At 40.7% G+C, this 239721-nt stretch overlaps 8 protein-coding genes and 1 pseudogene across 25 annotated transcripts; 4 read left to right on the top strand and 5 right to left on the bottom strand.

Annotated features, from left to right (window-relative positions):
* Positions 1-5285: 5285 nt before the first annotated feature.
* mindy2 (MINDY lysine 48 deubiquitinase 2) lies at positions 5286-28457 on the top strand. The gene is made up of 9 exons (XM_007906445.2): positions 5286-5376; positions 5600-5657; positions 8950-9014; positions 13833-13991; positions 16083-16185; positions 17928-18070; positions 23119-23292; positions 23872-24021; positions 24454-28457. Exons 1-9 carry the CDS (start codon positions 5350-5352, stop codon positions 24574-24576), a joined length of 1002 nt encoding a protein of 333 aa, XP_007904636.2. The 5' UTR covers positions 5286-5349; the 3' UTR covers positions 24577-28457.
* Positions 28458-28803: 346 nt separating this feature from the next.
* Positions 28804-52978, bottom strand: sltm (SAFB-like, transcription modulator). 6 transcript variants are annotated; one of them, XM_042344085.1, is made up of 20 exons: positions 52798-52978; positions 51530-51611; positions 50981-51045; positions 50389-50484; positions 45518-45545; positions 43530-44001; positions 42759-42805; positions 42270-42400; positions 42013-42162; positions 40686-40801; positions 36453-36622; positions 36260-36354; positions 35540-35694; positions 35061-35241; positions 34588-34712; positions 33468-33611; positions 32567-32947; positions 31685-31826; positions 31168-31334; positions 28804-29668 (listed from the first exon to the last, which is right to left on the bottom strand). In XM_042344085.1, the coding sequence occupies exons 1-20, from the start codon at positions 52930-52932 to the stop codon at positions 29530-29532; spliced, it is 3021 nt and encodes a 1006-aa protein (XP_042200019.1). In that variant the 5' UTR covers positions 52933-52978; the 3' UTR covers positions 28804-29529. The 6 variants fall into 6 exon arrangements, with proteins under 6 accessions (XP_042200019.1, XP_042200020.1, XP_042200021.1 ...); XM_042344086.1 differs by having other exon boundaries at positions 43530-43947; XM_042344087.1 differs by lacking the exon at positions 50389-50484.
* Positions 52979-54595: 1617 nt separating this feature from the next.
* rnf111 (ring finger protein 111) lies at positions 54596-101052 on the top strand. Of its 3 annotated transcripts, none has more exons than XM_042344057.1 (14): positions 54596-54664; positions 71843-72753; positions 86686-86812; positions 92175-92338; positions 92938-93111; positions 93412-93722; positions 94480-94726; positions 95402-95732; positions 96099-96224; positions 96757-96889; positions 98723-98815; positions 98930-99025; positions 99234-99340; positions 99872-101052. In XM_042344057.1, exons 2-14 carry the CDS (start codon positions 71922-71924, stop codon positions 99987-99989), a joined length of 2859 nt encoding a protein of 952 aa, XP_042199991.1. In that variant the 5' UTR covers positions 54596-54664; positions 71843-71921; the 3' UTR covers positions 99990-101052. The 3 variants fall into 3 exon arrangements, with proteins under 3 accessions (XP_042199991.1, XP_042199990.1, XP_042199992.1); XM_042344056.1 differs by having other exon boundaries at positions 99177-99340; XM_042344058.1 differs by lacking the exon at positions 92938-93111 and having other exon boundaries at positions 99177-99340.
* Positions 101053-105294: 4242 nt separating this feature from the next.
* ccnb2 (cyclin B2) lies at positions 105295-113275 on the top strand. 3 transcript variants are annotated; one of them, XM_042344036.1, is made up of 10 exons: positions 105295-105404; positions 107655-107764; positions 108904-109023; positions 109131-109250; positions 109340-109504; positions 109874-110032; positions 110530-110766; positions 111087-111227; positions 111521-111631; positions 111909-113275. In XM_042344036.1, the coding sequence occupies exons 3-10, from the start codon at positions 108907-108909 to the stop codon at positions 112104-112106; spliced, it is 1248 nt and encodes a 415-aa protein (XP_042199970.1). In that variant the 5' UTR covers positions 105295-105404; positions 107655-107764; positions 108904-108906; the 3' UTR covers positions 112107-113275. The 3 variants fall into 3 exon arrangements, with proteins under 3 accessions (XP_042199970.1, XP_042199971.1, XP_042199972.1); XM_042344037.1 differs by having other exon boundaries at positions 108900-109023; XM_042344038.1 differs by lacking the exons at positions 105295-105404; positions 107655-107764 and adding an exon at positions 108032-108153.
* Positions 113276-113287: 12 nt separating this feature from the next.
* Positions 113288-158239, bottom strand: myo1ea (myosin IEa). Its single transcript, XM_007906391.2, is given in 29 exon segments — positions 113288-114277; positions 115193-115362; positions 118085-118292; positions 118805-118868; positions 118870-118910; positions 119086-119243; positions 119638-119784; positions 120434-120579; positions 120715-120884; positions 121015-121129; positions 123946-124090; positions 124266-124364; positions 124761-124867; positions 126375-126456; positions 126571-126656; positions 128174-128341; positions 128768-128854; positions 129698-129784; positions 130446-130526; positions 131229-131425; positions 133387-133519; positions 133729-133863; positions 134459-134590; positions 135402-135491; positions 136171-136258; positions 139449-139543; positions 140270-140359; positions 142486-142629; positions 157922-158239. Coding segments are annotated over 29 exon segments (3345 nt in total). The 5' UTR covers positions 157925-158239; the 3' UTR covers positions 113288-114200.
* A 4767-nt stretch (positions 158240-163006) lies between these two features.
* LOC103187037 (protein FAM81A) lies at positions 163007-169470 on the top strand. 2 transcript variants are annotated; one of them, XM_042344104.1, is made up of 8 exons: positions 163007-163268; positions 163963-164081; positions 164556-164685; positions 166114-166220; positions 166805-166940; positions 168081-168264; positions 168449-168546; positions 169191-169312. In XM_042344104.1, exons 1-8 carry the CDS (start codon positions 163104-163106, stop codon positions 169233-169235), a joined length of 984 nt encoding a protein of 327 aa, XP_042200038.1. In that variant the 5' UTR covers positions 163007-163103; the 3' UTR covers positions 169236-169312. The 2 variants fall into 2 exon arrangements, with proteins under 2 accessions (XP_042200038.1, XP_007904556.1); XM_007906365.2 differs by lacking the exon at positions 168449-168546 and having other exon boundaries at positions 169191-169470.
* Positions 169471-172162: 2692 nt separating this feature from the next.
* Positions 172163-173155, bottom strand: LOC121850843 (annotated as a pseudogene).
* Positions 173156-173752: 597 nt separating this feature from the next.
* On the bottom strand, positions 173753-194584 carry cep152 (centrosomal protein 152). Of its 2 annotated transcripts, XM_007906358.2 has the most exons (27): positions 194424-194584; positions 192340-192445; positions 191946-192055; positions 191493-191613; positions 190710-191090; positions 190147-190318; positions 189357-189497; positions 188463-188602; positions 187941-188141; positions 187661-187808; positions 187086-187177; positions 186532-186695; positions 185699-185906; positions 185454-185582; positions 185114-185244; positions 184366-184494; positions 183644-183779; positions 181923-182231; positions 181232-181363; positions 180407-181057; positions 179640-179811; positions 178938-179117; positions 178319-178415; positions 178132-178235; positions 176766-176922; positions 175942-176048; positions 173753-175365 (listed from the first exon to the last, which is right to left on the bottom strand). In XM_007906358.2, the coding sequence occupies exons 2-27, from the start codon at positions 192424-192426 to the stop codon at positions 174185-174187; spliced, it is 5580 nt and encodes a 1859-aa protein (XP_007904549.2). In that variant the 5' UTR covers positions 192427-192445; positions 194424-194584; the 3' UTR covers positions 173753-174184. The 2 variants fall into 2 exon arrangements, with proteins under 2 accessions (XP_007904549.2, XP_007904550.2); XM_007906359.2 differs by lacking the exon at positions 178938-179117.
* Positions 194585-197158: 2574 nt separating this feature from the next.
* Positions 197159-238960, bottom strand: LOC103187006 (SHC-transforming protein 1). 7 transcript variants are annotated; one of them, XM_007906331.2, is made up of 14 exons: positions 231985-232130; positions 227857-227932; positions 223620-223793; positions 214296-214366; positions 207658-207721; positions 206352-206471; positions 204336-204389; positions 202788-202839; positions 202037-202163; positions 201551-201734; positions 201060-201123; positions 200305-200478; positions 199687-199952; positions 197159-198623 (listed from the first exon to the last, which is right to left on the bottom strand). In XM_007906331.2, the coding sequence occupies exons 2-14, from the start codon at positions 227926-227928 to the stop codon at positions 198489-198491; spliced, it is 1557 nt and encodes a 518-aa protein (XP_007904522.2). In that variant the 5' UTR covers positions 227929-227932; positions 231985-232130; the 3' UTR covers positions 197159-198488. The 7 variants fall into 7 exon arrangements, with proteins under 7 accessions (XP_007904522.2, XP_042200034.1, XP_042200033.1 ...); XM_042344100.1 differs by lacking the exon at positions 231985-232130 and adding an exon at positions 229767-229788 and having other exon boundaries at positions 227857-227946; XM_042344099.1 differs by lacking the exon at positions 231985-232130 and adding an exon at positions 229767-229781.
* Positions 238961-239721: the final 761 nt, after the last annotated feature.

The raw sequence follows: 239721 nt of genomic DNA, 5'->3' as shown, positions 1-239721 counted from the left end.
CCCCCAACACACACACCGGCCCCGCCCCCTCCCCCCCAACACACACACCGGCCCCGCCCCCTCCCCCCCAGCACACACACCGGCCCCGCCCCCCCACATCGGCCCCGCCCCCCACACCGGCCCCGCCCCCTCCCCCACACACTCACCGGCCCCGCCCTTCTCCCCACTGGCCCCGCCCCCTCTCCCCCTCACACACCGCCCCCCCTCCCCACTCTCTGTCTCACTCTCCAATCCGCCTCCGCTGCCAAATACAGCACCAAGGCTGCTCGCTTAAAGGGGCAGCGTCCCTGCCTCGTCCTGTGTCTGTGTCTCTGTGCCACACTCAAAGCCCCCCTGCTTGCTCCACCCCCGCACCCCCCCCCCCCCCCCACCCAAAGCAATGGCCCACAAAATATCCAGCCTTGACGGCGCAGTGTCTGTGTGTGCAAACCAGCGCCAGTGTCCGTCGATCGTTTCTGGACAGACGGATTAGATGGATGTATTTGGCGAAACGCTTTGTGCCGCTTTGAAGACGCGACAAGGCGCTATGTCAAACGCAAGGATTATTATTGTTGTTGTTGTTGTTGTTGTTCCGTGCAATATTGGTGGAGTCCTGTAGCTCAGTGGTTAGAGCACTCGCTTTGCAAGCGAGAGACCTGAGTTCAATCCCAGGCAGAGGGCGAAACCTTGGGCAAGTTTCCTTACTCCACACAGAGCCTAATAATAATCCCTCCAAAACCAAAAACAATAATAAATTGGTCATTGGCCACGACTGTTTGTGGGACATTGCTGTGCACAATTGGCTGCCGCGTTCGCCCACAAATATACAGTCAATTCACTTTACATTGTGTTCTGTGAAGCGCTTTGGGACCTCTTCCCGACGTGAAAAGCACTATATCAAATGCAAGGATTATTATTATTATTGCAATCGCTTGAACCTTTTCCCGAAGGCAAGGCCTCGCAGAGTCCGACAGCTCTTTTATTGGCTTTGCTCTCTCTTTCTCCATACATATATGACCCCCCCCCCCCCCCCCACCTCCTGACCCCCTATAAAATACACTTGACAGTAAATCCTGGGAAGTCATTTGAGATCTCCTCCCAGCATGAAAGGCCCTATGTCAAGTGCAAGGATTTGCAAGGATCTGACTCACGCACCATTTGTGTTTCTACAACACTGGGTGTAACCCACATTTGCTCATGTTTGTTCTGTTGACAGAGGGACAGAAGTTATATTTTGCAAGGAAATGTTGCAAGACAGGAATGATTCCAAGTTTCAAGCATGTCAACTTACATAAACAACCCTGAAATATTCACATTGCAGTGCTGGCAGAAGCTATGTTTTGAACAAAGTTGCAAATATAAGCAGTGCTATTCTGATTTCAAGGTATTCTTAGGTTGCCAGTTCTACTATAATAATAATGTTTCATTTGATATGGAGACTTATCACATTTATCGAAACAACTCAAAGTGCTTCATGGGATTTACTGTAACTAACTTGTTTGACTTGGAGGTTATTATAACAGTGTAACCTCTATATCAGATTGTGGACACATGGGAAGAATCTTGTTTTTTGCGAGACAATACGTTCCCTTTAAATCTGTAGTGATATTTGAAAGATTCCCCGTAGCAAAAAATATTAAAACAATTAAGGAGCATTGCCAGCTGAGAATTTGTTTGTGTCAAAACAGCAATGTTAGTACTCAACTTTAGCCACAGGGGACTGGTAGCAAGTGGTATACATTGTTTACAAGACATGAATCAAATATTGCACTTTAAATTGTTTTTATTTTTCCTTCTCAATGTTTCATTAAATTACACACCATGGATGTGTGGAATTTGCCATTATTGGGCAAATATTTTGCAGAGTGCGAGTTAATGGTCTTTTGAAGATCATTGAGACAGTCAACTGTGTAAAAAATGAGTTCAAGATTTTGTTATGAAAGAACCTAAGTAATCCCTCTATATATTTTCTAATAGTTCTAATTTTTTTTACACAGTTTCTGTGAAAATTTGCTTCAGGTGCTGTAACACAATTTACTGTGAATCCTTTAGACAAGAAGTTCCTGACTATCACCTGCCACATTCTGGATGGATTTCAGAGTTAAGATTTATAGCTGGATGGAGACAGACAGAAAAATCCTTACAATAACAATAACAAACATTATCTGCCCAGGAAGCCCATAGATATTCAAGGATCTTAAGCATCAGTGATATAAACCCAAGATATTTCTGACTCATCCCTGAATAAACAACTGGCAAAAGTAAACGACAATGTGTTTGTCCAATATTTTGTAACATCCCATCAACATCTATCAAAGAGTTTATCGCAATGGCCCTTGACTTTTTTTTAACTTCACTCAGTGTGTTTACGTTTATTGGATACAGCAAAATATTTCCTAAATTGATATTTTTGTTGCATTACAGAATCAGTGTAAACAATCTTATGTTGACTTTTGTTGTAATTGTAATGTTCTTGAATAAACATTTTGCAGAAATGTTTATAGCACAATGTAAACATTTTACTGCATTGCAGAAACATTAACTTTGACAATACAGTACTTTTAATGTACTTTTTCTCACTCTTTCCAGCTCCCCCCCCGCCCCCCACTTCACAGCACCATTCCCCAAGAATGGAAAGCAATCATCGTCCAGATCTTTGTCAATATCATTCTTGAACCTAACATAATGATTTCCTCCCTAATGTTTGTTGTTAGGAATACCAACTCCTTCATTGTCAAGATAACAGCAATATCAAGAATTATTCATCATCATCCAGCCCGGGAAGTGCAGTTACACATTTGTATCCATTGCTTCACAGAATGGACATTTATGCAAAAAAACAAAATGTGGTATTTTCATCTGCAGTAACAATATCTTAACATCAAAGTTAATGAATACATTTTCTATATGTATTACCATTACCTCTATTTTTTGCCTTTGTATTACTTTGGGTTGAGGTAAGAAGAAATTATGTCATACTAAAAATTATACTTAAAAGAGGACAGTTTTGTGGATAATGGCACCGTTCAAGTTGGGAGGGCATCCCGAGGCGCTTCACAGAATACACTTTGAAGTGAATTGAATATAGTGTTGTAGGCAAACGAGGCACCAACGTGCGCACAGCAATGCCCCCCAAAACAGCCGTAAAGTAAATGACTAATGACCAAGTCAAAATGGGATTGATTTGGACGGCTCTTCTCAAAGAGTCGGCACAGACGCGACGGACCGAACGGCCTCCTTCTGCGCTGTATAATTCCATGAGTGTTACGTGAGGGATTGGACACGAATTGCAAGAAAATACTGCGGTCCCAAAGAAGGGGAATCTCATGACCAGACGATGGATCAGGGTATGCATTAGGGCGGCTTCAAGTCGTGCAACAGCACTTGTGCATAGTTAAAGCCCCTTTAAGCGAGTCGGGCTGAGTGACCGGAGCGCGTGCTGACCACCAGCCACAGACACTTCCTGCCAAATAGTGACCCTTTGTTTTCCTCCCAGGAGTGAGGGTTAGGGCCCACACTGTGGCCCTGTGCAGCACCGCACCGCACCGCACCGCGTCACATCAGTCTGCAGTCCTGGTTTTAATTTCTATCGAAAAGAGCACGTTTTACGGTTTATTTGCAAACGCACGTGTGTGTGTGTGGTGTGTGTGCGCGCGTGTGTGTATATATGTGCATGTGTGTTGTGATTGTATGTGTGCGTGTGTGTATGTATGTGTATATGTATGTGTGTTGTGCATGTACGGGTTGTGCGTGTGTTATGTATGTGTATGTGTGTGTATGTATGTGTATATGTATGTGTGTTGTGTATGTATGTGTGTTGTGTATGTATGTGTGTTGTGTATGTGTTGTGCGTGTATGCATGTATGTGTTATGTATGTATGTGTGTATGTATGTGTTATGTATGTATGTGTGTATGTTTGTGTGTTGTGTTACGGTATCTCTCGTTTCAAAAGGTCGGAGCGGCTTTATTGGCTACAGAAGGAGGAACACCAACAAAGCGCGGGGACTGTACCATAAATCCTCCCCCTAAAGAATGCAGTGAGGACTCGCAGTCAGTCAGTCAGTCAGTGGTCTGAGGACGAAGTAAAGAGCATTGTTTTTACGTCGCCTCTCAGGTGACGCTCTGGAGGCGGTGGCCGGGGCTCGTTTGTAGCCCAAAGTCGCCCAAACACCAGCCCCCAAAAGTAGCCCAATATTACGCACGGCCTCCACCTCCGGGTTAGCAGAGCGGCCGAGTTTAGGTTAGTGTGTGTGTGTGTTGCGGGTTTCATTTTACAAACTTAAGAACGAAGCCCTGTGGGGGGGTTTTTTTTGGTAACGCACAAGGAAAAAAAACACCCCCCCCCGCCCAATCGGGCGTGAACCCCGCCCAATCGGGCCGGACTGCGTGCGTGCGTGCCGTGCGTGCGCGCGGCGTGCGTACGTGCCGTGCCGCGCGTTGCGTGCGCAGCGTCCTCGGCGGCGGGGGCGAGCGGGCGGGAAGGCGCTGGCGGTGTCATGGCGGCTGCCGACCAGCGGCTCGCAGCCTTTTCCATGTAAACAGCTCGCCTGGCTTCTCCCCTTCTTTTCCCTCTTCCCTCCCTCCCTCCCTCCCTTTCTCTCCCTTCCCCCCTCCCCTTTCCCTCCTCCCCCCCCACCCCCTCCCCTCACACACACATGGAAAAGAATGAAAACGTGGAGCGGGGCGGCGCGGCCTTGGAAGCACCCGGAGCGGTTCGAAGCGACGACATCATCATCATCGACGGCGGCGGCGGCGAGCGGCCGAGGCGAGGAGCAGGAGGAGGAGGAGACGACGACAACGACGACGACGTGGACCGTTGGCAGTTGAAAGGCACCGGCGTTGTCGCCGCCAACTCGTGCGGCCCCGAGAGCGGGAGCTCGGCACCCGGCGCCGGGGATGCCGAGCGCTCGCCCGGTGGAGGAGTCGCCGTCGGGGAAAGCGCGATGCAAGGCCTCGGCCCCGGGCCGGCGGCGGTGGTGGTGGCGGCGGCGGCTCTCGACTCCTCGCTTCCCCGGGCGACGCGCGCGGACGAAGGCTGTTGCTTCGAGGCGCCCAAATGCGAGAAGGACCCGAGCGCCAGCGACCAGAGCCTCCCCGGCGAGTCGCAGAGCCTGGACTCGCTCGAGTCCTTCTCCAATCTGAACTCGTGCCCCAGCTCCGACCTGACCAGCGAGGGGCCCGAGGACAGGGCTCCGGCACCGGCTCCGGCTTTGCCGGGCGAGGACAGCGGCGACAAAGCCAAGCCGTCGAGCTCCAAGGACCGGTTCCCGGGGCAGTCGGTGTACCACATCAAGTGGATCAAGTGGAAAGCGGAGAATACGCCGGTTATCACGCAGAACGAAAACGGACCGTGCCCGTTGCTCGCGATTATGAACGTTCTGCTTCTGGCGCGGAAGGTAACGCACGCGTTCGTGAAACGTTTCACGCGGGGAAAGAAAGCAGTGTTTCTTGTCTTTTTTTTTAATACACGTCATGCCTCTTTTTTTTATACACACACACACAGCAGCGCTCGGTTTATATCTTCCGGGGAAATGTTTCTTTGCTTAAAAAAAGGCAAAAAAAAAAAACGATCCATTGTGAATTTAAAATACGCTCTTTTTTTTTTTGGATTTGTTTTAGATTAAGCTGCCGCCTATGATGGAAATTATAACGGCAGAACAGTTAATGGAGTACTTGGGTAAGACCACTTTTTTTCAGTACTAAAATGCAAAAGCTTGCCTCCCGATAGTGCCCCCAATGTGTGCTTTTTAAATTTGGAATTAACGTGAACCCACCTCTCTCTTCAATGCCTTTTTTTGCAATCGAAAATAATGGACTGCTGCCACTGGCTGCCTAAACTCACACATGCAGAATATCCTACAGTCTCTTGGGCGAGTTACTATGAAACTGTGTACGAGAATGAGATTGTGCCTTGAACCAGAAAAAAATATTGTCGTGGGTATTCTAGGAAGTGTTTATCTGAAACCTTCAGAACTTTAGGTTATCTTTGTTCCAGTATATGCACTCTCTATATCTACTCTGTGACTTGTATAATTGATATGACTTGTTAAAATGTGCATGTGAATAAATATTTGATATGGGTAAAATTCCCTTGGGTTGTTCCAGAAGAATCAGGTTAAATCCATTTCAAAAGCTCACAGTATAGGCCTTATGTGGTTCCTTAAGAACCCAGACAAATTAGTGATGGCTGACTGTTAGCACCTGGCTGTATTTTTGTATAGACACTTGTGATCTAGTATTCACTTTTTTACATCTGATTTGAATAAATGTGATCATTATGCTAACCTAAGCGAGCATGGGATGAGAAAAGGATTTTAGGGTGATGTTGACTACCCGGTTAGACTAGTTACAATTTGCTGTATTGTGAACTATCCTTTTAACGTAATCCCTTTCTTTTCTCTCCCCCACCCCCTCCCTGAAGCAAGTAAATACCCACAAGTCAAACCTTTGACAAGGTCAAACATCACTGTGAAACTCCTACCTGACTTATTAAATAGTGAAGGGAAAGCTGCAGTATATTCCTGCATTGATGTTAGTTGTTTATCTGAGATCAGTTTCATTCCAGATGTTATTTCCATTTAGTCCAAGAATGTCCTGTTCCATTGGGGGGTATTTTTATCCCCTTTGACTGCTATTTAATTTTATGTTTGTAGTTTATTTCTGAAAGGATTTTTAAAGAAATATCAGTATGATGGCTCACCTGCGCTTCCTGATAAGATAAAATATGTCTTGCTCCTCTTATTTGAAATGGCAATGTGACTTTGTTTTTAATGTGCTCATAAATATTGTTTTTTTTGTGTTTTGAAATTCAGCTAAACAGTGTTTAAAACAGGAATAAGTGTGAGATTATTGAGCCAACATATGGTAATTCTTGAATCCCATCAGACAGTGGCTATTTCCCAGGTAGAACCATGGTGGTTTTTAAAAGAAGATGAAATTGGCATGTTAATGGTTGTTATGCAAATATTGCACCAATTGGAAATGAAAAAATCTATTTCTGAATATTTCATAGTGTGGTTCTATTTAAACAACTTATAACATGAAATTATGTTTCAACATTGTTCAATATAATATACTCCAGAGAATTTGGATCAAGTTTCAAATGTTTACACATATTTGGCTGTCAGAACCTGTTATCAATGCTATAATTTTTGCTGATGCGAGCAGACTTCCTGTTGCAGCCAGGAACGTAGGGCAGCCTGGCTGCAGTCCATTCTGTGATTGTCTGGAAGCGTCAAACTTTCTGCAGAATTGATCTTTTCTTGGTCTTTTCCTTTACCCTTACCCATATTCCTTCATAGATGGGTTATGTTGCACTAGTACGGTCTGCTTATTCTGAATTTGAATATTAATACAACTGGGGTTAATAAGAGTGTTTCCTTAATTTTCTTTGGAATTTGAGTTTGGACAATCTCAAGCAGGTTCCATTAGGTCTTAGTTGCACAGCATGAAAATGCTCACCTATCAATTCTATTTGATAGGTGATTTATTAGTATGGGAAATGTTATACTGATATAAGGGAGGGGTTGTTGCCTGAGTTAAAGTACATCATAGAATATCTCACAGAGTTTTATTTTGCATTTGACTCATCCTCACATATACTTCTGCTGTTAGTTTTTCATGCTGTTACAAGAAGTGGGAAACATTTACTTTTTCCCAGCGATGATTTCCTCTCATGATCCGAGCCAAGAAAAACACAGGGTGTTAGCAGGGTAGGTCAGCAGATTGTTAAGGTTAAAAACCTCACAAACCTCATCTTGAGAAAATCCTTGGACCAGCATTTATTTTTAAATGTTTTAGCAGAAAGACTAAAACTGAAAAATAATGAGTTTTGCAGAAATAGCAGGAGTTGCTTTATAGATGCAACATTATAATGAAATGTATACATTGAAGCTAAATATAAGTAACAGTATTTTAGATGTGTTTTTCTGTATTCCTTCTCTATCCTCCTTTTATTTTGTTACGAAATGAACTCTCTTGTAATAGTTTCTCTACGTTCATGCCTTCATCACCTCCAGGCTCGACTATGCAAACTCCATGCTTGTCGGCCTTCCCAACTCCTCCCTCCACAGCTGCAGATAATCCAGAATTCTGCAGCCCGTGTTCTCTCCCGCACCAAACTCCGTGATCCCATCTCCCCCATTCTCGCCCGACTCCATTGGCTCCCTATCCTTCAGAGCATCCAGTTCAGGATCCTGGTCCTCACATACAAAGCCCTCCGTGGCCTCGCCCCACCCTATCTCTGTGACATCCTAACCCCCTACCAACCCGCCCATTCCCTCCACTCAGCCGGCTCTGGCCTGCTCCACATCCCCCGACCCACCCTCCCCACCGTTGGTGGGAGAGCCTTCAGCCACTCTGCCCCCAACCTCTTGAATTCTATCCCCCAGTCACTCCGCCTCGCCCCCTCCTTAGCCTCCTTCAAGTCCCGCCTCAAGGCCCTCCTTTTCGACCATGCCATCGGTCACACTCCTTCCCCTCCCTTCTCCCCCCATGACCCCAGCTCGGGTCTGAAATGCTGTACTCTGTTCAGCGCCTTGGGATGTCCTCCCGACGTGAAAGGCGCTATTCAAGTGTAATCTTGTTGTTGTTGCATATCAATATTACTGTGTGCTTCGACACAGTTGTAGCTCATTGAAGAGCTGTACTAGTATTGTTTTACAGTGAAACATGAATTGTTATATCAAGTTGTAGCATAATGATAATACTTGCATTTGATATAGCACCTTAACACATCGTTGAAAAGCGCTGTATAGAATATATTGTAAAGTGAATTGACTGCATTTTGTGGGTGAGATGAAAGCTGACTTGCAGAATTATGTGATCATGTCATACAAACCTTTCCCCCTGCCTGTTTTGTGGGTTTGAGCTTCAATGGTGTGTTGACACTAATTCAGTAATTCAAATTAAAGCAAATCATTAGAAATTTGAATTTGGAAAACGGTGTTAATATTTACATTTTTCTGCAGGCGACTACATCTTGGATGCAAAACCGAAAGAGATAACAGACGCCCAGAGATTAAACTATGAACAGGTACTAGTTTGTTGCTCATAATCTTGTTGTAATAGTGCTTGCCCAAAAACAAATAGAGCAAGAAATCGTCAATAAAACACTGCTAATGTTTATAATGAAACAAAACCAAGAGTAATGTAAGGAACTGTAGAACTTTAGCATTCTCTGAAAAAGAAAAATCTTGTTAAATGTTCACAGCTGAATTGATGCCACAGCTTTTCAATGGACTATTTAGTGTAACAAAGTGTATTTGCATTCCTGTAACAAATGTTATATTTGGTACATTATTAGTGATGTTATGAAGCCCTTTAAGGCATTTTATCCACATTTTAATCTAGTTTGCGGTCCGATTTTTCTTTCCACTCCTGAAGGCACTGATTAACGCAGGTGTACGGTTACGTTTCTTTTTTATTTTAATCACCCACCACACTTGATGGTTTACCAAATATTTGGTCCCTTTTGTAAAGCAGTACACTGTAATTGCATGAATCAGAATGATAAAAGCAATTGGCTCATCATATTTTGAGCTGTATAGTTTTGGGAGGAGTAAATCAAGATTCCCCCCCCCCCCCCCCACCCCCCCCTTAATAGTGATCAACAGGTCTGAGATATGTTATTTTGTTATCTGTTTCTGCCTTGTTAGAAAGCTTTTTCCTGCATCAGTTACTTATCTTTCTTTCATTCTATAATCCAAATCCTAAAACAAAGATTGATTGAGCATCTCTGACTATGCACTATTGTAGGTATATTTGAATGCTCTCTGGAGCACTTGAGACTTTATTTGAAAGGTGACAAATCAGCAGGGTGGAAGAAAATGTTCCATGACTGGAGAGATGAGATTACATTCTTGGAGCAGAAAAACAAGTTCTCTTAAAATATCTAAATATGATCATTGTTGAGGCCAATAGAATTGAGCCCATCACAAATTTGTCTAACTGGTTGGAATGTGGTTTGTCTAGTCTGGACTGTTCTACATTCAGGTACAGGGCGAGTAAACTGCTGGCACATTTGGAACTCATCCGTTGTTAAAGTTGAGGATCTGAGTTGAGGCTTTTCTGTAAGATTCTACAAAAGATGTTGCTGATATCAAACAACAGTCTTTATTTCTAAATGTTCAGTTGCATGTCACAGAATCTGTTAACTTGAGGAAATCTTGCGGGTCAAAGGGAAAATAACCTGAGAATGTATTTGGTCTACGTCAAAACGAAGACAGATTTGTACCAGTCTTTTGTACAATCTCTTCAGCCCCTTGTCCTTGAGTTATTTATTACAAAGTCCTTTATCAAGCTTGTGCAACAATACCTGTGTGTATTGTTTGTCCCTGTAAACAGTGCAAACTTTGTCCTTGACACACCTTTCAATACAGTGGTAAGGAAAATGACTGGGTAATCGTATAATACCCCCAAATTACGTAAAGCAAATTAAATTGAATATAATTTTTTTCTTACATAGTACTGTATTTACCAGTGAAGTGCTTTGAAATGTTTCAGCTATAATAGGTACTTTAAAAACGTAAGTTCTTTCTATAATGTTTACTTTTTTAAAAAATAATTGTAAAGCACTTTTTTAAGTCCACTTTTTTACACCATTATGCAATATCAGATGGAATGATAAGAACCTTTTGTGCCTGGAAATTGTTGCCACTGTGCTTATCAGTAAATGCATCCTGCAAGTTCAATTGCACTCTTACGCAATTTAATTTATCAAGTCCTTGGGATAATTTACCCTTTTAGAATAAAAGCAACTGTTTCCATTGCCTTCATAAATCATCTTGTGCATAAATGGAATTTCATTCCCAGCTAAAATCAACTTGCAATTAAGACCCATAATTTATCAGGAAAGTTCAGTTGAATCTTATTGGGTTTAACTGCATCATGGGATTTTTTTTGCAAGAAAACTGTTCAGGCATTGTTATTCATTAACTTGTGCTTTGCTTTTAAGTTTTTTTTCTTTCCCACAAATTTGCTGTAATTAGTGTGTTTGAAATGAGTAAAGGAGCTCCAATGCTATGAAGATGACTGTGTCACAACTATTATTAACAAATGCACCATTTAAAAATAAACAAATTGGGACTTGTTTTTACCATTCAAAAGGATTGGGCAATGTAATGAAACATGTGCTTGAGGCAAGTGCTCATCAGATGCCCAAATGTGAGAAACTGAAAAGGCATATCAGCTGGAAATACTTCAGCCTGAAATTAATATGTGAGATATGGGGAAAGATGTTACTAGAGGAATCCAAAAGCAGAAAATTGTACTTTCCTCCAGAGCCTGCATTTAATCTGATTTTTGAAGCGGGCGAGTTAGTTTGGGGAAAATGCATTGGGAGCCACAGTTTTCCATATTGTCCACATTCCAAGTATGATCTGTTTGGAATGGGCAGAATCTCGACAGTACTTGTGAAGTATTGATTTATATTTGACCATTTACTTAACCTTTATTATTATGGCCCTTAGGTTAACCTTTTTATTGCCCTTTCTATATCAAATTGGGCAAAGGGTATCAAATGTATGCAGAAAGTTCAGTACTCACATATTTATGAAGCTTAATGCATAATAAATGAAGAAACCATAAATCAGGCAGTGAAAGTATTCATTGCAGTCCTAACTGACATTGTTTTGAACCATTGAGAAAATATAAATTGGGTTGGATTGGTTAAGATGGGTTGTACAGTATTTTAAAATTAACCAGAATATTTACCTACAATGAATAATTGAGCATTTCTCACACTTTAAATCTTTACGGTATGTTGTTATATTAACCCTCTTGATTTATCTTGTGGGTATATTATTAAACTTAACCAATATGAAATATTATATGTGGCATATCAATGGTTTGATGGACTGCAGAAACTATAAATTTACCTGTACAAACTTACTATATTCATTTTGAGTTGGTATAGATTGAACATCCATTCTTCTGAATTAAAATCCTTTTTGTATGCTGCACAATATTGCTGCTGCTCATCTGTTTAGATGTAGTATATTGTACAAGGTGTTCAGTAGTAATAAGAAAGAAACTTAAGAAAACAATAATGCAGCAAATCAGTCTGTCAATGGGAGAAAGCTGATTCATAATGTTATGTGTAGGAGAAATAGTACATTAGATCAAATTATTAATAATGTACTGAAATGACATGCCTGTGATACAGTGCTATAAGAAACCAAGCAATACCAATGTATTCTGGCTGTTTAATAAAGATTTAAGTTCAGTTCTTATGGTTTTGACACGTGATTTATGTAAAAAGCATAAGCTGGGCTTTAAGCAGTATTGAAAATATTTGTACTCTAACGCAGTGTGCTGTTGACTTAAAATTGGGTTGGGGTGGTCATGCGTATAATTGCCAAAGCTTTGTGGGTAGGAATCTGGCATTTTGAATTTTAGGTGATTATTCTGAAACCAAATTTGTATGTCTAAACTTGCCTAATCTTCATAAACCATTTGCTATTTTTAATGGAGTATAAAATGATGCTCTCCAGCTCTCGCAAGGTAGGACTGTGCATTGCTGTGTTCCTATTCAAAGAGAGATAGACAAATACTTAGTTGGTGAGCTAAGGGGAATTATTTGGATTAGTATTACATTGGGTCTTCACAGAGCAGGACTTGGCTTGCTTCTGGCAAATAGTCAAGAACCACGGCCTTTGGGCACACTTCATGCACTATAAAAGGTGCATAACCCAAGATCCAGTGAAGGTGGTAATTGTATAAACTAAGATTACGACCACTTAGTTTGCACACCCTCAAGGAGAAGACAGATCCTTTTCTTGGCATTTCTTTGGAGATACTAATTTGAGTATCTTTACGGAGATGCTATTAAATAGAAACTTGCATTTATATAGTGGCCTTCACGCAGGGTAGTGACTCTGAGCAGTGGTATTGTTCATACAGGTCTTATTCATAAGATGTGTAAGAACAATACAAAAATGTCTCAAAGGTTCTCACTGCAAATTGTGATCAAGAAGCAGATCAAAGTATATGTAAGTGTTCAGGTGGGATTAACACCAGATACCTCAGAATGTCTATCTTAACTTATGCAAACAGGCTAACAAAGTAACAGCCAAATGGGAGTCCGAGACCTACAGCACAAGATGTAGTATATTACAGCAGACAGTGTAAAGAATCAGTGGTTCTTTGATAGAAAAGCCTATGGATTGGATCTGTAAGTATATTAAAAAAAAGTTAATGTTAAGTTTGAATATTAATGATTCTGAGTAGTACACTCCCAAAGCTATGTAAAAACTGAAGGCATTGAAGAGAAATCAGGATAAGGAGAAATTACCAACCAAGACTCAGTGATGGTTTTCCTTAGGCAGTAAAATACACTGACTCACTGATATCATCTGAGCCTTAAAGGCTAGGAAGTAATCCCCAGTGTGGTCTAAGCCAACTGGAGGAGGTACAGGTATACTGTGAATTCCCAGGTAAAATATCCAGGATTCCTGCCTGTGATCACGACCAACGAATGAATGCACGTTGGGTGAAAAGAGCTAGACTTTTTAAATAACAATGCCAGTACTCACTATCTTAGTTCAAGTACATTAAATACAACTTGAGCAAGGCTCCAGAGAGCTTTCGGTGACTGAATCTATAACCTGCATGTGTCAGTGTCTTCAGAAGAGAAAGGGGCTTACCAAATGGCTAAGCGAGTGCTTTGCCCCCTGTTCGAAAATGTTTAAACTGTTACATTAATGGAACACCTAATTAGCTTTATGCAGGATTTTCTGAATAAAATTTCCTGCATTGAGGAAAGCTTGTACTTTGTAGTTGATCTTGTTTTCAATCCTTTTGTCTTTCTGAACATTTTAAATCTTGAATTTTCCATCTGTGGTTTCTTTAACAGAACATGAGTGATGCAATGGCCATACTACACAAATTGCAGACTGGACTGGATGTAAATGTCAAGTTTACTGGTGTAAGAGTATTTGAATACACGCCTGAGTGCATCGTATTTGATCTTCTCGATATTGCACTTTACCATGGATGGTTGGTGGATCCTCAGGTAAGGAAAATGAAGAAGTAAAAGTTTTTTCTTTCTTGTAAGAGAATTCTAAATCTGCAAATTGCTTAACTCAGCTTTCAATTTTTGTGAGTTTCTTATTTGTATCCAAGCTTCCTTTCTCTTGGACCCTCCACAGGCCTTTCTTTGGCTAGTTAGGTACAACTGTGAGGGATACAGGGCTCTGCATCACTGGCAACACTTCCTTTCTATAATTGGTCTCCAGTGTTATGGAGTTAAAAATAGGGGAATATCCAAGGTTTTTTTTTCCCCTGCGTTCCTTTTCCCTTCAATCCCTTAGATGTAGCAAAACATCTCTGCAAAGCCCTGAACCTTGTAGCCTTGATTGAATCACAGTAGGTAAGCCCGATTGTCAGGACTGGTTTGATTGACACCCAACTGACTGGAACACAAGCTGCTTGTTAAGAAAAAGCTGTGGAACTGTGACGCACGAGTTTAGTTTTACAGAGCATACAAAAGTTGATAGAATTTCACATCCTCTAAAAAGAACAGAGAATGCAGTTACTGGATGTTTGTTGCCGTTTTATAATAAAAAAAAGTGCTAATGCTCTGGTACATTTAGACTCTTGAAGAAAATTTGTTTCAAGCCCAAGAAAGCACTGCCAGTAAAATGAGAAGTGTGAGTCAGAATGAAGAGCTATAAAAAAANTTAAGCATGTTCTAAAGGGCTGAACTGTTGGATGGAGTCAAAAAAAAATTATGGAAATGCAGCCCTTTTTTGAAATCTGAAATGTGTGTAATGGTATAGTCGTATGGAAGATAGGAGCTTTTAGGACTGTTATGCAAGTCCCTATTATGCATCTTTATAAAGCATTTATAATGTTGCATTTCAAGGCTTTAGCTCCCTCAGGTCTAACGTGACCCTCTAAGGCAGGGATAACCAACTTGCGGCCCACGTGGCTATTCTGTGCATCCATTTAAGTTAGCCATCCCTGCTCTAAGGTATCTAAACAGGAGAGCATCCTCCAGTGTCAAAGACTAAATAGTGCAGCATTTCAGCGTATTCTGCTATCCAACGGTTTTATAATTAACTTTCAGAAAAACATTTGTAGGCTTACAACATTTTCCTCTCTGGTCAGGTGAGTGACGTTGATATCGGGGTTTCTCCCAGCAGGAGTTTAACCATCGCTATCAAGACTGGGACAGATAACTGCTGAATGGACTGCTAAATGCACAGGAAGTTGGTTGGGTTGTGAGGAGGAAACTTCACCGAGGAGCAGAGAGAGAAAATGAAAGAATAATAACTTCTAAAAATGAAGTAATTATATAGACTTAAAGACAATCTGGGCCCACTGGTACCAGAGCTTTCCTTTCCTTTTTGTGATTACATTCCCTTTTGCTTCACAGAATGTTCTGCGGAGGTAGATAAGGATATAGTGCAAATGTAATTTGAAGTGTTCGCCCACAAAATATACACGGTTGCATCACTTTGCATTATATCCTGTGAAGCGCTTTGCAACATCTTACCGACATGATTAGGCCCTATATCAAATGCAAGGATTATTTATTTTCGATGTTATGAAAGGTGTGGCTAACTGGGATTCTGTGCTCCATTACAATTTATTTAAAGCCGGTGCAACCTCTAAGTACCAAAAATATGATGGCAGGAAACTGTGACTTGCACAGTTCTCTTGTCATGTTAAAAAGTCAAAAGAATTCACCTTAAGGTGTACTAGGCAGCCTGTTTGAAGTTGTGCATGATGCATTATCATGAATTTTCAAACTGATCAGTGATGAGCAGGAGCAAAGTGAAAAGTTGATGCATTGAATTTGCCTTAAACAGGAAAAAGGGACTTCAGATGCTGGACAGATAGAATTTATTTTCAACTCATCACATTGCAGGCCATTCCACTTGTTAATCTGCGAAGAGGTTTATTTTTAATTAAAGGGTTGTTTGTGTTGGAGAGAGTACAATTTGAGTGTGTGTACAACAGTTTTCTGTGGAGCATTTTTGTGTAACATGGAGCATCTTGAAGTGAATTCACAAATTGCATCAAAAGGGGTGTATGGGTCTGAAAGAAAGCCTCCTCGGCGTCTCAAATGTGATTTTCTGCTGATAATTCTATTCTGTAGAATGCTGATATAGCGAAGGCAGTGGGGATGTGCAGTTATAACCAGCTGGTGGAGAAGATTATCTTCTGTAAACAGTCAGAGAACAGTGAACTAGTCAGTGAAGGTAAGGGAAGAATGGCTTTTTTTTATTTTTCTTCAAAAGCAGTGGATATTGGGGAAGGAAACTGCTGAATTGTTTATTTTCAAAGCAAGTGTTGCCCAGGGTCTTCGAATACATTTCTTGCTCCTCATGCACATATTTAAACCCCTGCATTATTTGGAAAGATGGCTTTTTAAAAAAAAATGAACTAATTATAGTGACGCACATAACAGAAGGATCAGTTAAGCCAAATTATGACTTTATGCAAATTAAAAGTAACTAACTTCATGGGAAGTCTTATCTTTGTCCAGCTGAGTCATAGTAACATTGAAAGAATCTGGACATAATTAGTGCCTGGCTTACCCTCGTTCTGCCCTTGTATTACAGCTTAGATAGATAACTGTCTCTGGAAGTCATGGGGGCAACTTGATACCCTAACACTGGTAGAAAAGCATAAAAATTGGGGACCTTATGTTCAAGAAATATTCAGTGGAAGAGGACATCAGACAAACTGATGTGAATATTTATAATCTAATCCACTTGAGAAAGGTCATGGGTTGACAATCATTCCAGGTTTTTCTCTTGTGATTTCTATGGAAACTTATTCCTGTGCTGTGCACCCTGTTCTCACGATTGTTAATTATTTGTCTTCCTGTATTTTGCATGATTTGTCATCTTAAACTATCTTAGTCTTGTAAATGCTTCATTTCTCAGCATTCTAGCTAATGTGCCGCAATAAAACTAATTGTGTCCTGTTTTGCAAGTTATTGTGAAATGAATTATTTTGCTCTGCCAATTTTTCAAGAGTACTGAACTGATTCACACAATAAATTGGAAACAGTATCAATGGTGCTGTATGGTGAAACATTGCTTTCCAAGTTATTCCTTTTAGTCTTAAACAAATGCTATGTGAACAGAACATGCATTATGAATTCACCTGTAGAAATAGGAGCTTCCCACTTATCGCTTTACCAATTTGGAAAAGTCTAAAAAACAAATGGTCTTTCTTTGCAATGATATTGAAGCCATTGTGATGGGTTGATTTTTACAGGTTAATTCAAAGCTAATTATATTTTTCATTACTATTATCATCCTTGTCTTCGACTTCTCTGAGTTCTAACCTTAGGATAACAGGGTGTAATTTTAGAATTCTTAAATTGTGACTGATATCTCTATTAGTTCAAATAGTTTTTACCATGTGTTTCCATCGGAAAACTGCAGTAAACATATGGCTCCCAGAGTAGCTGCAATGGGTCAGACATTTAAGGAATGTTTTTGTGGGTGGGGGGAGAAAGACTGCGATTGTGGATAGATCAGTTGATTCCTCTGGAGATTCATGCAGTGCGCTTAATCATGAGAGCAGTATTGTTGTCTGAGTGGAACTGGCTAACTGAACGCTACCCAAAGCACAGGGTGAACTCTGAAAAATTCAATCCTATTTTCAAATATCTTTGTATCTACCACATCACTGGAGATGAAAGCAAAACTTGGCAGTTTGGGAAGATCTGAAAATACAATTGTAGAAATGTGGGTTTAAGTCACTTTCTAGTGGAAACTGTTTACAAAAAAAAGCGAAATGTTTAAAAATAGTGGTGCACACTTTTAGTCCAAATCCATTTTGCAAGAGAGACAGGCCTGTGCCTTTCTTTTCGGAGATCCATGCGTTCCTGGCTTGTAATGTATCTGAGATGACTAACTGTGGGTAATGTTTGTTTTGCTTTACTGGAATATTAATTTACATTGACTATTTTTTTCTATGTCCTTAGCATTTGTTGCAGAGCAGTTTCTGAACAGCACGGCAACCCAGCTGACATACCATGGGTTGTGTGAACTAATGTCTGGAGTGCAAGAAGGAGAACTATGCGTGTTCTTTCGCAATAACCATTTCAGCACGATGACGAAACACAAGGTATTGACGCTAACCAAAAGAAGTGAACTGTTGTGTTGATTCTTGTTGGAGTAAAAATGTGTTTGTTAGCATTTCCCTTGAACACAATAACCTGTGAAGGTTATAATTGGCCAGTTGTCTGTCAAAATCCTAATTTATACAGGAAACAGCTTCATTCGATTCAACTGGACCCTGAAATGAAATTAGATCATACTAAGTGGATGTTTTTATTGAAATTAGATTTGATGCAAGTGAATATGGTGCACTTTAAGTAATCTAGGATGTCCAGACCTTCAGATCTGAAACAGTCCATTTCCTCTAACATGAGTGATCATGTTTGCCATCCTAACATTTACCAAAGACTGTGTGTGATATGCTGCATTCATTTTTGAACTCAACTTTCTCTCCCTCCTCCCCCTTTTTTTNAAATGTCTTGAAATTTACACACCCAGGAGTTTAAATAGCAACGACCTTTGTTAGGGGAAAATTAATTTGCGTTTTTATTTCTCAATCGATTGGGGCTTCTGTGCAATATAAATCAGGTTCACCCCCTTAGAATAAAATCCTGTTGACTATGAATAGTGTACTGCAAGACAGCACCATCTGGCCATGTAATCTCGTACACATGATAAAGCAAGTCTAGATTTTTGTCCTATAGCTTTGGCTCAAGTACAACAACGTACGCCCTTTTGACGGACATTTTTAAGAAATGAAGGCTGTGTTCTCCTTATTGTGCATGGTCACTAAGCACTGAGATAAGAGCAGTAAATTGCTCTCGTCGTTCATTTACTTAAAAAGTCGAGAAAGACATGAGGTTATTGTTATCTGCACCAGTGAATACAAGTTTCTCATTAATGCTGAAAATTCGAGGAAACAGATGGGCTTTATTCAAATGTGGTTTAGAGCTCCTGCTGTGACCTGTATTAAGAAATGCACCAGTTGAATGAGCAAGCAAATGATGTTAATTATGTATTTTAACTTAAAGTGAGTTAAGTTAGTAATTTTTGTTTTCATTTTAAAATATTGAGTTTTTTTTAGAATGAGTGATTCGTGAAGAGACGACTTGAACCAACCATTTAATACTGAACACTATGAAGATTGTTATTATTATTATATTATTGACATTATTAATCACAAATCGTTGAGCATGAGATCAAAACCAGTTGAATTAAATGCACTTTGAATAATTCTAGTAACTGGTGCATTTAGATCTGTTAATAACTGCTTATTTTTTGCCCATTTTATTCCACAAGGTGCAATATGGTTATCCATGGATTCAGATATCTTCTAACTTGACAGATTTATTGATATGCAGATCTTGAGGTATCATTGACTTCAGGTGCAGTCTTATACAACCTTGTGGAGTCCTGTAGCTCTGTGGTTAGAGCACTCGCTTTGCAAGCGAGAGACCTGAGTTCAATTCCAGGCAGAGTGAAACCTTGGGCAAGATTCCTTACTCCACACACTTAATAATAATCCCTCTGAAAAATAAAAACAATAATAAATTGGTCATTTTCAGTCCATGACTGTTTGTGGGACACTGCTGTGCGCAATTGGCTGCCACGTTCGCCCACAAATATACAGTCAATTCACTTTACAGTGTATTCTGTGAAGCGCTTTGGGACGTCCTCCTGACATGAAAAGCGCTGTATCAAATGCAAGGATTATTATTATTATTTTAAAAACATCTGTGCGTTAGATCAACCGGCAAAGCTGCCACTGCAGAATTGTAATTTTAGCACGTAAGCACTGATCAGACCTAATTTGTTTATGGAGTTTTCTCCTAATGAGCCCTGAAAAATCTGTTGCTAAACTGTCTGTGTTGCTCTGAATTATTGTGGCTAATACCATTAGCTAACTTGTGCATTCAGGCATTTGATTGCACAGTCCAATTTGTTTATTGTTTTAAAGGTTCTCCAATTGTTTTATTTGATTAATTTCTCCTCTGGTTTTCTTCTCCTGCTGTATTTCATTCTGTAGCTGAGATTATGTGGACAGATGAGCTAGCCTCCAGCCCCCAATCCTGCTCATGAGCCAGCAACTTGAATATGCAGGCAACCTCTTCCAAAAGGTCACTTCCCACCATTTTATCATTTTCCTTCCCCGTGTTTTGTTCAACATTATTTTCTTTTGTGTGTGTCTGCATTACGGTCACGAACAAAACCTAGATAGATAGGCTTGTAAATTCAGATTGTTAAGAAGGACAGAATTCAAAAGCAGCATCTCACCTGGAATATAACAAACAAAATGTGTTATAGAATGAAGTGCAAAAAGATTAGGTCTAATGCTCAGGAAAAATTATGGCATCATCCAGAAAGGAAAAGGAAATAAAGGAAAAGTTGGAGAGGAGAAGCAAATTTGGGCAGTTTGCTTGTGTGTTTGGGCAGTTTCCTTGTGTTCTTGGACATTCCTAGTGATTGGCCGCAAGGGAAGGCGGATGGGATGGAGATCAGAGGTAATCTAGAAGCAATGCGGGCACTGGAAACTAGGGATATCGAGTGAAAGACAAGTGAAAAATCTGGGGTAAAAGAAATGGAGCCTGAGCAATCTCATTAAAAGTTTGTAGTAGTTAATACGCTGAGAGAATTGCTCTCAGTGTCACATCAGAAGCTTGTGTTTCTGGCAGGAAGTTCCATTGGCAAGCAATCGGAGGTCAAGTTTCAGAGATTTTCACACCAGCTCGTTTGTTCTCCTTCTCTTAGAGTGATAATTGTGATGTGTTATGACTCTCGTGGAAGTCTGCCAGCATCCTGCTGTTTTTGCTTTTAGAATAATGCAAGGTCACTCCTGGAGTGCAGTACTGCATAGTATGGACAGATTGCTCCGATTTCACTGAAAATCCATGGCTGGAGCACCATCTTTACACCTATCTTGGTACTTGTAAGCCTCGTTTTTTAGGCTGAATACGCCTGAAGTTTCATGCCAAACATTTAATACTGAAAACAAGGTCTGTTGGAGGAGCAAATGCTAAATTTTCGTGTAGAATAAAAAAAATGTAGATGTTGGTATGAGGCACTTGATGGTGAGAGTGTTCCTCGTTTGGAGAAATGGCGAATTGCTGCTTTTAGAGTATCTTTGGATTGAGCAACTAATGATACTGAGCAACATTTTGGGACAAGCACATTGTACACATATGCCCTGTATTTTGGTTCACTGTGATTCATTTAATACATGATGTGTCATTAAGTGGGAGACAGGCAATGGTCGTGTGGCTTTGTCAATTACCATTGGCACAATTTTATTCACTTTCAGGAAGCACACGAGTCCTGAATTCCCACCCTACACATGTCTCATGCAGGAATAGAGCCACATGTTTTATTTATCAACAGTACTGTTGATTGATGGCAGATATTCAAAACTACCATGAACAGGCAATATTTTTTTCTTAAGTTACAATTGTTTTTTGTTCCCGTGGAGGAAATGACCTGAGCGTTTGAGAGACTATTTACACCTTCATGCCAGCAGGAAAGCATTCCAAAAACCGACTGAAATGGCGTGAATATTTATTCATTGCAGTTACATAGCCCTCTGTGCTGCCAATTTTATAAATCATACCTTGAGGCACTGGAAATCATACCATGTCACTGTGCAAAGAATGCAGCAGTAGATGGCACAAAGCAGTGAAAACATTTCAAGTCTTACTGGTTTTGAAATGGTAGTAATTTAACAATAACTAAACCGCGCTATTACAATACGATCATAGTATGATCAAAGTTCAAACACTATCTTTATGCATATTTGGTTGCGAGTTTAATGTTAAACTAAAGTATTTTTAGTTCTGGATTTATATCACAGTTCCTCGAATGAAAGGGTTTTTTGAGGATTTGGAAACTTAGTTTCGAGCAACTGCTAATGGAGCTTAAAGGTCTTGTCCTTAACCATGGTCACAATAAAAACCTCAGGTTTGCAGAAATGAAGAGCAAACACAAATACTAGAAATGTGAAATAAAACCAGAAATTCTGGACCTGCACAGCAGGCAATCAGCACTTGGAATAATAATAATCCTTGCATTTGATGTAGCATCACATCATCGAGATGTTTCAAAGAAATGGAATAAATGGGCCATTTCCCCCATTCTTGGGTCATTTCCTCCATGGGAACAAAAAACAAATGTAACTTCAGAAAAAGGGTGCCTGTTCAAAGAAAGGCTGAACATGCTTGGTCTCATTTCTCTTGAAAAAGGATAAGGGGTGACCAGATAGAGGTCTTTAAAATTATCAAAGGTTTTGATAGGGTAGACATAGGGAAGGTATTTCCATTTGTGAAAACACAGGGGCCATCAACATAAAATAGTCACAGGGAAGTTTGAAGAAATTTCTTCACACGGAGTAGTGGGAATATGGAACATGCTACCACAAGGAGTTGTTGAGGCAAATAACATAGCTCGATAGGTACACGAGAAAGGAATAGAAGGTTATACTTGAAGGCTTAGTTGAGGAAGGGCAGGAGGAAGCTCATGTGGAATATAACACCGACGTAGACCAGTTGGGCTGAATGGCCTGTTTCTGTGCTGTATAATCTATTCTAAGATAGGTTAATGTTAGGGACAAGTCCACAAAATATACAGTCAATCCACTTTGCAGTATATCCTGTGACGTGCTTTTGAGACTTCTCGAAGACATGATAAGGTGCTATATCAAATGCAATAATTATTATTAAGACTATTTCAAATCAGCTTTGTTAGTAGAGAAAAAACAACTTTGGAGGATTTCTTACAAGTTCAGACTTAATTCATGTCTTAGGAGGTTATGGTCAATTGTCTACTCCATCTAGAGGAATGTATAAGAAGTGCACATTGAAAGCTAATTCAGTTTGAGTTGATAAACATTTGTTACATCCGTTGAACTTATTAAAAATGAATCATGTTTTTCCATTTGTTCATTAAACCTTCCATGTGGCGTTGGTGTGGATTTGCGCATTCCTTTTTTTTTCAATCTCACATTTTAATCTTTAGATAAAATCTCAAAGCAATCAACTTTTCAAGAGTTAACCTACCTCTGATACCAAAAACATCCTTTATGTAAAAATTTTTAAAATCAACATTTCTTCCATGTTTTCCATTTCATAGGATCAGCTGTATCTACTGGTGACAGACCAGGGTTTTCTGACGGAAGAGAAGGTGGTTTGGGAGAGTTTACACAATGTGGATGGAGATGGCAATTTCTGTGATTCTGAATTTCACTTGAGACCTCCTTCTGACCCAGAAGCGGGGTACAAGGGGCAGCAGGATCAAATAGATCAGGTACTCCATAAAGAAAAAAATTCTTAAATTCCTCCCAATATTTTTGTAAGGTCTACATTCAACCATCAGAGAACAGAGATGAATTTTAAATCTCCCACACACCAGACTCCTGTTATCAATGCTGTGCTTATCGTGCATTGTTCATCACCAGTTGCTTCTTCATGTGTTCTCAATTTTTATCAAATTCTGAAAAGTTTTCAGCAGTTTGGTTTCTTACAAGGGATTTGTAGTTTTAGTACTTCATACAGTTTTTCATCTTGTGGTTCTAAAACACTTCAGGGATTTTTGCTATTGCAAAAAACGTATGGTTTAGTAGACAAAATGTTGCTGAATGTGCACATCCAGCTCTTTGGGACGTCCTCCCGACGTGAAAGACGCTATACAAATGTAATTTGTTGTTGTTAGTTAGAATTTGGGCACTTGTATAACCTAGACTTTGATCAACTGCATAAAATCAGCCTCCACACTACTCATTTCACGTTGGTGCAGGCTCAGCACATCAAACATTACATTAAACTGTTCAGGGGTTTGCTGATGATGTTTATTTTTCAGGACTATCTAATGGCATTATCCTTGCAGCAAGAGCAGCAGAGCCAGGACATGTCCTGGGAGCAGATCCCTGAAGGAATCAGTGATCTCGAGCTGGCAAAGAAACTGCAGGAAGAGGAGGACAGGCGAGCTTCTCAGTTCTATCAGGAACAAGAACAGGCAGCGTCTGCTCAAACCCAGGTAATGTTCAGGGGGACTGGGTTTACAGTCTCAAATTAACATTTTAGTTTTTTGGAAGCTTTTACCCATAGTGATTAAATGTACAGGCAGATTTTTTTTTCCAAATCGCATTTTTCACTAAAGATGTCACTGCACTATATTTCCTTTTCCATACAATGCCTTACATTGTTGTGCTTCCCCTTGGAATGACGTGCTAAGTTACGGGTTTCTCATAATCGCCACCTATGCCACTTTGATCAGCCAATTGAGCAAAGCTCTATCCAGCGTATGATCTCCAAGGATGTTGCAAAACGTAGCCACTTGGTGACAAACCTGCTATGCGAGGCTGGATTTAATCTCTCACCTCGCGCCCAAGTTTCATGAGTTAAAATGAAAAGGTTTATTTCGAGCATCAGTAATAGATTTTTATTTTTCCATCTTCTGAAATTGCAGCAAGGGCAGCAATCGCAGGCGGCAGCAGCAGCCACCACCACTGGGAGACAGCCTGGGAGCAGCGAACGCAAACAACGGAAAGAACCGCGAGAGAAGGAAAAGGACAAATGTATTCTCTTGTGACGGGGGTGAATTTTGCCAGGAACTAAGTGCATAACCCCTAAAAAGAACCTGGTGACATGCCGTCTGTGCCTGATCCCTAATTGTTCATATTTTGAGAAGAGAAAGGATGGCTTCTTTGATACAGTTGGCCAAACTTTGTTGTATGTTGCACAATGCACTATATTCATAATGGAGTTTCTACGGTATTGCTTGATGCGGTTACATTTCAGACATATTCATTTGCTTAATGCAGAAAAAGCATTTTGACATGTAACAGTAAAATCACAGTGCCTCTTTTCTTCATTATTTGGCATTAACGCCATCAGTTAATAAGCTATTTTAACTAATGCTGCCTCCGTTTTATTACAGGACATGATGGGCAGTTTGGTTTATTTTTTCCCCCCCATTTGCTTACAATAAATGGCAATAGCTAGAATATGCTCTTGAGCTTTCATTAACTTATAACTGTACCTGATCTAGATGTTGAAACAAACTTTTAAAAAAGAGAGATATTTAGTAATCGTTTCTAAAGAAGTTAAAGATGTGTTGACAGAAAATTTAGTGAGATACAAGTGTAGGGGTAGAAAATCTTGTCTAGGAATTTTTTTAAAAAATTCCCTTGAGCTGGTTTTGCTGTAGAAGCCATAATAACCTTCATATGAATAAGGAGGAAAAAGTAATGGTGTTACTCTTGCTTCCATTTTTGTTTAACTGAAGGATTGTTCCATGCATTGCATGGTTCTGAAATTGTTCCTGCAAAACTCACTTTTGGGGAAATGGGTGAAATGGTGATTTGAAGTGTAAGATGGTCATTACAACAAGAATAATAGACAAAACAAATCTTTGTTTTGACCAAACATTTTTTGGGGCAAGTTACAATTATATCAAGATTTACAAACCAGTAATAAGCTGTGGAAGGCACAAACTGCTGCCTGCCAAAGTTTTGCCATCTTTGTCCATTTGTCTATAGGATTTTTTTTTTAATCAAGCAAATAAAATGCAACCTTAAAAGCAGCACTCTTTGCAATGACATTGAGATTCCTCCAGCTTTCTTCAGTCCTGAATGACGTGCATAATTTATTTGGTTGCCATGGTCTGGCTGCTTTATGTTGTGCCTTGAAATTTATTTGGTCAAATACTGCTCGATTCCAGAGGAAATACAATAAAAATTGCTTGCCTGAATGGGACCAATATTTCAAAATAGGGGGCATTTTAAATGCAGTGATTCATAGAAACAATTATTTTTGCTGATGTTAAACCTAGTGGTTTCATATATATTATATGCTTCCCATTGATTCACTAATATAATGCCCCAACAATATTGCTTGGAACATGTCAGCAAACACTACCTGTTGTCAGACAAAAAAAAATTTGAAGCTCATATTTATATTGATACTGATCTGCTCACGATTCTATTAATCTATTCCTTTTGTGCTTTTTAATGAACTGACCAGTTAATTTATTTGAATAGCTCTAATATGATTTCTTTCAGGTCATCTTCAATTAGCTGCTAAGAATAGAGGAATTGTAACAGGAGGAAAACCTACAACTCTCCGGTAGCTGAAAAGTAGACAAAAAAGGCTGTCTTTGTACTGATACATGCATATTTATTCATTGTGAAATCAGACATCCCAGACAATTAATTAACACACTTCCATGTCAGTAATTCTTAGGTTTCTTGAAAGATCATGTTATAGCTATAGATTTCCTTTATTGGTCATTTTCCTCCAATGAGGGTTCAGTGGAAGAAAGTATTTTGGGGGTAAAAAAGATTGTCTGAAGATTGTTTGCTGAAACCATCTGTATATTTTAGATCAGCTGATGTGTTTAGTGCATGATAATTCTAGGAAGTCACATACGTACATAATGATATGCACATAGATCCGAATGAAAATTCGTACCTGTCTCATTAAAATGTGACTGATGTTAAAAGCATTAAGATTTGAAATCCATATAAATCTTAATTCCCCACCCAGCCCTTGTACTGCTTTTGTCATTTTGATGCAATTTTTCAAGAGCAAATGAGAAGAATCCCCACCTGTGCTTCTAAACCAAGAAGGTACGGAAATGTATATTACCTGTAACTGTGAGCCTTGTATTACTAGTGCAGCTCTGAGAAATGGTACCTGCAGTTCCTGGTCTAACACTAATGTGCATTTGACTTCGTTTAATTCTTTTCAATGTGTAATAAATAGAAGGACCGCTGAAAACTATGTTAAGTCACTTTAAGGACCGAAATGTGCTTTAAACGTCACTTGTTTTGCATGCTTGTTTTATTAAAAGGGTAAAGATCAGTTAATTTCATTCTACAAAACCTAATTTTGCAGAATACCAGATTTGAATTCTTTGTGCAGATATTCAGTGCATGAAAGCTAAATGTTGAACTAAACATTTCATCACTAAGGTAAGGTGATTTGTTGTTTCAAGTATTACAATAGAATATTGGCTGGATGTTTTAAACACATCAACCATATCACCTTGGAAATGTAATCTTTTATGAGATTGAAGGGTATTGGGTTTATGATAATTTTTCTGCACACCATAGGACACTTTGTATAATTAGCACCATAGTGCATGTTTGTATTTCACCACATACTGACAATGGGAAAAGGAAATGTTGAACAGAACCTACTTGCAATGGTTTTTGTTGCACCTATCAGTTTGCTGCAGTCTTTATTTTATGAGACTGATTTACCAAAACACTTGTGAATTTCTTTATATACATTGTGTGTGGGGGACATATGTACTATATGTTTTAAAGTTGTTTGTGTGACCTATTTTAAATGTCTCGAGTAGAGCGACTACACTACTTGCTTTTGTATCCTGATATTGTTACAAGTCTTGTAGTTTTGGAAGCTCTGCCTTATGGTAGATTTTGGTTACAAAATATTCAGGTCCTTTCTATAACTTGTCCATAGATGTTTGTAGCACACAATTACCTTAATGTGTGTATTAAACAAGTTCTGACAATCTCCTATTCTGCTTTTGTAGGTGGTACATTTCATTAATAGGTCTTGGTCATTTGGCACTATATTAAAAAAAATTAGTAAACAAGATTTATATGGAACAATGTTTTCTCACTTTATATGCTTCGTATTAAATGACTGAAGCTTGGCAAAATAGCTACCCATTTATTGCTGTATGCATCTTAAATTATTCCTTTATGAAGTAGGAGACAGACAGTAGCATATTGTGCCATAAGAATTTTCTTACGGTTCTATGCTTGCAAATAAGCCTAAAGTGATAGAATTAATGCTTTGTATGTATTATTTGAGGTGTATTTTTTTTAAAAAAGTGGGAAATGTAAGGGAGGTTTTGCTAATAAAATTCTAGATTTCAATGCCTAAATTGGAGGAGGAAAATCATACGTTAGTTAATTGGTGTAAACATCAGTAAAGATTTAATGAATGATTTAACTACAGGAAGTGTTTAAGATCTCTTATGAGGGAATACCTCTGGTTAAAACATAAAATGGATATGCAAATGATGGTATAAATTAATAAAGATATGGACAGTGTTGGGGATTAGGGTCAAACTGTTACATAACTTCCACATAGTGAATTACTGATGGGTAAGTCTGTTCCCTAGTATCCCTCAACAACTTTTTGGTGTGTATTTGGAGTAGAATAAGCATGAGGGACTGAATACCAGACAGTACAAGAAGTTTTAGGATTGGTATACTGTGACCAAATCAGCTTTGCCAGCTGAACTGTACACCCATTAGTGCCTAGATAACAATCAAGCGTACAAGCAAGTCATTTCTGGAATAGTGTTACATTGGAGCATACAACTTTGGGTGATTGTCCTTAATTTATTTGGCACCACTCAGTGCTAAAACTTCTGCCATGGTAGAAGTGTTTAAATTGGTAAGCACCAAACTAAAATAAAGTGGATTTCTTGCAGTTGTTTTTGTTTGAAATTATTTCGTAACAGATGAGAACCTGGTTTGGAGTTCTGCCATGTGTTTCTGCACTGGTAAGGAAATGGTGTACAGCTATTCATATTACTTGAAGAACTGTTTACTTGTGGAATTTCACTGTTCTCAAATAGATTTGAATCTGAGGCTTGGGTTTGTAGGTGCCCTTAGTTGTTTTAAGGAGAGGACCTGTCAGATCCAGAATAGAAATTTTTAATGCTAACAGAGAACAATTGGAAAAAAACATGCCCATCAGATTCACAAGAACACTGACACAATCTGGAATTTTAGAGACCAATAGAGTGGGGAAAAAAGTCACATTTAGATTAGAGGAACCTGAACATATCAAGATTTATTCTAAAATCTAAGAGTACATCTTCCCAGCATCAATAATACATTTATACATGTGAATGTGTAAGACTGAATACACCTCTCAATCTTTATCAAAAAATATGCTATTTTAACTTGCTGGTAAATGTAGAAAATTCATTTTTATCAATAAATACAAGCACAATTTAGCAAAAGTGGAAGCCTTGTGAACTATAAGTGTAGTGAATAACCTGAAAGTACACTGACTATTGTATAAAGGATTGTACATATGACAGGGTGGTCCAACCTTTTTTTTCTCTATTTGAGAAATGAGCATAGGCCATACAAGCAATATTTTTGTGTTTCCCTTTCAGAAACCACATTTAAGAGTTAAGGAGGGAATGGGATGAAGTTGGCCCATGGGACCACCCCGATTATAGGGTATTTCTGTAATTCACATCTATAAAATGTGTATAATCTGGTCTTGGATAGGAATTTCTCTCCTGAATGACATTTACATAAAATTAGAATGGAAAACAGTTACCAGTTTCATTTTACTTTATTTTCAATATCTTTAGTGCTAAGAAACATTGAAAACCCAAATCTTAAGAGTCACAAAAAACATTTGCTAAAAATACAACAGACCAAATAACATCTGTATAACGAGGAAAATGCATTTTTTTTAAAAAAAAAGTTGTACAGACAAATCTCAAACTAACCAAGGTGGCCAATTGCTACAAACCCCATCGTCAGAATCTTCGTGGTGCTCCCCCTTTGAACGGTTTAAAACGAACATCGCCTGATCCGTGTATTCCTTTGGAGCCTGACACACTGCCTCCTTGCATTGAGTTGTTGGTGATCTGTACAATTCTGTTTGTTACAGAAGGACTACAGTGGGCAACGGAAAAAAAAGTAAGATACCAATAAAGAATTCCATTCGTGGTTGAAATTAAAGTTGCACCCCAAGTCTTACAGAAAATAGTAGTATTACACTGAAGGGAATGCACCAAAGTAAACCAGTCATGATCACAATTTGTCCCAACTCCAAATAATGTAACAAACGAGATAAAGCCAATCCATGTTGTGTGAAAGACAATGGACCACACATAATCCTACTTTGGTAAATATTAAATGACCAACATACAGTAGCAATAGATTAATGGAACTATATGGGACAGTTATTATACTGAGCCATCCACCTTAGACAAACATTTGCTCTTCCTAATCCAAAATAGCACAAATGTGTTAGCAAATCACTGGCGTATAAATCAGTGCTGCGCTCAGCACCAATGGTACCACTGATGAGATCTGGTATGTAAGCTTTTCTCCATTGAGGGTTTTGGAAATCAAATCCACAAGATCACATATCAGTGATATGTCAAGTGCTTATGACAAACATCATGCGTGTGGCAGCAGAAAGATCAGTGGGAAAACAATGAAGCAATTGATCTTGGAGAATGGTGAAGCTGAGTCTATCACTCCTAATTTATAGAACCGGTTCTTAGACACTTCTGAAATTGCACATTTTGATCTCAAAGGCACCAACAACTGCTGATGGGAATGGACTTCCTGAAACTTCCAGATTAAAGTAGGGTATCACAACACTGAAATTCAAATGATGAATAGCAAACAATTGTAAACACAACTTAAGCCTGGTACACCAAAATCAAACAAAATAATGCTGCAGAAAAGGTCTTAGCAAAAAAATTAAGGAAAAAGCAGCAGTTTGATTAAAAAAATCTGGCATGGGAAAGCACTTAATGTGAAGCAAAGCTTCTACTGAATGGGCAGATGCACAGGAACCGCATTTCACCTACCCCTCCCCAGCTGATTAGGTATGAAGAACAAACCATCCATAGCACCTCATCATTTAAAAAAAATAAATTGAGGGGATCAGATCATTGATTTAAACTTGACAGACCAGTATAAACTAAGCTTACTTATAAAAAAAACCCATAAAAACTGAACCACTCAATATTCATCGTGATATAGGTTAAGTTTTAATGCACTGCAAGTGGATTTTTCACACGTAGCAAAGAGAAATCACAGAAACTTGAAGTGATTTTGGCAATAGATACATTTATTAGTATCCTAACATTTCACTACATGGTTTATCAAATTTTGACTTTGCATGGTCATGTTGAATTTACATCATTTGTTAATTTATTAACTATTATTGGTATCACTGTTGGAGTAACAAAATGACTAAAAACATTGATAAGCTACCCAGTACACTTAATTCAAATATGGTTCCAAAAAGGCACTCGTCTATTTTATATAAAAAACAAGTCTGTCAAAAAGATAGAGCCAACAGAGAGACTTCTGTACTATTTACATTACAATACATTAAAGGCCGTCAACAGCAACCGACAGAATGACTTTAGTACCTGGATGGTGGCATCATGCCAGGGCCACGATTGTCACTCATTCGCCTCATGTCTTGATATCCACTGCCTTGAGAACTAGGCCCAGAATGCCAACTGTTCCGTGGTGCTCCTGATTCTCGCCCATGACGCTCTACTACTGGGTGCCTGCTATCGTGATAGTGAGATTGCTGGGAAAAAGGAGTTTGCGAAAAAATTAACCCTGGTATACACACCGCATTTGGAAATCAACAGATCAATTTCTGAAACTGATTTGCAACTTAGTACCCACTATATAATTACCAACCGAGCACACAAATAATTTTGTACATGAATTTCTGTAAATTTTGCTGTGACACATAACGTGTCCAAAATCATTATGTCAACATTTACACAGGATGACAATGTACAATGCATGATCACTTAGTGATACGTTAGTGCTTAAGAATGTTTTGATTAACAAACTAGTGCAAAGCATCACTAATGCCAAGGTACCCATCAAAGCTTCTCACCAATAACATTTACTGAACCTTACACGTACCTGATTACTACCCCTCTCCATTACAGGCCGGCCTCCATCTCGGCTACTATACCCAGACATGCTGCTGTGACCACTAGGTGGCCCACTTCTTATACTGTGTCCTGATCTCTCCGGACGCATCCGATCTCGATCCCTGGAATTCCTAAAAGAAGTTGACATTGATAAGCATTCAGGAGTCAAACTAATTTCTTCATTAAAAGCAGGGCAAAACAGTAATCAACAATTTCAAATCTAGTTCCCATGTTGCACATGACTTACAATTAAAATCAATTAGATGACTAAAACAACCAAAAGAGAATTAATAAACAGCAGAAAACAGCAGCGCACTGCACTACATCTCAGCTTCCATTATTGTATAACAATGTTGGGACTTTGGGAAAGGAAGCTTCTAGGATGTGAGGCCAATTCAAATAGAAGGCCACTGCATTCTGCAGTATCAACGCTGTCACATTTCCCCCCGCCACCAAAATCCAGCAATTGCTGGTATTGTAAAATAACACTTAAACATCGAGTAATAAAACTGAGCCACAAGAGAATCACTTGAGGCAATTTGCCTACATTTAATTATATTCACATGCAATATGCCTTATAAACACTGCCATAAAGAATAGGTTTTGTATTTATCTGCTGAGAAGCTGCATGGGTTTCGAGATAGGAATGATTAGGTATACCTTGACTCTAATCCCAAAGAATCACAAATCTGTGATAGAAAAGATGTTGGGAGCAAATTTGTGATGACTAAAATTCAGCCCCCCACCCCACCCCAAAAAATACCCATAACAAATGGGATAAAAGTTGAAAAGTGAGTTCTAGTGAATCTCAACTTCTCCAACACACAAATCCACAGATCATAAGGATTTATTGGAATGAGTTAAACAATACCTTATTTCACGTTTGGAAGAACCCATACCACTCGGCTTCCATTCATTTGGTCTGGATGAATTGTGACTTGGCCGGCCGTGCTGGACTCCATGGTCACTCATCCGTCCCCGGTCAGGAAAGCTCCTCGATGGGGAAATCTTTGGGAGATGATCATGACCCCTGCTCCCACTTGATCGGTCCTGAAGAGTCACAGTTCGCCGTTCGTCTCGGTCCCTCATTTCCCTCCGTTCATTATTTCCATGGAGTTCAATTCTTTGTTGAGAAGCTGGCCGTCGAGAATCACCATAGGGTTTGGGGTACCTATTGTACCCAGAGTCCTCTCTGCGGCTCCCAGAGCGATTCTTCTTTCCTTCTCCTTGATGGTTGTAACGATCTCCCCGTCTGATTCAGTTAATAGGATTACACGGTTAGTTTCATGAAGTAGTCCCAGTAAGCGGTTAGATTTCGCAACAAATGCTATTGCAGCCCCTCAGGAGATCAAACCAATTTACTGATATCTAAGAGGGAAATTGAGCCATCTACTCCTGGGCCAGTATTGCTAACTGCATGAAAGCCAGCTGAGATGACCCTTTTTGGGATGTCTACCAACGTGAAAGGTGCTATACAAATATAATTTTGTTGTTGTTTTCCTGTGGAAGCACATATCTTTTGTAAAAAAGGGAAGACCAGGAACTATCACACAGGAAAAAGGCAGGAATGCTGATCCTAAGACTGATATGCCGCCTTTTTGGCGTTATCCTCAATGGATGTACATCTTTGACACATTATGACTATTTGCTATGTGTAGTTACCATTTCCTTTTTGTTCTAATTTCAGAATTCTCCATGAACAATAGAGAGAAAAACTGGGAGCCACTCAAGTGCAGGTAACGTCCAGACAGCAGCTATCATTAGACACTTACCCATCAAAGGATGAAGATTGCACTCTATGGTCAAAGTCATTGAAACGGTGTGGATCCTGGCGACTGTAATCAGAATTGTGGCTGAAGCGGGCATCACTGTCCATGGTCCTCCTCTTATGTTCATTCCAATAAGGCTCATCGCGTCTAAATAGAGTATTTAGAAACCAACTCACTAAATAAACCATTTTAACCTTCAACTACTGTACAAAACAAATACAGCTAAGATAACCACTTAAGCTTTAGGTTTTAATAAATTAATACCTACAGATGGCAATGCAGAGACACTGCTTACTAGTTCCACAATTTATACAACAGAATGGTGAGGTGTACTTTCACACCTGTGATCCTTCATATCCCAAGTTCCTTATTTTAGCTGATATAATCAAGGCTACAAACCTCCTTGTAACAAGTGCAAAATATAAGTCCTCTGAGAAAAATCACTTGATTTTCATATCACCCTCCACTGCCATGTATATTTTTTAAAAAAAAAAAGTATCCCCTTCCTTACTCTTCCCACAGCATCCCATCCAAAAGGACAGGTGAAATACACCTAGAAGTTGATTTTGAAACTAACTTCTTTCTACACGTTAGAACAACTCTGGAAACACTACTTTATTTATCTCTCCTTGCTCTAACTTACACATCTTTTCTGGCTCTACTTCACTTGTCTCTCTTTGCTCTAACTTGCCTGTCTCTCTTTGGGACAAACACCTCTTTGTCAACACAGCAAAAATTGGGAGCTTTGCATCGGAAGAACTGCGAGATCAAACCTCGGGCGCTGGCTATCCACAGGACATCGTGTCGGGGCTCCAACAGATTACATCAATCTCATCTCAATACAGGTTACATCAATAATTTATGCATCAAATTCTGGAGTGAACGACTGCGAACATATTTTAATTAAAAAGGGCAGGTAAACAAGTTTTGCAAAACTACTTTCATCAATCCCAGCTTGTATTCTTGAGCATAACATTACTTGCGCATCTTAACACTCTACACAGACGGCACACTAGAGCTGATCAAGCTGTGCCACCACTCTACCCAGCGCAAAATGAATTCCTTGAACTCTGCAGGAAATGATTAATCACTTTCAGGCCTGCAATTCCCCCCCCTTAAATACCTGTTATCTACATCACGTGGTCGTTTTAATGAATTTCTTCTTTCTTGTTCGTAGCGGAGTTGCTCCTGTTGCCGACGGAGTTCTTCTCGTTCACGGGCAATGCGTTCGATCTCCTTTCGCCTCTCCTACAACACAGGAATATCAGTTTGACATTGACTTGCCTTTCTACTGCAGACCTTTCACCTGATGAAATGAAAAGCATATCTGCCAGGACCGAGAGATAATGAAGCATAATATTTCACCAGCATCGTAATCTTAGGGGTACAAGCTAGCGCATACAAAAAAAAGTGTCCATGATCGCGTGGCAGAGATCCACACTCGCCGTCAGACAGCATCCCATTCCAACCAGAGACCAACCAACCGTAAATCTGCTATCTGAGTCCCCTTGCTGAAGACAAGTCGTAAGAGAACAAATTGCAAGTGTGAATGTTTCCAAATATTGGAATCTGCATTAAAAAATAAACCATCTTCACCTGTTCTATACGGATACGTTCCCTTTCGAGTCGTTCTCTCTCCATTCTTTCCCTCTCAAGCTTCTGCTTTTCAATTTCCAACCTTTCCCTTTCTCGCTGCAGGCGATCGCGCTCTTCTCGCTCACGCAAGATGCGAATCCGCTCCCGCTCACGGCGCTGCCTTTCAGCTATTTCTCGCCGCCTGAATAAAATACAGAGAAACATTTGAAAATGCATTTGCCACAGCGACCAACCTTAAATCAAGCCTACTGGGAAATTAAGCATGCATATTGCATAATATGCTCGCATCAATGAGCCTGGTAATTACTGAACATCTTGTGATGCACTGGAAGAGAATTAAAAAACGCCCATAAATATCAGGTTCACTAAGAAACTAAGACAACCGAGTATTGGTCACCCCATAATATAGAATTTTAAATTAACACGATTCTGAGAATACCCATTGCATTTTACCCCAATCTAGGTAAAAAAAACCTTACCTTCTTAATTCTATTGCACGCCGTATACGTTGCAATCGAACTAAGCGTTCCCGAATCTTTTGTTGTTTTATCTTTTCAAACGGTAAAATATCTTTTCTCTCTTTACTGCTTGGTTTACTCGGAATAGATTTTTCTTTGCTTTTTGAAGTGGACACCTGCAAAATAAAATGAAGGACTAGAACAATTTTCCTAAGCAGTTAAAAGCATTTTATGCCTATCTTCTTGTGCTATTAAGGCCAGGAGAGTCAGTCCTATATTCACCATTGATTTGGTTTGACTTTTGTTTGGAGGCGGTATTCATGGGGTATGTAATTAACATGCCCTTTTCCAATTTAGTGGCTTTAACCCATCTGATATCACCATTTGAGGAAAGCCAAAATACAAATGTCAGTCAAGGTTAAGAATCAAATCTCTTCTGCAACTCGAGCTGCACAAATTAACATTTTAAAGAGCTACTCTGTCACAAGATTTCAACTTCAAACTTTTAATTAGGTTTTCCTTCAAAATCATAATCAGCCATGGGTTCTCATTTGACAACACAAATATGCAGATCAGGTACAATCGAATTAAGTTTAATTTCTGAAACTCAATCCAATCTTTCAATTTCTTTTCTGTTACAAAACTAAACTTGAAGGGTGCAAGAACAGTCATTCTGTGTTAAAAGTGTGTTGTGAGGCTATGAATTGGTTCATAAACAAACATTTTCCTCCTAATGCTCACCGGCTCACTCTTGCCTTTCTTGACAGTTTTAACACTGACAACAGGTTCCCCTTTAGCTTTGTCAATGACTACCATACGATGAGGACTCTTCACACCTGGGGAGCAAAAGAAAACATCAGAAAAACAAATTTGGCAGTGGTAAATTGGTGACAATCATTCTTCTATTATTGTACAATAAAATCAAAGTGCATACTTCTTCGTCTTTTCTCATCTGCTTTTTTGGAATGGTCATGATTGCTGCTTGTATTTTCCTTTTCATCCCTTTTTTCTTGTTTCTTCATAGAATTTGACCCATCCTTGCTTTCTTTTTTATCTCCCAGCTTTTCGGTTTTCTTGTCCTCTTTTTTGGAAGACAATTGGACCCTTATATTGAAGAGAGAGTTTAAACAAATATAAATGCTGTGAATGATAGATCAGAATTAAAAGACACCCCAACTCTGGTTAACATATTTCTGTATTATAATTATGGTACAAGTAACATAACTCTTATGATCATTAATTATCTTAAAAGAATCAACTTTCACAAGGAACAATCTGGCCAATAAAATTGTCAGACACGAGATTCTACTGATTGGTGCACAGTTATTGATGCCTTCAAAAATGTATTATTCTTCATCAAATGTCATTTTTGCTATCAACACTTGCTATCATCCCTAATATTCAATGATTCTGTACAGACGGCATTTGAACAAGAACAATTAAAAAGTGGTGCAAAATTCAATTAGCTTTTAGAGCACGAGTATGGGTTTTAATGTGGACATTTTTCTTGCGCACATTTTAATTGTACATTATCTCCTATGGACCAATACATGCATGCCGAGCTCAGAAGAATTGCTTTATTTGGGATAGTGGATACTTAGTTGGCAGTGTTAATGCTAAGGTAGACCGCGAGATTCATTCATAGAATCATAGAATGTTACGGCACAGAAGGAGGCCATTTGGCCCATTGAGTCTGTGCGGCTCTTTGACAGAGCAACTGACTTTTGTTAACCCCACTCACCAGCTTTCTCCCCATAACCCTGCGAACCCGTCTTCCCCAGATACCTATCCAGTTCTCTCTTAAAAACTGTTATCGAATCGGACTTCACTGCCCTTTCAGGCAGATCATTCCAAATTCGAACAATTCGCTGAGTGAAAAAATTTCTTCCAATTTCCCCTCTGCTTCTTTTGGTAGATACCTTAAGACTGTGACCACAGGTCACAGACACACCTACCAGGGGAAACAGCTTTTCCTTATCTAGCTTGTCGAAACCTTTCATGATCTTGAAGACCTCGAACAGGTTTCCACGTAACCTTTTCTGCTCTAATGGGAAAAGTCCTAATTTCTCCAGCCTGTCCTCATAGCTAAGGTTCCTCATTCCTGGTATCATTTTCATGAATCTCCTCTGCACCCTTTCTAGTGCCTTAATGTCCTTCCTGAAGTAAGATGCCCAGAACTGGACTCAGTACTCCAGTTGAAGCCTAACCAGTGTTTTGTATAGATTAACCATAACCTCCCTGCTCTTATACTCTATGCCCCTACTAATGAAGCTCAGTACACCGAATGCCTTTTTTACTGCCTTATCTACCTGCCCCGCTATCTTTAATGATTCGCTTACTTGAACACCCAGATCTCTCTGTACGTTCTCCCCCCTTAAGATTGAGCCACCAAGTCTATATTGCCTATCATTTTTCCTACCTAAGTGTATCACCTCACACTTATCCACATTGAAATCCATCTGCCACATGTCAGCCCATTCCACCATTCTGTATATGTCTGCTTGCAGTTGGTTACAGTCCTCCTCACTATTTACTACCCTACCTAACTTTGTATCATCTGTAAACTTGGAAATAGTGCTCTCTATGCCCAAGTCCAGATCATTAATATATATTAGAAAGAGCAGTGGTCCCAATACCGATCCCTGGGGGACACCGCTGCACACCTCCTTCCATTTCGAGAAACACCCATTAACCACCACCCTCTGCTTTCTGTCACTCAGCCAGTTCCTAATCCAAACTGCCACTGTCCCCTTAATACCGTGGGCCTCTAATTTTTGTATTAATCTCTTATTTTTGTATTAATCTCTTACTGTGTCAAAAGCCTTTTTGAAATCCATGTAAATAATGTCCACCGCATTTCCCTCATCAACCCTCAGTCACCTCTTCAAAAAATTCTATTAGATTTGTTAGGCAAGATTTGCCTTTAACAAATCCATGTTGGCTGTCTCTAATTACCTCATGTTCCTCTAAGTAGAGATTTATTCTGTCCCGGATTATGGTCTCCAGTAGTTTTTCTATTACCGAAGCTAGGCTGACTGGCCTGTAATTGCCGGGTTTATCTTTCTGCCCCTTTTTGTAGAGTGGGGTAACATTAGCCACTCTCCAGTCTCTTGGCACCACTCCTGTGTCTAATGACGATTGAAATATAATGGCCAAAGCCTCCGCTATTTGAATCCGTATCTCCCACAGCAACCTTGGGTGAAACCCATCTGGTCCTGGTGACTTATCAATTTTGAGCCCAGTCAATGTTTTCAGAACTTCCCCTCTGTCTATAGTAATCTGATCTATTTCCTCTACCCTCTCATCCAATACTGCGGCATTTGGGGCATCTATTTCCGTTGTGAAGACAGATGCAAAGTACTTGTTCAGTACATCAGCCTCCACAACAATATTGCCGTCATTGTCTTTGATTGGCCCCACCCTACCTTTAACTAACCTTTTTTCCTATATGTGCTTGTAAAATATTTTAGGATTTCCCTTTATGTTACCCACTAACCTCTTCTCATGCGATCTTTTAGTCTGTCTTATCATTCTTTTAAGATCACTCCTGCATTCTCTATAATTCGCTTTGCTATCCTCAGTATCTTGCGTCTTCCAATTGTTGTACGCCGTCTTCTTCTTTTTCATCCTAGACAGAATTTCCCTGGTCATCCAGGCTGGCTTTGTTGTCGCACATTTCCCTTTTGTGGGAATATATCTATTTAGACCTTGAGCTATCATATCTTTGAAGATCTCCCATTGCTCATGAGTCGTTTTACCTGCTAGTCTTACTTGCCAGTCCGCCAACTCTAGGTCCCTTTTTAGCCGATCCCCTACCGAAACCTGTTCAACCTGACCTATTTCATTCCCCAGGACTAGATCCAGCAATCCTTCCTTCCTCGTAGGACTGGAGACATACTACTCAAGAAAATTTTCCTGTACAGTTTATGAATCTTTCTCCTGCCTTGCCCTTAGCACTGCTATTTTGCCAGTCTATATTGGGATAATTGAAATCCCCCATTATCACAACTCTGTTCGCCTTACATCTATCCGCGATCTGGTTGCAGATCTGCTCCTCTATCTCCTTCCCGCTGTCTGGTGGTCTATAGTAACCTTAAGTATCCTTAATTCATATTGCCACCCCTCCTCCTTTTCTTCCTTCTCTATCCTTCCTGAACACATTATATCTTGGAATATTTAACTCCCATTCCTGTCCTGAGCCATGTCTTGGTTACTGCCACCACATCGTAACCCCCTACGGCCAGTTGAACCTGCAGCTCATCAACCTTATTCCCTAAGCTACGTGCATTTAGGTACATGCATTTGAGGAAATTGTCCGCTTGTACCTGCTCTATACTTCCCACTTGTCTTTTTCCTCTAATCTCTAATCCATTGTTTATCCTTGGATACCCATCCCCCCCCCCGACACTAGTTTAAATCCGCCCCTACAGCATTTGATAATCTCTTGGCAAGGAAGCTCACCCCTGCCTTGCTTAAGTGCCGCCCATCCTCAAGGTAAAGATCCCACCTCCGTCAGTAGTGGTCCCAATTTTCCAGAAAACGGAAACCTTCTTTTCCGGACCATTTCTCCAGCCAATCGTTCATGCGCCTGATCCTTTCATTATGGTGCCTTGTTACTGCAGATGAAGTCACCTGGACTCAGGTTGCCCTCCATCAACTCCCACATACCACATTCCTCGCACATCACCTGCCAGGCCATTATCTATCTCCTCTTACTTCTCCTTATATATATAACCTGCACCTACTTCCCTCTCTGCACCTAATTCCCACTCTCACCCAATTCCTTCCCACTCTGGCCTTGTCTCACTCCGGACGTAGCTCACTTTTGGCTCTCTGCTCGAGATGTTGAACTGCTGCAAATAATTTTCGGTGTGTTTGTGTTAACCTCTACTTTACCATGGTCATGAACAAAGATGTTATTGATACAGACACAGAATGGATTTATTTGAAAGGAAGGCTATGCTTTTTGATACAAATAACTGTGCAGCAGCTTCAGTGAATAGCTTGTACACCTGGCCTTCACTATTGTACTTTACACTAGCCAAGTTCCAAGAGCCTTGTAACCAAGGAAGTCACATGAAATGTGGCACAGCTCCAGTAGCTATCCAGAGATTTCATCTACACCTAGTGTTTTAAACATTTATACCCTTACACAGCATTTACTTACTTGCTGCTGGTTTTCCCACTGCTCGAAGACTTCTTATCACTCCCATTTCTACTCGAACTCGTCTTCCCGCTGCCATCTTTTGTCGTACAGTCTTTTTTAAAAGGGTCACTTTTCACCTTAAAGACAATTTGGAATATGTCAAATGCCAAAACAATTATTTGATATAACTAGACATAAGGAATGATCCAACACAGAATCTTTTGTTCTGGCATTAATTCAGAAAGCATTCCTGAAAATCCACTTTTCCTTATATAGGAGATGTGTACTAATTTGAACATAAAGGATCAATCTCAGACAGTGGGGTCAATTTAAGAGATACATTTTTTCACCTTAAATGTACCCGGATTTATGAGAGGTACCCCTTCAACATTATTTTGGATAGTCACAAGCCATAACACCAAGATATTGGACTAGGGTAAAGGATCAGAGCATTTGACGGGTCAGTCAGCACAATACTAGCTTTTTAATAATAATCCTTGCATTTGATATAACGCCTTATCACATCTTCGAGAAGTCTCAAAGCTCTTCACAGAATATACTGTAAAGTGAATCGACTATATTTTATGGGCAAAAACACAGCAGCCAATTGCGCATGTGGAGTCCTGTAGCTCAGTGGTTAGAACACTCGCTTTGCAAGCGAGAGACCGGAGTTCAATTCTAGGCAGGGCGAAACCTTGGGCAAGTTTCCTTACTCCACACAGAGCCTAATAATAATCCCTTCAAAAAAACAAAACAATAATTGGTCATTTTCAATCTACGACTGTTTGTGGGACATTGCTGTGTGCAATTGGCTGCCGCGTTCGCCCACAAATATACAGTCAATTCACTTTACAGTGTGTTCTGTGAAGCGCTTTGGGACGTCCTCCCGACGTGAAAAGCGCTATATCAAATGGAAGGATTATTATTATTATTAGTGTCCCACAAACAGTCAATGGATTGAGCTACTAATTTATTTAATTCAAAAGGAATTATTACCCCTGGAAAAGCGATCCACCAATCAATTAACAACCGGGTTCCTAGGTACTGCTAGGTAACCCGAGGTATGTGGAGTAAGGAAACTTGCCTAACATTTCGAATGTTAATAAACAGAAGAGAGTTTGTGGATGCTACCACTGAAAATGGCATTGGGGTTGGAGTGGAGGGTCCACTTCCACTACATTTGATGTAATGAGCAGAATTCCATGGAGGTTTTTCCATTTGAATTCTTGTGCAAATGAGTTGCAGTTTATTAGTATTAGCAGTTAGGACTTGCTTACAAAGTTGCTCTCTTTATAATTTTAAGCATATTTAAAATGGACTATTATACATGGCAAAGTGTGTTATTTACTTTCTCAACAGAAATCTGCTGCCCATGCAGCTCTGTGCGATGCAGGTGGGAAATACACCTCGACACTTCTGTACTTGAAGACATTGTCACAAATCCATAGCATCGAGCACCAGGACTGCGAGCGTTGGTCACTACCTTTGCACTCAGAACCTACAGACAAAAGAATAAAATTCAGCACGAAACATCATTACCGGCATCTTCCTTCAAGTCATTCTGACACCGGTGGCAATAAAGCATGCAGTATTTAACTGACATACCTTTCCATATTTACTGAATAGGTTCTTTAGATCAGCTGCTTTAGTATTGGAAGATAGACCACTAATCCACAGGTTCTTGGTTGAGCTGCTACTATTGCCACTGGTGCTCCCAGAACTGCTACTAACACCTCCTGTAACAGAAGTGAAAATAAAACCACTGACATGACTGTACACCCTATGGAATATTTCACTCAGTTATTACATAACTTATCTGAATATTGCACAATGATAACATTACATAACTTCATTGCAGAGATATCACAGTACAGTACAGTAGAAGCACACCTCAAGGTCTAATGCGGTTAGGATTTTAACTTCAACATTATATAGTAGTTATACACACTACTGAGGTCAACCCTTTACTGTAGTCAAAATTCTTCAGTTTGTTTGGTGACCTTATTTGTGAATTTCCTCTGTACTGCGCGTGAACTTTCAATGTAAAATGATTAAAAATTTCAATACAACAATAAATCAATTATTGAGTCTCACCCTTTTCATCTTTAGTAGCAGTCTTATCTTTGGAGTCCTTACTCGAACTATGAACACAAAGAAACATTAGAAAAACGCACACAAATCAAAATGTTCAAGAACAAAAAGTGGAACTAATCTTCGACAAAATACTACTGTACCAATTTACAAAGTAATGCATTAAAAAAACATCAAACTAAGCATATTGGTTAAAATATAAAGAACCTAAAGAATCTCTAGTCACAAATATACCGAAGCCAACGTGGCCTTCATATGAACAAAATGGTTCCAAAATGGACTCTTGCATCGATATTCCAAAGCTGCCTGAAGGTCAAGATTTGTGCCAATTCTATTCAGTGAGCAAATCACAATCTTCTCCAGTAATCAGGAGTGGTAGTTTGGATTCCATACTTGAGAATTCTCCTTACTTGGCTTCATTGTGATTTTTTCCTATGGTGTGCTGATTGTTCAGGATCAACACAATGTTATTATTAAAAAAAAGCTTTTATAAAAAAAACTTCTAATTTTCAAAAAAAATAAAATCCAAAAAACGAAGTGTGCCGAAGAAAAGATAGGCAATGATAAACGCAAGCTCTCAATCTTGCACCAGTCTTTTTTTAAAAAAAACTCAAGTCTTTCAAAATAAAAGCATACAATGTTAAGCTTCTTAAAAAAGGATTACCACATACACTGACTTGTTAGGTATCAGATTATAGAACTGTGATTACTCACAAATGCAGACCGATCTTACTGTTGGAACTCGGTATGAGAAATTGACATAGAAAAACAAACCTCTTTGCTTGACTGGAGGCCCCAGCTGATGAGGGGCCTTTCTTTGAAGAATCTCTCTCTTTATCTCCACCTTCAGCTTTTCTAGATCCTTCTCTGGCTTCCTTCTTCGACTCGGCTTTCATTCCCTCCTCTTTTCTTCCTTCCTTATGGTTTTTCTCTTTCTTTCCCTCATTTTTGACTTCTCCCTCTACGTGCTCCTGGGACTGGGGCTCCTTTTCAGCTTTGGGTTTATTCACCTCACAATCTGGCGTTTTCGGGTTTTTACCTGTTTCCAAAAGGTCATCACCATCGAAGTCCAATGTGATGGCATCTTCTGCTTGGATTGTGACCGAAATGTTATCATCATCCGCTTCTTTCAAAGACGCACTGGGTGCAGTTTCATCTTGAACAGTTTGGTGAGCCTCAGCGAGGCCTTCCTCTGAAGGTAGAGATTTTGACACTTCACGAGAACCGTCATCTATATCATCTACATCTGAGAGATTTAACAGGAATAAACATGGCAAAAATACAGGTTTAAATGTCAAAACGTTTACCTAGATGGTGACCTTATCATTGATATTCAAAAAAATAACAATTTACCTAAACTCAGAAGGTTAGAAAACTATAAGGTGCAGCATGGGAATCTGACTTCCTCAATGACAGTTGCAATACCTTTGAGTTACAAAGTCTTCTGTTACAGTCTTCTGTGGCAGCACAAAGATCATTACAGAGGCATTATTCTTCATTGCAGAAATCCCAGATGCAAGCCTTCTCACGCAATGCAATCTGTCCTTTTTTCCCCCAAGTCAAGGTCTGTTTTCATTTCATATTCATCACTTCAACAAAGTTCAACTGTCCACCAAGGTCCTCTGATGTGAGCATTCCTCACATGTCTGGTAAAATCCATTGGATGAAATGGTCCATGCAAGCCGTGTTCTCACACATCCATGTGCACGCATCCAGATTCGGAAGGGCATAAGTCGTCTTCAACGCAATGCCATATCCTGTGCGCATTTCACAGAATCCATCCATCATCTTCTGATTGTCTTAGTTTTGGTGACAAGATACCAACGGGAACAGGATGAAAGTCTTCGGTGCAATCAACATCTTTTTTTTCACGCATCATCGAGATCACACAACAGTGACAGTCTTCATTGTGGAAAGTTACATCTACTCACACGTCCGATTCTGAGTTTCCATAGTTCCAGAGCAAAGCCGATCAATGTTCATAGATGTTGCCTCCAAGCACGGACTTTCATTGTCCCAACTACATTTGCTAAAAAAAATTTAAGACCTTCTGGATTCTTCAGATTCTAGCCCCACCCCCCCACCCCAATTACTGCAGTACAAGTAACCGAAATGCACATCACAATCATTTCCAGTAGTGTACAAAGCAGATTTTAAAAAATGTACATAGTTTTGTTTTAAGAAGGCCCCATTTAAACTGAGAGAAACAAAGTTATATTAAATAATCTTTTCTTGTCCCTTTTCCATTATTTGTTAAGGGGCGTTATGCACTGTCAATCACGTAAATTACTGTGAAAGAACAGAGGTTTCTCATTCGGATTTTTATTCGAGCATTGAAAGCTAAAAATTGGCCTTATTCAAGACATAAAAATTTATAATAAAAATAATCCTTGCATTTGATGCCTTATCACGTCTTCGAGATTTCTCAAAGCAGATTAAAAATGAAAATCAAATTAATTTAGTTAATCATTTCATAAGAAAAACAATGAAAATGTGCTTGTGCTGTGCATGTTCATAAATGTACTCTAGTAATTGGCAAAAATACTCTGCACCTTTTTACAAGACACATTTGGATTTTTTAAAAAAAATCCTATGTACATTTGCTATCCCAAAAGCAAGTAGCCATTTTAATCCCATGCTGTTACATCTAGTGCCTTGTAATGGTTTTCCAACCTTCAACTATAAATTGATCTAAAATGCAGTCATGAAGTAAACTGAAGGGAAGATACAAACTTGGTAAAGTAGTAGTAGGGGTCACATACCTTTCTCATTCTCATCCTCTTCTGCTTCCTGAAACATCAGTTTAAAACCAATTACTCTCTTAAAAAAACAATTTTTGAACTTCACAACTTTACGTAACTATAGACAGTTAAGATAAATCTTAAATCTCACTTAAGTGTTCAGACAAAGTAAACAAACCAATAATTGCCAATAAATATTTGTCAAAAAAAACAAAAGTCACTCTAATCCTTTCAGAATATATATACTAATGCGAAAACATGAAACGATAGGAATAAACACAAGTGCTGCATGAATTCGAGCTTGTAAATCAAAATACCTCAACAGACCATCATATTTTCTTTCCATTTCTAATTCTGGTCTATTGGTTCTCTGCTCACCTTTTAACATTGCGCAACCTGTTCTAGCATTCCTACTACCTACATTTTTTCTGTCTTCAAACCCGGACCCCTACTTTGGAAAATTGGAACACCTTTTTTTGAAAAAGGTAATTGGATTGAAACTAGTTCAACAAGCCAATTTAAATATACAAGATCTATGATTGATCATCGCTGCAAACAGTCACTTTTTGACATGTTTTCAATCATTAAGCGAGAAGTGGAAATCATGAATATAAATAAGGCAATAGTACTCCTCCCCCCCACCGAACCAGATGATATCCTGATGCACCAGCAATACTCTTGGGCATAAAAAGATAATGTGTTGCAAGACTTACTCAACTTCACTGCAGAACATTTGAACGAATAAAATATCCATCATCAAAACATTCATCACACCATATGGAAAAGAAGAATTCTACGTAGTGAAGTACTGTATCATGTCCACTTATGTAAACAACTGAAAACATCATTAGATCAGAAGAAACTAGATTTAATAAAAATAAGATATTTTCTTCCATGCAAATTAACCCCCCACACCCAATAAAAAACAAGCAATCATATCCAGAACTGCTAGAATTATAATACATTGAGCAGACTGGCTAAATAAATGATTATTATTGGCAACAAATGGTACATCAATTCATTTAAATGTTTTCACATTGATTCACTTAGATGTTTTGAAAGATAGAAAGGCCAAGCTCTTTTTAGAAAAACAAAGGCGCACAAAAGGCATCCAAAGACATTGCAGCAACTGTTTTCATGGTCAATGATTGGAAATACAAAATCAAATGAACTAGCAGCTTCTGCTTTTTTCAAAATTTAAAGTTCCAAGTTATAAATACGACCAAATCCAAATACTACATAGGGCAAAACTTCAAATTATCCATGTAATTTTATATATGAACCATTATGGTCATAAATGTATTTAAAAGATATAATGATCTACTAAACCAAATAGATGTGCTTACATCTGTAGTTAAACCTTCATCTACTTCAAGAATATCTTCTTAATTTTCTCTCTCAGCCTGAATGAACAAAATGAGCCATCTACTAAATCCCAATTTTAAAGTGCTTGATTTCCAAAACTCATTTCAGGCAAGGTTAATGGTACCAGCAGGTATGGATGTAACATGATACTTTTTAATCATCCTGCCTCAGTTTCTTTGAAATGATAATAAAAATTCTTGCATTTGATATAGAGCTTTTCACGTTCGGGAGGACGCCCCAAAGCGCTTCACAGAACACACTGTAAAGTGAATTGACTGTATATTTGTGGGCGAACACGGCAGCCAATTGCGCACAGCAATGTCCCACAAACAGTCGTAGATTGAAAATGATCAATTTAATTATTGTTTTTGGTTTTGGAGGGATTATTATTAGCCTCTGTGTGGAGTAAGGAAACTTGCCCAAGGTTTCGCCCCTGCCTGGAATTGAACTCAGATCTCGCACTTGCAAAGCGAATGCTCTAACCACTGAGCTACAGGACTCCACAATAGTTCAAATGCTATGGATGTTTTCATTAACATGCGATTCCAAATGTTGCTTTCATTTTCCGAAAGAGTGAAAAACATTTATGATTAATTCTCAGTGGTTGAGGTAGTGATACGAATTCTAATCTCATAATGGTAGTAAGAACAATTATAATTGTACTGGTTTCTATTTGGAATATTGGTTTGATGGCTCTTTGTATCTTTAATTCGTCTCCTCTATTTTCCTCACTTGGCAAATATTTCCCCTTTAAACATTTCAATTGATTCTACATTTGTACATCCACCCAACGTGACTGGCACTACACAAATGTAATTTTGTTGTTATTGTAGTAATTTCCTGGCAATGCCTTCATTTCATACTCTGCCTTTTGTGGGATGAGATTTCTATCCTCACTTTTAATCGGGTCAACTCTAATTAAGATCACATCCCCTCATTTCGAATTTGTTTACCATAGGGAAAAGTCCTTTGCCCCAACTAACTTGACAATTTGATCCACCATCTTAAATACTACAATTAAATCATCCTCAACTAACTATAGCCCAGTCATAATCTCTCGTCATAAAAGTCCCCTGATCCTACATACAGCTCTGGTGCATCAATACTAGAATGTCCTCAATGCCACAATTGAAAAAGAGAAGGGAAATTCTCCCGTTGTCCTAGCCAACAATCCCTCAGATAAAGTTGTCCTCTCAACGTGAAAGGCACTATATCAAATCCAAGGATTATTATTAATGATGATTTCGAAACAAATCCCCACAATTCCTTCTAATCTATTTTCATCAATTCCTTCATCCCTTTAAGCATGGCCAAAAATCCAATTCATGGCCTTTTTTTTCTTCCCTTAAGCCTGATACTGGATGCATCATATTATATCACTATTCCAAAGATGCTCTCTTACTACCAAATTTCTAATGTTTCCACCCTTGTTTCTCATAATTAAGTAAGAACATTATCTTCTCTTGTTTTAGCTGTTTGGAAAACAATGCTGAATGAATTCACAATTTCTACTTTTTTTTTCTACTGCTGCTATTATTGCCCTCTTATATATGAAAATTAAAATCTCCCATTACCACATTTTCCTTCTTGCAGACTTGACTGATTTGTATATAATGCATTTCTCTGTCAGCTCTATAAAATACTCCAATGTGTTATATCCTTTCTTTAGATCCACTCATAAGGATTCCACCTGCTGATTGCTCTCTCTGCAATCCTCTTTTCAACTGTCATGATGTTGTCACAATAAGAAGGTAGCGACCAGAAGTCACCGATGCACAATAGTCTGTCAGGGCAACTGAAAATATACATATTGTAATTTCCCATAGGTTTCTGTATAGTTTCCCCACAAGTCGAGGCACGTTCACAGCTTATGCAGCCTATAGCTAAATTTCAACAGTTGTCCTGCAAATGGTACTCTTCCCAGATCAGTATATATCTTCAACCAGTTGACTGCATGATCTGCCTGCGTAATCAAAGACTAACACTCCAGAACAAATCTACCCCTCAATCCCTCCAGTTTTTCACCGTTTTAGTCAGATTGTTACCATAGTCCCTCAAAAGCAATATATTTTCCTTTCTAATCTTTTAGGCGTATTTCACATTAGAACAACAGAATTTGGAGAGCAACAGAAGACGCATTAACTTTCTATACAAATATGTCTACATAGGATTTGAACAGGAAATGAGATGCTTAGCAGGTAATTTGCCAGACACGACCAAGAAGTATATTACAAGTGTAGGAGATGCCTTTTTACCAAAAAAAAGGAACAAATAACTTGCATTAATATCGTACCCCTCACACAGGGTAGCATCCCAAAGTGGATAAAACGGGTATCAAAATGGATAAGTCATAGATATTTTTCATTAAAAAGTATTACAAATTCTACTGCTTCAGAAGGATTATAGTTATTAAGGAGAGAATTGAAGAACGCTTTCTCTTCTCGTTTCTCCTGTATTCCACAAAGAATGAAAGGTGATTATACAAATAGTAGGAAATTAAGTGATTCAACGGGTGAATAGAACAAATTCACCGAAATGAGTGCAGCATTTCAGGAAAGTAGATTATCCCTTTTACGTTCTCTATGTTTAGTAGGAACCAAGAGTGCTACTATTATGCTACACCTTTCAGAAGACTGAAAATGTTTGGTAAGATCAGAGAGCCACTGAGAACCATAGGCTCATTCGGCAAGCAAGCACACTCAATCAGTATCTAGAGTACAATCATGTGATTCATTCCCTAAACCATCTCTGGCTGAGTATCCATTTTGGTGTTTTCTCTCTGGAACTAAAGGCACACATTCACCTAGATCCTGATAAAATTTAATGAATCGTCTCTTTAATTTCTCCCAAAGTTTATGAACTGGGGCTCCTAAATGCCTTTCCTCACAACCTCTCCTCAGTACATTCCCATTTACGCACCCAAAATTCACTACCTTGTTTTTAAGAAATGGATATTGACATCCCTAAAGGGGATGGCTGCTATTATGCACTAGTTCAGCTATGCATAGTCTGCTTGGCATTTGTGACTGATCTCCATATTGTTTATCGCGAGATTATGATCACTACAAGCCAGTTTAACATGCTAAAAAATAAAACTTGACATCCAAGTTAAGGGAAGAGATAAAAAATGGACTGGTACAAATTATAAATGGCACTTCAGAATTAGAATAAGAGAACACTTTAGTGCTCAATTACTTGATAACATTGCCAAGTTTCTTTTTTTTAAAAAAAACATGATCACTAAATGCTCTTGGACAGCTAAGACAAACACAAATCTGCCTGAGCAAGGTCTAGAATCCTGTTTAGATCAGCAGAGAATCTGTTGTTATGAAATAACTACATGATGGACATGCAATTAAGAAGCTAAATCAATTTAAGAGCTGGAATGCTTCCTATTAATTTATGAAAACCAGACATTTTTGTACCTGGCCTTCAGGATCCATATCCTCAGAAATTTTAACTTCAGATGATTGTTGACTTGAACTCTTAGGCAACTGTTCACTGACTGAATCACAATTTTTATCCACCTTTTCCTCAGCTTCAGTGGTCTTCTGATCCTCTGCTCCATCTTGATCACTTGTATCCTGAGAATCACTCTGGATTGCATCTATATCAGTTTCCATCTATTACAAGACACTATTATTTACACTTCTAAATAGAATATAGATTTAAGTCAAGGAATGTATATGCTTAACTGTGTGTTTGAAAATAAAATCTGCGTTTTATTTCTTTTAAAACCAGAAAGGCGTTTGTTGCACACTTCGGGAATAAAACAGGAAGGATTGTGAAATGTAATAATTTTAAGCAGGATGAAAAGTTCTACCTCACTGCCTAGGTACAATAACCACATTTAATGAATTTTAAAATTGAAGTGTTGATTGTAACCATTACAAAACTGTATAGGTTCTACGTTAGAACTGAGTCAACCAAAGCAATGCAATTAAACGAGTAATGCAGGAGAGGAAAAAAANTAGATTTAAGCTTGTATCCAGTACATTATTTTTCAACAAACTGATTTAAACACAGTTCTTCTTAACTGAGCTATCTATTTACCTTCTTACCACTTTCATTCTCACAGTATTCACCACCTGATTTAAAAATAATGTAGTTTGTATTTACCTTGCTATTGCCATCCTCTTCCATGCTAGCATCACCACCAGCTTCATCAGCATCGTTTTTTTTCCCTTGGGAAAAACAAAACAGTGGATCACTCTACATTCTCTGCCTAACTGACTGCCATACCTTTAAATCTCTATTTGCAACTGTCATGTTACCTCTAATAGTGACAATGCTGCGTGCCCCAAACACTGCACTGGAATGTCGATCTAGACTATAAAATTCCGAAGTCCTGACACAGGATTTGAATACACAAATTCCTGGCTCAAACCCGCAACGTTCTGAGTCAGAGGCAAGAGTGCTACTCTAAAATTAAGGGCGTCTCTAAAATTAATACTCTACTGTGTAAAGCTCTATCTGAGAGGCCTATCCGAATCATTGTATTGGGCAATCTAATTCAAGGTGGTAATTTACACTTGTGTTGCATCTTTCAAATGCTTAGGTTAAGGAATGGTTAATCACAAAACTCATTAAAGTTTCCCAATATATAATAATGTCATTAGAAATCTGGTAATTTGACAGTTACAAATTGTGTGGAAAAAAAGGCATTACCTTTGCTCTTAGGAGTTTTCTTTGAAGGTGTATCTGAAAATAGTTGAATGTTATCAGGATCGCCTCCCTCCTCTTCTATAGCCTATTTTTATTTTTTTTAAAAAAAGTAAAAAGCATTAATTTAGAAAATCTTCTAGAACGCCCATTGTAATGCAATCAGAAAATGAAACCAGATCAACAATGTAAGAAAACTATTTTGGAACAGCCATATCAGTTGCAGTAAACATGTAATTTAAGAAGAATTCTTTGCAAACAGCCAGTACATTAATGCCTTAAGTCGTAATCAAATTTCTTATCATTTGAAAGTACCAGAACCCTCACGATACACTTTTTATTTTTAAAAAACTTTTCTAAGAACCATTAACACATATGAAAATCATATAAATTGGCTTCATTTACCAGATAATGCTGTGACCAAAACACCAAATCTTCCGTTAGCATTTTGGCACTGCAGTATTATGGTAGTTTTGAAGCCGTACTGCATAAAACACTGGTTTGCAATTTAGGAACAGTGTCACTCGATTAAACAGTTACTCGCCACTGTCCCAATAAATGTATTTCACACAATTAAAACTGTAAATCCATATTCCACAGGATCTACGTCTCATTTAAGATAAGGTCCGATAAGTGTTATTTCTCGCTCGAAGTGAAAGTTTTAAAACCCATCTTCCAGGTTAACAAATGCAAAAATAAAAAATAAAACCTGCAAACTCGAGAGGGATTCTCTACGAGATAAAACAACCGCGACCCAGGTGCATCTGTCAGCGAGCTCTCGCTGCGAGAGACCGGTAACCTTTACCAAAAAAAAAGAGCACGAGCTTTAAAGGAAAAATATAAAAATCAAGTCGCTGTGGCCCAAATGTATCAAAGCTTCCAGCCCGCGGGCTCCTCTCGGGGAGGTGAAGCACAGCATTAGCCCACGACACTCTGCCCCCCCGATCACTTACATGTTGTGACCGGGGGGTCACTCGATCCCTCACCTAAACACGGAGCTCAAGCGTCTTTTATTCCTAAACAAGTGTGTGTGTGCGTGTGTGTGGGTGTGTGCGGGTGGGGGTAGATGACCACCATCGGTTTGCGTCGACCAAGTGGAAAAAAACCAGGACCCGTTTTCCAGCGGCAGCCATTAATAAGAGGGACGTCAGGCCCAGTCACCGAGGCCCAGTGAGGAGCCAGGCGCCAAACGACAGCTTCCCGCTCACCGGGTAAAAAGCAACGCCCGCCCGTACCCCCGCACCCCCCACCCACCCCTTCCTTCCTTTCCGCACCTGCTTGAGCCTGGCGATCAGCACGTTTTTAACGCCGCTGGTGTCCAAGTTCCGCCGCTTCAGCTCGGATTTGAGGTCCACGACCCGCAAGTCCGTTAAGCGCCGGCCCTCGGGCGCGCTCGCCACAGCCGCCATTTTACGTTCCGAGCAGGTCTCCGGCTCCAGTCAAAGCCCGGCCAGGAGCCCGGATGCAAGAGGCTGCCGCCAAAGCCGGAAAACGAGGAGCCGGAGCGGCTGGGACTGGGACCGGCATCGGGTGGGAAATTGGAGCAGACTGGAACCGGAAATAATCATCGTGATAATCGTCGCGATCATAATCGGTTGCGTTTGGTACGGCGCCCTGGTTACGCCTTCGCGACGCCTCGCGGGATAGGCTGCCAAGCGAATTTACTGTGAATGTGGTGTGATCGAAACGCCGCGGCCGGTCTCGCGCGCAGCAATGTCCCGGTCGCGAACAGCTGTCGGCCGGAGAGTTGACCGGTCTGCCCTGGAGTATCGCTCACGCAGCAACGAGGGAGGAGATGCAGTCGCTCGCTGGGAGCTTGCGTTTGGTCTGCATTCAACTGACAGCGCAGGGCGTCCCCCACTCCTCCCAGCTCACTCGTTTATCCCCCGTTGCTCGTGTGCCGCCAGCGATAGGACCGAACTGGAATGCGCTTAGTCGGCTGTGTGCCGGGGAAAGGGAATCGTGGCATCGGCGGGCGTGGACGGGGACACGGGCCAACAATGCTATTTGCTGTTGGGACTTGGGCTCTTCTTGCAAATCTTTTCCACCCCCCCCCCTCGCCACCCACCCAAAAAAGATTCTAGTTATTAAACCACCCATCACTACCGGGGGCTTACTTTTTTTGGGGGGGGGGTGTGCGAGACAGGCTGTGAAGCGACGAACGGCGTCGCAAAGCACACGACAGGCAGACACAAATCGCGCGTCTCGTCAAACCCCACCGCAGACAAGACTCGAAAGGAATTTTTTTTAATCAAACCAAAAAAAACAAAAAAAAATCAAAGGCGGACGGTAGTCGGGGTACGACGGCGTGTTGTTACGCGGTGACCGTTTTTTTTTCGCGCGAGTGTGTGCAGCCGCAGCAGTTAAAAAAAATCGGCTCAGGCGCCTTTCAGGAGTCGCCGGCTGCGCATGCTCAGATACCCCCACCGTGTGTCACCGGCCGCTCCGTGTTTACCGGCTGCGTCATATGACGCGCCGCCAGCGCCCGGAGGGTTTTTTTTTACGCGTTATAAACTTTTTTTTCCACAACAACAAAACAAAAACAAAAAAAGATTTCCTTTTTTGACAGTCATCTTCGCGCCCGGTCGCAGTCTGTTCCCATGTTGTGTGTGCGTGTGTGCGCGTAAAATCAAACACACACGAGGGCGCGTCGCAGCCGCTTCGCGGGGGCTGAACAAAGCCGGTGTCGTAAAAATACACGGCGTGCGCAAGCGCGACAGAGCGAGGCGAAGCGAGCGCCCAACGGAATACGGCTGTGTCGTGAAGACGGAGCGCTCCTGCTTCCCGCCCCCTCCTCCTCCCCCAACAGTCCGACGCGTTTAACCGACGCTCGCGAAGCTCGTCTGTGTGGGGAGCGGAGCCTGAGCGAGCGAGAGAGAGAGAGAAAAAAAAACTGGGCCCCCTCTCTCTCTCTCTATCTCTCTATCCTCGGTGAACAAAACCCCGGGTTTCCCGAAGAGGCGAAAGAAGTGAGACGAAGAAGAAGAAGAAGAAGAAGAGGAAGAAGAAGAAGAAAAAAGAATTTAAAACAACAAAACAAAAAATGCCTGAATAAAAAAAAAGGCTCGGGGGTGGGGAGGAAGAGGTGGGGTGGGGGGGGGGAGAAAAAAAATGCGCGTCTCGCAGGACTTCAAGGCTTCGGTAAGATCGGTTTTCTCCGTCGTCATGTGGGGTTTTGTTTTTACTTTTTTTGTTTAATCCTCTTCCCCCCCCCCCCCCACCGCCGCCGCACACACACACACACACACACATATGTGTATATATATATACATATATGTGAAAGAAAAATCTCTCCCTCCTTTGCCGAAGGCTCCTCCGAGCCCTTGTTTTTCTTCCTTTTTTTTGTTGTCAGGGGAGGGAGAGGAGAGAGAAAAAAAAAGAAAGTAGTGAACACCAAAAAGTCTCGGCCTGGTCAGCTCCAGCGCATTTTGAGCTGCTGACGTTCGTTCGTTCGTTGGTTCGTTCGTGCGCTTTGAACCCCCCCCCCCCACCCCCCCCCCCCCCCCCCCCGCACAATCCACTCCACGGCGGCTGCCTGGGGCAGGAGGAAGGAAAGAGGGGAGGGGGGGAGGAGGTGATGGTGATGGTGGAGGAGTGGGGATAAAAAGTTGTTTCGATCTTCAATGTAATCTCCCTGATGTCTTTGAGTGATTTTTTTTTTTGGGGGGGGGGGAACATTCTTTTACAGACACACACACACACACACACACACCAGACCGACAGACATACGAACGGACGCACGCACAACCCGCCTTTCGCAGGGGGGAAAATTATTTTCAGAGGGGCTCTCTTATGCTAAGTTATGTAGGTGGTTGGTTGCCAGGGAGTGATGTCGGATTCTCGGTGGCTTTTGAATTGTCTGCTGATTGATTGAGCATGTTGCCGTCTGTTGAGAGGAGGACCAGAAAAGGGGGGGGGGGGGGAAATGTCGGGTGCGTTTTTCCTGTGTGTAAATTTCAGATGTCAAATTCTTGTGCCGGTTTGAGAAAGTATGGGGTTCAGCAGCGTATCCTGACGTTTAAGAGAGCCGGGTTTAAAATGGTCTAATCTGCTGAGTTTCTCTTCTACGGTATTGTTATTTCTTCCTTGTATGTTTTATTCCTTAAAAGGGGGGCATTCTTTTAAAATCGTAAAGTCTTTTGGGTTTTTTTTTGACAGCGATTAATCTTTGTGTGACATTTTGAAGAAGATCAGTTTTTGTTACAATTGTAAGTTTGGATATTTCAATTTTGAGGCCTTCTCTGACCAGAAATGGGATGGAACCGTATGATCCAGCAGTACATAATGTGGAATTGTACTGCATTTAATGCTATCAGGTATACATATTAATGTCCTTTTTTAAAAAAAAACGCGATTTGCAATTATTCATCAGTAACTGGCTCAATCTAAAGCTATTTCGAAACTAGGTTTCAATCATTTATGGCTTTGCCTTTTCAAATGAGACGACAAACTAGGTCATATTTATGCATTGCATTGGTTCATGCATTACATTGCAAGTGATTATCATGGAATGCATTAATTTATTTCTATTCACTATATGTGATTCAGTTTTACAAATAGTGCTGCTTTGATTGTAGATTAATTTATTGGATGAGCATACTATCTTTCCCTTGAATTTTCTTCCCTTACCCTTAGTTCCATGGGTCTTACAGCTTATAGGTATGTTCTTGGGATATGAGACCATGTGATTAGTGTAACCAAACTGTTCAACTCATGCAGCAATCAAGCACAGTTCTATTTCCACATGCACACTTACTAGTGGAGGTCGAGAGTTGGAGCCCTGCTTTATTTCCCTTCACAATTCCCAAACCTAAGAGTACTGGGGCTAACTATAAATAACCTCAGTGCTGCCCTGGTATGTTACAGACTCCCACCCCACATCTGTCAGGTATACTATATTTAAGACGACTGAGGAAACTATAATGCACATCTTAATTGTTTAGTTATTGTAGTTTGAATTGACTATATAGTTTTTTCTTTGTGGTGTCATGATGATTGACATGTGAAGTGTGTTGTAATAATCTGGTATATTCATCATCTACATACTGTCAACTATTCCTTTTTTTAAAAAAAAAACATTTTCTCAGGTTATTTTTAGCTAACATTTTTAGTTAACATATAACATTACACAAATCTTCTCTGACATATGTCACAGATGGCACAGTATTATAATTTACTGTGTCACTGAAATAGTATGGTGTTTTGGTATGGCATATATGTCAGCTTGCCTCATTTGGTAACACTCTTGCCTCTGGGTCAGCAGGTTATGGATTCAAGCCCCACATCATGATTTGAACCCGTAGTTGCAGGAGACACTCCAGTGTATTACTGGGGGAATGTTGAATTGTTGGCGATCTCATCTTTTAGATACGGTATTAAGATGAGTCATATGTCTGTTCAGGACATTGAAGTGATCCCATGACACATTGGGGAAAAAAATCTTCGCCCCGTATTCTAGCTAGCAATCGTCCAGATTCATTGATCATTCATCTCATGGCTGTTTGTTGGATGATGCTAAAGCATATTGCAACTGTGTTTGCCAACCAAGTTAGTCACGACACTTGACAGGAATTACACATGAGGAGCTTTTGAGACATAATAAAGTACTATAAAAATGTAAGTTTTTTCATTTCTGTTTTTCATACTATGAAAGCTGATGAGTCTGAAATAAAACAATTTTTTAATCAATTCTATTTCATAATAATAACATTTGCAAGAAGACATTTTCATATGAATATTAAATTAATGACTGAATTTACTTGGCCTGCCCGTGAATATATAAATAAACCTGCACTAGCTGAGAATAGTAGTCATTACTGGTTCTGTTTTTTCTACTTGATTATTTTCAAACATACCCATTTGTTTATGTAATAATATTTCACATGAAGGTCCTGAATGTGTAACTAATGATGCAGTAAAAAGTGCTACCGGACAATGTTGGGGGGAAGGGGGTTGGGGGTGAATTAGAGGAGCAGATGTATACAGTGAGTAACATCAGTTCTCCATTCGTGCAGCAATGTCAAACTTTGACTGACTCCATTTTACTACCAGGTTGAATAATCAATTATTCGGTCCGAGGAGAGGTTCAAGTCGGTTTTAGTAAAATAATATGGTTGACAGTGTCCCAAAACACTACCTTGCTGTTCCTCGTATTCCATGATTTAAGATTTTCTACCAAATATTGGATATAAATTAGTAGCCATGTAATCTCTGCTTTTGTTGTTTATTTCTAAAATTAGATGGCTGATTGATGGAAATAATTTAAATGAATTGGTGGCAATGTCTGCAGGTCCTGCTTGCATTTTAGCAGATGCGATTGAGTTGTCCTGTATGTTTAACCTCTGATTGACAGTTATAAACGTGAGTAGAAAGCACTTCTTAAAAGCCTCTACTGTCTATCTTTGGCCAATAATAAGAATTCGGATCATTTGTTTGACAACCTGAAATTCTTTTCTCATGTAAACTCTCAAACTGTTTAAAATGGTGCCTTGAATTCTATATTACAATTTCTGGAAATGTCAGACATGTTTGTTGGCCTTGTTCTTTTTATGTTCCAATTTTCGTTCTCATGATTTTCATGAACATGTTGAAATATGTTAAAATGTATTAAGTCTGGAATTGCACAGGCAATGATTCTTTACTAAAGGTGTTCATTATATAAAACGTAAAACCCAGTTTTGATAAAGGAGCTTATGCAGGAGGCAGTCTTCAAAGGTTAAATAATTTCAAACTGGAACTTCCCCATGAAACAGTAATAATCCGTGCATTTGATTTAGCATCTTTCACATCAGGAGGACGACCAAGCAATTCACAGGATTTACTGTAAAGTGTAGTGACTTATTGTAGGCATGCCGTACAAACAGCTATGAAGTGAATCACTAATTTTAAATTCAAACATACAGTCACTCCACTTTGCAATATACTGTATTCTGTGAAGCGCTTGTTTTGAGACGTCTCAATGACGTGGTAAGGTACTATATCAAATGAAAGCATTATTATTATTCTAGGCTAGGATACCGGGCGAAGCTCCCTTCTCTTCAAAAAATGCTATGGGTTCTTTAATATCAGTCTCATCGGGAATGTGAGATTTTGGTTTAATATTTCATCCGAAGGATAGCATGTCCAACAATATAGTGCTCCCTTAGTACTCTGGAAGTGTCAATCTAAATTGTGAGTTCAAAATTCCGACTTGAGGCTTGAACCCACAACCTTCTGTCTCAGAGATGAAAGTGCTTTCAACTGAACCAGCCTGACTCTAATGAATTCCTCTAAATAACTGGGTATTTAACACCTGGTATTTAACAATCTAAAACTCTGCGAAGTGAGTACCATTATTGTTATATTTACTCACTAATATTGCATTATTGGAGGTTTCTCCCCTTTTCTGCTGATAATCTTTGTGTAACAGTTCCAGAATTGTCCCCGTGAATCATTAATTTATTGGTGGAAAAGAACGGTATCTCTCACAGTAATGGTGTGTACTGTTATGATGGTCAAAAGAATACTTAGTAATTAGTCATTTAACTAAGATTTTACTATTTACGGTGAAATGTACAATATTAGACTAGTTTCAGCAATCATGAGTATACTGGAATACCAAAGCAGGGTTTCAAAATTTGCATGAAATATAGTTAATCCAAGCATAATATAGGATTAGGGCTAAACCATTCTTTTATTGTTTACAGTAGTATAAAATCATGTTCTAAAAAACAGTTCACTGTAAGTGATCTGAACAAATTCTTTTTGACAGTCTTGAAATTTTATCTATGGATATTCTACATCATTTTAAAAATCTTTTAAATCTGAGAGGATATTATAATAAGGTAGTAAGAAAATCAAACAGGCAGATGAAGTACTCTATAGAGTAGGCCTCAATTTATATTGTTGTAATGTTTGAAATCAAAATAGGTGCTGCAGCATCACTGAATCTGAAATTCGTATGCTGATGTATTTGGAGATAAGTGATCTTATTTTTTTTAACTGCCTTGGCCAATTAATTTGAGGGTTACATTATGGAAGGATGGAAAAATACCCAATAATATTACTTGAGATCATTATATAATTAGTGATGCATGAAGGAAAATTGATCAAAATTTGATGCTACATTGTCCTGAAGCACTAAGATTACAGAACAATGATTACATTTCTACATACAGTGACAGTTAAATCTAAACAAGCCCCCATTTCAAATGAATATGCAGGCTCTCTTTAAAACAGTTGAATTTGTCTTTTGATGTTAAATCCTTGCCACAGAAATAACTTTAAAATGTACACCATTTTATAGTGTTTATAAATCCACGTTAAAAATATTTTCTTATTTTACCAAGATTGTGGGTGGTTCAGCTGTCAGAGAGTTATGAAGAGGGAGTTCCAGACTGTTTTAGAGAGATGAGATTGAGCTTCAATCTTTAGAATTATTTATAAAATTTGTGCAAAAATATCTGCAGAGAGCATAAAACCTGTATTGCAGTTCTGTAATTCTTTTCCCTGTGGAACTGTTAGTGCAGTTGAACAAATCTGTCTAAAAGGAAATTGGAAGCATATAATATTGAGACTGCAATTTCGAGGTTAAGATGTTGAAAGTTGAACTGTGGGCGGAACATCTGAATTCTAGACAGGTCATACAGTTCTGAAAATGTTGTCATTGTGGTTGAAATTTTTGACTTGCTTGTACAACTGAGAAGCAAGTAAAAAGGATATGCTTTGACTTAGAATCCAGTATACAAATTAAATGCAACAGCCACAGACACGATAAATAGTATTTCACAGTGAAACTAGTGTCCTTTAACGATGGCGCCATACAACCACCCGCTTAGTTTGGCAGTCTTTCCACTTGAAGTATCTGTATGCTTTGAGCAATGCAGATATGTTGTTCAGTTGGCCTAGCCCTCACCTGTTTTTATGTCAAATTAGAGAGAAAGATGGAATGGATCAGTGCTTGGTCTTATATGGCCTGTCGTTGTTTGCGGCACATTTCTCCTTCTTTCTAGTTATTGCGCCATACACTTTTGTCTGGTATGCTGACCTGCTCCCTTGCTTGATTCATAGACATTGTACAATTTGTTATCTTCTGCATTGTTAGCAAGAACTTCAGAAAATCCAACCGGGTAACTGCTTCATTTGTGAGCGTGGTATGTTGATGGAGCTTGGAGTTGGTGCTCTCAGCTGTTGAGTAAGAGGAAGTAAGGAAATGTTATTGAGAGGTTTATCCCGGCATTCCTTGAGTAAGTGGAAGTGCTTCATTTAGAATGGTAGGACTTTGTTTCTTTAATAGAATTACCCGCCCTGTGTAATATGATTTTATGCAACTCATGTGATCTGTGTTTGAGAGAGAGCATGAGTGAGCCATAGGTAATTTGCTGGAATGGAGAAAAATTAAATGCTGTGCATTTGGTGAACTGTTTATGGAGCCCCAGTTGTGGCCATGGCAATTTTCTTATTCTGACTGCCTGTAAGTCATCTGAAGTACCAGGATAGTGTAAAAAGTTCACCGGTGCCACATAATAATCTGCCAAAAGCTGAGCCCCCAAATATTGTGTGCCAACAATTCCACACACTCCCACACTGCATCCCTTTCAAGTGCTGAGTGATCTTCTTGAGCATTATCGGATGCTCCCACACAGTGGAACAAAGAACACTGAAATATCGCTTGTGGTATAAGTTTCCTCGAGAGGTCAATATACCAATCAAAGTATATAATGTAAATATTATGTCTAAAATATTATCTGGGATATTAATAATGGCCTTTTCATTTCTTGATAAAGGAAATCTGTTCAAGATCAATTTAGGCTTCACTTACGAACTTGTGTACTTTTCTTCATTTGCAGAACTAAGCCTGGAATCTAATGCATTGATTATTTAACTGGCAATCTTTTACTAACTATAGTAGTGTAAAGACATAGTGAAAACATCAGCATGTTGTTTAGCAACAGATATAAGTTAGACCCAACAGTATTCAACAGATCATATGCAGTAAAATTAGGGATGATTTCAGCAATTTAGTTTTTTGTCCTAGATACAATTGTTCACCTGGGAACTTATTAAGGCTCCCAGCAAATGTGAGTGATAAACATTTTGGTTTGGAGTTACATTGTCAGTTGTATTTTTGATAATAGGTGCAGGACCTTACATACAAACTCTTGGGTTATTCATTTCTGCTGTCCAATAGCCTATAAGCAATGCAGCCCAGAAGGTTGCTGGTTCAATGCTTGGTTTGTGCTGCGTTAGCTGTTCTCAGTTGGGGTGCCATGATTATCCACCAGAGCCCTGCACTTAGAAGAAGAGAAAATTAGCCAAAGGCTACTTCAGTTACAAAGATTATTACTACTCATGGAACTATTCTTCTCAGGAGTCTATGCCTTAATTATAACAAGAGGGGGAAAAAAAGCTGTTTTTATTTGAGATCCTTACTCAGTAATGGAACTGAAATTTCTGGTGTATAGTCAACTATAAGTGAAATTACTCAGTGGTATGTACCTCTGTCACTGGCAGTGTTTTGCAATTCTGCTTTGAAAAGATGAATATCTTTTCTTATTCCACCTTTCTAGTAAATTTAAGGACTGTTAAACAAATAAGTAAAACCGATGTGCGATTTTAGGTGTATCTAATCTGCAGTTTTTGATTAGAGATGCTAGAAATTAACGAATAATCAGTAGAATTTTCTTTCTCGTGTGTGCAAAAAAGGATGCAACCTATCTGAAGCTATGTAATTTTTTTTATTATTTCAACAACAACAAAAACAACAACCAAATTATATTTGTAAAGCGCCTTTCATATCGGGAGGATGTCCCAAGGTGCTGGACAGACGGAGTTACGGACATAAGCTGGGGGCTGGGGAGGGTGGAGGGCGGTGGGGGGGGAGCAGGGAGATCGAAAGCATGGTCGAAGAGAGGGGTGTTGGAGGGGGTGAGGCAGAGGGGACTGCAGGATGGAGTTCCAGAAAGTGGGGGCAGAGTGGCAGGAGGCCCACCCGCCATTAGTGGGGCGAGTGAGGCGGGGACGTGAAGCAGCCCGGAGCCCGCTGAGAGGGGGGAGCGACCAGGATGGTAGGGGTTAGGAGGTCGCAGAGGAAGGAGGGAGCAAGACCGTGGAGGGTTTTGAAGGTGAGGACCAGGATTTTGAACTGTATCCTCTATGCGATGGGAAGCCAGTAGAGTTGTGCAAGGATGGGGGTGATAGGGTTGTGGAGCCTAGTGCGGGAGCGGACACGGGCTGCAGAGTTCTGGATGATCTGCAGCCTGTGGAGGGAGGAGTTGGGGAGGCCGACAAGCAATGAATTTGCATAGTCGAGCCTTGATGTAATAAAAGCATATATGAGAGTTTTGGCGGCCTGTGGTGTGAGGTAGTGTCGGAGCCGGGTGACATTGCGGAGGTGGGGGAAGGCAAAGCTGGTCATGGCACAGATGTGGAGTAGAAAGGTTATTCATTTAAATGGTCTGCTCAAAAAGAAGCTGGGGTGGTGGAATTCAGATGTAAATTTCTTAATGACCAGTGCCTGGACACAAAAAACACACACGTGGGTTTCCTGAAAAATGACAGGAGGCTGATGCTGTTTATAGTAGAAAATGGGTGCTTAAATTACCCACTGTGGGTGGGGGAGTGCAGAGGAAGTGGGGTGATTAAGCTCCCATTTGACTGAGTCTAAGTATACCAAATGTAATGTATTTTGAGTAAACAAAGCCCACCTCATTGGTGGGTTTCATTTGTCTGAATGGACTGCAGTTGGCACTTTTGCTTGTTCTCAACTATTTTCATTAACAAAATTGTCTTCTTTCACCTCTTCCGTTCTGGTTGGCACTTCAAATCTCTTTTGGAGGCAGAGTGGGGAGGGCGTGCAGGGGAAGGCAGAAATTACATGCGTATCTAGATTTGTTTTATTGCATGAGCGTTTTGACGTAACCACTACGTAGAAATAGGTTGGTATTTTGGGAACAGGGTGGTGTTTCAAGCGCTGAGACTTGCCTTGTTGCAGATCTGATCATCAACACAAATGCTTTCATCTCATTTAAGAACCTCCCTTCTGTATATTGTGTCTTCAGCATATATTCATTTGTTTTCTGGCACAGTTGACTGATAAGTAATGTTGTTAGACATTATTGTAATGCCCCCAAAATAAAACTATCACTCAAAATATTAAGGGGTGGTCACTAAATCTACGTGTGCAGTTGACTGCTGCATTTTGCCCATAAAATGTACAGTCAATTTATTTTACAGTGTATGGGATGTTTTGAAGATCCGATAAGATGCTATATCAAATGCAAGGATTTTTATTATTGATTGAAGATTATAACCTTGTTGAAGGGTTAGAATGGTCATTTGGGCAGTTTTTTCATCTTTCCTGAAGGCCCTGACTCTTGAGGCCCTGAGGGCCAGTTTGTTTGGGCCTGGGTGCCTCACATAAGTGACTCTTTATGTGTGAGTCCAGACTATTCATCAGCAGGTTAGTCAAATAAGAGACATCCCAGCCATGTCTGATCCTGTCCATAAGGCACATTTCATCAGAGAATATTTTTTAGATTGTTGATTTCTACCTGTGGTGTGTTCGCAATTTCACCGAAGGCAAAATATATTTGTGCTTGGAATAGAGGAGGGATCTGATCTCTAAATTAGTTGATCACATTGCTTTAATTCCCCTATTTTCAGTCACTTCAAGAATGATAGGATCTTGAGATGGTGCCTTTTATTTGTGTGTGCATGTGTGTTTTTTTATCATGTTTGAGTTGAAAGGGACATTGAATTCAGTGAGCATTCATGTTTGATCTTGTTTTGTCAACTCGGATAAATAACAAAATAATCCTTGCATTTAATATTCGCCTCATCCAGCACAGACTAGTTCAGTCCAATAACCTGTTTCTGTGCTAACATTCTGTGTAATTATGTCATTGAAATGTCTCAAACCTCTTATACAATTTTCATTAAAGCATAGTGACTAAAGTGTAGCTGATCATAAGTCTATCAAATGCTTCAACAGTCTTTTTAATGGCTATGACCTAGAGTCTTTGTTGCTGCCCAAAATGTTTTCAGATTTCTCCTCCCGCCCTCGCTTGATTCTTCCTCTCATCTCATGAAGTCAGAAACTCTTCCTGGTGGTAAGGCTCCTCAGGCAGTGGTATGAGGTTGGTCAATGAATAGTGGTGACATTTAAACACAGACCAAGTGTTAGGGCGACCAAGCCTCATGCATTCCATGACAGGAGAGGGTGCTGAAGAATGGTTACAAGCAGTAAACTGTTCTCTGCTCTACCTCTGCTTCCTCTCCTACGTGTGGGAACATTAAATCCAATTGAGACCAGTGAACCCAATTTTTATCCTCATGTCTCAGCGCACCACATGGTCACTTTATCAATTATCTTCACTATCTTCAGAACCATAATTTTTAAACATTAAGGACATTTCAAAATATAAGGTACCGACCGGTTTTGTAGGGCCAGTTCTTGCCATTATTTTCGAGACCTGTGACTGCTGGTTTCAGACACCTACTATGTTCAGCTTTATTGTTGGTACAGTACACCCAGTAAAACACAGTTCCAACAGCTGCCACGAAGGTTGGATCATCAATTGTGGAAGTGTTGAAAACGTAACAGTTTCAGTTGTCTCATCGGAGTCACAATGGTTCGATATCGAACACTAATGCTTGTTGTTGCTCACCAGTGTGTTTGATCTTTCGTGTCTTTAACTATGTTGTGGTCTACGGGAACTATTTAGAGCATAAAATCTTGAAATTCCTACAAAGAATTGTTTGTGGAATGATGGTCATGTCAGTTCCATTTAGATGTAGAAAATGATCTGCAGAAGACCCGAGTAAGCTACTTGCATACTGTACTTCAGATTTTAAGCCAAATTCATTAATGTTCCATACTCTGACTAAAAGTGATGGTAGTGCTGGGAAAATTGTGTTGGAGATGGAGTTTATTTTGAGGTTTTTTGTCAATCATCACAATTTTCAGTACAAATAAACCTTTAATGATGAACTATAGAAAATTAGACCATAGATTTGATTTTCCTTTTCAGTTGGGGCATGAACTTTGGTTACTGAACCTTGCAGACCAGAGCAGAGCCATCCCATATTCTCTTGGGTGAACTGATTTTAGTTCCTAGTTCTGATTGAGGTTCTTGAGTGAGGTCGAGGATTAGGTTTGACTATGATTTTGGTCCCTCCTTCCCAGCTTTGGTCAAATTGTGTGCCAATGCAAGTGTCTAAAATCTTACTTGAAGAACAGTCATTGGGGAAAATGGCAAGTTTCCCTCTCGCAGCTCTTTGTGTGGCTAGTCTGGGCCAATGTTAACACTCTCAGCTCCAAGATATTATTGTGGGTTCATGCCCTTGTCGAGACTTAGACCCATAGTCTAGGCTCGCACATCAGTGCAGTGCTGGGGGGAGTACTGCATTGTCATAAATCCATGTGTAATTTCTCCTTGTATTGTTTTTAGTTGGACAGGTATCTTGATACCTGGAAATCCATCACCATGAGAGTATCGAAACCATTGCAGGGAGTGAAAAGGTTGAGGGATTTTTTTTCTGTAAATCTCAGTGATTTTAAAAAAAAACTTTCTGCGTTTTTCAAATTGCATGCAAATATATACATTATGTAAACCACTTTAGCTGCATGTACGCAATGCAGGCTGAGAAAATAACATTGATTGTTAATCTAGTCTCCCTTAAAACTTTTAATTTTATACTTCTATCCTTTGAGATATAGTCCAAGTTCAATAACCTGTTGGATTTATGCCTTTCCTCTTTAAATTTAAAAAAAATCCCAATCTCCATTCCTCTATTGCAAATAGGTACAGTTTTGTGGACTTTTTAGTTTAGAGGAGAAACTCCCAGAATAATTCTAATTGCTGTCCTCTGAACTCTACCCAACATAACATTATTGTTGGAGTTGGGTGACCAAAATTGCATCAGCAATCTAGGTTTCGACAAATTTGTATCACTTGTATGTCTGAACTTTATATTTGGAGTGGTTTGGAGAATTAAGAAATAAGTTGATCCAGAGCCCTGCCATTATGTTTAGTTAACAGTTTGAAAGGTTACATATGATTTCTTTGCAGCTGTGTACTGACCTACTTTTACTACATTAGCATATCTAAAGGTTGGAATTAATTTTAGAGAATTTCATTTATTTTTCAACAAGGTTGGGGATGGTTTGATCTGTTGAAGTGTTAACTTTTTGGTAAGGAACATTTTTCTTTTCTTCCTATTCCCCATTGTATCCCCTTGTTTCTTGAAAGTGCTGACTCAGGCTGGCATAGTTTGATTTGCAAGCAGCCTTCTCGTTTCCTCGCCCAAGTGGCCATTCATCATGAGTGAACCTAGACAGTCATTGTCAGCAGGTTAATGGCACCATTAGGGACACGAGTCAAGCTCCATCTTGTCTTTGCCCAGTCTCTACATGTATACTTTCCACCAGTGCTCACCGGATAGCAATCAGAATTGTGACAACTAGTTGATGTTTTTCTCTCCCCACCCAGGGGGTTGCTGAGGCCAACTGTAATGCTGCTACCAATGCCCTAACTTAGATCAGCAAATATAATTTATGGTTAACCTTAATCTTTAAGGCATGGTACTACCGGGTACATGTGCTGTAGAGCCCCGTCAGAAGGTAGTTTTAAACATCCTTGAGATTTGTGCTTAAAATTGTGGCCTTTCTGGTCCTACTTCTGGGTGTAACTTCATATTGTATTCTGTAACAGAAATTAATTATGCAAATGCTTATTTGTAAAGGTAGTTCATAGAATCATAGGATTATACAGCACAGAAGGAGGCCGTTCAGCCCATTGTGTCTGTGCCGGCTCTTTGAAAAGAGCTATCCAATTCAATCCCACTCCCCGCTTTCTCACATAACCCTGCAAACTTGTCTTCCCCAAATGATTGTCTATTTCTCTCTTAAAAGTTGTTATCGAATTGGCTTCCTTTTGGCTCCCTTTTGGCCAATGCATTCCAGATCCAAACAATTCGCTTTGTGAAAAAATTTCTCCTCGCCTCCACTCTGTTTCTTTTAACAACTATTTTAAATCGGTGTCCTCGGGTTACCGACCCACGTGCCAGTGGAAATAATTTTTTCTTGTTCACCCTATTGAATCTCCCCTCATAATTTTGAAAACTTCTATGAAGTCTCCTCTTAACCTCTTAAGTTGTGTAAGTACTTTTTTGCTTGCATTAATAGGCTGCACAACTTTTTTTAAAAGCTGAATAAATTTAAAAAGAACTACTGTACTTTGTGGATTGTCTCTCATAAGACTGAATACTTCAAAACATAAGCAATGTGAGGGTTCAAGATCCTCACCCTTGTATTCAAGTCCCTGCATTCCTCTGCAGCCCCCTACCTCTCTGGCTCCTCTCTCCTCAAAACAGTACTCGTTGCCTGCGTTCCTCCAGGTCTGGCCTCCTCCTCGTCCCCGAGTCCTCCGCTCCACCCTCGGCGGCCGTGCCTTCAGCCACTATGCCCCGAGACTCTGGAACTGCCTTCCTCACTCCCTTCGTCTCGCTCCCTTCCTTCCCATTTTAAGGTCTCTGCTGAAGACCTTTCTTTTCGACCGTGCCTTTGGTCACCTTCCTCCCCCTTCTACCTGGCTCAGTCTTGGGATCCGTTACTGTAAAGTGCTCTGAGATGCTATCCGGTTTGGACGGCGCTATATAAATCCAAGTTGTTCAAACTTCTTGAATTTACAATCGTGTCCATGCTCTTGGGAATATTGGACACTGCAGTGGGAAAGAAAATCATTGGAGGAGTCCCCAATGGGAGCGTGTGAATTGAGTGACAATATGGTAATCCTGTCTTATGACCTCAGGATCCCAGTCAGAATGTCTCCAAAAAGCAGTAAATGGCCCTCCGTGTATTTAAGTTTAGCTTCGGTTCTCAACTCATCTTGAGTGAATTTTTCCAGGCTTATTTAGGGGCCTTGGGGATAGAGCATCTTAATTCTGAAAGGGAAATATTGCACTGTAGGTTGAAGAAATATTCCACTGAAGGTTCAAGTTAATTATTGGGTAGACTACTACTTGAGACTAAGGTACCCAGTGTGTGGGCCTGAAAAAATCATTTTGGACTGTCTGACTATACATTTCCTCAAGACGTCTGGGGTTCTCAAATGTGTGTTTCGGTATCAGAGTTTGGTTTCAGAAAGGATTGTTGGACCATAGCCAGCTAAACAAGGCTTCATGCCTACTCTTAATGGAAGAAGTGATCTTTATGAATAATGTTTTTTTAATACAAATGCAAACCATCAACAGATGCTTTTTTGCCAGCTAATCCTTTAATTAGCAAGTTATCCTAGTAACAATGTGCTTGATTACATTTTTAATTAACATTTTTTTGGTGGTGCAATTGTCAAGCATACAAAGGGAGTTGGTTTCTTATTCAGATTTGAAATACTTGCTGCTACTGCCTTTGACGTATAATGATCAAACAAAGTATTTTTATCAAAGAGATAAGTTTTTTAAAAAATCTTAAAATGTGTGCTTTCTAACCTCTTACATTATCCCCCCTCTGAGAGGATGGTGTTGGCCTTGAGTACTACACGTTTCTGGAAAGGTCCACAGTTGCAGTAGGAATTTTTGGTTTCTCCTTCATATTGCCACCAAATGTTTCAGAAGGTTTCTCCATCAGTCACCACTTTGCGTTACAAAACAGTAGTTTCAGTGCTAAATATAATAATCCTTGCATTTGATATAGTTTGTACTTGTCAGGTTGAGAAACATTTTATTTTGTCATCACTTGGCAATGAGTAGCAAGAAAAACAAGTAATTTTAACATGCTAGCTTCATGATGAATTGAGCAATACATGCCTCAGAGAGGTGTGTTGCTATATTTAAGACAAAAATGCCTGTTTATATGAGAACGAAGAGAGGAAATAGCTTGGATACTCAGTAACTCCCCAACGGTATGCGTGCTGAGATCAGGAACTTGCTGTGCGGAATCTACATCCTTCCACTCTGGTACTGTGCAATCTGCTGAGTCCTGGACAGATGAATTTTCAGCTGAATTTCATACCGTGAAAAAAACTTTTGGTTTATTTGATCCCGGCGTTATGTGCAGCATAGAATAATCTACTCCCCAGTCCTGCTGTCACTAACCTTGAGCACAAAATTCACACGTTGAATGGAAAATAAAACAAACCGTGTTTGTGTGAGGGGAGTTGGGGAGGTGTTAGAAAGAAACGTTTCACTTATAGATTTACATTGAAAACAACTAGAGCATGGAGAGAAGGCAAATTCTTTATCTTGTGTGAGATGATTTTGACATATATGTTCCCACTGTTTCGAGTGGGAGAGAAAAGTTCCAACATTAACCCTCTTGTCTTCTTCACCAGCAAGTTGGCCAGTAAATGAAGTTACACTACTGCGCTCTCACACAGAAATGAATTGGTGATAAAATATCAGCTTTTGAGTTTGAGGCCACTGGTGTCCATCATTCCATTTATTACTAAAATGCATTGCTAGTTAATCTGTTTCATACCACTCATTGTGATGAAACTACCCATTCATTTATCATGGTGCACTGAAGAGGCTCTTGACGTGATTTCAAATGCTAGCAGAAGTTGCCCATTTATATTGGTTAGTCACACCGTAGCATAGGAACAATTTCAGGCAGGAATAGCCTATCAAGCCTCATCAAATTTACCAACAATTCACTTGAAGTATTTATCTATCAAACAAATAACCTGGAATCCTTTTAGTTAATGGGAACTTCTCTGGTTCCTTTTTGACTTTTTGAAACCCTTTGGGATAATCATTTTATAAACTGTTACTAACTTTTCCAATCCCTATCACTCCTTTACTTTTTTTAAAAAATACCTCAAGAACAGAAGATAGATTTAAGATAATTACTAAAAGAGCAAAGAGAGGCTTTGCAAGAATTTCATTTTATACTGTTAGGATGTAGAATAGTCTATCTGGAACGAGGAAGAGAGAAACCATTTTATAAGGTTAAAGGAAGGCAAATGGTAGCAGGCATAATTATACATTAGGAAAAAATTATTATATATACATAGGCAGATAATGAAAGCAAAAGCTATTATTTTTTTTAAAAAAGCATTACATGAGCAAATGGCCATTGACAGATTGTGAAGTGTGGTGTGGGAAGAAAAAATGAGTGAAGCAGCTGTATGGAGGCTTGAGTTGCATGTACTTCAATATGATTTGGGGCACAAATTGTTGAATAAAATCATTGTACGTTTAGCTGATGCGCTGTGCATTCTTTATTACTGTACATAAAATCCTACTATTAAGATTTCTGATTCCAGAATATTTTCTGCAAAATGTTTTCTGGAGGGTTTTATTTCAGCGCATTACAAAGTGATATCCAGTGACCTAGTTGGAGTTGACATATTTTTTTCTCTCTCTCTGGAGACTTCCTCCTCCTCCAATGTGGGCTCCAGATCTTGAGCAAGAACTGCTGAGCATTTTCATTGGGATGCAGGGGGAGGGGATAAAACTTGTTTGATGATTGGTAATTATGGTCATGGTGTGGTGGAAAATTTGTACAGATTTGTTTTTTCTGTTTAAACTGAGGTCCCATCTTTCTGCCTGTTAAGATGGGCATTTAACGATCCCATGGAACTACTCAGAAATGGGAATTCTTCCTGGTATCCTGGCCATCAATCCCCCAGATAAAATTGGTCATTCAGTTCATGGCTGCTTGTGGGACATCGTTGTGTACAAATCGGTTGCTGTATCAAATGCATGGATTATTGTATTTATGTACTCCGCAAATAGTGTGAAAATACGAGTGCATAATGCAAGGCTGATTTTTGGGTGAGAAAAATATTTTTGTTACATTGGTTTATTTATTTAAAATGTTGTTGCCCTGGATTACTGCAGCCCTATTCTGAAGCGTTTGTGCAACACTGGCAAGCTGTTGACCATTTCCTGTTAGTTGCCAAGAACAAGAGCTAAGGGCACGGGCGAGCAACAAATGTTTATTAAGGGTATATGAACTTGACAAACCAAGACTTGAGAACAAGAGCATTGCTAAGGCAAAAGGGGGAGGAAAGAAATCGGTAATTGTACCAAATGGGTGGCTGCATATATGGAGGACGCATCTAAGGTTTCTCAGAAACCAAAAGCAAAACCAAGTAAGAATTGCAAGATCTTTGCAGAACTGAAATGATGCTTTGCTCTTAGCTTGCTTGTGCTGGAACGTGCCACTTCCCTGCATAGTTGGCAAGTAGAATTTTGTAGTTTTGGTCCATCTGAAAGGAAAACAAAACCATATTTTGTTCTAGTTGTGCATATCTGAGTTACTGTGTAGCTCCACATTTGTTGAAATAAATCTATGCCTCTTTTAACTCGTTCTTGTTCTCTGTCCTGCTGTTTCAGATTTTAATACAAGCTAAAGAACAACCCATTCCCCAGACAAACTTCTTGATGTAATTTTTTTTGGACATTCAACCTGGATATGAAGACTGAGATTACACCTGGCGCACCCAAAAGGCAGGAGAGTCCAAAGGGGGTGTTGATGAACCCTGAGCCCATCCTGGCAACAAAAAGTTTTAGTACAGACGTTGAAATGATTGCAAGTAAGGTTGGCAATGACTATGCCCATATCTGCAGTGATTCTGGAAAGCAGATAAAGGACATGAATGGAAACGGGATGGAACAGGAGAAAATGATTGTTGTCAGAAAAAAGCGTAAGAGCCAGCAGGCTGGTCCCTCAGAAACCCCAGACTCTCATTTGAAAAGTCGCCAGGATAGTGTTGGTCTAAGATCTGGCATAGAACCACAGGAGCACCTAGACGATTCTTCTTTTAGTGACTGTGTTTCATCGCCTTCTTCGAGTCTACATTTTGGAGACTCTGATACAGTGACTTCAGAAGAAGAGGAAGAGGAGGTTCCAGTCCGACATCCCCAGGCAGTATTGAGTGGCACAAGTAGAACAATTCATTCAAAAATGCACAAGTGGCCTAGGTCTGAGCAGGAATCTATATCAGGGATCTTAATCAAACGACCTTGTTTCCCAAACAGTAGCCTCCGAAGGCCTCAACCAAGGAAGAAATTTACAAAACCCAATCCCTCTCAGCGGACTCAAAAGCAGAAGGAAAGGATTTTATTGCAACGAAAGAAAAGGGAAGTATTTGCCCGCAGGAAGTATGCCTTGCTTCAGAGTTCTAGCAGTTCAGGGGAGAATGACCTTAGCAGTGAATCCTCCTCCAGTTCTTCCACTGAAGGGGAAGAGAATTTGTTTGTCTCACGGAGTGAAAGCCACCAAAATAATGCAACAGTTGCCTCAGGTAAATTTATGTGTTATGTGTTTCTGAGATATAGTATTTTGCAAAACACCATTCTATGTCTTGTTCCCTTTGTGCTTCGATCCAGTGCAATATTAAAGCAGCATCAATGAAATTTGGTATCCTGACAATAATAATAATAATCCTTGCATTTGATATAGCGCTTTTCACGTCGGGAGGACGTCCCAAAGCGCTTCACAGAATATACTGTAAAGTGAATTGACTGTATATTTGTGGGCGAACGCGGCAGCCAATTGCGCACAGCAATGTCCCACAAACAGTCGTAGATTGAAAATGACCAATTTTTGTTTTTTTGGTTTTTGGAGGGATTATTATTAGGCTCTGTGTGGAGTAAGGAAACTTGCCCAAGGTTTCACCCTGCCGGGAATTGAACTCAGGTCGGTTCTCATGTTAGTTGAGGAGATGCAAATGTATTATTTAAAAATGCACCCCCCCCCCTCCATTCCCTGGCATCGTTGATGCATTTGTTATAGTAATGTTCAATGCAAACCAACAATCAAAAGGAATTCTATAAGGAAGAGGCATGTTGAGTCATTCTAGCAAGACAGAAGTTAGATGGTGGACCAGGTAAGATAACATTGTACCATTTGTCGTATTGTACAATACCAGCAACTACAAACCTTTTCAGAAACCTGAGTTATTATCATATTGGTACATATGTCCATGATTTTGTTATCAGGATATGAACCATCATGACAGACGTTTATCTAAAATTTTCAACTGGTGAAGCATTATGTAGATTTTCTATCATACTTTAAAACCTGGAATTTAGAAATTCTACCTTTTTCGAAGCCTATGAGAATTTTTTCGTTGGTTAATAACCAGGAGAGTTTAAGAACTCTAGTAGGTTTACAATAATAGCCAAGATTCCAATAAATATTTTAAAACGTGAATTTGATACTTTCCAATACTTAGAATCCCTTCTCATAATTACATTTTCTACTGTGACAGGATTCTTCTTTGATCTTCTCCCTCATAGGAGATCTTCAACTCCATTCAGCCACAGAGACAGACCTGTGTGATATCAGCTGTAGGCTTCATGGCTTTCTAGGAGCTAAAATTCAACAGGAGTTCAGCCAATGCAGGAAGTTAGCATTTAGGCACAGGAGTGAGGCAACAAGAATAGGTTCCAGGATGACCGTGTGAGTGGCCAACAGAACAGTTTTCCCAGTAGCTGCACACTGGGACGTGTACTCGGGCTAAACTTCAGTTCCATTTACTGACTGAAGCTTGCTTGGATTTAGGGAAAGCAATAGACATTTCTTTGGCGGGAGGAGGAGAAATTCTAGTATTTAAAACGGTTTACATCTTATTAACGTTCCTGTGCTTTATAAGTTGTATATGCCTTCAATAAATCCTAAGTTTAGAGCAAAAGGATTTGAGTCAGTGTCCCTACTGCAAACAATTGTCAGTGCTGCACTTTTCTGACTACTGCGAAGGACACAATAGTGACCTAAGACTGCTGCGAAGGACCCAATAGTGACCTTCGTCAATTCTCCCTCTTTTTTCAGGGATGGCACCTCCATTTGGTGCTTAGCTAGGTAGTACTGTAGAATGTGAGTTCAGTGGAGTAGTTGAATTTAAACTTCCACTCTGTCTGAAATTTACAGCAAAGGTATTCATTAACAGTTCTGCTCTGTAGTGTGGGAATGTTTAATTGTATAAGATTCTATATCTTTCAAGTATAATAATTGGTTATAAGAGGGTGTGAACTACATGCACATTGATGTCCTTAACACCAATGTATTTTCTATTCCCCCTGAAAGCGAGAAGTGTATTTTAACTATGTAATGTATATTTGGCTACAAATATTGTCACTACACTTGCCAACAATTATCTGTGGACCATTGTGAGATGGTGTGATATTATAGTATTATATAATCAAATGTTATAAATGTTGTTGGGGCCCAAGGCCCCTCCTGGGTTTTCATTGTCTATCATACTGTTATTAGAATCCAATCAAACTGTAATGTTTAAAAATTGTAATGCAGCGTTGATTTACATTTATTTGCAAATTCTTACCTTAAAATCAGCCTAAAATAAAGTGAGGTTTTATTTTCTATTTTTGTTTTCTAAGAATTAAAATCAAAAGTTTTTTTTAAATTCATAGTAATATTCAGCTTTTATTTTTTTAAAAATTTGTATCAGAGTGCACCTTTAGGTGCTCTTTAAAGCTATGGGTTGTGTAGAAATGCCAAAGGGCACATAAATAATTCGAGAACAAATTACAGAGGACCAACAATCTCTTCAGATCAGTGCAGCTGTTATGGGCTTTAAAGAAAATCCTCTTGGTGCTTCAGTCCGTTGTTGCTATGGTCTGTTCACATTTTAACAGATGGCTTATGTGACTCATTACTGAGTAAAATGTGTACTAGACCAGTGATGGGAGTAACAGCTGGGAGTCTTGCAGAATCACTGGCTATCACACAATGTTTTCATAGTTATTGGCAGTCCACAAAGCTTATAATAAGTTTAGTTTAAGCAACAACGCTGGACTAATTTCCAGTTTGGCATCTTGCATTAGGAAGATTGCTTAATAGTAAATAAAACCAAATCTCAGCCATTTACTAATAGTTTTGCCTGATTAATTGGTGGTCTGTCTTTGTCAGTCCTGGTACCACTGACATTCTAAATTTGCCTGGTAACTCCAAAGTGCGGTAACTTTTGTATTAGTTCAGCTGTTTAAAGCATAGCGGTGGTTCATTTGTGCTTTAGGAACAAAGTCAGGACTGTAGTGAGAAAGAATCAAACATTCTGGTAAGCAGACCCAATGGGTTATGTGTTAATTTACTGAAGAGTAAATGACTTATAATATGAACTCCAGTAATCCATTATTCAGAGCAGTCTTGAGTTCTGGTTTTGCACAGAACCTAAACCAGATTCACTCGTTATTTGTTTTTTAATCTTAGGCTGTTAATTTTCACTCTTCCCCAATATCATAATTTGGGAGTTCAATTGCTAATAATTGGAGCATGTGTTTCATTGCCAAATAGTAAGTGGTCACAATTTTTTTAAATTACTGGTTCCGGTGGATTTCTCCCTATTTACTTTAGTTGTTGATGGAAACCATCTAATACTTAAAATTACAAAGTAAAACAATGCCGTTTTTAAAATAAAAAAAAAGTTTCTCCTCCCTCGTTCTCTCTTCCCAACCCCCTCTCCCATTCTTAATACAGTGGCCGAATAGGATAAGTGCTATAATAATAATAATAATATCCTTGCATTTGATATAGCGCTTTTCACGTCAGGGACGTCCAAAGCGCTTCACAGAACACACTGTAAAGTGAATTGACTGTATATTGTGGCGAACGGCAGCCAATGCGCACAGCAATGTCCACAAACAGTCATAGATTGAAAATGACCAATTTAATTATTGTTTTTAGTTTTGGGGATTATTATTAGGCGTGTGAGTAAGGAACTTGCCAAGGTTTCGCCTGCTGGAATTGAACTCAGGTCTCTCACTTGCAAAGCGAGTGCTCTAACCACTGAGCTACAGGACTTCAAGTGCTGTGAAATTTTATGGTTTGCTTTCTTATTTACATTTAACATTACATAGTCTTTAAAACCCTCTTAACCAGAGCATTAACTCCACCACAGGTACAGACAGGTACATAGCTTAACCTAACCATCACACTTTACTCCACAATACTTACCGTTCGCAGACTTAGACATCTGCTTATTATGTTGTCGGTCATTAATTAATGTGAAAAGCAAGGTCCCCAAGGTCAATCCCGAGAGGGGAGGAACTTCAGTTTCCCAATTAGAACTTTGTTACCTGTAACTGTCTAGCCAATTGATTATCCAATTTACATCTCCTTTATCTCAACAGTTTTTTTACCTTAACTCAAAACTCTTCCAAGGATTTGGTTACAGAATGACTGCACATTTCGGCCATCGTATCCTCATCTACAAACTTGGTACATGCTCAAGAGTTTGATTACATTTCCCAAGTATAGCCAGCCTTTAATAAATTCAAGTCAGTTTGGTTAGATCCATCGATTGCCTTTACCTTTTCAAAAATGCTTTGATTTGCTTTTTTTTATAAGTCACCAGTATTTTTCCTCGCTGTAACTGTATGGTTAATACACAATACAGATTCCATTTATATAGAACCTTTTATGTCAGGAAGATATTTCTCAGTGCTTACTGGGGCCTGATATCAATCTTTTGGGCATGTGGGGGATAGGGGGGGTTAATTTGTGTTTCAGATTTTTTTAAAGAAAAACCCTGGTATCTTTCGGTAGCAAATATAAGATGAATTTGGCACCAAAATTAGACTTTTTTTTAAAAAAAGAAATATTGCCCATGGTAATTTAGGATATGAATGTTACCACTTTTTTCAGCTGGTTAATTCAGGACATCACTTGCGATGCAGGCTTGTCTTGTCCGATTGGAATTTTAATTTGCAGACCCACAATTCCATTCATTGCCAAAGATTGCCGAGTTGCTTGTCTGAGAATTGAGTGCCTGCATAATATACACCATCTGGTTTAATTGGGACAAGATAAATTAAACTCAAATGTTGTCAAAGTGGTCAAAGACGAGAAGGAAGCAGATACAGTCCTAGTGACTATTTGTTGGTAGACGCGGCAGCTAATTTGCACACAGTAAAGTCCAATAAACAGCGAGTGGATTATCCGGGGAATTGTTGGTCAACACACAGAGATAAACCAACTTCTCTTTTCTAATAGTGCCAGGGGATCTTTAACGTCTACCTGGACAGCCAAAGTCTCATTCAACGGATGGCACCTCCACCAATGTGCAATGTGGGGCTTGAACCCATAACTTTTTGTCCAAGGGGCAAGTGTGCTACTCAGCAATGGTGACACCTATCTATCTATATATAAAAAAAGTTATTTCTTTGATGTTTAATTTAGCTGTATAGTGAAACAGTTTTTGTTACTGAATTAAATAGTTGCAATTAAATTACTTAAAATAAAATTTGAATCATTATTTCTATTTATTCCAAAATTACCTCATTTAGCCTGATGTCTTCCAATATGGCTGGCTTTTTATTTTTCAATAATGTGCTGTATCCATTTTCTCCTTCCATTCCCCCTTACTCGACCAGTTTTCATATCTCAATTATACTGTAGGTACTGATGTCAGCCCCTGAGAATGGCGAAGTTGTGCATTGTTGTCACACGCCCAGTTTTATCTTTCATCAAAGTGAATGGTTTCTGACTCCCAAGATGTGCAGTATATCGATACCCTCGGGGCATCGCTTAGGAAATGGTCTTGCACTTCGAGCGGTGCTCAGCAGAACAGTGGGAATTTTTAAAATGTAATGCTTCATTTTCACAAAATAAAGCTTTTACCTCAACAGTTTCATTTGCAATAATTGAAAGGAGCTCAGCATCCTATTAGTTTTCTTTAGTTGCTGAAATCTGTGCTCGCATTTGCACTCCAGAAATCTGTATCTTTTGCCATATGCACAAAATTCCACCTGGGCTTCCGCCACCCCCAACTTGATGCAGTGGAACTGGGGCATTAGGCAGCACAACTAGGGCATCATGTTTTTTTAACCTGGCCTGAAATCTCTGAGTTAGTAATCGTGTGTGTCACCGGCATGCAGGTTTAAAAAAAACATTGGTTCTCCCAGCCTTTGATAAATTGTGTGCTTTACATTTTATTTTCATCAGTATTTTATTTTAATGAGATTGATATATGCTCGTTACTTCAGTACTTGTGGACGTGTTGGAGACACTGTATACATTTGTGGCTGAATTTGGAGGTTATTAAACTTCTGTAAGTGTAAGCAAATAATGTAAAAGATGCAGCTGGTTTGAAGCTTCATTTACAAAATGGCTGCTTTGTGTGCGTCAACTGTTCTTCATATTCCCATATGTGTGTACATATTAAATCCTGTGGGATTTTATTATCGCAGCAGACTGCAGAGGAAAAGATTTTCATGCATAAATGCTGACAGAACAAAGAGTTGTTGCTGCCCTTCTGCACAACATGCTGATCGCATTTGAAAGTGTATGTTAATCCAGTCAAATTAATCATGTGCTTGCTTTGTTTATTTTCTGAAATGGTTAGTTATTTTTTGAGTTCAACCCAGATTGATAGGATGAAAATTTCACTCTCAGCTTTCAGAGCTTGATGTGAGATGAGTTTGAGCAGTCTTAACTCTACTTCTAACAGATAACCCTTAACCCAGAAGTGGCCAGTAGAATTGGAAGCACTAAAGCCACAAGGATAGCTAACATGGAAATGGAGAGATTTACAATGAGAAATTTGCATCTGGGGTTAGTATTATTTGAAGATGCTAAACACGGCCTCTGGGTGGTGATAGCAAAATGTTTGTACTCCCCGGGACTGACAGCAACCACAAGAGAAAAATTGCCCCAAAATTCTTCAATTAAAGTGGGATTTGTCACAGGAAAGATGCCAGACCTACCCCCCAGCATCTTCATTGGAGGGACGGTAGCACATTGAGATGTAATGTGATTGTGTTCAAGGCACAATTGTAGACATAGAGAATATGAACAAAACAATTCTGAAGAACTGAAAGATGAAGCTTTGTTCGTAGCTCATTGCTTCCATCTGTTGTCGAACTATCCATCGGTCATGGCTGATTCCTTCCTATTGTGTTTCACTTATCAAAATTATAAATAGGAATAGTGGCTGAATTGACTAATATTTTATGCTGAGTTCAGCACACTCAGCAGAATGTTTGTTTTTAGTTTGGAATTGAGGTGAAGGGCTGTGGCCTGTAGGGCAGTGCAGTAAATCAAAAGAGTAGCAGAGAAACTAGTTAAGTCGAGAAATATTTAGGTGATGCCTTAGCTTTAAGATCCCAGGAAAGAATGAGTTAAGAATATGAAATAATGCAATTCTGATTTCAAAATGTGAGGGCTTGGGGCGGAGAAAGCGCAATGTATTTGAACATTGTGATGGAACAAGAGAAGAAAGATTCTTTTTAAAAATCTTAGTGTTGAATAAAATTCAGAGACCAAAAATATCTTTTTTTTTATGTTTGTGACCCTTTCCATCTGCTGCAGTTATTTCTCTCAAAATCTTGTATCTGCAGCCAAGGAATGCATGCTAGCAGACACTACTGCGCTGGATGTAATTCAATAGTCATTTTAAAATATCACAGTTGATTTGTTATTATTTATATATAAATTACTAGTGCCGACGGAAGGTTGAATTTGATTTTACATTCTTAATAATTGACTGTAATTACTGCAAAATGGGTGCTGATCTTGTCACCCCTCTTACATACAGCAGTGATGCATAGGCCCTTCAATCACAGGAGCCACAGGGTAACCATCTCGATGTTCTGAGTATAAAATAAAGGTCGCATTTTAATTGTTGCAATAGGAATAAAAAAATAATTGTCTTGGATTTTTCATTGAATTAAAAATATGCACAATTCAATATTTAGAGTAACATTTCATTAATTTTCTGCCTTTAATGTCCTCTCACTCTGATTGCAATTGGCCCAGATTTTCTTTCCCTCCCCCCAATATTTCCAGCATAAACTAAAATCGAGTAGAGCTGCAAATTAAAAAATATAAAACTGCTAAACAAGGGCACAAACCAACTTTAAAATTGGACATCTACACGAAAGACCTAACTTTGTTTTTTTTTTAAAAAAGTACACCCACAAATAAATGAAAATGAGGAGCAGTGAGTATTTTTTCAGACTTGGAAACCTGTTGATGTAAAAACACACAGTGTTCGATTGATGCATTATATTTGAAAGTTATTTGAAGGTATTATTTGCATCACGTAATGTTTTACTGAGAACACAGACTAAGAAGGTTCTAGGTTCAATCCCTGGTCTGTCCAGAGTTCTCCTGGTTCATTCAATGTAGCTTAAGGGTTCAACAATTGGCTCTCGTGTTCCTACGCTAAGGAAAAGAAAAACGCAACAACAACAAAATTACATTTATACAGCGCCTTTCACGTTGGGAGGCAGTCCCAAGGCAGTCTGTATTCTTGCTCCTGATTACTATCCTTTCGACCTATGCTGGAAAATGCACAATGTAAACCTTGGATAGAATGTAGTCGACTCTTGCTGCCACTGTGAATAAGCTGCCAGCACTTGGTGTCCAGTTTCGCCCAAATGCAACAGATGAAAACTTTTCAAGCATTTTGAGTAAAGTGCCTTACCCTATGAGTACAACAACAAAATTACATTTGTATAGAGCCTTTCGTGTCTGGGGGACGTCTCAAGGCACTGGATAGTCAGTGTTTTGGACCTGAGCGGGGGGTTGAGATTGGGGAGGGTTGAGGGCGGGGGGGGAAGCAGGGTGATCGAAAGCACGGTCGAAGAGGAGGGTCTTGAGATGGTTCTGTAGCTCAGTGGTTAGAGCACTCGCTTTGCAAGCGAGTTCAATTCACGGCAGGGCGAAACCTTGGGCAAGTTTCCTTACTCCACACAGAGCCTAATAATAATGCCTCCAAAACAAAAAGCAATAATAAATTGGTCATTTTCAATCTACGACTGTTTGTGGGACATTGCTGTGCGCAATTGGCTGCCGCGTTCGTCCACAAATATACAGTCAATTCACTTTACAGTGTGTTCTGTGAAGCGCTTTGGGACGTCCTCCCGACGTGAGGAGCGCTATATCAAATGCAAGGATTATTATTATTAGATATGGGGTAGAAAGGTTAGTTGAGGGTCAGACAAGACCCCAAGGTTCCAGACTGGCTTAGTGAAGTGGAGTGTGCAACCATGGATGGTGATGCTGTCAGAGCCTGAGGTGTGGAGGGGCTGACGGAAGCCAATCAGAAGAGCCTCGATCTTGTTGACATTCAACTGAAGAAAATTAGCTTTTATCCAGGACTTGATGTCTGACAGACATTCTGTCAGGACAGCAGTAATCCTGGAGTCAAGGGTGGAGGCAGAGAGGTACAGTTGGGTGTCATCCGCAGACATGTGGAAGTTGACCCCATGTCTGCAGATGATGTCACCAAGAGGGAGCGTATAAGATATTGAAGAGCAAGGACAAAGCCCTGAGGGACACCGCATGAGACGGTGCGGGAGCTAGAGGGGAAACGGTTTGTGACGATGAAGTGGAGGCGGTGTGAGAGGTACGATCTTGAGAGAGTAACTGCTTTCTTGAGAGAAAGAGAAATGTTTGGGGCAGTAAGCAGAACACATTCAAATGTTAAACTATGCCATTTACTGCCAAATATACACAAGTGGATGCTTTGTTCTGCAATGGCCATGTCTCTATTTTCAGCTTAGCAGTTGCAATTGGGGGAGAAAAAAAATTCCCCTGGACAGCTGTTTTTTTTAAAAAAAGCAGCTTGTATGAACAGGCCAAACAGAGCAAGATGGTTTTGATGTATGTATTTTCGATGGTACTTCTTTATAGGGTTTTTCAAATATACAGTCAATTTACAGCATATTCTGTGAAGCGCTTTGAGACATCGAGAAGATGTGAAAAGCGCTATATCAAATGCAAGTATTATTATTATAGCATTTACATACAAATTAATCTCTCTCTGTCCAAGGAAAGGCATTGTTTTATTCTGAATTGTGTTATAGGTTCTACATTTGGCTTGCCAAGCTCTTTTTTATGGTATCTCCGCCTGTATTGTCTATATATTGTTTTGTTAAACATTTCAAATGGGTGTGTGCAAATCTTTTAAAGGGACGTTACTATTGTTTGAAATGGAATATAATATTGCCCAACTGCTGATTGCATCCTGCTTTCTTTCAGTGCCATTTAGCTTTGTAATGTTCCATTATTTCTTCACACTTTTGATGCACGGTTTCTTGTTCCAGTGGGCTGTGCAGGCAAAATACAATTGTCTTTGATCTTGTTGGGCACAAACCATTAGTCCAGGTTCACAGTATAACTTGCCCAGTTTGTGCCTGCAATTAGTAGCTTAATTTCAAATTTTCACCACAATAAAGATTTTCAGAGAGACAGAACAGTTTACTCTTTATTCTGCCTTTATCGCCATTTAGTTTTCACTCATTGACCAAATTAGTTAATTTTTCTTAATTAAAATTTTGATTCATTTGTCAAGCATCGTTCCCAGTTTAGTGAAGGCAGCTGTCTGCCGGTCTTTCGTCAGTGTTTCTCGGTAAATTAGGAAATTACTCTCGCTAATGATTTTTTTTCTCTCTCCATTATGACCCAGAAGTAACTTGCCCAAATGGCCACTATTCATATGGAGCCTTGACAGTGATTGCTCGTAGACTTTTCAACAGCAATAGGCATCACAGCTGAGCCAACTCCTGTCCTTGTGTGATGTCTACGCTTGCCTGGTCCAGAATGAGCAGCTGAACATTCAGTCAAATTTAACACAGCAGTCTTCTTCCACAGTAATGTTCCTTCATACTGTACAGGGATAGGCTTTAGCCATTGGAGTACTGACCACATTTCTATGTAAAATGAATCTCAATTGTTTTGTGCAAATCGTCCGTTTTTGAATGTTGTAACTTAGGTTTATCTGGAGATACTGGGCCGAGTAGTGTGAAAAACTGGATCGTTTCTAAATAGGAAGGTTAGATTCATCTTGCTGAAGCTGCATATTTATTTGTTCTCACTGTGGCCCTAGCAGCAATTCCTGTATTGTTAGTCTCTAAAACACACCTGTGGAAAGGTTGAGTTGAAGGTAACCATAATCTCTGTGTCAAGACAGAGGCTGAAGCCAAGAGGAAGGGACCTCTAGAGCTGAAGAGAACTTCCTGCTGTTGAACAGTATAGAATGTTGTATTACATTTTAATTAACTGATTAATCTTAAAGATACAGTTAGTAACTAACTCCGTTGTGTGGATGGTGATGTTGAAGCGGATAAAGCTTGCAACTCGGGTATAAGGTTTTGAAGGAGATTCTAATGTGATGATGCAGTATAATCAGCTCATTCTGCTTGTGTTTGTTTTGGAAACTCTGTTCTATGCAGCTGCATATAAGACCATTGATTTAGCCATGCACTGATATTGCTAAAGCCTCTCTTGGCCGCTTTGGCAAATAAGTTGCGGTAGTTTTTCTTAATGTCACAGCAGATAGAGAGCAAATGAACAGAGCACAGCTGCTAGAGCTTTAATTGACATCTAAATTTCTTTTATAAATTTGTAAATAATCTTCACTTGTCTTGACATGTCATTGCCCAAATAATGTCTGAATGTTCCATAATTAGGGATAGACCACTTCTCAATCTCATTGAGCATCACTAAATGTGATATAAAATCAAAGTAAGAAAAAAAACAATCTTCAACAAGCTAAATTGCTTTGAAATTTTTTGATTTGTTTTGAAAAGAGAGAAGGGTTCAACTTGGCCAATCTTTCAGTGATCCAGTGAAAGGTGCCACAGATTTATGTTTTCCTCTCCGAGTACTGACTCTGCTTTGGCATACCTTCAAAAATGTGTGCGTTCATGTTTTGAACTTCCAAAATAGTTTAAAACTATTGTGAGCAACACCAGATTCTGGTTTGAACAGCTCAAATATTAAGCTTTGTGTAGCTGAAGCTGTATTACTCTGACTTGACTTCTTTTTTTTATTCAGCTTTTATCTTAAGTATTCTCTTTTAAATTACATTTTGGTGTAATAATTCAAGAGACGCTTTTTTTTAAAAAAAGGGCAAAGTCTGATCATTTAAGTCTTTGACCTCAACTTCTTAAATAAAATAAATTGCTGTGTGCGCATGTATGGTAAAGGGGGAGAGGGGTGGCTTTGATTCAGCACCTCCCTTCCGTGGCTGAAATCTGCAACTCCAAAGATTGAGGATGAAACTACTTCATCACTATTCCACAGTGCTGCACAGTACTCCAACAAACTGTGTCACCACAGAGAAGCATTTCTACTGTGGAACATTGTGAAAACTTTACTTAATTTCCTTGAAGGATCCCAGTTTCTAGTTGCTTTCACACAGTTGCTTGGTTGATTTGCTCCTTTTTGCGTGTATTGCAAAACACGCAGTATGCAACCGTGTTCCAGTCTATTATTGTCACTGTGATAAAAACTTTGTAAATCAAATCAAAGTTCATATTTCAGCATACTGTAGCTTATGCAGTGTTTCAATTTAATCTAAAATGTATGAAATATTGTTGATCACAGTTTAGTAGCTACAGTAAAAGGAATACACATTCCTCTTCTTAAAAGAGCATTTTGCCCACAAAATACACAATCAATTCACTTTATAGCATATTCTGTTCAGCGCTTCGCGATGTCTCAAAGACACGATAAGGCATTATATCAAATGCAACTATTATTATTATAAAAATGTGCCTAATATTCTGAATTCTCCAGTTTTTCATTATTCACTGTCATTCTGTCATCTCTCTAAGATTGGCCTTTTAAAAGCAATTTAGATGATCTGACTCGAGCCTACCACTCATTCTGTCTTAACCAAACAATGTGATGCACCATTCTGGCTGCTTTAAAGTGCTTTTACTTTTGCTGTCCATGCATGAGCAACATTGAGGACTCTTGATTTGATTCAAAAACCCTCCAGGGTATCTTTCAAACTGATTTACACCAGTTTTGTCACTTTTATGTTGAGCCTTGGAGCTATAATCTAAGCAGAGCTTTCATATTTGGTGTCCAATTTCTGTAGCGTTCCTCTGGAGGGGGAGGGAATTTCTGCATTCTTACCTACCACTTTCTCAGTGACTCACCAATGTGGAAATGCATACTTCAGCAGGATTTTTTGAAAGTAATCCATTTTATCATGGCAGTACTGGAATGGCATTAGATGAGAGAGAAAAAGGGCTAGGCATGAGCATAAAGAATTGGCTAGGGAGACAAACGTAAGATATAATTCAGCTATCAGTTTATACCGACAAGCCTCTGTCTTGAATTGACCTTTGGAATAAAATTGGTCGGGTTTAGTTTTGAACTTCATCTTAGAATAGCAAAAAGGAATGCAACATACAGTCACTACAATTTACAGTAATGTATATCCTGTGAAACACTTGAAGACGTCCTCCCAACATGAAAGGTGCATTTTGCTCATTTTGCAAATGCAATATTTTATATTATGAATTTCGGGCTAAATGCAGACCTCTTGATGCAGTAAGCAAGGGAATGTCATCCATTTAAGTTCCCAGCTGTTGCTTTGGCTGAGATTACTTAACCTGCTACAGTCTAGAAATCAAATTCACAACATTCTGGTCTGTACAATCTACTGCTAAACTGGACTGTCCTTTTGCACTCTGCCACCTCTTTCTTTATCCCCTCAACACCGAGTGAGGGATTTTGTCAAAGCAATACATTTGTTAGGTTTTTACTTTTTCTACAAAAAATTTTTTCATCTAGATGTATGTTGATAATACATGATTTGTTACTCATAATGGTGAGTTATATTACTGTCATTGTAGGAACTCCAATTCAACGTTTAGATTAAAGATATGGGTAAAATGATATCCACAACATAAAGTTAAATATCCTAAAGCACAAGATGCAACAGCCTTGATTCTAATGGAAGACATCTTTAGCTGCTGTAGTGCAAGGGAGGCAGGTATTGGACATTGCAAAACCAGTATTTACCACTTGGGTAGGTTTGCAATGCCTCACACGAAGGCCCATTAAAGTAACTTGAATTATTCCAGCTCTCAATTGTGCATTTTGAATGAACATTGGTTTTGTTTGATTTGTATGTACAGCCAAAATAGTAATTTTTTTTATAGTAGGGTAATTTAATTTCATGACTGCTTCAGGAATAGAGCACTCTTTTTACTACAGTACGCATTCTGAATTTTAGTCAGGAAAACCTGTGCAATAAAAAGCCAGAGGTTTGAAAGTTTATGATGTGCACAATATTGGAACAGTATGTTAACTATGGTACTTTTGGTCTACCTGCAGAACCTTTACCTCTTGTTCGCTGTTCTTGTGTATATAGGTCACACTGGTTGTACTGAATCTTCAAAACCACATCTATTGTTTTCTGAAATACACAAGGTAGTGTTGTTGATTTTGTGTGTTTTTTTTGCTCTTTCAGGAAATATTGATGAGGATGTTGTGGTGATTGAGACCACCTCAGCTCCCCAGGTTACTGCCAATGAAGAAATCAATGTTACCTCAACAGACAGTGAAGTGGAGATTGTCACTGTTGGGGACAATTGCAGGTAAGAATCTAATTTTATATCTATAGCGTGTCAGGCTTCATAGCTATCAGTGGTGATGCACCACTATTTTAAAAGTCACGTGCCCTCACAAGAGAGGCTTGTTCTTCTTTGTATCACGACAGTTGACGCTGGTAATTCTGTTGTCGTTCCTAAGCATCAGGACTGCTGCGTCCGAGCAGATGGAGTTGTTGATTAGAATATGAATCAAAGCCTCAGCAATGAGTCCAGCAAACTTTTAAATGCAATGTTAGTTTGATTTTTATTTAATTATTTAATTCTCAAAGTTGTTTGGTTTATTTTTTGGGTGGGGAGAGGGGAACTGGCTTCTCTTCTAACAGTGAGGTAGCTATAGGAATCCATTGGGAGCTCAGCAGATCTGCTCTGTGTATTTCTGGGCTTCCTGCCGAGCCAGATTTGGGATTCAATGTTGTTCCTCTTCTCTGCTGCCCAGTAAGAAAAAAAAGGAAATGCTGATTGCAACGCAGGCTTATCCCTGCATCCATAAAACAAGCAGACATGTTCTACTGAAGCTCATCGACCTAATGCCTTAATGGAACTGATAATCCAGCAGGATCTTGCCAGAGACCACTGTTATGGTAAACAATCCATTGATTGGCATTCAACATACAACTTGGTTATAATGGCCACCGTTCCTCAGCTTTTCTGTTCTGTTTATGCAACAAGTCTGAGTTCTAGAAAAAATAATGTTAACACGACATTTTACATGTCTTACTTTGCTGACTTTAGAACTGCTTATTGGTGTGGTTTTAGCAAGTCTACAGAGTATTGTATATGATATCAGGTGAAGCTGCCTGGAATTGGTGGAAATACAATGATAAGCATAAATGGGGCTAAATTTGATTCACTTTTTGAAATGTTGAGTGAAAGATTATGTTTAAAATGGATCCTTTTAGGAGCTGGTAGTTACAATCATTGTAAAACCAGTTCTCTCATCTGGTGAAGACATGAACCTCAGGTCTGCACTCCTCACATGTGGTATGAAGTCGTGTTTGCCATCTTGTAGTTGAGTGTAAATGTAGAGGCAAACTATTTTTGGCCAAAATTCAGGAGAAGCAAAGCTAAGGCCACAAAAAGAGCACAGAGGCCTCATTGAAGACCATCAGTAGCCCGACTTGTTTCAGATCTGGGATCAGAAAGTGCAATCAGCTTGTACCAAGATCAGATTTTCCCATGGGGGAGAAAACATTGGCCCATTCCGATCCCTAATTCGCTTGTTGGTTTTCACATTGCTGGGTTATTACTAATAAACCATTGCAAAAAGGCCTTCAGCAATTTCTTGTCGTCAGAGACACAATTTGTCAGCAAGCCATAAAGTTTTTTTTTCTCAAAGCGATTTTATTTTAATTATAGTCTTTCCACACTTAAAATGGTTTGTAAGAAGAAGGGAACAGTTTAGAGTGAACAGCAAAGTTATTTTAAGGCAGATTGACAGGGCGATGCTGATTAGACTATTCACTACCTCTGAGTGAAGAAATGTTTCCTCAACTCAATATGAAAAGGCTGACCCTTAATCTTGAGACTATGACCCCCAGTTTTAGATTCTCCAACCAGGGGAAACAATCTCAGAGCATCTACCCTGTCAAGATCCTTAAGAATCTTATAGGTTTCTATAAGATCACCTCTAATTCTTCTGCATTCTAGAGAATATAGGCCTAGTTTACTCAACCTATCCTCATAGGTTGAGTAAACCCCATAGGTATCCCCTCATCCCAGGAACCAACCTAGTGAATCTACGCTGCACCCCCCCTAAGGCGAGTATGTCCTTTCTTAAATAAGGAGACCAAAACTGCACACAATATTCCAGGTGCGGCCTCACCAAAGCCTTATACAACTGCAGCAAGACTTCCCTATTCTTGTACTCTAACCCTTTTGCAAAGAACGCCAACATGGCATTAGCCTTCCTAGTTGCTTGGTGTACCTGCATACTAACTTTTTGTGACTGGTGTACAAGGACACCCAAATCCCTCTGAATACTTAACACTACCTAGTCTTCCCATCTAGAAAATAATCCGCTTTTCTATTTTTACTACCTAGGTGAATAACTTAATGCATCCCCACGTTATACTCCATCTGCTATCTTCTTGCCCACTCACCTGGCCTGTCTATTTCCCTTTGCTTTCTTTGTGCGTCATCCTCACAGCTTACTCTCCCACCTATCTTCATATCGTCCGCAAATTTAGATATGTTAAGTTCTATTTCCTCATCGGATTCTGCGTTTTAAGCACCCATGTGTAAACTAAAATTAATAGAACTTCTATCAGATGAGATTGTGGTATCCTGCTGTGAGCCTGGGTCCTATCACATCTGCTGTTACAACTACTGTTTCATTTTTGACATTTGAAGGAGAATTGCAGTCAAATGGCATCTGTTCCTTTCAGGTTACTGTCTTGAATTAATTAGTCACTTGAGTCATGTTTATCGTGTCTATTTTAAAAAAAAATGCTCTCTTGTATGGATTGTTTTGCAGTTATTCTTCCCTTACCCATTATTTCAGGCTCCTAGAAATTGTTCTGTACCCAATAATCAGTAATTAAATTTTGACTTGTATTAGCCAGGATGTGCTTTCTTTCAAATGTCCCAAGTGAACCAGTGAATTCTGATTGTATAAATAGACATATAAATCAAAAATGTAAGATTTAGACGATTAGCTCGTACCAAATAAATAAATGTTTGAGAGGCGCAAGTTAATAGTAACATGTTTAAGGTTTAAATTGTTCTTAAAATAGCATAGTATACAAATATAATTGATGAACTTCATCTGAAAATTGTATTAACATAATCCAAGTTATTGTTTTCTTTTAAAAACAGAGAACGCAGCAGGAGTTTTTGTTTTTACAATTTTGATTCTTAGAATTAGGGCAGTGATATAAGAATGAGACTGGTGTTTAGAATGGCCAATAAACTCTGTGTGTCATGGAGCAATTCGTTGTGAACCTGACTGGTAAAGTGTGCTGATGAGAGAATGTAGATTTACAAAAATAACGCAAGAGTTGTATTTTTACTAGGCAGCTTGTGTTGTTCGACAATAGTGGAAATGAGCCATTGTCACCCATTTGTTTGTAAACGGAAACAAATATTTTTCTGGATGTGAAGGATATTCGTGGTTGGGAATGGAACCGTTTTACCAGTATCTGTACTGAGCTCTTAGATAAGATTCCAACGTAGGTTTGATACATGGCTAAAGCCTCTTGTCTATTTTTGCATTGTGCAACAATATCCTTGTGGTATAAGTGAGGTTATCGTTGTGGGCTGGATTATGGGCAACCTCACGGTCAAGGTAGACCTTTCATTCAGTTATTATTAAGATTGATAAAGAAAAGAAGCTAATGCACTTGGTTTGTATAAATACTTTGACAGACTTTGTGGTCATCACATGCTTCTCACCAGAATGGCATGTGGCACATTTGCTGTGGTTGTATTGACGGCATTTTGTGGTCTGCAAGTTTTGTTAGGAAAATTTGTAATCAAAGTCTGAGCACAAGTGTAATTTATTTTAATCTCCCACTGTTTGTGTGACCCTGAGGATCTGAGCAGCACAAACCATTCCTTGGTAGACAGAGAGGAAAACCGTATGCTTCCACATACCCATGTTCCTGATCCAATCTTTATAGAACAAGCTAGGAGTCCCCATTTTCCTGAACTTTACAAAAAAGGGAAGCGCTAGTTACTTTCAGCCTGATAGTTCAGCTAAGATTATGAATTCACCACGTCTTAAACTGTAAGAATGAATTGTGTAGTTGTACACCTTTGTAACTAGCTTATTTGTTTACCACTATGTGCTGTATCTTTGCCATGAAAATATTTTATAATGGCCTGCCATTATAATTGTCTGAAATGTTTCTCTCAAAATGCTCTATTAGAAACTGTTTCAGGACTTAGTAAATGTTTATTCCTGAAGGCTTTTATATTTCTGTAACCAGGGTTGGAGGGGAGCTCTTCAAAACGTTTACAGTAACAGAATGATCTGTTACTGCTTATCTTTACCTCTTAATCCAAATAGACCTGACAAATTTGAGCCATCACAGAGCTCGAATTAAGCTCATCAGGACACCAACGTATTTATGATGCGGGTCATCTGAGCTCAAGCTCATTTTTGAAACCTACTCTGAATCCAGGAAACGCCTACAAATGTTGTAAATACCAACCCTATGACATACTGTACAGACCTAAATAACCTCAAGTTAAGGTCAGAATGCTGCAAAAGCACAACTTGATCTAAACACCCAGCATTAAACAAATGTGCCGATCCCTGCTATCCTGCTGGATGCCAAGTTTTTTTTCTATATTGACCAATTTAGAAAATGTACTTGTAACTGACAACGCACAAGCTGAAAGTGGTGCTTATGTCATATTCTGTTTAAATTGCACTCTGCTTCGTTCCTCCCTCCTGCCCCCCCCATTCCAGTAATTTTTCTTAATGTGTAAGCTTCAGGTCAAACCAGCATAGAATTCTTCCTATAATGGCACATTTGCGGTTGATCATTATGTTCTGATGCCATGCATCTGCAATCCAGTTCACTCCACTAATGTCAGAACATTGTGAGGTTCACATTATTGTATTGCAAGTGTGATGTGGTTAGGACTTGGAAACTTCATCCTGCTCAAATCAACGTGCTAATTGTGCGATTTGCAGAGTGCCACTGCTAGTGGCTGTGGAAATATTAGCAGCTGAAACCTGCCAGCTGCAATGGTGAGCAGGCCACGATCAGCCAGCAGGATTCTTGGGTATTCTGTTCCCCCACCACACCCATATTGACATTGGTGTGTGTAGTTCATTTTCGGTCCTGTGAATTTTTCTTTAATGGCTTTGATAGGCAAGATCCACATACTTAAAAATAATGTGACCTCCTATATTCCATTACTCAACAGGAAAATTAAATTCTCATTCTTGGCTTCCCAGAGATTAACTCCATTATTGTCAAAGTTCACTGCCTTTGAGATGTACAATAGTTAAGCAGTGGAAACTTTGAGACTTTATAGATGGACATCTATGGGAGAATTAAGCTTTAAGAAATGTAAATATCAATAAGAACTCAGTTAGAAGGAAATGGCTTTAATCTTGATGATAATAGAAATCTGATAGCATTCACTCTCGATCATTTCTTTTTTAAATTGCAATAACAATAGAATCCAGATAACATTAAATTGTATTTCTTCGTTGAGTGTGGTGCAAGTCTGTTAGATTCAAGAAGCTTCTGTTTTAGCTCCTTCAGAAAAATCCATAACATAAATTGTGTTTGTTCTGTCAGTAAGGTGGGATTCACTGGCCTAGCAGCAAAGTCTGAGTTTTTCTAATATTGGATCAGGCTCACTGTCATTTTCAATTACTGTGGTTTTCCAGGTCTTACACCACGCTAGTTGGCCACTCAAGGGTACACTGGGGCCAAAGCTCCAGTTCACAGAACAGACCTCAGGAACAACGGAACCGGAACCGAATATCAACAGTTATCCAGCCATTACGACAAACCACAGCAGAGGTGGTGGACCTTACTGTGGATGAGGATGGTAAAATATTTTGTTTCTAAAGCTTATTGGAAACTACTTTTCGGGCCAGTTGGAAGGCCATGGGGAAGTTCTTCAGAGGATGATTAAGCAACAGATAGCATAGCGCGTGTTTATGTGATACAGGCTCAATTGTGACATCGAGATATTAAATTGAGAACAGATGAAGCTTAACTCTTAACATTACTATAATTCCAATTTGGCCATAAAATATAGGGTCAGCTCACTTTACAGTATATTCTGTGAAGAACTTTGAGACGTCTCGAAGACGTGATAAGGGGCTATATCAAATGCAAGGATTAGGATGATTATTATTCCATTTGTTGCACTGTGCCTTTGTCTTAACAGTTTATTTGATGATAATAATGATTGATTGGTTAACTGTAACAAAACTCAACCCATTTTGGAGTAAACTAGTCTGTGCATATTTAAAATTGAAAATGGTTTGGGAGGCACAATGATTTTCATTTTCAATATTGACCTTCGACTTGCAAGAGTTCTACTTTCTGTCACAAAGTGCACAGTTTTGTACTTGCAGAGCACTCAGAACCTTGCCATAAAAGCACTGAGCTACCTTCACTTTTTTTTTGTTTTGATCACAGAACCCACAGTGGTGCCAACTACCTCTGCTGCTAGATCACAACCAGTCAGTAATGTACCTACCTCAGGACAGATCCTTAGTAGTACTCCCGGCCCTTCTACTACCCAGTCTGCCTCTGTGCCAGAGTTTTCAGGAGTTCCTACCACCACTAGTACACCAGGTCCTCTGCCAGTGGGTATGTATACAATTGTATTTATTACCACAGAACTTGTACGGTCACATTAGATAATGGATATCTGAATTGTCCTATATAAGATCCCTTCCCTGCTCCACACCTTCAATGCAAAATTCCCTTCTGGCCTTAACTGCACACTGTGTCAGTTGGCTGGGATTTTATGGATCCCAAACATGGTGTTCTAGCGATACTCCACAGTAGTACCCCTCGTTAAAGTCTTCAAATCAAAAATCACTGCTTTGTAAAAGTAGCTAACTCTTAAAAAGATCTTGATTTTCTTTTTTGTTCTTTTCCACACAGATGATGGCAGGAGAACTGGATCAAATACAGTGCCAGAAGCTGGACCTGGGGCAATGCCGAGGCTCCCGTCCTGCTGCCCTCAGCATTCACCGTGTAGTGGGGCTTTGCAAGGTCACCACACATTAGGACACCCTCATTCAAGCTGTCTCCACCAAAATAACCACCAGTTTCAGCACCATCCTGGTGCCCACCCTGCAGTGCCACCATCAATGCCTTCATTTCCAGAGTCAAACTGTCCCTTGGAGAGACCTGCTGCAGTGCCACCACCTTGTGGAGCAAATGGAAATACAGGTGGACAGTATCATGATCAGGTTTGTAACATTGTTAGTCACTTTGAACAATGGAGCAAGAACAGTGTAGAAAACTTCTGAACTGCAGAATACCTTACTAATACTGTATTATGCTGATGCCACATGCAACTCTTCTGAAATAAATGTGAAACCTATAAAATTATTTTCCGGTATGCATCCATTTCCTGAAGGAGAATTCTAAAAATGTTCAAGGTGAACGAGTGTTAATGTGGCTGTTTCTACTTGTTTTGATTTTTTTTTTACAATTTCACTTTTTTAATAAAACAAAATGTTAATTTGTTAAAGAGCAGACTTTAAAAATTAGCCTGAACTGAATCAGTTTTCATGCTAGTTATTGCATCGCCAGTGGAGTCAATCACTCAAATGTGCTACATTAATCTGGTGCCATAATAATTTTTGAGCATCAAGGACTTCATGACCGCATTTTCCAATTGCAATTTTAATAGACATGGAAGCCTGGATTTACAGATACTTTAGAGGGGTTGGTCAAGTGTTTACGCAACAAATTTGAGATTACAACAATGAAATAATGTTCCAAAAAGAAGTAAAGCACAGGAAGTATTTCAATCGAAGTATCCTCACCTATGCAGTAGGTGAAGAAAAAAGCTGGTTTAAAAATACTGAGCAGAATGTTGATGGCTGATATCAATAATGTAGTGAACGTGATCAACTGTTGCAATGTTTTAATTTTAATCTCTGTATTACTTTCATTTCACTCTACCTTCATTGCATTCCAATTGTATTTTGTTTTGAACAGACACTACCTGTCGACTTAAGTAGTGGTGCTGTTAGGGGCCATGGAAGTGGCAGTTTCCAGGGAACTTCTGCATTTGATCCCTGCTGTCCCGGGGCTTCCTCACGTACTGCAGTTTACGGAGCACAAGCGACTGCTGGAACAAGCCAGCCCGTGGCTGTCGAGGGATATGGACCTGGGATGGTAGGGCAAGCTCAACGTCAACCACAGCCCCAGCTCACATCCTGCCGGCATTTTATGCATCCTACCTGTAAGTCTTTTCACTTCCTGAAGTTGCCGTTTGCTGCTTGTGGTGATTGGTGTCTGATATAACCATCTAATGTTCTCTCACAAAAGGATTTTAGTTTCCTGTAACTTTTAGCAATGATGCTATTTGGTTGTACATTAATAGTGAAATGATTCAATTACTTCTCCTAGAACTATGCTTTAATACATGAAAATGCTTGTGTGTCTCAGTTATTGATTTCACAATGCTGTTCTATACTATGTTAATAGGGCAGTCACTTCCTTTCTCTTCCCCCGCCCCACCCAAATTAACCACTTGCAGAAAGGTTGGTGAGACAAATCTGCGTGGGAAGGTCATACATACTTCTGAGCAGCTCGGGAGCAAATCTCTTAACAGGATCCCAGCCTGCCCTGTTACTAGGAAAGGTGGATTCTGGAAATGCCGCTGTTTAGAAATCAATTCCTGAGTATGATCCAGCTATTGTAAATACCAGCATTGATTTCATTGGCAACATTCATGATGTCCACATTTAAAATGAAGCAAACTTGCTCTTTAAATGTAAAGGTTCAAAATGGTGTACAGCAACCCCAATGTAGTTGAATTTAAATCCTTTCTTCGCCAAAGGGTTATTGAAAGGTTTCTTCAAAAAATTTTAATGTGTGGTTAGTATGTATATTTATTTTCTACTCTTCTCTCCAGATGCCCCAATACCAAGACCACTTCACCACCAATCTACGACGTGCCCACACGCCCACGGAAACCCTCCCTCTGTGCCGCAACCTCCTCCTCAACCAGAATACGCTATTCCCCACCCAGTGCACCCTTTCCACCCACAGATTCCCTCACATCCGTCAAGCCACAATGTACAGCCTGCTCCACCCCCTCCACCACCTCCACACCACCTTCCTGCAACAGCAGCAGCACTGCAGCACCACATCCCTCCTCCGGCACCTTCCTCTCAGAGACTGCATCATCACGACGTGCTTCAGAGATTGGAAGCACAACGAAGAAGAATGATGCAACACCCAACGTAAGTCATGAGTACTGAATATCAATTGAATATGAATTGGTAACGTGGATACACTTCAAGCTACAAATTAAAAGAAAAAAGTTAATGTTTTGACTAAGACCCTTCACCAGATCTCTTGACAAAGTGCTTATTGACAAATAAAATTGCAGATTTTTGATCATTATATTTTAACTTCACAGTCCCAGTTTAATATTACTTTTTGTAAAATATGCAGTTTAAATTCTAGAGCTTGCCAGCACTGTGTGTGATTTTTCTTTTTTTCAATGTAACCTGTAATGGCTGGCCTTTTTCCTTTGACCGATTGCGTTTTGTGAGACTCCGCTGCTCATTTCCGATGTAATATGCTATGTCTCATTTCTTTTTCAGTCGAGCACATGAGCGCCCCCCACCTCATCCGCATCGTATGCACCCCAATTATGGTCACGGACATCATATTCACGTTCCTCAGACTATGTCTTCACATCCTCGACAGCCGCCAGAGAGGACTGCCTGGTCAGTATTGACTCTGAGCAACTTTTAGTGCCATATAAGTAGGAATTCTCATATCTTTGCTGTTAAGTGCCCTGAGGCGTTGTGCTCCATGAAGCGTGCAATATAACTGCACGTTGTTGTTTTGCGATTTCTTAAAATATTCAAGTAGACTTGTAATACTCGGAAATGTCTAGACAGAGACGATGGAAAGTAATAGCAATATTATTAATTGGGAAAATAATATTGAATTCAATAACATGATGCTATGTAGGCTCATAGTAAGCTAAACCATAGTTATCCTACTAAAATACCTTGCAATTTAAAATGTAGAATAAATGGCAGTTTTTAAACATTATTTTAAATGATTTAGTGGTGATTTATTTCTGATGTGGTGTTGGTCTGCCATATTTTCCTTGAGTTAGTAACTCCTTTTGTTAAATATTGTGTTGCTCTTTAAGTTGTTATCCGAACACTGGACAGCTATGTGGAGAAGAATAGCGATTTTATATTTTAATATAGTAAAAATAATAGACCTGATTATTTACCATTGCAGGGATCTGGGCATTGAGCCAGGAGTGACTGCAGCACCATATCCACCAGGTCACCTTCACCCTCACATGGCTCATTACCATCCATCTCAACCTCCTCGACTGCACCATTTCCCAATTGGAGCCCTCCCTTTTATGGTAAGTAGGTATTAAAAAAAATGTTGGCATTTGTTAATGGTGCAGGAACATCAAAGTGTCTCCAAGCACTGCAGAGGTAATTGGTGTCCAATGCTGACAGTGTTTGTAAGCAAACATGTGGCACCCAATTTGTGCACAGCATGTCTCTTAAACAGCCAAGAAGTGAATGACCAATTTACCTGGAGGATTGTTGGCCAGGATTTCCGTCCTTTGTTGCTGAAATAGTTCTAATTGATGGTCATCTCTTGCAACTGTGGATTAAGCGCAAATTCCACATGTGAACCGCAAGGTGACAATAATCCAGCAAGTCTCCATTTAGTTTTTGAATAATTTTAAGGGCACTGTACATTCCTTACAAATAGCTTTATTAGATGTGTGTCAACTTGGCAGGGAGATGTGCAGGGAACATAGCAAAAACATTAAGCCCAGTAAGCCATTCCTTTGATATTTTCCACCTTCTTGCCATAACACTTTCACTCAATCATTTCTCCTTCAAAAAACTGACTGAGTTGCCTTTTGGCATCCTTTATATTGTCTGCTTCAGTGTCCTCCTTTGATTACTTATTCCACAAGTATACAGTATGATCTTCGTGAGGGGAGATGTTCTATCTGACTTGATCCTAAATTTGTATATTTTTCAGTTATGCTCCTGGTGTGTCTAATACAAGGATTATTTGAAGTTTTCACAAAATGGGAGAATTTGCCTGGAATAACCTTCTTTCAATGTGAAAAATGGTCTCCTCCAATGAGAATAAAAGAACAAGCTAGACTTTTTATTAAACCCACTCAAACTTCCGATTAGTTGCTCACCTTGGTACTCTCTCAAGGGCAATAACATCCTTGTTAATATTAGATAAGCAAAAGAAATTGCTTGCAGTACTTTAAGTGGACTCTGACAAATCCCTTACTCAGCAACAATATAACCTATTTTAATTGGTACTCTTTATCCCTCTGCTCCAACCTTATTTGCTGATCTGACTTATCAGTTGATCTGCAATAACTCTATCCTGTTCCATTTAACATGCACACAAACCTTCTTCGGCTCCTTATTCCCACACTAATTTTACACTTAAGCACATTAAACCGTTCCTACCATCCACCGGGCCAGCTTCAGATTAAAATAGAATGGATAAACAGCCAAATTTGTAAATTTACGTAGACAAGTGTTTCCAGAATTTTAAAAATGGAACTTACATGCATTATCTCAATTCAAAATGTATTTCTGCACAGCATTTATTTCTGTTTGTGAAAAATAGCTAAAGATATTTTATCTGGGCAAGTGAGGAAGCAGTTGGTGATTAAAGGGGGTTTGGTCAGAGTGCAATTCTACACTAGTATTTTGGAAGTGTACTTGCAGTGAGATCAGGAGCAACTGCAATTTTTCTTGCAGTAACTTAAATGTAATTGAGTTGTATTCAAATTCAATCTCCATACTTGTACATGAATGATGCCCAGTTGGGTGAGGTGCAATGAAGTGACCAATGTCTGTGGAATTGTTCCCCTGTGGGAGGTGTAAGAAGACATCCAATGTATTGGGGAAAGCCACAGATCTGATCCCTGATCTATGCTGAGCTACTGAGATGCTGTTGGGAAGTACACTCTTGTCCTGAGTTAGGGAAGGAAAGTGTGACCAGAGTCACAGCTCATCATGGTATATGTGCGACTTGATAAACCAGTTCAAACAGCTTAAGTGGGTCTCCTATGTTCAGGTAGCCTCAGAAGATTTCTGTCCAGCTCACGCATTAATATGTACAATGATTATCATGGTTAGGAAGTTTCAAAGATTTATAATCTATTTTAGCTCCATCACATTCCATTTGTTTTCTTGTTTAGGCTATGCCTCCAGACATGGCAGGCTACCCTCACATCCGTTATATTTCCTCAAGGCTGGAGGGAAGGTTTCCAGGCCTCAGGGCCACTTACGAGGTTGGTCCTAATACTAAGTATAACTGCTTGGAATTTGAAGTGATAAAACTATCACTGCTCATGTGTGTTTCTGTACCCTCGCTCTGAGCAAATACACTTTCTTTCACTCGTCAGGATTTGCTGCATTTAGAAGAACGACTGGGTAATGTTAATCGCGGTGCCTCACAGGGTACTATTGAGAGATGCACGTACCCACACAAATATAAAAAGGTGAGATCTCTCACTTCCTGTTATTTCAGTATTAAACCATGTATAATACAAGTGATTTATTCAAAATTATGTTATTATTATGTGACTAGTTATAAACATTTCTTCATGTTCACCAAGTCAACCCTGCAAATGCTTTGTGTATTCTCTGCAGTTAAACCTCCTTACAAAAGCATGCCTTTATGGTAATAAGGTGATAACTAATTTACAGAGGAAACTTCTGCAGTATAAACAGGAAGGAAAAGATGGGGCAGAGGATGACACTGAGGAGAAATGTACTATCTGTCTGTCTATTCTAGAAGAAGGAGAAGATGTTCGGTAAGTTGAGCTTGTGTGTGGTTTGATAAATGCAGTGAAAAGAATGAATAAAGCAAATCGCTTCCTTTACTCTTTACAGAACAATGTAATATTGGTGATCCAAAAGGAACATTTCAACTAAGTCTCCCTTTAACTGGAAGAGCATTTTATTTTGTGAATCAGTATTTGTGTAAATAGGACTTTGGATAGAGCTCTCCTTGTAGATGTCTGTATTCACCTGTTTCAGTTCACAACTGTCTGTGTCTCTTACATTGACTGATCACAAAGATCAGAGCAGAATGTATTTGAATTATTAAGAACCTGCTGCACTGGATTTTCGGTATTTGGCAACCAACAGCCAAAATGTAAGGACAGTTTGTCTGTTGTAGCTGCTGATGCAGATCGTAAAATTGTGAAATAAATGATTATGTTAAAAAAAATCAAAGAATAGGTTTAATTTTTTAAGAGATGATAAATGCTTTTTTTAATTTGTAACCATGCTTTTTAAAACCAGATTTCGTAATGTTAACGCTTGCCTCTGTTCCTTCACAGGCGCCTTCCTTGCATGCACCTCTTTCATCAAGTGTGTGTGGATCAATGGCTGACTACCAACAAGAAATGCCCCATCTGCAGGGTAGACATTGAGGCTCAGCTGTCTGCAGATAGTTGACATCTTATTCTCTAACTCTCAGTACTGCAGTCAACCAAAGATGGCACGAATAACCTGCGCAGATTCAAAAGCATTGAACCTAGAGTGCGGCTACGCCACATAGTACAATTTATGCTAGGCCTACAGTGATATTTCAGTATAGAGTTTAAAATTTAATGTATTTATGAAGCTTTCTTTTTTATGTGGCTTTTTATGTTTTTTTCCAAGTCATTTTATTTTGCATGGTTCCTTGGATTGCATTTCTTTGCACATAACGGGCTTTATGTCCTCAGACTTGCAGGCAAGATTAGCTGCTCTAGTAAGATAGAATCAATGTCATTTTCATGATGCCTTGCTTTACTGGAATAGAATATGTCATCAGTCACTAACCCTGGACTTTAATTTAAACATTTATATTAGGTTGTGTATATAGATTGTGATCTATTCATTAAGGAAGGAATATCGAGACATTCCGTGATTAAGAAAACGGCTGCTGTATTGTAGAAACTCATCATCAGACAGCAAACAATCAATGGGATCTGATCCCAGCCAATTGCCATTGCAAGAAATATATATCCGAACAATATTAACTGCTGTTCTATGTTTAGGTTTTTTAAAAAATCCATCCTTCTTTGGCACAATGGTAGGTGTAATTTTTAAAGAATGTCAATATTCAAAACTAATGGGTTCACAGATTTTTATTTCATCACTTTCTGTCACTGGTTATAAATTTTGTTTTCCCTTTTATTTACAATTTTTAGCTGTTTGACTGCCATTAAACAGCTCTAACAAACACTAATGTTATCTAAATTAGCTGTATTGCGTATACTTGCACATCTGATGATTTGTAATGGTGAGCTAGTCAGATTGTAGAACAAGGTTCTGTATGAAGTCACCAATAAGCACGTCTAGGTAATGTATTTGAAGGCAGATTGCAGATTTATGGCTGTTAAAGAATCAGGTGAAGTGTTGGAATGCAGTACTAATGGCAGGTATCCATGCATTCACAGATTTGTAAAGATCCCTGGATGCGTTTTCCAGGGGGAACTTAGTTTTCAAGTTAATAAAGATTAGTTAACTCCAATGTGGCTCTTTGTCTTGAAAATGTTGCTTTTTTTTTGAAATTCCACGTTTTTTTTCCAATGTATCAAATATAAAGACACATGTATTTTTTGCAATTTTATTTTGTTGGTAATTTTTGTAATCGGGTTTGATTTTGTGTTGATGTATATTAACTGCCGAGTAAGAAAGGGGATGTTGGGTAAAAATAATATTTATAACATATGTGATGTACTGTTATGCAGGAAATGTAATGTTGGTTTATGAGCAGAGACCCACTGAAAGCCTCAGTAGACTTTGCGGTTCATTATTACTAAATTACTGATGTTTTAATGTAGGTCAGGAGGGATTGGGTTAGGGAAAAGTATTACCACCAACACAATGCAATTGAGTTTCAAGCACAGCGAAGATCAAATAATTAATGCCCAAAAGTCAGTGATAATTGGCCTTTGCCCTGTGCTTTTGGAAGCAAAATATCTGTCAGAAAGTGCATGTGTATGGTCTTTTGGGTTTAGAATGAATTGGGATTGGCCTCAACAGTTTAATAACCTCTCTTAAGTTTCACTGTCTAACCTTACACATTAAGAAGGTCACTGGGCAAAGCACTTCCAACACCTGCAGTATTTCACTCGGGGAGAGAGCCAAGGGAGGAGATTCGCAAAGGAAACCGCAGCACATTTTGCAGCGAGCACAGGCAGGCTTCTTTATAAAAATTATATTGTAATTACATCACGGAGATTGGAGCTGCCTAACAAGTCGGAAAAGGCAATGATTGGAGATGCCAGAGCAGGCCCTGAACAATGGAATTGATAATTCAGCTCAAGGTAATTGTGCACTCAGCCTGTTTCGATGAAATATCGCAGCCTTGAACATCATCTTGCTTTGACAGCGGAACACTTTACCTTTTTGAAACTTCCCCAAGGGAATTGTTCTAACCATGTTCACTATACTCATATTTTTCTGAATAATGTGATGGGAAGCAATGGGAGTTTGAAACCTAATGTTTCAGGAATATTTAAAGGAACCATTCCATTGAAGAATCCTCTTATATACAGGTACATTTCTATTTCTATTCAGCAGTAATCTTGTCTGATAATTATCCACAAGAGCCAATTCTTGATCTAATGCCTGGTTCTCCACTATCTACTGAAGAGGAAATCAGCAATGGATTGATGGCAGAAAAGAAATGAACACAAGGAAATGTTTCTGGGAAAGTAGGTATTCAAGAATGAACCATGTAAAATTTTATGATGTCATGTGCAAAAAAAACAAATACACAAAAGCATTCAAACAGCAAATTAAGAGAACTGACCCATATCTTTATTTTATGTGCGGTTATAGTTGTGTACAAATGGATTAACTTTGATTAGATGTGTTTATCAGCTGATTATACTGATAAAATCAAATGGGTCAGAAACACCAGATTGATGGCTGAATGTTGCAGCTCTGAGATATAAAGATTAGCAAGCTTAATATTAATTATTGTACAATTAGCTGATTAAACTAGAACCCACAGAAACTGAGGTGAGATCTGCAAAAAAAAAAACTTTCTCTCCAAATGGCTCATGCCAAATGGAGATTAACCTCCATGTATAATAATCTCTTAAAGTAATGGTTTAATTTCACCATCTTTCACCTGTGGGGGATATAGTTTTGAAACCAGCCCAGACCGATTGGACAGAATCACTTTGGTGGAGTGGCTAAATTGGGAATCTCACTTAATGCAACCATATCACAGGCTTTTTTTCAAACCAGAATTCTCAGTGAAGGTCCACAGTGCAAAGCACCACCATATCAGAAAACACTGACTGATTTTCTCTAAGTAGTGCCCCCAAAGTGTTACACAGTCCGAGCAAGTGCGCAAGTTTAACAAAATTCAGCATCTGATACGTCTCGTTGAAAAGTGAGTAAATTCTTTAGGTTTTGATGAACAACATCTTTTGACTGTTATACCTTCAGTTAGGATAACAATACAACCCAAAGTGGCCTTTTTTAGCTCATTCAGATGGTTCCAGTCCTGTTATGCCGTAAGCTATATTTTTCAGTCTCTTGGACAACAGCAGAGGGAGATGATATTTATTTTCCATGGATAGAAGATGGACATGCTGCAAATTCAGAGTTCCGAAGCTGTAAATATTCCGCCTACCGCAAAAAAATCTCACTGAAGAACAAAGGTTGACTTCATACCCGTGCCAGCTCCAATTAACACACTGAAATATAAGATAAAAACCTTCAATAAACGCGGTCACTCTTAAGTGCCATTATGACAATTCATAATCCAATTTTTTAAAGAAATTAAAAGGGTTTCCCGGCAATTCTTTGAAACCAAATCGGAGTTTGCAAATTATTTCCTTTTTGGTGTTACTGTACTTTAAAAAGTTACATTGTCTAAGCGCCATGTGTGGTACTGTTCTCAGCCAGACAGCTGTGGGGACACTAATGTTTATCTTGGTTTCCCTGAGATCAGGAAAGGGGGAAATAAACCAAAGTTTCCACTCCCAATCATTGCTATCCAGTGACCGCTGCTTTACAGTGTGTTCTGTGAAGCGCTTTGGGACGTCCTCCCGACATGAAAAGCGCTATATCAAATGCAAGGATTATTATTATTATATGTACATGGGGGATATTAGCTGAGGATAGAATTGAGTTGGATTGTGATACTCTTCATTGCTAACACAGCAATGTCCCACAAACAGTCGTAGATTGAAAATGACCAATTTATTATTGTTTTTGGTTTTGGATTGTTCAGAGACTGGGAAAGACTGGACATCTGGCTGACCCTATTTTCAAATACTATCCTTGCCTCACATACTCTCTATTCCCCCCCAGTATGCCTCTCCCAATCTCACGTGTGGTCAAAAATAATTGATTTCCCTCTTGAAGACACCCACCCTACCTGCCTCCACCACCACCACCACCCTGGGCAAATAGAACCATATGTTAGCAGCCCCCTCTATAAAGAATAAATCATTGCAGAGATCAGATGAAGTTAGACAGCCCGGGATGCAGAGCTGATTAACATCTGAACACAAGAGTTTATGAAACATTACAATGTGGTCTCAGGGTGGGGGAGCTTTCAGATTTTGACCATTTGGTTTTGCACCTTGTGAATATCAGGGAAAGCAATAATAAGCAAAGCATTCCATGGGGTCCTTTGACAGACTCGGTGAGTCACGTCTGGCAGTGAAGACCCTGGTCTCTAGGAAGGGACTGCAATACAGCTGGTTTCCAAACACAATACTCTGCTCTGAGACTCAATGGGCTGAATGGCCTCCCTCCTTGTACACTGTAAATTTCTGCTTCTAGTTTGAAAGTGTTTGGAATCGTCCACTGTTATTTTCCGAACGTGGACCTAACGACAGTTACACTACATTCGAGTTTTCAAATACGCTTCGTTTAATCAAAAAGAATTTTAATTTCTTTATGACCTTCATTTTAAAAAACTTCTAAATAAAATGGTCTTGGGACTATTTTTGAAATTCAACCCCGAAAAACGAAGGAGGCTTTCAGAAGCCCAAGTCAAACCGGATTGGAGTCCTGTAGCTCAGTGGTTAGAGCACTCGCTTTGCAAGCGAGAGACCTGAGTTCAATTCCAGGCAGAGGGCGAAACCTCGGGCAAGTTTCCTTACTCCACACAGAGCCTAATAATAATCCCTCCAAAACCAAACACAATAATAAATTGGTCATTTTCAATCTACGACTGTTTGTGGGACATTGTTGTCCACAATTGGCTGCCGCGTTCGCCCACAAATATACAGTCAATTCACTTTACAGTGCGTTCTGTGAAGCGCTTTGGGACGTCCTCCCGACGTGAAAAGCGCTATATCAAATGCAAGGATTATTATTATTATTGCTTCGACATTTCAAAATTCATCATTATTCACAAAATAGACCACAAAACCATTAGACAGCGTATTCCGTGAAGCGCCTCGAGACGTCCCGGGAGACGTGATCGGTCGGCGTGTCAAACGCAAGGATTACCATGAGTATTAATATTATTATAGCCATAGTAATAGTGTGAGTGAGTGAGTGAGTGAGGGCTGATCTGTTCCCGCCAAAATGCCCGTGCATTTTCATTGATAATTTCCTGTGGCCGAATCCCGACGTCGTCATGGCAGCGCATCCCAGTGGGTTCGGCGCGCAGCCAATGGGGAGAGAGCATCCGCCCAAGCGGTGGCCAATGAGAGCGCAGGGAGCGAGATTTGAAAGCCAAGAGTTTAAAGCGCCTTTCATTCGGCATCAGAGAGACTGCGGCTCAGGACACACACACACACACCCACCCACCAGCTGCTTGGTTTAAAGCCCCCCCCACCACTTTCTCTCGTTTATTCACTACATACTCACCTGCTAACAATAGCTCCAACTCGCCGCGTCGCGGTAAGTGTACCGGTGTCTTTTATTTGCCTGTGAGTGTGTGCAGTGTGAGTGTGTGCAGTATATCTCGCCTCCTCCCTTTCCTCCCTCAAGGCCGGTCTCAAGACCTTTCTCTTCGACCGCGCCTTCAGCTCCCCTCTCGACTCTCTACCCCCTTCCTCGCTCCCTCCCTTCCCTCCCCTCACCCTGACCGTTTCCCCCCCACCCTGCTCGGGTCCCGACCCGACTGTCCAGCGCCTTGGGACGTCCTCCCGGCGTGAAAGGCGCTCTGTAAATGGAATCTTGTTGTTGTGTGTGTATAGTGCGTGTGAGTGAGTGAATGTCTTTTGCGCTCTGAGACGCCGTCCGGCGTGGAGGGCGCTATATAAATTCAAGTTGTTGTTGTTGTTGTTGTGTGTGTGTGTATTTGTGCCTCAACTGTCTTTTCTCCCCCAAATTCAAGCCACGATCCGCTCTGCGTCACCTCTGTAACGTCGCCCGTCTCCACCACTAACTCACCCCTCAGGCCGCTGAAACTTTTGTTCATGCCTTCATCACCTCCAGGCTCGACTATACAAACGCTCTGCTTGTCGGCCTTCACAACTCCTCCCTCCACAGGCTGCAGATAACAACAACAACAAAATTACATTTATAGAGCGCCTTTCATGTCGGGAAGACGTCCCAAAGCGCTGAACAGTCAGGTGTCGGGCCCGAGCATGAGTGAGGGAAGGCAGAGAGGTGGGAGGGAGACCAAAGGCACGGTCGAAGAGAAGGGTCTTGAGACCGGCCTTGAAGGAGGCGAGGGAGGAAGTGAGGCAAAGGGACCATGGGATGGAGTTCCAGAGTGGGGGCAGAGAGGCTGAAAGCTCGGCCACTGATGGTAGGGTTGGGCGGGAGACGTGGAGCATTCCCGCACCAAACTCTGTGACCCCATCTCCCCCATTCTCACCCAACTCCATTGGCTCCCTATTGTTCAGAGGATCCTGTTCAAGATCCTGGTCCTCACCTACAAAGCCCTCCGTGGTCTCACCACACCCTACTTCTGTGACCTCCTAACCCCCTACCAACCAGCCCACTTCCTCTGCTCAGCCGGCTCTGGCCTGCTCCATGTCCCCTGTCCCACCCGCCCCACCATTGGTGGGAGAGCCTCTCTGTCCCCAACCTCTGGAATTCCATCCCCCAATCACTCCGCCTTGCCCCTCCTTCAAGTCCCGCCTCTAACCCTCCTCTTTGACCATGCAATCGGTCACCCCCCTTCCCTTCCTCTCCCTCCCTGATCCCAGCTTAGGTCTGAAATGCTACACACTGTCCAGCTCCTTGGGACATCCTCCTAACGTGAAAGGTGCTATACAAATGTAATGTTGTTGTTGGTGTGTGTAGAGGGTGCGCGTAGTGTGTGTGTGTAGTCGAGAACCTGGGTGTCTTGTTTGACCCTCAACTGTCTTTTCCCCACATCCAAGCCATGACCCGCTCTGCCTTCCCTCACCTCAGTAACATCGCCCGACTCTGCCACTACCTCACCCTCAGGCCATTGAACCTCTTGTTCATGCCTTCATCACCTCCAGCCTCAACTATGCAAACTCCCTGCTTGTTGGCCTTCCCAACTCCCTCCACAGGCTGCAGATAATCCAGAACTCTGCAGCCCGTGTCCTCTCCCTCACCAAACTCCGCGACCCCATCTCCCCCATTCTCGCCCGAATCCATTGGTTCCCTATCCTTCAGAGGATCCAGTTCAAAATCCTGGTCCTCACATATAAAGCCCTTAATGGTCTCACCTCATCCTATCTCTGTGACCTCCTAAGCCCCTACCAACCTGCCCGCTCCCTCCGCTCAGCCGGCTCGGTCTGCTCCACGTCCCCCGACCCATCCACCGACGAGAGAGTCTTCATCCACTCTGCCCCCAACCTCTAGAACTCCATTCCCAATAATCCCTGACCCCAGCTCAGGTCTGAAATGCTGTACACTGTCCAGCGCCGTGGGACGTCCTCCTGACGTGAAAGGCACTATACAAATGTCATCTTGTGTGTGCGTAGTGGGTGTAGAGTATAGTGTAGGGGGATGGGGTTGTTGGTTGTTGTAGGTGTGTGTATCGTGTGTGTGTGAGTGAGTGCTTGCTCACGAAGCAGAGAGTGGGAGGTATTTTCAAGTAATGTGAATTCACTATCGTAATTCAATCGCCTAAAGCAGAAGCAGGCTTTTTTTGCGTGTGTGTGGGGGGGGCGGCGGGTGGTTGTGCCCAAATTGAGCATCGATTTCCTCTCCTCCCCTCCATAGGTCTGCAGGACTGGAAAAATACCCGTCTCTTAATTGTTTCCGACTGTGGGAGCAACGTGGCGTCAAGTCGCTACTGTTAGCACAAGCATCTTAAGACAAGACCCTTGGAGGTAGAAAATGTTCTTCAGATAACGTGCATTTTCTTCTTGCTTTACTTTAATCTGGAAAAGGGCAAGATTGCTTAATTTCAGCCTGTTGGTAGTAAGCAAACCTTTGCTCAAAAAGGTTTCTGAATGAGATTGCATTTTTTTTAAAAACTGTAATAACAAATCTCTAGCATCCCCCCCCCTCTACTCATTGCTAGCAAAACCTCTGGCTTCCGGAGAAACCTGAAACAGAAACTGACTTGCTTCTCTTCCTGTTCGGTACCCCAGGTGGGGAGAATTGCAATAGCAAAGCACATTACTTGTTGCAGTAATTAACGTTCATTGGGCCACTCGAGACCTTGCCCCAGTGAACACAGTTTGCTGCCAGATAAAAGTGGCTCAAACCCGCACAGGTATGTTTTTGTCTCTCCGCAAGAAACGTACTCTGTGGTACAACTTCAGCCATCAGCAACCAACTGGTACCCACTTCGCTGGGGTTGTGTTCCTCATGCGCGCCTAGCTTTGCAATGAATTTCTGACTAGGGTGCCCTTGCTTTTAAATTGTCTGTAGCAGACACAGGATGCAGCTTTATTTTTAAAATTAACCACCCCTTCCCCACTTCTATTTTCTGCCCTCTCTTTGAAACGCTTTCTTTTTTTGTACTGGGTTCCAAATACATTAGCAGGGTTGGTAGTTCATTCTCACTGTGTGAGCCTCAACGTATGCTAATGACTACCAACCCCCTTCCCGCCTCCCCCAGCTTCTCCCTTTATGGGGAGAGATGCAAAACAGCTGAATGTTAAACCACAGAACCTGCAACTAATGTCTTCTGGAATTGAGGTAGGCAAGGTTTGCTCTTCTGGGTAGTGTCTGCACTCCCAGGTGCATGATGATTTTAAAGAATATAAGAATTGCTAGACGAAAGAAGACCAAGGTCTATCCAGTTTGCCTTCCGCTATCCTGGCAGTTGCATGTACGCTTAATGCCCCACGCTATAAACTTGTATCCCGCGATATAATTTCCCAACAAAAACCTGGGTGCAGGTGGCATGCTTATTATGGTTCTGTCTGACTTGGATATTTAAGCAAGGAGGAGGGGTGTCTTGTCATTTAGCTTTGCCAATGAGGCACCCCAGTAATGATCTTTTTCCTCTCTGAGGCAGACTATGAGGAACATGGAGAACGTGTCTACAATCAACCCACTCGGCAAGTTAACGGTTCCCACGAGGAGGCCTGCTCTAGGAGAAATTGGAAATGCTGTTCTAACCCGAGCTGCAGTGCAAGTAATGTCTTCATATGTAACTTTTTTTTCCTTCCTCCCTTCCCCAACTATTTCTGTGTCGGTGTGGTGGAAAATGTGATTCCTTTACTTGTGTTTTTTTTCCAACAGAGAAAGGCTAATGTAAAAGCCCCTCCCAAACCAGTGGTCCCGAAAGCAAAGGTGTTCCCGGAAAAACGAGTGGGGCAGGAAAAGCGTTTGCTGCTGCAAGTCACACAGCCTGTACTCTATGTATGTGTCGTATTCCTTCTTTGAGATGTTTTTTTTTCCTCTAAGGACGAATGATTTCTCACTTTCTTTTTTTTAATATGTAAAAACAGAAGGCTCCTCCATGTCCAACACCTATGGATGTGTCCATTAAAGGGGACCAAGCTTTTTCTGATGCCTTGCTGGGGGTGGAAGATATTGATGCTGAAGATGCTGATAACCCTCAGATGTGCAGTGAATATATAATGGATATCTACAAGTATTTGCGACAGTTAGAGGTATGAGTAGCCTTTCCTTTCGGACCCATGGCGGTGTATTTGGTCAAAGGGGGGCCTGCCTGACACTTATAGAAACCCATCACCGTGCTTAAGTATATCCAAGCCAAACTGAGAATTCCATGCATCCCAGCTATGCGTGGAAACCCAAAAGATGAGATTGTTGGAATGGAATACGCACTCATTGGTAGCTGAATCCTAGCTATTGTGTTGGACTAAAATGTTGGACTAAATTGCAAAGCACTTGCTATCTGCATCAGATTGTTTGGTGTGGAATTGTACAGCTTAGTATCAGTATTACACAGCCTTCGATACCGCCAAACTGGTTGCAATTTAGCACATGTAAAAGCTTGTAGTGGTTCCTGATTTCAGGTGCAGCAGTCGATCAAAGTCAAGTACCTCGCCGGCCAAGAGATCAACGAACGGATGCGAGCAATTCTCGTTGACTGGCTAATTCAAGTTCACTCCAGGTTCCATCTGCTCCAAGAGACTCTCTACATGGGCATAGCTATCGTGGACCGTTTTCTGCAAGTAAGCTGAAGAATTCATAGGAACAGATGTTCCTATGAATAACAGGTGCTCCGCAAGCCTGTTTCACCATTCTATTTTAGAGTATGGCTGACCTATAATTCAACTCCAATTATCTGCCTTTGCACCATATCCCCTGGCCTGACAAAAGCCTTAAATTTGAATGATCAAACATCCACAGCCTTTTGCGGGAGAGGGTTCCAGATTTCCACTCCTCTTTATGTGGAAGAAATACTTCCTGATTTCGCTCCTAAATAGTCTAAATTCTTTGCAATGAGTAGGTGTAGTGGAATTTCTTGGTCACTGTCCATACTATTGGATAAAGTTCTGGCTACACAAACCTTTTGTAGGAAAAATGGGGTTAGTGAGCGAAGCAGTAGATTTGTATTTGACCCTTTACGCTTCTGGCCTAGATCTGAATGTGGATATTGCAAAGCTAGCCATTTTCTAGGAGTAGTTGGTATAGTTCTACATCTGAATCTAACTAAATTGTCTTTCAGAGCCAGCCAGTTTCTCGCAAGAATCTGCAGCTGGTCGGTGTAACAGCTATGCTTCTGGCTTCCAAATATGAGGAAATGTATGCTCCTGAGATAGGGGACTTCGTGTACATCACAGACAATGCTTACACCAAGGCCCAGATCAGGCAAATGGAAATACTGATTCTTAAAGAGCTTGACTTCAAATTGGGTCGTCCACTACCACTCCACTTCCTCAGGAGGGCTTCAAAGGCTGGTAATGTAAGTATGACAAGCCACTCTTGTGTCTGACTATTATGGAGGGAGGGGTAGGGGGCACCATTGCTGATTGATTTTAAGTAACAACAAATTGCACTTGTATAGTGCCCTTCACTTTGGAAAGACTTCCCAGGGCACTGAACATTCAGGGTTTTTTGGACCCAAGTTGGGTTCTGGAGGGCATGGGGGGGGGGGGGGAGGGTGGCTGAAGGCAAAGCTGAAGAAGATGGGATGGTTACGTTGGCCCTGACTTGACTAGTACCGTGAAGAAATCTGAAAATTCAATTGACTTAATGGTTTTCCACTTGCTGTACTTACTGCAGGTTGATGCTAAGAAGCACACGCTTGCAAAATACTTGATGGAGCTAACTCTTATGGACTATGATATGGTGCACTACCATCCTTCTGAAGTTGCTGCTGCTGCACTCTGCTTGTCTCAAAGGGTCTTGGATCAAAGCAAATGGGCAAGTGGTGTCAATTTTTTTGAGCATTTATATACATATCTGCGTAATTCAGTTTTTTTTGTTCTATCTACTATTTCTCTAATTGAGTCCCACTGCTCACACATTACAACGGTTTACCGTTGTTTACCAAGACCTGCTAATGTAGAACCAAATGTCAGCAGCGGCCAGCAAAGAGACAATTGGGATTCGGGGGCCGAGAAGAACTTAACTTAATACTCTTCTTTAAGATTGTAGTGGAGTGAGAGTGTATTCAGGTCTTGCAACTGACTGTTGAACTTGTTCTGCCTATTCAGACACCAGCGCTGGCTTACTATACTGACTACAGTGAGGAAATCTTGCATCCCATTATTCAACACTTGGCAAAGAATGTGGTGAATGCAAATGAAGGACGCACACATCATTCTGTAAGTTGTATTCTTCTCCCTCCCCCACCCTCTCTCCCTCCACCTTTTTAAAGCTTGCCTTGAGTCCTTTCTTTGCAACTGCTTTCACTTTCTCCCCAGCTCTTTCTTCCCTTCTCGCTTTCCTTTTCCTCTTCTCTCCACACCCACCCCCCGCCCCCTCCCCCACCTCACCCCAACCCATACACGCCTCTGGCTTGGGCTCCCAGTCGGTTTGAAGCACTTTGATTCTTCCACCTTAACAAAAAAAAGTCAAGTAATAGTGCGTTCTACTTCTTAGGCTATAAAGAACAAATACGCAGGTGCCAAGCTACTCAAAATCAGCACAATTCCTCAGCTAAGGACTGCGGTTATCAAAGACCTGGCGGCTCCTCTATTGAAAACTCTTAGCCTGACAGCGAGAGACACTCCTTGCAAAATAAGCTCTTGCACTTACCTGAGAGATGATCTGCTGCTACAATGTAAATGTCAACCGTAAGATTTGTTTTTAAGACTCTGGGTGAAGCTTTACTGTCCTATCGCCATGTTCACAGGTGAGTGCTTTCCCCAGCTCAAAATAATTATCGATACTTGGTATCTTGATCAATATTGGCAATTGCTCACTCGTGTCTATTATAGTCTGTCAATCGGGGCTAGGTAGGTGGTGCGGCTTATCACAATTTAAAATGAGACGAAGGAGCAATAGGGAATCGCATTAACAATTTTGGCCGATTGAGAACCAAACCAGCATGAAGGATTTAAAAATGTAATTTTTTTTGGTTTAAACTGCAGTAAATGTTGTTCCCAGATTTTATTGAGCATGATGGGACTCCACCTAGCAGACCCCTAACCTAGACTCCTGTTGGAAACTTGCTTTTTAACACACTTTTCTCTTCCCCCACACCACTACATGGGCTCTAGTCTAGTCTCCTGAATGCAAATTATTGACCATCCTATCCTGGTCATGTTGTGGTTTTAAATCGATGTACATTTTTGACCTGGAAGCAGAAATTTTATACTTCTTTTGGGCAAATAAAAAAAATAAAATTTTTGATCCTTTTTTTTTAAAAAAAAAAATATGACTACTCTTTACAAAACTGAAGTGTCGTATCGGGGTCGGTAACTGAGAGGATTGGAATGTCAAAAGACCTTGGATGTGTCCGAAATGTCATCTTAGCTTGGTCAGTAGGATTGGCGATTTACTTCATGGATGTTTTGTGGGCAGTCGCTGTGCGCAAACTGGCTGACCTGTTTGCCCACAGAATAGTCGCTGCATTTAACAGTATAACCTGATGTGAAAGGAACTATAAACCACATTTAATTGAATGTTCATTGCAGATTGTATTAGTGGTACTGTAATAGCTCAGTCTCTCAGTGATATGCTGCCCTCTCGTGGCCCGTCCATGGCAATTCATTCTCCTCCTATTAGAAGGAACGATAGATTGCCTACAAAATAATTATATTTTACAGTAAATCCCACCCCCCCCCTCCACTCCCATTGTAAATGTTTCTATATTGAACACAAGAATTTTATTGGATCGTAAAGGCTTTGGGTGAAGCGTTTGATCTCCCAGCTAACCAAACCTTCAATCCTTAAGTTGGCTGGATTCTGTGGCACGATCAAGTTTTTGTTTTTGGACTAATTAATGTATTGAAAAATGTATTCTTAAAAATGCCATGGATAGTAAAATGCACAATTTTATTGTCCATCCAGAAATCATCCATCCTTAATGCATTGCTTTCAGACTGTTTTTATATATTGAATTAAAAAANTCACAATTGATAAACAAATATGAATAAATGGGTCTTGTGTTCCCCAAACCTATGGAATAACCTAAAACCTGCTGAGTAGTGCATTAGATAAATGCCTTTTGATTCCCATTTTCCTAATGTACACTAAAACCTTTGCACTACTTACATCAGAAAAAAAGCACTTTAAAATATGGACCAGCCACATTTGCACTTACTTAAAAGGCACTTGTAATCTTACATTTATACAGTACTGAAGTCAAAAATGCCATTAAACCTTCATATTGTGCACAAGTTAATCAGTTAGGACATTTGGTGGCTTTAAATATTTAAATTGAGAATATTTTTTCTTATTTGCTCCCCACTCCACACATCCCCGGCTTTCCTTTGGGTGTATCCTCTGCCAAGTCTTTCATATGTGGCAGCAACAAATGTCTTTTCATTCCCCAATTCAAAAACTACTTCTTAAAGGGAAGGTTCACCTTTTGTCAATACACTTGAAAACTTAGCATTGACTAAAATGAGAGATTAATAAGGTGTTGCCAAACAGGCACTTAGAACAGTAGTAATAAACCTATATATATATAGGCCTTTTTCTGGTCCAAGTTAAATGCTACAATAGTGTATAAGCCTTCATTCCAGGGGATGGTTATAAATACAATAAATTACATTTCCTTCAGTGCTATCACAGCAGCTGTGCATCTCCAGCCTACACTGGTTGTAGACTTGTACTAAGGCCCCCCCCCTTAAAAATTCAGCCATCTCAAAAGTTAGTGTTCATATCTCCAAAAGTGTCTTGATTTGTTATTTGGTTTTGTCCATGTAGTTTGAAGACAACACCGCTCTAGATCTTGGCAACGTAATTGTTGGGGAATAATCCTTGCTTTCCTCGCAGTCTGCCAATCCACCAACCTGATGGATCTGAAACGGGAGAGAATGCAGGTATTTGTTTAGGAGACGCTTTGTCAAAGACGACCGTTTACATCTAAAGATAGTAGATGGTCACCTTGAAGTGGACACAGCATAGCATCTCTTCTCTCTCCCTCAAATGGCTGTGGGCAAAATACATAATATTGCTAATTTGCTTCCTCATCTGCAAAAGCACTCAGATGAGGGCAGTAGCTGGCTTGGTTGTGATGCCTCTTGTGAACAATAGGGTGCTGACGCTCGCAGTCTAACGCTTGCATGTAGCAAAAGGGCTGGTGTATGAGTTTGGGAGAAGTGTTTCCACTTTAAATATTTTCCAGTTCAAATGTTAAGTTGCATCCTGTACCGATTTGCAGAATGCATTGCACAGCTTAACACTGACTGCTCCAAGGAACAGGCTGTTTTATGTGCCTGTGATAAACGGTACGCAAAGACAAACTATGTTGGCCAAGGTATCTAATAGCTTGTTCAGATCACTTGTGTGTTACTCGATCAGGTCTGTCCTGGATAAATAATGCACAAGATGACTGACTGTCCAGTGTGTGTGTGTGTGTGTATACCTACAGCCCTGGGGAATTTTTAATTATCATGTTATCTGGATGTAGTAAGGGATCTATCAAATGATTGTTTGCTCAAGTATTTGACCCCATCGCTTGGGATAGGGGGGAGCAAGACAGAGCTCCATTGTCCTGTGGCAGTGCTTCTGCTCACATTGGGAGATTGGTACCTGCTTGGGGACGAAATGTGACATGAATCAGCAGAGCCAGTGTTGGGCCGGATTACACTGTAAAGCATTGATCATCGAATCCGCTGGCCGGAGACTGTCTCACTTTACGTTGAAATTTACATTTAAAATCTTCTGAAACATGCAACAACAAAAAAATATATCAATATAAAAGGAGAACTCACCTTCTCGAACAATCTCTATAACGTCATCGGCATTAAAGCTGAGCTCGTCCGTGTCTTGAGCGTCGTAAGCGTACAAGGCTTTGCAGTGAGGCACGTGAGGCTTGGGTTTGGGCTGCGGTTTGGGCCGACCTCCGCCTGGGGTCGGGCGGTTTGTCGTCTGTCTGTGTTCCCTGAGATGAAGGGCAAGTGTGTGAATTTCAACGGTTTGCACTGGACGCCTAGACTCTCGTGATCTCAGAGCAGTCGGTCAGGGAGCACTTGCCATTAGATGTCTTGCTTCCCCTTTTTTTTTTGTTAATCCTAACTTTTTTTTTCTCCCCCCACCCCCCACCACCCTATGAAATGTGCCCCTCTGTCATATTTAGTTCTCTTTGATAAGATAGAATGTGGGTCTCGTGGGCCTATGCTGATGAGAATTAGCTAATAGTTAATTAGCTAATAACGGTAGGAAATCTGGCACTGATGAGCCAACTTTAACTTCCAGTTAGTTGCTGATGCCATTTCCTGCATTACATGCAAGAAACTCCTCTTGACTGCCACTTCATGTAGGCGCTGACATCAGCTGCGTCCCAATAACCCACACGCTGGTCATCTTTCACACTTCCCTTATAATGTGACAGCTGAGTCTTTGGACTCCCAAGCCGACTGCCAGAATAGTAATTCTGTGTAGCAGGTAAGGCAAAGAAATGTTTCACGGGCAAACCGAAGCCTGGGGGTAAAGCAGCAAGCAGTGACGCACTGAACTCCTGATCAAAAGCAAGAAATCATATAAAGGTAAGGTGTGTCAATATGTACAAACCAACCACTACCTTCCAAGTGTTCATCACTTGTTCTACACCAATGTAACCCAAGGCTTTTCCTGGGTTGGTTGGGATGGGAAGGTTTCGTAAGACATTATTTACTGTGATTGGATCTATTCATTTTTGTGAACAAAACAATCTGTTTCTCTCTCACTCTTTCTCCTTTTCTTCCCTGTCCCCTTTGCAAGAATTGGGGGAGGACAGGATGCAATTCCCCCCCCCCCCCCAGGGTTTTTTTGGTCACCCAATTAATTTTCACTGCAAATAATCTCATTACATCTAATTTTAAAGCATTGACTGGTGAGGATACTTTTAAGTGAGGTTAGTGCAGAGGGAAGTGTGAAGGGGGTATTTATTCTTTATTTGCTTTCTCCTCTCCCCCTCCCCCCAATTTATGTTGATCAGCTTCAGGGGGTGGCTTACAACAGGGGAGAGAGGTTGGATCTTACACCACCTCCCTCCCTGCCTGCCCAGAGTTAGAGTCAACCATTTTAGCACAATATCCTCCCTACACCACCAATAATGTCTCACCACATCTATAATCGCATTACTAAGCACTGAAGCATTTAATGTAAGCACCTTCACCACACCCAAAAGCAGCAGCAACCAAACCACCACTCTAGACTCACTTTCTTCCATTTGCTTGTTTCAGTCCTGTATGGTTACTATAAAAAGGAAAGATTTTTTTTAAAATTGCATGCGGCGACAGAACAGACTACACTCCAGCTAATATTGCTTAATCGTATAGAAATACAGGGCAGGCATCTGCCTTCTGTCAGCAAACAGCCGAGAAAATAAACAACGCTGTACTTCATTTGAACGTAAAGTGTCTCTGGTATATGGGGTTGGAGTGTGACATTTGCCAACTGGATTTGTTAACTTGTGAATCTGCAAAATTGGCAAAAAAATCCAGCGATATTTGGCCTTTGTTTTTGATTTGCCAACTGGGGATTCACAAATTCCATATTTTCCAATTTATTGTAATTTAAGGCAACAAATGCACTCTGTGAACATCACAGATGAGATCCCTTTTAAGTCTGGTGTATAGTTTGAGCCACTGTTCTGTACTGTTCAGTCTCCTTGAGAAGTGGACAGGGCAGGTATCAATGCCATACTATGAGTCACTACCAGAGGAAACTCTTTCCCCAGACCCTGGTGCTCAAACACTCAGTAGTGATGAAGACATCCAGACGAGTCTACTAAACCTTCATCACCCCCCTCTCTCTCTCTGTTACTCACATCCTGAACCACTGAAGCTGCACACTGGGAAAGAACAGAGATAGATCCCTTAAAAACAGGGCACTGATCTATTGTTCGCAGGCGAAAGACTTCACCACTGACACACGGCCAATGCTCCATCCAATCCTGTCACTCGTGCTGCTTGCAGGCTCTCCAATTCAAGCTTATAGCCTCTCCTCCCCCAATGCACGTTTCAGCAATTTGAGGCCAGCTCATCCTTAGTCAACCTCAACCAGGTGATCGACTGAGTTAGGGAATGTTTGCCGGGCTTCCCCCACCGGCTCCCCCTCTCAAGGCTGGACTATGGGAACTCTCCTCGCCGGCCTTCCCGGCACCTCCCTCCACAATCTGCAGGTCATTCAGAACTCTGCAGCTCGTGTACTGTCCCGCACCAGGCTTCGGGACCACATCACTCCCACCCTCGCTCGCCTCCACTGGCTCCACATCCACCAGAGGATCGAATTCAAGATCCTCATCCTCACCTACAAGACCATTCATGGCCTCGCTCCCTCCTACCTCTGACCTACTATCCCCCTACCTACCTGTCCGTACCCTCCGTTCCTCTGGCTCTGGTCTGCTGCACATCCCCCGCCCCAACCGCCCTACCATCGGTGGCCGGGCCTTCAGCCTCTCAGCCCCGAGGCTCTGGAACTCCATCCCCCAGTACCTTCGCTGCTTCCTCCCTTTCCTCCTTCAAGGCCGGTCTCGAGACCTTTCTCTTTGACCGTGCCTTCAGCTCCCCTCTCGACTCTCTACCCCCTGCTCGGGTCCTGACCCAACTGTACAGTGCCTTGGGACGTCCTCCCGACGTGAAAGGCGCTCTATAAATGGAATCTTGTTGTTGTTGCCTTACCCTGCTGCGCCTCGCTCCGGCACTTTCAGGAAATCCAGGTTGTGCTGGACGCGGGAACTCTTGTCTTTGGAGTTGGTGCCGGTCGCAGGCAGCGAAGGGCGGTCGTTGGCTGTGGCCGCTGTGGGCATCCGGTGACCGCCTCGCAGATTCGAGGAGGGTCGCTGCGGGTTGCCGTAAGCGCTTTTTACGACTCCGTTCTGATGGGAACCTTGAAACAATATAACAGAAGCCACGTTTGCAAACAAAACTACAGAGGAGCATCTTTGTTCAACGCAGTTCGCCTGAGCAAATACAGAACAGGACCTTGGTTTAACATCTCAGCTGAAGGACGACTTAAGGCTAGATACATAGAAGTATTCTGTACTTCTCCTGTGCGTTCAGCGGGCTCCGGGCTGCTCCATGCCTCCCACCCTACCATCGGTGGTCGGGCTTTCAGCCTCTCTGCCTCCACACTCTGGAACTCCATCCCACAGTACCTTCGCCTCACTTCCTCCCTTGCCTCCTTCAAGGCCGGTCTCAAGACCCTTCTCTTCGTTCGTGCCTTTGGTCTCCCTCCCACCTCTCTGCCTCCCTACACCCCTCCCCCATGCTCGGGCCCCGACACCTGACTGTTCAGGGCTTTGGGACATCCTCCCCACGTGAAAAGTGCTCTATAAGTGTAATTTTGTTGTTTACACATAGAAATACGTCGGAGTATTTTGGGGCTTGTGAACGTGTTACCTTTTGGGGGAGGGGGCGCAGCACGGATTGGGAACGATGCGGTTTGTCCTTTGATCGGTTTGGCAGCTTTTCGTCCTGGCGTGGGTTAAGTCCCTCCTTGTGGGCCCTGAGAATAGAAGTGGCAGAAACTTGTCAGGCAGATAACTGAGTGCGTGACTGGAGCCTTAGAAACGACCAGCGAACGTTCGAGTTTTAACGCGCAGCTCACGAATTGGCTGGAAACGCTCCACAGCCGTAAGCCCCTTTGATAGGGGCTGTGCGAAAGGGGTCGTCACACTTACGGGAATTCTTCGGCAGCCCCTGACCGATGCTGACCTGCAGGCTCTTGTTGTTGGCTTTCAGGACAGGCACGGCTCCGTGGCCTTGAACAAACTGAACCTGTCGAGAGCCGCCAGCCCCCCACGGGCCCCAGTTATCCTTCCTCACCTTCACTTCGAGCCTGAGAAGCAAGGGGACACGAGCACTCGATCACACCCGGGGTTTTACACCGACTGGAGCAACTCGCCTAGAAATTAGCTCTTGTGAAACTGAGCGCAGCTGCTGCTCGCTTTGCTCAGCGGTAATTCTGGGAGTAATAGGCGCAGGTTGTCGAGAGCCAAGGCTTGAGGAACCCCAGAGTGTGTGTTGGGGTAACTGCTGGAGTCTGACCAGCTAAAACCACATAGCTTGCTTTTGATAGCACTGTCCGGCAAGCTTTCCTGCTGCTTGTCCAGCTCGGACCACCTTAGGGCTAACAGGAGTTGATTAACTGAGCACAGCTTGTAGCAGGAGTAGGTGGGGGCAGAACTCGGTCTATGTTTCCCAGTATAAGAGTGCAGCACTCAAACACTCACGTGTTGCTGAACTTCAGCTGCAGCTTCCTCTGTGTTTTCTCCTCGTAGCGCTTGGCCAAGAGGCTGAGGAATTCCGTCTTAAAGACCGACTCCAGCAGACTGTCGTACTCCTGCTCATGCAAAATCAGGAAATCGTCCTGCATTGTGCTGCAACGAAAAAGGGCTCACATTATCCCTGAGTATTGTAAAACCTTAGTAACAAAAGGTGAAAAACTCTGGGATAGTAACAATAATAATAATAATCCATGCAATCATGTCTCACGACTCCTCTTTGACCGTGCCTTTGGCTACCCTCCCTGCTCTCCCAAACCTCTGATCCCAACACTCCCAGCTCAGGTCCAAATCCCCGACTGTCCAGCACCTTGGGACGTCCTCCCGACCTGAAAGGCGCTATACAAATGCTATCTTGTATGTGATTTGGGGCCTATAAATGTTGAAACATCTCAAAGTAGTTGATTGTAGTGACTGTGTAGTTGTAGGTGCATGCGCCAGCCGATTTTTAAACATATTAGCATTGTTTCCCCCAGTCAGCCGTGAAGTGAACACCCAAGGCATCTGGAGAGTTGTTAGTTTGTCCCTTTCGACTACTTTTTTTAGCGGTAGCTTTCAAGAGGAGAGCTTTCCCAGCCCCAGTGTAAGTGCTCGCATGTGACATCTAAGAAATAAAGGACTGCTTAGAAAACACTGCCTGACTAGCATTTGTCTCCTTACCTAAATTGTACAGCGTGCAAACAGGCCCTTTGACCTGACCAGTTCATGCTGTGTTTATACTTCACACGAGCGTCCACTCACTCACCTCAGTGACACCGAGAGGATCTTCTCGACCTCCATCCTCCTTTTCAGCACCTCTTTCACCTGGCCTTTCTCTGGCCCCTGTTTTACCTTTTCTCGCCCGATCATGTAGAGGCACTTTGGGGTGAGGACGAGATCCCGTTTCACAGTCTGCAACAAAGACCTTTCACGTGAGGAGAATGAGCAGGGAAATGAGAATAAAGCATCTAACTCACATTGGCGAATCACGGCAGTAAGTCCTTACGTTAAGCTCAAATCCCATCAACTTTGTATTTTCCCACTTACCTTAAACCTTCGGTCGTACTTCGTGACGGTGTCCGCAAATTCAACCTTCTCTCTTTTCCCTATGAACTGCCTGAGCTCTGGGCGATCATCCATCCCGATATAATCGCCAACAAAGTTCCTGTTGATGCTGTTTCGCCTCCTTTCCTTTTTGTTCAGCAGCAGATTCGACGCTGAGCAATAGAACAGTCAGACGAGCACAGTTAGTTTATCCTTGGAATACCACTGTGAAACGGAACGAGCAGCCAACACACACGCCTGTTCCCGTCAGATACAGCCTCCGAGCCGGTGCTCAGTACGTACCTTCCTCTCTCATCTGTACGTATTTCTTTCTGGCGATATATTTCCTCCAGGCCTTCTGAATGGCCCGCGCGTATCCATCGTACTTCCTCTCTCTCATCTCCTCCAATAAAAAGAGCTGCGAAACAACACACAGACTGTCTGGTAAATTCATTCGAGTTTCAATTTTGCTTATGTGATCACCCCCCCCCCCCCCCCCCCCCCACACACTCTCTCTAGCTGTCTCTTTCGCTCACTTCTGATTTGATCCCTCCTATCAAGTACCGTACTGACACTTCGCTGGGTTCTTTGGCTTGTTCCGTCAATAATACGGGGGAGTGGGGGGAAGGCATCAAGGTTGACCCCAAACATCTCCCTCACTCATGTCCAACTACTTTCCAGGAGGGGACACCGGACAGCAACGAGGAGCTGATTGAACCCTATTAGTCCAGGGGGTCACTAACGCCAACTGAAGCACCACAACCTGATTTGAGCTCTGACATAGCAGTGTTAAGACAGGAACCCGATATGAACCTGCAGTGCGTGGCGTAGGTCTGCTCTTGCACACCAGCCTGTGGGGGGAGCTCTAAGCTTAACTTTTCACACCGTCAGCATCAGAGTCTGCAGTGGAAGCAAAAAACATATCAGAAACTATTTGCTGCGTGTTTAACAAAAAAAAACATTCCCTGTCCAGTGTGTCCCTGTATTGCACGGAGTACGTTTTGCCCACAAAATGCAGTCACTCCACTTTACAGTAAATCCTATGAAGCACTTTGAGACGCCTCGGGATATGATAAGGCGCTATACAATATGATAATCCACAGCTATTTGTCTGACGCTGCTGTGCGAAATTGGCCGCATTTCGCCCATAAAATATACAGTCAATTCACTTGACAGTATATTCTGTGAAGCGCTTTGAGACGTCTAGAAGACGTGATAAGGCGCTGTATCAAATGCAAGGATTTTTATATTAAATGTAACGATTATGATTATATTATTACATTCAGCATCCCTTTTGCAAAAATGTTCCCATCAAAGTATGAATGGAGCTCACTGGCGAGAGATCAAGTGTAGGTGTGACATAAACTGTGACTGTAAAGTTTTGGAGGTTCCGACGTTTAAACCTGAAGCTTTGGATCTTCTTAATGCACACTGACAGCCAGGGTTCATTGAAAATACACTGCATTTGATATAAAAGATGCTTTGACTCTATGAATAGACGGCACGGGCTGCTTTAAACAGCTGAGAGTGAAGGGACAAGGTACATTTTGGTTATGATCATCCGAGCAAACGTTTTGTAGAGTATTCGGCCCAGACGTTTGGTTAACTGGCCAGCCTCCTCCTGCCCACAAAGTTTTGCCTGTGCTTTCAGCCCTGATGTATGAACAAGTACCGCTGGCATTCCTCAGCCTCCTGTCATTTCCTGTGTCAACATGAAATCACTTTCACTTGTTGTTTGAGAAGACTAAACATCCTGCCCCAGATTCTCAGAATTCCTTTGATAATCAAACGTGGAGATCCGTGGCTAATAAAGGGGTAAACTCTTAAGGCCCAGAAGAGGACGTAAAGATGTCTCGCATTAACAATCGCACAAGATAAAATGCCAATCAAAGGGCTTTAAAGGAATCAAGACCATTTATAGTTTCCTAAAGCTAATGGATCTCCCAATGGCAAGGATTCAGCCCAGTTGAGACTCAGCCATGCAGACCAGGAAGGTCCAAAGTTCAGTTCCGGGTCTGTGTTGAATTAGCTGAACCCAGCTGCTGCAGCAGCGAGTCCTACAATTGACCCCAGTCTGCATGTCTAAGTAAGGGGAGAGGAATAAGCCAAGCTGTAAAAATGTCGATTGTATTGTATTCAATAAGCCACCCCGAGTGAAAGGGACTTTATAACTGTCAATTTCAGTGCCTCTGGACGTCCTTCCAACACGAAAGCCGTTATTTAAATGTAATGTGCTGTTGTCGTTGTCAAGAAATCCTAGTGGGACGGATGGCGACAATGATAACGGAAGCAATGACTTGATCAAGAGTTTCCATTCGCCCTATGGAAGCAGGTCCACCAAGTCCATGTCAGAGATCCCAGCACATTTGAATGTCTGACTGGCAGGAGCTTGGCAGAGGAGCTCATATTTTACTGCCTCCAGTTTGCATTTGGAGCCAAGAATAATTGAAATATGGGGCCAAATCTGCACTTGCTGTCTGTGCATCTCTGATCTTAAGGCTGAACCCATCTCCTTTGTGGACAAACTGAAACACAGATCACCATTAGGGTGGAATGTTTGCAAACTGTTGGTTGGAGCAGTCACGTTGTCAGTCTCTCTCAGAGATCTCGCTTAGATGAAAAACACTTATTCCATTAAAAAAAACAAATGGCACATTAGCAAGATGTAATGTATTGCCCTGGATGCCACGGCTTTAAGGGCAGCAGGCTTGCCTGGTGAGGTAGCTGCAATCTAGAGATCACAGGTTTGCTCAGCTGGGTCAAACAGGAACGAACCTCAATGCTGAACCTCAATGCAGCAGAAACCACAAGTCATTTTGGACGCATTCCTTCTGCTACGCAGATCACACCACCAGAGAACAGTAGGAAAGTGTTCCCAAGCCGTAGGAAAGGAAGAACATTCAAATTCACGGCATCTTATCATGTTGATTGGACTAGGGTTTCGCTGTGTTCAGTGCAGTAGCATCTCCTATCACACTGAAACATCTCAACGGTCTTCGCAAGTAACTCCTGGCACAAGTGTAGTGACTGTTTTTGTAACCGTACATGCCAGCAAAGTCTCACAAGGTGAATGGACATTTAATCTGGAGGACTAGCGCTCGGATACTGGGTGGGGGGGGGGAGGAAGTCCTCTTCAAAGAGAACCTTGGGAGCTTTGACGTCCAACAAATATCAACTATCTCAACCTAAGGACATGGACATGAAGCTAAGCGGAAAAAGGAAAGGCTCACGTACAGACTCCGGGGCTTTGATGAAGAGCTTTGTTTTCCCCAGTTGGTACTGATCCTGATCCACACTGACGGACCTGAGGAGGTGGACAACTCCTTGTTTCTCCTCACCTCTCCAGGCTGGCCAAGTCTCCTTGGTCAAGATTGCGTACCTAGAATTTAAAGGGATGACTTAGTTCCTTGAGAATTGGAACAAGGGTAGAAAACCACATAACTGATCAGTACAAACTTGTCTTCAAAATACAATCAAATGTTAACATTTTTGACAAATTCTGCTTAGATTTCGGAGCAAATTTGGATACTTCTCTCGCTATCAGGAGGCCTCACCTTTGTAGGAATTTCTTAAAGACTCGTCTGTAAGCGTAGCCTGCCCTTCGCACTCTGATATTTTCCTTTAAACCCAGATACTCCACCTGGTGCTTAACCCTAGGAACAAAACACAGATCGAGCGTTAATTCTATCGCCAACAATTCTCTTTCAATTTTTCTCTCCTTTCCCTCCCTGAATGTAATCGACTCCTTCCGTTCTTCTCCTGGGGCTAAGGTTCCACATCTGCCTGTCAGTTCCCAAACCAAGTGATCTTCCAGTGCCTTGGTCTTCCAGCATGCAATGGAGCTCACTGGGCAGGGAAACATCCCATCAGCCTGCAGGGTACGGTTAGGGTTAGTGCTCCGAGACCCTCCTCTGCATGAAGAGCACTGTATAAATCCAATGTGTTGTTGTTGTAGGGCATTCCTGGGAGTCGCCCTTGAGTGTCGCACCTCTAGGATTTATGGCCCGGATAAAAACATGAGCGATTGGAAAGGATGTTTACGCTGTTACCTGCTCTCCTCCCAGTCCCTGGGCTTCTTGGTTTCATTGGGTTTGATGCAGCGGATGTAATGGGGCGTACACTTCATCAGGGTTGCCACAAGATCGTTTGCCTGTTTCTGAAAAGACACAAATGTGCAAAATAAATCTAATAAACAGCGCTGGTTGTCACCTCCAAAACACAGCACAAATGGTAAGAGCCCATTTACAAGAATCCACTGCTTAAAACACTCAACTGCTTCCTGATGCCTGAGTAGACAGACAGGATTCCTGCTGCTTCTCATCGGTATCCAGTGACCCCTTCCAATCCCTTCCCCCCCACCCCAGTTGGAGGTGCACACGTGTGGGCATAGAGTGAGCAGATAAACAACATGCAACTCGGTAACACTTTCTATAGTGTTGGGACTCAACTTTATCAGTCTGGACTGTAATTCTTGCTACATTTAAATAAACTTTTGAGTTATCCAGACTCTGAAATGTGCTGCTCGGTTGCTACGGTTATATGATTGTCACTTTCATTTTCGATATTCAAGAGATGGGGATGGACGTAAACCCATTTAATGTCATCCTCATGTCCCAACCCTACCTTCTGCCCAGAACAGCATCAACCTGTTTCTTAAATGAAATGAAACCCAGTGACCTGACCTTTAATTATCTTGTTCCACCTGCTGATTACACATCACGTAAATAAATACTTCCTCGTGTCTGTTCTACAATTTGCTCCAGGTTTAATTTCTGCATTTCAGTCTAGTATTTTAAAGAAGACCTCAAATAAGTTGTATCAGTTGGAACCATACATTTAATGCGATCTCTGCAAAGTCTGAGTTATGTCAAACTTGGACAGAATATAAACTCTTGAACAGGACTCGGGTAGATGTACGACTTGGGTGATTGTACTGATTGTACAGGCTTATGTGAGTTTTGCTGTACATACGCTTGCCAGAGTTTGGATGAGAAGCTCTTAAGAGCACAGCGAGAAGTGAACGTTCAACAGACACGAGCGCGGTGACGATGCAGCAGAACATTCCCGAGGGGAGCAGCTCACATCGGAAACTGGAAATTCCAGTCAGCCTCGTTTCGTCAACGCACAAGAGCATGAAGCCAGGGTATTACGTGAACCCACCATTCAGCAATCGCCGGTGATCGGCGCATTTGTCAATGATTTTAAACAATGAGACCTTGGGGTGGAGCCTTGGCCAACGAGGCACGAGCAGAGAAATGCTGTCAAACATGGATGAAATTGATCTGACACACAATGTGGTTTAAACTTTGACAAATAATCTCAGACCCATGGGCAATTATAAGGGGGCGGAGGTAGGGTGGGAGGAGAAATCGGGACATCTCTGCAGAGGGAGAAAAAGAAATATATAAAAAGATTGAATGAAAAAGAGCAGCTACCAAGAGATCTAGACCTTACCCAAAAAAGTCAAGATTTATCCCACTTTCTGTGACCTGGTTAGATAAATAATGGAATGAAATTGTAAACCAGGCAGTAATTTCCCACAACTGTGTGTTCTGTTCCTAAGTATAACTGGGGTTCCCGTATCAAGAGGGCAATATTGAGCCATTCCCTCAGTATGAGGGCTTTGCTACTTGTCACAGTAGAACGCTGGTTACGAGCAGTACCTTGATTTTGGTGCCTGCCGTCGTGGGTCGACCTTTCTTTTCTGATTGTAGATTTTCGGGGAAAATTGTACGGATGAAGGGACTGTGAAAGCAGCAACAAACACGGTTAACAAGCCAAGCAAACCAATGTTTCAAACGACAGGTGAAACAGTCGGTGCATGCATATGGTTTACAGAGTACCCTGTGGCCCACTTACAGCTCACTGCTCTGCATGAGCTCGATCAAGTCATTGAAAAGCACGTCCCGATTCCGCTCACAAAACCCCTCCACATCGTAGGACACCTGTAGAGAAAGGGACATTTCAAGCACCTGTAACGTACTTTGGTTCCAAATTCCTCGCCCCCATTCCCAACCCCCTGCAAAAAGAAAAAAAAATAGAATCTTACAGCACAGAAGGAGGCCATTCAGTCCATCATACCTGTGCCGCCTCTTTGAAAAGAGCTGTCCAACTAGCCCCACTCTCCCGCGCTTTGCAAATGTTTCCTTTTCAAATGTATATCCAATTCCCTTTTAAAATTATTATTGGATCTGCTTCCACCATCCTTTCAGGCAGTGCATTACACTTTATATACACACACATATATACATATACACACACATATATACATATACATACACATATATACATATACATACACATATACATATACACATAAATATATAATATACATACACACATATACATACATACACACACATACACACACAGGTTTTTAAAAACTCCCAAGAAAACGCCAGATTCAAGTTTAATAGATTTCTCCAAAAAAATATTTTAACAAACCTTTTCATATCGCACCTATTGTACATATTTGCAATCCATTAACTCACTTATTCCTCCAATGTCGGCTACAAGGTTTAATCATCTGGAAGGCGCGGGTTTGCTTTGACAGGGAGAGATTTACTCTTCTGTGAGTTCCCATCTACCACATTCCCAGGGAGATGGTGACTAATACTCCGTGCGCTAAATACACCCAGTTGCCAAGCTTCACATAAAAGCACAGCTTCCTGCTTCTGTTCAGACGGGAGTTGCTGAATACACAGGCTCATAAATCGGCTGTTTTAATCTGCCGTCTATGCATCAAATCCTGACGCAAGCAAATAAAAATCTTAACAAACAAAGTTCTCTGTTTATCAGGATTGGGTTGAGTGAGGAAGCGGGTGCTGGCCAAAGTCTTGTGTCAGCACATATCTAACACCATTACTTAGCCTGGGCTGAGCTCCGAGTCTGTACGGTGAATCTTTCCCATTGCGAAATGGTACAAAATAGCACAGCGATGCCTCACAGAGAAGCAACAGCCATCTGCCTGCCGACGGACAGACTGGAAGTGTGGTGGGCAAATGCATTGCAATCATTTGAAGTCCTGGATTTATGAAAGAAACCAACATTCTCTTTGCTTCATTTTATAAATTTCTTGACGTTTTCAGATTCTTAAACTAAAATAAAATCGGTGGGGTCGCTCATAAGCTCTGCCCTGACAACTCGGCTGGTACAGCTCGGAAGCGGATTATTAATAATAATAATACTTGCATTTGATACAACGCCTTATCACATCGTTGGAACGTCTCAAAGCGCTTCACAGAATATACTGTAAAGTGAATTGACTGCATATTTTTGTGGGCGACTGGGAAGGACTGTGATTCCTTCCCTTCCTTCCCCTTTTTGGCAGTCGAACAGCCTGACATTCACTGTCTGGATTGCACATCGCTGTCACCTTGAGGCTGGTGCATGTGTATAGCACAAGCCATTGCCTGTCTGAATTCCCCGATCAGTGACATCCTGCTGTACGGTAGTCGGTTACCTTGCCTGCGTAGTGGTGGATGATGAACCCCTGGTTCCAGCTGTTGAAGTGCTCGTGAGTCCCGATCTGCATCTGGAGTTTCTGCAGCAGCGTCTGGTCCGCCCCATCCCCCGTCGCGTGCATCGTTGCGCACACGTCATCCAGAATACTCAGAATGCCCGGCGGATTCTACAGTACAAGGCAACACACGTCACAGGCCTCAAGAGTACGGACGCCGCAATATTAACAGTCTATGCAGAGCAGTGGGTGCTCTTGGATTATTATTATTAGAATTGATAATATTGCATTTGATACAACGCCTTATCACGTCTTCGAGGCGTCTCAAAGCGCTTCACAGGATACACTGTAAAGTGAATTGACTGTATATTTTGTGAGTGATTTACAAACGCACTGCAGTGGGTTTGGTAGGAAATGCAGCAAAGACTTTAGTGCACAGCCATGAAGTGAATTGGCCGATTTTTATCTGGGGGATTGTTGGCCAGGGCATATCATCTGCATCATTACCCTTTGCTTTCAGTCGTGGCGAAATACTGAAATGAAGGATGAATATTTCAACCAACCAACAAGAATACAAAATTCGCTCCTCATACTTACAAGTTTATTCTCTATCAGATCGCAGACTATTTTATTGTTGAAGTAATCTATAGGCGTCCATTTAATTCCTTCTTGCACATATTCTTCCTGCAGGCCATGAGAATATTGCATAATTACCGATAATCCATACAGACGTCAAGCAAAGACAATTCTAACTAAGAGCTAGTTACCAGTTATGAGGCAGGTAGCCTTATCTAACTCACACTCAGATCCACTGACTATAACAGTCTATTGCTCCAGTGCTATATTCTCCAGGATTCCTTGCAACGATTTGGGAATTATGTACAAAAAAAACATCTGGAGCAGATCTCTCCTCCCTTTCTGTTTACGATCACAATAGTTTGTCTTGTTCCCTCTTGTTCCTCTGAATGTGTTGATGTGTGTGGTGTGTGTGAGAGAGATTGTGTGTGTGTATGTATGTGTGTGTGTGTGTGTGTGTGTGTGTATATAACAGAGAGATTGTGTGTGTGTATATAAGAGAGACTATGTATTTGAGAGAGATTGTATGTATGCCCTTTGTTCCAGAGTTTGTGAATGAGATCATTCAGAGCAAAGCTGTTCTGCGAAAGCATTTAATAAACGTGCCCTCTGCCATGTAACAAGATCACACAGTCCAATGCCATTGTCCAGTTAAGTGCATTTTGCTTTTGAGACAATTGGTTTGGAGCAGGAAATATATAATAATAATCCTCTCATTTGAAATCCCAACTTTTGATGTCGGGAGGACGTCTCAAGCCATGTTGCAGGATGTATTGTAAAGTGGAGTGAGTGGTGTGGGTGTGTTTTGTGGGGGAGCAGAGCAGACACCGACATGAATAAATTATACGGAAATTCAGGATGCTGTTGCAGTGGATAAATCATTAAAGTTAAAATGGACGAGTGACTTAACATTATCAATAAATAAAAGCACCACATTGTGCCATGTCATACCTGTTCAGCTTTCAGAGTGAGCTCAATAAATATCTGCTGGAGTTTTTCATTCACAAAGTTGATGCAGAACTGTTCAAAGCCATTTTTCTGCCAACACAAAAGGGTGGGTGATGGTGGGGGGGTGGGGGGGGAGGAAGGGGAAACAATCTCAAATGAGTTATAATTAAAATAAAACATCAATGTTAATTGACTCCTGTGGGGAGAGAATAGAAATCGTGCCTGGATCTAGACTTCAATTTTTAACGATTTGAGAGCTTGCAAATTTAGGGCCAATTCTTAAACTCAGTCTTAATTTTGTAGCCAGCTTTTGGTCGGCTCTTCTAAGAACTACAGAAAAAATGGGCTTCAAAACTGAGCCTGAATTGAAGAATCGCTTGCATGTTTTAAGAGGCTCCTAAAAATAATCTAATAATAATAATATTGATTCTTGCATTTGTTGATGCCTTCACATCTTTGAGACATCTCGAAGCGCTTCGCAGGATAGACTGTAAAGTAAATTGACTGTACTTTGTGGGCGAACCACAAAATATACAAAAATCTAGAATCCAGGTAGAGTTTCTCACTCTGGAGGAGAGCTTACTAAAAAACATCTAGGAGACGGGGAATATCAGATAGAACTAACTTATATTCAAATACTTTAGAAATGGATCATTTCATTCAAACATGATGGTTCCATTTCCGTGATTTTTTAAAAATATAAGTAAAAGCATTCATTGCAATTCACAACCGGGAAGCTCAAACTCCTTACTTGGAAGATCTCAAAGCCGTAAATGTCCAGTACACCAATGTTATATTCCTCTTGTTCTTTCTCCATAGCCTTGTTAATGGACTGGAAAAAAAAATACAAGCTGTAATTCGCAGGTTGCGGAAAACTAAATAGTCTGCATTATTATAATACGATTGCAAGAATTTCACAGTCAGGATCTCCCATTAGAAACAGTTAATAATAGTAATAATAATACAATCATTATTGCATTTAATACAGCGCCTGAAACATCAAGATGTCATGGCTGTCTGAGTGCAAGTTGGCTGACACGTTTGCCTACAAATAGATAGTCACTACACTTTACAGTTTTTATGCACTACACTTTACAGTAAATCTTGAGAGACGTTTCAACAATATTTGAAACCACGATAAGGTTCTACACCAAGTGCCAGGGTTATTATTATCTAAATGTCTCAAAGCGCTTCACAGGTAATCGACGTGCAGTGACTGTGTATTTGCAGGCAAATGCGGCAGCCAATTTTGCGCACAGCAAAATCCTACGCACAGCCATGAAGTGAATGAGAAATTCATCCGGTGGATTCTCGGCATCTACCTTCTCTTTGCCAAACAATGTCAGACTTTGTAGGGGAAGGGTAGAGTGTGTGGGGAGGGGGGCGGGGTGAGGAGGGGAGGGAGAGGAAAACTCACTAGAACATCAATAGAGTTTTAAAAAAATCAATTAATCTACTTGATTCAATGAAAATAATCAACAAGCCTCCGCTTGCTGGAAGCCACGTTGTTTCTGAGTAGATCCAGTTTACTTACATACACCAGATAGTCAAAGATGCGGGAATGAAGGGCCTTGGATAATGCATCTCTGGTGTAGCACGCCTGCTCCACATTCAAAGTCACGTTAATGGACTCAGACTTGCCTCCCCACTTGCTGTCCATTTGCCGGCTGGTCAGTTTTTCCTTCAGACGCTCCTGATTAATCCCAAGGAGAAAAGTCGGGAACGCCAGGACTGCAGAATAAATTTCCTTCGTTAGTCTGATTGAGGAGTTATCGCTGAACAGTTTTTATATGGAAATCCTTACTCCTGCCTGGGTACACCCCACTGTACAAGCGTGTGGTCTTTTCTCCGATATATAAAATTAAAATCTGAAGGGAAACAGGTTTGTAGCCTCGTCTGGTCTGAGTTAACTGATCTCAGATGGGGCAGCAGTTAAGTCCAGGGAAGAAAAAGATGAGCCAGGTTTCCCGCTTCTCCTCATCCTGCCTACATATCCCTGCAGCAAAGAGCGCTTGTCAGACATGAGATGAAGGTAGGATTGGGGCAAGCTTTGGCTGTGATACCCACAGTTGAATAATCTGCAGTAATCCTTGCATTTGGTTTAGCGCCTTTCACATCAGCAGGACGTCCCAAAAGGCTCTTTGCACAATTTTATTGTGAAATGGAGTGACTGGTATTTGCGAGTGAACGCGGCAGCCAATTTGCACACAGCGAAGTCCCACAAACAGCCATGAAATGAGCGACCGATTTTATTTGGGGGGATTGTTGGCCAGGACACCGGGAGAAACTCCCTTCTCTTTCTGAATAGAGCCATGGGATCTCTAACGTCCACCTTAATGGGCAGACGTAACCTCAGTTTAAAATCTCAGTGTCATCTTAGACGATGTGATTTCAAATCTCAACCAGATGAGGTCCACTCAAAAGAACTGGGAGGAATGACTCTAAACGTGGGAGCGAGAGGTGGGGGGGGGGAGGATTTCGAAGAAAGGAAAGATCCATGTTGCTACTGGTCATAAAATGGTTCCAGTGAAACGATAAAGCTCTGTTTCAAATTAACGTCAAGTCGGTGGGGGCTCAGTGGAAAGGCACAGATGTTGCCAAAACAGGACCCAAGCTCCCTCAGACAGACTCTGTGCTGCGGGCACTGAAATTGTGATAGGAAGCACGGCAATTAGGGAACGCTACAAAAGGGCCCAAACAGAAGAGAAGGCAAGGCATCTCTTTGCAGAAATACAGGGGGAAAAGAAAACACGCGCGCGGGAGAAGGGAACAGGAAATGAAATGCTTCCCTGCGCAGGAATGTTCAGTGATGTAATTCACCAGTAGCCATCTGGGCTGCCATTTATTATTCCACAGCCTCGCTTGATTTATTGGTACAGCTCGCGAGAGCAACTCGAGTTGTAAATTCAAGTGCGGGCAGCCCGGCCTCTTCAAAGGAAGCTTCGGGTCAGAGTTTGTACCGCTGAAGGAGCTTTAACAAACATCAAAATTAATTTCACACAATGTTTAAATTCAGGGAACTTGGCCAATGTTACATGTATTTCCTAAAGTCATTTGGAACCGTGGCTTAATTCTGTGGCTGCTGAAAAGAGGACTCATCAATCACCCATACTGCAGTTACTCACTAACCTTTTGTTGGGGCTAAAATCCCCAAATCCCCTCTCTCTCTGTCTCTCTCTTATACGAAGCGCAAGAGAGTTTTGGATTGAAGAAAAGCTTTCACTTCATGATCTCCAGAATCCCCTCCCACCTCCCATCTACCTCCCATAATAATAATACCAATAATCCTTGCATTTGACATAGTTCCTTATCTCACAGTCGTTGAGAAGTCGTAAAGCGCTTCACAGATTTTGTGGGCGAAACGCAGCAGACAATTGCGCACAGTGGTGTCCCACAAACAGTTGTGGATTGAGTGACCAAATTATTATTATTATTATTATAGCAACTAGGCTTTCCTTGAACAAGTCCAGGGTCTTGGCCTTTACTGCCCTCCTGAAGTACTTCAAAATTAAAATTTGTTTTGGATCTTGGTCCAAAATTCCACCCGGTTTTAGCCTGTAAGGCCAATTTGTCTTAAAATTTAAGATCTTGGAGATTTGTGGAAGATTCTTCAATTCAGTCCTAATTGGGCTTTCCATGATTGGTAAAAAAATGAACCCACTGTATAAAGTCCTGGCTCATCCAGTGCTTACACTCTTCGCTCTCCACTGCGGCATAGTTGGCGACCTCTTTGAAGTTGATGTTCCCGAGGTGAAGGACACCAGCTACAATCTGCAGGACCATGGCCTGTTCGTCGGAGAAGATCCCGATCACGTTCATAGCATGCTGGGAACACACAAACATTTGCATCATTGATGGCAGCTGCCAAGCGACTCAGATACAGTCGGACTATGTTACAGCGCGGTGGTTTGGGACCATCATTATGGTGGGCAGCGTACGCAGGAAGTCAGCAGGTACACTAAGATGGTACAACCTGCCCATTGGCGGAGTTGGTGAGGCCGAGAGCAGAAAGGCTGGACAATGCGAAGACTTACCAAGGTTTCCTGAAAATCCTTTTTATCGTTAATGTCGTCCACTTTGTAGGAGCCCGACTGGTTGAGGTAATAATAGTAGTCTAGGTTGGTAATGCCCAGGTTAGACTTTTGATCTGCGGAGGCGCCTTCGATAAGCTGGAGAAAATGCGAGCGAGAGAGAGAGAGATCAATAAGGACAGCAGTTTATCAAACTGGGAAATAAACTCCCATTCTCAAAGGTGAACTCTTGCTTATAAAGAAAAACCCAGCCATCAAACATCTGTGTGGTGGTGCAATAAAACATGCTAATCCGTATCATTGCAGTCTATTGTGCTACTTTGTCAAAAACAGTGTAACAAACTGGGAAGAAATGTTGTAAGGAAACAAACGGCAAATCGAATCGCTTAAGATGCTGTAATTTGCACAAGATAACACGGCTTTGTGTTCAGATACAATTGGCTGTAATAAGGCCAATATAAAAGCTTCAGTTTGAAGCATGTGGTTTGAATACTTTTCTAGGAAATTGGGTACATTTGGAGTCATAAGATTTACTAGTTTTGTGATTAAGTGCTCTCTATTAACACATTTTACTTAAGGAGAGAGACTTGCTCTGGGTTCATCCATGCTTTCCGTCATTACCGCTCATATCGGCAGAAATGGGTAGCCTGTGGCTCACTGAGCCGCCCTCAGCCGCCAAAGCAGATGCTCATTCTTTCTAACTTAAAGGACGTCCGAAGCTTCCGTTACTGACCTGATAAAAGATGTGGAAGCTTCGTTCTCCGGGATTCCTTGCAACGACCCTAGATTTTTCCAGTAGGAAATTGGAGATTTTTCCACCATCTGGCTCTCCACCGGGGCTGAACTGGATTTCAAAGTATTTCCCCTGCGCAGATCAGTCACACTTTAATAACACGGAAAACCACAGGGCACAAAGCAGAGGCTATAAATTACCCCCTAAATGTACTTGATTGGTGTGTCAGAGTTATTAAACTCCAGCACGACATGTTTACGATGCCACACAGTTACACAGAGTCTTTGTATCAACAAAATCTTTTATTCTCCCGGTTTAATGTAGAAGCTTCAACATGAAATAACGTATTCAGGGCAGTCTTCCCCCAGTGATGGGAGAACAAGGAACAATGCAGTTTGCATTGCTGATATGTGTCGATAACCATCCTATACCAAGCCTCCAATTGAGTTTTTATTGGGTTTCGTATTCACATTTATAAAAGGACAAAAGGACAGAGTAAATGGGAGTCTCATTCAAAGTGCAAAACAGTGAAGGGTCATCAAACTCATCACTACATTCAGCACTGCCCACTTCACTGCATAAATAAAAAATAAAGCCGACTCCCTGAGAAATCGTATCAACCTAGAATTTTTAAAATATAATTTGGCCTTAAAATACGGGCAATTCATGTAACCTCGTGGTCAAGCAACCCACATCCTAAGGGAAAGAACATAAAACATTACGAATGGTTCAATCCCTATGCAATGTTAGCAATGTTTTTTTTCTTTCATAGTCAAATTGTGTTGAGTTGGTTATTTTTGCCTGTTCTGCAGTTCCACATTCAATATTAAAATTTCCTCCATTTCTTTCTTTACATTTGCATTTGCCTTCTCCCTTCTCTACTTTTCCAGTCGCTCAAACCCACGACAAGATGTCAAAACAGGAGTCGGAGATTAGGACTTACAAATCGACTGGAGTTATTGTTCCTCACTGTTTTAGCGTTTCCGAAAGCTTCAAGGAGAGGATTTGATTGTAGAATGATGTCCTTGACGTGCTGTAGGAAAATGGAAAACATTCAGCAAAGTCTCGGTCAGAGGGCTTAACAACTGAGTGTTTCTCCCTTCAAAGAGAGTTGATGTCTGCCTGAATCATCCACATCAAGGCAGCAGCTTATACAGTAATATCCAATACAAACAAGATCAGTGAACTATAAAGTGCAGTTCACTGAAAATGTCATTTGATATAGCTATGCTTCCTGATGACTCAATGGGTAAATGCATTGGCATTATGTGAGACATTCAGAAAACTGAAAGCTTCCCCAAACTAATAGTCCGCCTCTACTCCTATAACTCCCAATACTTGTCAGGGTATCTGGGTGATACCCAATGGAACTAGAAAAGGTTGACATTCTCTGTGACTCACACAGTACACAAGTTAATGGCTCTAATCTTGCTATCAAGAGGTTGTTGAGAAATCAAGAGGCATAAAAATGTGATTGAAACGTAGGAACGAGAGGAAATTCCGTCCACCTGAACAGGGACAGACAGGATCTCGGTTTGACTTCTCAGCCGAAGGACGGCACCTGTGCCAATGCAATGCTCCCCATCCAACACTGCAATGGAGACGAGACAAAAGTTGGGGTGCAACTAAAGATTATTAATTCCAGCAGCAACCTACATGATGGTGGAGAGGCAAGCGGTGAAGAAAAGATTTGAACGAAAACTGCTTCCCACCTGGACTTTGGGGCCACCTCCTGACACTCTGGAAACGTAGCCCATGATGTATTTTGCAGCCACCGTCTTTCCAGCTCCACTTTCGCCACTGGAAGAGGAGTGCAAGAGAGAGAAAGAGAAATAATAAAGGGTATAAGAAAGGAAATCCTTCATGAAGTCAAATCCACCACCTTCCTGAATTGCATGGTTGAACATCATTAACCTCATCTTGAAGTTTGGCCACTGCTTCCTGTTCTCATGCCTCCTCCACTGATATATCTTTTCCTACTGCCGTGTTCTACACCTGACCAAATAGCTCCCAGTAAAGTCACTCCGTCGATGAAACTCATGCAGTGACAACGACTTGCATGTATAACACACTTCACATAACAGAAATAGCTTGAATCGCTTCGCTGAAGGAGAATAAGGAGAATAATAATCCTTGCATTTGGATGTAGCGCCTTATCACATCGAAGAAATATCTCAAAGTGCGCCTCAGAATTTATAGTGTAAGCTTTAAACAGTGTAAAATGTAGCCTCTGGGTGTTTGTAAGCAAATGTGTGCACAACAATATCCCACAAGCAGCACTGAATAAATCAGAAATTTAGCATAAAATGATAACATTTTATCTGGAGGATTGTTGGCCAGGACACCAGAGAAACTCCTTTCTCTTGTTGCATAGCGCCATGGGATCTTTAATGTCCAACTGAAAGGGCAGACGGGAACCTCGGTTTAACATCTCGTCAGAAGGATGGCGCCTCCTGAGAATTCAACACTACAATTCAACCCAACGAGAATTAATCGCTCCAAGGCAGACGGGATCTTGTAAATTAGAGATTTTTGGCCATATGTAAAAAAAATCAAGTTGAGAAAAACAATGTTAAATGGCTGGGAATCCCCGATGGCTCTGAAAGAAGAGCAACGCTGATGTTTAGGCCACAAGAATGGATTGTCCATCAGGAATTCAGGCTATTAAGATAAAACAATAACAGCAACAGCAAATGCCCTGTGGGCAGATGAGCAAAAGGAAGGGAAGAGCCTGGCTGGAATGCTGCCTGCATTTTTGAGCTTGCAGAGAAGCGATGAGTATGCAAAGTGACAGCAGAGATCTCCATTATTTTACTGCTTGTCATGTTAATGGTCTACACGCTCACCGGTCCATGATTTACAGGAAATCTCAGCCTGTGTTCCAGGAACAACAACAGCATTGCTTGTAACTACAACCACAGCTTTTAATCTTAACTCAAAGTCCAGGCACACTCTGGTGGTGCAGTATGGGGGTAGGGTGGGGGTGGGAGGTGTTATGTTGTTTGCAGTCCTGTCCTTTGGGTGAGACCCAAGTTCCCACCTTCCTGTTCGGGCGCTCATTAAAGATCCCGTGGCACTCTTCCAAACAAGAAGGGAGTTTTCTCTGGTGTTGGACCAACAATTCCCCAAATAAAACTGGTTTATTCCCTTCATGGATGCTTTTTTTTTTTGCAGGACTTTGCTGTGTCTGGGAAACAGTGATGGGGTGGGTGGATGGGTGGGGGGGGTGAAGAGGGGAAAAGGTCATTTGCAAAGCAGAAACCTGGAAACTGACAAGGTGTTTATTGTTTGCAAAGGTTGGGCTGCAGTGACAGTATAAAAGCAGCATTTGTTGCTCTCCCAGCAGACAAAAGAAACCTGATTTGGGGCTCCTGTTCTGGTGGAGTTCATTTGATCCTGTATAGGTAAAGAGCTGGCTTGCTTCAGGCCCCCTCCCCTTCCACCTCCATTCAATGCTGTGGAATTTTACACCACAATGATTCTCCGCTCTCGCGACCAGAGGCGACTTATTATTACCATTATAATCCTCGCATTCAACCTGGCGCCTTATTACTTCATCGAGACGTCTCAAAAGCTTTTCACAGGGTTTACTGTGAAGCGTAGTGACTGTGTGTTTTTGTAGGTGGCCCAAATTTTGCACGGTAGTGACCCACAAACAGCCGTGATCAACAATAACTTTGCATTTGGCACAGCGCCTTCCACATCGGGAGGACGCCTCAAAGCACTTCACGGGATTAACCTTGAAGAGTAGTGACTGTGCATTTTGAAGGCAAAAGCGGCAGCCCAGTTGAGCACAGCCACTTCCCAACAAACAGCCGTGAAGTGAAGTGAGCGACTGATTTTAATCGGGAGGAGGACGTTTCAGATGTGAAACCTGAAGCTGCGGAAACGACCGGAAAATGTTGCCAGCGCTGAAATACGTGTTTTTCTTTCTTTCCGCCCCCCCCCCCCCCCACCCCCACATCCCCCCAAATCAAGAGAGAATCCCGCAGGGAGCCCATTAAAACACACAGAAACTGGCTCTGGTTTCAACCGAGCCTACAGTGGATGTTTCCCTGAAATCTCTGAAACAATGCAGCCATTACTGTTGTAATTAAGCAGCGAGCCGTTCCTTTGATGCCCCTTGGCCCGTTTGCACAGATGCATGTTACGGTACCTTGAGGCTGTCACTATCAATTGTTGGGACCCACAAAACAGGAGTCTGGAGACGAACTGCCCCATCGCTGACTACACCATTGTGCAGAAACATGAGAAAGAATATGCACACAGCACTCGCTCACTCGCTCACTCACAAAAGGCACAATTTGCCTTTTATTGCAACCCGAAGAGGGAACTGGGAAATGTTCTGTTCTGATAGAAACAGAGCCATTAGCAACTGCCGGTTGGGGGGGAATGGGGGGGGTGTGGAGGAGATGAAATGAGGGGACGAGGGGTGGGATAGAATACTGAAGGATCAAACCATTCTCTTGTGGAAGTGACTGGAACAGGATTAAGCAGGAAGGATTGAGCTGCAATGTTTGGTCTGTCTGTCAGTGAACTTAACACAACACAGCGTTCAGCAGTGTTCATTTGGTCCAATAGCCTAATTTTGAAGAAATTAAGTTTCCGATGCGATCTCTGCCATCAGATTAATCCCTAGATTTGGTGTAGAGCCTTATCGTGTTGTTGAGACGTCTCGCATAGCTTTGTACGATTTACTGTGAAGTGCAGTGAGCGTGTATTTGTAGGTGAACACGGCAGCCAATTTGCACGCAACAATGTCCCACACGCAGTCCATGAAGCAAAGGACGCATTTTGTTCACCGGAAATCTGGGAGAAGCGTTTCTCTTTTCGAATAGTGCCATGGGAAATCTAACATCCGCCTGAATAGACAGACGGGATCTTGGTCTAATCCCTCATCCGAAGGATGGCACCTCAAACAATGCAGCATAAACCCCAGCACTGCACAGATCTCAGTGCACGGATCTGGGTCACAGATCTCGTCAGTTACCTGATAATGACGCACTGATTCTCCCTGTCGATGATCATGTTCCGATACATGCTGTCAGCGAGAGCATAAATGTGAGGCGGGTTCTCATACGGAGCCTGGAACAAGCAAAGCAATTACCAGAAACATAAGGCACAGGAAATTCTCAGGCTCAATCCCTGCTCCAGTGCTGAATAGACCTTCAGCATTTGAACTGAGGTTCGAGAATAATCTCAGTTGGGGCTGGACCTAACTCCATTTTTGTGGCATTTCAAAGTGTGCAAAATGTGGCAATTTCTCAAACTCTTGCAGGAAAATACAGATTCAAAAACAAGATTGACTGCACATTTACGAGGCATTTGACATTAGATTAAGAGATTAAGGGATATGGGGATAAGGCAGGGTTAGGTTATTAGCTGGAGTTAGATTAGAAGATCAGCCGTGATTGAATGGCGGGGCAGACTCGAAGGGCCGAATGGCCTCCGCCTACATGTTATGTTATGACATAAATGTATCGTTTCAGAAATAATAAAAATAAATAATAGTCATACATAATAAATCATTATCCTTAAAGCTGATATACAGTCTTTCATGTCAGGACATCTCAAAGCTCCTCAAGAGGATATACTGTAAAGTGTTGTGACTGTATTCCGTGGTATGCGGTAGCCTATATGCGCACAATAATGACCCACAAACAATCGTGAAATAAATGACCAATACTATTTAGGGGATTGTTGGCCAGGATGCCAGCAAACACTCCCATCCTCGTTGCCTCTACCTTTCACAATATATTTATGTATTTCTCTAGGCGTTTTGCAAATAACAACATAATATAATATACTCACCGCTCCTTGATACATTTCGATCTCCTTTTCTCCAAAGTACGGCATTTGTTTGAACGGATTCACAGAGATGAGCACAGGCCCAATGTATGTCTGCGAAAGGTCCCATTAAGGATCCAGCCACCCACAATACAGCATGAACAATGTAACATGATTTCTTTATGTACATAAATACATAATTTATACTAACAAGAAAATAACTCCCCGTGAAAACATCAGACAAGGAGAAGCAATACAAACATAGCTTCCAAATTGAGACTCGATTTTAAGGATATGCCCAAACCCTGCAGAAGCGTATTTGTTCAAGACAAGGGTTCTAAGGATAAAACCATGAGGAATTTGGGGCTTCTCGAGGGTTTATTCAAACCTTGTATTCGGCATGGGAAGACACAATTGATTGTTTGATCAGGAATCTTTCAGCTTGCCGATGAGTTTTTCTTTCTTTCGCTTTTATTTCTGTTGTGCCCATTCTGATACAAATCAAATTTTACTGACAGAAATCGCATTCCTATGGCGCCTTTCATGTCTCTGACTTATCAGTCAAAATTGCTCCTGGCAGTATATATGCTTAAATAAGCGCTATTCCTGTTCAAAAGATCACAAGATCAGTTGAGATGAAGAAGGCCCATTTGATCTCATCCTTCCAGGAAACCCACCCAACCATCTACCCATCACAGCATCAAGTTGTGTTTTTTTTAACATGAGCCCCAGCTTCTGGCTGCAACCACCCTTCCTGGTGACCTGTTCCAGTCATTAATCACCCTCTGGGGGGAAAAAAATACTTTGTGTCTGTCCTGAAATTGCCATTTGCAGCCCTAAACCTGCGCTCTCTTCTTCTGTTGTCTCAGTGCATCTGAAAGTATTATTCTGGATTTACTTTCTCGATCGCACTAAAAAATAAATCTCGGGGGCCTCCATCAGGTCCTCCCCGTGTGCTTTCGAGATTGAGGAGCTCTCTCGCTTGTTTAATCGTTGCTCGTAGCTCAAAATCTTTCCTAAAGGGGATTGCGAGGTGTTTAGCATGTGGGGTAACATCTTTGTCACGGGGGGGGGGGAAACAGGAACAATACTCACTTTGATTGGCATCGCTGCTGTAAGACCACAGAAGCACTGACACGGGAATTACAGCCCGTCACCAGTTCACATGTTCCTGCCATTAAACTCACAATCTGCCAATTCATTGGACACAGCAGCTTCACAGAAACAAAATCAAACCCAAACAACACTCGACAAAGGTTCATTTGACGAGCAGTCAGCAAACAAGGGAAGCCCCGAACAAAAGCGAAACTCTTCAGAAAATCTTTCCTTCTTTTTTTACATAAAATGGAAGAATTAAAATTTAATTAGACTGAACACTCAGTAATTCAACTGCGCTCCGGCTGAAGCACTGTAAGTGAATGAAGAAGTTATGAGGTGTCAAATGAATATCATACGCACATCCCTTTCAATTCATTCTCTACTGCTGCTTCGATCAGAACTTATCCTTGCTTGGGAGCAGGAATTCTTCCCACTCAGCGCCTGTTAATCCTCAAGACAATGGATAGGGTGATCCGAGCTGGACAAGAAGTGGAAAGTTTGTTTGGCAAGCTGCAAGATTTCAGCTCGTTAAGTACAAGTTGTTAACCCACCCAACGCAAACTCTGGGCTGCCCCAAAGCAGCCTTGGCTCGCACCAAACTGCGACTAACACTTTTCTGGATTGGGTGAGCAGGGTGCGTTCCTGTTCTTTTGCCGACTACAGTGATTTTATAGCTGTAAGAAGACACCCAATACATCTTCATTACAATTCAGATCTTGTTGTCGCTCCTCATAAAATTTTCAGTCGCTGTTACCTTTAGCGCCTTTTGCGATGTTGTTCTCTAATGTCATTTCCCAGTTATAATCGAGCAATGCCAATTGTGCCACATGCAACAATGACTGGAATTTCAGACCAATCCAATCTAACAGGTATAATGGGACGCTACTTTCTTAACGGGATCCTAAGGAACCCGGGTCATTGCAAACAGGAGCTCCCTGCCGGTAATCAGACACACATTATTGCTCATCCCACAATAACTATGCTTCAACAAAATCCACTTCCCGTTTATTGATATGAATTCTAAGGCGATTATTCATTAAAGGATCTTGTCAAGACACACCTCAAACTCAGACCCCTCATCGTTTTTTCCAATACACTTTGAAAGTTGCTGGGATTTTCTCCATCAGGGTTCGGAAGGATACAAAGATGTAGTCGTCCATGTATCGTTTCTTCAAGTTCTCCACAATGCCATCTTCTGTAATTTTGCTGAGGAGAACCATATCATCCACCCCGCTATGCTTGACATTGTGGCTCTGCCAGTGATACTTGTAATGCCCTTTGCTCCCCTGCAGAAAAAACACGGATAAAGACTTATAAACAGCAGAGAATTAAGCATTCGGGCAACACAACTTTCTCAACTTCCTTAAACTTTTGCTCTGGGGAAAGCACCGTGCAGTCAGTGACCAATTATCCAAGGTAACAAGGAAGCAATAATATTTCTGAATTAATATTCGAAGAGCTTTATACTTGCACTGGTAACGTGAACTGTCCCAGAGCACAGAGTCTGGATTAACCTTCCGGATTGGGGGTGAAGGGGGAGAAAAGGGGAAGTGAAATAGTTTCCGATGAAGGGTCACACCTACTGGCCTCTATTTCTCTTTCGGATGCTTATTCTGGGTTTTATTTTAGATTTCTGGCCTTATGGAGGTTTTCTTTGTATCTCCTCCCTTCACTGGGGCCTCACACACTTCAGTTCGCATCCTAATCCATATAAAAAAAGTCTTCATTCTCTCTGGTGGCCACATTCCCAGGCACATCCATAAACACATTGTGTCCATCAGATGCTGGAGAACATCTGAATCTACTTTGTTGATGGAGTGAGCGGCAAAAAAAAAATAAACCTTTTGATCTCTTCCTCAAATCTGTTCCTTCAAACCATGTAATCATTCAAGAGTACATCAAATACTTAACACTTGTCCGACTGCCTAGCCTATGTTCATCTCCAGTTCTCGTTCCTTTACCCCCCACCCCCCCACCATGTTCTTTTGTTCACTTACTTACCCCTTTGCAAAACAGCAAACAAGGTGCTCTCACCACATTCCTTTCATTTTATACACTCAAGATCATGCTTTCAGTGTTTGCCCAGCTTGCTCCCTTTTCCCGACCAGCAGAAACATACATTACGTGACCAAATTTGCCCAAGTCTAACCATTGAGAATATCGAGCTCCTTCTTCTCCCATCACTTCCTGAATTATTTCCTCCAATCTGGTCTATTCCCTCCCACAGCACTGACACTGCTCTGGTCAAAGCTGGACATCCACTCCGTCTGCTTCTTTGTCCTCCTAGACCTCTCTATCACTTTTGACACCATTGAGAGCTCACCTTCTTTCTTAATTGGATGAAGAATGCAAAGAGATGAACATGAACACATTCCCATATTCAATCCATTCAATGCCCAGACTTTACTCTCTGAATATTTGTTACCTAGCCTCACATTCAAGATGTGTAAATGTGTTCTTTCTCAGGTTCAATACTTGTACCATTGTCACACCACACAATACACCTCTCCAATATAACAAATGGGGGTAGGGCAGGGTCTGATAGCAGAACAATATATTTAAAAAAAGCTCATATTACAGACAGCTGAGGTATTAATCTGGAAAACTTCTGGCACTGGAAGCTTATACTTATAGGCAATCCACAATTTGAACCCTTTTTGGGTGAGCTCTTTGTAGTTATCCTGACATTTAATCACAGTTTAGCCAGAGATGTTATTATAGCTAATGTTGGTCATTCATGTCATGGCTGTTTTCAGGACATTGCTGTCTGCGAATTGGCTGCTGCATTCACCTTCAAACACACAGTCACTACTGTAAAATACTGTGAATTGCTTTGAGATGTCTCAATGATGTGATAAGGTGCTGTAGACACAAGCATTATTATTATAATATATTATAAAGAGCGCAATACAGTATATACAAATGATATGCTTTACACTAAACAGTCAATCAAAAAAATCTTTATCCAGTTTTCAGACAGAAGACTTGCAATCCTTATGTTTGCCATATATCCAAGGAATTTCCAGCATAAACCTAGATCCACAGTTCATTAGCTGCTTCTGAAAATTCCTTTCCCATATAAGGAGAGCCAATACCGGGACACAGGAAATAGTCATGTTTTTGATTTAATCGCAGCGACTGCATTTTCTGCTTTAACCAATGCAGAAAGCTTTGTGTTTGGGCCCAGTATTTCCTCCATCATTTCATGTGAAAACACTCAGCAGGTTATGACGATGAGTAATAAATAGTCCTACAAAAACTGCACACTATAGCAAGAGTTTGTTTCAACCTCTGACCTTCTCCCCTTTCACAAATGAGCAGGACTGCGGACTGCCAGCGCAGGGAATGCAGACAAAATGCATCAGACCAGCGGTGGAGTCTGAATGGCTCGGGTTCATAGCACAACTAGTGGCTTTTTACAAACTGAATCATCAGGGCAGCTCAGACCCACCACTGTTAAAATGAATGGGTCAGGCTTATTCGGTTCTTCAACCTGCAGCAGAATGAGATGCATAGGAAGGGCACCGCTCTGGTGTTTGTAGCATTGGCTGTTCCCGCAACAAGGAGTCCTATAGCTCAGTGGTTAGAGAACTCGCCTCGCAAGACCTGGGTTCAATTCCTGGCAGGGCAAACCTTGGGCAAGTTTCCTTACACCTGATAATAATCCCTCAAGAAAAAAAACAATAATAATTTGGTCAGTCGATCCACTACTCTTTGTGGGACACTGCTCTGCGCAATTGGCTGCCGTGTTTCGTCCACAAACATACAGTCAATTCACTTTACAGTATATTCTGTGAAGCGCTTTGAGACGTCTAGAAGACATGAAAAGCACTATATCAAATGCTAGGATTATTATTATTATAACACAGACTGGAACCTAAGCCGCTCTGAGAGGAGATAACAATGGGAGCTATAAAGGGAATTGCAACCTTCATTTGAAAAATAACTAAATACATAAGTAGAAAGAAAGTCGCCATTTTCAACCACTTGAAGCCAACGGAGACACTGAGATTGTCAATTCATCCCACACGCAAATAGGTATAACATCTCTCTTGTTAAGAGCACATCGTTCGCTACAAATACACAGTCACTACACTTTACAGTAAATCCTGGGAAGTACTTTGCAACGTCCTCCTGATGTGAAAGGCACTGTATCAAATGCTGAGATTATTATTATTGCTGTTGTCAGAGCCATTACCCTTTCCCCTGATCTTTGTGGCAAGAGGAATTTCACGCTCTGCTCTCTGATTCCACATGAGATCTCTTTTAAGAAAATATTTGTTCGCTTTAAGTACGTGCCGTGAGCATTTGCAATGTCCATCTGATTGCAAAGTGCACCAACTGACGTTTCAAAACCTGCTTTGTTTTCTTCTGAAACCGAACGCGACTCAAATAGGAAGGAGCCTGCTGTGTGCCGCAAGTTCGCTCCTGCAATTTGGTGATGATCCCTAATGTCTGTCATGGTTTGGCTGTATTTCATCAAGTTGTTTATTTCTGTTCAACAAGGACAAGAGGACAGAGGGAGCAATGGACCAAAGTCAACCGGATTGCCACCCCTGAGATGAGATGACGATGGCTGAGATACACCCAATGCTGGCTCTATTGTTGAATGCTATCTTGTGGTTTCAGATCTGGTTTGTCTGATGCATTATGTTTAGAAAAGAATAGAAGCAAGCAAAACAAATTAGTCAGCTGTTGATGACGAGAACTCCCAATTTTACCCATGCTTCTCACAGAGCTCTTTTTCAATGCTCCGATCTGACCACTAATTATTACAAAGACTTTTGTTTACTGATTTTGTTTTACCGCATGCCAGAAAAGTTCATTGTTACAATGAATAAATAAGCAATAAATCGGTCATTCCATCCATGACACTGCCATGTGCAACTGGCTGCCACATTTTGCCCGCAAAATATACAGTCAATTCACTTTACAATATATTCTGTGAAGCGCTTTGAGACCTCGCAAAAACATGATAGGGAGCTATATCAAATGCAAGGATTATTATTATTATTATTTATTAACAACAAATTTCATTTGTATAGCGCCTTTCACATCAGGAGGATGTCCCAAGGCGCTGGGGCAACAATGCAGTCATCAACAAAAATTTGCACTTATAGTGCGCTTTTCACATCAGGAAACATCTCAAAACTCTTTACAGAGACAGCGTTGGGTGTTTGAGTTGGGTGGGAGATGGGGTGGGGGGGGATTTGAAGTGGTCAAAGGGCACAGTCTAAGAGATAGGTTTTTAAAATCTTTGCATTTGATATTGTGATAAAGGGTTTTGAAAGTAGAGGATGAGGGAGCGAGGTGGAGGGATTTAGGGAGAGAGCTCCAGAGAGCAGGGGATGGAGATGGGGTGCGGGAGTGATGGCAATCGTGCCCGCTAACAGAATCTAAACACACAAGAATAGAGTGGCTTGGGTTGTGCCAGGGGTCTGCCCCCCATACGGGCACGAGTGACAAGTCACCAAAATGTACATCTGCGATCCAGTTCTGAAATGGTTACAACACTTGACGTGCTTGGAACAATTTAAATGCGGAAGTGAGTAAACCTGCATCACCGAAAATAATATTCCAATCGATACTTTGTGGCTTTAAAAATGTAACGCCCCTCATTGCAAATGTCGCTCCTGATATGTCTTTTTATTAATAGACACGTAAATGTCTAATACGATCAGAGCAATGTCTGTGTAATCTACCCCAGCACAGGCAGACTGATTAGATGTGGCAACGCTCTCAGATGGAGTGGTTTTATCAGCGATCAGGAAGCCATTGATTCCACTGCAGCAATTTCAACATCAGAGGCAGAGAAAATTAATCGAGAAGAGAAATGCGTATGACTAAATACCAAACCGGCCACATCTGCAGTAGTGGAGTCAGAACCCATATTAACTCTTTTTTTAAAAAAAGGGGGAATTTGAAAAATATCAGAAAAGTTTAAAAGGGCACGGGGGTGGGGGGGGGGGGGGTATCCAGGAGAATTGGACGAAACAGATTGCTCTTTCAGAAAGCCGCACAGACCACTTCTAAGTGCTTGAAGTGGCTCTCACTCCTGGGGCTGTCAACACGGGAAACATTGGGAGTGAGATTTATGATGACGGACTAGTTTGATCCCATGGGCTCTGGCAGAATACGCTTGAGAACATGTGAAAGATCTGCACTCACTGCTCTGAATAATAAAAATCCTTGCATTTGATAAAGCACCTTTCACATCAGGAAGAAGTCTCAAAAGTGTTTCCCAGGATATACTGTGAAGTGCTGTGCCTGTGTATTTTCTGGTCAAATGTGGCAGAATTTGTGCACAGCAATGTCCCACAAGCAGCCTTGAGGTGAAGGATCAATATTATTTTGGTGGATTGTTGGCTAGGACACTGGGAGAAACTCCCTTCTCTTTTCGAATAGTGCCATATGGAATGCCAAACCATGGAAACAAACAAAGGATCAAATCTCCATGACAGTACAAGTACACAATCACTACATTTGACAGCAATCCAGTGTGAAAGCAGGAAGAGAAGGCGATTTAACATCAAAACAACTTTGTCCAGGACAAAACTGACACTGGTATTTGCATGCCACTAGATTGCAAACCTGTGAACCCAGTGTTTTGCACACTTTTTCTACTTCCTCTCCCAAAGGTTTTTGTCGCATCTCTATATCTTCAACAGTGCTGGGAGTAGGGATCTGGAACTAGTCAAGTCCAGGTACCTCACTCAAATAGCAATTATCTGTGCGTGATCATAAAGTGCGTTTTCAGCTGCTGATTAAACCCTGCGGGGACTTTGAGGCTGAGCCCTACGCACTCCTCACCCAACATCCACACCGGGAGTGTAGGCAGCGATCAGTCATGAATACCTTAGTTGATTTTTACCCTCCAGAAACCCAGAGAGTCGAGGCCAATTGTAGTAACCCGGCTGAGATCAGACAACTCAGCACAGACAGGGATTTGAACCTGGCATTATTCCTGGTCTCATGTCATAGCTACTCACTGGGTAAATTCAGTAAATCAGCGGGGAGGGAGGGAACAGCCACGGAGTTGTGATTTAATCCACTGTATAAGCTCTACGGCTTTTCAGCAGGCAATTTTTGTGAAATAGGCAAGCGTTAAACCCAGAGTGTTTGTTACAATGAGGGAAGCGGCACTCTGAAGTCTATTCCAAACGGGGATTAGGTCAGAGGTTTTGAAGTCGATGAGGTTTAGGTGTAACTTCTGTTCCAAAACAGTGATTTTCTCAGGTTTTGATTCTGTACTCGGCTACTTTAAACTGAAGAGCTATTGCACAGCAGCTGGGTGTTCATGCCAGCTCCACCCAGTCAATTACTAACAAAAGAATGTCCCCGTCATCATCTATTTTGAGCTCAATGATAACACTGTAGAAAATGGCACATTGCTCATTGCTGGGGTGCTGACACAATAGTGTAACCCTAGTGCCTGCTAGCTCTAGGAGAACGACAGGCAGGCTCAAACAGGGCACAAGTTACAACTACATCAGAAATAGAACCAGTACTTTGATCTGGAAAATAACTTGGGCAAAAGTACAGTCACACGAGAGGGCAAAATGTGATAATTGCATAAAGGAAGTTGCTGCGTATAAAAATAATAAGCCTTGGATTTGATATAGCACCTTATCATGTTGTTGAGTTATTTCAAAGCGCTTCAGAGAACATACTGTAACGTAAATTGATTGTGTAAAAAAAACACGAACATCCTCAAGGGAAGGAAATCTGGCACAACCGGACTGGCCAACTTCTGACGCCAGTGCCACACGATGTGGGGCACTCTTTAAAACACTTTCTGAATTGGCCCAGCAAGTCAGAGATGGGCAGTACACCCCCCCACACACCCTTCTGACCCAGAGACAAGACTGCCTCCAATTGTGCTGGGCTGAATAGTACAGTACATGAATACAGTAATAAATTATCTTCAAGAACAAAGTATTGGCCGAGGTGCTTTTGGCAAATATGGTGCCTTCCAGAGTAATTGAAGAGGCGTCAATATGAGTCAGGCCGGATGTTCCACGTTCTGGAAAATGTACTGTTAATGCATTAGCGACGATTCCATTAGTGGCTTTGACTTACAATCGCTGTTAGCGAAGCAAGTAGAGAAGCAATGCTTCTCCGACCTGACTCACACCGTAGGTGTGGATCACCAGAAAGGTTTGTGTGAAGCAGCAACTGAATCTCATTTTATCTCATCCTTTCAGAATAATAACCTTACAATCTTCACATTTCAGCATCAAGCGCTATCTTCTGTGAGCTTGAGGGAGGCGGGTAGAGTGAGGAGGGGCAGTGGGGGGGTGAGAGGAGAACTGTGGCTGACAATTATGACCTGAAAGAACGACTCAGATTTGTAGTATTTTAAGTCCTGATCCGCACCTCATTAAAGTAAAGCTGAAGATGTTTCTCGCACGTCGCTGAAATAACTGAACACTGATACCTCCCTGCCCAGGAATGATGAGTGAATTCACCAGGTTTACTGAATAGTTTTTATTTCAATCTCTGCCTCTCTCTTTGATACATGAAACACTTACACTGATGTTGTATCGCCAGCGACGTCCAAGAAAATGAGTGTAATGTTTGAGTGCGTTATTGTGCATCATTGTGGCAAAACATCTCAAAGTGCTTCACGTAATGAAGTTGCTTTGAAGTGTAGTGACTGTTGGGTAGACAAACGCCCGCCTGGGGTAGCAGATGAATGGTCACATGCTATTTGAGAGATGCGATTGAGATGCACACTCTCACACGCCTCTCATCAGCAATCTGCCTATCAAATTCACAGGAGTGGGTGGGAGCCTGGGTTGAGACACTCAGCCTTTCAGTGTTCTTTAGTCCAAAAGGAAGTTTTTCATTAATCATCTCTTACCGCAGGCTTCTCTTTTGCAACCAGGCAAAAGGATAATTTATTTATCCTAATTCTACCCCTTCCTCTCCTGAAGGTGGTGACACAGTTTCAGGGTCACTCACAGATGTCTGGGATCTCTCCCCAATGTGAGCATCTGGACAGCTGGGAGGAGGAGAACAAGTCTATCATACGCTAGTCACTAAAAGAAGCATTTTTTTTTGTTCTCTAAGTGTTCATCAATCAGTTAGTTCTCTGCAACACCAGCAACAACAAATTACATTTGTATATTGCCTTTCACGTTGGGAGGATGTCCTAAGACGCTGGACATGCAGGGATTTGGATCCAAGCTGGGAGTTGGGATCAGGATGGATGCAGGGCAAAGGAGAGGATGTGGAGAGCCATCACAGTCAAGCTCAACAAAATACTTTTTTTTAAAAAAACAATAACTCTTTTTTGTCCCGGGCACACATTATTAGCGATTCACTTGTAAAAATGGTCTTGAACTCACTCCTCCCCTGGGGGATAAACGACTTTTGCTTCAGAGGAAACGCAGCAGGACTGACCCCTTTTCCACTGAACTTCTCCGCTCCCCGAATAAAAATCAAACGATCGCCTCGCTTCGTAAACCTCGGCACCAGAGTTGCTCGCTGTGCGAGAATGCTCAGCTAGGTAATGAAAGACACGCTTGTTTCACCTCGCAAGGAATATGACTGGCCCCCTCAGTGCACTTTTTCACTCAATGCAACATAATCAATTCCTTATTTGGACAGCTCGCTCGCCGCAGTCCACCGCACCATGCAGGAAGCTGAAATTCATGCTGTTTTAAACACTCAGCTATACTTCAGTTCGGCAAAAAAGAGGAAAAAAGGAATCAGCTGTGCACCTCCAATACCAGATTCCCTCATCAACATTTTAACCCTTTTAGGATGTTTTGCTACCCCCCACAAAATATGCAGTCAATTCACTTTACTGTATATCTGCGAAGCGCTTTGAGACTCTCGAAGACGTGGTAAGCCGTTATATCAAATGCATAAGGATTATTATTGTTACATCTGGAGTTCTCAAGTGGATCGGCCACGATTCAACAGCCTTAAAGGTTAATAGGCTGTGTGGCCTCCACATGGCACAAAGCTGCGGAGAGTGAATGGGACTTCAATTCATTTATTGCAAAAAAAGTCAAGTTTCCAGCTCACACATTGAGCCCCACCTTCACTTGGCAGTTGCTAAAGTCATTGAATTTTAAAGCACAGGCAGGCAATTCATTAATTAATTACTTCATTCATTTCTAGGCTTAGATGTTCTATATGTCACTTCTTTGAAATATAAAGTGATTTGTTGAAAAAAATACATAAACTCCTGCCACAATCTGATGTATATTCCAGACTTGAAATACATTCTGAACTTGGTGTGCAACCCTCAAGGTGAGGAGTCAGCATCCGGAAATGAACACGTACTTATTTTTGCTATCTGGTGGATGCAGTCAAAGTTCCCAAGGGCACAAGAGAAATTCAGACTGGATGTTGGGTCTTTATGTGGCATAGTACCTCAGCACAAGGTTATTACTGTTGCACAAGTCTAAAGAGTTTGTGTGGTCAAAACAAAAACAACTGTGTCTGTCGCGCTGTGAAATTAATGTATCTCTTGCTCTTTGCCTATACATAATTCATAAGTGTGTTGCATGGCAGTATGAAGGCAATCTTACCTTTGCCCATCAGGATTAAAACAACCTCTGCTCTGCCTTGACTTCAGCATGCATGATTTTCCCATTTCTCTTACCAACCACCCTTCTGGCTGCTTTTGACTTGAGACTGTCAATTTAGCACTCATCTGCGGGTAGCTTTTGATGCTATCTTGGGGCCACTAGGAACTGAGTTAAAATTACTCAAAGATTCATTGCACCTGGGAGTTTTATTAGTGAGAAGAGAGTGGAGCTTTTTGCCCTTACCAACCAGAGGCTTAGATAGAGAGGATCAAATTTTCAACATGCGGCTTGACCTCCCCCCATAGACAAGAGAGCTGCCAACTTAGCCAGGCTGACACACCAGGCTGAGATGAATGTATGCACAGTGTTGACAAAGCAGGTTTGACTTCTCCCTGATGGCCCTAATGCATAAAGACCACCACCTGCTGCAGCCTTACAAATCGGAAGTTGGCAAGTTCAAACCCAGGTTGGTCGGTGCTCATTTGGGATACAGAGCTTTCCACTCGAGATTGTGATGGAGGGGGCTCCCTGCCGAAAGATGTTAAGAGTGGAAATCCCGCTCTTCACATAGGCTGTGAAAGTTTTACGCAGCTTAAGAAGAAAAAGAACCTTTTTTTGAAACTTAAAAACTTACTTTTTTAAAAAAAATCTATTTGGGGAAATATTTGGGGGCAGGTTTAGCGCTTATGAATTTTTTTTTAAAAAAGCAAGAATGTTGTATTAGCAACCGAGAGCAAGAAAAAAAAAACATGTTCTGTTATACCGCAAATTTAACAGCCATATAAAATGAAATATAAAATGTGTATTTTGCATATCATTTACCTTTCATAGCAAAAGACATTTACATATATTATATATATACAACAATAATAGAGTAAAATAAAGCCTGTCAATACAGCATTGAAGCAGTTGATCAAGGACTTAATTCAACGCACACAAGGAAATACAGTCAATTGTGTACGCAGCCTCTTCAAGTCATTACCAATAATGTGAGGCCATAATGTGCAAAACAGTAGGTGAGTTATTTTTATTCATGGGCCAAACGCTGGTCTGACCGCACGTACATGTACAAGCAGCCAAAATGATCACAGCAGAGAAAGAAAATGCAATATTGACCACGGCTGGAGGTAACTCAGAGTGATCAGAAGCTGAGACTGTGCAGCCATCCTTCTGTTCACAGTCATGAGGCCATACAGAGACCATCTGACTTCACCCTCACTGAGCCTGCAGCACGGACTGCAAATGAAGAGCAGATTCTTTCAATGAGAGCCCTGCTGCACATGTACCTTTGAAAGGGCTGCTCCTAATGTGAAACAGATGCTGTTTTACAGACCTACTACTTTGCATCTGGTGGATGAGGCCTATGACTGATGCTATTGTCTATCTTTCCAGACAGAAGAAAAACGGCACACGCTTAGCTTAAAAAGCTCAGCATTGCTGCTTCGTGCAACACAAGAGCTTGTGCTTTAAAGGGTTGGAACTGTGGAGAACTTTCACGTTATAAGATTGGATTTATTGATCTGTAAGAAAGACTGACTACAGAATAAACTGACCCAAATCCCAAACCACTGTAAATCACACTTCAAACCTCTTCCCCCAACTACCTGAAACACCATTCTGTACTAAATTACCAGCACTACTTAGGAAGGTTTTTTTTTAATACATCAAAAACACTTAATTTGCCATAACCGCAGGATTACTATTGAGAAGCCAGCTGCTATTTATTAATTCATCTTTTTAAATACAAATTAGGCTGGCTTATGAGGCCAAAACCATTCACAGGTTTTTAATGCTGAACAAAAAGCAGGCGGGATTTTTCTAAAACAAGATACAAAAACAAAATAATAATTCTTGCATTTGGTGTAGCATCTTTCATGTTGACAGGATGTCTTGAAGCGCATCACAGGATTTGTTCAAAGTGCAGTGACTGTATTTTGTATTTGTATTACGTAGGCAAACACAGAAACCCATTTGCGCACAGCAACATCCCACAAACAGCCATGAAATAAATAATCATTGTTATCTGGGGGGGGAATTGTTAGTCCGGACACTTGGGACGAACTCCCTTCTCCAACGGGCAGATGATGCCCCGATTTAACATCTCATCTGAAGTACAGCACCTCCTACAATTCAGTGAACTCCCAGCACTGCTTTGGAGTGTCAGCCTAGCACTCTGTGAGTTCAAAGTCCCAGCGTGGAGCTTGAACTCACAACCAGAAACAAGACAGCTACCAAGGTGACACCCACAATAAAACCAAATAAAATAAACAGAGATAAAGCCAGGAAGGAATATCCCTTGACGTCATACGTTCTCGTTTAAAACATTTTCCAATGTGATTCTCTGTAGCTGGGCAAGATGTCACTCTAGCACTGAAGGCACCTTTGACCAGCTCACGTGTACTCATTGTATATTTTTCTGGACTGGCGGATTCACAGAACGTTAATGTCTGTCTACCATGTACACCTCTTTATCACTGCACTGCTTCTCACATTGCTTTCCATCACAAACCCACAGCCGAGCTGGTCCACACAGTGAAAACTCACAATGATTGCTCAGCTGCTTGTTTTGTCTATTTTTTTTTCTTTCCTCCCCTCCCCTCCCTTCAAGAGGACATCCAACCCGATTTTCCTCCTGCTGGAGTATGGCTCCATGTTATCGATTGCCCTTTCATTACTAGCTTACATGACCATTACTCACATTATTGAGTGCTGACAGGCTATTTGAGCACAAACTGCATCGTAGCCCTGATCTAATCCAAAGCTCGCTCTCTCTCACACATACACACCACCAGAGTCCATTGGAGAGTAATTTGGAGTGAGAACCTGGTCTCATATTCCCTGCTCATAACAACCACTAATCTCAGCCTTGGCAATAGATCAGGATCCAGGTGCTAGAGTTAGCTTCACTGTTCCTGGACCACAGGGCGGAGGGGGAGGGAATCATTCAGGAACGCTGCTCGTGATTGCAACCCAGTGACACCTGAAGGATAGGGAGTGAGTGTGGACATTGGGTAAGAACAAGATCAGGTTTAATTGTGATTCCCTCTGTGGTCGAGTGAGCTGTCGACACACACACCTGCTGATTGTCCACTCAGGACAGGGTACTGAAGGATTCCCTTGGAACCATAAATCCCATGAGTCACCTCCTTGGAAAGAAAGGAGAACAGGAAAGAAGGGAGAAGAAGAAATTGACGAAAAAAATAATCTGTTGGGCACATTGCCCAACATGGCTTTCAGCATCGCAGTGAGTGATGCAAAGAGTAGGGATCGATTATAACTCCACACAAGGCAAATCACTCAGAAACAGATACTATACTGCCACTGCTAAGCCCTGGCTAATGTGCATGCTATACAGTACATACAGTAAACCAGCACTACTTTGCTGTTTACTGATAGACACAAAAAGAATATTCCAACAAAATAACTGAAAATTTAAGGTCAGACAGACGGTTACAATTTACCTTGTGAAATATTTTGACTATTTCCTCCCAGGGTTGCATGTGAACTCAGGAATGTGCAGATCCGTTGCACACCAAAAGGTGAAAAATAAAAGAATTTTATACGACTCGTATCCCTCAATTGGAATGATTTACTAAATCGCTATCTAATTTCCTCTTGACATAATTGACACAATCTGCCTCCATCGCTTCCCTGGGCTATCGATTTCACGTATTCAATGTTTTTTGTGTAAACCAATGCATTTTATAATAATAATATAAATAATAATCCTTGCATTTGATATAGCGACTTATCATGTCTTCGAGATGTCTCAAAGCTCTTCACTGAATATACTGTAAAATGAATTGACCGTATAATTTGTGAGCGAAATGCAGCAGCCAATTGCGCACAGCCGTGTCCCACAAAGTTATGGATTGAGCGACCAAAATATTATCATTGTTTGTTATTATTGTTTGGTCAGCTGGGTCTCTGACACATAGAAACCCATCAGCAAGCTTAAGAGTATCCAACCCAAACAGAGTTCCATGTATTTCACCCATACATCGAAATTTCAGAGTTATTTATTGGAATGCGCACTCTCTCCCTGAAGGGATGCATTCTGCTAAGCTAATTCCGGAAAGTATTAGGTACAGGTTGCCGAGAGCAGCTAGGACACCCCTACCCATTAGGGCTTTGGCTTGCAGGGTTAATGGGAGCTGAGCGCGTGTGTGAAGCTCGGGTGCAAACCCTTGACTGTCCAGCGCTTTGGGACATCCTCCCGACGTGAAAGACACTATAGTAAGTACAATCAGTTGTTGTTGTTGTTGTTGTTGTTGGACACTCCCTGCCTCCCTATGCCAAACTGTCCTTGCGGAAATACTGTGACCAGAATCGTCACTCTCGGTGGAGCAAATCAGTATCCTGCAGAAATTCAGTATCACTTACTGTGATAACACCCCCAAAATCGTGTTCCCTCACTGTGCTGATGTTTTCAGTGTTTTACCCACTAATCTCTCTCCTGTGACTGCCCTATAGATTAGTTATATATATATATATATAGCTGGTATATTTTTGACAATCCATCATTTGTCCACCCCAACTTCTGTATTTACAGTAAACTCCCGATAACTCAACCGTGTCTTAACGTGTCATCAAATTAAGTCATCCTGCTGTCAAATATCCCGGACACATTTACTTATGTATTTATACACGCGTCGAACTCATCACTTGTTTCGCCCACAAATATACGATCAATTCATTTTACAGTATATTCTGTGAAGCGCTTTGAGACGTCTCGAAGGCGTGAAAAGCGCTATATCAATTGCAAGGATTATTATTATCACTCCTGATAACTCGTCACACAGCCCTTTTTCCTCTTGAAGCAACCGGTTATCAGGAAATAAATACTGGGGTTCGTTACATGTGTTGTGCAGTCACAAATTCTCAACATCTCCAGCCTGGGTTCACAGAACTAACGCGTTTTATTGGGAAAATAACGTTGTTTCTTCTGACTGGGGGAAGGAAAAGTTCCTCATTTTGTTCTGTCGAATCTAAATCAATGCAAATTGCTGTTTGTAACAGTTTCCAGATCATCCATTTCCACAACATTGTTCGCCAATAAGTCCAGTGATACTTTAAACCAAGCATTTTTAATTCAAGTGACCGTGTTACAATCCTTGGGCTTTTTTTTAATATATATATATATATATATATAGTCAGTCTTTTGTTCGACTGATAATAATAATAATAATCCTTGCATTTGTTGAGATGCAACACAGGACGTTGTAAAGACGAGTTGAGTAAAGTCACAGTACAGAAAGGACACAGGAGTATGGACACACATACAACACACATACAACACACACACACTCCTCGCCAAAGCATCATATTATCAACAGCATTGATTGATTTATGCATCTTACTTAACGAGGCATTCACACCCAAAAAAAAAATCTCAGCTGCTGTCGGTATGGGTTTGGACACAGGTCGATCTGTGCCTTAACACAACCACCAACTCCAACCTGTGGATTCATTCCTTTTGTTTGGCGACTGAGAACGTGGAAATATCACAGATTTACACACACACATACACATACACATACACTCACACACACACATACACTCACACACACACACATACATACACACACACCCACTCATACACACACACATACACACTCTCAAGACTCAACAGCAATTGACAAACTGCACAACAACAACAACGTATTGAAGAAGACTGTTATATGTGTAAATGTTTAAAAACATATAATGTGGGATGTGTGTGTGTGTGTGTGTGTGTGTTGTGGGTGTTTTTTTTTACACACACACGTACTGGCAAGATCGCTGCTTGGATCAATCATATATACACACACACACACACCACACACACACACTCACACATTATATTAAAAGCATAACTAAAGTAAACTTAAACCAGTCACCACTGCACTGGAATCTGCGCCTTAAAAAGTCTTGTACCACAGCATCTGTCTCCAGTGGGGAGTGGGGAGTGGGAGTGGGGAGTGGGACAGATTTTGGTTGTTTTGCTGCTGATTTTAAGTAGAAAATGTGTGTGTGTGTGTGTGTATAAACTTACCATGGCGTTGGCTTGAACTTGCACCGTGTTGTGGGAGTGTTGGTTGGTTGGTTGGTTGGTCTCTCCCTCTCTCTCTCCCTCTCTCTCTCCAGGCGGTGCCTCCCGTTAATTAGGAACTCCTATCGGTGGTGTTCTGTCTGTGGGTAACAGTGGGACTCCATTGACTGCAATCCCAGGGCTGTGCTTCCCAGAGAACTCACTCAACTGAGCCACAGAGAAGGGGAACCGATCAACAGCTTTGGGGTGAACCCATATCCCACAGAGAGAGAAAACACACAACACCAAATAAAAGCACTCTCTCGATCTGTCTGTGTGTGTGTGTGTGTCTGGTCTGTGTGTGTGTGTCTGTGTGTCTGTCTGTGTCTGTCTGTGTGTCTGTCCTGTGGATCAGTGGCTGGTGTTTGTTGCTGTTGTTGTCCCTCTCAGTGACTGAGCAGCACTCAGCACTGCAGGTTCCCAGTCGGATGCTTCGCAAATGGTTTGGTCTCTGATGCGAATGCGGTCATTCCTTCTTCTCACTCACTCCATAAAAGGATAAACGTGGCTTTTCCTCCATCTGCAGCCAATAAGCTCTGCAGACTCGCCTCGTCACACCACTGGGAATGAGAGAGAGAGAGGGAGGGAGGGGAGAGAGCACTCACTCACTCACTCACTCACACTCACTCACTCACACCCACAGCCAAAGGGCTCAGACTTAGTCAAGTGCTGTGTCTGTGTGTGTCACTCTCTGTGTTTTTTTTGGGGGGGGAGAAAGGGGGCAAAGGATTCCTCTTTTCCTAAAATGACATTCAAATCAATCCCAAAGTCCCACCCTCTCCAAACTCCTGGATACAAGACTCTAGATTTCTTCTTGATAATAATAATAATCACTTTTCTTTTAAAAAAATTGGTCACTCAAACCACCGCTGTTTCGCGGGACGCACTTCGCCCGCAAACTTCACTGTACGGTATATTTCCAGTGAAGCGCTTTTGAGACGCCTCGATGATGTGATAAGGTGCTAAACAAGATGCAAGGATTATTATTATTACAATAATAAAGTTTGGTGGTCGTCACAGGAAGCTCCCCCCCCCCACCCCAAAAAAAAAGGGATTGCGTTCACAAAGTATCCTTGAGAGTTTGTGTGATGATGTGCTTATTATTTAACCCAACTGTCAAAGAAGGGCTCCAAATGAAAAAAAATATCTTCAAAAAGGGTACTGTTTATAGTGGACAAACTATGAGGCCATTTTACTGGGTTCCTTTAGATTTGAAAGAGACAGTAATTAGGTGATGCAAGACAGCTCCTGTACACTATCCTTCTGAGGATAATTCGTGAGATGATTGTGTTTTTTGGGGTCAGCCGGTGGGTGTCTGACCCACGCGGAAAGCCATCACCATTCTCAAAGAGTATCCAAAACAAACTGAGAATTCCTTGCGTCAGCCTACACATGGAAATTCCAGAGATGGATTGTTTTAAATGGAGGGAAACATCCTGCTTGTTTAATTTGCCCACAGATATACGGTCAATTCACTTTACAGTCCATTCTGTGAAGCGCTTTGTGACGTCTAGAAGACGTGAGAAGCGCTATATCAAATGCAAGGATTATTGTTATTATTAATTGCGGAAAGTGTTAGGCGCAGGTTGGCAAGAGCCAAGGCTTGGGGACCCCAGATGTGTGGGGGGGTAACTGCTGGAGTCCAACTAAAACCCTGTGGAAAGCACTGTCCGGCAAGGTTTCCCGCTGCTTGTCCAGCTAGGACCACCCTACCCGTTGCAGGGTTACCAAGTCCTGGCTGTGCTGGCTGTCATCAGCAGCGCCCCGGAATACTGCGGACTTGCCTGGCTCAGAAACCGAACGATTGAGACCGCCACAGGCTCGATTCCGACATTCCACAGCCAAACATGTCATCTCGGAGCCAGCTCAGGTCCGAGGAGACCCCACTTTTAACCCGCTCTCCCCCCCGCCCCCCCCCCAAGGAGAACCCAGGTCATATAAATAACACCAGATAAGAACTAAGAGGTGGAGAAGGGGAAGAAATGGATTCACCCTCGTTACTAACCGTGTGTATTGTTCTATAGTCCTCTCTGCTTTGCATATTAACAATATGTGAGTGTATGTGTGTGTGTGTGTGTGAGTGTGGAGGGGGTTAATATCTTTGGCTTGGTTGAGGAACTGTTTAAACAGGTAACATAACAACCAAGGGTCACAGAGCTGGAGCTTTACACCTGGGAGCCCATTAAAAACGCGACCATTCCCAACTGCTATGGTAACCGCGTCCTTGTCTGTGTGTGTGTGTCTGTCTGTGCGGATACCCGACTCCGGGGGAGGCACAGGCATTGAGCTAGGACAGATAGACACCAGGGGGATGGGGATGGGGGTGGGGGGGGAGGTAAAGCGAGAGAGTGGAGCTAAAATTCGTGGCCACACAAAAGCCGAGTAAAATGCAGAATAAAAGGGATCGAATAACAACAGGCAGTGGGGAAGAGCCAAGCGTTAAATGATACCTCAGCAGCACCCAGTATAAACAGCAGCAAATGCCCAGAGCCAGGGAGTGGAGGGGAGTAGAAATCAGGGAGGGGAGACAACAGCTAATGTGAGCTCATCAGCATCGTCTGTCTCACCTTTGCAACAGGCAAAAACAGCATTTACCCCCCCCCCACTGACCAGCCATCAATCAACAACAGTCATAACCCAACGTTACATCTGTGGCAACACTTGAAACAGAGGACCTAACGCAGCAAGTGAGCAATTTCTCCCACAGATCAATATTTATTCTCACTCCTAACGGTAAGGCAAGATCATTTTATCATCCACCAATACACAGACAATTAATCCGCTTGACAGTATATTCCCGTGAAGCGCTTTGAGACGTCTCAACGACGTGATTAGGCGCTATATCAAATTGTTAGAATTGTTATTGTTAATTAAAGAAGTCATGTTCTTTTTTGCAGTTTTGATATCGGCAAGTGCGTAATTAATATCCGTCTGTATATTTGTTTGTTTCTCTGTTTGTTTGTTTGAACCCATTCCCCAATCTGGTCTTGTATTTGTAGTTGTGTTTATGGGTTATAAAAATAGACTTTTTTTGCCAAAAAAAGAGCAGATTTTGCAAACTTTTAGAATATAGATGGTAAAATACGGAATGTGATTTGATAATCCATGTCCAGTACCTTGTTGACCCCCACCCCCATCTCACAGTTAGTGTCGACTGTTAATACCAAGAAGCAAAAGACCAATGTTTGTTATACCACAGTTTCAGGTATAACTAGACTAGTTCCTAGTCTTCAAAGCCAAATCTGTCATTTAAAACAAATGTACATCTTCAGGGTTGTTAGATTCTTGGGAAGGAAGGGTATGAAGAGATACGGAGAAAAGGCAGGGAAATGGGATTACAAGGTTACAATGGCACGTTCCAGTTACTGAATGCATTAATCTGATTTTCCAGCAACAGATTAGTACGGATTAGTTGGCAAAATACTAAAAACATTCCTTCCTGTAACAGCCCTTTTATTAAAGCACCACTCGCTCGCTTGATACATAGACATTTACAGCACAGAAGAAGGCCATTCGGCCCTTGCTGGCTGAGTACATATAGAAAGCTATCCAGCGAGCTTCTGTGTAATCATCTTAATGGCCAACACATTAAAACGAAAGGCTCAGTGATGTAAAAGGACACAGGGAACTAATTCTAGGTTAGTGAGATTAAAGATCTTCAAACAGCTGGTGGTAAGGATTAGACAAAAGCATAAATGGTGATTATATCAGATCTGTGTCTTTTCCTACAGTGAATAAAGAAATGCCAAGGTGCAATGCCACACCGTTCAAACGTACACCCACTAAAAGGTAGGATTAAAATTCAATGAAAATGGTACAGCAGACAGGCAGACAGGGGTGAAGTGATTCAGATATTTGTCATTGCTGTGTTGATCAATACATTACAAATCAGATACAATATGTCCCCTTGGTAAAATATTCAATCTCCATCATATTGAGAGTGAAAGATCAGTGACATACTATGATAATGTGGATTTTTGTATTTGATAGAGCGCGTTATTATCATTTTGAAACAATGATACCAATTTATATAATGCCTTTCACATAGAATACACATCTCAAAGTACTCACAGATTGTTTGCAACGGCCCGGACACATTTATCCACGATTTACATGTGACAAAGCAACATTGATGGGCAAATGGATAGGGTCAATGTTCAGCATTTCAATGAGGACAGAGCATTGTGACAGTTGCTGAGGTTAGAGCATTGTGACAGTAGATCTCCAATTTTCTCCCCCTCCTCCTTTTCTGAAGGCTTTTCCTATGAAGAAAGCTAACTCAGTATAGACCAGGGATTGAATCTGGGACCTTCCTTGATCAGAATGGTTCAGCTGCCTTCAGTAAAACTACTGAAGCAGCCACAGATTACCACAATTTGAATCTTAATTCAATAAGCAGCTCCAGATCATAAGATCAGTTCAGATGAAGAAAGTTTTTCGACCCCTCTGAACTCACCCTTCAAAAATACGCAGCCTCCCATCCTCCCATCACAGCATCAAGCTGTTTCTTTGGTTTTTTTAAAAAAAAAATGGTGCAATGTCCACCAGACTGGGCAAGTTTTAGGAAGCTGCATCCAGACGAGCATCTTCACATTTTAATCGGATTACATGTTCAGGTAACAAGCAGACACATAATAATAATCCTTGCATTTGATATAGCGCTTTTCACGTCGGGAGGACGTCCCAAAGCGCTTCACAGAACACACTGTAGAGTGAATTGACTGTATAGTTGTGGGCGAACGCGGCAGCCAATTGCGCGCAGCAATGTCCCACAAACAGTCGTAGATTGAAAATGACCAATTTAGTATTGTTTTTGGTTTTGGAGGGATTATTATTAGGCTCTGTGTGGAGTAAGGAAATTTGCCCAAGGTTTCGCCCTGACCTGCCTGGAATTGAACTCGGGTCTCTCGCTTGTAAAGCGAGTGCTCTAACCACTGAGCTACAGGACTCCATCTCCGCAATGCTGCGCTCCATTAACTACATGGCTATCTACTTCCTAATAATATTTTCTTCTCATTCCTGTTGTTAATGGATCACAAGTCCAGCAGGTCAAAGTCAACAACTATCCCTTCCGCTATCCCCTCCTGTCTCATACGCTGACTGGAGGAATCAGGCAGAGGATGACATATCCCACCATGAAAGAACCATGAAAAATCTCCTGGGTCCCACCTCTTGCATTGGGGATGATAATGTTCCCAATTTGCATGGCGCAAAGTGCAAAGATGAAGAAGAAAGCAAAACCTGGCGGGTATTGGAGGAACATATAAGATACACAGCGTTCGTTGTGAACCAGTTGAGCAGAGATATCGAGGTGAGATTCAGCATGAGTCACTCTGTGCAATCAAATGTGAGAAAGTGAAAAGAGCAATATTATTATTGCTGTTATTCGGGTTCAAACACTAACCTTTGTATTGTACTGTCAGCCCTTGGTACAGATCTGAATAGGAGAGAAAGGGAGAAGGAAAGACTAGAATAATAATAATCCTTGCATTTGATATAGCGCTTTTTACAACTTCTAGACGTCTCAAAGCGCTTCACAGAACATACTGTATATTTTGTGGGCGAAACCCGGCAGCCAAGTGTTTCACAAATAGTCATGGATTGAAGTGACTAATTTATTATTTTTTTCTTGAGGGATTATTATCAGTTGTGTGGAGTAAGGACTCTCACTAAAAATGTTCTGATAATAAATGCGAACACTGGGCAGTGTTACAGTTCCAAAAGTCCACACCATAAACCTAATTCAGCCTAACACTTGGTTCAAAAATCCCACGTAAACAGAGTACGAGCTAAGAGTGTCGCAGTTGCTAAATTTTCTCGAAACTTGGATGAAGGACTAAGGGCCATAGAGGAGGCACCCTCGAGCTTGAGGAGAGTAGGAGAGATGGTTAGGGATTAAAGCTCATGGTTACGGTTTAAGGCTCTGCTTTTGATCTGAAACAGTACGCTTTTATTATCTGTAATAGGCAAGGCCGAAATAATTACTCTAATTCGATCTTCGTTAGATTCTGCAAGAACAGATTCAAGCACGAGACAGTGTAAGCTATGCAACCAATACCGCAGTCAAAACACTTGAGATGAGACATCTGAACGGCATGGGAGATCTTCGAGGACGTGTTGCCAGGCAAGACACATAATTTGTTTCAGTGACAATTTCTGTACCCACAGTTCTATGCTCTGCCTATGCTTTACACTGGTTATGGCAGCTTGATGCATCTTTGCAACCTTTCTGGTCTTTTATCAGTCTTTTACAAGTATTGCACCACACGTTGTTTTAGAACACGTATGTTGTGCAAGGCTGATTAACTAACCCAATTTGTATTGAAGTTGGTGTATGCTGTGTTTCTTCCTTAAATATCGTGATAGATTGACACTTTGAGTGACGATTCATTGTCACACTTACAACATATATCTGGGTTGAGTTAGTATGAACTAGTGTCAGATATCAGTAGTAACCTCTGATTATAAAACCTTAACAAAACAATAGCGTTTCTAGCACTCGTCTTAACACAGTATTTTAATCTCATCGATGCTTGTTGTGAATGGTTCGCAGACAGTGAGGTTTGAGCTAAGAATCCTTGCCTTCTTTCTCTCACAGATGTGACGCGAGTATCTCCAAACTGTCTGCAGATCTGGTCACGATACACAAAGGAATTCAGAGCCTCAGCAACGAGCAACAGAAAGTACAAGTGATCTTGGAAGCTAAAATAAAGGATGTCGAATGGCAGGTTAATCTAAGAGATGGCTTACTGTATAGCAATTACTACATCAGCTATATTGCAGATCAGTAACATCCAAACAATAACATCTAAACAGCCAAAGTCCAAATCCATTTCTACGTCTTTTTGTTCAATGTGTTTCTCTTGACGAAAAGTTTCACTGGTTTTCCTGTACAAATGCATTGGATTTTCAGGTGAAAGATTGATGAAATCATTCAGCAGAACATCCTCACAGAATTACTTTCATGAGGACATATTAAGCCTGATACATTCACTGTAAAGAAAATCAACAGTTGGCTGTCACATTCAATAGTAAATTTCTCTTGCCTTTGACATAGCAACTGGAACTTTCAGTTGTCTCAAAGAGTTTCATAGGGATTTGTTATTCAGTATTTGTTGGCAAATTATGTCCAGCAAGGGCCCCTCAAACAGCCATGAAACAAATGACCAATTTATCCGGCAAATCGTTAGCCAGGACACCAGGAGAAACTCGTCTCTTTTCCTGATTGTGCTATCGGATCTTATTTTAAAACAATTCCTGATGCACAAATAACCTTGGATCTTCCAAGAGCCACTCATGAGGACTGATTTGATTTTAAAATATGGTGTCCCTTGATCCAGGCAATTTTTAAGAGACAAACTGGATTTAATCGGCTTCAATGGATTTTCGGTCTTTACATGCTGTTCCCAACACTTTTCAGGTGTTGGTGGCTGCTATGTTCATCTTTCCCTTGTGTTTCCTGTTCATAATGACTGTACATTGCATTCAATAATTTTCACCATATTTGCACATTTTTACCGGCATTGCAATAGGTGTAGTACTATGTACTCAAACCTGTGGAGCAGGATTCTCTGAGGCACCCACCCGATTTCCCCTTGTCTTCAGACACACCTGTCCTTGCCTTCTGTCTTCGTCTTAGAAATGACCACGGCCAGATTTCATTTGAATTTTTTTGCACCTTTTCCTTTTCTTTTGTTTCAACCCTTGAATTTCTTTCACAACATTGTCCCCTTCTTCTAAACCTCCTGATCCTACCCACTTCCTTCAACCACTGAAATGAATCATCACATGAGACAAGCACAAGGCAAGCATTTTGAAAAATTTTCCACTGGAAACCAGAAACCAGTGAAAACAGAACAACGTATATTTATACAACCATAGCCTTTCACCCAAGTTAATATTGCAAAGCACTTTACAGAGACAATGTGGATCACTGAGAAAGTTAATAAGGAGAGACATATATGGAAGTTCACCAAATGCAAAGTCAAAAAATGGGTTTTTAGGCAAGTTTTGAAGGCAGTGACACATGTCACAAGGTGAAGGGATTTTTGGTCTGTAATATATTAGAGAAACTCTGCACTACAGTTTTTCCGTGTATTGTCCGAGCGGATATTTAAGTGCATTGTTGTCTTAACCGTGCCTCATTTGTCCTGCAGATTTCACAGCTTTTAAGAAGAATTGAGAAGTCCATAGCAGAGCTGGAAGCTAAGATCAGGCTCAGAGAGGGACACAGCAACCAACAACTCCATCTACTGGATGACAAGTGAGTTTACAATTTGCATCCGCAAGCCCCCAAATTGCACATCTAATAATAATAGGAATCCTTGCATTTGTTATAGCTCCTTATATCGCCGTAAGTATGTCACAAAACACTTCGCAGGCGACACTGTAAAGTGTAGTGGCTGTGTATTTTGCTACGGCAGCCAACTTGCGCACAGTCGAGCGCTCTGAGACTCTACCTTGCGTGGAGGGCGTTATATAAATGCAAGTTGTTGTAGTTCTTGTTGTTGTCATGAATTGAATAAGCAATGTTATGTGGGGGGATTGTTAGCCAGCAGAAAATCCCTTCTTTTTGAATAGTGGCATGGGATCTTTAACATCCACGTGCGCAAGCAGATATCTCCAATAACGCAGCAGACGCCAGCACTGTATTGAAGTGTCATATCAAATGTACGGATTATTATCCTAGATTATACCAGTTCAAAGTTCCTTTGTGGAGCTTGAACAACCTTCCAACTCAGAGGTGACACTGCAACCAACTGTGTCAGGCTAACGCACGCACAAAAGAATCTTCCTTTCTCTGATATCCGAGTTGATAACAAAAATTTTGCAAATGAACTTTCAAAGGATAAAACTTGCAACAGAAGAGATCAAGGAGCAGATTTTCTCCGGTTATAACCGTTTGGAAGAGGAACAAGAGAAAAAGGCAAAGGAATTGTTACGACAGATAAAACTGTTCTCGTTACTCATTGATGATAAAACTGTAAGTACTTACGTTACATTAAGCAACAGAAAGGGTCTATTTAACAGAGACTTGCAAGTTGTTTCAAAGATATACAGTAAACTCCTGATAGCTCGTCGCTCCAAGGGCAAAGGGCTCAGCGACGACTTATCAGGAGTGTCGAATTAGGCATATGTATAAATAAATTTGTCAGGATATTGACAGCATGATGACTTAAGTGGTAGTGATAAGTAAAGACACGATCAAGTTATCAGGAATTTACTGTAGTTTGCTAAACATATTCTCGATAAAACTTGCAAAAAATAGTTGAGATGTGTTTGAAGCACATTAGATGTTATTCTTCTGTGTTGTGGTAATAATTCAAGCACTCGAGTGCTTTCTTGCATTCGGATGTTGGGTCTCGGCCTCTGTTTGGGGAGATTCATTAATCCTTGGTCTGGCCACTGGATGGAGCACCAAGCAGCAGCAACAACAACAACAACAACAACACCAGGAACTTGCACTTATACAGTACCCTCCACGCAGGACAGCGTCTCAGAGCGCTTAGTAGTGGTGGAGTCTGACTCCGAGTCGGGGGGTGGGGGGAGCTGGCCATAAGCAACGTCGAAGAGGAAAGTTTTCAGGCAGGACTTGAAAGAGGGGAGAGCGGGGGGCAAGGCGGAGGGATTGAGGGAGAATGTTCCAGAGTTTTTGGGGCGTAGTGACTGAAGGCGCGACCTCCGAAGGTGGGGCGGAGGGTGCGAGGGATGAGCAGGAGGCCGGTGCGAGTCAAGTGGAGGCGCCGGCTGGTGGATTGGGGAATGAGGAGGTTGGAGAGGTCGGGAGGTTCCAGAGAGTGAAGGGATTTGAACACGAAAAGCAAGAATCAATGAAGAGAAATTCCTTTTGTCACTAAATGACCATTAAAGCTAAATGACACGACTCAATTGCCATCAATAAGGATTAATGATAACTCTCTTTACAGAGTCTGACCTAAATAATTAATAATATGCCACTGTAAAAATGTAAAATGTAAAAAACATTTACGAGCTTTGTTTTTCAAATGTTTAATGTGCCATTCTACCCACCTTTTGAAAGTTTAAATGATGGAATTTCTTGATGTACTGGACTCACTGAGATTCTGTGGTTCCAATGGATCTCTGGGCCTCTTGTTTGTGTCAGGAAAGCAGGGACCGGGAAGTGGAAGAAAGATTTATTCAGCTTGCCGTAAAGCTTGTCAAGATAGAGGAAATACAGAAAAGGAATCTGGATTTCCTCAATGAAGAAAATCTAAATGCACGCATCACCAATATGGAAAGGAAAATATGGAACGAAATTGAGGTTATTAAAACTGGGACTAATATTGGTGAGAAAATGTTATTGTTATGTGATTTACATTGACTTAAGATTTTATAACAATTTTGCATGTTAACATTGCTAAAAATTACTTCCGGTTTGTTACACACAGTCCTATTCAGAAAAAATTGTATTAACATGAAAAAATCACGTTCTGTCTGTATTTCTGATTGCTCTTGTGTTTTGCCATGAAGGTTTTGCAACTACTTATGAAAGCATTGGATCTGTAAGGCAAATGCTAGAGGCAAATATAAAGCTGGATAGAGATCACTTACAGAAGCATGTTCCTCAGGTGAAGACAATTAATGTTAAGGTTAAGGGAAGAAATTGAGAGGAAAAAGGGGAAAAAGATCTGCTGTGATCTAATACAATGGGTTATAACCTCGAAAGGCTGAATGCTCCTGATCCTGTATAATTCCTGTCACTGTACATAATATGTGGCATTGTGGCATTCTCGAGATGCCGTGCAGTGCTAAGCAAACTAAATCTATCATCTTCTACTTGGAGATTCCCGAAGTTAGCTCACACGGCAATAGTTTGTTCCAAGTTTTAGCAAAAACAAGAGTAGATTTTACTGGGAATGTGCGGGCACTGTGATGGAATAATTTCTGTGTGAATTTCTGTTACAGAGAATGCTTCAATAGAGGGTTACCCGAGGAAATGTTAATGTTTGTTTTTTTATTTTTCATTAAGCAAAGTGTACACACCAATAGCTCAGTTGGCAAAGTCACTGCCCACTGTAAACTAGCCGTATAGACCACACAAATCTTTGGTTTGTGCTGAATTAGACTATGTCTGCTGGGACAATGCGATTGGCATCAGTGTTCCTTTTGCACTAGACCTTTGGGTCTCAGCAAGAATGAAAACTGATCAACCTTTAGTATGAGTAATCAATGTATGTGAAATTCTGCTTTAATTAATCATGTTATTTCACAGACTGTACATCAGGACAGAAAAGACACCACCACACTAGCAGAATGAAAGCAGTCAGCACTGTACACCAGCATTTGAGCTTCGATCAACATTGGACAAAAAAAAGAGTGGCAGGTGTTCCTATTGAAATAAAAGTGCGCAAAGCAGATGGCAGTAGTGTGAAATAAATACCTGTAGCTTTTTCTGCATTTATGTGTGCTGAAACGTTTGTAAAGTAGTTAAGGATTTGTTTGTTTGCTTAAGGATTTTGTGAAGTTTCATTGCTTCAGAGTCTCGATACCTGAACGCTAGTGTGGCACTATCTATTCGCAAGCTTTTGATACTCATGTGCGAATGTATACGCATAAAAATGACCTTTCACTATTAACCTGATCAAATACTTTTAAAACATTGATAGCCATCAGTTAAACAGCCCAGGAGCTTGCTGGCTCGAAGCATTGAGATTTGAAACAAAATGCATGCTGGCACTGCGATGCAGTGCTGGGGATGTGCTGCATTGTCAAATGTGCCGTGTTTCATGTCAGGAGAACGTTTCAAAGTGCTTGACAATACTAGGTGGGCACCTGAGCTGGGGATAATAATAATAATAATAATAATCCTTGCATTTGATATAGCGCTTTTCACGTCGGGAGGATGTCCCAAAGCGCTTCACAGAACACACTGTAAAGTGAATTGACTGTAGATTTGTGGGCGAAGGCGGCAGCCAATTGCGCACAGCAATGTCCCACAAACAGTCGTAGATTGAAAATGACCAATTGATTTCAAAGGGATCTTTCAATATTAAAATCTGGCCATTTCAATGAAAACAATCCTCGGGAACACAAAACATATTTATTTGTTTACACTTTTGCTTGAATTGTTTAATGCAAGTATTACGAGGTTCACTTGTAATAAGTGGATCAAACAATTTGAGATTCAGTGTCGAGAGACATCAGCCCAATACTGGGTCAGGCACATTCCGAGAGAGCTCGATCCATTTATTTTCTTTTGAATTAATAAACAATTTATGTTAGGTGCAATAGTGCCAATTTCATTTTTACTGAAGTACAAAACAATTCATGCATGGGTTTGATTGCATCTTTGCACTATTATTATAGGATTATGTTTCTCCACCATTTCATTCAATTGAAATGTTTGCCATCATTTTGCTGTGAAGCTGTAATTTAAAACTGAAGTAGACTGAAATTTCGCCAGGAAGTGAAGTGGCTGTTCTATATTCAACAGATTTACATGGAATATAATAATAATAATAATCCTTGGATTTGATGTAGCCCCTTATCACATCGTCGAGATATCTCAAAGCGCTTCACAGAATACACTGTAAAGTGGAGTGACTGTGTGTTTTGTGGGAGAAACGAATGGAGCATTTTATTACATACATAGATTTTACTGCACTTATTGTTCTACAATCTGCCTATTGCACAATCTGCAAACCTTTTAGTAAGGAACACTAGTGGAGACCTGTAGTGTAATGTTAACACACTCACCTTGCAAGTGAGAGGACCTGGGCGAGACAAAACCTTAGGCAAGTTTGCTTGCTCCAAATGCCTCTGTTTACCTAGCAGTAAGTAGGAACCCAGTTGTTAGTCGACTGTCAGGGGTAATAAACCCTTTTTAAAAAAAACTTTGGTCAATCAATTGTGGACACCACTGTGTGCAATTGGCTACCGTGTTTCACCCACAAAATACACAGTCCACTTCTGTGAAGTGCTTTGAGACGTCTTAGCTTTGCAGGTAGTTTAAATGTAAACGCAGGTAGTTAAACGGGTTGGATACTCGTTAAGCATAGTGATAGGTTTCTCCATGTGTCAGGTACCTGGCTTTCAGCGCTTTGGGACGTCCTCCCGATGTGAAAGGCGCTCTATAAATGTAGTTTTGTTGTTGTTGTGTCCGTGACATGATTAGGCGCTATATCAAATGCAAGGATTATTATTATTATTCATGTAATTACTAAGGAATGGTAAGAATACTCCATTTTGTTCTGGAGGAGCTTTGAAACCTGGTTCAGCGAAAATAGTTCTTGAAAAGAATGAATCAGTAACATGTTTGATACAATTTGCATTTTTACGCGACTGTTTATCTACGTATATAATAATAAAAATCCTTACATTTGATGTAGCGCTTTATCGTATTTTCAAAACATCTCGAAGCTCTTCACTGGATCTTATTTTAAAGTTTACTGATTGTGTATTTGCACATTCATTAGTAATTTACTTGAGGAACTAGAATATAAACAAAGCCTGTTATATGAGTTTCAACAGCAGTGTCAGGACGTGGACTGGATGTGGAGATAGTACATTACCTATTTCAAAAACAAATTACATTTGTATAACAACTTACATGTCGGACACTGAGCATCAAGTGACCAAGAAGAAGAAAGATCAAATAGACACAGAGATACTTTGTTATCTGAAGAAACAACATTTTACTGTTTGCAAAGACAAGCGTAAAGGCTAAAATACATTGTACCATTATTTTGAAAATACTGCAACAATTTTGCAAAGATTTTAGTCAAAACACTTGCAGAAATGGTTTTAGCAAACGGACTATAAATGTCCACATACAAACATAAGGCTATAAGAACCTGTTATTGTTCTCATCTGTGGAACTATAATTCAAGTGCTCTGGGACGCTACCCGGTGGGAGGGCGGTGGGTGTGTGTGGGGGGGGGGGGGGGGGTTAGCTGGGTATCTGACACATGCGGAAACCCATCACTATGCTTAAAGAGTATCCAATCCATTTAACTACCTGCGTTTACATTTAAACTACCTGCAAAGCTAAGTCACTTGCTATCTACTGCTCTGGAAAAGTTACATAGCGCTTTACCAAAGAACCCAGACTACCGCTGATGCGCTTGATCTGGGCTGTATCTTGTACGGTCTCTTCGGGGACGGTTTTGGGCTGAGAGGTTAGAGGTTGCTGCCGGGAGTCCGGGTAGCTTTGTGCCTTAATGCAAGAGGAGCACACGGCGCTCCTCAGTCTCTCCGCAGGTACCTGTTCTTGGGGTGGAAATTCAAATACACGAACGGGTTAACCACGCTGTTGGACACCACAAAAACACCCAGCACAGCGATCACCGTCTGATCCAGCTCGGCGATGTTCCCGAAGGCGATCTTCATCTCCAGCACAAAGTAAGGCAACCCACAAGCGATGAAAAGCAGGATGGTGACCGGTGACATCTTGACCACTTTGGCCTCGGCTCTGGGCAGGCCGCTGTTGATCACGTTGAGGCGAATACTTCTCGACTTCCTCTGGTCTGGCATGTGCATCACCCGTTCTTTTATTCCAAATGGTCCGAAGGTTCAGGATGTAGGAGTAGCAAAGGGCGTTAAAGGGCAGGATAAACACCACCATCGCCCCGAAGATGATGGACAGTTGGAAATGCCATCTGGGCAGGTTCTCGAACAGGCTCAGACACTGAGAGGTGGAGTTGATCTCTGTCTCTCTGAACACGAAAGCTTGCTTCTGGAGAGCAACAGGGCACAGATCCAAGCTGCAACCCAACGCTTCTCGGTGGAAAGTGGCAAAGTGAAGGGTTTGGTGATGACCAGTTGCCGCGCCAGAGCTAGGACAATAATATTGGATGAAGCCACCAGCCCGAATATCTGTATCACGTTGACCATCTTGCAGGCCAGGTCTTCGGCCAGCCACACATTACCCAAACCCTCACAGATGATCTGAGACAGGAGAGTTAGCAAAGCCACGCACAGATCAGCCGCGGCTAAGTGGACGAACAGCCAGTCCAATCGGCGAACTCGCTTTCTCTTCTTCCGCCAGGTACAGGTTATATTTCTGATCACCACTATGTTCCCAATTACAGAGAGCAGGTTCAGGACCACCAGAGCAATGATCTGGCTTCTCCAATTATATTGCAGTTTGACCACAGCTGTTGTGATCATGTCCCTCAGATTGTTGAAGCCCTGAGTGACTGGATCCAACACAATCGCGTTGGGTGAAGCCAAAATCATTTTCAGATTGGAGGCTGCTAAAATGTGGCCAGGCTTTGCTCTGAGGGTACCTGGCTGTGTTTGATCCTTATTCAGTGACCCAACCTCGCCACAGATCCCACATGCCACTCGTGGGACATGTGACTCAATGATGTCTAATAAGAATCCAATATGAAAGAAAACTGGCTGACAATCAGTACCTTAACCTATCAGAGCTATGAACTCACACAGTAGCCTTGTATAACATATGCTTCAGATTGTGAAAAAATAATGTACCAATTAAATGGACCTTAAAACATCTCTTTCTTGGCACAATTTTAAGAAAAGCATATCTTCCGTCATTGATCTCAAGCATTCAGGCTGAAAACAGCACTGGGAATGAATGCATGAAAAATAACACAATAAAAGGTTTAAGGAGCTGTAAATGACTGTACCCTTTTCATCCCTTTTAAAGGTCAGATAAACCACAGAGGTTCTCAATAAACACTATGAAGCAATTTCTTTAATCTCATTCACTGATTGTGCTTATGTAATTTTTGTTTTGAATAGTTTCAATAGTAAGAAATAAAAGTGAGTGCTTCTTTCCAGTTTTCATTCTTTCAGCACATTGTTCAAGTAAATTGCAGCAATGCAATAAGCTGCATATTTATTTTAAAAAAGTTGTCCCCAATACTTTTTCAATGGTTTGAAAGCTCCAAACAATCAGACAAGAGTGGGTGTTATTATTAAAAATGCAGATTTTATTAGTATTAACCTTTACTTATAAAAAGCAATTTGAAATAAAAAAAACAATAAAGGACAATACAGTACAAAAAAGGAAATCATAGCCTGTGGTAAAAAAAATTGTAAAATAAAATGTGCCACAAATATGTTACAACATATCAAATACTTAATTACAAATGTTTTACACTGAACATAATTTAATACAAGATCAGTGAACAAATTATTCAAGATACCCGTTCTATGAACTCACTCCTATTCAATCGAAAATCTAAAAATCTATTCAATCTAAAAAATTAAGGGTTTAGGTGATGAGATAGCAACTCTTGATTAATGAAAATCAAAGAATGGACTATCAAATCCACTGTCCTGCTGACGAACATGCAGATTGGAGATTAAGTGTGATGTGCATCGCTTGGGGATATGTTGTTTCCCACAGTCTGATTTAGCTAACTTTGCTGTCCTACTGTCCAATGCAGACTCAGTATTGCAAAGATATTTCTGAGGTCTTGTGATCAGCTGCTCCCCACTATGAACTGTACGGCTGCCCTGTGCAAGGTTTTGTATAATGTCAGTGTGCTGGGCTGACTTAACTTGGGTTGTCATTGCTGAAAAACGAGTCCCTTCCCCATCAGAAAGTGAGCTCACTTCAGAAGACAGAGACTCAATGGAGGTTGGCATCCGTGGGGTATCTCTTGACAGTGAAACAGTTTTATGGAGTAAGTGTCCACCTGGAAGTGCCAAAGCATTGGCACCCAGTTCTACACGAACATTTGTTGTACTGCTGTGAGGTTGGCACAGTATACCTTCAGTCTTCCAAAAATCCAAAGATTCCAGTGTGTACAATCCTTTATCTTCAATGCTGGTAAGACAACCACTTTCATCTCTTTCAGGTGTTTCGTGGACGTTTAATGATACTCCAGCCAGATTTTTGAAGCTGAGATGTTCTTCTGAAGAATAATGCAAATGTTTTGTTTTGGGGATAAGACTTTGACTCTCGTGGGTCAAGTGCAGTTCAGACCCGTCTGAAAGACTGTCAATGGAGCTGAACATATGCGCTTTGCTAAGCGACATTTGGGGATGATAACTGGCTAAATCATAATGGTGTGAAACACTAGCAGCTTTGTGCAGCTTTGGCTTTTGCACATTTGTTACAACAGCACCATTCATTTGATGTCCATCCTTAGTTTTGAAGGTTGTGTTTTGGAATTCTGAAAGACCAGGATTTCTATCAACTGCACAAGCATCACCTTGGTTTCTCTTAGTAAACAATTCTTCACCTGAGGTGCCATTCTGTACAGTTGCAAGACTTAATACTTTGTTGAAATGGTGTGGCACAAATTCTTTATTAATGGTATTGGGAGCTCCAGGTTTGAGGCATTTTCTGGCTTGCTTTTCACTGGACGATTGACTCTCAATGTGGTTTACCTGGTTGCAATCAGCTTCATTGGGTAGACGATTCTTCTTAGGAATGCCTGGCGTTTGGTCTGAATGTTTGCCACCGGGATGATCTACAGGCAGAAACATATATATTTTAAACAATCACATATGACATACATGCAGAAATGCGTATGTGTGGGAAATGATGATTCTTGGGAATTAAACATCAATGCAGGCACTAAATAAAAAGTGGAATAATCTCTTAGCTCATCCAAATGAAATGCAAAACAGAATCAACAAGTTAACTGAGAAAGAAAGCAGTCATATTTTTATTAACAAAAACAAGGAAGCGATAACTCATAGAAAAAAGTCAATAATTAAAATAAAAGGTTTATTTTAATCTTTATGCCCACTTCAGTCACCTCTCATTCTCCAAAAAAAACAATCTAGCAAATGCAAAGTTGACTTCAAATCCTCTGCTCCACAATAGACTTTACACAAGTACCAACATACTACCCTACCCTACCTATAAACTTCAATTAAAAACAAGTTTATTGCCTTCACGTTCAGATGATCGAAGATAATTATGGTGCATATCAGTTAAGCAAACACAAAAACTTTTTTTTAAACAAAACAAATGAGTCGCATAGACCTAAATTAAACTAAATATTATTGTTGTTTGGTGTGCAGGTACACAGCATACATACCATTGGTTATCTCTGTTTTATTACGATTTCGATTTGGAAGAGGAGTTTCTAATGCTTTGGCCATTGCAGCCAACTTGCTAGCAGCACTCATGATTCTCTTCTCAGCGCTGCAGAGAATTCAGACATGTATTAAAAGAAACCTGGACTAAACACAGTTACCTGGACACAAGGCTCAATAACTGAGCTTTTCAATAAACAATTTATAGCCAGCAGTTGTAATTGATACTGTAGTAATATAGCCAAAATTGTATGACTATATTACCTTAAATCAGTTTGTTGCATTCTAAGAAATGTTCCTGTTGATTTCATGACAAAGAATAGAAAGAAAGTTTTTTAAAAATCAAGGATCTATATAAAATTCTGGTATTATTTTGAAGTTGCATATCATTGCAAACAAAATAGGACCCCTCTCCTGAATCTTTCACGTATGGAAAGTTGTGCTTTCTAAAATTTATGAAAAGTACATAATTGTGTGTTTATTATTTTAAAGCACACATCTTCAAAACGAAAAGATGTTTTTTTTGGTCTAAGGGTGCATTTTAAAAGAACACCCAAACTAAAATGGACATTAGCTAGATATGCATTAGGATCAGCTGTGATAAACTGGCTGTCAAAGAGCCAGCAGATACTCATGTGAAAGCTGCCCACTTTAGACAGGCAAGTCATTTTAACTCTGCGTATAAAAGGGACTTTGCTCTTTATGTTTTTTTTAAAAAAAGCTTTCCACAATTTTCCCAAAATGCCACAAGACTGGTTACTGCAGTAAGCTACAATATGTGTAATATATTTAAATCTACAGAAAAGCAAAACATGAAGATTCTTACCCTTCATTCTTTCCACTGTCTGCGAGGAGCTGCTGCAGGCAGGTCAAGTAATATTTCCGCATTTTTCGCGCAGTCTGTTGTCGTTCCTTCAGCACTTCTGTACGAATCATTTTAGCTGCTCGTTCCTTACTCTCATGAATGTAACACAGCATGTCCCCTGTAAAAGGCAAGGTACATTCTCAGGACATGAAAAGATAGATCAGATCACATTATAAATTAGGACTGTAATACAACAGTTTGAACAATCTTTCCCCCTTCCATGTGTACATAGAAGGTAAGTAGCCCACACACTAATGAAGTTTTTTTTCTAGCACCATTTATTCTTTTGCAGTGGTGATTTAAACACTGCTCAGGATTATTCCAGAAGTGAAAAGCAAGTCCACAAAAACAATTGGTGTCAAAATTGATTTCCACCATGGAATCATGCCACAGGAAAAAAAAAAGTACAGTAGCTACACCTTCATCAGTGAACCACAGCAATCGTGCGAATAATGAAAGACTGCAGATGAAAAGTGAACGCAAAGTCAATGGAGAGTACTCCCTGTTCCCAAGTACTACCTCAGTTCTATTGGAAAGCAACAGTTAAAACAAAGCCTCAAAAATATCCATTAGTTTTAAGGATTGTTGATCCATCTGTTGCTCATCTAGGCTGTATGATACAAAGAGTAGAAATATTTACTTTAGTGCAAAGTAAACTTCAGCAGAAAAGTGTGCATGAAAGGACAACATTCCAGTTCCATTAAAGTAGCAAAACATGAATCGACACTATATTCAAAAAGTAGTCAAAGATGAAAGTAACAATCAATTTCCCATGCTGCCATTAAAGTAGTAACAAAACATGGGTAGCAATAACAAAATATGAATCTACGCTATACTCGAAAAGTAGCCAAAGATGAAAGTAACATCAATTTCCCACCCTCCTTGAGATTTCCTCCACATTTCTTCTCGAGGTACTGACACATTGATGCACTTCAGCTTTATGGCTGGCAATGTCTGCTGGTGTCTTGTTCAAGTGATCATTTGTCTGATGAGACCATAGGCAGAGTTTTGATTGCAAGCCTATCATCCGGGTTGCCCAAACTTGATTCCTCTACGGCACTTTCCATTAAAGGGAATAGCAATCAGGACCAGGGGTTTTGGCAGACTCTTCCCTCATATGGAGGCACTGAGATTAATTGTAGTGCATTTCTGTTGCCATTGTTGAGATCAGCTCATGCAGGACTGACCGGAGACCTCATTTGGGATTTCCTGGGTCTGTAAGCACCAATGTTGCTTTGTCTTTATTAACTGAGCCACCGGAGAAGTCAAATTCCAATTTTAATTGTTAAAATACATCCACATTTCAACTTAAGACGGCTAGAATTACCTCTAATTTTGTCCACAGCCCTCAAATACTGATGGCGTATTTCTTCTAACCCTTTTGCAGAACTGTTCTTGTCTGTCTTGCCAAAATCGCAGTTCTCTTGTAACCTGATGGAAAAACAAATATATAAAGCCACGCTTTTTTTAAAAAAAAATCCTTTGTACTCTACTTTGAAAGACCACGAACATACCGAACATTCATTTTACTCCCAGTTGATTCTTCTTTCAGTCTTCTGACAAGATCATCATTCGCTTTCTGCATCAATTTTACTGAGGCCTCATGTTCTTCTGTGAAATATTACAGAAAAAGGCATTTCAGAATTAATTTCTGATAATAGATTAGATGAAAGGACTATAGACATGTTTTAGGGCATTGGAAAGGCTCTGTGAAGCGGTTAGGTTTATAATGGAATTCTTACGTAAAACTACAGAAGCAAAGTTTAGCAAAAGCACAAACGACACCAACTGGGGCCCGAAGATAACTTAATTAGAATTAACCAACCAAGGGTAGGCTTTGGTGAGAAAAGGAAAGAGATCCATTCATAGTCACAGTGACTGTGCATTATGTGAAGATCTTAAAGAAGCAGAATCTCTATATTTGACTCTTCCCACCCCCTAAGAATTGCTATTGATTTTATTCTATAACTTAGAACTAGTTTACAAACCAGCAGCTTATAAACAGCCAATGATTTTCATGTTCCCTGACCAGGTTTAATCCAGACAACACTCATGTGGCAATATTAATACAAATGTGATTTATTTAATTATCAATATCATTATTCTCACTAGAATCTGTGACCCACAACACACCTTTGAAGTGTTGCTCTTTGGTCTTATGTTCACGAACAGTGAGCTGAAGCTGCTTGCATGCTTTCTCTAGTTTTTTCTTCAGGTGCTGGCTTTCCTGCTGCAAGGCTTGTATTTGCAGCCTGCAGTTTTCCCCACATTGCCAGTGACCAGGTTTTAAGTTATTCTTTTCAAAACCAGGGTCTGCAAGACAACTTTCAAACATTTGTGTGTGTGTGTGTGTGTGGTGGGGGGAATCTAGTCCTTTTCTACATTCCCTCACAAGTCCTTGGATTATTTACTGTATATACTGATGTATAAAATATACCGCATAGAAGGTATAGAACAATAAAACTACTATATTGCTTTGCTTAATATCAGAACAATACAGGTACACAAGTACATCATAAAAACTGCTCTCTCCACATGAGGGAGTATTAGGTTTGGTTGAAGGGCAGTGGTCTGCCATGCTCTTTAGCAAAGTAAAAACAGAATACAACAGTACCCATAGAGCTTTTTAGTCTCGAGAAAATGCAAGAAGCTCACACAGTTTAAAATCAAACAATTCTGGTTTGGATTGTGAAATGAAAGCAGGGCAGAATCCTGGACTGAGACCAAGGAAAGAAAGGTGCAGGAGAGAGGTCCTATTGTAGTTGCCAATTGTGTCCCTCTATTCTAAACAAATAAGGAAATATGTAGGGATCTGGCAGAGAACGTGAAAAATACCATCTTTGGTTTTCGTTTCCTGGCCCAAGCTATTTTCTAGACGTTCCAGCTTTTGCCTGAGCTGAAGTTCGGACAATATGAACTTCCTAAGCTGTGCTTCTTTTTCTGACTTGTATTCCTCATGCTGCCTTTTGGATTCTTGTAACGCATCCTGTAGATCCAATTTACTTTCCTGAAACAAATAAGAAACTCTATACCCAAAAAGCTCAATTTATAAGACACGTCAATCATTCAAAATTCAAAACTAAAAATGCATAGGAGAGAAAAATGCACTGTTTCCTCAGAGATCTGATGTGAATCTCTGTAATATGAGATGGTAGAACTTCAGTTTCGTGATCGAATGGCAAAGGTCTCCGGGTTGAACCACTGCACCCAAACATTGCTTTTTAAGTTCAATTGCAAAGGTGTACTGCATTAATAAAAGGTAAATCTAACTAATTTGTCATCAACAACTAGAGTTCTTTCCTCATTCCCCCCAGTATAGTGCTTCTTCACAGTGTCCAGGTCTAGGGTGAACATTTGCTAACCGAGAACGCAGTATTTCCAGCTTTCCAGGTCTTGGTACTCATTAGCTGGTTATCACATACAAAGAAATGGCCAACTTCTAGGTGAACAAATTGTAATAGTAATCAAAATAGATACTGTGCATGCTTGATGAACAATGCTTTGAAAGAGTAGTGTGAAACTTTTGAGACATTCTCTGTCATGAAAGTTGCCACAAAAATGTAAACTGTATTGTCCATTATTGGAAAGTCAATTCCCTTTACCTTTTCATTGATGGTCTGCAGGATCTTTTCAACCATTTTTCTGCAGGCTTTATGAAGACAATCATTTACATAATCCAATGATGCGTTCGTGCTATTTCTGAAGGTGTTGGAATATCCCTTCATTCGGAAACACTGAGTTTCTGACTCCACAATAAGATGTTCTGGGATCTCGCTTACCAAATGTTCAAGTTCGGCTATAATCTCACACTCACACCGCTGTCTTTCAAGATGAATCTTTTCAGCTTGCTGAGCTGACCATTCGTTTTGCTTCTTCAGGAAATGCTGGTTTAGTTCTGATTCCTTCTGAGCAAGCAGCTCATTTCTCTGCTGGATGAAGTCCTCTTTGGTTTTTTTAAGAATCTCGTTGAGTTTATTTCGATGCTCGGCCAAAAATACTTGATAATCTTTTTCATTTAGCTCTTGAATTCTATTAATTTCTTCACTTTTCTCCTTGTTCCACTGAGCTCGAGCTTTTGCCAGTTCAGCTTTGGTGAATGCAGCATCTTTTTCTTTCACAAGGTCTAATTCATGCTCAAGTGCAAGTATCTTTTCTTGCAGTTCTGATATTTTAACACTGGATCCAGCCTGCTCACTTTCCTTCACACTATGCTTCTTCCATTTGTCCTCATTTGCCTTGAATATCATTGAGATCTGGAAAAAAAAACACTACTTAATAATTGTTTTCAGAAAGCAACATAAACCATTATAATGACCTCTTCAGCATTCTTTACAGGCTCTGCAACAATTGCACTCAGAATTAGATGGTGGCAAATTTCTCAATGCTTTTTACAAAATTACTAAAGACATATATTCTTATAATTTCACCTGTTTGGCGGCATCTTGCTCGTGCTCGCTCTCCCACTTTTCCTTTTCAGTTTGTAAATGGTTTCTGTATTCAGGTAAACTTGTTAGTTCTTGCAGCCAATGTTTACGTGCTTTTGTTACTGCCATTTCAACCTGTAAGCCCCAAACAAATGTCTTCACCATTATTTGTTTCATTCTTTCAGCATACTGTATTACTGTTAAATTCAGCCTGAAAGGCAGTCAGTCTGGCATCTTTCTAGTCAATTCTATTAATTTCTATCCAGAAAATTATAGTTTTAAATTTAGAAAAACGTACATGAAATTTTCTTTAGTTTTTATTTCTCAAACTAGCAATGAGCAATTCAACGCTGGGACAAGGAAGAAATGCAGGACTACATTCCGTGAACTCTGTGTGAAAAAGTTTCTAAGCTCCAAATGTTTCCATTTAAAAACTGTGGAGACCAATTTTCAATGTAAAAATTTAACACAAGTTGGATAATTATAAAAGGGAATTCACAGGAACTTCTTGTACCTGTTCATTCATTAGGGCAGAGTGTTTTAATTGTGGGGGTGATCACAAATGATGTTAACATGGCATATGCCTTTTAGACATACAAAGTGCTAATTCATTAAATCTATGCAAAGGTTTCCAAGGGATTATCAGTCATTATTATTAAACAAATGTTATTTTCATAATTTCCTCCAGATGTACCTGCTTAGCCACATTTTCTTCGTGGTCCTTCTCCAGTGTTAGTTCAAGCTGTTTTAAGGCTTCTCCAACAGCTCTTATTCTCTGCTCCTGAGATTGTTGCTCCAACATCAATTGTTGAGAAGCAAGTCGAGTTTCTAATTCCTGCCGTGTGTAGATTTCAGTGTCAGAGGAAAGTTTAGTTTGGCAGGTCTGGTCATTCTGGCAATTTTGTTTTTTCTCAGGTGAATATTTTCGCTTAATCTCCTCTATTGTTCGGTCCCGATTAAATTGCCATTCTCCCTCTACTGCTTGAATCGCTTGGTCTTTAACCTAGAAAGGAAATAGGCACAAGCATCGACAATGCTATAAATTAATCTTACATCAGGGTAGATAAAGATTACTTACTACAGCAGCAAAGAAAGCTGAATATTCTTTGCAAACACATTTTCAATCTAAATGGCACCTGAAAATCTAAAAAGACTTTTAACAGCAACAACAAGATTGCATTTATAGAGCGCCTTTCATGTCGGGGGGACGTCCCAAGGCGCTGGACAGTTGGGTCGGGATCCGAGCAGGGAGGAAATGGTCAGGGTGAGGGGAAGGGAGGGAGCGAGGAGGTGTTAGAGAGTCGAGAGGGGAGGTGAAGGCCAGGTTGAAGAGAAAGGTCTTGAGACTGGCCTTGAAGAAGGAAAGGGAGGAGGCGGCGAAGGCACTGGGGGATGGAGTTCCAGAGCCTCGGGCTGAGAGGCTGAAAGCCCAGCCACCGATGGTAGGGCGGTTGGGGCGGGGGATGTGAAGCAGACCGGAGCCAGAGGAACGGAAGGTAAGTAGGGGGATAGTAGGACGGAGAGTTAGGAGGGAGCAAGGCCGTGAATGGCCTTGTAAGTGAGGATGAGGATCTTGAATTCGATCCTCTGGGGGATGTGGAGCCAGTGGAGGCGAGCGAGGGTGGGAGTGATGTGGTCGCGAAGCCTGGTGTGGTACAGTACACGAGCTGCAGAGTTCTGAATGACCTGCAGCTTGTGGAGGGAGGTGCCGGGAAGGCCGACGAGGAGAGAGTTGCCGTAGTCCAGCCTTCAGGTGATAACTAAACTTTTCTAATTCAACTTTGCATAAAAACATAGCAATCATACAAAATATATGTTGATTCCATTGGCAGATTTGCAGCCAAACAACTATGATAAAAAATATTGGGTTAAACATTTTGCACCAATGGCTACATGTATTACAAGTGAGGTATCAGTTAATTGCAACTTCCATGGCATCCCTGTGCTTTTTTTCTAGCTCAGGCTGTAGGCCACTTAAAGTTGCCTTCATTTCATCTAAAATGTCCTTTTCATTTGAGAAATCAACATAATTATCTTTGTATCCAGAAACGACATTGAAATTTAATTATTTCTCATTAGTACGAAGCAATATTGTTTGTTTCAGGACGACAGTTCAGGTAAAAGTTAAAAGTGTTTCAATTTCCCAAGAGTGTTCTGCATATTAGGGAGCAATTATAAAACTAGGCTGAAAGGAAAAAGCTTCCAACCGACTAGAATTTAATTTACACTATACAAATGTAATTTTTGGTTGTTTTTGTGGAATTTCATTCAGGGAAGACAGATTCTGAGCAACTCATTAAGCAACACAGTAAGAAAAAATTGGGTCTTTAATGGATGATAATAATCCTTGTATTTGATAATAGCGCCTTACCACAATTTCTAGACGTTTCAAAGCACTTATATTTGCAAACTAACCTCCAGTTCTGTTGTTCTTAATATGTGTGCCATTTCTTCCTTTAATCTGCTCTCCAATGAATCCTTATCTTTGCAGATAGTAATGTAACACTCCTGCACTCCAGACATCTCCTTGTTCAGTTGATCCAACTTGGTTCTAAAACATGAAATGCATACAAAAAATTATTTCTCCTTGATAATGTGTACAAATTAACAAGGAACTGATTATAAGAATAATCTTTGTATTTGATATAGCGCCTTATCAGGTTGTTGAGACGTCCGAAAGTACTTCACAGAATATATTGCCAAGTGGATTGACTGTATATATAGGCGAAATTCTGCTATCTGATTCTAACAGATAGCTCAGGCTTGAATACGATTTGCATTCTTGCATAAATTTAATTATACTGAACAAGATGCATATTGTATCTTTCAGTCTCTTAGTTAGTTGCTATGATTTAATGGAAGAGAAGATTCATTACGAAAGGAACTACCACACAGTTTCAATGGCTTAACAGAATTGAACGTGTGAAAATGCTCTATACATTTTTCTACAATGTCTCCCTACAAGTCATGAAAACCCTTGAAGCAATCCAGTAATGTAGCCACCATGTCTTCTATGAAGGGGACTTTGTGCATTATGTCCGATTGATCAACCATCTGCTGGTATAGGACAATGCTGTTTATAACAAATTAACTCAACTGTAGGATGATAAGAAGCTGAATGAAACACTCAAACTCACGTCAATTGTGTGATCTGCTCTTCATACAGCTGAATCAACTGAGCTTTCTCCAGTTCGTGTTGTTCGTGCAGCTCCTGCTGCAGACGATATTTGGAATCCTCATGATGCTGCTGATATATTCTTTCACATCTTACAGTAATGGATTTTTCAAAGGAAAAATAATGCAAAACATATTGAAACAAATTTACTTTCCAGTAGCACTCTCCAGTACCACTCACATCAAAGTAAGGGCTTTAATGTAGGTACTAACAACGTGATAAAGTCATTGTACTCATCAACAGTGTAGAATAGAATGGTCGACAGTGTCAAAGGCAGCAGAGAGGTCGAGGAAGACAAGGAGGCAGAGCCCTGGTTGCAGATGTTCAGAATGTTGTCAGTGACTTTGACCAGGGCTGCTTCTGTGATGTGGGCAGAGGACGATTGAGGGGTCAGAGGGGGGGGAGACGAAGAGCAAGTAGGATGGGGACGTTCCAGGGCCTTGGAAAGGAATGGGAGGTTGGAGATGGAGAGTAGGGATGAGTCCAGGGAAGATTTTTTGAGGATGGGGGTGATGACAGCTGTTTTTAGGGGGGTGGTAACAGTGCCAGTGGATAAGGAGAGGTTGATAATGTCAGTTAAGAGATGGGCCAGGAGTTGGAGCTGGGAGGTGAGGAGTGGGGATAATTAAAGACTGGCTAAGCTTTTGTCTTGCAAACCATGTGTGTAATTGGGCATATAATTTTATTCAATTAAAAATTTTAATCTTTACCTCTCGATTGCCTCTTGTTTATTCTGGTTAAATTCCTGGATCATCTGACGCATCTCACTGTACAATTCTTGGTTTGCTTCTTTAAATTGCTTCTCACTACCAGTTAATTTTTCAATCTGCTGTTGACCTTCCTGATAACATAAATATTAAAATTCAATTATGACCTTTTAAATTCTCTATTCCATTTAAAAATAACAATAATAATAATCCTTGCATTTGATATAGCGCCTTATCATGGTTTGAGACATCTCAAACGCTTCAAAGAATATACTGCAAGGTGAATTGACTGTATATTCTGTGGGCAAAAATTACTAAATTTGAGAAATAATTTAATTTTCACCTCAATTTTCTCAAATAGCACCTGTTTTCCACTTTGCAGTCTCTCAATTTCTTCTCGGAGAGCTTTCTCAGAGGTGGATGAATAGGGACCCAATGCTTCCAGCTGCTTTTCTAAGGCACAGGCTCTCACCTGAAACATACAACCAAATACAGCATTAATTCATCTAGCTCAGAGATGTTCCAATAACATTTACTGAATACTATTACTGCATGTAAAGTGGAATGAAGCTTACTGGTTTAACAGACCTCATGATTTCTTGCTGTTTTCTCAGTATTTTCTAACTGTTCCTTTAGTTCAGCTATTTGTTTTTGACGTTCTTTAGCTTCGTTTTGTAGCTGAATCAATTGTTGACGTTTTGTTTTGATAATGCTTAATGACCGTTCCAGTTCAACTTTCAGATCCAATATAACCTCATCTTTAGACATCTTATCTGAATCTTCCCTTCGCACTGTGCTGAAGAGAAAAAAAAAGTAAGTACCAAAACCATCTTGATATCAATTATGTTGAATAGTAAAAACGAAATGTAGTTAGTTTTACACATCACCAGAAACAGATCATTTTGTTCTATTCATTATCTAGTCAATTCTATAATTTTGCTGCCTCAAGAGTGAAAAAGTACAAAATTATACAAATTAGGAATTTCTGCAAATGGTTCTTCAAATTATGTATTTCGGCTTTGTGTTTTTAATATTTTTTTAAAAAGAGCTTTTCATATAAAAAAATAATAGTTATCAAACTGGAAAGAGTGCTTTGTTGAAAATAATGAATCCACGTGGGAACCTCATAAGAATATAAAAAGCCATTCAGCACATGGAACGATTTGTTCCAAATGGCTTTGTATGATGTAGATTTGTGGACCTTAGATAGACAGCTACAGTTCTAATGAAGGGACAAACACTGACTTCTCTTTCAGGTGTTGATTAACCAAGTGTATATTTAAATTTTTTTCAGATTTCCAGCATTCTGTTGAAATTGGAATCTTCCAAGCACTGACTATAAAAAAAGGTACATTACATGTAACAAACCTTAGTTTTTGATAACTTTTTAAGTACTGCTTGGATATTATTTCAATTGATACCTTTGGAATCTTGGCACTTTCCAGTTTCCTTTCTTGATGCCGAGGTCCACATAGGAATCAGTTAATAAAGCTTCGGTTTGATCCGGCGTTTCCTTTATAAAGGCATCAATTTTTGCAGCAGATTCGTAAAGACTAATCTGTTCTTTGAAGTCTGTCATCTCTTCCTAAAAGGATAAATCATTAGCATTTCATGATCCGTCAGATCGTTCAACAAGAGGAAAGTTTTACTGTGCAGCTTTATTCCAGTAAACTCTTCAAATGACTAAAATAAAAAAAAGGACAAGAATGCACAACCATCTGCTGGGATACAGACTTTCAATTATTTTTCTTACTTTCTGTGAATTTTCTCTCATTTTCTATGCCTATGTCATTCTCATCACCCTCGATCTCTCCCTCATTTCCTGGAATTTTGTTCAAACCCATTGAAATACACAGAAAACTGAACCCCTTGTTATTTTTACAACATCCACAGTTGCAAGCATTGATCACAAATTATGCTAGTGTTCAGAGCAATTCATTTTGGACAAAAACAAAAATACCAAGTCACAGCTCACCTGTAAAGCCTTGTTCATGCTGTCACTGATTTTCTTGGCAGATTGAACTTGTTGAAGTTTGATCCTAAGCTGGGTGATCTCCTGCATTGAACCTTATTAAACACACACAAGAAAGCGTAGTTTGTTTTCAGAGTTAGGTATGTCATTTATATCATACCTACAAAGTGAATGCTGGAACCACCACCGCCATCTACAACAAGCATTCATATAGTGCCCTTCATGCAGGGCAATGTCTGAGCACTTAACAATGGCAATATTTATACACCAAGGAACACCAACGGGGACAAGAAGAGACAAATTAAGTGTTTATTCTTCTCAAAAACTTTGATTTAAATAATTGTCTTCATCCCTTCTGAGGGAAAGAATAAAGTGAATTGGAGACTGTACCCTCCATTCAGCCAATCACAAAGGATTTGCAACACCAACGAAACAGGTAAAAGTGACGGTTGTGACAGTGGGCATTTCAGGCTGTAGATGAATAAAAAAAAATTCTAGTGGCCCTGGGAGAATAGAAATTACACTCATCTGCTTTTAAAATCTATTTTGATTCTGAACTATAGTTGTGGGGTCCTAACCTGTCTGCAGTAACTCCCTGCACTGCAGCTGACTGGCTTCTAAGCTCTTTGTCAGCCCATTGATTATTTCTGCTTTTTCCAACTTGGCTTCTTCCTGTTGTCGTTCCAACTGCTTCACCTGCTCCTCAAGTCGTTTACAATTGTCCTTCTGATTAAAAAAAGACAAGAAAAAGCAATTAATTCACTATTTTTCATTTTCAACTGTACAACTGCCATCCTATTGAGAACCTCGTTGTAATATCAGTAAAGTATAATGCAGTCAAATTTAATGGACTATGACCTGTTCTTCCAAGGCACTACAAGCTGCATCGAGTTTCTGTTGCATCGCTAAGATGGTCTCATCATGTTTTTGCTTAAGTACACCAATGACGTTGTCATGTTGTTCTCTGGCTCGTGTAAGAGATTCTGAACGCCGTAGCTCAAGCATCTGCTGTTGCATACTGTCCATGGCTGCCTCAGCAATCTTCATGTTTTTCATTGACTGAATTGAGAGGAAAAATGAGTGAGTAACAACCACTTAAGCTAAATATATCTCCATCCTAATAAGCAAATTGAGACTATTATTATGAAAGATAACTGTAGTTAGCAAAGAAGCCCCCGCGAAACAACATAATGCAGAATGCAAGTGGCAAAAGACTCCTTTGTAGTTCAGTTCAAGCCAATTTTATTTAATTAATTTCAAGTCAAAGGTAAGGCCGCTAGCAGAAAGCCCAAATAATAGCAGACACTGTGAGTTTCTTTTCCCTTGGGCAGAAAATACAAGGCAACAGAAATCTTGAAAAAACATATTCTTTATGCTTGCCTCCTCTTCACTGATAGTCAGGCCTTGAACTTTTGCCTCCAAAGCCTTAATTTCTCCTTGAAGTTTAACTTCAAGCTCCTTTGCGTCTTGAAGCAATGTCTGAGAATTTTGAGAACGAAGTGCCAAGCCATCTTTTTCTCCTGCAAAACAGTACTGCTCAGTGAAAGATTTACTTATTTGGATATTCCACTTCATATTTTGGAGTGCAAATCACCTTTTCCCAGCTTATGTACACTGTAGTTTACCCAACACAAATATAGATTTTAACTTAGAGTACACAAATTCACCTTCCTAACTTCCACAGCAAATTGTATTCTTGTGAAAACAGTAGTTCTACAACTACTTTAAAGCAATATTCACCAATCTATTTCAGTGTAACATTAGCTATTTGAAGAAGCTGTTTTGTTTGTAACATTTACAAAATGGTTAATTGCAAGTTGGGAAAGTTCAAATAAAACTCCAGAGTCCAGAAAATGTCTTCATCTAGATGTTATTGTTTGCGAAAGGAAACTCAGGCAATACGTTTAGCTTATACATTCGCTGGATCGTGCTTGCAAAATCAAATATACATCTCTTACAAACTATAATTGTCTAAGGAATAATTCAGTAATATGGTGAAGGCAAGTTACAAATGTACCCTTTGCATTCAGAGTTGATACATGAATACTTGAATGTCCAACAGAAGTCACTGCATACTGATCAGGACCAAAGATTGATGGCTGCTTTTCTTTTGCTTTCTCTAACCCAGTAATTCCAAGACTTATTGTAAAAGCACATTCCTCCAATGCCAACCCAGCTGAAATTTGTCAACAAGGGAAAAGACACAAAACCCTTCTAGCCTGCACCGTCAAGTACTATTGTCATAATGGGATATGGTATAATTGGAATTCTTACCTTTGACTATGGCAAGTTGGTGATTCAAGTATCGGATATCACGGGCGCGCTCTTCCAGTTTTTGTTGCAGTTCATCTAACTGCCTTCCTCGTGCATTGTATAAAATCTGCAGCTGTGCAAACTGATGGGCTTCTGCAGAACCTGTAGGAAGCAAACAATATTATTATTATTACTATTACTAATAGAAACACATTTTTTCCAGTTCAGAAGGAACCTAGTAGGTTCATCGTACCTGTATTACTGCTCTTTGTACTGATCCCACTTTCCAGCTCTTTCCCCCAAATTTCTTATTGTTTTTTGTTCCACTTGTAAAATACTTACAATTATTCATTATTAGCAGTATGTAGCTAGATTGAAAAGTATGGATCAAATCTTTCAGTCCACCACAAGGCACTATGCGAACCAGGAAAAGCAATACTAACTTATTTCAATCCAAATAGTTCAGTTTAACTGTTTGTTCAGATAAGCGTAAATGAATTCTAACAATACTTGAATCCTAAGTAAACTAAGTTTGGTTGAGCTGTCCTTCAATGACTGTTTAAGAGTCTGAGAAGGATACTATTTACTGTAATTGAACTTCCATACAATCAACCCATTGTTCAAAAACTCTAAATTGTCTGTTAATTATCCAGATCACTTAATCATCAGGAATAAGTGTAACTTTTCACTCTCTAGTAATATATTATTAATAATATTCTTATATTAATTTTACATTCTGCAATAATTTAATATGCACCACAGCATGTAATCATGTAGTGATTCAGGATAAATTCAGTTAACTATTTCTTACTTTCGCCTGTATTCAAGAAGTCTTTCTGCATTTGATCAAATCCCTTGTCGGCCTCTTTTGTTTCATCTGGATTAAAATTCCCTCTTGGTGGATGAGCAGCAGGATAGGGGTTATACTTTACTTTGTATGAATCTGGAGTTTCAGTAGCAGCATGTTCAGGTGCAATGAAATGCTGCAAGGAAAAAAAAACAATTTTACATTAAAACCATCAACTTAATTCCAAGATAAGATTACTTATAGTAATAACAACAGTTGTAACAGTTATTCTGTATAATCTCTGCAGTTATCTTGATACAGCAGTTTGGTTTTATGTTTGCTCCTCTGTCAGTTGCAGGAATTATGGCAATTGGTCAAGGCATCCATTTTATATTGATTTATTTTCTGATAATCAACTGCATGCAGTATTGCCACTCAGTTTGTAAATCTGCTGTTGTTACAATATCAGGTCTCTCCATATTGATAGCTCACCAGGAAATAAAAACATCAAAATTTGACTGAATGTTGCAGTTGGCAAATGAAAAGAGATTTAAAACTGAAGCAAATTTGCAAGAAAGACATCATACCTGTAAAACCCTTTGATTTGGATGGTAATCTGGTATTTTCCCCAGGTGATTACCGAACCCATTTTGTCCATTACTTTTGCAGATTCCATTATTGTAGCCTCCAGCTTGAAGATAGGAATTAGGTAGATGGTAATAGTCCGATTCATAGCTGTCTCCATTCATACAGTTCTCACCAGGGGCTTCATTAGAATTTGCATGAGGGAAACTGTAGCCCCCCTTTTCGTATGTGCACTGGTGTTCCTCTAACTTGTGGCTGTCGCTCCATCTGTTATGCTGCAATTCATTATCTACCTGAGGTTCATGCTCTTTCACTTGCTCATCTTCTTGATTATACATATAGTCAGTTTGGTACTGGTCACATCCATAGTGATCGTCATATTCCTAGTCCCCGAAATTTAAAAGGATAATTAAAGGATTAAAGGATAAGTACCTGAATACATTTGCAACAAAACTGTTCATCAGCATTAGAAAACATAACTTTATATAATGAGCATTGACTGTTCCTTAGCATAGAGGAAGCAGAACCGGACTGACGGGAATTCAAGAAATTACACTTTTGACAAAATCTAAGCAAACAAAATAAGAATTTAAATTTAATTAAATCACATGCTCACGCTTTCAGAAAAATGAAAACAACACAAAACAAGAGAGCTGGCACTATTGTCTTGTTCTTATATCTATGGCAAAACCAGTATAGAACCAGTATCAATTTTAACTAGATCTACTGAATGAAAATTCTGTAAAGTAAAAAGCAAACAAATTAGCTAGAAATACTTCACGTACTCCGTTATGACCATTGTGCAGTGTATAATCTGTAGTGAAACATGCATCTTTGGCTCCAGGGTTGCTGCTTACTTCCTGATGACGACTCCAGTCTTGCTTTTGCTCCCATGTTTGCTGAACTCTAGAACAAAGAGATCACTTGTCATGTGTAACAGATTATACATTTGTTTTCAGCTATTCTGTATTTTCATTTTGTTTTTTATTGTGTTTTTGAGGCCATATTCGCCCACAAATAGTGACTCCACTTCACAGTAAATCCTGTAAAGCGCTCTGGGACGTTCTCCCGACATGCAAGGTGCTATAAGCAAGGATTATTATTATTATCTTGCTCAAATAGCTATTCTTCATGTGGAATCTAGACAGTGTTGGTAGATTATTTCATTATGGGGAGCAATTTCATATTCAACCATAATGCATAGATTGTGGAGATCATAATAAGTGGAACCTTCTCACCTTCCAGTGCCGCTATTGGCACTACAGCCAGAGTAATTAAGCTCTGGAGAAGAAATATCTCTGCTGTCCTCCAGCATGTCATCTGGGAGATCAGTCAGTAACTGATGCAACTATAAGGATAAGAGTGCCACAAAATTAAAATAAAACAGTACAGCATGTTTATCAATTAAAACACAACTTTTCCACTATCAAGTTCCATAAAAATAAAGGAAAAACACAGGGTTCCAAACTTTCTGTTTTTCTTTTACTTGTTGAGCTTTTTTTCAAAAAAAATATATACACTTTTGTAAAAAACAGAAAATATTAAACTGAGATTTGAGATGTCATAGTTTCTTCATCCACACCTTATTTATAGTCTCATGAAATCATGCAACAACTAGGCGTTTGGTTTTACCTCTTGCTCCCGTTCATAGTCCTCCTGATCATATACCTCCTCTTCATGTTGGATCGCTAAAGCTCCACTGTCAAAATCTATAGACATCTTGAGTGCGCAAGATAACCTAATAGCAAATGCAATAAAGTTAAAAAAAATGTAATTCCTAACCACAGGTTTCTTTATCATCTGCTTATGTCAAGCCACTCATCCCTGGTATCACTCTAGTAAATCTCCTTTGTTCACTCTCTATGCCCGACATACTTGTTTCAGATTGTCTTGACAGATTCTCTCCTTTATAAATATCAAACAATCACTTGGCATCATCAATCCATTCATTTTATGTATAGCTATTATCTGATCTATGAGCTTTGATTACAGAGTGCAATGTTGAATCCGTACTGCAGGAATGAAAAACGATATTGCTTCAAACAGTTATAAAGGACGTGGAGTGAAGCCCAATTCAAAAATGTTATCACCTAAATCCAGGCAAACATATATACACATACATATATATTATATATATATATATATTAAAATGTGTATAATTTCACCGCATTGCTGGGAAAGCCAAATGCTTTCCTGTGAATGTATATGTATATCCCTGTGTATGCTGTGCACAATTGGCTGCCACGTTTCGCCTTCAAATGCAGCCAATTCACTTTACAGTATATCCTGTGAAGCGCTGTGAGACGTCTGGAAGACGTGATAAGCGCTATATCAAATGCAAGGATTATTATTATTATCATCATTACTACTATGTATCATCCTGGGCTGATGCTCACTGAGTGCAGCAGTGACTGAACAGCACATGGATTTGACAGCTGTGGTCCACCAAACAATTCTTGGCCAGCTTGTCTCAGGCAGTCGATTTAATTGCCATTATCCAGTAGGTCGTGGCAGTGTTCTTTTGTAATGTTATAGTTAAAAGGTCAGGCTTTATATTTTAACCGACAGCCAGGACACTCCATGTATGTAGCTCATGAGTGAATGGCGCCTGGACTGAATGATGAGCCTTTGCAGAGCTGTCCTACGTTACGCGAACGTTATAATAATAGCAATAATAATAATCCTTGCATTTGATACAGCGCCTTATCACATCTTCGAGACGTCTCAAAGCGCTTCACAGGATATATATATATACACCACAAAGTGAATCGACCGTATATTTTGTGGGCGAAACACGGCCGGCGCATTGCGCACGGCAGCGTCCCACAAACAGTCGTGGATTGAGTTTCCTTTAAAAAAATGTTTGGTTAAAAAAAAAGATTATTACCCTTGGAAAGCGATCTGCCAATTGACTAACAACCGGGTTCCTAAAACTTGCCTAAGCTTTCGCCCTGCCCGGGAATGGAATAATAATAATAATAATATAATAATAATTATTGAATCCAGGTCCTCTCGTTTGCGAGGCGAGTGCTCTAACCGCTGTGGTACAGGGACAGGTTCGCTGAGAGGAAGCCCGGACGCCGCTTGTTGGAGGTCTGCAATCTCTGCCCTCACCTGAACTCCTGGCCCCTCTCACCCAGAAACGGGGTTTCTTTACGGATTGAATGAACGGATGAAAAGGTTTACGGGAGGTTCAGGCGGGATTCCAACCGTTCCCTCTTCATTCAAGACTAAATAATAATAATCCCTCCAAAAAAAACCAAACACAATGACAAATTGGTCCGTTTCAATCTACGACTGTTTGCGGGACATTGCTGTGCGCGATTGGCCGCCGCGTTCGCCCACAAACGTACAGTCAATGCACTTTACAGTGTGTTCTGTGAAGCGCTTTGGGACGTCCTCCCGACGTGAAAAGCGCTATATCAAATGCGAGGATTATTATTATTATTATTATTATTATAACTACACTACTACTGGTACCTCTCAACAGCGACCACTCTTCAGTGGCACAGCTCATAGAGGACTCCACCGATACGTTACGTGTATGATACACACATATCATATCATATATATATATAGATATATCATAATGATATTGATTTATTTCAGCACCTTAGACGCCTGTCAAAGATGTTGTTTTTTTCCTCTCTCTCTCTCTGTCTCTCGTCTGCTTCTCTCGCCACACAATCAAACCCACCAAAACTCCTCGCACTCACCAGCTACAGCGCGGCCTCCAGGCTTGTCATGTTCTCCGAAAGGCTGCAACGGATCTCGGCCCAGACCGAATATTCCTCCCTGTTGTTTCCTATCGTCTTCCCCCCACCTCACGGCAGCGGCAGCAGCAGTAGCACCACCATAGTAACAACCACTTCCGGCTCCACCTAACCCGATGGGTGGCGCGCGTCAACGTGACACCCAGCTCAGCCAATCGCAATCCCCCCTCCGCCGGCGATGGGCGCGGGCGTAAGGGACAACCCACCAATCAGGAGCGCGCGGATGGGGGGGTCGGGGAAGGCGGGACTTCCGGTAGCAGGTTGGGTTGCGCGGCGCTGCCGTTAGTTTCGAAAATCCCCGGCGCTCGAGCGGCCGCGAAGCCGAGCGGGAAAGAGCGCGGCCGCCGATTGGTCCGTCGGATTGGGCGGGTTCACGCCCAATTGGGCGGGTTTATGTTCCACGGTGTGCGTGAAACAACGGCTTTGGGCGGGTGCCTAATTTTCATTTTTATATAAAAAATTTTTTTTTTTTCACTTCATTTAATTTAAACCTGCAAAACCGTTTGGTTTTTTTTTCCTTTGAAAACCTTGTCGCACACAGTTCCAAAAGCGGTCACCTAAATTGGCCACTTTGGGCGACAGACACATTTCGGTTATTCATAATGATTCCAATTTTTTTATATTACTATTAACTATTGTGGGTTTGCCTACGTTATTGTATGCTTCGCCTTCATCTTACTATCCTTCGTCACTCCCAAGTTTTTCCAGAAATTAAAACAACGACAGTATTATCGCTTATTATTGCAATAATTATTATTCATAATGTCGAGAATTTGGGATAAAAGCCGAACGTCGAAACAAACTGTGTTTGTTATATGCAACAAGATGTGTCAAGAGAGCCCAAAGGAACATTTCTTTGCCCTGATGTGAATCTGGTTTGCATTCATGCATTCGAGGCGAAACTTCAACCTTTTGATTCTCTGCCGTTCATTGAAACCTGATTTCCGCAGTACTTTAGAAGACGTTATTGTAACCGTCCAATACATCGCAATAATCATTCACTAAAGCACGTCCTTGGATGCCATGCAATGTGCAGGACAGACAGCGCATCAATATGCCATGTAGATTGCAATAAATTATATTTTTCCCTAGAGGGAGACACTTCTGTTATAATTAGTACATAATAATCATTGTTGCATGCTATACGGCACCTAAATGTCTCAAGATGTCTTATAAGTAAAGTGCGGCAACTCGATAATAATAATAATAATAATCCTTGCATTTGATATAGCGCTTTTCACGTCGGGAGGACGTCCCAAAGCGCTTCACAGAACACACTGTAGAGTGAATTGACTGTATATTTGTGGGCGAACGCGGCAGCCGATTGCGCGCAGCAATGTCCCACAAACAGTCGTAGATTGAAAATGACCAATTTATTATTATTGTTTTGTTTTTTGGAGGGATTATTATTAGGTGTGTGGAGTAAGGAAACTTGCCCAAGGTTTCGCCCTCTGCCTGGAATTGAACTCAGGTCTCTCACTTGCAAAGCGAGTGCTCTAACCACTGAGCTACAGGACTGCACAGATCTACCCACAGATCTACTCTATTTACTTATTATTTCAGTGTCTATAAGTATTGCAATTTAGTAAAATACATCTTAATTTTTATGCCGTTTTTCTGTATGTCCTTTCAAGAAACTACAGAAAATTGGCTTCAAAGTTAAGACTGAGTTCAACCATTTATCAAATTCTGGACGATCTAAAATGCTCCATTGATAAGAGCAAATCTCGACCCAATTGGAATTTTACCCGATGTTTCAAATTCGAGTATTATAATTTCAAATGGAAAATTGTTGGCCGGGACGTTGGGAGAAAGTCTCCTTCCATGAGGTTTCCCAAGATGTTGTTTTAGATATTGTGGGGTACGATTATTGCTGGGCGAAAAACACCCAACACCGCTTTCGCGGCAGAAAAATGTAGTCTTAGCATCCCATGTGCTTTCAAATCTGTCAACCTGCAAAAATTGACACATGGCTGCAATTATTGGTATATCTTTTGTCCTAATTGTCTCCCCTCTATGGTTTCTTCATTCAGTGAAGGGCTTGAGTTATGCTGGAGCATGGTTACACAAGTACCTGTCAATTTATCACCCAGTGTAAACCTGGATAGCAAGTTATATCCAGATAATGTCCCTGGAGGTATCACGATTGAGCCTGATCCTATCATCACCTGATGTATGTGTTTTTTCAGCAGAGGTCTTTGGCTAAAGAACTGGAGCAGTAAATGAGACTAATTCTTTGCTCCGTAGCCCAAATATGATGCCAGTCATCGAACATATTGAAGACTGATATCGATAGATTTTTAAAAACTAAAGGGATTAAGGGATATGGGGATAGGGCGGATAAATGGAATTAGGTTAGTAGATCAGCCATGGTCTTATTAAATGGCGGGGCAGGCTCGAGGGGCTGAATGGCCTACTCCTGCTCCTATTTCTTATGTTCTTATAGCACCACTAACTCTGTCCTTGCTCCGCACGTATAATATTGCTGTCTGTCAACAAATTCATTTATAATTTTCAGCTTTCGTTAAAAGCTTTGTTGCAACATTAAAAATATCAAAATGAAATAATATGATCAGTTAACTTGTAATGTGTGACGCTTCACAGAATGATCATCTGTACCGATGCTTAGCATACTTTGCTGTGCAAGACAAACAAAGCTTTAAGGCAGCAGTCAACAAAATAACTTTATTCTTCACAAAAATGTGCAGCAAAGCTGCACAAAAGTTCTATTTATAAATTATACACTGGAATAGAACACGTGCACCTTTTAAGCATTTAAAAATACTTTATTAACCGATTTCCTTTAGTAAACAGATGTCAATTAAATGCTGTTGGTCATGCAACTGTGATACAGCATTTTGTATCCGTGCTTTGAAGTCTGCTGTGAAGTTGAACCGTGACTGTGATAAAAGAACGAAATAGACCAATTCTAGAAGCTGCACAAGAGTGCACTGCGAGGGTGAAAATGATCGTCACGTTGATACTCACCCTCCAGTGTTGAAGCCCAGCTAAAAATATTCTTCTTCTCTTGAGTTTCTATTTTATCTATTGGTTTATCCTTTACAAGAAAACAGCTAACCGATACACTTCTCTAATTAACAACAAAATCCAAAATTAGCCACACTAACGAGATATCATTTATGACTTACAAAATTATGTTTGTTCCAACGCAGTTTCTGAAACTGCTAGTTTCAATTCTATCAGCTCCGGTGCAATAGTCGATAATATGAATGTGAAAAACAATTCTCCTTTAGAAATATGATTTTTTGATTTGTTTTATATGTGTATATTTGCAATAAATCTCGGTAATATCATAAATAAAGAATAAAGTAAAGCCCTGCATTAGTAAAGTGCTTTGAAAGCAATAATAAGAGATTTGTTACTGCAAACTGTATTGGCACAAAACAAAGCAGTATTAAACTTCATTCCATTTTTAGAAAATGCTTCCCAGAATTCTGGTGTAAAGGCAGTGAAATAGATTGAAACAAACATTGGATTGTGTTCACAGCAAATGAAAGCACAGCATTTTCAAGAAAGATTTTTTTTGATAAAAAGCGTGTTTATATTATCAAACTCATTAGAATCAAGGCACATTTTTTCTTATAGCCTGCGGTTGATTAGAATCAGATTTTGCATGTTCTCAATGCCAGTTGTGCTTAGAAATGAAAAAAAACATTTGTACAGTATATATGGTTACATCTTGTTGCTATTTCTTGATTTATGTTCCTAAAATATCATTTATTATATACGTAGATGGACTATATTAAATGTATTATCTTCTCATAGCAAACACTTTTTCTCATTCAAAAGTACAAAGTGATTCCGTGACCACTGCGTCCTAAAGTGGACTTTTCTGGACTTTTACCTCTTGTATGAAACTATTCTCAAGCCAATGGTGCTCCATTGACAGAGAGCAATCTGATAATAATTTGACTTGCATTCACTGATTAAATGCAAATGGCTAAAACCATTCAGAAGTGAATTCCTCACTTGACGAAGCTCTTTATCCTACAGTTGCTGTTTGCTCTTGACAGTCTTTTTAAGAAACAATTCATGTCCTGGTGAGATGATTGGCAGATGGTTGTCCACGTGATAACTGATCAAATGGTTCACACTGTCAAATATATGGTCCTTGGTTCTCACCTAGATAGAATTAGCGGGGAAAAAAAATGAAATGGTTAAATTAATGTCATGAATACATTTGGAAGATACACTTGTATTGGTCGGATTGTTAACAATGGGGGCAGATTCTTGATAACACATTGACATACCATATAGATAACTACAAGTAGCTAAAAACCTTGCTGACAAACGTTAAGCAAGCCCCATCCATACAACTGACTGATAGCTCTAAAGTGGGGTAATTAATTTAAATTAGCGACTGAATGGTTTTCAAGTTATATTTATTTTGGGGCGTACTTAACAAAGGATAGTATCTGCCTTTTTTGTTTATGCCTAACTACAGTAGACGCAGAGAAAGCATCATTGAGTTCATTTAAATCTGTTTCTCTGTTACCATGCATGTACGACATTTTGTGCGTAATAACCTTATCGAGTGGCTACATGATCACGTCAGCTCACAAGTGAATGAAACTAAAATGATAAACGCAAGATATTCTTCTTCTTATTATTATTATTCTCACAAAAAAAAAACGCAGCTAAGCATTGTGCCTGAGGTCATTGCGACAGAGTTCACTGCAGACAACTCCAGTTTGTTCCAGCAACTGAACCACCCGACCAAATTAGATCTAATTCCCAAAGTAAATCAATTTATAGTGTTACACTTTTCACTTTATTTTCATCCTAATTAAATATAGTTACATTCTGCACCAGAGACAGTGTGCTTCCTGATACATTTTTGGACATTTTATCAAAATGTGCTATAAAAAGGAATTTAAAAAAAGTTACCTTAAAATGAGGAGCTTTTCTTTCTTGTAAACCTAATAATAATCTGGATTGTGGTGCCCTAGAAAGGCATATTTCAGTATGGGCCCAATTCAATGGCCTGAATGGCCTTCTCTATGTATTAAAATATGTATTTTTAAAATGAAGTATTTTCATTGAATTAATGTTGCAGATTAGTAATAATGGTAATAATACCAATTCCGACAAGATTCCCTATGATTTGCAAATAATGCGCTCGTCGAAAAAGAAAAAGTCCTTAAGAAGCGATGAAACGAATTCCTGGTGCATCACTGAATCTTACCATTCCTTCAGGGTCGACCAGTAGCAGATGCTTGGCTTGTCCTCCCTGTAACCCAGTCAATACATACTGTCCTGTGGTAGTCATGCTTTCCCGCACCAGAAAGTCACCATCATTTAGTAGCAGCCTTTCAGCTTCCTGCCTGCTCATCCTCCCGTGGTACCAGATTTCCTTCACCAGCTGCTCTTTCATGGAAGACGGACTCGTGGGTAACGGGGCATTCGTAGGACAGTTGATTGTTGCATTGTTCGGAGCAACTTCAATATGTTCTGCAATTAATAATTAAATAAACAATCATTTGCTCACTCAATCTTGTGGGACACCGCTGTGCGCAATTGGCTACCGCCTTTCGCCCACAATAATACAGTCAATTCACTTCGCAGTATATTCCGTGAAGCACTTTGAGATGTCTGGAAGACGTGATAAGGCGCTCTATCAAATGCAAAAATTATTATTATTTGTTAATGTAGGCAATGGTTATTACCTGTATTGTAAAATCTAAGCTTTAGAGGAGACTTGATTGAAAATGGAAGCTTGAAAATATAATATCTATATTGGTGGTAGTGTAATTTTGGATATATAGCTCCAGGCTTTGCAAGAACATGTACACATTGTACTCACCTCTATATGTGTTGGCAGAGGCTTGAACTGCTGTGATGTTCTTGCCAGTAAAATCTGTTTTCTCCACAGTCTGTGTGTTCATGTAACATGGATCATCAAAAAGATCGGATCTGCTGGTGGCTTTGATCGGCAGAATGTTAGCATTACTTTGTGGGAATCGGTTCCACAAACTTCCTGAAATATTAATTGTGTAGCATGTAATAATTATCCTTAGATTTGTATAACGCCTTTCACATCAGGAGGACATCCCAAAGTTCCGCGCAGTGCATAGTGTAAAGTGCAGTCACTGTGTGTGTGGACGAATGGAACATATAAAAATATTAAGCCTATGTTCAGAGCACAACTGCAATTGAATTTTAATTTCGAGGCCTGAAACAACACAGCTAAAGAACTGCGGTTTTGATATAAGAACAGATGTCAATTTCTGAAGCAAAAATGAACCATGATCTTATCAAAGCAAAAACAGGGGGAATGAGGTTTAAATCAGACTTGAAACAGTGCAAATCGTACTGGAGTGCCAATACTGACACCGACTGGAAGAGGTGATGTGGAATGGGACGTATAAATCAGTCTACCTGCTCTACGTTGCTCTATGGGTCGGAATAACATCACAGAGCTTTCAATAATATAAGTGCAACAATACACAAGCACCAGCCCTATTATTGGACTGATTTTCAGAAACTCCACATTTGAAAGTTTATGCAGTAGTTCCGCGGAAAAAGGATGAAAAATGGATAGTATTTACGTCAATGTACCTGCCATGATCAATGTTTGCTTGTGTTGATCTGTGCAGTTCTCGTAAACGCTCTCACAGGGCGTCTGTAAAGCAACCCATTACAATATCAGAACGGAGGACACTGCAGCAGGGTCAATCAACAAAATGCAACTTTGTCCCAATGTACGAGAATAACAGTACATCTTTCCCCACCTAACCCAAATGTGAATCAGTATGAATCAGGATCGAGCAACAGAACACAAAAGCAAATTTAGAGCCTGGATGCTGAGATTACTAGTAGTAGAAGTTGCGTTGAGCGTCGCATCGAATCCGAGGGCTTGCCTTATAAACAGGGAGCGGGAGCACGTTTTCGGGAGCAATCCCTGAAAAAGGACCGTATTTAAAATTATCAAACGGGCAGCCCTGGGAGAATTTGAATTGGCAACTTTAAACACTGTTTCGCACCGCTCCCAGCAGTGTGTATTGATTTGGATGCTACGAGATGGGCAAAGGAATTTCCAACAAACCAACCTGTTTGAAACCTTCAACCCACTGCAGTTGACTACTATTCTTGTAGGCTGCCGAGTCCTCTTTTATCCTTCTGGCTTGCAAGCCTCCAGAGGGCGGTTGTTTACCTGGGATTTCATTAGAGTAATCCAAATCCTGATCTTCTTCATTCTGCTCATTCCATACTGGACCTGAGAAGCCTGGTATCCTGTCACAAGAGAGAAAAAAAAGCATCAAGAATTTCAGAGAAGATAATTCTTGAAAACGTTTATTTTTTTNAAAAACTTATTTGTTCCGTCCACAAAATACGCAATCAATTCACTTTCTATTATATTCTGTGAAGCTGTTTGAGACGTCTCATCGACGGGATAAGGTGCTGCATCAAATGCAAGGATTATTATCAATATTATTATTTTACAAAACCCCAAATAAGATGCCCAGGTTATTGATTTGTTGTGCTTATTAATGTTGTGCATAATAAAGTTTCATATTGATTTGAAATGCACTAACCTGTTATTGTGAGGGTTAAATGCAGAAGGGTTCTTCAAGTACTGTTTAAAACGGAGCTCAAATGCTTGCCCTATGGTGTTTATAACATCTTGGGCGATACTATCAGAACACTCCAAAATGTGGCACGCTGTAACAGAACACAAAGATGGGTTATATTTTCTTTTATTGTGGATTGGGAGTGAGTTCAACCAGCTAGCTAGTTTCAGTAGGGCACCAGTTGAAAGCATGCTGCCAAACCTATTAACACCAGAAATTGAGGCCGCTAATGCTGTTTAATACAGAAAAGCTGACAATATTTGTGCCTACGTTATTTGACATGGTAATTTGGCTTTAGAATAGATCGTCGGTGAGATGGAATCGATTAGAGTTGTACATGAAGCAGAAATGTAAAACTCGAGTTCGATACATTGCTAATGCCGGCACAGACACGATGGGCTGAATGGCTTCCTTCTGTGCTGTATAATTCTAGGTTTCTAATTCTTTGATTCTTAATGATTGCCCTAAGTGGCCTCAAACTGCACACAATGTGGTAACTCACCATTTATTGCAGTCATCCAATCACGTATATTTCACAAGCACCAGAAGCGGACAAAAATAAATGAGCAGCTGGTTTCAGAATTGTAAAACAATACGGCTTCCAATTAAAGCATATGAATAGAGAGAGTATGATAGTCACCCCGAGTACAGTTTACCTTACTGTTTGAATTTAATTGGAATTTAGCCTGCTACAGTGGGATGAGTGGTTACCTACCTCTTTGATTGACTGGGTCTTTGGCAACGTAAGCAACATAATCAGTTGTATCCTATAAACGTAAGAGTCAGACAGTTACCATTTGCAATTTACTACAAACTGACTCAACATCAAATGAATTGAAGCAGCAACATTGACACTCATAGAGGCTAAATATTTTGACAAGGGTCTGGAACTAAAATGCAATTATTTGTGTATAGAGGAACAAGAAGAGACTCTATATGTACAGAGCAACATAAATCCAGTAATAGATTGATTAAACGTTTCATATTTACGAATAAACTGCTATCAGGTTTTCCATACAAAATAAGCAATCAATTTTTTTTTAAAAAAACTACACATCCTGCCAGTACACAATCTTACTTTACATTTATATGCCGCTTCCACATCAAGAGGATGTCTTAAACGTGCTTCACTGGGCACCCGAGTGAGGAAGGATGCAGGAAAGATGACCAAAAAATGCAGTCAAAAGAGATAGGTCTTAAAATGGGCTTTAAAGGTAGGGAGAGGGCGAGGTGGAGAAATTCTCGGATGGGGTTCCAGAGACAGGGGACAGAATGGCTGAAAGCTTGCCAACCAACGGCTGTTGTTGAGGGAGTGGAAGGAGCTGCCAGAGTTATATCAGGTCACCGAGGTAGGGTGGGATGAGGACACAGAGGGATTTGAACATGAGGTTGTTTCACATTGGCTCAGTGAGGGGCCACATCCTATATTTACTGACACATCACTTTCTCAGTCCTGAAAAATAAAATAAATGTCCTAAAAATAACGCCAACCCTTTGCAATGAAAAACAATGCCTAATGAGTAAAATAATATTCATCAATTGACAGGAAGCGAGTATCCGTGTCTGTGATGCAAGCAAAGATAATCAGGGCTGATCAGCAATGAATCACGAAAGAAGGGGCACGTAGGGCAATGCCGGAGGGTTTGCTCAGAACTGAAAGTGATGCAGGAGAAGTAAATGTGGGCTCCGGCTCTTCCTGAAGACATTTAGGATACTCAGTCCTTCAATTAGGATTGTCGATCAACTTCCCTTTCCTTCTATCTCTCAAAATTTCAATAAGTGTTGAGTTGTTTTTAATAATAACTACAACAACAACAACAACTTGGATTTATATAGCGCCCTCCAACCCGGACGGAGTCTCAGAGCGCTTAGAATGCTTAGAACAAGAATGCCAATAGAGAATATTTTTCATACAGAGTCTTAACAAGTGCAAAACTCTGCAACCTTTCATTTCTGGGCCTTAATCACCTCACTCCTATCCTCTGGAACTCCCTCTGCGCACCCCCCCAAACTTTCCACCTCACCCCCTCTCTGTCTTTTTAAATCCCACTTTAAAATCTACCTTTTCAACCACACCCAAGTTCACCTGCTTTCCCCCACCCACCCACCACCTCCTCCCTTGCTCAGCATATAGCCCTGGCACCGTGAAGCACACCAAAATGTTATCTTGCATGAAGGGCGCTATATAAAAGTTGTTGTACTTCCAGTTCAACTGCAGTGATCGACGTGAAAGTGACCCAATTATTTGCAGTTGTGTACTTACCGGATCACCTCCGGACGCAAATGAAATTGACTGCATGTGATGATTGGCAATAATCTATGAGGAAAGATGCATTTCATAATTTAGTATTTGTTCCCTGAAATCAAAGATTGCAAGGTGATTGTATAGCAATTTCCAATGGTTAGGATAAAATTACGTGATAGAGGCCTCAAGAAATTTACCGACTCGGAATAAATAATATCAGGTCCCGTTAATGCCTAATGATATAGTTTGACAAAAAGTACTAGTAGCAGCAGTCCAAAGTATTTATATCGAAATGTGATGTTTATTGAACAATTCATAAAACCGATTAGCATTCAAAAAAGATTTACAGTTGATTTGACTGTTCAGAATTACCGTAGTTACTTTCTCAATCAATGCATCAATTTAATTTTCAGAAACAAACGCTCAATCAAATCATCTTTCTCAGATATCACAGGAGGAACATTTATGAAAGCCTTCCAGCTGATTCTGTGATGCGATCCGCAGTGCTCCAAAGCTGTTATTTCTTTAATTTTTCTTTGAAGGTAAAAGTGGCATTTTGCATTTCATCTGACACGTACAAGCAGCCCAAATCCTGGCCCATATAATGAATTACAAAGTAAAGGATGAGTCATCTGCTTTGTGTTGCATAACAGTCACCCACTCGTGAACAAACCATCTTCGAGCCTCATACATCATGACCAACCAAGAAAATGGAAGTCAGTTTGATTCCATTTCTTCTCATTCTTTGATGAATGAATAAGAAATATACTTTGCATTGTCTGTGCTTGAACAGTTTCATCCTGGCCACAGTTAGGATAAAAAAAAATGTTCCCGGTCAACCTTTCTCCTTCTATTTAGAGGGGCACAAAGGATTTGAGTGGGATATGCCTTCTTGTTAGACTGAACAAAGCTAGAATGGTACACAAGAAAATCTAGACACCTATCCAACAATTGGATTGTCTGTTGGTGTTTGTCACGACCGACAGACAATCCTGATCATGTCATGACCATTCCTGGAAATGTTGATTTTGCAATATTTCGGGGAAGGGGGAGATTAAGAGCGATCAAATCCGTGATGGATTAGAAGCCGCCTTATGCCTGCTATAGAGCTATACACTTTGCCTGTTGGTGTTCAATGGCAATTTGCGCATTATTATAAAATTTGGGATTGGCTATTGGGGGGTTATTTTCCTCCAGCTGAAGTAGTTACCTGTATTTCTCGAGGCAGTTTGGTGCTAGTGCTGACAGTTTGAAGGTGGGATTTCACTTGCTTCATGTAGCCGCTTTAACAATAGTGTGCTTATTATCCCATGATAAGCAAGTCCCGTGATCTTGATCTGATCAACGAGGACAGGAGAGAAATTGATAGCTCTCGAAACCTTCTAATAAGCAATTCAAAAGTATTGTTGGCTCAGGCTTCGCAGCAGAACACTTCCTGGCCTCTTGAGTTAAGACAGGAAGAAGAGGTTGTAAGAAGAAAAAGAAAATGTTGATTTTGCAATACTTCTGGAAGGGGGAGATTAAGAGTGATCAAATCCATGATGGATTTAGAGGCTGCCCCATGCCTGCTACAGAGGTGATCTAATTGCCAGACTAATACTAATTTACAGGAGATTTTATTGTTGTTGACTAAAGGTCACCATGCAAACTAGTACATAAAACTAATCCTGCATCTTTGGGGTTTTCACTGTTCCTTTCTTGATTTTTAGAAGGCCAGTAAAAACTTAATTAGAATGTTGTTGTTATTCGAAATGTGAATCTATTAAGTACTTATGATTGAAAGCAAAGCTGTGTTCAGTGTGGAATTAATGGACAAGTCTGTTAATTCATTGCAGCAATGCACAGTGTAATTGCAACAGTTCACTGCGTAATATTTTAACCATTGGATTCTTCAGGACATTCAATATTTTAGATATTTGATGAATCTGCTAAGAATTATCAGAGATTACACCCCAGAATCTGATTTTGTTGCTTTGACAAAAACATTTACGTTTAATAACTTATTGGCCCTAATGTTGGACTGTGTCTCTGTACCTGTTTGGAGTCTGGGATCATCAGGTTGAGGCTGCTGGTGGAGATGTTCAGTGTGATGTTCATTCCTGCAAACTGGAGGTTACTCTTCCCTAAAACGGTAGAGAGTCCTTTACTGGGAGGCTGTAGAAAGAAACAAGAGACGACTGTGATTATCTTCATAAGGACCTGTTTCTTTGTAAGGCAGAAAATGAACTCAGCAAAGTGAGTTGTGTGGTGAGGTGTGGTTTGACACCCACCACCTTACACGCATGCGACCTTACACCGTCCTTTCCTTACTTCTTCCCAGTTGCTTGTGTTGAGCCAGAAGCTCAGTACACGTCTCCCAGTCAGAAAGCCGCCAGGGTGAGTTCCCAGGCCTGTTAGACACTCCAACTCACAAGCTGTGATTTGGTGAGTCTTGGTTGGTTCATTGAAAGGATGCATACCTTTGGGGTGACTATACTGCAGCTAACCCAGGTTTGTACAAGGGGGCTTGTTGGCAGATCATGGATCAAGGTTGCTAATGGCCCCAGAAAAGTTTACATTTCAGAACAAACTAATCTTGACTTGAGGACAAGGATTGATGGCAAATGGAGCCTCATTCAGAAAAAAACGGAATCTTTAAGAAGAGGATAAAGCGTCCAATAAAGTGATTTAACTTTGGATATCTCTCTTCTTATTTTCCAAAAGGAAATATATAAGATCACTGGAACTTAATCAGTTCCAAAACAATGGACGTCTTATCTCATAGGAACACAGAAGCAATGAGTGAGAAAAGATCATTCAATCCCATCAAGTCGGCTCATTTGATAGATCATTTGCTGTCTACTGTATCATGGGCTACAGCACACCTACTCAACTTCCTGGGCAACGTTTTGCATTAAACTCCCTGATCTCAAAAGTAATCATGTCAAATATCAGAAGATTTATCCTCTGCCCCAAATTCCACTCCACTATTAAACCCAGAGAATGGTTCTCTCTCTTTTTCCCTCCACCCTCCCATCTGCTCCCTTTGGCTCCAAATACCATCCAGTCTCCTGTGAAGTATATCATCTTAACCTATATCACCTCCATTCCCATCCAGATTCCAGTTTATGTAGTTTGTCCAGTTCTTTTTTAATGATAGGAGTTATTGAGCACAAAATCAATTACTTCTGTTTTTGGAGTCCATTTCACCTATTCACCATCTGTGAAGGGGAAATAATCTTCCAATATCTATTATCACTTGAGGCTTCTTATTCATGTTGTGCGTCTCATTGAACTTCTTTAACTATTGATACATAATTTATGAAATTAAATTGTATACCTCAGTTACCATTGTATTTACCTTTCTTTTCCTCATTGCCCCTTTTGCACCTGGAACAGCCTCACACACTCTGCTTATTGCTTCCCTGTGGGATGGAAACGGTTACATTTATTCACAGTTGATTAAAAAAAAAATGAGCACTTATCTCGATAATCATATCAGGAGTACTCAAGTACGGTAAACTGCAGACATAATGGAGCTTGCTTTATGGTACCAATCAACACACATCAGGCAAATTCTCTCTACTTGGAAGTAATGTTGCTTTGATTTAATTTTAAACTTTCAATGATTATTCAGCCATTCAATGCAGATTACTTTATGTGTGAGCACCATCGAGGTGAGAGACCTTGGCAATGAAAATTGAGAGGATTTATAGTTTATTGTCCCTAATATCCTCAAACCTCTATCGACCGCAAAATATACAGTCAATTCACTTTACAGTATATTCTGTGAAGCGCTTTGAGACGTCTTGAAGACGTGATACGGTGCTGTATCAAATGCAAGGAATATTATTATTATGTGATAGTAACCTTGGTGGAACCATTGCTAATTTCTTGGTTTGGAGAATAGCTGCGGAGATCTCCCATATTCAGATATTAACACTACAAATTTTGGGGTGATATATGCCAGGAAAATGTTTGAATAGCAAACAAAGGAAAACTTTTAAGTGGTTTTAATCCCCTTCTACCAAACAACTCAGTTAATTAACAAGTCCTGCAGTATGTACCAAGTGTATTTGGTACCACACTGGAAATGTACTGTCCCCGGTGTGTATTTCGTACAGGAAATATCAAGCATCACGGTTTCTAATATATTTATTACCTGCGTATGAACCACACAATGACTGAATGACATTTGCAGAATACGTTGACTCATTGGGGTACTTGGGGCTAAGTAATGACACATATCACTTGGTGCTTTCAGCTGATACTCTATTTCCCTGCCAGCAAGCGTCTGACAGGAAAAAGTGCTTGATTTAAAAACAGTCTTTAAAGCATTTCATGATTGTAACACTTTCGTGCCATAAATAGAATATGGAAGTCAACTGCGAGGTGAGGACGATTCTTTGACTAACCCACTATGACGGTTGCTTCTGGGTTATGAATTTACTGTGGCCTCAATAAACGTCCTTCATGTCGTTATTTTGTTAAAACTTGAGTTTTATTGTTAACGCGGCTATTTTGTGAAAGTCTGAGCCATTTTCATCTGTTAACAAAAGTTAAATGAATTAATAAATTCAAACTCATGATGACGCGTTTCAAACAATTCGGTGCGTAAGTTATTGGCATGATTCATTCTATTTCAATTACAAATTTATTTTAAAACCTTCTCTGCGCAAAGTGCTTGATTGTTACACGATGGTATATTATTAGGGTTCTCGGGTGGAGAATTCCACTGGTCAGTAAAATACTGACCTTGCCATCATGGGGACATCCCATTAAAAGCACACACCATCAACATCGTACATTTACCCACCAGTGGAATTTTACCTCTTACCCTGTCATGATTTTATTACTGCATCAACAATGTGTGAAAATTTTATACATCATTTTTAAATTGCAATATTTCAGTGCTACAAATTTTCTTCACAACAGGAACTGTGAATTAAATCTGTACATAATTTGCCATTATTTACATTATTGAGCGACAGCATATTATGATTAGACAGTATATGTATTGGGGAACATATTTATATGATGCAGCGTAACACTGATAGATCAGTGTGCTGAAGTATGCTTTTTTAACTGCAACGTAAGTAGTTATAATCTCTAATTCTTTAATAGAAATTGTGATTTTAATTGGAGATGAGAAACATGGCAGCCTGCAGTCTTCTTTGATTGGCCCTTTATTACAATGAACATAGTTGCTATGTAACAGCTCCCAGTAAATCCACTAGCATGCACAGAAACATCTAATGTATATCAAACCACTCTTGTTGAATAAAACCTTATTAATCATGTCGTGTGCTGTTAATGAGCTTTATGGAAACTGTAGTTCTACCGACTTCACTATGTTTCGCGACAAAAAAAGTCCACATCAGAAACTCGAATCCTAGACTTATTTTAAAATCAATACGTTACTGTTGCTGCCACAACTGCACAGATCCACTTTTATGTTGAATTTGCATTAAGAGCACAAAATAGACCCTGTGTGCAAATACAGGCATTTATTCTGCTACTCAGCAAAAACTCCATTAATAATAATGGAGTGAAGCGTCCAAAACAAAGACAGTTGACCTATCACAGTGGTGCAGTCTTATCCACATTACATGAACACTAAAAATTTAACTGCAATTCTAATTACAGTGCAAACTAGAAAGAGGCGAGCATATTAATAATCCATGCATTTGATGTAGGGTCTTTTGGGGAAGGAGGATGATTCAGAGCTTCACAGGATGTACTGTAAAGTGCGGTGACCGTGTAGTTTATCTATTTTGGATAAATGTGTCTAGTTTAGATAAATGTGGCTGATGTATGAATTTAAAAGGAGCAACTCTATAAATTCCATACTGTACTTCAATTGGAAAATCAGATGTGCCTCATTTTCCATCAACTCCCGTTCATTTTCAAAGCATCCAAATACAACTCTGTGGATTAAAGTTAGGGCAGTAAAATGCCAAAAGAGTGACCCTTGCTACCATGAGTGGTCATAAATGGGCTTGTATTGACTAAGGTGACATGATGGCTATTGTACCTTCATGTAAATTGGAAGCAAAAAAGAAAATCAATAACAAATTTCCTCCCTGCTTCAGTCCTCTTCCGTACATCACCCACACTGGGTCATAGCTACTGATCCAGCAACAGCTCATTAATGGAAGCTGACGAAAGCAGATTGCAGTACTCCCACGCCTGCTCTCAATCTTCTTGAAACTCTGCCATAACTAATAGCCACCAAGTCGTGACCCTGAACATCTATTGTATAACTGAAGTAATTCTGTATGTGTCTACTGTGCTCTGTTCCGGTTTTTATCAGATGCTTCTTTTGTTGGTATAGAATACTGATGCTGATTTTTTGTGTCACCTTACAGAAGCCACAAGCTTGAAAATATAAATGTTTCTCTCCATATTGCAATGCGAGGCATCAGCACTGAATTTTTTAAAATAATAATTCAATTTCATATTTTATGAAGAATAAATCTCAGATAATGTAACCATACATTTGTGCATTCGCCCAGTGTATTTTGCTGAAATACAAAGTGAGGTGAATTGATTCAATGCATTTTTAAGGGATTGTCCATCTCTTCCCTCTGGAGAAGGTAAAATTCGTGGCGGAGGGGGAAAAAAAAATTAAGGTGCACTCTTTACCTCCACGCACACTAATAAGAGACAAGAAGAATTTTTTTAAAAAAAACAAAGATTTGTTCGGATCCGAATTGCACTGCCTGAAAGGGTGATGGAAGCAAAATCACAAGAACTGATGAAAATATGCCTGGCCTGAACATTGCAGCTTAGACGACACATCTGTGTGAACCCTTGCAAATCTGAAATTGAAATCCTGTCTTGCTCAACCAACCTCAGTTCAAAAGAGACAATTTGCCTTTTGTTTGCCTTCCTAGACTGTCGTTAAGTACTGTTGAAAATCATATTTCGACAACAAACCCTTTGCTGATTTCTCGTTTCTTGTCCCCCCACAATGTTTCCAGTCATTTTCTTAAATCAAATCCAATGAAATCATTGTACGTCAACAATTGTGGCATTGTTCTGCCGTTCTTCATTTGGATGCACTATGAAATGAAACTTTTTCCAAATCGACGTGGAGCTCGAGAAACAAAGTTAGAATGTTTCTTCTACACATTCCTGGGTCACAACATTCATTTTAGATTGTACCGCAAAAAAATGTTGCCCTCGCTGGAATAAAAATACAAAACTTGAGTAAAAAATTTATTGTAGGTATATTATTTTAAGCAGGTTTTGTATACACAGCACCATGAAGAATATTGTTGTTCAGTACATGTCGGTGCTGTGCAATTTATACAGCAGATTAAGGGAAGCATTTAAACCTTGCAAAATAAGAGCACATTGGGGTCTAAATCAATCGATTCACAATTTGGGACACACACTGGATCGCTGCTCAAACTCAAACTGAGATAAGTTCAATGCTCTAGCCTCACCCATCCTTTCCTGACCAAAAAAAACAATCCAGGCATTAAATTTTTTTTTAGCAGCAGCTGCTGAAAGAGCTTACTGAAAAAGACATAAAATGAAATAAAGTTAATCATAATTTGCTTCACCTACATTCATATCCATATACCTGTAGTCTCTCTCTAAAAGTACTGTAGGCACGCTACCCCCTTCCTCCATCCCACAACCTCTCAGATGAAAATTACTCTGTAGAGAACAACACAGTAGATCTAGGCCATTGACTGACTAATAAACAGTTGATTCCACTGGTTTAGTCAGAGTTGATAAAAACAATCAGCATCATTTCTTAACAAACCTCAAGGTAGCAGCATAGGAAAACCGGAGCATAAGGAGGCTCTTCAGCCATTGAGACAGATCTACCAGTTGATAAGACCTGAATGCCTCGTTCTCTCACCGTATACCTTAATACCTCCCTTAGTTTTATAATGCGCTAGAATAAAGGTAATACTCTTTATTTGTCATGCCTGGAAAGCTTTATCTAAACTATGGTTTAATATAAAGATATCTTTGCTCAATGGGAAGAGATATGGTCACACTATGGTAATCTCAGCGGTTAGGTTAAAGAATTCTAACCTCAAGAAACACAGACGTTTTTAAAGTCGATAAAAAGAAAAGAGAAATCATTTGGGTTTACGAAAATTTCAATGCGATCCAAGATGGATTTGTACTGCAATCCAGGATATTCCTGAATTTTGCAGTTTGACCCAATTTCTCAGATGGCACAAGACTTTTGTGGCAAACATCAAATGATAATGGCCCCTTTTGATCCTAAGGAGTACAGAACTCAGAACACTGAATCCTCTGTCAATTTTGATTTTCTGAAAGATTGAAATGTGTGCGGAGAAATGGGGATGGGAGAGGAGGAAGGCAAATAAAGCATTCATCACAGTAAAATGTTCAACAATACACTCATGTGAACTACAAAACCGATTTTCTGTGTTTCCTGATAAAATTGCGGTCTATCATGTGCCAATCACTAAAAATAGTGATATTTTCGTTACTGGGCTTATCTAATTATAACAAGCAATAAAAGGATCACTATTTTTAACCACTGAGATGTGATTCACTTTTCTTAGGAACCCTCAGCCTTTGAGTCTGAATATTACATATAATCCTTGCATTTGATATAGTGCCTTATCAAGTCTCCGAGACGTCTCAAAGCGCTTCACAGAATACACTGTAAATTGAATTGACTGCATATTTTGTGGGTGCAATGCGGTAGCCAATTGCGCACAGTGGTGTCCCACAACCAGTCGTGGATTGAGTGACCAAATTGTTATTTTTTTTGAAGGAATTATTTATTACTCCTGGAAAAGCGATCAGCCAATCGACGAACAATGTGGTTCCTATTTACTGCGAGGTAAACAGAGGTCCATTAACTTGAACATCTTCAAATCTTAGGATGCCGCATCTATTTCTCCACCCCATCTTGCACATTGTTTCCACCCCTTATATTTCAGAAACGTACTGGAATTTCACACCTTCTCGCTCCTTTCATTTTTCACCCCAGTATCATATTTCTTAAGCTGCTAATGTCTCTTATTAGCCCCTTCCTCCCAATGTTTTCTTCCATTGCCCTCATGTAAAAGGCATAATAAAGTGAGTCCCAATTAGCATCATGCGTCATGCTGGGCTGCCAGGACGCAAATTATTTACAAGCTCAAAGAGATCAATGGCTATCTAGAGAGGATTGTCTCTGAGTGGCCGTGCAGCACAAAAGCCAACTGCAAGAAAGATACCTGCACAAGTTTGCTCAATAACAAGTGGATGTCATTCCTAGCGCCATGGGCAAACATTCCTGCGCTGTTACCATCTAAATGACCCCAGCGCTGCCTTGTTTCCCACAAGAAAGCTTATAAAATGTGAAGTTACAACACAGAAGGATTTTGAGGGCACTTATACAAGGTTCTCTGTCTCCCATGCCAAACCTCCCAAAATAGACTCTCAAGGACCATTACAAGGTTTGCATCTGGTGTTGAACCAAACACAACAGCAACACATTACATTTACACAGTGCCTTTCACGTCTGGAGGACATCTTAAAGCGCTGCACAGTCAGGGATTTGGAACCGAGCAGAGTTTTGGATCAGGGGGGTTGGAGGGTAGGGGTGGGAGGGTGGCCAAATGCACAGTCGAACAGGAGAGTCTTAAGACATGCTTTGAAGGACACCCACCCACCCATACCACACCAACCACACCAATTCTGTCGATGCACAATTGGGTACTTTTAACGTGTTAGAGAATAGGTTGGATCATACTCTTCTAAACTAACACACACTTCGTACTGTTGAGTAAGTCAGCAGTATGTTGAAATACAAATATGTGTACAATGCTTAAATCAACATTTGTCCTTTGATTAAAGTTAAATCTGATCGCTGCTCCAGAAGGTTTACTGTCATGTTGACCTCAAAGTACAGATGAATTGATAATTAATATGAGAATATACAATTTAACGAAGTTAAACAGATGTAACTCTTTTCTTCCCACCTCCCGCTTCTGTTTTTCCATTGAAACTTACCTTGTGACTTGCGTTCTCGTATTGAAATCAAGTGATCTCATAGACTGCATCACTTCTACACAGCCCATATACTGAAACAAAAAAAAACGAGACTTCAAAAATAGTACAAAACTACTATCAACAGTCGAACTGCAAAAATACATCACATTTTAATATCAATTTTACAAAACTTGGATTACAATTTAGATATTGGTTTGAAAAGTTATAACAAGTAATAAGAAGGTCACTATCATAATGGACAATCCCATTACTGCCTGACTTCTTCAAGCGTATGTAATGCGCTTTTCTGTGAAGCGCTTTGAGGCGTCTCAAAAACGTGATAAGTCGCTGGGGGTAAAAATCCCTTCAAATAAATAAATAAATAAATATAATAATAATAATTTGATCACTCAATCCACAACTGTTATAATAACAAACTTGATAATAATCTCTCAAGAAAAAAAGCAATAATAATTTGATCCCATCAATCCATGACTATTTTTGGGACATTGCTGTGCGCAATTGGCTGCCGCGTTTCGCCCATAAAAATGCAGGCAATTCACTTTACAGTCTATTCTGTGAAGCGCTTTGAGACGTCTAGAAGACGTGAAAAGCGCTATATCAAATTCAAGGATTATTACTATTATTATAAGTCACGCTATCAAATGCAAGGATTATTATTATTATATTTCATCAAAGCACATGGTCTCTTTGCATACCATGCTTTGCTTTACGTATGTTCTTAAGAAACTACAGTGTTTTGGAAGGGGAGCCAATGAACATACGGTTGTAGACTTTTAAAGATATTCTGCCCTAGAAGCTGACTAGCATTACTTCCTTAACCTTGAAAGAATGAAACATTCAGCAGATGACTCATTCTTTGAGATTATGCCATGATGAGTAAGTCCATCCTGGTTTCTTAAGGTTTAAACGTAGGAGGTAACCCAAAGCAGATCTTAAAAGAAATCAATATCTTGTTCCTTACAATATATTTTCCTGAATGAAAGCTGATCTCATATCTGACTCACACTGGACCCTGTGACATTATTGGAGGAGTTTTACACTGAGCTGCTCTTACCGTGGGAGACTACAAATTTACAGTAAGCATCTACATTCACCATTCAAACTACTGTAAAATGGGTCTATTTGCATAGATCTTCACAGATATACCATTAAATATCATTACAGCCTTGGAAAATTAAGTTACAACAATTGTCAACAATAGTTACCTTTAAGCCACAGCTAAATAATATCCCACCTAGTATTTGTGACCCTTTCGTTATGAACTGGAAATAAGACTACATGTAATTTCTCTAATTAAAAATAATAATGATGATCCTTGCATTTGATATAGCGCCTGATCATGTTGTCAAGGCGTCTCAAAGTGCTTCAAAGAAGTATACTGTAAAGTCGATTGACTGCGTCTTTCTGTGGGCGAAACGCAGCAGCCAATTGTGCAATGTCCCACAAACAGCCATGGAGTGAGAAACCAATTTTATTTTTCGAGATTCTTGGCCAGGTCACTGGGAGAAACTCTCTCCAACAATAGAAATAGAATACCCCCCCCCCCCACCCCAGCATTACATTGGAGGGTCAGCTTAGACTATGTGATTCCAAGCCCCGACGTGGGACTTGAACCCACAACCTTATTGACTCAAAGGCGAGAGCGCTACCACAGAGCCAGGCTGACACATTTATACCTAACGTACATTATTTTAGTATTCCAATGGCAGTCGCAAGCATGAGAACGATTGACAATTCTCTCATTCACTCAGGGATTTTAAGTCATCTGAGAAAAAAAGTCAAAACTGTTCTCAAGGTCCAGTCACTCAAGACCTCAATATCCAGGATTTCGCCAGTGCAGGATTCCCATTAAATGGTCACTTCAGCAGACACTGCCCGCTAAGTTACTTACGTGTCCTAATTACTCACAAAATATTCTAGTTTCTCCCTTTGTTTTATTTTTTTGGTGATCTAACTCCTAAATTTATGCCCTCTTTACAACAACAAGATTAGATTTGTATAGCGCCTTTCACGTCGGGAGGATGTCCCAAGGCGCTGGACAGAATACAGCGTTTCAGACCCGAGCTGGGGTTGGGGGTGTAAAGGAGGGGAGGGGAAGGGAGGGTGGACGATGGCATGGTCGAAGAGGAGGGTCTTGAGGCGGACCTTGAAGGAGGCTAAGGAGGGGGCGAGGCGGAGTGACTGGACCTAATCACCAAACTTTCATGTTTTATAACTTTATTAGTCTGTTAATGAAATGGAACCAACAAGTTTTTTTGTAATGTAATACAGCAAGTGAAGGAATGAATAAACGTCATGTTACCCACAGTTCTCCAATGATTTGCACTCTTCAATGAACTGAATGCTTTCTAAAGTTTTATAGGAAGCTGTGTAAAAATACCTATGGGAAATAACTGTATAAAATCAACAGCAGGTTTCCTTTGTTGTTAAAGGAACAGATTTAGATTTTATAATGTGTTTCATGGGGGGTAGCATTCCTAGCTTTTTTAATTTCATGAGCTGGCCTGTTTTGCTGTTACTTTTACTGCTGTTGTTTTATTTCGTAGCATAGTGGTTAGCGGGCTCGCCTCCTAAGCAAAAAGGATCCAGGTTCGATTCCTGGGCAGGACAAAATCTTAGGCAAGTTTCCTTTCTCTAGACACCTCTGTTTTCCTAGCAGCAAGTAGGAATCCAGTTGGTAGTCGATCGGCAGATCGCTTTCTGGGGATAATAATCCCTCAATAAAAAAATTGGTCACTCAATCCATGACAGTTTGTGGGACACTGCTATGTGCAATTGGCTGATGCATTTCACCTTCAGAATACACAGTCAATCCACGATACAATGTACAGTATTGCATGAAGCACTTTGAGACATCTCAATGACGTTGCAAAGCACTATATCAAATGCAAGGATTATTATTATTTCCATAGACGAAAATGTCTTTTCAAACAAAACTCCCTTGAAAGCAAATATTTCCGTGTTTGCAATGTGTATTGCCATTTTTATTTGGTGAATTGAATCTTGAAGGAAAGTATCTGTTAGATTCACTCTCACCATCACATTTCTTACCTGCACTTCAGTTACTTTGTCCACTACTTCATGACACTTCACCAAAATCATTTCCTGACTCATAGATACTTCTTAAGTGATGGGATTTGAAAAGAGAATCAGGTCTCACAATACTTTGCTGCACAACTTCTAAACTTAGACTATACAGTACTCTGATGTGACTCATCCATCTGTTCATTATTTATTGCCACAATCAAAAAGAAAGTCATAAAATGGAATATAAAAAGGACTATTTTCAGATTGAAGTGCTTGAAATTCTTAAACAACCATGACTGCAACATTGCTGTCATGATTTCCTGAAAAAAAGGGTTATCATCAGCTAAGCAGGAATACAACGGTAATTGATCAAAGACTTGTGCAGTTATTGGCAGGCACTTGTGTCAGCATTATGGTAAAATGCTAGTTTACTAGCATTTAGTCCGTAAATATCAACCACGTAAGGGTCTTTGACCTAATGTGGAGTTGTGTTGTAGAATGAATGTAAAATGCTCATTGCACAACAATTAATGATTGTGCAAGCTTAATCGAGGCCTGGACTCCAACAAGCCATATCCATGTGATGTGGTGTACCCTCACTTCCGGAACTGATTGAAGTCACGTGCAAGTTCTACAGATGGTTCCTAATCTTTCCAAGATCATTGGAAACAAGTTTGTTTTGGTCAGAGAAACAATGAACATAGTTTGCAAATCCAATGAACCGAGCAGAGCTTGGAAGGGGGGGAAATTGTGTTTCATTTAACAGTGAGACATGTAGAAAGGAGATTACATTTTTCCAAGCACCGCCCGCCCCGACTATCAATGGAAACATGAAAGACACACTGGGCTTGGCTCCCTGATAATATGGACATCTGCACAGCCCCCAGGGTTGTACTGGAGTCTGGAGATTTGTTTTTCCTGCTCTCTCAACTGGATAGTGGAAACAGCTGCACTTAAGAAAGGGAAGAACTTCTATGGCATGTTTTATAAATAATCTATAACATTGACTGCACAGTCTCTCTCTCTCTTCATGTTTGAAAGGAACCAACAGGATGTGTGAAGACACTGACAGGGGGCGGAAATGCTATTAATAAAAAACAATGACTGTCCTACCAACACTGCTGTATCATTTTCATATACTACTAGATTGAACTACTCCCAAATACAATCAGGGAACTGGACAATGCATGGGGAGGAACCTGCAGATCTGATGCATGTGCATCTTCCCTCAAATCCCAGGGAATAACATTATAATAATCCTTGAATTTGATATAGTGCCTTATCACGTCGTTGAGACGTCTCAATGTACTTCACAGAATATACTATAAAGCGAATTGACTTTATATGCTGTGGGCTAAACATTACGTTAACAAGGGTACTGTATAACCTTTGTTGCTGTCATTCTGGAATAGTCAGCATCACACACCTCAGAAAAAGACCTTGAGATACTGGGAGGGAAAGGGAGAGATTTCTGCTCTGGATATCTGTTTCACCATTGCTTTTAAAGGGACAACATGAATTTAAACGGCTCATGAATGATTACGAACTTAAATGATTTATACATTACCTTGAAATGATTGTGGTAGTTCAGCTCACACCCTTATTATGCATTTGCATCTATCACCAAAATTATGCTACTGCATAATTATAATGGATAACAATCGCTCGAGTGCAACCAACCCACTTCAGTACTCTGAAATTGTGTCCTTCATTCTCTGTCTCTCTCTCTCTTCCCCCTACCCAAGCAATTCTAAGACAGATTTCCTGTTTAAGACATCTGCTGTATACTTGTGGGAGGAGGAATGGATGAGGGACTTCACAAGATCAAATGAAGGTCAGATTGGTTCATTTTATTTAATTCCAGAATATCAACTCCACTGCAGTTTCTTAGCTCAGTCAAATATATTAGATTGGCCAAGCACCTCTTTAAACTTGCTGTATCATTATCTGCAGTCCTTTATTGATGTGAACATTTAGGGGAACATTTCAATTGCAGCTGGGTGCTGATCAAATCTTGTTTTTTTTGTTGCTATTTTGCCACGGTGATGAAATACACCCCGATTCTTTCCTGACTTATTTGTCTTCCTGCTGCTCCTCTGTCAATGTGGCCACTTGACCGCAGGCTCGCATAAACACGCGTAAACATTTTGGGCTTCAAACAGGTCACAAATCATCAGTGCCATTCTATAAAAATAGGACCTTGATTCTGACCAGATAAACACTCATCTACTGCCTACTGCTCTATAACACGGTTATTAACTGACTTGCACATCCCAAAGTACACGTAATTCTATGACACAGATACACACACACACACAGCCACAAATTAGTGCCATGGTATCTGGAAGTTCATTCTTAAAACTACAAGTTAATGAAAAGTTGACTGCATGGCAGCATGAAAGAACAGCTAAAATGCTAAAAATATATTCAGAATCATGAATGATGGATGAAGTGGCAGAAGTAGTGACTCACTAGAGTTAATCTACTTCCTATGAGCCTTTGTAGATTTCTCTGACAGTTCAGGCACAATGCCAGAAATCTCGTTGTGTATATACAACTTCAGAATGAATCATACTTCCAAACGACAAGGGTAAATCTAACTTTCTAAGCTTACACTCGGCACAGAGACTGGAAGGAGAACAGAACCTAGCGTCTGTTTACTGAAGTATAGGTGAAATATGTATTGAGAGCTGAAAGAAATTCTTCAAGGTGTGACAATGGGATCACAATTACTGCTAAATGAGAGCAATTCTGTTCAGCTAAATGTACTCCAAGCACAGAATGGAGTCTCAATACTGTCTACACACAATTAACTTGCACAACAGATTTCTGTAAAAAATGGCTTGAATATAAACACAAATTAATTCCATAGCGACTACATTTCATGAAGGCTCTCATGCATTTTTTCCAGCATCAGTCTCAACCCAAACTGGACACTCAAAACAGAATATCCTGTTATTTCTGGTTAAAACTATTAATGATTCAACTATCGTTGAGGACGAAAAGTATCAAAACAAATCGGGGAGTGCTATGTTGCATTTCAAGCATTCTGCTTGGAGCAGCCAATTCTCCACAGCTAAGTGCAATAACAGTAATATAATAATAATCCTTACATTTCATATAGCGCCTTATTACATCGTCAAGACATCTCAATTGTAATACACTATAAACTATAAAGTAAATTGACTGTATATTTTGTGGGCGAAACGCGGCAGCCAATTGCGCACTGCAGCGTCCCACAAACAATCGTGGATCGAGTGAGGGATTATTATCCCCAGAAAGCGATCCGCCAATCGACCAGCAACCGGGTTCTTACTTGCTGCTTGGTAAACAGAGCCGTGCGGAGTAAGGAAACTTGCCTCAGGTTTGGCTCCGCCTGAGTCCAATCTCTTGCGAGGTGAGCGCTCTAACCAATACGCCACAGGAATTGGAAATGGTTTGGCACATTGGGACTCCTTGTCTGCGTTATAGGCGTGAATCTCCCACCAACTGTAAATTCACCAATCTCGGTGCTCGTTGATAAAGTGATTCTTTATCAATTCTCGAATCATTCAATCATTGCAACATTTACCACCGGCAGCAAACTTGAACTGTTTGGCCTTCGCTCATTGTCAAATGTACTGCCCGTTAGATCTCACAATGGTCGAATCCATTCATCGGAAAGGTCATGTATGAAAACGTTAGCCCATTCTTTCTTTTTCAAATCCAAATTGACCTGCTGTAGATTTCAAGCTCCCACACCTTCCCCCCCACCCCCCACCCGACCCCCGCACACACACTTCATTTTGAACATGGTTTTATGATTTGGAAATTCTAACAACTTTGACCCGTAAGAGAAAATGTGTCAACGGAAATCAGTTGATCAAATGCAGAAGGTTTGCTGGATTTAGTTGTATTTATAGAACATTTAACTGCCGCCTATCTATCCATTTATATATGGTATGGTTATAAAATACACATTCTCGACACTCTACAGTAAATCCTGGGAAGTGCTTTGAGACATTTCAATGACATGATGAGGCACTATAGGGGATAAAGTGGCAGGGTTTTATGTCAAATATTATTTATTATATTAACTGCAAAGATGATGATTATTATTGCTGCAGTCTTTAGGGTGGGCACTTTAAGAACAAATACTTTACACAAGCGAAGCTATCCATCAATGTTGCGATGTCCTATCTCTGCGAAGACTCTTAACTCATGTTCTTCCTGGAGTATACTTTCTTCCTTAGTCTCTTTGATCTCCCTGACCAATGCATTACCTAAAGGATAAGGTAACCCGATGATGTGACTAAGTGGTAGAAGTATTCCACTCCCCACGATTCATTTCCCAGGCTTGAAAAACAAACAATTTCACCCTAAGAAAGAGTTTAACATTGGAATACAAACATCAATCGAGCAACTTCTGACAATTAAGCTCCTTTCATCATCACAATACAATCCACCTCTACCCCAAAGTGAGATTAGTTAGATCAGTTCACACCCAGCTAGTGGCAGGATATTTTCATACAGGAAAAGCTAACGGTCTTGTCCTTGGAAGTCAGAGTTTGGCTTATCAGTATCCCTTGGAGGCAGACACTTTATCAACCAAGTTAAATAGCAATACTGCTATCAAGGGTGTGAAGAACTCTGCAGTTCACCACCTTTTTTGCTCGTTTTTCAAATTCAGTGGTGTTTCCATCATCAGTATTTCAAGTGGGGCTGTACCAAGCCAACCAATTACTGTGATGCTATAAATTTGGTGCTCACACTCTCGATTACTAACCTGAAAAAACACAGATTACATCACTATACAATTCCTTCAGGTTCATGGACAGAAACAATCGACTTTTTTGTGAGCAAACAAACAACTGTTTTTTCTGCGACGTGCAATTGCCTGCCACGTTTCACCCCACAAATTTTATACCGTCAATCCACTTTACAGTAAATACTGTTAAGTGCTTTGAGACATGTCAGTGACGCGGTAAGGCCCTATCAATTGCAAGGATTATGATTATTATTATTATTAAAATACCAAAATTGTCAATCATTATTGCTCTAGTACCGACAAACGTCGAAGCAAGCAAAAAAAAACTTCTGTAAAGAGAAAAATGATAAGAAAACAAAAGCAAGTTAGACTTAAGGCTCCCCTCCCCACCCCCATTGCCCAGTTAGTAAAGTAGAACTGGTAACTTAATGCAAAGCTGTAACCTAGCAGAATGAGAATGTATGAGATTCGTTCCAGTGTGTACCGAGATAGTTGATCCCAGCTGGGACGTTCAGTGCCCCGGGCTAGGGAGGGGCAAAATCAGCACCACCGAGTCTCTGGTTGCTTAGATATTTCTTTCACAAATATAAATGCACTCTTCAGTTGGTAATTTAAGAACCTTTCTTCGTAATCCTACGGCACTTGAGCCAGTGTCACAAAGGGACATTTATCTTTTTGCTGCGTCGAGTGCAGACAATACTTTTACAAATGTATATTAAAACTCAATTTAAAAAAAACTTTGCTTTTGATACAACGCCTTTTACATCGGGAGGAGACTTCGAAACGCCTCACGGGTTTTACTGCGAAGCATACAGACTATATATTTCGTCGGCCATATACACTATACATTATATATATATAATGATAATAATAATCCTTGTATTTGACATAAAACCCTGTCACGTTATCCATATAGTGCCTCATCGTGTCATTGATACGTCTCAAAGCACTTCACAGGATTTACTGTCGAGTGTTGAGTCTGCGGGTTTTGTAACCATATTATATATGTATGGCGTATTTTGTCATTGAGTGTAAATATATTCACTGCCGGCAAAATAAAAAATATGGCTTTAGATTTGATAGCTTTTGTACGATCAGAAAAACGTAACACATCGATTTCCATCATTGCGCATGGCATAAAATCAGATAGATCACAGTCAAGTGGGACATTGCTGTGCGCAACTGGCTACCGCGTTTCGCCCACAAAACACCCGGTCAATCCATTTCACAGCATCTCCAGCGCCGCGCTTTGAGGTGACTGAACGACGTGATAAGGCGCTACATCAAACGTGAGGCTCACCGTTGTTATCAATGATCGGGCGTTGGGAGGTTCTCCAAAGGGGCCGGAACCAATAACGTAAAATAATACCATTGGAACCGGTTGACTTTCACACCACATACACCAAACAATAAAAGCATTTTGACTCAATCGGTGAGGCCAATGGACCGAAATGGTTAAAACTGCACAGACAAACCATTATAAATAACTGCAGTCAAGTCATATATCAGGAGGGGAGGGAGAGGGGTGGGGGGAGAGGACAACTTACTCTCACAGTGTAGGTTATCCCAGTGCCCTGAATGTGGTCCCTGGGCAGAAACCAGCCTTTGACCGCTTGGTGTAAGGGCTCAGCGTTGTGGCTCAGGGTCCAGTCCTCACACCCTCCAGGCGGCTCAACTCGGTGCTTGAGCATCTGAGTGCTCGGGGCCGCCGGGCTCTGCTCCTGGGTGGGGGGAGAGGACGCAGAGAGGCAGTGGGTTAAATCGAGGGCTGAGGGAGCCGAGATGTTCGAGGAGCCGAGAGCGTTGGTCAGCTTCGTCCTCGGCACTTCTTTGGCCCCCAGAGAGAAGCTCTTCAGGCCGAGCAGGTTGACCGGGTTGGACAGTCTGAGGCTGGCCATCTTGGGGATGAAAGTGCAGAAGGTGGTGGGGAGGTCCTCGGGTTGGGATGGAAGTTCCTCGGCCGGTGGTGGTGGTGGTGGTGGTGTGGGGGTGTGGGGGGTGGGGGGGGTGGGGGGGAGCCGGGGGTGGGCGAGTTGGAAGAGGAGCACAAGGCGGACGAGGCATTCTTGACTCTCAACGGGGCACCGGGCGGTGGCCCTTCGTCTGACGAGGTCAAGGAATCGTTTCTGAAGCGGCTGTACTTGGCTCTGTGAAGCATTCCCGACCGTGTGGATGACCTCCCGAGGAGCGATGGCTGACCACTGGAATAACTCCAATGGACGCGTTCTCTCATAGCCAGAGGCTGTGACTTGTGTGTGTGGGTGTGTGTGGGTGGGGGGTGGGGGGGGTGTGTGTGGGGGTGGGGGGGTAACTATGGTATGTATTGTAACCTTTGCACTAAAAGAGAGAGAGAGAGAGAGAGGGGGGGGTGGGGGGGGTTTGGGGGAGAGAGTGGTGACCTGGAGATGGGATCCCTCTCAAAACTTACCCCCCAAATGGGTTTGAGTGACAAATTTTGCGCATTGATGATACCTGTTCTTTTGCCCCAAGGAGGAGAGGGGGGGGGGGGGGGGGGGGGGGGGGAGGAAGGGAGGTGGGGGATGGGGGGGGGGTTAAGCTTTCAATAAAGATGTGCTGGAAACAGGAGGGGGAGAGGGAGATTTGGGGGTCAGATCAGACTACAATAGCTCAAGTTGGTTGGTATCACGTTGCTTTATCAGATTCAAGGAGCACAATCTCTCTCTCTCTCTCTTCTCTTTCTCTCTCTCTCAGGCGATCAATGAGTTATCTTCAATCTGTGTCCCCCCCCACCCCCAACTATTTTGGCTTTGGATGCAAAGCAACGAGCTACCTAGGACAAGCCCATTCACTCCTCTCCTCTCTCTCTCCTTTCCTTCCCTCCTTCCTTCCTTCCTTCCTTCCTTCCTTCCTTCCTTCCTTCCTCTCTCTCTCTCTCTCTCTCTCTCTCTCTCGTGTTGCTCTCAGATCCAAGATGCGACTCAGCACTTAAATCTCGCAAACTTCAAAGGACAAAACCCCCCAAACGCCGGATTCCCCCAAACATGACAGCTCGAGCTCACACCTCAAGTGAAAAAAAACACATTCCTCTTACTCTCTCTCTCTCACTCACTCACTCACTCACTGACTCACTCTCTCCCTCCCACTGTCTGGAGCTTGGGTTTGGGGTTGGACTTACACAGGATTGTCACTGTACCTATTTCTCTCTCTCTCTCTCTCTCTCTTCTCTCACACACTCACACTCACACTCTCAGTCCTCAGTTCTAGCTTTCAGAGGCAGCAAAGCATCTTCTGGAACGTTCCCCTAAGGATAAGGAAAAGAACAAACCCTGACATCTCCTTACTGGAGGGGAGAGGAGGAGGAAGGAGGAGGAGGAGGAAGGTGGGGAGTGGGGGGGGGGGGGGAGAATCAATGGCTCAAATGTGCTCCACCACAAGTCTCTACACAGCACATATAACGCAGTCCAGACACCCTCACACAGTCGCTTGGATTGATCCTTCTCAGCGTAAGAGGCTCAGTCCCAGGGATGGAGCTGTGGTCTGTGGGTGGAGAGGATATGGGGAGTGGAGTCGATGCGATTTTTTTTTTGTGAATGAACTTTTATGAATGGATTTTTTTTTACACACACACACACAGCGCACCATCGCTAATAAATCTGTGAATGAAGCGCACAGGGGCTTGTAATTGACTGACAATCCCTGGGGTGGTTTCCTCTCACCCAATCAGGGAGTAAAAAGCCTCTGACTCACACACCGTAAATATACTAAAGGCTTTCACACACACACACACCTACACTACCCCCCCCCCCCCACCACCCCCCCCAGTTTATCACTCTCCTGTTCATTGCCATTTTTTTTTTGAAACTGCTCGCAAAATGGGACATCAGAAGCAAAGAAAAATAACCACACGAAGCCATTGAGATGATGCACATTTTTTTTGTGTGGAATGGGTGGAGGGGGTTATGGAGCCTGGAACCATTCTGATTAGATGTTGTGAGTAGGTTTGAAATGAATGAACCTCTCGTCAGCTGGTGCACATCCTACACAGAGAAATATGGTACTATTCCTAGGGGGTTGGTGGCAATGGGGGGGGGGGGGAGAGAGAGAGAGATGTGATGCATCTTTCTCAGAGCTGGAGGTTTTTTTTTATTGACTGTTGGTTCAATCTCCGGTCTACTGCAACTTCCTGAGCCTATCAAATTTACTCTAAAGACATAATGAAAGCTACCAAGGGGCCAAATGCACAGGAAGGCAGGATTTGACTAAGCATACAGTGGGTGTGTGTTTGTATGTATGTATGTGTGTGTGTGTGTGTGTGGTGGGGAGGGGGGTGTGGAGGAGAAAACATTATACTAACGTTTTTTGGTTCATTTGACTTTTGAAGAAAAATCACCTTGAGATATGGGGTCGTTAAAATCAGAAGAAGAAATCTTTGATCTAAATCTTATGAATCATTTTTTTTTAAAAGGATGGGGGGGACTTGGGGGAAATTCACAGCCAGTAAAACCAGCTATTTTGTCTTTTTTAAAAAAAAACATGATGTGGGTTATGAGAATGTTATGAGAATGGGGGTGGGGGTGGGGGGAAATAATAACCTCAATGCAATGCATTAAGTACCAGTTAACAGGGTCTTCTTGGGCCAGGGGTTGGGAGGTAGGAGGGGCTTACTGAGCAGAGGTAACATACATACATCCTCAGAGGCTGTAAATGAGAGAGCTGGGGGTAACAGGGCGCTAAGATGGGGATTAGTCTGGTTCTGTTTGATTTTAACACCAAAAGGATGCTGAAGAAATAGGGAAGGTCCAGCCATAGACAATTATATCTCGTGAGTTGTGAGCTCATGGTGCAGAGTAGACTGACACAGCAATGCAGTACTGGGGAAACGTTGTTCGTTGGATAAAACCTTAGTAATACCAAGGATGCTGACAGCCTGTTCAGCTGGATGTTTTTTTTTAAAAAAAGGAAATGTATTTTTTTTGGTGGGGGTGGGCGTCCACAAATACACAGTCACTCCATTTCACAGTAATTCCTGTGAAGAGCTTTGAGATGTCCTTCCGAAGTGATAAGGCGCTCTCTACCAAATGCAAGGATTATTCTTATTATTACTATTATGATGTAAAGAATCCCCCCTCCCCTCCACCGCCAGACTAGTTAAAACTATTTTGTTCCCCACCCTCCCAGTGTTCCGGCTAATAACCCTGCAGGTGATGAGTGGGGGTGGGGGGGATGCTCTTTCACTTCACTGGTTGTTTGTGGGGACCAGGATGTGCACAAATTGACTTTGCGGGGAAAACTCTGAAGCCCAGTGAGACATTTTGACGTGATTAAGCTTGAATTTATATATCTTACCAGGAGATGGTAATAATTAGCATGGATGATATTGGAGGTGAAACAGAGGAGGGGCGGGTGGGGGTGAGAATGTTGACTTTGGGAAACATTCAGGACAAAAGCTCAGCCTCCTTCTGCCTCAGTGCCAGTGACAGCACGATATAAGTAAGACTGCCAGTTTGTGTGCTGAAGTGTAAGCAGTTATTGGGCTACGGACATTTTATGTTGCTAAAGGCCAATCCATCCCATCTGCATGAACTGTGTTGTAGGGTTTTTCAGTTAACTGGTGGAATTTTAACAATGTCATAGTCATGGCTAATCTGCTCACACCTCACTCTTCTGCTTCCCTCCCCACCCCTTCCATCATTTAGCCAATATAAGTTTGCTGCCCTCCCCTTTCATGTCACCATCAGTGGCCAAGCCTTCAGTCATTATCCCCCTAACCTCTGGTGCTCCCTGTCGCCATCTCTATCCTTAAATTTCCACCTTAATTCCTACCTCTTTAGCAGCACCTTTGATCATCTCCCACTTCTCCCTCGTTTTGGGTTCACCCTTACCACTCCGAGACATTGTCCTGCATGAAAGAAGCTATATAAATAAAACAAGTTGTTGGCGTCCGCCCTTCAAATCGCCTCGAACATTGAGATATGTATTTAAACAGTTTCTTCACCATTAAGAGCTTCCTAATTAACTTAAGTAAGATGAATAACTGGATAAAGCTGCTACCTGCTGATGTGCTGGGTTAACTGAGAAAATGACAGGTTAGCAATATAAATAGATGGAGGCTTTAGATTCATTGAAGTCAGCATTAAACGAATGCATGAGCACGCTTTAAAACAGTTATTGTGAAGAGCTTTATCACATAAGTGTGGAGATTTGCAGTTTGAATTCAGAAATCTAATCTGTTGCAACCAACCACCAATATTGAAGGTAGCCATTTAATGCAAGATTTATTGCACTTGAGAGAGAATTTGATCAGCATTAAGGGTGGTCAATTTTAACCCAAATGTGTTTAAACTATTGCTTCCCTTTGCAGATTGGAAACAGTACAAGTTCAGCTTTTCATGAGAGACGTAATTAATGGTTCACAAACTCTGCTGTTTCCAGCCTTTTCTTGAAATGCAACAACGACTAAACAATCTAATACTGTTTATTTACACCATGAGTTTGCCTCCTGAGGCAAAATAACTGGTTTTACTGGCTATGAATTTCCCAAGAGCTGAAATGAAGGCAGACCTGCCATTTCTCAGCTCACAGGAACTCTGTTAAATTTTCTGTATGTGATGACGTCTTGACTTTGCTGTGTAAATATTGCAGAAGAAGAGCTTGGAGAAAAATTGGCCAATTTTCGGGCACGTCTCCTGGCCTCCACAACAATACAATTACATTTATACAGCGTCTTTTACATTCGGAGGACAACTCAAGGTGCTTTATAATAATAATAATAATCCTTGCATTTGATGTAGCGCTTTTCACGTCAGGAGGACGTCCCAAAGCGCTTCACAGAACACACTGTAAAGAGAATTGACTGTATATCTGTGGGGTGAACGCAGCAGCCAATTGCGCACAGCAATGTCCCACAAACAGTCGTAGATTGAAAATGACCAATTTATTATTGTTTTTGGTTTTGGAGTAAGGAAACTTGCCCAAGGTTTCGCCCTCTGCCTGGAATTGAACTCAGGTCTCTCACTTGCAAAGCGAGTGCTCTAACCACTGAGCTACAGGACTCCACATACGCTTTATATGAATGGCCGGACACTGAGAGACCCTCTGAACCTGTGCCCTATTCACCAGAAGCTAGAAATGTGCCATGCTTCAGTGACATGTCACACAATAGGCTGAATAGCCACCTGTGTTGTACATTTCTATCGTTCTATATGGGAACACGAGGCATACAGGAGCGTGGTGCAACCTGTTCCGACAGTAAATATTATCCTACCTCCCACACCACTAAGTCGGTTGCTTTGACAAATAGTTAAAAGCCTCTCTTGTGTCGACACAAATGGAACCCCCTAGTCCGAAATAACTCCCAATGTGGTAGCCCACAGTCTGATCTACAGGACGAGGCAACGACATTTTTGCTTTTATTAACCTTACTTTTCAAGTTTAGTTCCTCTTACATTCTGCAATTGGTGTTGAGGAACTGACATGTCGAGCACAAATGATATAGGTTTATAATCTGTTGCTGATTAAGTGGTATCTTTGTTCCTCTATCGTTTGCCCTAGACAATGCCTTTTTGTGTCAGTGCTTCAGGATTCCTGAACTTGACTCAACTGAAGGTTTTGCAGTATGTTAAAATGCCACCTAGTGGCTACAAATTATTAGTGAATAATCAGGAAAATTTGATTAAAGCTGAATTCAACAACAGCAAAATACAGCAAAAAAATTACCTTTACGTGAAAATTACCTTTCACGTCAGGAGGATGTGTCAAAGCTCTTCACACATACTGACAGTCAGCTCAACTGCATATTGATCAGGAGCAGGAACTCTGGCTGATTTTTCCCCTTTCGATTGAGGGCATCAAGCCTCATTTCTAGTGGCCTGTAATAATAATAATAATCCTTGCATTTGATATAGCGCCTTATCACGTTTTCGAGACATCTCACAGCGCTTCACAGAATATACTGTAAAGTGAATTGGCTGTATATTTTGTGGCTGTAATGGCACCAACTGAGATTGGCTAAGAATTGAACATAGGAGCACCTTGGCCCAGTATGGCTCAGTAACACCACACTAAGCCAGCAGGAGAGACAGCCATTATATTGATGCAGCAATCCTGCAGTGGAATAAGCCTTATTTATTAGGCACAATAGCAGCTCTAACTGTTGGCTGCGTGGGCTGTCCATCAATCCAATACATGTCCTTTCCTATTTCAATGAATTTAATCATTTCTTGTGCAAATTACATGAACGAAGATGAAACGATGATGTGGTCAATAACCTTTATTAAGGGGCAGAACTGTATAAAATGAGGCAAATTGTTTCCTTTGTAGAAATTGGGGTTTTTAAGCAGAGATCACATGTTGCTGAAGGCCACTTTTGTTTGCCGTAAATGGAGTTATTCATGTCACTTTCATAATTTAATATTGTTGTAACCTAATTGGTGGCAGTATGATACAGACCCAAATTGCCTGCATAGACATAATTCAAAATCTATTTCTACTCCCGTTTCATGCTGGCACTGACTATAGTGGGCAACTTTAAACTCTGGCGAAAGCATTTAATCACTTGAGGAAGGAAGAAACGAGACAGGAAGGAAGACAATGTATAATGGGAAAAATGGTCAACAACAAACAATAAAAAAAACTAAGAGTAACTCCCTGCAAATCAACTGTTGTAACAAATTCTAAGCGTAACACTACATTTATCAGCAATTGTAAGCAATTCACATTTCCGCAACTTTCTTATTATTTCTCAAGACAATCAGGGGAAAATCAATCGGGAACTGCGTGGAGACATTTGATAGGGCTTGGCTATATTTTGCTGCTTAAGGAAATAAAACACAGTGAAGCAAAAACAATTTCAGGGATAAACACTGCAATGGCAAAATGCGAAACTGAGAATTCAGATCAACAACAATAACTTGCATTTATATAGCGCCCTTCATGGGGGTCAGGGTCTTGGAATGCTTAACAGTGGCGGAGCCTGGGGGGAGGGAGGAGTTGACCGTAAGCACGATCAAAGAGGAAGGTCTTCAGTCATGATCTAAAAGAGGGGAAGGAGGTAGCAAACTGGAGGGATTGATGGAGAGAGTTCCAAAACTTTGGGGCGTAGTGGCTGAAAGCTCAAGGAGAATAAAGCAAATGCATCAGAAATAAACTTCATCTCCTGTTGTATTTTCTGCATTCAGATTCACAATATGCAAATCATATTCTGTTATTTGAACGTGTAGTTTAAGTATAGTACAGTTGTTTCAAATCACATTCAGAATTCATAACATGAATTTACTTACTTTGCTCTCCATCTGCTAAAGAATAAGATGGCAAATTAACTGTAGTGAATACGGTAGAAAATCTTAAAAATTTAAACGACTTTGAAGTTGCCAGACATTGCCTTTCTACCCAAATCAAACAATATGCAACTGGACAAAATGCAGCCACGTTTCGCAGAAAGAGCACAGCTGCACGGACACACATGGCAGATCAGGAAGCCATGTAGAACTGCTATTTTTCAGAGAGAAGATACATCGAGTTGTACTGCAGCGCAGGAAGTAACTTGTAAGTTTCCTGAATTATTGCAAACTATGCAATGCGCAGTTTTGGCCAAAATAAATCCAGTGAAATGTGCATATTTGTGGCAAGATCAAAGATCAGAGTCAGATTTGGGTGCTTACGTATCAAATGGTCATCGAAGAGGTTCGGTTGAAGAAGACACTTAAGCCTATATTATCTCATCCTTCCAGTCTGTCGGTCCTACTGTTTTCTAATTACAGTTTCAAGCTGCTTCTTAAATGAGCACACTGCCCCGGCCCTTACCACATCCAAAACACTTATTTAAGTTACCTACTAAACTCTCATGCACGTAATCCAGATCATAAATACATCAGTAGCTGTTGGAGGGGAAGTGGCAAACAACACGCCACCAAATGAAATACAATCTGACTTCATATCATCTAGAGTCAGTACCTCAGGGAAACAGCCACAGATCGAAACGATAACACTTGCCCAAAGCTGCCTCCAATTCCGAGTGAGCCTTTGACACTAAAGCCCTCTCTCGATGGATTTCTGCACCACTCAGATTCTTTACATGTTAAAATGGAACCGTTTCTCACCCGCAAAGATAACTTAAAACGTAAAGAGAACTTATGAGAGAAAAAGGGAACCCAGCTGTGTGAACTCCATATAAATAACCAAAGAACAGGAAGTAGTAACTGTGATCTATTTTACAGCAGTTCCTGAGGCTGTTGTATTTTCCATACATATTTATCATCTATTGTTCTATATAAATAAGGTAACTAACCAGTGCCCATAGACTGCTATATTTCAGATGACCAATTGAGCTGGTATTGGATTTTGGTACATTTGGATCGGGGAGAAGTGTTGGCCAGGATACCAGGAGTCATAGTTTTATGGGACAACCAATGCCCACTTCAACCACAGGAATAAATAATAATATTTAAAGTTGATACAGCACCTTATCACAGATCCTTTATGAGGATGTCCCAACAAGCTTCACAGGATTTACTGTAAATAGTATCTGTGTAATTGTAGGCGAATTGTAGGCACACAGTTTGCACACAGTAATGTCCCATGAACAGCTATGAAGTGATTGACCAATTTTATCTGGGGGATTGTCGGCCAGAATGTCAGTCAGTCTTTAGAATTGTGGATGGTGCCTGTCTCAAGGCTATAGCAATGGGTGAGGAGGAAAATTCACCATAGTTTTTCGAATACATTTTCTGTTTCCAGTTAATTTGGAAAAGCTAAGCTAATAAGCACCAAGTCAGACTGTGATGGTAAACACCTCCGCTTTACAGTTCTGAAAAATGGCTAATTATCAAATTATGAATCTTAAACTAATTACACAAATACATCAGCCTGACATAAAGCAATAACGGCAGTGTTAGGGAAATTGCTCACCAATCCTCAACATCCTGTATGATGGCACAAATGTGTCTTCAGAGGCATCGATGCTAATGAAAGACAGATTTGTAGGGAAGTATCCAACTCTGATCTTGCCAGTTTTGGCAAGCTTGTTATAATCCTTGCATTTTAAATATCAATACAACACCTTTCAAGTCCTGTGGATGTCTCAAAGCTTCACAGGATATACAGTAACGTGTTGTGACTGTGTGTTTTGTAAACACGGATATTTACATTAAAAAGGAACTAAAGTTGCAAGTTCACACAAAACATTTGACCGCACCTTTGGTCACCCTCCTCCCTCCACCCAGCTCAGGTGCAAATCCTTCACTGTCCAGCGCCTTGGGATGCCCTCCTGACGTGAAAGGCGCTGTGTAAACGTAATTTGTTGCTGCTGTTGTTCACGCACAGGTTCACGCATCCACATTTGACCCTTGTGCTGGTTGAGTTCCACCCACAGTGTAAACAGGGTGGGATCTGATCGCCAGCAGTCGACGAGAACCTCACAGCGCCGATTTGAATCAGCTTTCGCGCCTCCTGCAAAGTCCTCGCGGCAGTAGGGAACGCAGCGTTTATGAAACAGGTGCATTCACTCAGTGGCAAGTGAGCCACGAGACTATGTAATGTCAAGGCTCTGCACAGCTTTGTGCTGTGCTGGTGGGTGGCAGAGCAGCAAGTGGTCTGTTCTGCGAGGCATCTGAATAATATGATACCCTTGTGTTTTCAATAAGCTGTTTTGGCTTGTACGACAACTTTAGCTTGCACTCCAGCTGAACTTGGGAGAAAGTGGGGGACGAGAGACGAACACAAGGTTGGTCCTATAGCTGAAGGTTCCTCGTTAACAGTGACGCATAATTCGAGTTGAGCAGCCTTGGGTCTGTATCTGGAAGTGCAGCGTTCCCCAACGCTCTTCAGATTATTTTCTTTAGCATTTTCAATTTATTTTTCTCCCCTGCCGCGTTCAGTCTGCTGTGGGACACTGCGCGAGGCATTGCATTTTTAAAAACACAGCGAAGAAGTGCTTCTAAAAATACCAGGCTGTAATTATTTGAAAGGTTAACCTCAATCAGTTACCTCAGTAAACTTGGAAATGAGCAACAGTCGAGTGTACAGCGCGATAGGACCCAAGAGGAATCTTAATAACTGACGGAAACAATCAGCAATGCGTAATAATAACAATCCTTGCATTTGATGTAGCGCCTTATCATGTCGTCGGGACTTCTCAAGGCGCTTCACAGGGTATAATGTAAAGTGGAGTGACTGTGTATTTTGTGAGCGAAACGCAGCAGCAAATTGCCCAGAGCAGTGTCCCACATATTTACGTGACTCATCTACAGATTTGTATCCTTTTGGTGGGACCCCAAAGAGGCAGAACACCATGCTTTTCTCACTTGGATTTGTGTTCCAGTCCAGCACGGACAGATGGGCTGATCATTTTCATTCACTGCCAGCTGTTATGGGTCCTAGATTCACTTGAGGTTTGCAAGCAAGTGGATAAAATTCCTTAGTAAAAAAAAAGTGCCCTCAAATCTGGCACAATTAGAACCAATTTGCTAATGTTACCTCAGGGACTCCAGTGGTTTGACACTTAGAGTAAATGTCTCCCCTCGGCAGATAAGGATTTGGGAGAAAAGGGAATGCAGTACGTGATGTGAGAATTATCATTGACAGTAATTACTGCATCAAATCACGTACTGCATTTTCTACCCATCAATGGATACACTGCCAATGGATACACCTGGGTAAAACCAAATTTTTCATCTACCAAAAAATGCTGGTTCAATACAAAAATATATGTATCAGCCCACACGCTAACAACTGCCTTCATGATTATAAAAGCTTTAATAATGTCCCTCCCAGATCTGTCTTCTAAAACGAAACAGATGCCGAGCTTAATTTTATAGCACAATGATCTAAAAACGATCATTCTCATAGCCTTTCCGAGCATGACTACCAATAATAGTGCCGGCGTCGCTGATTTACAAACAGTTCTGTTTCCCACCAGAAAAATTGCCAGGACTCTTAGAACCAGCAGTGAGAAACATCCAATGCATCAGCCGGGGTTGCATTGGAACCCACATGTTGGAAGTGAAAGGCCAGCTTTCTGACACACTGCACCACCCAGCCTCCAGGTCATTACTCAGAAATGGCCAGTGGTGCATGGAATTTCAGTGTAAAGGTCACCCAGTGTGCAATTCCACATTCCCTTTGACTGAGTCTCTCCTTGGTCTTGCTCATCATTCTGCGTAGAGCCTCGATCGCGCATCTTTACAACCCACCCACTGCCTTGCAAATCAGCAGGCTCACACGACACCCGAGCAGTGAATCAGCTCAATGTGCTCTTGCTATAGTGACATTGCCTCAGTGATACATTTCTGCTTGTGGCACATAACGTCAGCATCAATTTCTTGGTCCATAAATCTGGTTATTCATCCTAACATAACAACGCTACATCAAATGCAAGGATTATGATTACTATTATTTCTATTTCCCTTGGCAGTGGTTTCCACACAAGCTGCTGACGTGAAATCAGCTATCAAACACAAATCTTTTTCATAATCTACTTTCTCTACAGCGTAAAATCTGATTTCTCTTTTAACCACAGATATGCATCCTGAATATTAACCGCTGGCAGATCAGGGGTGAATTTATGAGCCAAAAAGTTCTGCTTGCGAGAGATTTATAGGCAGCGGTGATGGTTGGGGCGGGGAAATTAAAGAGTGGTAAAAGGTTAAAACTTGAAGGCAAAATTAAAATAATCAAGAACTGTAATGAAATATGACAATGTTGGTGATTATTATCCCCAGAACTTCTCAGTAGAGTTATGTCGAGTGACACGGCACAGAAATTGGCCATTCAGCCCAACTGGTCTGTGCTGGTGTTCTTACAGCAACAACTTGTATTTATTTAGTGCCCCTCATTCAAGGTAACATTATCTATAAAGATAAACGGAAGATAAATGTGAATCTCTCAAGTCAGTGGGTCAGGACACGATCTAACGATGCCTGCAGTAATTGCAAAGCGAAGCTGAAAGCCCAAAAGAGGGATTATGATTGATATTGGTGGTAGATTGGAGGAGAGACTCGTTGACAGCTGAGCAATGATGAATATCTCTGCAGAACAGCAATGGGAAGGCAAATTTAACAAGATACAAAAGCTGGGAAGGTATGACGCTGGTTTCAAAGGAGACAATCACACTGTTCCCCTAAGCGTAAAAGATTACAGGAATACCTTGATGAATTGCTTTGAGAAGTTGTCCTGTGTGAAATGCACTTATAAAATAACCCAGCATTTGATAATGGCGCTTCACCATGCCATTAAAACATCTCAAAGCACTTCACAAGATTTACTGTAAAGTGTAGTGACTGTGTACTTTCAGGCGAATTCACCAAACAATTTGCACCAAACAATGCTGCGCAAACAGCCATGAAGCCAATGACCAATATTTTATGGGAAATTGTTGACCAGGACACTGAGAGAAACTACCTTCTCTTTTGAATAGTGGCATGGATGGTGGGGGGAGGGGGAGGAATTCTTTAATGTCGATCTGAACAGGCAGTCAGTTTAATGTCTCATCTGAAGGATTCATTCACTTCATGCCTGTTTATGGGACATAACTGTGTTCAAACTGGCTGCTGCATTCTCCTACAAAATACAGCCACAGTACTTTACTGTAAATCCTGTGAAGTGCTTTGAAACCTCATCCTGATATGAAAGGCATTATATCGAATGCAAGGATTATAATAATTTTAAATACTTAATAATTATCTTTAACTCAAGCTTCCTTTTGTATTTTAATCAGTAAAATCTAGCGCCAAACATACTCAATTAATTTGCGACTTGCACTATGCACTTGTTTTCATATTATGATCGTGATGTGAACACTACAATGCAATAATTGTATTTCCTTTTTGGTGAGCATCATTATGCTAGGTACTTAATCTAAGAGCAGAAACTGTACACTGAAACTGGATTACCTTTACTCACAGCCTTCCAGGTCTGGAGTGATTATGAGCGAAAAAAAACCCTTGCTTTATCAATGGAATTCCTAAGCTCTGTGGAAGAAAGAGAAATCATCTCCAGCTGAATTTTTAAGATATCCTCATTCACAGCAGCAGCAATTTTTAACATCAAAAAAGAGAGCGGTAACATGAGCTCACAACATCAAAAGGAAAGCATATCTTCCCCCAAGAATTCCATAGGGAGCTGATCAAGTACCATGAGGCAGAACGTTGCAATTAAATTTAGTATGATTAAATTTTAATAGTATTCTGCTTTCTCAAGAGAATATTTTCTTTCCAGTTAGGTATTATATCTCACAAGGGCGGATTTACTAAGTATCTGTGAAGCGCTGCATTAAATGAAAGCCATCACTGCAATTGTATAGTTTTCAAGGAAGCAAAGTGAAATTGTGTCACCTCCAGTGTTGAACCACTCACAAACGGTAGGGTAGCTCAAACCATCATTGGAAATTATTCTCAGCTCCCTGACAGATATCTTTCTTTCAAGAGTCAAGGGCATTGGAAATCCAAGGAAATGCCCAGAGTGACTGGTGCGAAAGGGGAAATATTAGAAATTAACATCAAGATGATGTCCCTCTCTCGTGCCTCCTTAAATTGGTTATCCTCCCCTTTGAGTAACATTCCCTGGCTACCAAACAGCGGAAATAAAAAAACACAACAAAATGCAATTCAGAAATGAACAGAACCCTGGCTGCTTTTCCTACCATCAGGAGGGTGACTGGCACAAATACACATTTGTTGTACAAAGCCTTTTTTACTCTATCATTACCTGTTTTACTTACAATATTTATTACGGAAATTAGTAATAATAATAATTATTATAATAATAATAATAATACAATTATCATGAATGATAATCATTGCATTTGCTACAGCGCATTCATGTCAGGAGGACATCACCATCAACAACAACTTGCACTTATATAGTGCCCTCCACACAGGGTGGCGCCTGAGAGCGCTTCAAATTGGCAGAGCCTGACTCCGAGCCGGGGGGGGGGAGGTGGCCGTAAACACGGTCGAACAGGAAAGTTTTCAGGCACCTCATCTCAAAGTGCTTCACAGGATTTGCTGACAAGTGTAGCGACTGTGTATTTTGTAGGTGAACGCAGCAGCAAATTTGCAACTGAACAGAAAAAAAGTAGTGGAGACAGACATGTAGGTTAACGCTCTCTGTGATTCATTTGATTCCGCTCCTAAGCACAGGTTGGTGCTGGACCAGGAATCACCAAATAACTCTTATATCTAAGTGTGCGCCGAAAACCACCCAGGAACTAAAATATGTTGTTAAAAATACTTAATTGCAGAAGAGTAGAAAAAGTGTGAATAGTCAGAGATTGATAGAAGGCTTTACAGGACAGAAGGAAGCCATTCAGTTCATCGTATCTGTGCTGGATCACTTCCTCTTCATTGTCACAAAACATTTCTGACATTTGCTATTTTAATGTTGGCACTTTGTTTCTGTTGGAAATGACTATGTGTTGTCAGAGCTGCCATACTGACTTCTTAATCAGCTTCACGCTGACACCAGCTGTCAGTCAATCGCACTTGGCAGCAGCGTTCCTGCTGTCGGTGGAACTCTCTCAAAAGTACTGATAGTTTTCTTAAAGGGATATACATACGCACGGCAAAACATTAATACCGCATGGAACACAGGGACAGGTGAAGGCCATTCACTCTGTGAAATATCATTCGGTTTTAATATTGGTCGGGGAGGTTTTTTCTAAAAAAAAGGGGAAAAAGGATTCTCCACAAAATCCATGAGCTATTTGTAACCTCTCTACCTTTGGAATATTGGCCGTGAAAATACATAGAGAGAGAAGAATGAAATGAAATTAGCATTGCACAGAGACATCCCCCAAAACATGGCTGTTTGCTGTACTTAAACATACAATAAATAGCTGAAAAATATGAGCATGAAACAAGAAAAGGCCACTCAAACCACTTACCATTTCAATCACTGTTTACCATTCTCCCTCTCTCAGTGAGTCTTTCCCCTCTCCTCCTCCCCTCAAATTTTGTTTCTACATTTTCTTTTTAAACTGTTTACCCAAGAAATTCTGATAAATCTAGCAAAGTAAAGTGAGCTGCTAGCTCCCAAGGTTGTCAGTGATTACATGAAGTCTTATTTGCTTACTTAAGTCTTACTTAAAATGATCACCCCTCACTATTCAGTTGATAATTAGTTTCTTCCTCACTGGGTTCCAATTGAAGCCACTGAACACTATTGCTGGCAGTACGACCCCTGTCTATTGCTGTTGTGCAACTGATCACAGAAGCCAGCTGGTCCCAAGCAATTTTGCATCTATTTAAAGCAGACACCAGTCCATGAAAAAGTACACTCTTTCCCCTGACACCTGCGGTGACTCGAAATACATTTATGCATGAAACCGTCCTGAAGAAAATCAGGCCCGGATCATTTTAGAGATTTCTTCCTCCCCGAAATAACCGTATAAAATTGCCACTTTTTCTTACTCCTTTAATGTTTCAGTATCTTTAAAGGAACCATTGAAGGTAAAATCAAGGCTTTCTAATCGAAAATATATTGACAACTTAGGTTAGATCTGGACCACACTTAGCAGTATTGGATGAAATAATAATAATAAGAAGAATCATAATCCCTACATTTGCTATAGCGCCTTATCAAGTCATTAGGACGTCTCAAAGTACTTCGCAGAATACATTGTGAAGTGAATTGACTATATATTTTGTGGGCGACATGAAAGTGGTGTTACAGCAATAACAAAGTGACTTTAAAAAG

Source organism: Callorhinchus milii, unplaced genomic scaffold (genome assembly GCF_018977255.1).
Source record: "Callorhinchus milii isolate IMCB2004 unplaced genomic scaffold, IMCB_Cmil_1.0 Scaffold26, whole genome shotgun sequence".
Classification (NCBI taxonomy): Eukaryota; Metazoa; Chordata; class Chondrichthyes; order Chimaeriformes; family Callorhinchidae; genus Callorhinchus; species Callorhinchus milii.
This window is presented reverse-complemented; position numbering and strand designations above follow the sequence as displayed.

What these genes read in the sequence shown, in the direction of transcription:
- LOC103187037 (XM_007906365.2), top strand. Translation starts at nt 163,104, where the DNA reads ATGAAAAATCTCCTGGGTCCCACCTCTTGCATTGGGGATGATAATGTT. An exon ending in TACTCATTGATGATAAAACT is followed by an intron (nt 166,941 to 168,080) that starts GTAAGTACTTAC and finishes TGTTTGTGTCAG; the next exon opens with GAAAGCAGGGACCGGGAAGT. An exon ending in TAAAACTGGGACTAATATTG is followed by an intron (nt 168,265 to 169,190) that starts GTGAGAAAATGT and finishes GTTATTTCACAG; the next exon opens with ACTGTACATCAGGACAGAAA.
- cep152 (XM_007906358.2), bottom strand. Translation starts at nt 192,426, where the DNA reads ATGTCTATAGATTTTGACAGTGGAGCTTTAGCGATCCAACATGAAGAG. An exon ending in AAAGTGCCAAGATTCCAAAG is followed by an intron (nt 185,907 to 186,531) that starts GTATCAATTGAA and finishes TTTTCTCTTCAG; the next exon opens with CACAGTGCGAAGGGAAGATT. An exon ending in TGCTATTTGAGAAAATTGAG is followed by an intron (nt 185,245 to 185,453) that starts GTGAAAATTAAA and finishes TTATGTTATCAG; the next exon opens with GAAGGTCAACAGCAGATTGA.
- LOC103187006 (XM_007906331.2), bottom strand. Translation starts at nt 227,928, where the DNA reads ATGTCTCGGAGTGGTAAGGGTGAACCCAAAACGAGGGAGAAGTGGGAG. An exon ending in CTCTGCCAACACATATAGAG is followed by an intron (nt 199,953 to 200,304) that starts GTGAGTACAATG and finishes TATTAATTGCAG; the next exon opens with AACATATTGAAGTTGCTCCG. An exon ending in TGGTCGACCCTGAAGGAATG is followed by an intron (nt 198,624 to 199,686) that starts GTAAGATTCAGT and finishes AATTCTATCTAG; the next exon opens with GTGAGAACCAAGGACCATAT.
- rnf111 (XM_042344056.1), top strand. Translation starts at nt 71,922, where the DNA reads ATGAAGACTGAGATTACACCTGGCGCACCCAAAAGGCAGGAGAGTCCA. An exon ending in CCGCCAGAGAGGACTGCCTG is followed by an intron (nt 96,225 to 96,756) that starts GTCAGTATTGAC and finishes TTACCATTGCAG; the next exon opens with GGATCTGGGCATTGAGCCAG. An exon ending in GCCTCAGGGCCACTTACGAG is followed by an intron (nt 98,816 to 98,929) that starts GTTGGTCCTAAT and finishes TTCACTCGTCAG; the next exon opens with GATTTGCTGCATTTAGAAGA.
- sltm (XM_042344085.1), bottom strand. Translation starts at nt 52,932, where the DNA reads ATGGCGGCTGTGGCGAGCGCGCCCGAGGGCCGGCGCTTAACGGACTTG. An exon ending in AGAGGATGAGAATGAGAAAG is followed by an intron (nt 44,002 to 45,517) that starts GTATGTGACCCC and finishes TAAATCTCTCAG; the next exon opens with ATGTAGATGATATAGATGAC. An exon ending in CCACGTGATGTAGATAACAG is followed by an intron (nt 33,612 to 34,587) that starts GTATTTAAGGGG and finishes TACTCTATTTAG; the next exon opens with ACGCGATGAGCCTTATTGGA.
- ccnb2 (XM_042344036.1), top strand. Translation starts at nt 108,907, where the DNA reads ATGAGGAACATGGAGAACGTGTCTACAATCAACCCACTCGGCAAGTTA. An exon ending in TCACACAGCCTGTACTCTAT is followed by an intron (nt 109,251 to 109,339) that starts GTATGTGTCGTA and finishes ATGTAAAAACAG; the next exon opens with AAGGCTCCTCCATGTCCAAC. An exon ending in AAGGACGCACACATCATTCT is followed by an intron (nt 111,632 to 111,908) that starts GTAAGTTGTATT and finishes TCTACTTCTTAG; the next exon opens with GCTATAAAGAACAAATACGC.
- mindy2 (XM_007906445.2), top strand. Translation starts at nt 5,350, where the DNA reads ATGAACGTTCTGCTTCTGGCGCGGAAG. An exon ending in AGCAGGATCAAATAGATCAG is followed by an intron (nt 23,293 to 23,871) that starts GTACTCCATAAA and finishes TTATCCTTGCAG; the next exon opens with CAAGAGCAGCAGAGCCAGGA. An exon ending in CAGCGTCTGCTCAAACCCAG is followed by an intron (nt 24,022 to 24,453) that starts GTAATGTTCAGG and finishes CTGAAATTGCAG; the next exon opens with CAAGGGCAGCAATCGCAGGC.